The 288358-nt window shown below is 38.3% G+C and overlaps 2 protein-coding genes across 10 annotated transcripts; both read right to left on the reverse strand.

The window, feature by feature from the left end:
• Nucleotides 1-8613: 8613 nt before the first annotated feature.
• CBLB (Cbl proto-oncogene B) lies at nucleotides 8614-225620 on the reverse strand. Of its 9 annotated transcripts, none has more exons than XM_043448984.1 (19): nucleotides 225486-225620; nucleotides 223971-224152; nucleotides 210726-210976; nucleotides 131350-131496; nucleotides 113724-113880; nucleotides 107273-107394; nucleotides 104133-104270; nucleotides 100506-100593; nucleotides 97805-97936; nucleotides 83716-83919; nucleotides 64715-64900; nucleotides 62591-62956; nucleotides 52700-52794; nucleotides 39066-39212; nucleotides 34965-35062; nucleotides 34720-34851; nucleotides 31759-31899; nucleotides 24602-24721; nucleotides 8614-12380 (listed from the first exon to the last, which is right to left on the reverse strand). In XM_043448984.1, the coding sequence occupies exons 2-19, from the start codon at nucleotides 224136-224138 to the stop codon at nucleotides 12121-12123; spliced, it is 2952 nt and encodes a 983-aa protein (XP_043304919.1). In that variant the 5' UTR covers nucleotides 224139-224152; nucleotides 225486-225620; the 3' UTR covers nucleotides 8614-12120. The 9 variants fall into 9 exon arrangements, with proteins under 9 accessions (XP_043304919.1, XP_043304921.1, XP_043304917.1 ...); XM_043448986.1 differs by having other exon boundaries at nucleotides 225412-225590; XM_043448982.1 differs by having other exon boundaries at nucleotides 225171-225590.
• Nucleotides 225621-249715: 24095 nt separating this feature from the next.
• LOC122428855 (transcription initiation factor TFIID subunit 13-like) lies at nucleotides 249716-251203 on the reverse strand. Its single transcript, XM_043448992.1, has one exon. It carries the CDS (start codon nucleotides 251192-251194, stop codon nucleotides 250820-250822), a length of 375 nt encoding a protein of 124 aa, XP_043304927.1. The 5' UTR covers nucleotides 251195-251203; the 3' UTR covers nucleotides 249716-250819.
• Nucleotides 251204-288358: the final 37155 nt, after the last annotated feature.

Raw genomic sequence — 288358 nt, forward strand, 5'->3', positions numbered from 1 at the left:
ATTTTTTTGGTTGTACAGTTTGCTAGCATATCTTTGTTTGTAGTAGTCTCTCATGATTGTACAACTGATTTTTGAAAAACAGTGGTTTGAAATGCATGGGTTCATTTATATATATGTGGATTTCTTTCAATAATAAATACTACAGTACTATAAGACCCATGATTGGTTGGATTTGGATGTGAAACCACAGATATGGAGGAATGATGAATAGGAGGACCAACTATAAGTTGTACACAGATTTTTGACTGTGTGGAGGGTCAGTACACTAACTCTTGCATTGCTCAAGGATTAATTTTATTTCTTCAATATCACTGGCAGCTTCTGCTCTTCCATTTGTAATTTTATTTGGGCCCTCTTTTCTTGAAGAATCTGTCTGAAGGTTTGCCAATTTTATCTTTTTTTTTTTTTTTTTTTTAATTTTTTTATTAGTTGGAGGCTAATTACTTCACAACATTTCAGTGGGTTTTGTCATACATTGATATGAATCAGCCATAGATTTACACTTATTCCCCATCCCGATCCCCCCTCCCACCTCCCTCTCCACCCGATTCCTCTGGGTCTTCCCAGTGCACCAGGCCGGAGCACTTGTCTCATGCATCCCACCTGGGCTGGTGATCTGTTTCACCATAGATAGTATACATGCTGTTCTTTTGAAACATCCCACCCTCACCTTCTCCCACAGAGTTCAAAAGTCTGTTCTGTATTTCTGTGTCTCTTTTTCTGTTTTGCATATAGGGTTATCGTTACCATCTTTCTAAATTCCATATATATGTGTTAGTATGCTGTAATGTTCTTTATCTTTCTGGCTTTCACTCTGGGTAAGTTTCATCCATCTCATTAGGACTGGTTCAAATGAATTCCTTTTGACGGCTGAGTAAAATTCCATGGTGTATATGTACCACAGCTTCCTTATCCATTCATCTGCTGATGGGCATCTAGGTTGCTTCCATGTCCTGGCTATTATAAACAGTGCTGCGATGAACATTGGGGTGCATGTGTCTCTTTCAGATCTGGTTTCCTCAGTGTGGATGCCCAGAAGTGGGATTGCTGGGTCATATGGCAGTTCTATTTCCAGTTTTTTAAGGAATCTCCACACTGTTTTCCATAGTGGCTGTACTAGTTTGCATTCCCACCAACAGTGTAAGAGGGTTCCCTTTTCTCCACAGCCTCTCCAGCATTTATTGCTTGTAAAACCACAATGAGGTACCATTACACACCAGTCAGAAAGTCTACAATTTTATCTTTTAAAAGAACCACCTCTTAGTTTAATTGATATGATCTATTCCTACTCGGATCTTTATTATTTCCTTGTTTCTGCTAACCTTGGGGGATTATTTGTTTTTCTTTTCCTAATTCTTTTAAGTGTAAAGTTATGTTCTTTGAGCTTTCTCTTATGTCTTGATTGATGTAGGTCTGCATTGCTATGAACTTTCCTCTTAGAACTGCTTCTGCTGTTATCTCATAGATTTTGAAAAGTTGTATTTCTATTTTCAAGGTATTTTTCCTTTGCTGTTATGGTGTATTACAGGATATCAAAGTCCAGTAGGACTCTGTTTATCTATTTTATATGTAGTAGTTTATATCTATTAATCCCAAACCCCGAAATTATCCCTCCTACCTGCTTTAGCCTTTGTAAACCACAAGTTTGTTTTCTATATCTGTGGGTCTGTTTCTATTTTGTGAAAGTCGCTCAGTCATGTCTGACTCTTTATGACCCCATGGACTGCAACACACCAGGCTTCCCTCTCCTTCATCATCTCCCAGATTTTGCTCAAACCCATGTCCATTGAGTCAGTGATGCCATCCATCCATCTCATCCCCTGTCACCCCCTTCTCCTCCTGCCCTCAATCTTTCCCAGCATCAGGGTCTTTTCCAATGAGTCAGCTCTTTGCATCAGGTGGCCAAAGTATTGTAGTTTCAGCTTCAGCATCAGTCCTTCCAATGAATACCCAGGACTGATCTCCTTTAGGATGGACTGGTTGGATCTCCTTGCAGTCCAAGGGACTCTCAAGAGTCTTCTCCAACACCACAGTTTGAAACCACAGTTTCAAACCACAGCTTGAACGCATCAGTTCTTTTGGCACTCAGCCTTCTTTATGGTCCAATTCTCACATGCATATATGACTACTGGAAAAGCGATAGCTTTGACTACACAGACCATTGCTGGCAAAGTGACGTCTCTGCTTTTTAGCGTGCTGTATGTTGGTCACACTTTTCTTCTAAGGAGCAGGCATCTTTGTATATCATGGCTTTGGTCACCATCCACAGTGATTTTGGAGCCTAAGAAAATAAAGTCTCTCACTGTTTCCATTTTTTCCCCATCTATTTGCCATGAAGTGATGGGACCAGATGCCATGATCTTAGTTTTTTGAATATTAGGTTTTAAGCCAGCTTTTCCACTCTTGCCTTTCACCTTCATGAAGAGGCTCTTTAGTTCCTCTTCCCTTTCTGACATTAGTGTGGTATCATCTGCATATCTGAGGTTGTTGATATTTCTCTCAGCAATCCTAACTCCAGTTTGTGCTTCATCTAGACATTGTGCATGATGTACTCTGCATATAAGTTAAATAAGCATGGTGACAATATACAGCCTAATGGACACCTTTCCCAATTTTGAACCAGTTCATTGTCCCATGTCCAACTGTTGCTTCTTGGCCTCCATACAGGTTTCTTAGGAGGCAGATAAAGTTGTCTGGTATTTCCATCTCTTCAAGAATTTTCCACAGTTTGTTCTGATCCACATAGTCAAAGGCTTTTGTGTAGTCAGTGAAACAGATGCTTTTCTGGAATTTTCTTGTTTTTTTCTATGATCCAACGGATGTTGGCAATTTGATCTCTGGTTCCTCTGCCTTTTCTGAATTCATCTTGAACATCTGGAAGTTCGTCATTCATGTACTGTTGAAGCCTAGCTTGAAGGATTTTGAGCATACCTTGCTAGCATGTGAAATGAGTACAATTGTGCAGTAGTTTGAACATTCTTTGGCATTACCCTTCTTTGGGATTGGAATGAAAACTGACCTTTTCCAGTCCTGTGGCCACTGCTGAGTTTTCCAAATTTGCTGGCACATTGAGTGCAGCACTTTCACAGCACCATCTTTTTAAGATTTGGAATAGATCAGCTGGAATTCCATCACCTCCACTAGCTTTGTTTGTAGTGATGCTTTCTTACACCCACTTGACTTCACACTCCAGGATGTCTGGCTCTAGATGAGTGCCCACGCCATCATAGTTATCCGGGTCATTAAGACTTTTTGTGTACAATTCTGTGTATTCTTGCCACCTCTTTTTAGTATCTTCTGCTTCTGTTAGGTCTATACCATTTCTGTCCTTTATTGTGCCCATCTTTGTATGAAATATTCCCTTGGTATCTCTAATTTTCTTGAAGAGACCTCTAATCTTTCTCATTCTGTTATTTTCCTGGATTTCTTTGCATTGTCCTTAAGAAGGCTTTCTTATCTCTCCTGCTAGTCTTTGGAACTCTGCATTTAGATGGGTGGTGTATCTTTCCCTTTCTACTTTGCCTTTCAATTCTCTTTACTCAGGTATTTGTAAGGCTCCTCAGGCAACCATTTGCCTTGTATTTCTTTTTCTTGGGGATGGTTTTGATCACTGCCTCATGTACAGTGTTACAAACCTCCATCCATTGCTCTTCAGCCCCTCTGTCAGATCTAATCCCTTGAATCTGTTTGTCACTGTATAATCATAGGGGATTTGATTTAGGTTGTACCTGAATGGCCTCATGGTTTTTCCTCCTTTCTTCAATTTAAGTCTGAATTTTGCAATAAGAAGCTCATGACCTGAGCTATAGTCAGTTCCCAGTCTTGTTTTTGCTGACTGTATAAAGCCTCACTGTCAGTTTCTCCCTTTATTCCTTTTATGTCTGTTAACATTTGTTTTATATACTTAGGTGCTCCTGAATTGGCTGAATAAGTATTTCTGAATCTTCAGATTGACCCCTTTATCATGTAATGCTCTTCATTTTCTTATAATCTTCATTTTGAAGTCTGTTGTCTAATATAAGTATTGCTATCTGAGCTTTTTTCCTTTTTTTTAAACCTTAGCTTTCTCTTTGTTTTTGTTTACATTGAGTATCTTTTCCCATCTTTTTACTTTGCCTTTGGGTGTCTTTAAATGAGTCATAAAGTGAGTGAGTTGAGTCTCTTGAAGGCAGTGTATCTGAGTCCTGTTTCCTTATCCATTCGGTCACCCTGTGTCTTTTTATTGGAGCATTTAGTCCATTGATATCTAAAGTGATTATCAATAAGTATATCCTTACTGCCATTGCGTTAAATGTTTCTTGGTTGCCTTTGTAATTCTTTTTTCTTCTTTAAATCTTCCTTTTCGTGGTTTGACTCTCTTTAATGTTATATGGGTTCCTTTATTTTTTGTGTATCTATGATATGTTTTTGCTTTGTGGTTACCATGAGGTTCATGTCTGTCTGTCTATTTGTTTAAAGCTGGTAGTCACTTAAGTTTGAACACATTCTAAAAGGCTTAGATTTTTTTTTTTTATTACCACATTACCTCAATATGCTATGCTTTTGACATCATATTTAATATATTTTTTATTTTTTATATCCCTTAACTCCTAGTAGTGATAGCTGATTTTGTCTTTTAACCTTGATACTCGCTATTTAAGTGGTTGATCCATTGCCTTTACTATGTATTTGCCTACCACTGATATAAACTTTTTTCCTTTTATATATTTTCTTATTTCTAGATGTACCTTCTTCTCTTTTCCTTAAGATCCGTTAACATTTCTTGTGAGGCTGGTTTAGTGGTGATAGACTCTCTTTTAAAAAGGTTTTTGTGGTTCTGGGAAATTCTGTCTTTAAGTCTCAGTGATAAGCTTGCCAAATAGAGAATTCCTGGTTGTAGTTTTTCTTTTTAGCACTTGAAATGTATCATGGCACTCCTACTGAAAACTTGTGCTGAAAAATCAACCCTGTGGGCGTTCCCTTGTATGTTTTTTCTCTTGCTGCTTTTAACATTTTTTCTCTTTTCACTGTTACTATCCGACAGAATATTCGGTGGCAGGGTTGCCTCATGCCTGGCCCAGTGGCATTCAAATCCTCGTCTTTTTGTACTCGGGGTATTGTGTTCTTGTGACAAGATGGCTCAAGGTCAGCTGCCTCAACAGGGGTCTGCTTGCCTTGTAAGAATATATATCCTTGCCCTGCAAATGGTGAGCTCCTAGTCAGGTGATTCGCTGCCAATCCGTCTTCATTGTTTTGTTTTCACTTTGCTCAGACCCAGACGGCACATCAGTAAGTCCACTGTGTGAGCGGCTCTTCAGTAGAATGCAATGAGTGTCTTAATCTCTGTAATTGACTCTTTTCTGGACATAACATTGCTTGGCTTGGGAGAGGTGGGTTCAGTCCGTAACATCTTACCCATTACTCACTTCTCCCAGGTCAGCCCCTGAGTCCATCATCTTCGCATATATCTCGAGGGCTCTGGATGAGAGTGCTGCTTCAAGCGTCTCAATGAGTCCTGCAGAGGTTTGCTATGTGGGTTGTAGAATACAGAGGCATTTAATTAATACCTGTTGCTTTCAGCATTGGGGCTTTAGCCTCATTCTAGGGAAAGTCTTCTTCAATCTGTGGTTTCGTATGAAGAGACTGAAGGAACCCACTAGTTATGCCGCTTTTCTCTGTCTCCCAAAGACAAATTTATTTATTGTGCTTGAACTAGATTTTAAACTGTAAAAAGAGTTTTCATCTATTGATGAGAGCTTCTGAATATTTGATCTAGGGGGTGGTCAATGTGGGAGACTGTTGCTCTTGAGGAACCCAGAGTAACCGTGGAGATTTAGCCACATCACCATCTCTAATCTCTGCTTTCACTGTACTGGGCTTTTGTACCAAGTATAAGAGCACATGATAATAGTAAATGTTTTATGTTAAAAAACTCAGCTCTACAAGTTGTCAACAGAATGTGTAACCTTTCAAAGTTTTAAGTTTTCTCAGTTTAGCCAGAACAATCTTATTCCTTTGTTGTCTACCTTTGGCTATATGAAGTAACAGGATAAATCTGACATGCATCTCTTTGCCATCTACTCTGCAGATCTTAAGAGATGAAATGGGGCTTAAGTTCTTTCAGGAATGTGGTCATTAGAACTGCCATTTATTGAGCATTCAATGGTACTGGACACATTTTAAGTTCTTTTTTAGCATTGCCTCACAAGGCCCCTATAAGTCCTTTACTGTAGGTTTAGTTGCTATTCTTATTTTACTGATGAAGCAACTGCTGCACAAGGCGGTTAGGACACCTAAGGTCGTCTGACTTGAGCAGAGGTAGGGACTGATCTCAGGCAGTCTGACTCCACAGCCTGCGCTCTCAACCACTGTTACATCATCATGGGAATGTGAGTAGTAGTTTCTTGGACACGTTTGTCATAAACTCTTCATGAAGCATTAAGTATTCTTAAGTTACTAAAAAAGAATAAATTAAAAAAATTATCTCTAAATTTTAAAATCTAGCTTTTGTGAATCTGATTTTTTATTAAATAATTTTTGCTCCCCATCCAAACAGAGAAGAAAAACTTAGGCATCTACTGTAATCACATTAGTGTGTAGGCTTATCTATCTCCTGGTCCATGGGTGAAGAAAGCAGAATCAGAGATGGCATTGCATGCAGGGAGCTAGTTGCAGAGCTTTACCAGCTTTCAGGGCTGTTTCCACTTTTGGCTGCTTAAGAGTGCCATTTGCATTTATTTGAAACATTCTGTTTAGTATGTGCTGGGCTCCATAGTAGGAGCTTGGGACATAGACATGTATTAGACACACTTCCTCTACTAAAGAAGTTCAGTCTAGTTGGGACCACCTGTGGAATGAAGTAACTGCAAAAACCACACTGTAAGCATTAGAATACTGGTGCTGTGAGATGCAGACGATGGCAGGCTTAACTCAGGCTGTGGGGTAAGGTAAGAAATGCTTCACAGGAGAATACTTGAGGCAGGTTTTAAAGAATGAGTTGGCTAGGCTGGAAAAGGGGAAAGGAACAGCCAGAAGAACTAGCAAGTATAAAGATGTGGCGCCTATTTGGGCAGTTGCCGGCTCAGCAGAAGTGAAGAGGGTCTAGGACAGGAGGTGAGTAGGAAAAGGAATGCAGACGAGGGCTCTCTACCATACAGTATTCAGGGGTTTTACATGGAGGCGTCACACTGAATTTGAATTTCAGAAACTTCAGTCTGCCTTGCACTAGAGCCACAGAGGTCAATTACAGGCTATTAAAAATTCTAGGGGAGCCAAAATTAAGACCCAAAAGAGGGTGGTGGCAGTGAGGATGAAGCAGCAGCAGAAATAGGTAATTAAGAACACCGCCCAAGTTTCTCTTGAAAATCAAGAGGGACATAAAAAAGAGGCATGAAAATTAAATTTCCCTTTAGCTTATAGCCGGATTATCATTTGATGTGGCAATTCCTGTTAAATACAGCCTAGTCTCTAGGCATTTTCATGGATGTCATCATCTTGAGTTCCAGCAAGTGACTCCTAACCCGATTCCTAGGACCTGAGACGTCGCATGGTCCTTCACCTTAGGTCACCAAGGCACCCGCCCCAGTCTCTTCTGTGTTCCAGCCGTCCTCCTGCTTTTCACCTTTGTCTAAATAACAAGTGCTCCATCCTGGGTGCTGTTCCTGTTTGGAAAGCTTTACCTCCCGAGTTCTTTCGTAACAACAAAAACCTTGTTTCTCTTCAGGCTAACAAAATGCTGTTCAGTCTTATTATTTCTCTGACTTCAGAAGGAACATATCACACCCCACTTGGACAGTCCTAGAAGAGGCATGATGGTTGTTGAAAGGATTAAATGCTTTAATACCAAGTTTCTTGCATATATTAAGGGCCCAACATAGTTCTTCTGGGGCTTCCCTGGTGGCTCAGCTAGCTGGTAAAGAATCCGCCTGCAACGCAGGAGACGCCGGTTCAATGCCTGGGTCGGGAAGATCCGCTGGAGGCACAGGCTACCCACTCCAGTCTTCTTGGACTTCCCTGGTGCCTGCAATGCAGGAGAGCTGGGTTCTTCAGCGCTTGCTGTATGTACATAATGCCAGTACAATGTGATAACTTCTGTACAGTGTTCTCTGTATTGGAATTATGTGCTTGTAGCTCCCATTTAATTGTGTGTTCTTTGAAAGTATAATTATTACTACTATGCATGTACCTGTGATTTTCACAACATTCTGTTATGGTTTCTGATATAAAAGCAGTTATTAACATGGTTTGTTTCCATTGTCCTCTCACTGATATGTACTGGCCAGTAACAAATCATTAGAAAAATCAAGAATTTAAAGAATATAAAGAATAGATGTTCCTTTTAAGAAATATCAATTATGTGGTATGTCATTAGAAGACAATCAGCTTTTCCCAAATTTGCTATTTCTTACTCAGGGCCTTAACAGAACTTTGACTTCTCAGTTCTAAGGCATGGGATTAGCTTATCTATGTGAAATACCTTTATATGATATGGTTTTGTTATTTAATAATTGAATCATTTGGGATGGGTACTTGATACGATGTTGACTGTTAGCTCTGAATATGAAGATAAAAAATACAACATAGAACTGCTCTCAAATGTTTGCATTCATTTGAAAAATAATATACCAACTCTGCTTTTGTTAACATTCATTTTATAAAATACCTTAAAAGAACAGATAAAACTGTACTGAAGTTTACATAATAACCAGAATTGAAAAAGGATGAATAAAATATAAATTAATTGAACACATAGCTACTTTGCCACATTAGACAGGTTTTAAAAAGGCATTAAAAATAAAATAGTAATTGAGAAGAAAACCCTTCACTCAACTGCTGTCATTTTCTGCAAACTCTTCCTAGAAACACTAAAATTCCAGGTCAACAGGTAGTACCTGTATTGTTGAAAACATACTGTAATTTGCTTTCAAATCTGTCAGCATAAGAGAAAAAAAAAAATGAAAAATTTAACTGGGTTAGATAATTCAGTGCAAATTAAAGCTTCAAGTTGAAGATCTGAGAGGAAAAATAATGTCCAAACTGTAACAAATGCTTCTGGAACTGAACAAGAAAAAAATTCACATTATGAAGAAATCTTTGCAAGTGTTCATGTGTGTGGAATATTGAGTTAACCAATGGGCCCTTTGAGGTTCATGGGGTTCTGTTATTAAGACTATTTGCAATATAGGCAAGGGAATATGGATGGGGAGGGGTCACCTTTGTGGAAGGAAGTTCAAGTTGACCATAAGCACTGCTGATTCAATTCTAGAAAATTTGGCCAGGATAGATATTACAGACATCAAAGGGAAAAAGAGATTATGGAGATAATTTACTGGATTATCTTTGAAGGTAAGTACTTCTGCCCCAGAGTATGTTTGGGGACAGGGGAGAGCAGGTTAATGTTGGCCACGAACTGTTTTAATTATATAAATGATATGTTGTACTGGCTTTAAAAATAATCATATTACCAAATAAATCTTGAGGAATGTCAAACTTTTTGGATCACAGTGAAACCAAGTCTGGATCATTTTCAGCCATTAACGGCTAGTCACTTTTATGGTTAAAAACTATGTTTTTGTTTAATTATTTCCTCAAAAAATTTTTTTTGAGTTTGGTAAGTAATAGGTAGCAGTAAGGTTTTCATGACAGTGTTTGATAGAAAGTTTCCCTCTTTCCATTCCATACAAATTTTTGATTTGGTCTTTTTCATGGTAAAACTAATGATTGCTATTGAGAACGAGATACAGAGAGATTTTGGTGCAGGCTAGTAAGTTTTCTTGCAAAATAGATTTTAAAAATTTCAGGTCTAAACTTACTATATTGTCACTATTTTTTTTCCTCACTTTCATTGGAAATTTTCACTCATTTTTAAAGATTGTTTGAATGAGATTATACTATGCTTTCTAACACTCATATTTTACATCCTTCCCTGATCTATTAAGAATGTTATAACAATGTTATCACAATGAAGTGGCAACTTTTGGCTTTTAGGCTGTACCGAAAATCAGCAAGTCATAAAAAAAAAAAAACACCCAAAACACAGTGCTATTTCAGCATGACATCAGAAACTAATAAAACAAATGAAAAATCATGATGATATAACATGGAGTTCATAAAGTGATGGAGAATTAGCCAATGCAATTTTTAAAAGTATAAAAAACTGCCCTCATATACTTACTTACAGGAAGAACATTTAAGGCAAATTAAAAATTTTCTTCTAGGGGCATGAACCAGCTCTGAATCAGATGAAGAAATTAAAACATGAGCACAAACTATCCAAGGCCTATGACTCCTCAAGTACCTCGTTAGGAGACCAAGTTGTCAAGTCAGGGCACGTGTCAGCTCACAAAGAGATGTGCTGGTTCCCTCCCCAGGTCAACACCACGACTGCGCAAGTCTTGACTTAGTTTCCTTTGGCTCCGCTACACGTTTGGTCACATGCTTTCAGATCCCAAAGAAGCACTCATGATCAGATGCATCTTTTTACATCACACTGTGTGAAGTTAAACGAGTGACAGAAATGTGCACAGGCCCACAGGTAGTACACATTTAGAAAACCACCGGTGGGTCAAGCATTTAATGCGGACCTGGTTTCGTCTCAATTCTTCACTAAATAATAATTAAAAAAGAAGACCGCCTGAAAATTCTGAAGCACTGGTGGAAACCTTCCATGCTTTTGTCCAGCAGAGACACTTTCTGACCGTCAAAAGTGTGGATAAAGGATAACAGAATACCACAATGCAATCACTTTGTGATGGTTTGTGCTTTAAGAACACAGTGCCTGGCAGCACGGGGCACATCACAGGTGCCCAATAAATATCTGTAGGTTTATTAAAAGTTAATAATGTGGTTTCTGAAGAACCTACCTTCATTTTGCAAAAAAGGCAAAACTATATAAATTTCTTTCACCTGACTGGATGGAACAATGTGGAGCAATAAATGAGACTAAAAATTAAATATGAACTCTAATTTGATGGTAGAGAGAAAATTAAGAATTTTGCAAAAAAAAAAGAAAAACATTGCCACAGTAGCATTAGCACTTAACAGTGCATCAAAGATTTACTGTTTCCACTGCAAGATGAACTGGTTCCTAAACTTGTTAGGTACCAGAGTGTAATCACTCAAAGAGGAAATGAAGTCTGTTCCACTTTGGGAAAGGTATGCTCATAATTTTATCTGAAAATTACTAATACACTTCTGGGAGATGCCCTCTTATTCAGTATGCCTCGTAAGTGATGCAGGCATAAATATCAAGGGACCTCGTTATGTAACTTTAGTATGGCATCGTCATGTGCAAGTGTATTTCTCCCACCTCTGCAGTAGTTGCTTTCCAATATTTCAGGTTTTTTTTTTTTAAACAGTCATTACACCTCGAGGATGACAAAGATGAGAATGTGGAAGATTAAAGATCACAAAACTTACACCAAAAAGGGAAGCTCTTCTATATTATATGAAAATCCCTTATAAAAGGCAGTTCATTAACCAAAAATGCTTTATACATTCAGATTTTCCCCATCTCTCAACAGTGATGGTTTCCAAAGAAAAGACTCAGTAGTGAAGGCCACACACTGGTTTTGCATTAGTTTGATATGCTGAAAATCAGAACCTTTAAAGCATCTTGTCAATGGGAGAAATGAAACTGGACCTGGGTGGGAGGCTGGGATGGGAACGATCACAATGGATATGTGACCTCGCTGTTGATGCACACAGCGAGGGAGTTGGTAGGAAATGTTACAGCAGACCTGACCACTGTACAGAGGGCCGATCAAGAACACAGTACAGATATCAAAAAAACAAAAATCTGAAAACAAAACTAAAAAAACAAACTGCAACTTTGCCAACTTGTAAACAAGGAAAAGCATTTCACAGATTCCAAGTTCAAGGGAAGTAAACGTCTTTAAATTATTTTTGTCAGTTCAACCCTGATTTAAAAGTATGGCTAGCAAAAGGAAGGAAGCCGCAGCCCTTGGCATCCTGAGCCAGCAGCGGCTGTCTTCTGAGAAGCAGCCACTTCCAAGCCTCTCTTCTCAAAGACGCCACGTGAAGAGGAGAAAGCTTCTCTCTTGAATCCCATCTCACGTTTCTCTCCACACGCCTGGGACAGTCAGCAATTGCTTCGCATTCTGGTCTTTATGATCCTGGTTGCTATAGATTTAGACGTGGGGAGACTGGAGGGGGGAAGGCAAATTCTCGGAGGATGCTACGGGCCACCTCCACATTATTCTGGGCTATTTCTAAGGCTCTTTTCACTTCTTCAAAGGCATAGCCCTCTCCCATGAGTTTTGCAATTTTTGCATCGACGTTTTCCAATGCTGCCTCAGGCCCGTGGGGTTTTCGGTGGTGAATTTCTGGTGCAGTCCTGCGGGGTCGTGGTTTAGGAGGTCTGGCTGGTGCTTGTGAACCATCTGAGTAGATTTTTAAAGAGAAGTATTTAAATAAAGAGATAAAAAGAAAGACATTATACATCAGTAGGATTTCATTATTTTATATTAAAAGTTTTTCACTGTTTCTACAAAAACCATTTTTATATACTGTGGTTGAATAGGTTAAATTGTCCCTATTTTGAATGTCGGGATAACAAAGGTAAGGTGTGTTGGAAATTTGATAAATTAACACAGATGTCTTCCCACTTCTATATATTATTCTTTAAATCATATGAAATAAAAGATATAGAAGGAAAAAAAAAATGAAAAAGAAAAGCTTTCACTCTGGCAATACAGTCCCCCTTCTCTACTATGGTGGAGATAATTTCCTTGGAAGTTTCTACTGAAGGAAACTGTTACAAGCTCAAGGATATTCCTGCTAGAACATCCCCATCAGGTCCTACATCCCACCCCATGTCACAAGCAAGACTTCTGAGAAATATGCTTTGCAGCATATTTTTCCAGTTAGAATGCTGGAAAGTGAGGCCTTACTGATGCTGGGGGGAAATAATGAAATAGCAGACGCTTTGAGATGGCTGTTAGTCAACAGGTTGGTGCTTTGCTGAAATACTTCATCCAGATTCCAATGTAGAAAGCTTAGCTTGGGAAAAAAAAAAAAAAGCAAAGCCCGCAGAAACAGTAGTGGAGAACTGGGTTCCAGGTCAGTCTCTCGATACTCGTTTCTCAAAGTTAAACCACATGACACTGGTGTCCAAAAATGGAAAGTAATCTCATAAAGAACAAAGCAAATACAGGCCACCACCAGCAGATCACCAGGAAGTGGGCTGGTGACTTAAGGGGGCACTTTTATCACATTTCTCCATTTATCTGTATATGGTATGTACTATCAAAAGCCTACATTTTAAAGAGATTAAAAGTTGTCTTAAACCCATAAATGTTTGATGGCATAAATTTGACAAGACAGAAACCAATATTTATTTAATGCTTTTTTTCTTAGATGACTGACAAGTGCCACATTCAGAGACACAGTTAGATAAATGAAGACGTGAGGCTAGGACACAAATGCCTCACGACTCCCGTGCTCGTCCTGTCCTTCCTGACCCCGCTCCCTCACCAGCTTTCCTGATGGCGTCTGGAAATGCTGTAAGCTGGTGCTTTCAATAATAAATGTAGATCCAAGAATCAACTGATACATCATTTCATGTTTTCTCAAAGGTATTTCTGTTTGCACTTCTAGCACTATCAATATAACATACACAAAAGCCTCCGGGATGAAAATATTTAGTTCTACACAAAATTGGATGATAGTCTTATTTTTGTTTGTTTCTTACAGAATAACATCTAGTTTGAAAAAATATTATAGCTATAGATAAAGCTCATTCTACTCAGACATAAGAACATACATTAGTTTCTGGTTCTTGGTAAAGTCTGTGCTGTTTTGTGTATCTTTAACTAAACATCTCAAATTATTATGGTCTGGTAAATTGCATTTCTTACTGTTGAGGTTTCATTTATTTTTCTATTAAGTATTTCCATTAATGTCATGCAGAGATGGACAATAAATTATGCTTTGCTTCTAATCCTTTCTGAAAAACTATGAGATTCTAGCAAGACTTCCTTAATCAGTTACCACAGAATTTATACATTGAAATACTGTCTGTTCTGGCTTATTTTTTGGTGTGAAAAGGACCTAGAATTAAATGCAAAGCTAAATTCCTTGTACTGGTAGTTTTTGAAGAATTTTTCCAATACTGTTATTTTGCTCCTGTCTAAAATACTGAGAAGGGCACATGACTACGAAGCACTTTTGATAAGTATAGCTGTGTAGACTACTCAACTGGGAAAGACGCTGTGACAGTGAGGCATCTCATGGCATAATAAAAAGTTAGTTTTAGAAATTTTAGATTTTACATTTAATAAACATGCGTCTTTGATCTTGGTAGATGACTCTAAAAAATATGACATCTATCACCAGGAAAACCCCCCAAGAGATCTATTCACTCTGTGAGGCTGCTGTAGGTAATACTGGCCAAATGTAATGGGAATGTGCAGATGATAAATTTTTCTTGAGAAAGTTATTCTCTTCTTAAAAAATCGTAAGTACTAAGCATAATTCAGGAAGCCCAAGTTAGGTTAAACCAAATGTTAGGGAAAATACCCCACAAAATGATTAAATCAAAACTAGAGGAGTGACGCTATCTCTGGTCTATTTGAAATATCAACAGAGGAAACGATTCAAACCACTTGTGGAAAGAATCACAATAGATTTTGGATATATTTTCAGTAGAAAGGAGAAACATTTTTTTCTTTAGATACAAAACTCTTACATATACTGACTTATTTAACCCTAGTCCTCGCCACCATAACTGATAATCTATTTCCCCAGAACAGTGCTGACATGTCTTTGAAATCTTACGGATGCCCCGAGTTGAATCCTATCATGTATTAGAGCCCATGAATGGAAAGTGGAAGCTATGTTGCAGCTTTTTGCCAACTGTTATATATAAACTTCTATTTATTGCTGAATATTTTATTCAATTTGGAATGCTTTAACTTTTTGTTTGACTATTTTAATTGGATAGTGTAACTCTGCAATAGCAACCAACAGCTACAACTTTCCCTGGTGAGGATGTCAACGAGGAGCATCACTCAGGAGACTTAGATTCATCTCTGCTGGGCCACTCAGATTTTGAGTGACTTTCAGCTAAGTAAGCAGTTTGCTTTTATAATTCTCACTCTGCAAATATACTTTTTTGTCTCCATTTTTAAAGGTGTAACTTTTCTCAGGGAGTATGTGATTAATGTAATGCTTGGTATATGTGCTGAGGAGACTTTGAAACAGAGAGGACAATGAATTCACATCTGTAATGGTAACCACTATACTCAAATGCTATATAGAACAGCAATTACTATAAATCAATAGGGATTCAAGTATGGAACAGGAAAAAAAAACCCCTGGAATTTGTAGTGAACTCTTATAAACTTTTAAGCAAGATACCAACAAGTAAGACCTCTTAAAACTTGAAGAGTAACCTTTAAGAATAAAAAAAAAAACTGTTAAAAAAGTTTCATGCTGATGATTATATCAGATCACTTACAGCCAACCCCTCTCTCTGGACACCTCTTCCTAAAACTCACGGGCAGCCTTCACTGTCTCAGTGTCTAAAAGAGGTGAGACACCAGGTCCGTCCTTACGTTGGAATGTGTAGATGATGGAAAGGAGCAGATGAACCGATCTCAGAGTTCCCTCAAAGGAGTTATGTTGTAGTTTTATAGTACACTGGAATGACTGTGAATTTTACAAGCTCTGTGGGGATTTCTGTACCTGAATACATGTATCCTTAAAAATGTGACTGGAAGTGCATGTGTTTATTCTGGGGTCACTGTCCATGCTCATGGTATTTTTGAACTCCTAGGAGCAAGGGCAACAATATCCAAGTAAGTTCAAGAAGATGTGGAGCCACCAGATGCAAACAGGCCATCTTCCTGGTCACTAGTTTTACTCAAGGGTATGAGAGACTTAATGTTTTTAAAGATGGAAATGTAGACATACCAAGTAAAATGTAAAATTTGCAGACATCTCTGAAATAACAAAGGTTTTTAAGGCAATTCCTTGCATGTGATGGTCCACTTTTAGTTAAAGCTGTAATCCCCTTGTCATTCAGAGTTAGCTCTTTGGTGGGGAAGAAGATTTGAGAAGCCCTAGTGTGACAGTATATCAAAATGATGGACTATCATACAATAATTTAAAGTGACATTGACATTTCAAAAAAAGTTTAATGATGTGTAAGAAAGGTATGATACTATATTATACTGGGGAGTATGATTTCCACTGTGTGAATGAGTGCATGGTCACCTATTAGAAAGAAGGGCTCCAAAATGGCAATACTGTTTCTATTGATGATGTGGGTCCAGGTGACTTTTGCTTCTTTTAATTCTACTTTATTCTCTAATGTCCATGTACTACTTTAATAATTTTAAACAAAGCTTCAGATTCTGTCTACTGTGCTTTTTACAAGTCTGAATCTTAAAGAATCCTGAGCTTCTTGAGCTTCTGAAGCCCAAAAATCTTAAAAAAGGGCAGAGAGCATACACTAGCTCCCTAAAGTCATGTGATCACAATGCAGTTTTGAAATCTCTCCTACAATTTTAGATTTCTTAGTACCCTCTTCCTTCGCTACTGTTTTTCATGCTACTGTTTTTGATTTTTCTCATCAGTATCTCCAAGCTCAGCTCAGCAATCATTATTATATGAATGGGTGAGTTAAGTTTTTAAACCTAACAACAATATAAATGACTGCATACTTACTGAATCAAATCCCATCCTTTACTGACTTTGAGACCTTGGGTACATTACTAAACATTGCTGTGTCTCACCCATTTAAGTTATGGCTAGATCTTTATTCCATAATAAAAACTACTCAAAACATATTAAACCAAATTCTGTTATCTATATTTAAAATTATAGGTGCTAAACTGTACATAATCTTTTTTAAAGTTTGAGATATAATTTCTAAGATTATTTTAGTAATTCACTGACAACACTTGGGATAGACATCAAGAGTCTTGGAATACATACTTTTTATGTATAACAATATTAAAAATAACTAATTAAGACATAAATCTCATTTTATTATTGACACATGAAGTGAAGTGAAGTCACTCAGTCGTGTCTGACTCTTTGAGACCCCATGGACTGTAGCCTACCAGGCTCCTCTGTCTATGGGGTTTTCCAGGCAAGAGTACTGGAGCAGGTTGCCATTTCCTTCTCCAGGGGATCTTCCCGACCCAGGGATCGAACCCGGGTCTCCCACATTGTAGGCAGACACTTTACCGTCTAAGCTACCAGGGAAGCCGTATTGACACATAAGTTGGATCAATTACTTCTGAAACTCATTATGTAAACTTGAATTGCTGCCACTATCGAAGTACTATCTAATTTTAGAAGGACAGGTTTTAGATACATAGTTTTACTAAATTACAAATATCTTCACATAGGCTATAGTTGGGAATTATGTTGTTAAAAACAGAGCTAGGTTATAACTTTTTTAATACATTCAGAAAATTGTTATAGAAGAAGTATTAGTATATTAGTATCAAGTTTGTAAGAAAAATAACACTATGTTCTGTGGTTTTAAACCTGAAGCTGTGTATAAGGAAAAACATTTTAGGTAGCTGAACTAGAGTAAAACTCTATATATAACACTGCAATTTCCTTTGTTGGTACACAGAACCTTAAAAACACTATCTTAAAACATCTCTAATAACAATACACAATTTCAACTCTTACGTGAAATGAAGCCATAGATTCCAATTGAGGTCTTAATATAAAATTCATTCAACATCTGATCACTTTTCCTTTAAGCTAATGAAGGAAAAGTAGCACTGGAATTAATTCCTTCTATGAGACCTCCTTTATTTTGCAGGTATACTTGGTAATAGTATCTGTTACAAACACATTTAATACAAGTCATGTGCTTGTATTCTCGCATTAAGTGTTGCCTTACATGTCCTTCTAAATACTAAGAATATTAAAAAGCTCAGCTGTACTCATCACCATGGGCAAAACCACATCGTTATGACTTTGTGTTCTGTCAGCTGGATTCCCTGGGGTTTTAAAGAATGGTATTCAAACTGCAGCACATGTCTTACAGTGAAGAGAAAAGCAAACCGAAAAATGTGTAAAAGTTCCTGCACAGCTAGTATCGACATGAACCCGTGTGAAGAAATAAGCAGGTTATTAGCAAAATATTAATTTTGCTGATAATTTTTAGTATAATAATAATTTTGCTAATATATGTCACCCATATACAGGTATATATGAATTTAACACAAGCTGGTAAAATCCACTTATTAACTCTCATCATAACATATTCATATCATTAAATACTGTTACATCTAAAAACTTTAGAGAGTCGTAAACTTTTGGAGGGGGAGTAATAAAACATTCGGAAGGCTCTTTGTATATTAAGATATGCACACATCTTTTTAAGATAAGTGTATAAGGAAAATACTTTAAAATCAATTAAATTTTTGGAATTAGAAATAGTCTTCTCATAAAGTTTATATACATAAATTAGTCACCATCAACTAGATCACCATAAAAAATAGAAATGGAATTTATAAGATGCAGCAAATTATACCAGAATCCTCTACAGTCATCTTAAAAAGGCCTTAATACTATAAAAATGCTACTGCAAAGTAAGTGCTGTTATTATCCCAAAGGCACATATCATCCAGTCTCAAGTTTTTGATGGAAAGATCTAATCCCAGTATAAAATAAACTAGTGGACAGCTTGGTAGCCCTATGAAGGAGCATGTGAACAAATATATTGCTGGAAAAAAAAGTATCTTATTTTCTGTGGTTTGACTGTGTTTGTAAAGAGAGTTCAAACAGTCAGTTGAAATATTTGATGTTACAGCTAGCTGAGACCCTCAAAGTAATCATCAAGACTAGTTTTTCACTCAGGTAAAAAGCCAGTTCAGGCTTCTGGTAAATGCCTATCTGGGGATGTTTCAATGGGTTTGTCACTCAAAGTTCTTCCTTGAAATTTCTAGTGTAATACTACCTGGTATTTCTACCAGTTGAAATCATATATGTAAATAATGTTATTCTGGGCTCAGTAATACCTGCATGCTATGGTGTAAACTGCAAAGCTGTGAAAATAGAATGTTTAGGCCACAATCCTTCCTGTAACTTGAGAACATGTTTCTGTTAAGACAGAGCTGGTGATACAGAATGTTGTTTTTAAATCAGTCATGGCGCTCTTCTCAAAGCTGTACTTTAACATCTCAAGGAATTTGCTTTATTTTCATATATATATATATATATATAGAGAGAGAGAGAGAGAGAGAGAGAGAGAGTTAGATACTGTCTCTGCTTTCTGACTTTCACATTTTTCCATCATTCTGGAAATCTTCCTTTTCAACTGAAAATAGTGTTTCAGTGGGTATCCATGGATATATCTGAAATATTGGACTGGCTAGAAGTAAACTGGTAAAGACAGCATGGACCAAAATTTGAAAAGTTAGTAAAATTTTCCGAGTTATATTCAAGTGTGAAAACTTATGAAACTACAGAGGGATTTTTATGCATTGCCCATACATGTCATCAAGTACAGAGCTACTGTGTTAATAATTCTCAAAGCAGCTATCTACCTTGATTTGGATGTTACAGAATGGACAACTGCTCACTATTAACAAATCTGTGAGCTGAGATTTGAGCTTGAAAGCAAGCTGAATGCAACAATACATTAAAAAGGATCACACACCATGATCAATTGGGATTTATCCCAGGATTACAGGATTTTTCAGCATCCATAAATCAATTTGATATATATCACATTAAACAAGCTAAAGACTAAAAACCATATGATCATCTTGATACAGAAATGCTTCTGATAAAATTCAACATCCATTTCTGATAAGAACTACCAGAACGTGGGCATGTAGGGAACATACCTAACATAATGAAGAACATACAGGGCAAACCCACTATGGACATCATGCTCAGCAATGAAAATCTGAAAGCATTCTAAGATCAAGAATAAGACAAGGATGCCACTCTTGTCACTTTTGTTCAAAATAGCTTTGGCAGAGTCCTAGCCACAGCAGAGAAGAAAAAAAGGAATCCAAATTAGAAAGGAAGTAGTAAAAAAAAAACTGTCACTGTTGGAAGACAGTCTGCTACCATACACAGCAAACTGTACAGATGCCACCGGTAAGCTACCATACACAGAAAACTGTAAAGATGCCACCGGTAAACTACTAGAGCTTATCAATGAATTAGGTAAAGCTGCAGGATACAAAACTGATATACAGAAATCTGTTGCATTTCTATACATTAACAATAAAGTATCAATGAAATTAAGAAAACAATCCCATTTACTGTCACAACAGAAAGAATAAAATACCTAGGCATAAACCTACCTAAGAAGACAAAAGACATACTCTGAAAACTATAAAGCACTCATGAAATAAATTGAAGGTGATGCAAACAGAAAGATATAGTCTGTTCTTAGATTGGAAGAATAGATATTGTCAATATTGTCGATATAGTCAAAATGACTATACTACCCAAAGCAATCTACAGATTGAATGCAATTCCTATCAAATTACCAATGGCCCTTTTCAGAGAAGAAATGATTTATTGAAACACAAAGGACTTTGAGTAGTCAAAACAATCTTGAGAAAGAAGAATGGAGCTGGAGGAATCACACTCCCTGACTTCAGACTATACTACAAAGCTACAGTCATCAAAATAGTCCTGTACTGGCACAAAAACAGAAAACACGAATCAATGAACAGGATAGAAAGCCCAGGAATAAAGCCACACACTTATGGCCAATCTATAAAGAAGGAGGCAAGAATATGCAATGGAGAAGAGACAGTCTCTTCAATAAATGGCACTGGGAAAACTGGACAGTTGTATATAAAAGAATGAAATTAAAATAACTAGTAGCATACACAAAAATAAACTCAAAATGAGTTTAAAGACCTAAATAGAAGACCAGGTATTCTAAAACTAGAGGAAACCAAACAAGGGATTAACTTCCAAAATACACAAACAACTCATCCAGATCAATTTTTAAAAAACACAAAAAATGGGCAGATCATCTAAAGAGATACTTTCTAAAAGAAGACATACAGATGGCCAAGAGGCACATGAAAAGATGCTCAACACTGCTAATTATTAGAGAAATGCAAATCAAAACTACAATGAGATATCACCTCACACAGGTCAGAATGGCCATCATCAAAATGTCTACAAACAATAAATGCAGGAGAGGGTGTGGAGAAAAGAGGACCCTCCTACACTGTAGGGGAGGATGTAAACTGATGTAGCCATTATGGAGAACAATACAGAGATTCCTTAAAAAATGAAAAATCAAGTTACCATATGATCAAGCAACCCATTTCCCAGGCATATATCTGGAAAAGATAAAAAAATTCAAAAAGATACATGCACCCCAGTGTTCATAGCAGCACTATTTAAAGTAGCCAAGATACGGAAACAACTCAAGTGTCCATCGATAGATGAATGGATAAAGAAGAGACCATATATGCACACATGAATATATACAATGGAATATTATGTAGCCATAAAAAAAAGAATGAAATAATACCACTTGTACCAACACGGATGGGCCTAGAGGTTATGATACTAAGTGAAATAAATCAGATGGAGAAAGACAAGTACCACATGATGGCACTTATATATGGAATCTGAAAAAAGTGATATAAGTGAATCTATTTATGAAACAGGAACTCACAGACATAGAAAACAAATTGGTATAAAAGGGGAAAGGAGCAGGGAGGGATAAATTAGGAGTTTGGGATTAGCAGATACATAGTACTATATATAAAAAATAGATAAAAAACAAGGTCCTACTGCATAGCCCAGGGAATTATATTCAGTATGTTGTAATAACCTATAATGGAAAAGTATCTGATGATGAAAATATGTATATATATTCATATATACATATACTATATATACATAGTACATATATATAAACATACAAAAAAGATCTTCACAACAAAGATAATCACGATGGTGTGATCACTCACATAGAGCCAGACATCCTGGAATGCTAAGTCAAGTGGGCCTTAGGAAGCATCACTACGAAAAAGCTAGTGGAGGTGATGGAATTCCAGTTGAGCTATTTCAAATCCTGAAAGATGATGCTGTGAAAGTGCTGCACTCAATATGCCAGCACATGTGGAAAACTCAGCAGTGGCCACAGGACTGGAAAAGGTCAGTTTTCATTCCAATCCCAAAGAAAGGTAATGCCAAAGAATGCTCAGACTACTGCACAACTGCACTCATCTCATAAGCTAGCAAAGCAATGCTCAAAATTCTCCAAGCCAGGCTTCAACGGTACGTGAACCATGAACTTCCAGATGTTCAAGCTGGATTTAGAAAAGGCAGAGGAACCAGAGATCAAGTTGCCAACATCTGTTGGGTCATCGACAAAGCAAGAGAGTTCCAGAAAAACATCTACATCTGCCTTATTAATTATGCCAAAGCCTTTGACTGTGTGGATAACAACAAACTATGGAAAATTCTTCAAGAGATGGGAGTACCAGACCACCTGACCTGCCTCCTGAGAAATCTGTATGCAGGTCAAGAAGCAACAGTTAGAACTGGACATGGAACAACAGACTTTTCCAAATTGGGAAAGGAGTACGTCAAGGCTGTATACTGTCACCCTGCTTATTTAACTTATATGCAGAGTACATCATGAGAAATGCTGGACTGGATGAAGCACAAGCTGGAATCAAGATTGCCAGGAGAAATATCAATAACCTCAGATATGCAGATGATACCACCCTTATGGCAGAAAGCAAAGAAAAACTAAAGAGCCTCTTGATGAAAGTGAAAGACAAGTGTGAAAAATTTGGCTTAAAGCTCAACATTCAGAAAACTAAGATCATGGCATCTGGTCCCATCACTTCATGGCAAATAGATGGGGAAACAGTGACAGACTTTATTTTTTTGAGCTCCAAAATCACTGCAGATGGTGACTGCAGCCATGAAATTAAAAGATGCTTGCTCCTTAGAAGAAAAGCTATGACCAACCTAGACAATTTATTAAAAAGCAGAGACATTACTTAGCCACAAAGGTCCGTCTAGTCAAAGCTATGGTTTTTCCAGTAGTCATGTATGGATGTGAGAGTTGGCCTATAAAGAAAGCCGAGCACTGAAGAATTAATGCTTTTGAACTGTGGTGCTGGAGAAGACGCTTCAGAGTCCCTTGTACGGCAAGGAGATCCAACCAGTCTATCCTAATGGAAATCAGTCCTGAATATTCATTGGAAGAACTGATGCTGAAGCTGAAACCCCAATACTTTGGCCACCTGCTGCAAAGAAGACTCACTGGAAAAGACCCTGATGCTAGAAAGATTGAAGGCAGGAGAAGGGGATGACAGAAGATGAGATCATTGGATGGCATCACTGACTCAACTGTCATGAGTTTGAGTAAACTCCTGGAGTTGCCGATGGACAGAGAGGCCTGGCATCCTGCAGTCCATGGGGTTGCAAAGAGTTGGACATGACTGAGCAGAACTGATACACACACAGATACATATATATATATTCAGTTATATAACACTTTGTTATATACCTGAAAGTAGCATATCATTATAAATCAACTGTACTTAAAAAAAAAAAAAGTCAAAATATAGTTAAAAAAATACTGATATAGGACAAAAATTTACACAGGAAAAACTCCTGATGCTTCTAATTGTGAGACGAATATGTTGTTTTAATTGTTTAATATGTGTTATGCTCTGCATAACATCTATCAGTTACCCTTCCCTCCTCCCTTGTGTCCAAGCCACTCATCCAAGAAATATGTGCTAGGCAGTCCTCTGGACACTTGGGGATACAGCAGTGAACCAAATCACGCATGTATCTTTAAAGCATTAATATTCGAGTGAGGAGATAAACAGTCAAGCAAAGAAATTAATGGAAGGTGGTATTAAGAAACATAAGGCAAAAGAAGGGGGTAAAGTGACTGTGTAAAGTAGGGGCAGCTACTTTAGATATGGAAGGCATATGATATGGAAGTCAAGGAAGGCATCCTGAAGAAGCAGATCAGCAACACTTCATTAATAATGGCTATGAGTATGACTTGTAGTTACTAAAATGCTACATCCTTCTATTGGGTTGGTCAAAAAGTTTGGGTTTTTCTGAAACATCGTACCAAAATCCTGAACCAACTTTTTGACCAACCCAACACTTACTGACTGGCAGCTGAACATTACATGATAGCCCTAAATAAGCTTGAAAATTAACAGTCTGGTGCTAATAGTAATTCTAAAGAGATTTTTTTTCCTTTAATGGAAAAATAAGAGGACACAACATTTCAGTGTATATAGACATTTCTCCCAGTTCTCATATCTGATAAGGCAAGACAAAAGTTAGAGAATGAAGTATTTACTTGCTTGGCTGCCTTGGATCTTCCCATGAGCTCAGTTAGAGAATGAATAGATTTTTGAGGCACAGAACGTGCCTTACTGACAGATCAAAATTAATACTAAGGCTTAATTTAATATTTTCTGTGAGACAATTCTGTAGGCATTCTTCACATAATACATGCTTTATGAGCAAATGAAAAGGTGATAAAAATACTTTCTTAGGCTGGCAGTACTCATTAAATTATATAATGAATGAAAGGTGCTCTGAAAAGCACTATGCAAAGGTAAGGCATTATTCTTACTATTATTAGCCAACTCACCTGAAGATGAAGGAAGTGGGTCATAGTCCTGTGACGCTCTGTTGGACTTGACATTTTCACCTGGTAATCTCCTAGCAGGAGGCAAAGGAACTTGGCCACTTGCTGGATCAAAAAAGGGATCTTAAAAATAAACATAATTTTCAGATTAAAACTATTATCTCTGCCAACTGGCTGAAGAAAACAATTAGAAATTCTCTGTAAAGATCAATTTTTGAAAGTAAGAAACCATTTCATGACTGATAGTAACCATTTTCTAATCAGCCTGCATATTTTCTAATTTATTCATCACTTGGTCAAAAATGCTTCTCCCTGTTTTCCCTAACTGATGCAGACTATCATCACTTGGTCAAAAATGCTTCTCCCTGTCTTCCCTAACTGATGCAGACTACTAATCTTGCATCTTTCAGATCTCTTATTTGATGGTGAAATTGTTGATGACAAAAACTGTTTCTAATTTTAATTTTATGCCCCAATCTGTCCTGTACAATGAATAGAAACTGTTGTAAAGTCAACGAGAAAAAGTGGACTTTGAATTTTGCCTGTTATAGTATTATCATATCAATTAATCTCTCTCAAGCATTAGGCAGACATAATCTGTAAAATGGACTTGACATCTAAAGGACAGGGACCTTATCTTATACTCAACTGTGTTTGAATTTTATCTCCTAACAGAAACACGGTACCAGGCACACTGCTGGGTAAATAGCCTGCACTTCATAGATATTTACTTTTAACTACTAAAAACGAATCTAGATTCAGATTTTTCATAAATTCAAATTCTGTGACATTTGTATTGTTAACATAAAGCTAAAATGTTAACTATTAAAGAAGAACAGATAACATTGCATTGTTTTAAATTTCATTTGAGTTTGATATTAAAAACATATAAGAATTTGATAATTTAAGAAGGAAATGCATACTTATACTAAAGTTTGACCAGATAATGTAAGGCAAGAGTTGAAGTCATTTTCTTTCCTTATTTGAATACAATAATTATCCCCAGCTTTGCTAGAGACTTTTTTTTTTAAACCTAACCAAGGCTACTTAATTTGCTTTCATTAATTTTGAGATTAAAATGAGTCTTAGATTCTGAGTTTTCAATAATTGAAAAGTCGATGGATCAGCCTCATTAATTTTGCTGAAACATTTTAGGAAGGAGTAAGAAGATAAATTCCATGCAATAAATATTAATCTTTTGATTTTGGAAGGCTAACCAAAGGGACCAAATATGGTTATTTCTGCATAAATACAGAAAATTTCCAAAGATTTACAGTTAAATGTTCAATAAAATTTACTTTTAGTTCTTGTTCATTCTAAAACATCACAGATTTAATATTGGGTCAGAGAAAAGACCGTCTTCTACAATACATAAACTTTTCTGTTTCCTTAAGGGTAAATTTATGGTTTTGTTAGATATACCTAAGCTACTTCTAAACATCTATTTATTTAAGGCTAAATATGATATTGCAGACTGATTACTGAGTCATAAACAGACTACATAATATACAGTAGTATGATATTGTGCCATTAGTCTATTGCACCGAGAAAGTCACTGGGTACACTAAAGTGTAAACATAAGTAGCATATGGAATATTTAATTCAATTCTGAATCACTATGATGCTTCACGATAAGTCTGGCTACTGCTCAGGTGCAGGGTAAACGGGGCTTCTGCAGCAAGTTGTAAGGGTGGAAGGGTTCCTGCTTCAATGGGAAGATACACATGATACAGTTACTACAGACAGTACAGTAATTACCAGACTAGAAAATCAATAGTTTTTAAAAATAAATTCCTCAATAATCCACTAAAATAAAATTTTATATCCACACTTACACATACAAAGTGAAAATACCATAGCCAGTGTATCATTATATATAGTAATAAATGTTTCAGAAATGAATGAATAAACATGATGGGACTAGTCTACTCTAAAAAGCAGGGTACTGCTGGACTCGATGGAAAAGACCCTGATGCTGGGAGGGATTGGGGGCAGGAGGAGAAGGGGACGACAGAGGATGAGATGGCTGGATGGCATCACCAACTGGATGGCCATGAGTTTGAGTAAACTCTGGGAGTTGGTGATGGACAGGGAGGCCTGGCGTGCTGCGATTCATGGGGTCGCAAAGAGTGGACACAACTGAGCAATTGAATTGAACTGAACTGAATGCTAAATTGAAAATTTTTAATACTTATTTTAAGAGATTATTAAAAACTGAGGAAAGACTGGGAGGAAAAGGTTTGCTCTGCACTTTAAAGTGTGGAAATAGGTATCAATCAAAATAATGCTGTGTCATTCAGAAAACTAAGATCATGGCATCTGGTCCCATCACTTCATGGGAAATAGATGGGGAGACAGTGGAAACAGTGGCTGACTTTATTTTGGGGGGGCTCCAAAATCACTGCAGATGGTGACTGCAGCCATAAAATTAAAAGACGCTTGCTCCTTGGAAGGAAAGTTATGACCAACTGAGAGAGCATATTAAAAAGCAGAGACATTACTTTGCCAACAAAGGTCCGTCTGGTCAAGGCTATGGTTTTTCCAGTGGTCATGTATGGATGTGAGAGTTGGAATGTGAAGAAAGCTGAGCGCCTAAAAATTGATGCTTTTGAACTGTGGTGTTGGAGAAGACTCTTGAGAGTCCCTTGGACTGCAAGGAGATCCAACCAGTCCATCCTGAAGGAGATCAGTCCTGGGTGTTCATTGGAAGGACTGATGTTGAAGCTGAAACTCCAATACTTTGGCCACCTCATGTGAAGAGCTGACTCATTGGAAAAGACCCTGATGCTGGGAGGGATTGGGGGCAGGAGGGGAAGGGGACGACAGGATGAGATGGCAGGATGGCATCACTGACTCAATGGACATGAGTTTGGGTGGACTCTGGGAGTTGCTGATGGACAGGGAGGCCTGGCATGCTGTGGTTCATGGGGTCGCAGAGAGTCGGACATGACTGAGCGACTGAACTGGAGAAGGAAACCTAACAAGAGGTTTTCTCTGGGAGGAGGCATTATGGAATTTTCTTAATTCTTTTCCCCCCACTATCTGAAATACTTACAATCTTTTACTCAAGTGTAGGAAAAGAGGCAATTTGAACAGTTAAAACAATGGCATCTTTCCTCTGGACTGCCCAAAAGTTATCTCAAAGATTGATCCAATACTCTGAAAGTTTTAAAAGACTATCAATGCTAGATGTAACTGATAAGACTTGGAATAGGGTTTGAAGAGCTATTGAAGTGAAACAAAACTCCTCACTCTTTAACTCATATTCATAAAATCCCCATATGTAGTGATTTGCCACTGATTAAGTCCTCCAGTGTTAGAGAATTCAGTACCCATCTGAGATATACGAATTATTATTAATTCAGGAAGCTTAAGAGGAATGCATTTTTTCACTCCTAATTCTTCTCGCTCGTCAGTCTTTGATCACTTGAGGAGACATGGAGGAAATCTAATCATTCTTTCACAAATACAGTGGTTGAAGGCAACTCTAATATATTCAAGATCTTCTACCCTCTCGGTTAAAACACCTCCAGTCCCTTTAATGTACCACAGCTCACATGGTGTGGCTTTATTTCCCTTTCTCACGCTGGCTGCATTCCTCCAGGAATAAGCTAGTCTCGGGCTTCTCCAGCTTGAGCATGCCTCTGAATCACCCCAAGGCTTGTGAGCATACAGTCTTTTGGTCCTACTCCCAGAGTGTCTGATTTAGTAAGTCTTGAGTAGGTCTAAAGAACTGGCATTTTAAACAAATTTCTAGGTGATGCTGATGCTGCTGGTCTCAAGACAATTTGAGAACCACGCTCTACCCCATGAGTCCTCCAACACTCGGACACGGTAGTCTCCACGCTGGCTGCGCCCCGGGGAGGACCTCGCCTCGCCGGGTCTCTACCTGAACTCTGTGAGGGCCGCCCTCAGAGGGCATGAGCACCCTCGGAAGCCACGTCGTGGGTGTGCCTCATCAAGGTCACCACGCCCGTAAAGCATCCCAGGAGCGGCTGCTAATGATCCAAGCCTTCTCTGTACTTTACTTATGCAATTGCATTTCTGGATCCCAGTGGAAAACTTTCCTTTATCTCTAATAAAGTCAGTTTGGCTAGCCTTCAGATGGAATTGTGACTTTGAGACTGGATAAGGACTGCGAAAGAAGATTCCAGGTAGAAACACAGTGAGGGAAGGGTTCGGCAAGGGCTCCAGATACACTGTGTATTTTGTGCACTGCACGAAGACGCAGTCCCGGGAACGAGCAGACCTAACTGCAGCCTTGGCTTTGCTCCTGGAGCGCCGGCCTGGCACAAAGCAGAGGGAGGCGCCCATTCCAACCCACCAACACTCAAGAAATATCTTTTTGTAATGCACATAAAAGCATATATGTGCTAGCCCTGGGTTTGTAGACAGGAAAGTGTAAAGCTTTTTTTGAGGACTCTTCAGGTTTTGTTAAGATGTTACTGGCTTGTCCAGAGTAGATGGCTCATGTACCGTGGGGTGGGCATTACTATTTTGCCAAAAGAAATCTTGCATGGAGGCCTAAAACGGAAACCAGATAAAAGCAGCATCAGAGCTGTGTCCCTGCTTCACTTCCCCTTTTTGATCGTATGGGAGCCCTAAGGCTCTTTCGTAGAAACACTGGGCCCTGTAGTTTAAAAATCACTACTGTAGAGCAGTCGGTGGGCTTGTAAGGCTGGAAAGGTGGGCCTGACGCAGCTGTGCAGGGCACTGAATGCCGGAACAAAGAGGCCGCTTTAAAGAGGTACTTAACATCATGCAGATGCCTAACCTCTGTCTTTAATTAGGGATACTGATTTCCTCAAGGAAACCAAATTTCCATAATGCCAGAAAATGCTTGTCATTACACTGGTCTAAACTTTTACAGATTAAACTATAATGAAAATAATGGCAGTAAAATGCTCATGTATCTGTTTAAATTTAGCAATCACCTTTGTTTACCTTATATGGTTCTACAACTATTGAGTTAAACTTTGGTTTAGTATTTATATTCTTTTAGAAAGTTCAATTCAGAGTAAAGAACTGATTTTATGAATTTTCTATTACACTTTTTAGACACTATAATGTGTTAAATCCTTTGCAGAATGATATAATCAAGTGCTTATTTGTAAGCTGAAAGAAACCTTCGTGTTCTATGATATTCCATTAAGAACAATTAAAATATTTCTTTTGAAAAAGAGGAGGTCTAATACATGTGATTTAAAAATGAATAAAAACAGTGACTCATTGAATCTCATAAAGCAACAGACTAGAAATGTGTCGTGTTAATGACAGGAGACTGGAAATGGAGAAGAAAGCTGCACTTTCTTCTTCTTAGAAGAAATGTCAATTTAATTTGTCAATATTATTTGGAATGGAATTAGAATACGTCCATGGATAAAAGTAGGTCAAGTCTGTGTGTTAGTGGCTCAGTCATGTCCGACTCTTTGTGACCCCATGGACTGTAGCCGGCCAGGCTCCTCTGTCCATGGAGTTCTCTAGGCAAGAATCCTGTAGTGGGCAGCCATTCCCTTCTCCAGATCTTCCCAACACAGGGATCAAACCTGGGTCTCCTGCATGGCAGGCAGATTCTTTACCGTCTGAGCCACCAGGAAAACCCAAAAGCAGGTCAAGAGTGAGTCAGCAGTTCAAATGACCCTGCTCTGGTCTCCGTTAGCCTCACACCTCAGGTTAGGGATAACTGCTCCTGAGCCTCTCTGGCAGTCAAGCAAAGCTATACATGAAATAAAACAGTTTATACAACAGTTTCATTCTGTCTAATAAAAAAGGGGGCTTTTCATATTGAAGAATTTTTTTCTTATAATTAATCTTGAGTAAAAAAATTCTTGAAGATTTTTACAAAGCACAATGGAATTATGATAAAGAACTAAAATATTTTACAATTGATTCTTTTGAAATAGGTAGAAGCATGTGTGTAAAATGTTCTAGAATCCTAGAAAGCTTAATTTTAAAAGAAGTCACTTCACTGAGCTTTCATTCAGTGGGCTTAACTGTAGCTCAGACCGGCAGCATTTAATAAATTAACGTGATCCATGAGGTCAGGGAAGCATTTCACAGGGTCAGTGACACAGGGCAATTCAGTATTTACTGACAAAAAATTAAACTCAAAATTATTCCTTGAACATAAACTGCCTTTAGAAACTGAAGCTATATATTCCAAGTTATATGTCTATAATTGTGTGTGTCATATGTACAAACTGCCTCAAACTTCTAAATTATCAAACCAAGTTGAAAGAAAGAACCATGAAAAAAAATATAAAAGGTGAATGACAATGTTTAAGATCCCCAAGTTTTCTATGAAGCATGTAGGTGGCCAAAGGACAAAGTTAGCACTCTTAAAAGGCTTTCATGATTTAGCTCATACATATATGTAAGGCAGTTGCTAAGAAAGAAAATCTTTATCCTATTTTTAATCAAACCAAACTGAGAAAGCAAACGTTTGAATATAGATCACAGTATCACCAACGGGGCTGACTGGGACAGTTAATATCAGCAGATTCAATATAACTGAATTTTTTTTCCCTCATAATTCTGACTGGTAAACTGGATGGTTTACTAAGTCTTTTTATTTCTACTCCTCACTTGAATTTACAAAAAGCTATATATTAATTTTTCCTCAAAGATCAATAATTTTAGTAAATACACTGAGGCAATAAAATGAAAATAGTAACACAACAATAAAATGCAGGTATTTCAGGAAAAAACATACCTACTAATGTTACAGCAATATAATTTACCAAGATATTATGTTTTGGAATAAAATAATGACCCTAAAGCATATTTAGTAAAAATTTTTAGACACGTTATTAGCAATATCACACTCAGAATTAGGAGTAAGTCTAAATTTGTCCTCATCACTATTAGCCCAAACACAGAGCCCTTCTGGTTCTCAGAGATGTCTTTTGTAGCATACAGGTGTTATTTGGACTGGATCATCTCTATAGCAACATTTCTAAATTCTGTGATTCCTTGTTGCTTTCACCATTTTGGCACTAAACCAAACAACTGACAGACAAACCCACCCAACTGCTATTTTCCCCCAGGATTTTCCAGCTTGAGAGATAGAAATCAGTGAACTACTGATGCTTATTTGACAGTATGATCTTAGAAATTCTTTTGCTTCCAGTGAAAAGGTTTGCTTGGGTTTTCTCTCCTACCTGATGGAAGGAGGAAAAGGTCCTGTCCTGAGGATGGTCGGCTGCCAGAGCCAGGAGGTTTCGAATGTTCGATGACGCTGTGCCGTGCGGGAGGTGGGGGAGGCGGGAGGGACGGGGGCAGAGCATCAAAAGCATCTTCGCCTGCATTTAAAGAAAGGCCAGGATCAGCGGCAGAACTTCAGGCAAAACTAGTAATTTTCTCTTACTGCTTATAAAGAACTTCACCTGCAGTGTTCATACAGCGGTTGACCGACTTTGATAGTGGGAGCTGATTGTTTTGTGGGGGGTGTCTAGAGAGAAGTACGGACACAAATACACATGGGTACATGCAGACTTTCTCTCTCAGGGCCTCCTGTTAGAAAGCTGTATGGCAGGGTATGCAACAGCTTATTATTCATCTGTAACCTTTATAATATCAAGACATTGGAGGTTTGAACTAAATATTTTAAAATCAACATCATCAAAATAGAATTTTTGTGTAACAGTAAGAGTTCACAGTCTAACTGGAAAAATCACAAATGCACACAAATTTAATGTCACAGAATAATTAGCTTTTAAAGTTTGCTCCACTGGATTTTAATTCATTTAAACTAATGCTCCCCATATATTTCATTGTCAAAATATACAGAAAATGTACCTGCAGTAGAGGAATATCATCTTTTTCTACTTACCAGATATCTCTAGAGAGGCATAGTTAAATATAGAACTAACTCTTGTGGTGGTCCCAAAGCGAGTTACTTATATTTGCATAGTTCCCAGCTTTTGTAACTATAAAATATTACAGCAGATTTTTATGTCTACTTATGTTTCACCTGCCACATCTTACTATCTCCTATTCATATTTTTCCTCATCTTGATTGTTTAAAAAATAAAATTGTAGTATATGTATTTCTGTAAGCAATTGCAAATATTTGTGAATGAAATGGAGTATAAATACCTACATATTCTAGTGATAAATATTCTTCTGGATTTAAATATATTGATTTGAATATAAAGGTATATTTAAATACAAATGGTTTCACCACTCATCCAGCTTGCCTTGGGAAAAATATTCAGAATATTTTCTCTAATGATTGTTAGAGAAACTTTTCTAATGTAAAATATAGGAAAGTATAGGAAAGAGAGCTTAGTTCTTAGTATCACTTGAACCTTTAGCTATCTCCTACACTATCTTCTTTATTCAAATCCTTTATCCACCCCTACTGTTATTTTTCCCACCCTGAGATTCCCGTATACCATGCTAGGCACATGGATAATGTGTAGATCAAAATCATAAGGCCTTGATCTGAGGAGCTTAGATTCCACAAAGAGTTCTATAAAAAGTTCACAAATGATTCAGAGGTGAAAGTCCCATAGGTCCCACATAGAGAGAAAGAGATGCCTTGTAAGAGGGAAGAGGAAGGTAGAAAGTGGCATTCAGCAAGGTGTTACCCAGAACAGGAAGGTCTGGGGTATCAGGAGCTCAAAAACATTTGTTAATCAAATACACTCTGGAGAAGGCAATGGCAAGCCACTCCAGTATTTTTGCCTGGAGAATCCCATGGACAGAGGATTCTGGCAGGCTACAGTCCGGGGCATCGCAAAGAGTCAGATGCAACTGAGCGACTTAACACTACATCAAATACAAGGATGGTATGTTCTAGGCTGAGTGAATAGCATAAATAAAATATGAGATGTACATGAAGAGTCAAGGATGAGTTACATGCTGCTGAATGGCAGAAACCAACACAACACTGTAATGCAATTACCTTCCAACTAAAGATAATTTTAAAATGAGGGTTGGAATGCTTCTCTGCATTGTCCGATATGGTAGCAACCATCTACATACAGATATTTAAATAAACTAAAATTCAGTTCTGCGGTCATACATACAGATCTTTTATGTCATCACATAAAGTTCTATAGGACAATGCTGATCTAGTCATAAAGACTTGGGTAACAGGTGAAAAACCAGCATAGAGGAAGAAGCAGAAGAAAAGAAAAAGCCTGGAGGTAAAGAAGGAAGTCGGGAGGCCCTTGTAATCCACGCAGGTGACAGTAAAACACGGAACTGCAGAAAGAACAGAAGCAGGACCTTCAACGGTGTAACTAGAAATACCAGGTGATGGTGTCTCTGGGGGAAGAAAAAATGGAAAAGTTCATTTCCAGTAGCCTAATAATTCAAATAAGCTCACCAAAGAACCTTCATCATACATTATTTTATGTTATGGCGACACACTGTGAAGCTTTAACTTCCGAAAGTTTTGTCTTCCTCTAGAAATAGGGTGAGAAGCTTCCTACCCAAAATTAATGAAATAGACACCTGCATAAGACAACTTTTAAATATACACACCTGTGTGTACCTTCACACACACGTACACACGCACATATTAAGTGTACTTCATAGCAAAATTTGAAACAAACTGAGATTATTTCTAGCTGCAATGATTATAAGAGAGAATGTGTTTTTGGCTCTCTGCAATAAAATATATAATTCCCCATAATGTAATTTAGCTAAGTGGAACTAGGTTATTATATACTGAAAGAAAAAGTAAATACACACTCAGTAAGAACTGTACTTCAAGAGAATCTCAGAAGAATACTCCAAATCCCTAAGAAGCGCAAGCACCTGGAGGAATGAACATTGCCCTCGTAAGGGTGTGGACATGAAGAGACAACTAGATAAAACACTGACGGACGCCAGCCACGCACACCACTGTTTCAGCCGTCTAAGTGGACATGAAGAGACACTAGATAAAACGCTGACGGACGCCAGCCACGCACACCACTGTCTCAGCCGTCTAAGTGGAGTCATGGTCACAGGGACTTGAGCGCCACCATCACCTGGACCCTGCACTCCAATTCAGACAATTCCAGAACCCAACAGGCCTGCACTGCACTGAACCCTGAATTCTGACCATTCAGATGTGAATTGAGAGAGATGGCAGAGTGGCTTGTTTGAAATTGTTTTAAAGGTTTGACCTAATGGAGGGATGAGGAGGTCATAATCAGAGGGCGTCCTGTTGAGTGAAGACCCATGCTTTGCACTGTCCCGGGCTGCAGGCCTGGCAGGAAGCAATGGCACTGGATCGCAGGCTGAATCAAAACCATCTCCTAGAGGATAACACAAAATCTTAATGTATCTTCGGTACGACAGTGGCGTGGAATTTTGCCTTTAAATTCTGACCGTTAAGATGCAGAAGACAAAGAGGGTGTTTTATACATACCCTTTAAATACGCGCCTAACTCAGGGATGTTTGATTTCTTCATCTCTGAGGATGTGCCATGTGTTCCATTCAATATGCAGTGACCGTTATCACAAGATCTGAAGCAGAAATCAAAGGACAAAAATCGTTAAGGGTCATTGCTTTCCATTTAAAAGTCATTTGGGGGTGAGGAGATGATGGGAACCAGCAACCTTGCTCATATGATAAAGTTGGAAAATAAATATCATTAATTTACTTTTCTGGAAAAAGTGCAGGTAATGTTACTACATACTATTACTCAAATACTTTTACAAAGCAGAAGTAAATATTCCATAGAAGACAATCTTTTTTTTTTTTTAAGTGAAACCAACCATTAGAAGAGCCACAAAACTGTTCATATCCTAAACAGACTTGTGGAATTAACATATCATTTTGGAAGATTTCCATATTATCAAGTTTTTGAAGAAAAAAAATGTAATATGCAGGCAAAAATATGTAAAAGTCCCAGTGACTTCATTATTGATTAGTGATACTCAACAGTGTATTTTTATTTCTGTAATTTAAGCTTTCCTTATAAAAAACTGGAACCTATCAAGGAAGGAAAGAAAGTCAAAGTCGCTCAGTCGTGTCTGACTCTTTGCAACTCCATGGACTATGTAGTCCATGAAATTCTCCAGGCCAGAATACTGGAGCAGGTAGCCTTTCCCTTCTCCAGGGGATCTTCCCAACCCAGGGATCAAACCCAGGTCTCCCACATTGCAGGCAGATTCTTTACCAGCTGAGCCACCAAGGAAGCCCAAGAATACTGGAGTGGGTAGCCTATCCCTTCTCCAGCGGATCTTCCCAACCCAGGAATCGAACTGGGGTCTCCTGCATTGCAGGCGGATAAACTGTGTTGCAGTTCTTTACCAACTGAGCTATCAGGGAATTATCAAGGAAAGAGAATTATTAAATACTCAGAAAGTCCATAAAAATTCAGATAGGCATTTTCAAAGAACAGGAGCCTGGGGCATAATTTCACTATTGCCATGAACAAAACTCTGGTATTTCTGTCAGGTAAGTAGAAAAATGACTTTAGCAAAGGCCTTGGGTACACAACAGATATTTTAATCTGGGTGTCTCTAAAAGGACAATACTTACTAAACAGGTATTTTTGTTGTTGGCTTTAATGCTTTGGAATCAAACTATGAACACAATGGCTAAGTCTGAGGCATAGGAAGAGAAGCACTGAGCTTATTTCGTCTTCAGAATATAATTGTGCAGCAGCAGACTCTGCTCACTCTGCTCACAAAGAGCTGCAGAAAGCAGAGTTTATATTTTACTTTTCTCAATTTACCCTGACTTCTTGGGGCAAAGTAAAAGTACATACATAATGGAGGAGATATTGGACATCTGAATAGTTATTGCAAAGTGCTTCATCTGAAATCCACTTCCTTCCTCTCTAGTGGCCACATCTCTTTAAGGGGACAGAGACGGTTCATTTAAAAATAGTTATCATGTATTTTCATAAAATGATGGGTTTTTACTGAAACTGAATTATTCATCTACAGTTTAACATTTTCTATATATTGACAATTTACTTCTCCTGATATTCCAAAGAGAGGAAAAATGCAGAAAGAAGTTATCTAAGTTTAGAGTGCTTTGTAGAGGACCTAAGAAGATACTTCATCCATCAGCTCTCAAGAACAATCAAATAAAAAATTCACTCCAATTAAATTTAGGGATTATCAACATTTATTACTTCTCTATAACTGTAGAAAGATGGTAATGGTGGTCATAAATCAAATTTATTTTCAGGATTTCAGAGGCCTGTCACCAAAAATCTCATCGAATATGATGTGACAATTAAAATTTCAAGTCTTAAAATTACACCCCTTACTTACCCAGTGATGAAAATAGTAAGTGAGATCCCAAGGAGACCAAAAACAAAATCTCATCTTATTTCAGTTTTTAAAATTACTACAAATTTTTAAGCACCAAGGGAACTGAAAATTTTAACAGTGGATATTTGATGTTAAGGAATAACTTTTTTCTCTAATAAGAGCAGTGGGCATTTGGCTCTTCTAACATAAAAAATTATTACCTCTCAGTTATTTCTCTGTCTTCTCAATGATACTGTTTTACCAATAAATGCCCTAAAGGCCAGCAGTCTGCAAAAAAACACTTTGGTTTTCACTGTGAAACGTGAAAGTGTTAGTCACTCAGTCATGTCCTACTCTTTGTGACCCCATGGACTGTTGCCCGCCTGGCTCCTCTGTCCAAGGGATTCTCCAGGCAAGAATACTGGCATGGGTAGCCATCCCCTTTCTCCAGGGGATCTTCCCAATCCAGGATCTTCTGAGCTCAGACGGTAAAGAATCCGCCTGCAATGTGGGAGACCTGGGTTTGATCCCTGAGTTGGGGAGAATCCCTGGAGGAGGGAATGACAACCCACTCCAGCATTCTTGCCTGGAGAATCCCATGGACAGAGGAGCCTGGTGGGCAACAGTCCATGGGGTCACAAAAGACATGATTGAGCGACTAACACTTTGAAATATGAAGCCCTGGACGGCTAACTGTTAATAACCCTGGTTAATAACTGTGCAGAGTGCTGAACTGTGATAATTCTAACCATGTAATTCATTAAGGCAGATCTCTGCTTTAAATGGAAACTTGCTTCTTTTTTTCCAAGTATTATAGTACAATACTTTAAGAAAGGCATCAAAACACTTTTTTTAAAAGATATTTCTTCTGGAAAGAAAGGAACACTCCATGCATAAAACACTCTGTTGACTGGCTTGACCTCAGAAAGAAACGGCACACCACGTAAAGACGACATAGATGACTGACGTGTCCAACAGCTCTCCCGTTCCCAGTCAACAGAGAGAGACTGCCAGGCAAGAGGCTGGGGCCTGAGCAGCAGCTGAGCCCTCTTCCGCATACGCCAGGCAGAGCTCCAGGGATGTAACTACAGAGAGAACTCAGGAAAGCTCAGGAAAGAAGTCTGAGGCTGAGATTTGACTTCCTGAGTACTAAATATACTTGGAGAAGGAAATGGCTACCCACTCCAGTATTCTTCCCTGGACTATCCCATGGATAGATGAGCCTGGCAGGCTATATAGTCCATGGGGTCACAAAGAGTCAGACATTACTGAGCATTCACTGAAAGTTAATATGTCAGATGTAAAAAAAAAAAAAAGAGAAATATTATTAGATTATGATTTACTAATTCAATTATATAAATGCAGAATCATAAAGACAATCTAATATTTCAATACACACCACCCATTTTTAATAACAAAGACTGAGGGTGTCTCTATAGGAGGAAGAATAAATAGCTGACAAGAAGAAAAGAAAGCCAAAGACTATTCCTCACATGCTTGTTTAATCCAAGGGAAAGTAAAATAGTACCTGATAAAAATAGTTAAGCTAAATAATTTGTTTCAATTCTTCGAGATCTGAAGTAGGTAGCACATCAAGAAGGAAAATAAATGTTATACTAGTCCTTATATCATGAAGAAAAATTCTAAGGAAGGTTGGTATAATAACTTAGTTTCTAAGCAAGAGCTTTTCTTCATGAGATATGTGCTTAGAAGTGATAAAAAGCATTGAAAATAGCTTACTGAAAATCCATGAATTAATCACCACTATATAAAGCATCTACCTGCAATGCAGGAGACCTGGGTTCAATCCCTGGGTCGGGAAGATCTCCTGGAGAAGGAAATGGCAGCCCACTCCAGTATTCTTGCCTGGAAAATCCCATGGATGGAGGAGCCTGCTAGGCTATAGTCCATGGGGTCACAAAGAGTCGGACACGACTGAGCGAATTCCCTCACTCATATGTAACCTACAGCAAAGTTTTACTAGAGTATAATTTGCTTTTTGTGGAGGGGGGGCAACAAATTATTGCATCAGACTTACTAGTCAACTAATTTAGTCAGGGGGCTTCCTAGTTAATTGAAATCTGCATCTTTTTGTTTTCTCTGAAAGTCATGGAGAAAAACAGTATTATAGGTGGAAGAGGTTTTGAGTAAGAAATAAAAGATTTTTCAGTAGACAGATGTGATTCAGTTTAAAAACAAATACCACAAATGATAATGCTTATCCAAATGTGAGGTGACAAAAAATGGCCCATATTCTTACCCAGGAGGGGGTTTTGCGTTGCGACAATGAGACGGTTGTGAGCTCAAGGAAACAGGATGGGATGAAGGAATCTTGTATTCATCGTCATCTTCCTCTGCCGGGTCTCTTGTTTTCTCTGAAAGGGAATTCGCTAATGGACCAGTACACCTACCAGAGGGGGAAAAAAATCCAGTCTAGTTTTAGCATAATAATTTAGGACAGGCAACTCTTATGTGACCTATTTAAATCAAAGAATCTATGTTGTCTCTTGGGTTCATTTTTTAATTACAGGGTAACATCCTAAGGGTTATTCTTACACTAAATACAAATGAAAAGGATTTTTAATCTTTTGTTAAGACCCTATTGATGAAATAAGAGCATTTTCATACTTATAACTTTAAAATGGCACAATAAGAGAAACCAGTAACCTATCAAATAAAATGAAAAGGTCCTAGAGCTGTAAGTGAAGGCATAAAATTATTTACATCAAGTTAGTAAAATATTTACATTGTGTTCCAACTTAAATTTGTAAATTAAGATGATATAGATACACGGATACGTGTATCCGGATATAGATACATGGTTGTTTTATATATTAAGTATTTATAGGTCAAATTTCAGTCTCCTGTATTACGTATAGTTGAAAAAAATCCAGTTTCATTAATGAAACAGTTCTTTCTCCTGCAAAGTTACAATTCAGATAGTTAAATTTCTGCCCCAGCAACAACTAAGATCTAAAAATGACTGGAACAATTAGAAGTAGATAATAAGAGAACTTAATAAGTCTTTAAGTGGAGTCCATTGTTTTCATGGTGCAAATTTCCTGGCTATATAAAAAAAAGAATGAATATATATAAAACAATTACCTAATAATAAATTTTTTCAAGCATTTTACTCATTCATGTGAGTAAATAAAGTCAATTAACAAGCCCAGAATACTTTTTTTTTTTAAACAGTTATTGTTAATGGAGTTTACTCTAAACCCTTGCTGACACCGCTGAAAAACACCAGAGTAGAAACACAGAAGCCTACTGTGGCCAACTTTAGGACAACCAACTAGTTTGCAAGACACTGGAGGTACGTATGGATCCAAAACATTTTGTGAATCATGAACTTCAAGATAAACCTGTTCCTTTCTTTTTTTTAAAGTAGATCTTTGTGACTGCAATTTTGCAACACCTTCTGTAGAGGGAGCAAGAGGCCTTTGGTATAAGAGCCATCAAGACAGTTTTCTCATTTTTATTTCTCCTTACTGGTTTGAATGAAAGCAACTTTAAGAGTTTTTCTCCCTGCCCATTATGAGAAGACATTCTGAAAAACTGAAAGGTTCTCAAATTTCAACCATATATCAGAGTCCCTAGGAAGTTCAGAGATGAATTTTCAAATCTATTTTTGCCCGTCTTTGAAGACTTTTTCAATACTAATGTTTGATTTCTTGTTTGTTTGAGCGACCTTGGGATTCAAAATGACAGTGCAGGGTGGAATCAAATCACAGTGGTGCGGGGACAGGAGTCCACGGTCACCAGGCTAATAACCCAAGGGGTACACCCACCACGGTGTAATCTGGAAAGATGTACAAATGAAAGATCCCAAATGAAGGCCACTGAGTCCATGGACTGCGAAATGGTGATCTGATGGGAATTAGAGCAGAGATTTCAAACATGAACTTTTCACAAATTCTATAAACATGTGGATATAAATTTAGCTAACACAAGGGCCAGAAGGGTTCTGTTAGCAAAAGAAATGAAAAAATCCACATACTTTCTATGTCCTAACATACTTTCATGTACAATGAATTTTTTTCCCCTAGGAACTTGAGGCATATATTGTATAAAAGAAAAAGATTTGTTGACCAAATATTCAAAACTCATTAATGTCAGGAATGTTCTATCTGCTTGTTCCAGCTTAATTCTAAAGATTTTTAAGAGTTTTCAAAGAAGCAGTGTACTATCACATAAGAATGGACAATTTTTGATATCAAATCTGGATGATTGATTTTATCTTCAATGATAAAGAATTTCATCAAGGTAGTTCCCCCCCACTGTCTAGCTGCAAATCAACAGACGGAGTATCCTGAAGAAAAGGAAAAGCAAAGGGCATCTAATATTTTACTGCGAAAACCTACTGTGGAGTGGGGTGTGGCAGACACTCAGTCATGTCCGACTCTTTGTGACCCCATGGACTATACAGTTCATGGAATTCTCCAGGCCAGAATACTGGAGTGGGTAGCCTTTCCCTTCTCCAGGGGATCTTCCCAACCCAGGGGTCGAACCCAGGTCGCCCACATTTCAGGCAGATTCTTTACCAGCTGAGCTATCCTACTAGTCGTAGATAATTAGCTTAAATATATTTTCAGGAAAGTCTTCGAGTGGCATTTGCTTCATATCTAAATCCAAAAAAAGGCCTGGATATCCTGATATCCCACTTAGCACCATCTTAATAAAGTTCTAAATAGACTTTATTTCTCTTTATTGTATTTTTAATGCAGACTTTTTATGTAAGTGTAATATTCTAATTAAAAATAAGCCAATATATAAGAATACTATTCCGGTGCATTTTATTCAGTATTATTTAAATTTTTATACAAAATTTATCTTAGTTCTGAAGGGAAAAAATAAAAGCAATTGCTATCACTTAAAAAAAGGAATGTAAACTGTGAACTTGGGGTGATTATGTGTAAATGCAGGTTCACCATTTTTAACAAAGGTGCCATTATGATGAAGGTCATTGAAAATGAAGACGGGCAGGCATGTGTAGGGGCTCCCCTGTGGCTCAGACGGTAAAAGAATCTCACTGCAAAGCAGGAGACCCATGTTCTACCCCTGGGTCGGGAAGATCCTTGGAGAAGGGAATGGCTACCCACTCAGCATTCTTGCCTGGAGAATTCCATTGACAGATAAGCCTGGCAAGCTACAGTCCACAGGATCGCAAAGAGTCGGACACAACTGAGTGACTAACACTTTCAGGCTTGTGTGGGGGCTATCCAGAAAACATCTGTACCTCCTCCTGAATATTGCTGTGACTCAAAATGGCTCTAAAAAATAAAGTGTTAATAAAAGAATCTAAAAAAGAACAGATGTATGTATATATAACTGAATCAATCTGTTCACCTGAAAATAACAGATCACTACAAATCAATTATATGCCAATAAAATTAAAATATTAATAAAATGAGAAAGGTACAAATAGATAATTTTCATACAAAATTTGTCTGGAAATTTGTCTATAAAATTTTATTGTATATAAAATACCACAAAAGAAATTTCAATTTATGAAAATTATTACACTACTTGTAATTATTTTTGGAATATTGTGGTTTTTTGCCTTCAAAAACTCATTCAAAATATAGGTTCAATTTTACTTGCAATCAGGTAAGTGGTAAAATTAAGTTTAAGAACTTTTGTTAACTATCATGTATGTTTACTTCTGGTAGTAGAGAAAATAATTTACGTGACATGGGGAAAGGTTCACTCATTGATTTAGCTCATGGGAAATTTTTAGGATACCAAAGGAATAAAATAGAGCAATTTTATTTGGCTGGTTCCAAGTTAAAGCTGCCAAGTAAACCATCCTTCCATTTATAGCCAGTACTTCATTCCCTTTATATTATCATCATGCATTCACAGAGCGTTCTGCACTGTGGCTGTCATTTCTGAGTTAATACACTGGTAACGCACAAAGACACACAGTACTGAAGATACACAGCCATCCTTCCCACAGCCGGCACCTCCTGTTAAATTCAGCGTGTGCTATTTAAACCTTTAGTGAGAAATAATCCACTTTCTGCATGTGCACACTTGAAACAGAACAAGGATATATTTTCTAATGCTTTTCTTAGTGATTTTTGCATTTTGAACTGAAGGCTCACAGATACACTCCTCTGTAGCCTTCGACATTTCTGATTTGAGAGGTATATAATCAGAGGGGTGACCGTCTGCATGGCCCTTTGGCTTTACCTATGTAACTTATACCTCAAACATCACCCTTACCAAGTACTTTCTTCCCTTAATTTGAGCAGTTCCTGATACCTTGATTATTCGTCAGCTTTTCCAGGACCAAAGCAAAGTAGGAACATCCACCTTCACTGTTTATAGATGAACCTCCTGTGACGTTGCCCCACAAAACAGTAACTCTCTTTGAACTTGAATCTTTTCTATGATGTGTATTTAGTTAACGTTCATTCACTGACACTGTGTTTTCTCTATAGTCATCTAGGTCTTCCTTATATTTCTGTCTTAGCTGCAAAATGCTTAAGGGTAGGCCCTGAGTCAACCAAGACCTGGCGTGGTGTGTCCCACAGAGCACTCCCGGCCATCAGCCAAAAAGAAGGAGAGGCTATTAAGAGAGATAGGTGACCAAACTGTTATGGGAAAGAAAGCTATTTTTAGCATCCCTTTATAATGTAAAAAATGTTTGAAATATATTATTTTGCTTATTTTCTACATGTAACAAGCTTTAATAATCTCTGAAGGCAAGGTTTTAAAAAATATCTTTTATTAAAGTTGAATATTCAGAGCCTGGGATATACATATACCTTGGTCCATAGGTCTTATACTAATCATCCTGGTCCTAACAGAGAAAATACCCAACTCAGAGAAATCACAGCCCAGCAAAGTGGTAGCACATAATCCAGCTGTATCTGAAATGAGGATTACACATGTGCCGCCTGTAAGCCATTTCCCCAGCATCTCAGAGTGCGCTCTATAAACACACATACTAATTTTAAGGATTCTTTTTATGACATCAAGAAGAATCAGGGTGGTATATTATTAGGCCAAATGTAAGCCTGAAGTATAAACACTTTCACTAGCTTGCTTTTAAGTTGGAGAAACAAATTTTACATTAATTTTTAAGTTAATTTATCCAGGCTCAATATTCATTCCTAACACTTCAAGGGGACTGTTTTAGAAATCAAGAAGATAAATGTTTAGAAAACTTTTTTTTTTTTTTTGAGAATCTCATCTTCCAATAACATGTTGAACAGTAAAAACTTCACAATGATATTAAAAGTGTCACTACTTATAATTGCCAATAACTAGACACAACTCAGATGTCCCTCAGTAGAGGGATGGATAAACCACAGTGTGTTTTACAATGGAATACCTACTCTGGACAATAAAAAAGGAACAAACAAACAAACTTGATAGCTTGGATGAATGTCAGATTCCCTGTGCTAAGTTAAGTAGAAAGAAGCCAAACTCAAAAGAAACTATAACTAACTGTATGATTCTATTTATATGACCTTCTGGAAAAAGCAAAACTATATGGACACAAATCAGACTGATAATTTCCAAGGGTTTTGGTAATGGAAGAAGTTGACACAGGGCCTGGGGGATTTTTTTGGAGTGAGGAACTGTTCTGAACTGTGGTAGTGAATACATGACTCAGAATTTGCCAAAACTCCCAAAACTGTACACTAATAAAGCAGGGTGAATGTTACTCTATGAAAATTATGCTTTAATAACTGGAAAATTTTCATTTAAAGCTCATAAATTCACTTTAACTCATTTAAGATATTGCAGATAGGCATCTTTCACAAACAAATATGCTTAATATCCCTGAAAAAGTGAAAAGTGAAAGTAAAGTCGCTCAGTCGTGTCCGACTCTTTGCGACCCCGTGGACTGTAGCCCACCAGGCTCCTCCATCCATGGGATTCTCCAGGCAAGAATACTGGAGTGGGTTGCCATTTCCTTCTCCAGGGGATCTTCCCGACCCAGGGCTTAAACCCAGGTTTCCTGCATTGCAGGCAGATGCTTTAACCTCTGAGCTACCAGGGAAACCCTAGGGGCTTTCAAATCACTTATCTAATTCTATTTGCACCTACAGAGAAATGTTGGCAGAAACAAGAAATGTTTGAATATGGTGGAATATGTCAAGATGCCTGCGCTTAATGTGAAAATAAAAATCTCATTCTAACCACATGCCTTTTCTATGAACAGATCAATATATTCATGGGGAAATGGAGAATATATGATAAATTATGCCTCTGTGGGACCAAAAAAAGACAGTATGAGGAATATAGTTTAGATTGTATATTTAAATAGAATGTAGTGGTTCACATTTCTAAGGCTTCTAATTATTTGTGAGCATAAATCAGTTGTATAGTAAATTACAAGTAAATTTGTCAGAGTATTGGGATTAATGTTAATACCAGTTTTCATCTTAGCTTTTACTCAGAGAAAATGAAAGATTAGTGAAATTAGTGGCACTCCCACACCCAGATCATAGCCATCCTCCAAATGTCATTTTCCCCTTAATGGATGAGAGAGAGAGATTATAATACTGTGTGAATTTAGATATTATAAAACTAAAATAAAAAGGAGAAAGGTAATACCCATAGTGGTTTTTACCTTTTCCACATATTCTCTTTCTGTTGAGACTAGTTTAAAATGATATACTTGCAGCCCTCAATTATTTTCATCACTGTGTCAACAAGTAGGTTTTAGGGATCCACCACAAAACATTAGAAAACATGTGAGGATGGTCAAGCTGCTTTGCAGGAGATATGAACAAAATTTATAAATCAATAGGAATATGCAGAAAAAAATAAAGTCTGAGTTTTAAATACTGAGTTGTATCAGTAGGCCAAAACCAAATGCACACGCATTTCTACATAAAACATCGATGAGAGAACGCCACAGCAATCACAGGGAACGAACTGAATAGGACCCATTCCATGCCATCCTTCATGTATTAGGTCAGTGGTGACTTACAGAGAACTGCCATCTTCAATAACAGTGCACCTTCCCATCCACCCAAGGTAAAGCAAACAAAAAAGGAACAATACTAATGCCTCATCTTGGCAAATATTGAAAATATTTTTACTTGAATAAAAGCAGGTTCAAAAATTAACAAGAGAGCGTCACTATTCATTCACTAGGGTTAAGAAAAGAACAGCTGTTAATTACATCTTGATCTTCCATCTAAAGTTTTCTACCATCTTATCTGTAAATCAATGAAATTAACTTCTTATCATTAAACATAAACAGGATTAAGGTAAAAGTGACGCGCATGCTGTCCACACAGACCCTCAAGTGAACAATAACAGAACATGCTCTCCTGCTCCTTTGCGGTTGGCTAGAAACAATGAAGCCTGGTATGCATCATATATAGGATGAAAAATTTCCATCAATCATTTTTCCCTTAAGTTTTTAAAAATTACAACGTGATGTTTGCTTTAATAGCTCCTGTGGCTTAGTAATTTCTTCTCTGTTCTTCACTCCCCAGTCAAAACAAAGCAAAACAAAACAAAAATATCCCTTCTCCCATGAATTTGCTTATATATAATATAAAGTTTAAAGCTTCGATAGTATGTCCAACTGTCCCCTCAGCATCACTACTTGGACATGTGTGTGTAATTGGCACCTGAAACTCAACAAATCCTTAAGTCTTAAATTTACCACCTTTGCCCCCTATCCAAACCTGGTCCTTCTCCAGTCTCCCTCCATCTGATAAATGACACCAACCCATTCACTCGGTTTCTTGAACAAAAAAACCTATGTAAGAATCATCCCTGATTTATCATACCTCACAGACATCCAATTTATTAACAGGTAGTGTTGGATCAAAACACAACCCAAGGTGGGCCATGTAACTCCAGCGCCATCAGCCTGATCCAAGCCCTGGCCATCTCTTACTGGTTCACCGCATCAGACGGCTACACCCACTGATCTCTCTGCTCCCACTTCTGCTGTCCTGAAGACAGTTCACACAGCCCCAAGCGAAACTCTTTAAACACACAAACCAGCATCAAGTCACAACACTGACCAAAACCCTCAACGGCTCCTAAAACTTAGCAAACCAGAGTTCTCTCCTGGCCTTAAAGGCAGTATGTGATCTAGCTCCTGTCTACTGTACTCCACCCCACCCTCCCGGCCCTCCTGCTCTTCTCCAGATACGCCAAAGGCATTCGCCTGCCTCACCGTCCTGTACGTGAGTTCTAATCCTTTATGCTCTTCGCTCTGACAGCCTCATGGCTCGCTGCCTTCTTTCAGGTTTCTGTTCAGTATTACCTTTCCTGATGACCTCAACCAAAATATAAACCTTCCCATCACTATTTATCTCCTTCCCTGGTTTATTTTTCCTTCCAGCACTTACCACAACCAGACAGTATACTACAGTTATTTGCTTACTTGCTGTTCTCCCTAACTAGAGCACAGATTCCAGTGAGGGTGGGACTTTATCTTGTTGACTCTGACTCTCCAGTCAGTACATGCCGCTGAGTGAAAATGCAATAGGAAGGCAAAACTTGTCTTCTCCGTTCATTGAGCTTTTTGAGCTGTGGTGTTTGCGGTGTTGGAGAAGACTCTTGAGAGTCCCTTGGACTGCAAGGAGATCCAACCAGTCCATCCTAAAGGAGATCAGTCCTGGGTGTTCACTGGAAGGACTGATGCTGAAGCTGAAACTCCAGTACTTTGGCCACCTGATGCAAAGAGTTGACTCACTGGAAAAGACCCTGATGCTTGGAGGGATTGGGGGCAGGAAGAAAAGGGGACGACAGAGGATGAGATGGCTGGATGGCATCACCGACTCCATGGACATGAATTTGAGTAAACTCCGGGAGTTGGTGATGGACAGGGAGGCCTGGCGTGCTGCAGTTCATGGGATTGCAAAAAGTCCGACACAACTAAGCGACTGAACTGAAAACATTAGGACCTTATCTGTTTAGAAAAAATCTGTAACAATGATCAACACCACCACCTCCAACAACAAAAAACCTTTTCTACAAAACTATGAATATTGATTCATGTGTATTTAAAAGCTTAGTAAGTTCAAAAGTACAAAAGGTCTATTTATAAAAGACAAAAAACAAAAAGAATATTCTTTTAAAAAATGATATTCCTCAGCATTTCAGAACATTATTTTACCTGAAGTAATTATTCCATTAATACACATAATAATACCTTTGCTTATTGGCCATCAATATCTTGTGTAAAGTAAAATAAATATTTTTAATTGTTTCACGTTTCATTTAATTTTGAAAAATCAAATTATCCCAAGATAAAACCTGACACTACAATGAAAAGAATCTACATAAATTTTTCCTTCTCCCCCTAAATTACAATTACCCACATTACAAGCATTTATTTAAGAATTTATAGCTGAGTGTCAATCAACTTAAATAGAAACATTTAAGGAAAAAAAATCAGTAAATCTATAATATGCAATAGTTGGGCTTCCCTGGTAGCTCAGCTGCTAAAGAATCTGCCTGCAATGCAGGAGACCCCGGTTCAATTCCTGGGTTGGGAAGAGTCCCTGGAGAAGGGACAGGCTACGCCCTCCAGTATTCTTGGGCTTCCCTGCTGGCTCAGACAGTAAGAATCCACCTACGAGGGAAGAGACCTGGGTTCGATCCCTGGGCTGGGAAGACCCCCTGGAAGCGGACATGACAACCTACTCCAGTATTCTTGCCTGGGACAGAGGAACCTGCTGGGCCACAGTCCATGGAGTCGAAGAGCTGGTCACGACTGAGGGGCTAAGCGCACACAGACACTCGTAGTTTCAGCTTGCTTTTACAAGAATCTATTTTTAAAATTAATTATATATTCTTCTAGGTCACCAGATAAATTACACCATAAAAGTCACAAAGTTATAATCATACTGTTTTACAAGAAAGTAAACACTATCACAGAGTAACCTCTTCCAGCAATATAACGGGGATCAGAGTAACATCAAATAACTTGACAGTTACACTTCAGTAAATATTAGTAACACAGTATAGATTTAAAAGTAGATACCAGGGTTGACATTACTGAATTCACCACTGGGCTTTCAGCATGTGGGAGGACTGTCAGAGGTCTGTGTTGGGTAGGTCCTTTACCATCTGGGTCACCAGGGAAGCCCCTATGTTGGGTAGCAATCTGTTGGTTGGCTTTGGCCTAATTTTGAGCCAAGCACTAAGACACCAACATGGAAACGGACTTGAAGATCCAACATCCCTGTTATCACTGAGTGGCATTTTGCTAACACCTCTATTCTACAACCCTCCAAAGTGGAGAATCTACACTCATTGTATTCTGGTTATACACTCAAATGAAGCTGAAATAACCAAAAACAAAGCAAGCAAATTAAAAAACCCAGAGCATACATTGATATGAATCAGCCATAGATTTACACGTATTAAATAAATAAATAAATAAATAAATAAATAAAAAAAAAAGAAGTCACACACACAAAAAATAAAAAAACCCAGAGCAGTAATCCAATTTACACTGGCTTCAAAAAATGGGATACAACCAACTAACTATAAATGAACATTCAAGTTGCCAAGTGTGCATTTGTAATTAATACTTTAGATAACTTTCTCTTAGAAAACCACTGCATGGAACCTAAAAAGTTGAAGCTGTAAAGGATTTAATTTTGTTTGGTTGCTAAATTGTATCTGACTCTTTTGTAACCCCATAGACTATGTAGCCTGCCAGGCTTCTCTGTTCATGGGATTATCCAAGCAAGAATACTGGAGTGGGTTGTCATTTCCTCCGCCAGGAGATCTTCCTGACCCAGGGACTGAACCTGTGCCTTCTGGATTGCAGGCAGGTTTTTTTACCAAGCCACCAGGGAAGCCCAAAGGATTTGAGAGATCATTTAAGATAAACAGATCCCTTCATTTATCAGATGGAGAAAGTGAGGCTCAGAGAAGTTACCTTGTTGAAAGACAGACAAATACTTCATTCTGGAGTCACCTCATCTAGTCACCCCTAAGTCTGATCTTATTAATATTTTAATGTTCACTTCAGAATTCCATCCTGGTTTCATAATAAATACAGGATAGCATAAATAATTAAGAAAAATGCTTATTAAAATATTGACAAAGGACAGCATGAACGTATCTCTACAATATAATCTAAATCATGTAAAAAAGTGAAAAAAAAAAAGTCAAATGTTAAAACTATGGGCACTGTTATTTGGGGTATGTATATGATTGTATTTATGTATCTGTTCCATTTTTTTCTTTCTTTATATATTTTCCATATTTTCTATAATGAATAACTGCTAACCATATGTCAAGAGTAAATAATAAAATGGAGACATAAACATGCTATTAAAAGCCAACACCTGTAGTTTGAACTGTGGTTAATTTGCAGCATGCAAAATAGGAAATTAATTTGCTATTAAGGATGTACCATTAAAGTATTTTTCTTTTAAGTAAAGCAGCTACCTTGTTTCTGAGGGAAAAAAAATCAAGAGTAAATGGGACAAAAACATATCCACCTACATATACAAAATGAAATGTTAGAAAAATATCAATTAAATGCAGTTGACTATGAATTTGTTGTTGTTTATTTATAGGAAAAACAAGCACTTCACATTAAATATAAATGAAGCAAATTGTAACCTCTGCCTTTTATCCCATTTGCCAATATGAATTTAATAAACAGAATGCAAAATTTTAATCTCTAATTGTAGCCAGATTTCATGTACTTCATTTTCTGATGCTCTCTGAATTAGAGGTAATTGAGCTTAGATGTTTTAATTATATATACATATATCCAGAGTTCATTTGGGGCTATAATATTATATGTTATTACTGATGTAGAGTCTACTACACAGAATATGTCTATTTACTTCTAACTTCCATGTCTGCTACATATCTGGCAGCTCCAGGAAAAGTGGCCACTGGAGAATGGTCCAGTTAGCTCAGTTCCCCACTGTCCCCTAAATGATGTCAATTTCACACTCTTTGCTTTTCCTCATGGACACCCCTTCCCAAGTGTGCTCATCCTCCATGACTCAGTAAATTCCCAACCTCTGAAAACATCCTTGACTTACAAAGTCTATAATGGACTCTTCTCCAAGCATATACAAAAACTAACAAGTTAGATTCATACAATTTACTGCATGATGTTCTCTTGTGATTTTATGTATGTTAACTTTATTTTAAAGCAGATTGTAAATTTCTTGGGAGGTGGTATGGACTTCCCAGTCGGTGCTAGTGGTAAAGAACCTGCCTGCCAATACAGAAGATGCAGGTTCGATCCCTGGTTCAGGAAGATCCCCTGAAGGAGGAAATGGCAACCCACTCTAGTATGCTCACCGAGAGAATCCCATGGACAGAGGAAACTGGCGGGCTACAGTCCATGGAGTTGCAAAGAGTCGGACACAACTAAAACGACTTAACATGCAAGCACGGTATCTAGCTTATTGTTCTTCTGCATTCAGTGATCAGCAGAGGAAGGAGTGAAGATGCTCGAAGACGTTCAGCTAGAAATGAGGGACTTAGCAGATGATAGTGTTAAGCAATGAAGCATTCTTAGTATACTCACTCAATAACAACTGTTGTAAGGCATTAAGGGAAAAGCAGAGATTACAAGAAAAAGTTTTTGCCCTTAAAACCTTATAATCTTTTTATTATGAAGAGGCACTTTAATATTAGAAAACAGTAAAGTGCATAATTAAATGTGTAGAAAATAAACTTGAGGAGGAAGAGGAATGAAATTCAGTCTTTTTATCATCACTATAACAGAAGTCTCAGAAGTTTTCATAAAGAAGTAGAGCCTGAGACACGGATCTTCAGAATAAAGATTCTGAAAATTTAGTGCATAGGAGGGTACTGTATGGATGCACAACACCAGAAAAAAAATCAAGACAAGATTAGAGGGCAAGCATTAGGAATTCCTGAACAATATTTTTAGTTGAGTAGAATTCTGTGGATCTTGCTGATAGCAGGAGAGCACAGAATTAATTTAGAAGGAAAGAAAGAACAATGTTGGGTTTTGAGTAGGAAAGTGATTTGTGGAAAGCAGAATTTAAATTAAATCAGCTATGTGAATAAAATATTGGGCAGAAGACAAGCGGCTGGATTTAAGATGAGGAGGAGGAGAATGGCAACCAGGAGATTTGGTTTTACCCAGGTTTTATTTGGGTAGACACTATCACTTAACTATCTGATGTCCCTATTTTTCAAATGAGACACTTGGTTAAACTAATTTTTCTAGCTTTAAAATCCACTGATGTTAATTCTGAGATCAGGGAGAAGGCTATTTTAGCTGGCCTGTTATAAGCCAAAACTAGTGCAATGGGGAAGATGAGCTGAATATGAAAAACTCAAAAGAACAATTAACAGGGATGGGTGGCTGAATGGATTTGAGAAAGTGAGAAAATTGGAGGAACCAAACATCATTTTGTGATGTCAAACTGGGCAGCTGGCATAAATGTGACGCTTCTGAGGAAGAGACAGGGGTGGGGAGGAGAGCACTGTGCTACCGGAGCCTCCGTCTGGATGTAGGGAAGACTTAGCTTTTTCTCTGTTAGTTTCTGTGCAATCTCAGAGTGCAGGTAAGTCTCAAAAATGCTGTAGTTATCAGCAAAGAATCACTGGGAAGACCCAGAGTAATCGGGTGCAGAGGGAGGTGGGAGGGGGGATCGGGATGGGGAATACACGTAAATCCATGGCTGATTCATGTCAATGTATGACAAAAACCACTATAATAATGTAAAGTAATTAGCCTCCAACTAATAAAAATAAATGAAAAAAAAAAAAAAAAAAGAATCAGAAAGGATCTGACTTCTGTCACTTCACTTTAAAAATCCAGCTGGTTTATTTTCATCGACACACTCCTAGTCACCCTGCACTTTCTGTACTGAGAACCTCAGAACCACTCCAGACAGCAACTTTAGGCATGAGAAATTGATCTCCAAATCCAGAAATACTTACCGGATGCTGGGGAGAAGGGTGGCAGCGGAAGAGGGTGGAGAAAGCCGGGGAGGAACATCGTATTCTTCACTTCCCAGGTGACCATTGGAAAAGACCTGAAAGGCAATCAAAGGGTTAGCTTAGAATTTTAACTTCTGAAGGATCTTAAAACAATAGCCGCTCTTAGACGTTCTGTAATTTTGAAAAGAATATATCATTTCAGCTTATTTGAACAAGTGAAAAATCATATAATTTACTTAGAAGAACCATAGTGATTATCTGCCACCATCCAAAATACTACCAAGTTAGGTGGAAAAATAAAATATAGCATGATACTCATCCTGAGGGGAGATGCTACAGTTTCTATAAATCAGATACAGATTAACTAGATAAATAAGTAGTAAAAGTTTCCAGACATGATGAGTTTTTGGTGAAAAGTTAGCACTCTCTTTAAGGATTTAATAAGGGAAAAAAAGTATCACTGGGTGCAATTCTTGTTTCAATTCCTCCCAAATAAATTACATCTCTCTGGGGTTAACAGGATATTTCTAAAGTTCTTGACAAAATCACAAAGGAGTATAATCAGAAACGCCTTTGTTCTTTCAAGGTCAAAGCTTCAGCACTACTAGCAATTAGAGATCTGGTCTGGCTTTCAAAGAGCAAGCAACTTTAAACACAGTTTTTGGTGTGTGAACAACTCAAACCAAAACTGTTACCTTGCTCATAAGCTACAACAGCCAGCATTTAACTACTCAGAACTCAGGAATTCTGACTTCCAGGCTGCTCAGTTACATTATGGGAGCTAACAACTGCTCTTCACTAATCCAACAATGTGAAATTAAAGCAATTTAAAAGAAAAAAAAAAGAATAACCTTGAAAAGACAGATGAAACATATTTTAAGACCCTTAAGTAATGATTAGGATTTTCTCATGGAGCTCTCTCCCAAACTATTTATTAGTTCATCTACAAATGGTATAGGCTAATTTGTGGCAAAAAGGATGTGATGTAACTTGAATAGTTCTAGATAACCCAATGAGTAACCTACCAATTTGTTTCCCCCTGCCTCAATGTTCTAGAATGATGTTGAAGCTTTAGAAGTGAAGCAGCCACATTTACCCGTGTCAACTTAAGAAAAGGAACATGTTTTAAAGAATCCATTTGAAACATATCAATGTTTGCAATTCAAAGCTACACAATATAAATATTGTATCATTCAAGCTATCACTCTAAAAAAAAAAAAAGTCCTGTGCTAGTTTTTGATTTCTCATTACATTCAATACACTAGAGATGAACTATGATAAAAATATCAATGTATCTTTAATTTTATCATAGGTTTATAACTATGGACCAAACAACTGAACAAGGTAGAGTTTTTTAGATTTTCTAGAGCAAGAAATTTCTAAGCTGACATTAATTTTTGTACAGATCAGTGAAAAACTTTAAACATTAAAAAAATCCCTTTTAACCAACAAATACATGTATCAAGCCACAAATGCTCATTGTATAACAGGCATATAAAGTCACTCTTAATTGGAGTTCTGGGCAATTAACTGTTGCCAAAATGGATACAATGTAAGATTTCTGCAATCAAAACTCTGTGAGTGTTTCTGTCATAAATACATTTAAAATTCATTCTGGAAAATGTCATGTAGGTTTATATGCAATTATTTGTTTTAATGGGAGCAAGTACCTAATGTATTGTTGACACCTAGTAAAATTTCAACAATTATAAAATAAAAGGGAACTATGGGAATAAAAGTTTCTATTGTATTCCACATGAGTTTTTTTTGGGACAAAGACTGATTTCCTCATTTTATAGGACACTCCTTCAATGCTTTACACATAGTAGAGTGCAAATGAATACTGACCGCTTATTAATAGATTACATGTGTGCAAACAGTAAATGACCTAAAAATGCAGGTACTAAAGTGATGTTTGTATTTGTTTACCTAAAGTAGCTGGATGGCAAGATTTAACATTATTTCATTCTGAACTCTATGTTCCCACCTGCACCTAATTTCATTAGACAAAATCATTTCATTTAAAACTACTGAAAAAGTGCAGTGAGTTACAACTTCTTGAGCTAAAAATAAATACATTAAGTCCTCTGGAAATCTGTAAAGCATTTTGCAAACAGGAGAAAACAACAACTCCTCATATGTGTAAGCTGACAGTATCAACCGAAGCAGTTCACACAGAAATCTCCTTGATTCAGCCTTTAACTGTCAACTAAGGAAACTTCTCTCTCTTCTGCCTTCCTAGCTCACTGTCACATATTTACTACAATTCCATTGGACATGCTTATTCATACTAACTTAAACATTCTGTCACCTCCTCTATTTGGAGGTGACAAACAGTTTCAAGGGGTCAGATCTGAGAGAGTACTCATGTAACACTCTACAGGAGGCAGTGACCAAAACCATCCCCAAGAGAAAGAAAGACAAAAAGACAAAACGATTGTCTGAGGAGGCCTCACCAATAGCTGAGAAAAGAAGATAAGTGAAAGGCAAAGGAGGAAAGGAAAGATACACCCATCTGAATGCAGAGTTCCAAGGAACAGCAAGGAGAGATAAGAAAGCCTTATTAAGTGAACAATGCAAAGAAACAGAAGAAAACAATAGAATAGGAAAGACTAGCCATCTCTTCAAGAAAACTGGAGACACCAAGGGAACATTTCATGCAAAAATTGGCACAATAAAGGACAGACACAGTAAGGACCTAACAGAAGCAGAAGAGGTTAGAAGGGGTGGCAAGAATACACAGAAGAACTGTATAAAAAGGTCTTCACGACCCAGATAACCATGATGGTGTGGTCACTCACCTAGAGTCAGACATCCTGGAGTGTGAAGTCAAGTGGGCCTTAGGAAGCATCACTATGAACAATCTAGTGGAGGTGATGAAATTCCAGTTGAGCTATTTCAAATCCTAAAAGATGATGCTGTGAAAGTGCTGCACTCAATATGTCAGCAAATTTGGAAAACGCAGCAGTGGCCACAGGACTGGAAAAGGTCAGTTTTCATTCCAACCCCAAAGGACAATGCCAAAGAATGCTCAAACTACCGCACAATTGCATTCATCTCACATGCTGGCAAGGTGACGCTCAAAATCTTTTCAAGTTAGGCTTCAACAGTACACGACCTGAGAATGGCCAGATGTACAAGCCAGACTGAGAAAAAGGCAGAGGAACAGATCAAATTACCAACATCCACTGGACCATGGAAAAGCAAAAGAGTTCCAGAAAAACATCTACTTCTGCTTCATTGACTACACTAAAGCCTTTGACTCTGTGGACCATAACAAACTGTGGAAAATTCCTGAAGAGATGGGAATATCAGACCACCTGACCTGCCTCCTGAGAAATCTGTATGGAGGTCAAGAAGCAACACTTAGAACCAAACATGAGCAACACACTGGTTCAAAACTGGGAAAGGAGTACATCAAGGCTGTATGTTGTCACCATGCTTATTTAACTGATATGCAGAGAACATCGTGCAGAATACCATGCCGGTTGACTCACAAGCTGGAATCAAGATTGCTGGGAGAAATATCAATAACCTCAGATATGCAGATGACACCACCCTTACAGCAGAAAGTGAAGAGGAACTAAAGAGCCTCTTGATGAAAGTGAAAGAGGAGAGTGAAAAAGTTGGCTTAAAACTCAACATTCAGAAAACTAAGATCATGGCATCCGGTCCCATCACTTCATGGCAAATAAATGGGGAAACAATGGAAACAGTGAGAGACTTCATTTTCTTGGGCTCCATAATCACTGCAGATGGTGACTGCAGCCATGAAATTAAAAGACCCCTGCTCCTTGGAAGAAAAGTTATGACCGACCTAGACAGCATATTAAAAAGCAGAGACATTACTTTGTCAACAAAGGTCCGTCTAGACAAAGCTCTGATTTTCCCAGTGGTCATGTATAGATGTGAGAGTTGGACTGTGAAGAAAGCTGAGCACCGAAGAATTGATGCTTTTGGACTTTGGTGCTGGAGAAGACTCTGAGAGTCCCTTGGATAGAAAGGATGTCTAACCAATCCATCCTAAAGGAAATCAACCCTGAATATTCCTTGGAAGGACCGATGCTGAAGCTGAAACTCTAATACTTTGGCCACCTGATACAAAGAGCCCACCCACTGGAAAAGACCCTGATGCTGGGAAAGATTGAAGACAGGAGGAGAAGGGGATGACAGGTGATGAGATGGTCAGATAACATCGTTGACTCAATGGACATGAATTTGAACAAACTCTGAGAGATAATGAAGGAGAGGGAAACCTGGTGTATTGCAGTCCATGGCGTCACAAAGAGTCAGACACAACTGAGCGACTGAACAACAAAATTATTCTGATCCTATCACTCCTGTGCCAGAAAAGCTTTAAACGCACTGCTTTGTCTACCAAATTACAGATAACATAGTGTAGAATATACGGCCCTCCGTAACCGCTTCCAGTCGTTACTGCCACAGCGTGACCTACGGTCCTCACTCCGTACGCACTGCAGTCTGTCCGACACTCACTTCCTGCACTGGGCTTACCTCCCACTCACACGCCACCCTCCCTGTCCTGTCTACACAAACATCACCTACGGACCTTCTAATGTCAATCGCCAGTGGCTCTCCTGCACGAAGCTTTCTTTAGTCCTTCCACCCTGCGTCTCAGGTAGAATGTTTCCCCTCCTTGGAGATCCCACACTGTACTTTCTAGATGCTTCTCCTATGCCTCACCTGTTAGGTAACTGTGTATCTGTCTCATCCTCACTAGACTCTGCTTGATCTCTTTTGTATTCTCCTCAGTATCTTGAATATCCTACTCATTTAACTCAAAGAGGTTGAAGGAATAATACTTATTAAGGGGAACTTATACTTGTGGAAGAAGTATAACCTGAGTTATCACAAAATTTATTATCAACTCTAGGTTACTCTAGATGAACATTTTTCTACATGCCTCAAAATTAATATTTTATTAATATTTTAATAAATATTAAAATTCATGTTTTTCTACATGCCTTTCATCCTAACTTTGAAGTGTGAAATGTTTTCTCATGGCTCAGATATTGCCTACAAATTAATGTTAAAGCATTTGGGACCCTCAAGATATAGGGAAGACACTATTGTGATAATGCCGGCACAATTAAGAAAAAGCTTTTTTAACATTCAAAGTCTGAGATACAATCTCCTTTTTCCCATCCCACACATGTAAACCCACACGTGCACCAAACTGAAAACACTGCTATAATTTATCCTCCAACAACATTAGATTAAAGCTGAAACACTGTACACAGAGGACGTATTTTCTGAAAGACGACACTTGAGATTCACAGATAAGTTTAAGGTCATTCTTATAAACATGTGCCTCTGCACCAAACCAGCAAAAGCCACATATCAAAAAGAGGAATCATTCTGTGTGTTTATCTAGCAGTATCTTCAACAGATTCTTGTGCACAGGGTCATTTTAGAATGATGTCACTTGGAGTAACATGACCAGTCAGAGATAGTGTTTAACCATATAAGAAACAGTAGCATTCTTAATCTTTTAAGAGGAACAAATAAAGACAGTTGGACACAGTGTCATTATCTATACATAAGCAGATACATTTCAGGTTCCCAGTATCTTAAAACATTTTAGTACAGATATTTTTACCTCAGATAATTAAAAGAAACAAACCAGCAATAATAAACAAATATCTAGCCAACATAATATGAATTAAGGAACAGGTTTATAATGTGGCTGGAATTTGAAGGAATAGAAACAGTCCCCTAGGAAAGAAATCTCATACCAATAAAATAAAGCAACCTCATAACTCTTAGCTTGCAAGTTTCATGTTAAAAGGAAAGTAGTACCTTAGCTAACTTGATTATGCTAGGTGGGAGGCGGGAGAGAATGGGGAGAAAATGAAAGTCACAGAAAATTCTTACACTCCATTTTAACCATGAATTAGAGTGCTTTTTTCCCCTTAGAGCTCTCTATAGTTAGCAAAAAGAGCAATCAGCATTTAATTTATTCTTGCTGCCATCACCATTTATCTAGTGAAGATGCAAATAAAAAGTGCAAATAGTTCTAATGGATGACGGGGGCTGGCACACGGACAGGGGACGCATGACGAAGGGGAGGGAGTCCTCACTGCATTTACAGAATGTTCAGCTTTATGAATTCCCTTTATGGTGTTCCATATGTACACTCAATTTTAAATTTTTAGTACTTATCTAAGTTTTCCTACCTTTAAAAAGGGAAGATGGTATTTGAGACATTTCCTTTAATGAAACAAGTCTAAATGACAGTTGCTACTATTTGACACAAAAACATATTTTCTTACCTTTGGAGACACTGATGGGTTACATGAAGATAACAGCCTCCAAGTATCTAAGTCCCTATACCCTTTATTCCCAGGATAATATGTTTTTAAAAACAGTTTTTAAAAAGTGCACACAATGTATGCAGGGTGAGAATGCATTGTAACACAGCATTTTCATTAATATATGAGTCTTCTTAAATCAAAATAATTCTCCTTCATCCCTTCTCCTTTGTCTCCCTCTTACTGTGACTACCTATGTATAATGACTGCTTGTCTAAAAGAGTAAAAAATCCTATTTTAAACACACAAAAAAATTAACATTCTACTTTTGGCTGAAAGCCAGTGCTGGAACCGTACTTTAAAACAACAACAACTCTCACACTGCTCGTGTGCCCCGATCGCCCTCCTCCTCCAAGCCCTTCCCCGCCCGACACCTGCCCCCGGCCGACTCCAGCACGCACACGCCTCCGCCTCCGTCAGCGGCTTCAGCGCTGTAATCACTCGGCAACCAGTTACAGGTGCCTGCGGAGTGCTCACTAGGGACTATGCTGAATAAGAGGAGAGAGGAAGGGGAGAAAGGGATAATGATTCCGGTTTTAAATTAAAATCAAAAGTAAGGAGAATTATGGTAAACGAAAATGAACTCCCTACCTAGTGTGGTTTTATTCCAGAACCAAGGGATATGGAGATTTAGATATCTGGAGGGAATAGATAACTATTCCCCTAGAAATGAGGTACTACTATTGGTTCATTTCATAAAGTAAGGGAAGTAAGTGGAATTAGGGGCAAGGATGTGGTAAGTTGCTTGTACACATAAAGCCAGCAAATTCTAGAGCAGGAAGTAAAATTCAGGCCTGATTCGACAGCATGGTTGATCTGTGTTGATCAGATTTTTTGTTAAAATGCAGCTAGCAGATTTGCCTTATCATTTTTACTTCTGCCTAAAACAGTTGAACAGATACTCCTCTACAAAAGCACTTTGTTAAAGAAAGGAGAGAGAACACTGGGACACTGGTTATCCTGATCACTTGCAAAGTCTTGCATGTAGAAAGTATTTACAAATATATATTAAATAATTAAATTAGTCTGGACTGAGGAACTACAAAGACGTAAGATGAGAAACAAACTCCAATCCAAGGTCATGCAGAAACAGGATTCTAGATGGACTCAGCCTTCCATCTGCTGAAGTCAGACTCACGTCTCCCAGCAGTGAAATGAGAATAATTAGGCTTTTTCTACTTTCTGTCAGCTGTTACACGCTCTGTGGCCTACCAAAGTGGAACTGTTTCCTTAAAAAGATAATAAAAAAGGAGACTAAGGGCAGACATGCTCTGTTTTATGGCATTTAATACATCATATATAAAGCCTTCTTCATAATCTGCCTTAAAAGTCAAACAACTAGACTGAAATGAGAAATCTTAGATGTCTAATTTGGGTTGAAATATTCAGTCTAGTTGTAACATGTAATTAACTTTGAGACTATAAGCACTGCACTGCTGATACACACAACATATGAGATTAGACCCTAAAGAATTTTAATTAGGACTATTTAGATAGAACTAAATAGATTCAGCTTTCAATAAGAGGGAAAGTTTGCAACTTAATCAATGTCCTCTGGGATATTAATATGTATCAAAGAGTAGGACATGAAAGTTCACAGAGAAAACATGTAAAGGAAATTTTATAGCTGAAATCACTATTATACCTAAAGTTGTTATACCTACAGTTAGTATAATAAAATAAAATTCCCTACCTATAACCTAAGCAATTATAACTCTACTTTAAAAAACCACCACCATTCATAATAGCCTGTGTTCTAGGGCTTAGAAGGGCAAGATTATATTAGTGTTAAGACTATGTAACATATTATCTAAGAAAAACCCTGAAACAAGAGGTCTTCAAGGAACTGGACAGTATAATTATTATATTTTAAGTATTTCTCAAGTTCATTCAGGAAATAAATTGTAATATGTTGCTAAGATATAACTATTCATGTCAGAGCTTGTCTGAACATTCTCCTGAAGTCAAGTGTGACCATGTATGAATGAAAAGTAATAGAGACTAAAGGGGGTGGGGGGGGAGGAAATCACTGGGAAAAAAGACAAGTCATTCTTACCAAGATTCCAGGTTGTAGAAACATAACTTTTGAGGATAAAGTCTCCATTTTTAGAGAACACTATAAAAATGTTTTTACAAGCGCTATCTCTTCCATTGACATCGCCTTTACACGACCTTGGAGAAAACCTTTACAGATCTTCATATTTACAACAGATGAAAGACTAAAGGTACCAACGGGAGGCGATAACAAAAACTTTCTGCAAATTGTCATCACTCTTCCCCTTTGTTCTGAGTGCCAGAGTAGATAGTTCTGACTCCTGCTATCCTGGCCACTCTAATAATATTTAATTATTAGGAAAACTAATAGTATTATACAAAGTATTCCTTCACACATGTGCATGCACACACATATGTGCACATACACACAGGAATTTAGTACAAGCCATTTTTCACACTTGGCTCTTGATTAAGTCACCCACTACAAACCATTATCTGGAAGGTAGAGTCTACCCCCTAAAATAACAACTTAAGATCAGAGGAGATAGGAACACTTTAACATTACAATCTTCAAAAGAGGCAAAGCCTTCTGCAGCTGAAGGAAGATGGTGACAATCTAATCCCAGAGTCAAAAGTATCACAGAAGCAAACACCAGGATATATGACAGGACAGCTCTGTCCAGGGCCCACTGAGGGGTCTACACGCACTGATTTCTGCTGTTGCCTCTGGTTTCCTGTGTGCCTAAATTCTTTTCCGTACATATAACTGACAGTGGTAATATATACCGTGTTAAAACTCATTATGTGTTAAGGGTCTCTTTCAGTATTATAGAGAAAGAGCTTGCTCTGTAACAATGAATAAAAAACTTGGTGTTTTGATGTAGGTGAGAAGTTCAATTGACCTGTCTAAGGGGTACTCTCCCCAGGCAACAATAATTCCAATGACTGATTGACGATATGCTATAACAATACAACTTTTTTTCAAATTAGATGGAACTAGAAGAGTTGGGATTTCCAGGTGGCTCAGACAGTAAAGAGTACCTGCAATGCAGGAGACCCGGGTTCAAGCCCTGGGTTGGGAAGATTCCTCAGAGAAGGGAATGGCGACCCACTCCAGTACCCTTGCCTGGAGAATTCCATGGGCAGAGAAGCCCAGTAGGCTGCAGTCTATGGTGTTGCAGAGTCAGACACAACTGAGTGACGAACACACTTTCCCACATTTTTTCCTTTTTTTTCAGAAAAGTTAAAAAGAAGTGCTGATTCTCCCATGACAATTTATTAATGGGAAAATATTCTGCAGATGAAGTAAGAGAAGGTATACTAACCTTCTGGGAAATTGTGTAGTATCTTCCTATGAAAACTAAATCATTACTTAGACTCTTTTTCCTGACTTCTTTTAGGTTCAAGTTTTAATGAGCTTCTGATTTTTATAACTTGCAGATAATCAAAGACCTGCAGGGAAATGTCACACTAGACACAAAAAAGCACCACCCAACCTTTTATACTCCTTCCTATCAGAAGATTATAAGCAGGCTGTGTAGCTTCTGCTTTGTGTATTTCTTACCTTGGCTCCTTCTAAAGGCACGTCATTGCGCCTGTGTTTCCGGAGAAGCACTGGGTCAGAGCCCATCCGACTATGCCTTCCATTTGCATTGGAACTCGCCGTGATTCCAGGCTTCGGGGAGCCGTCCCCGACGAGGCGACATCCCACCGACTGACTAGTCCCCAGCACGTCCCGCGGGCACCAGGCTTCAAGAGGCAGGGGCTGGTCTCTGGGAGGCACGCTTTCCACGTGATGGATGTGACGGCTCAGTCTGTTGTCGGGGGGCACTGGGGGAGGTCTCTCGGGTGGAGGGGGAGGAGGGTCTCTTAAGGGCGGTGGTGGCGCTGGGAGTGGTTTATCTTGTTTTCTCACCATGCAAGGAGAAGACTGAAGAAACACAAAAGGAAAAAAAGAAAAGATGTTCCATGCACTGAAATACCTTCCAGACTAATATATTATTGCTGTTGTTCTCTAAGCCATAATAGAGCTTTCTTAGATTCCTGTGCCTTCTTTTAATGAGTTTCTTTTATCACCAATTAATGAAAGTTTAAAAAATTATGAAAAACTCAAATATGTCTCATTAAGATTTCTTTGTAAAAAATGAACACATAAACTCAAAATTTAGGATTATAAGGACTACAGGAAAAAAAGCAGCAGAATATCAAAATTATATGATGATTCTGACCAGTTGACATCAAAATAATGAGTCATTAAGTATTTTATTTGCATGTTTCTATGATTTAAGAGAGACAGCAGATACCATCAAGAAGTTGTTGCTTTACTTTTTAAAAGAACACCTTGATTTGCAACATCTCTGAAAAACAGAAAATGCTGGCTTTGTTATTTTTGGTTTCACCTCTACAATACAAAGCAGCTGACAAGGGCAAGATGTGCCCCGGTTCTTTACCAGTCATTGGGTGGCGCTAGTGGTAAAGAGTCCATCTGCCGACACAGGCCTCGCAGGTTCGATCCCCGGGTGGGGAAGATCTGGAGAAGGAAATGGTAACCTACTCCAGTTTTCCTGCCTGGAAAATTCCATGGGCAGAGGAGCCTGGGCAGGCTATAGTTCGTGAGGCTGCAAGGAGTCGGACAGGACTGAGCATACACACACACACACGGGAAGAATGAAAAATCACAAATAATAGAGCAGTGTTATGTACAGACCTTACTTGCATTGTATTGATCCTTGGGGGGAAAAACCGGTTTGATTCTTATATGGAAATATAAAAGTATAAGCTGCTAAATTGATCTATGTGACTTTCACAGGCTTTGTTTTCATTTACACAGCTCATCTGACAAATGATTTGTGCTTTTATTGCTAGGAAATACTGTAGAAAAAAGGAATGTGTTGTGTTTACATAATTCTGACTAAGTAACATCCTAAAAAGTCTTACTATGATCTTAAAACCGTGTTAATTGTAATGTAGAAAAATCCAGTACTACTAAAACACTGTGTTTCCAACTAGTTTTACACTGTAAAGCATGTCACCAAATGGGATTAATGTTTAAAATCTTATATTTAATAAAGCAAAATACTCCCTTATCAAATTTGGAAAAAAAGATCTGCACAGAACTAAAATAAACTGTGGGCTTAAGTGTACAGATAGAATTATGTCTTTAATATTAAAGAGGAATATAATTACTTTGCAAATACTGTAATTCTTTGTAACTAATTCCTTCATATACAAAAGGTACATATAATTCCCTCTCCTGCGTCACCTTGAGACATGGGTGATAATTTATCACATCCTAAGCCCTTATGCAAATACACTTCCGTAACATTTTTCTTGTCAAGACACTATGAAAATGAGTATAAAATATCATTTAATAAGAACATGCAATTTATTTTAATACATATAATGACCTTTTAAATCCATTTTACGGAATAACCATACTTACTCCACTGTTTATTTTAGCAACCAGGGGGCTGTCACAGACATGTGCTCTCTTTGAATAATTACGCCACTGTTACAGTAATAAGGCAAGGAGTATGATCGTGGATTTGCTGCACACAACACGAGAGACCCATCAAAGTAGCTCATGAACGAGAGCATGAGAAATATGATTAATGGAGATTTAAAAACCTGAGCAATCCATACTCATCACATAAAACTATTATCTGTGCTTCTAGTAATACCGATTTACCTTTGGTGAGCCTGTGGGGCTGCCACAGGGAGACCGAACTATGCCTTTCTGAATGAGGTCCAGGCGAGGAGGCACTGGTGGGAGGCTTAGATGTGGGATCTGGAGAGGGTCTGGGTGCGGCTTTCTTCTCTGAGCCAGGGGAGAGGATCCGGGAGACGTGACGGGGGAGCTCTGCCTGTCAGCGCACTAGGACACAAAAAGAGAAGGATGCCGCTGTGTGACGTGTGGAGTGGGCACCTTTCAGCTCTTAACGACATTTGGTTTTGAGAATGTATCTGCCATTGAACATCTGTGAAAATAAACTCACTTAGTTTACTCTGATTAATAGATGGAAGGAGCACACATGTTTCCCTCAAGGCCAGTTTATGTAGAGAATAAACAGATTAGCTTCTCCTACACATTGCACGAAGGGCCGAGGAAAGAATCAGCAGCAGTGCAGTTTAAAGACAATCAAATGCAGGCCTTCTTCTAGAAACCTCTCTCCAGAAACACACAACGCAGTGATGCACATTGCTCTTGGTTATCTCTGTTACAGAATTTTTTAGGTGTTTGGTTTAGAGTACAAATCGTATAATATCTAATGTATAACCTACTTTAATGAATAAAATCAGACACGTTTTTTTTTTCTTTAAGTTGTATATTTAAAATAAACAGCTTTAAGACCAAATATTTCCCCCGAAGTCTTCACATGGAAATTAAAGCCTCAAGTTAAATGTTCTTCTTTAAAAACAATTAAACCTAGGAAACTCTGTACTTCTAAAACACTGACAGATTTCTACACTATTACAGGGTTTCCATGTTATTTGGTAGATAAAAGAGCACCAAAAAGCCATCAATAAGCACTCTGATTTGTATGTATGTATGTAATCCCACTTCCCTGGTGGCTCAGTCAGTAAAGCGTCTACCTACAATTCAGGAGACCCAGGTTCAATCCCTGGGTCGGGAAGATCCCCTGGAGAAGGAAATGGCACCCCACTCCAGTACTCTTGCCTGGAAAATCCCATGGACGGAGAAGCCTGGTAGGCTACAGTCCACGGGGTCGCAAAGAGTCGGACATGACTGAGCGACTTGACTTTCATGTAACCCTTTCTATTTTGAAAGAGTGTGTGTACGTGTGCGCGTCAGACATACCCTGATTTTTGTATTTGATATAAAAGTCATCCTAATTAATTAAACAATATTCTATTCTGAAATACCAGGCAGTTTTCTTTTCAAGGCTGAGTTACTACCTATTTATTTGGAGATCTAGGCTTACGCTTGATACTTAACATTAATCTAACATGCTTTGATATTCATCTGTTTCCTACTGTGACTATTGATGAAAAATTTGAAGCCTGAGTTTAAGCCGTTTCCCCCTAACATTATTCACCTTTCCAAGAGTAGTCAATGTCAACTGTCAATGTAATTTCAACTCTAGCAGCAGTGAGAAATGTCCTTAACTGAGACAATAAATTTGTGTTCACATCCACACTAAGTTACATCATGGAAGGTTTTCTTTTTTAATTTACTAAAATTGGCGTTTGTCTGATTTTTTTCTCATGACTAGACTAGACTTATGGGTTACTGGAAGGAAGGCCATGTTGATCAAATAACACTTTAATGACATCACATCAAGGGTCTACACTATCAATGTGATTTCATCGCTATTGATGCTGACCTTGACTACCTGGTTAAGACACTGACCGTCAGGTTTCTACACTATAAAATTACTATTTCTACCCTTTCCTTTACTCTACTCTCTGCCAGAAAGTTACTATGTGAAGCCCACATCAAAGTAGTTGGGACTTGCTTTTTAAAAATAAGCATGTCTAAGCAGAAGCTTCCAGACCATACCTTAGGTATACCTGAATATTGTCATAACATCACTAAACTATCAATTCTCTGCCTCTCTACTCTGCCAAATAAATGAAAAACAGGTCAATAAATGTCGATGTACTTTCACAGTAAATTTTAAGAACATTTTCTTTTTATTCATTTCATGATTCTTTTTTAATATCCCTTACCTTGTGATAAGGCAAAACATTCAACTGTTACTTAATTGAAGGAGAAAAAGTAGAAACTCTATAGAGCCATAACCTGATTTTAATGGAGCAAGTCACTCTTATTGGTAAAACAACAGTTTTACCCCAAAAGCCATGGAGCCTCAGATGGTCATGAATTTGAAACTGATGGAGTAAAACCAATCAAAAATGATCACACAACAGAAAAAAATCCTAATGTCAAACTACAAGCATCACAGTAGGTAGCAACTCAGATCAGGAGAGGTCACCAGACATCTAATTCTACCCAATTCCCATTAAGGATAAATTACATTATTTGAGAACTAGCAAAACTGATCTGGTTATTATTCTTTACAAAAAAAGATTCAAGAAACAAAGTCATCGTATGTAACTTTTACACATATACAAACACACACACAGAATACAAAGCATGTCATTGTTTCAGTTACTTGCAAAGAAATTTTTCAGTGCTAGGTCCATTCACAGGAGAAGGGGGTGACAGAATATGAGACGGCTGAATGGCACTGTCAACTCAGTGGACATCAGTGGAGACTGAGCAAACTCCAGGAGACAGTGAAGGACAGGGAAGCCTGGCGCGCTGCAGCGCATGGGGTCACAGAGAGGCGGACGAGACTTAGCAAGTGAAAAACAACAGGTGCGTTCACGGCAAAGACCACCTATGCTCCACCATGAGCTTTTCTGCCACAACTATCTGCCCGCTTCCTTAAATACCCGGAACAGGAAGGGGAATCCTGACAGAGTCAACGGCCCACTGTCACCACCAGACCTTGACTTCTGCTTTAACTACTAATTTAACATTTCAGCAACACCAAATCCCCGAGAAAAAGAAATGCAAAAAAACAAAATGGCTGTCTGAGGAGGCCTTACAAATAGCTGTGAAAAGAAGAGAAGTGAAAAGCAAAGGAGAAAAGCAAAGATATACCCATTCAATACAGAGTTCCAAAGAACAGCAAGGAGAGATAAGAAAGCCTGCCTCAATGATCAATGTAAAGACATAGAGGAAAACAATAGAATGGGAAAGACTAGAGATCTCTTCAAGAAAATTAGAGATACCAAGGGAACATTTCATGCAAAGGTGGGCTCAATAAAGGTCAGAAATGGTATGGACCTAACAGAAGCAGAAGATATTAAGAAGAGGTGGCAAGAATACACAGAAGAACTATACAAAAAAGATCTTCATGACCCAGATAATCACGATGGTATGGTCACTTACACTCACCCAGAGCCACACATCCTGGAATGGGAAGTCAACTGGGCCTTAGGAAACATCACTACAAACAAAGCTAATGGAGGTGATGGAATTCCAGCTGAGCTATTTCATATCCTAAAAGATGATGCTGTGAAAGTGCTTCACTCAATATGTCAACAAATTTGGAAAACTGAGCAGTGGCCACAGGACTGGAAAAGGTCAGTTTTCATTCCACTCCCAAAGAAAGGCAATGCCAAAGAATGCTCAAACTACCGCACAATTGCACTCATCTCACATACTAGTAAAGTAATGCTCAAAATTCTACAAGCCAGGCTTCAGCAATACGTGAACCGTGAACTTCCAGATGTTCAAGCTGGTTTTAGAAAAGGGAGAGGAACCAGAGATCAAATTGCTAACATCCTCTGGATCATTGAAAAAGCAAGAGAGTTCCAGAAAAACAACCATTTCTGCTTTACTGACTATGCCAAAGTCTTTGTGTAGATCACAGCAAACTGTGGAAAATTCTGAAAGAGATGGGAATACTAGACCACCTGACCTGCCTCTTGAGAAACCTATATGCAGGTCAGGAAGCAACACTTAGAACCGGACATGGAACAACAGACTGGTTCCAAATAGGAAAAGGAGTACCTCAAGGCTGTATATTGTCACCCTGCTTATTTAACTTATATGCAGAGTACATCATGAGAAACGCTGGGCTGGATGAAGCACAAGCTAGAATCAAGATTGCAGGGAGAAATATCAATAACCTCAGATATGTAGGTGACACCAACCTTATGGCAGAAAGTGAAGAACTAAAGAGCCTCTTGATGAAAGTGAAACAGGAGAGTGAAAAAGTTGGCTTAAAGCTCAACATTCAGAAAACTAAAATCATGGAATCTGGTCCCATCACCTCATGGCAAATAGATGGGGAGACAGTGGAAACAGTGGCTGACTTTATTTTTGGGGGCTCCAAAATCACTGCAGATGGTGATTGCAGCCATGAAGTGAAAAGATGCTTACTCCTTGGAAGGAAAGCTATGACCAACAAGACAGCATATTAAAAAGCAGAGACATTACTTTATCAACAAAGGTCCATCTAGTCAAAGCTATGGTTTTTCCAGCGGTCATGTATGGATGTGAGAGTTGGACGATAAAGAAAGCTGAGCACAGAAGAATTGATGCTTTTGAACTGTGGTGTTGGAGAAGACTCTTGAGAGTCCCTTGGACTGCAAGGAGATCCAACCAGTCCATCCTAAAGGAGGTCAGTCCTGGGTGTTCATTGGAAGGACTGATGTTGAAGCTGAAACTCCAATACTTTGGCCACCTGATGCGAAGAGCTGACTCAGTGGAAAGGACCCTGATGCTGGCAAAGGTTGAGGCCGGGAGGAGAAGGCGACGACAGAGGATGAGATGGTTGGATGGCATCACCGACGCAATGGACATGGGTTTGGGTAAACTCCGGGAGTTTGTGACAGACAGGGAGGCCTGGCCTGCTGTGGCTCATGGGGTCGCAAAGAGTCGGACACGACTGAGCAACTGAACTGAACTAAAATCCCTAGTATGTTTAGGTAATGGGATGTACTTGATTTGATTTGGGTGAATTGTTAAGATATTAAGTGAGTATACTGAAAATCCTCAGACAGACATCGAAACCAAGATGTGGGGTGCAGCAGTAATCCTGAACATCAAGATAGCTCCAGACAAGCACCCTCTCCACAGTTCTGTGAATGTAATCCAAGGCAAATCTTAAGAATAGTTCATACTACACTCTCAAAGTGATTTTATACTGTCCTCCTGAAAGACTAATTTATTTTGAAGCATTATAGAATGTGTAATTTGGCTTAGTCATAAGGATTTAGTGGAGGGTATATCAGTAGTGAAGAAACAAATTTTTTTATCTTTATTGATTATGTGGTCTAAATTTATCATAACTTATTCATTTTCCAGAGTTCTCCTAAATGACAGTAAAATTCCCATGTAAGAGTAGAGAGTCTAACAGTGCCCTTTAGATAAGAATGCCTTTTTCTTTGCTGAAGCCTTTTTGTTGTCTCTATGAACAATTCTGAACTAGAATAGGGAAACTTTGTATTAACTTTTATTGCTGGGAAAATTCAAATGCTAACTGTGAATATTTGTAAACATTTTTAGAAGATGGTCACATTAAAGGTCAATCAATTATATTTTTCGCTGTCTCTTTGAAAGTCTAAAAAGAAAAGAAGTCTTAGATAATGCTTCACAAGCCCACTCCTGCTATACTCTTCGCCCATTATCTATCATATTCTTTTATTTACCCCTCAGTGATTTAGAAGAGCTCTTTATATATTAGGATAGTGAACCTCTAATCTGTTTTAACAGTAGTGAAAAAGTTTTTCTTACTTTGTCTTTTAAATTTTTTAATAGCTGAAATTTTATTTTTAAAGAAGAGACTTTACTACTGCACTTCTGATTTTAATCTTCTAATGAATAAATAAAACTAATTAGTATAATAAAAAGGCATACTAATCAAGGGTTTCTTAAAAGGATCATATCCTTTTTGCCATGGCCTTACATGAAATCCTTTTTAGTCACTCCATCTCTTTCTGCCCACTGTATTAGGTTAGAACAAATAAATGGAAAGCTAGAAAAGATTAACTAGGAAAGTAGGAAGTAGAAAGTAGGATGTGGACACAGAATTAACTGTATAGAATTTATTGCACAGTATAAAGAAAATCATTTATATAGAGGCAACTGTAAGAACTACAAAGGATGGCATCATCCTTTCAAGTTATAGGTTAGCTGATTTGTATGGTTACATCCCTTTATATTAATTTTAGTTATTCTCAAATTTTCCTGGAGCTATTTCAAATCATAAAAGATGATGGTTTTAAAGTGCTGCACTCAATATGTCAGCAAATTTGGGAAACTCGGCAGTGGCCACAGGACTGGAAAAGGACAGTTTTCATTCCAGCCCCAAAGAAAGGCAATCCCAAAGAATGTTCAATCTACCACAAAATTGCACTCATTTCACACGCTAGCAAAGTAATGATCAAAAATCTCCAAGCTAGGCTTCAATAGTACATGAACTGAGAACTTCCAGATTTTCAAGCTGGATTTAGAAAAGGCAGAGGAACAAGAGATCAAATGGCCAACATCTGTTGGATCACAGAAGAAACAAGAGAATTCCAGAAAAACATCTCCTTCAGCTTCACTGACTATGCTACAGCCTTTGACTGTGTGGATCACAACAAACTGGAAAATTCTTCAAGAGATGGGAATCCCAAACCATCTCATCTGCCTCCCGAAAAATCTGTATGCAGGTCAAGAAGCAACAGTTAGAACAGGACAGGGAACAATGGACTGATTCCAAAAGGAGTATATCAAGGCTGTATATTGTCACCCTGCTTATCTAACTTAACATGCAGAGTACATCACGTGAAACGCTGGGCTGGATGAAGCACAAGCTAGATCAAGATTGCAGGGAGAAATATCAATAAACTCAGATACGCAGATGGCCATCCTTATGGCAGAAAGCAAAGAGTGACTAAACTGTCTCCTGATGAAGGTGAAAGAGGAGAGTGAAAAAGTTGGCTTAAAGCTCAACATTCAAAAAACGAGGATCATGGCATCCAGTTCCATCACTTCATGGCAAGTAGATGGGGAAACAATGGAAACAGTGAGAAACTTTATTTTGGGGGGCTCCAAAATCATTGCAGATGGTGACTGCAGCCATGAAATTAAAAGACACTTGCTCCTTGGAAGAAAAGCTATGACAAACCTAGACAGCATATTAAAAAGCAGAGACATTACTTTGTCGACAAAGGTCTGTACGGTCAAAGCTATGGTTTTTCCAGTAGTCATGTATGGATGTGAGAGTTGGACCATAAAGAAGGTTGAGCGCCGAAGAATTGATGCTTATGAATTGTGCTGTGGGAGAAGACTCTAGAGTCCTTGGACTGCAAGGAGATCAAACCAGTTAATCCGCAAGGAAATCAGTCCTGAATATTCATTGGAAGGACTGACACTGAAGCTCCAATTCTTTGGCCACCTGATACAAAGAGTCAACTCATTAGAAAGACCCTGATGCTATAAAAGATTGAAGGCATGAGGAGAAGAGGACAACAGAGGACAAAATGGTTGGATGGCATCACTGGCTCAATGGACACAAGCTTGAGCAAGCTCCAGGAGATGGTGAAGGACAGGGAAGCCCAGCATGCTGCAGTCCATGGGGTCGCAAAGAGTCAGACACAGTTGAGTGACTGAACAAAAACAACCCTTGTATTCAGAACTTCAGAATATATGCTCTTTCCACCCCACACCCCATTTCCACTTGTTTTAAAATACAAAAGCTGAGCGCCTTGATTCCTGCCTGTATTATCATCAGTTCAGTTCAGTCAGTCATATCTGAGTCTTTGCGACCCCATGGACTGCAGCACACCAGGCTATCCCTTTCTTTGGGATATTATCATCACACCAGCCTATTTGTCTAATTAACATATTCTCTTAAGTTCCTTAATACTGGTTGTTGATGAGCTGCCTTTAACAAACTGCAGTCCTGGTGCTCTAGAAATTTAAAGACCACATTTGTTTCTTTTATGTGTCTACATGCTCACCAATTTCTCCAAACCCTTTGCTTCATAAAATGATAAAATGTTCTTCTTTATTTTTCTGACAAAATTTACAGAATTCTTTAGCACTTAGAATAGGAGGCGAATAACTATCACAAAAAATAGAGAAATCTGAATTTGCAATTTTAACAGAAAATCCTGAGAGAAAAGGCCCAAGAAGTAAAGTAGTCAAAAGCTCATCTCAGCATGCTCAGCAATTACCAAAAATAATCGAGGACTCATTGTATTTCAGTCACTTTTCATTTTATGCACACCTTTTAAAGAGAGATTTTTTAAAAGCCTTATTAATAAGGTCCATTATTATGGAAATAGAAAAACATCTGGTAAGAAACTTCAAACCCTGCCAGGCAATTATTAAAAACAGGATAAGAGAAAATCTCTCCAATCACTAATAAGATGAGAGTTCTGACAATCCTAGCAATAATCAAAGTCAAATTTATAGTATTTCTAAGAAGATTTTTACTTAATGAATTTTCATGTCTGAACAAGGTAGATACAAGTATTATAAGGATGATTAAAAGGACAACATTTCTCTTAAATACGTGAAAATTAATGAAGGACACTGATAAAACTTATCAAAGAAAATAAAATATTCTAAGTAAAATATTCTAATAAAATAGAATTAAAATAAAGTATTCTATTTTCATTCTAACTATTCCTTTGGTTATTCTTTACTCATAGTCATTTGTGAACATAACAAAATCAAGATTTTAATAGCTCATACAGTATATTATTCAGAAGATATCCATTACAGAAATATTTTATACAAACACATACCCATGTGTCATTTATAATGTCTAATTTAATATTTAAGTAATTACCAAACACCTAGTATGTTTAAATAATGAGATGGTCTTGATTTTAATTGGGTGTATTGCTAAGATACTAAAAGGGTATACTGAAAATGCTCAGACAGACATCCGAATGATTTGTGTTGTCTATTTTGGAGTACTGTAACATTGTTCCTTTTTAGATAACAAATGCTTACATGCGGAACATGGTATAAGAGCAATAATACAGTCATTTCATGCTTATCCTGCTTATCCACAGTTGCACTTCAAGAAGTCTCAATATGTAGGAATTTAGGGAGGAATTTGTAGTGAAAAAGAAAAGTGCTCCCAACCTTATCTATAGATTGAATGCAATCCCAATTAAAATCCCAGCAAGTAATATTTTAGATATAGTCAAACCGATTCTGAAGTTTAGATAGAGACAAGAGACCCAGAATAGGCCACAGAACAAAGGAGGAGAAAGTTGGAAGACCAACACTACTTGACTTCAAGACCCACCAAAAAGCTACACTAATCAAGATTCTGTGATATTGGCAGAAGAATAGACAAATACATTAATGGAACAGATATAGATCCTCCAAAATACAGTCAACTGATCTCTGACATAAGAGCAAAGGTAACACAATGTAGTAAACATACTCTTCTCAACAAGTGGTGCTAAAGAACAGGACAGCCACATGCAAAGAAAATTCTAGACATGGACCTTCCTTATTCTTTCACATGGGCCACAAACCTAAATGTAAAATGCAAAATTATACAGTTCCTAGAAGATAATATGGTAGAAGTCCCATATTAAAAGATGAGATGACTCTGATGATCACTTTTTAGATACAACACCAAAGTTTCCATCCATGACATCATTAAAATGAAAAATTTCTATTCTGTGAAAGAAACTATCAAGTAAATAAAAAAAGCCACAGACTAGAAGAAAATCTTTGAAAAATATGTCTGAGAAAAGACTGTTATGTAAAATATACAAAATACTCTTAAAACTCAACAATAAGAAACAATCAGATTTTTCAAATGAGCCAAAGACCTTATCAAATATCACACCAAAGATAATACAGATGGAAAAATCACTATATGAGAAAATGCTACACATCATATATCATCAGGGAAATGTAAATGAGAATAACAATGAGATATTACTATGAAATCCAAACCACTGACAACGTCAAATGCTAATGAGGAGGTGGTAAAAACAAAAACTCTTATTCTTTTTTGGAAGAGTTTGGTGGTTTCTTACAAAACTGAACATACTTTTAACATACAATGTAGCAATCCTGCTCCTTGATATTTACCCAAAGGAGCTGAAAACTGTTCATGGAAAAAGCTACATATAGATGTTTATAAATGTTTTAAACCTAATTGCCAAAACTTGCAAGCAACCAAGATGTCCTTCAGTAGGTGAATGGGTAATAAACAAACTGTGATACAACCAAATAATGGATTATTATTAATGCAAAAAGAAATGAGCCACACTGAGCTAGGAAAGGACATAGTGGAAATTTAAATGCATACTAGTAAGTCAAAGAGCTTCCCTGGGGGCGCAGACGGTAGAGTCTGCTTGCAATGCAGGAGACCCAGGTTCTATCCCTGGGTTGGGAAGATCCCCTGGAGAAGGAAATGGCAACCCACTCCAGTATTCTTGCCTGGAGCATCCTCATGGACAGAGGAGCCTGGCGGGCTACAGTCCATGAGGTTGCGAAGAGTCAAGCACAACTGAGCGACTTCATGTTCAGGTTCACGTTCAAGTGAAAGAAGCTAATCTGAGAAGGCTACATACGGTATTATTCCAACTATAACAACATTCTGGAAAAGGCAAAGCTATTAAGACAGTAAAAAGGGCAATGGTTGCTGGGGGGGTCTGTGGGTAGATGAATAGGCACAACACAGGATTTTCAGGGCAGTGAAAATACTCTGCATGATGCTATACTTGACACTATACATTTCCGCAAACTTACAGAACGTACAGTACCACAAGTGACCCTACTGTCAACTACGGACTTTAGACAGTAATGATGTGCCAGTGCAGGTTCATCAATTATAACAAACGTATGAGTCTGGTGGGGGGCTGTTGACAATAGGGGGAGGCTACCCATGTGTGGAGAGGCACGGGGAACATGAGAAATCTGTGTACATCTCCCTCAATTTGTCTGTGAACCTAAAAATGCTCTAAAAGTCTTCTAAAAAACAAAAACCAATCAAAGAAAGAAAAGTCTTCTCAGTGGAAAAATCCTGCATTTCTCCCTCTAGGAACAGTAACAAGAAATAAGCACCTTGCTAACTTACTAAGAATATGGATATTACTTTTTTGTGTAAACTGAGGTTTACTATTTTACATTATTATTTACATTCCACTAATAGCTTTTGTAAATTTTTTAGATACTACAAATTATGAGCAATGAAGAGGAGGAAAATGATTAGAAAGTTACATATGGAGGAATATTGACTGGATTAAGAGCTAACATCTCTTTGAGGTGTGACAGGGAGGTAGTCAATAAAACTGCCAATAGGGTCTACTGTAAAGAAGTGCAAACAGCCTCGCAAGTGGAATAACCCCAAGGGCCCTCTCCATTAAAATGTTAAACATTATTAACTACTTAGAGTTACACTGCTTCTCCCTGAAGTGCCTTTTACAAGAGGGACATAATCTCCTAGCCTGTGACCAGCCTCTATAACCCTGAAATTTCTTTGAAGTTTCATATTTTACTTTAAACATTTATATGAGTTTTGCATTCTGATCCAAATATACATGTGATATTAATTCAAAGCTATGGTTCCACTGTCTAGGTGCAACTTCCCCTTAAATCCTGTAGCAAAATGTAAGCCTTAAGAAGTATGTCACGTTGATTATAGTGGCTTCTTATGCCCTTTGGTTCATTCAGCTGCATAACCAATTTTGAGAAGTCAGGGAAGAGTGACATATAATTCAGAAATATTTCCATAAAAATGGCTAAGAAACAAGAACATCCTGGGAATTAAGGGAATTCTATCTAGCCACTGAAAAATGCCCTCATGGGAAAGCCCTACTGCTTGCAAACTACAGTTGCTTTGAACAATAAGCAACTGCTATTTAGTTACTTAAGTTCTTCATCCTACTTGAGAGAATATGTACTTAATCATTTCTTAAAATTAATTTTATTTGATTAGGTATAGCTGATTTACAATGTTGCGTTAGTTTCTGCTACACAGCCAAGTGAATCAGTTACACATACATCCACTCTTTAGATCCTTTTCCCATACAGGTAGGCCATTACAGAGTACTGAGCTACCTGTACTTAATCATTTGAATACACTTCTGTAGAAAATAAGACTGTTGTAAACTTACCTAAATTATTCTGTCCTTAAAATAATATCTCAGCTGATATGTTGGCAACTTTGCATTCTCTGAGTTTTAAACCTACAAGGTAGTTGTACTATAGGAGAGCTGGACCATAAAGAAGTCTTGAGCACCGAAGAATTGATGCTTTCAAATTGTGGTGCTGGAGAGACTCTTGAGAGTCCCCTAGACTACAAGGAAATCAAACCAGTCAATCCTGAAGGAACTCAATCGTGAATATTCATTGGAAGGACTGATGCTGAAGCTCTAATACTTTGGCCACCTGATGCGAAGAACTGACTCACTGGAAAAGATCCTGATGCTGGGAAAGATTGAGGACAGGAAGAAAAGGGGGTGACAGAGGATGCGATGGTTGGATGGCATCACCGACTCGATGGACATGGGTTTGAACAAACAGTGAAGAACAGGGAAGTCTGGCGTGCTGCCGTCCATGGTATTGCAGAGTCAGACGTGACTCAGTAACTGCACACCAAGTACAGTCACTGTCCTTAGCGACTGTTAGTACAACAAGGTAGCTGTACGGTGAGTTTAATGTGGCCGATGACATCATAATTATGCATACATTAATAAAGAAGCACAGCCAAGCTCTTGCCAAACCAATCCCATTGAAATGGCTATTTCTTTGTGAACAATGACACATGGTAGTATCTAAAAGAAAAAATACCGCTACAGACATCTCAAAAATACTAACGGTTAATTCTCAGAAGTACAGCAGTAACTGCAGGAGTCTTGAATAACACTATATAAAGAATGATGTTAATAACAACTGATACTTAATGTTTACTACGTACCAGCACTGTTCTAATGGCTTTACATTAGTTAACTCATTTAATTTCAACCCTAAAGTTTTTACAGACAAGGTCACTGAGTCAAAGGGAGTTAGATAACCAATGGAAGGCACACAATGCCAAGGAGCAGAACTGGAACATGAACCCAGGCTGCTGGACGCCAGGGACCACAGCTCTCCTAAGGACCTTATAGTTAACAGGGTCACCGCTGATCACTCAGTCAAACAGCTGAAAAACAAAACTTTCCCCAAGGCCTAGACTGTGTGTGAGGCACCATGCAAGTCTCTGAGAACGAAGAGCGAAGCGTGCCCGCCAGGGCTCCCAGTCTACACCACAGGAGGCCAACCCCAAGCTCGGTCCAGAGGTCAAGTGCTTGCCTCTTCTGTGCTACTACAGTTCAAACTACTTTTGAGGAATGCGTGACAGCGTCTTCAAGGTCCCCTGTATCATCGCATCACACTTGGACAAGGTAGTTTTTTCCTTTGATATCCACATACTAATAAAGAAAATGCTCCTCATCTGCACGGAGAGCTTTAAGAAAATTGAGTAAACAATGCAATCACACGGCAAACAATAACCTGTGACTGTGGACTGCTTGCTGCCATTCAGGACTTCGCCTGTGTTGCACGGGAGGAGAGGAGAACCACTAGCGTGCATCAGTGTCAGCTTTCCTAGATGCGTCTGTCCCGAGGGTTGGAGGAGACTTGCATCTCTGACGCCACCCACTAAATGTCAGTGGGTCCCTTGATCTCTCGGTCATTGTGACAATGAAAGTGTCCCCACATGTCTCTGAATACCTTCAGAAGGAAGAGCTCGACCATACTTGAAGACCATGGTCTACATTTCAAAGGTCTGGTTACTTCTGAATTTCCCTTTTGGTGTAAATTTTGTCCTTACTGCTCCAGCGTGGACTTGAGCCCTGTGGTTGAAATCTAAGTCACGTTAAAAAGGTCATACTACCCTAAGAATACTGCAAAACCACTGTGATCTATACACATGAATTCTTTGCCCAGAATAGGAGTACTATGCACTCTTTCTTCACATATTAGGAAAAGGAAGAATTAAATGATATATTAAGTTTTCAATTAGCAACATGTATTTTAATTAGTGATGGGAGCATTAGAAGGATGTATAAAAAAAAGATAAAGGAATAATAATTCCTTTGACCTCTGGTCACACCTGATTTTCCTCTTACGTGGTCACTCACTAAAATTTTAAATACTGTTTTAAGATAATATAATGTTTAAGACCAAGGAAATTAATCTCGGTTCACATACTAGGTCAGTCTATCAACGTATTTGTACCAAATCTTCATTTGTTTGCAATTTATGTATTTTGTGAATAATATGTTCTGTCAAAGTAACTGTTAAGGAACTGTGGAGATTCTTTACACCTCTGGCAAAATGAAGCAAAATTCTGACCTAGCAATAGATACCTTTTCTCAGCTTTGATCTGACTAAAGTCAGAAAGGATTTGATCTTACTTATCACACCCTGGACTTCCTCTAAGGGATCACTCAGATCCAATTATCCGAGAAATTCAGACAGCTCGAGGACTCAAGCAACAGTACAATTTCAAGCAGAACCTATAACAGCTTCTAGTGAAACTCATAAAATAGCCTACATCTAGAAAGGCAACTAACACACTGTATTATAGATTTATAGTTTCTTCTTGTTTCTGCAAGATTAGCATTCCTAAATAAACCTACAAAACAAACAATAAAAAATACATTCTATAGCTTCAGTATGCTACTCCTTATAAATTCCAGCTGCAGATATCACCATGACAACAGGAATATACAAACAGCTCAGTTCTCTATGCTTTGATAGAAGCATTACTAATTTGAAGAATGTAATATGCTTCCGACAGACAGGAACAGTTTCACAATATAGTTGGAAAAGAAGGGAAAGGTGAAGAGTATTTGAAATGGCAGATAAAAGAGAATTAATTCCTTATGCTGGACAATGACTGACAGTCACTCATGGAGTTGAGAGAATGAAATGTTTTTAAAATGAATAAATCAAAGAATGAATGAGGCAAAAGAATGATAACAGAGTGGAAGAAAATCAAGTAGAAGAGCTAGTGTGTCAAAATGATCTGTGGTATTTGTTTATAACCTCAGCTGAAGACAGAACTGCATAAAATCTGTAATTTGGTATTTTGCACAGATATACCCAAGTCTTCAGACTGGAATGAAAAAGATGCTTAAAATCAGGCCACTGCCCTCACAGACCATGTGAACATGCATGTGCATTTATTATTTCACTTAATATATGTCTAGGCACTAAGAAACACAAAGATAAATAAGATATTGGCACTGGCCTTAAGAACAGTCTAATGCAGAAGACATCCTCTGAATAAAACATAACAATTTAGTGTAACTCTTGAAGCGAAAGTACCTATGAAGTGCTATAGGAACATAATACCACAGCACTGTCTTTCCCAGTTATTCAGAAAGAACTGAGGCTTGTAGTCACAGTAAAGTTTAGGTTTTATTGACAGTAAAGTGGCAGTGATTTATGAAATATTATAAAATTCACAATCAGTTTAATTGATGAGGTAGGCCAGTTATAAAGACATATAATTGAAACACGATTCCTCAATTTAAAAACAAATAATTACAAGTTCTTTAAGTTTCTTCAATCTAACTGCTCCTGGAAAGTAAAGAAATGACGCTGCCTGGAGTGACAACTTTGCTCAATAAATGCTGGCTTCTGGGACCAGAAAGTCTGAGAGCAGCACCCGTCTTCTCTTTCTGGGGATAAACTAAAGAGAAGGTCATTGTCAAAATTTCTCAGCTCCCTCAACAGAAGGTCCATCAGCGTGCCAGAGAGAACACAACGTGCATGGTTTGAGAACGTGCAAGGCCAGGGAAAACCACCAGGGTCACCTCCGACTGTCCCGCGCTCACTTTATGTTACCAGTGATTCCCTTCAATGGTCAGGGCCACGACTGAACCAAAGCCCCAGCCTCGACTCACTCCAGGGGAAATCAGGCTGAAACTGCCACCTTCCCAGACTCACGTAGGGTAAACACCATTTTCTCCCAACCAGTAAGGTGTACAAAGTTCTTGAAAGAATTACTCTTATGGCCCTTCCCCCCGTCCTCTGACATGAATCACTGAAAGTAGAAAGCCCATTTAGTAAAGAAAATTGAAAATGCCTTTTTCCTAGCTAGAAAACATTACCATTTAGTTCACTGGAACTACTTCAGCTGTTGTACCTGTCTGAAATACTTTTCTGTCATCCCCTATTATCCATGCATTCAATAAACATTCTTTAAATGCTTTAAAGTGTCCTAGATCTGGGACTGGAAATGTTTTTCTTAAAGGGCCAGATAGTAAATAATTTAGGCTTTGCAAACCAAGAAGCAAAATCAAGGAAATTATGTAAGTACCTAAAAAATCATTTAAATATATAACCATTTAAAATGTAAAATCATCATTAGCTCACAGGAAAACAAATACAGGCCACAGATTAATGATTTTAGTGCTAGATCATAGTCAAATATTCAGACAAAGCTAAGACCAGTAGGTTCCTAAATTAAAAGGAAAGGTCTTTTGCAATAAGACCTAGCTTCTTCTAGTAAGAACCTGAGGGATGATCTAATAATGCTGTCCAAAAAAATTATCTACTGGTTATTAAGTATTTCTATTATATCTATCTATAATAAATATTTCAATATATATAGAAATGTTCTACATCTGTACAGTTCGACAGTGTAGCTGGTAGACACAAGAGGCTCTTAAGCATTCCAAATATGTTGAGTGTGACTGAAGGACAATATTTTTAAATTTATTAAATCTTAATTAGGAACATTTAAATAGCCACATACAAAGTGTATATTGGAAACAAACATAATAATTACTTATACCTCTAATTAGGAGGGCCTAAATGAATGTTAGGTTTTTAGTGACCAATTAGGGCATAAGTAACTTTATAGATTAATGCCAACAGATCACAATTCAAATTATTTTTAATTTCTGGTTATTCGTGATGCAAATTATATTATGAAACTGAAAAGACCTGCAGAAGACAAGTACGTATGCACTATCAAGTATAATTTGTGTGACATGTTCCAAAGAGGACACAAGAGGTGTCTTGCATGATGGCGGACAACTGAAGTTTTAAGTTATCAGGAAGACCCGGAATAAAGCACCAGTTCTGCTTAAAGGAGTACTTGGATCTTAGGCAAGTCATTGCACCTCCTTCTTCAATGGCCTCCTTTGTAAACCAGCACATTAACAGTAGCTTCTCTACTGGGTTGGTGTCATGATCGAATGAGATCAAAGATTTAAGAACCTAGAACACTGTAAGCTCACTGAAATCATAAATGTTACTACTTTATTTTGCTTCATTAAAATAATATTATACGGCAAATATTTTAGGATACAGTCCACAATCTGACTTGGTAGAAACCATTTCACCACACTGCATGTGAGAGAGCTACATATGAAGTGTTGGTTATCACTGCATTTTTATCCAGCAGACATAACTGAATTCTGGCTTGACAGCTTCCTAACGCAGCACATCAGACACCTACTCTGAGCCTCATTTCCTTATCTGGAAAATGAGCAGAGTATCTTCCTCTTCAAGTTGAGAGAATAATAGATGTGAGAAGTTTTGTCCATACACATATTAATACTGGTAGAAAATACTGATTAAGAGTTCATCTTAAAGTTTAAGTCTCAATTCCCTGTTTCAGTTAGAGCTGCTTGTTTCCTGTTCATCCTTGAGGGAGGGTTACTGAGGAACTGAGGAATAATTACTTCCTTTCTTCCATCTCTTGGGGCAAAGGGATCACAAACTTCAAAACCAAATACAGTTGTCAGCATTAAAAGACAGAATCAAGAGTAGTTTCTCTTAAATTATGACATTTTTATGAAAAACCAGGGAGGTGAAGAATACAAATCATCTCAGACCAAAGCAAACCTTGAGAGTAGCCATTCTGATGGTGGTAATATATCTCCATGCGCAGAAATTTGAGAGAAGGACTGAACTATCTACATGGCCATGTGTAAAACAGATAGCTAGTGGGAAGCTGCTACGTAACAGGGCGCTCAGCTAGTGCCCTATGATGACCTAGAGGGGTAAGATGAGGGGGGTGGGTGGGAAGGAGGCTCAAGAGCGGTGTGGATATACGTTTACTTAAATTTGATTCACACCATTGGACAGCAGTGACCAACACAACATCATAAAGCAATTATCCTCCAATTAAAAATAAAGTAAAAATAAATCCTAAGGACAAGTACTTGGTAAGCATGGTAAGCATGGAACAGCAGAACACAAAACGCGGGAGGGCCAGGAAATAAACGCTGACACGGCCCTAAAGCAGCAGAAACCCCCCAACCACTGCATCCGTCTCCTGTATTAAGTGTCCCCCTAACTCAGAGACCTGGATGCACATGGCAGACACGGCCTGGTGCCGTTACACGTCATCACCACTCTACCTACACAGATGGCAAACAGGTGGCATATTACCTGCTGTGTCCTGACAAATTAGAGCAGAGGATCTCCGAGGCTGTTCAGGCCGAGTCTGAACTCAGCAGGGATGAGGACCGTGACTGATAAGCCATGCCTGCCCTGAGTCAGAAGGAAGGCAGGCACCTTCATACTGCGTGTGCCAACCCTTTCATACCACTCGTTGCCATTTCTCTAATTTTAAGAGCAAGTATCACTCAATCACTTCTGAGTGTAAGCTGAATTTCACGTGTCTTTTTATACAGAGAACAGCCTGACAGCTCCGAGTCCAGTTCTCTGGATCATTAATTTCTCGTTTGTTAATTACTCCCCTGGCCTTCTGGTTCACTGACTAGTCCCTGTGGGCCTGGTTACATAAAATGGGTAGTAGCATCCATTCCCAGTGAACTGACGAAGTTAATTTCCTGAGAGCAGTATGGATAAGCAAACCCCACACTATGGAAAATTCACAAAGGTAATATCATCACTTCTAATTTTAATAATTTCCTTTCTTCAATTTTCTTCATGGATATGCTACCGCCAGTCTCAGACAATGTTTAATTCCATACGAAGGCTCTCACCATCTCTCATTTTGGAGTTTAAAACCAGCGAGAGCGCTGAAGTAGTTTAGTTCTTTCTCTCCCAATGACTCCATCAGCCTTTCAACATTACTTACATCTTCACCTTTCTTTGGATTGATCCCAGCAGCTTTCCTTCTCAAACTCAGTCATACCCTACTCGTGACAGCATCATTTCTTTCTCATGTCCACACAACACATGAAAAAAACCTATATTTCCCAGTTTACCTTTCGAACATTTGCCAACCGATTCATCATCAAGGACTCCTCCCGGTCATCGTCATCGTCCAGGTCCAGCATCGGCATCCCAAAAGGGTCGATGATACTACAGCATCTGGATCCTTCATCCCTCGGATCAAAGGGGTCCACAATGATGGGCTCCGTCCCCTTTATTTCGCAGCGACAGAATGGGCAGCCCTGGCCGTCTGACTCCTGCACAAACACAAAAATCGTACTGATTGGCCTTTGTTCAAAAATAAAACAAAACAGACAGGGGCCAACTATATAAAAACCATACAACTACAAAAAAAGAAGTTGGGAAAAAAGAGGGTTTTGAGATAGGCAGTGGGGTTGGGGGAAGGTCAGTCTTGAAGGTGTGGAGTAGAACACAGAGCCAACAAAATAAATACTCATTATTTCAAATTTTCAAAGAAAAATTTCTTTAACAAAACCTTTGATTTGCCAAAGAAAAAGAGCCTAGCTTTACTGAATGTTCATTTACAATTTTAATGTATCAAAACTTTAGAGTCCTGCAGAAAACTGAAAACTGACTCATATCCTTCATTACCAAAAAGGCAGCAGTCCTAATTAAACATTTGATAAAAAGGACATTGTGATAAAAATTTCCTTCATAAAAGAAGTGGAACGAACATTTGGAATAATACATTTCAAAATCAATTCTGAGAAAAGCTCCTGTGCACATCACTATGGCTAAATATTTCCATTATGATTGCTGAGGTCTTTTGAAGTCCTGATTTATAAGCAATCAGTGGGAAAAATTAAGTGTATATTTAGAAGTCATCCTTGTCTTAACAGTTGGTCACCCTGACACAGCCCATATGGAATGTAGTAATATGTAAGTTAACACATTTTGCCCCTCATCTTGCTTCCAAACTAGATACTGCAAAAAAAAATCTGTGCAAATACTTTGGGGCCAGAAATTCATTTATTAGTTAATTACTGAAGTTTTCAAAAAATCTCCCAATTCCATTTTTAAAAAACAAACTATATTAAGAATTCACAATTGGTAGGAAAATGCGATGACTGTTTTCTCGCCCTGCAGATAAGGCTGGCTTTGAGAGACCGATGGTATATGACATTCACCATTATCTTTTTGTTTCTGTATTATACCCTGACTTTAAACAGTAAAAATGCAAGATCATATTAAAGGCAGAAATGGCATGAATGAGCACCATTTTAGAGATGAGACTATGAACAAAAAGGGCTAACATCTTTAAAGAAACCATTCGGTACTTAGACTGTCCCATCTGCTTGGTACGACGGGAACTCGGTGATCGACCTGCCCTCCAGTGATGCTCTAAATCAATGGTGGGTAACACTCTCACTCTCCTCTCACAGGACGAGTAAGCATATACTCTGTGTCAGATTCTGTGGTAGGTTTATTCTGTGGTGGGTTTCTTCTCTCCCAAGCCTTACTCTGATTAACAAAACCGAACATCTCCTTTCCCAAATCGTCAAAACAAGAAAAACAAATGTTCGTTGGATTGGTTAATTTAAAAAAAAAACAAAACTACAACAATTCTTTATTCATCTATTGCTTACATAATTTGGGAAAGAAACTTGGAATGGTAAAAGAGTTGAAAAGATATAGACTGGTTATTACAAAATTCTCTGATGGTTATGGCCCCATGTGCTCAGGTCTCGTGGGCTTCAAGGCAATTCAATTATCTGTTCCATCATTTTATAGATAATAAAACTGTTACTTAATTCTCCCATCTTACATTGATATTTTCTAACAAAGGAGCAAATATTTAAGGAAAACTCAACCTTTCTCCTATCTTTTGATAATAAGAACTATAAGTACATATTCAATATAGGTTATCATCCAGGTATAATCCCCTCATTATAAAAGGCAAAAGGGGTCCATATTGTGTGCATGCAGGAAATTTTCCTACAGATCTACAAAAGAAAATTTCAAATAGATAGTTCTAACATAAAAGAGCAAGATGCAGAAGAACTAATGTCCTCCGCATCTTTAATGCACGAATGATGGAAAGTGGTACTCTGGGCCCTGAGGGGAGCAACGTAAATACAGTAATTAAAGCAGTAAGGAACTGGCTGAGAGACACGTAGATCCCTAGAGCAGAACAGAGCCTGGAAACGAACCCGTGGATATATGGTCAATCAATTTACAGCAAACAAGCCAAGAATACACAGTGGGAAAAGGGCAGTCTCTTCAATAAACGGTGTTAGGAAAATAACAGTCACGTGGCATGAATAAACTAATAAAGATTGGACTGTTACCTTATACCATATATAAAAATTAACTTAAAATTGATTAAAGAATTGAAAGTAAGAACTGAAACCATAAAACTTCCAGATAGAAGAAAATATAAGTGGTAAGCTCCTTGACATAGAACTTGGCATGAATTTTTTAACCTGACACCAAAATTGAAAGCAGCAAAAGCAAAAACCAACAAGTGGGATTACATCAAACTCAAAATGTTGGCCATGGCAAAGGAAACCATCAACAAATGAAAAGACAACCTGCTGAATGGAAGGAAATATTTGCAAGTGACATCCAAAATATAAAAAGAACTCATACAACTCAACAGGAAACAAAAGACAAAAACAAACTACTAACAATCTGATGCAAAAATGGACAGATCTGAATAGACATTTTTTCAAAGACATATACATGGCAAACAGGTACATGAATTCAGTGTTACTAATCATCAGGGAAACGCAAATCAAAACCACAGTGACATATCCCCTCACATCTCTGAGGTGGCTATTATCAAAAAGACGAGAAATAACAAGTGCCAGAGAGGATGTGGTCAAAGAAAACCCTTGTGTACTGCTGACAGAAATGCAAATTAACGCAGGCACTATGGAAAACAGTATGGAGGGGCCTCAAAAAGTTAAAAACAGAACAACCATACAATCCATTCAAATCCCACTTCTGGATGTTTACCTAAAGAAAATGAAAACACTAATTAGGAAAGACAGATGCACATCCTGTGTTCACTGCAGCATTACTTATAGCAGCGAAGATATGGAAACAACCTAAGTGTCCTTCAATGGATAAAAACTGTGGTATGTACATACAGTGGAATATAATTTGGCCATAAAATAGAATGAAATCTTGCCATTTGCCACAAGATGGGTGGACCTGATGGGCATTATGTAAGAAATAAACCAGAGAAAGACAAATACAGTATGATTTCTGTTGCATGTGAAATCTAAAAATCAATTAATTCACAAGAAAAGTAAATTCAGATACAGAGAACAGACTGGTCGCTGAGAGGCTGAGAGTGGGTGATGGGGGGAGGAGGTTGTGAGAGAAATGGGTATACAGCTTTTTTCTTTAGTTTAAGTAAGCTAATGCCACTAAGGAAACAATTAAGGTATAGAAGAGCTGATGTTCCCTGTGTCTTTAATGCACGAAGGGTGGAAAGCAATACTCTGGGGCCTAGGTAGACACTTCATTCATTTAGACGTTTTTTAAAAAGTATTAGAAATTTCCAAACATAAACAGAAGCACAGAGAAAAGTGTAATAAATCTGTATGTACCTATCTCCCAACTTCAACAATTATCAATTAACGCTGAATCCTGTTTCAGCTATATGTTCACTTGCTCCCTCCACCCCTGGATAATTTTGAAGTAAATCCTACACGTCACATGAAGTGAAGTGAAGTCGGTCAGTCATGTCCAACTCTTTGTGACCCCATGGACTGTAGCCTACCAGGCTCCTCTGTTCATGGGATTTTCCAGGCAAGGGTACTGGAGTGGGTTGCCATTTCCTTCTCCAAGCGATATTCCCAACCCAGGGATCCAACCTGGGTCTCCCACATTGCAGGCAGACGCTTTATCATCTGAGCCACCAGGGAAGTCCTGGTGACATGGCTTATACATTACATAAATCATTTGTCAATGTTTGAGTATAAGCACCTAAAAATCAGAAAGTCTTTTAAGACCTAACATACAGTTACCATAACTACAATTAATCTATCCAATCTAAATAATTAAAATCATATTACTTTTGAGCACAGTGGCTAGAATGAATAAGCAACTGCATTCCCCTACAAAGGCTTCCTTAGAACCTCCAAGGTCAGTTTTACATGTTGTCTGGTTAAAGACAACTTCCAGTTTACGTGATCTATTTCCTGAAAAAGGATAACTGAAAAGATTGTGTTTGGAAAGAGGAGAAAGTGATATGCAATTACAGCATTTTGATGTTACAAGAAAAAGACTGGGAACAGTTCATCTAAAACTGAACTTAGGTTTTCGGCCATCTCTCCTACCTTCAAGTATAATGCTATGCAAATTACTTGTGTAAGAGTAGCTGCCTTATGGGTATATGTCACAAGATATATTTTCTGTTAAGCTTTATCTTTGTTGAGAGTTTACATTACTTACTAGGATCAAAATTCAGCTGCAATGTACTTCAATTTTCGTTTGCAAACATAGATCACACACCTTGCCTCTTCCAAAATGATTTCATCCACTACTTTCTCTACAAACTGACTACTGTCATATGAAAATTAGCTTTGACCATATTCTCAAATTTGGTACTCAAATTCTCAAATTTTGGTGCTATTTTAGTACTTCACCCTTGTTCCTATCAGATAGCTGATTAAACACAAAGAGTGTCTTCAACAGACATAAAATGATCAGAATTGCACCTTGATAATTAAAATAACGCTTCTGTCAACATACACTTAATGTAAGATGGTAGAACATATGTTAATGAAGAACCACCAATAAATAACTCTTCCTATCAGCTCCAAAAAATTCATATTCTGAGAAAGTTAAGAGGAAGTACTTGGACTCCATCCATTCTGATTTACTCAGTAGATTTCACTTCCTCAAATAAATCCTCTCAAAACCAAAAGAGACAGAAAGTTAAGCCAGTTCTACATCATCTGAAACTATGTAAGATGATCATGATAAAATACTAATATTCACCTAGCAACAATAAATACTGTAAGTTTATATATCAGTCACTTTCCATATTCTTTGTTTAAATATTGTTCAGATCTATATTATCTCTTACATACGTTCTTTTAATTTTTTAAAGATAAATATAACATACAGTACAATTTATTTTGCTCTCTGGATGATTATTTGGAGGCATACTTTAGAGTCAATTGCTTCATGCCTTCCTGTAAATACAGTATAAAGTGAGGGTCCTAGAAAATACACAGTACTTCATGAGTCCCCTTTTGGAGTGGGCGTTTCATATTTTTACTGGTTTCATGTGTGTGTCTGTTTCCCACCTCAGTAACTTCTAGTGTATATTACCGTGCTATACTTCACACAGATTAGAAGTTAATAAATCTTTTTTTAAAACATGAAGCAAATATAAACAAATAACTAACTAGATAAATACACATACATATACTGACAGTACCTTGGGTCCAGGCTAAGCATTTTCAGAGCACAATATATTTCACAAAAACTCAGCAAATTCTTGTTATAAAGAATGAGGGCTTCCCTGGTAGCTCAGCGGTAAAGAATCTGCCTACCAATGCAGGAGACACGGGCTCAAACCCTGGTCCGGGAAGATCCCACACACTGTGGAGCAAGGAGGCCCACCCACCACAACTGCTGGGCTTGCGCTCTCGAGCCCACGCACTGCCCCAAGTGAGGTTCGCACACCGCAGACCCCCATCCTCAGCCACAAGAGAGGCCACGCGGTCAGAGCCTGTGTGCCGCGAGTACAGAGCAGCCTGCACTCGCCACCACTGGGGTAAAAGCCCGTGTAGGAACAGAGATCTAACACAGCCACAGATGAAGAACTAAAATTATTCTTAAAAAGAATGAACGAGGACGCAAACTGGCTCTCCCTGCAGCCAAAGTCCGGGGAGTCTGAAACTACTGGACCAACTGTCCCCGGGCCTGCAGGAGACGCCCCGGGGGCCCGGCGCGACTTGCCACTGGTCCCCATGCCGTGGACTCCCACCTGCACCTCCGCGCCAGAGACCTTGCAGAGATTACATCTAGCATCCTGGCTGTTTTTGAGGATGGCTACAAGAGACAATCACCGGTCTCCACAGAGCACTGCGTAGGATTCTCTGAGCTATACAAGGTCGTCAGGAACCCAGAGGCTTCGGGGCTGTCTTCCCTTCTCAATGGCATTTCTGGTGTCCACCTAAGGAGACTCCTTGGCCAGCCCTGATACACTTGGAAGTTAAACGGAGAATCCATTACATATATTCTTGAAAATTTTCATCATATATGTTCGAAACTTATCAAATAAGCATGAGGATTTGAAGAGATCAAGCCCTGAGCCTTTGGAGTGGGAGCACCGACTCCAAAACATGCAGAGACAAAAAACACAGTTACAGAAATTTAAAACACTCTTGTCCTTCTCCACCAGAGGTCAAACAGAATAACAACCACAATCACAGAAAACTAACCAATCTGGTCACATGGACCACAACTTTGTCTAACTCAATGAAACTATGAGCCATGACATGTAGGGCCACCCAAGATGGATGGGTCATGGTGGAGAGTTCTGATTAAACATAAAAGCTTTTGCAAAGCAGAGGAAACTATAAGCAAGGTGAAAAGACAACACTCAGAATGGGTGAAAATAATAGCAAATGAAACAAATGACAAAGGATAAATTTCCAAAATATACAAGCAGCTCATACAACTCAATACTAGAAAAACAACCCCCCAATCAAAAAGGGGGAAAAAGACCTAAACAGACATTTCTCCACAGAAGACATACAGATAACTAACAGACACATGAAAAGATGCTTAACATCGCTCATTATTAGAGAAATGCAAATCAAAACCACAATGAGATATCACCTCACACAGTCAGAATGGCCATCATCAAAAAGTCTACAAACAATAAATGCTGGAGAGGGTGCAGAGAAAAGGGAACCCTCTTCCACTGTTGGTGGCAATGTAAATTGATACAGCCACTGTGGAATATGGTATGGAGATTCCTTAAAAAACTAGGAATAAAACCATCATATAAACCGAGCAATCCCATTCCTAGGTATACACCCTGAGGAAACCAGGGTTGAAAAAGACACATGTATCCCATTGTTCATTGCAGCACTATTCACAATAGCTAGAACATGGAAATAACCTACATGTCCATCAACATATGAATAGATACAGAAGTCGTGGTACATACACACAATGGGATATTACTCAGCCATAAAAAGGAACACACTTGAGTCAGTTCTGATGAGGTGGATGAACCTAGAACCTATTATACAGAGTGAAGTAAGTCAGAAAGAGAAAGATAAATATCATATTCTAACGCACATATATGGAATAGAGAAAAATGGTACTGAAGAATTTATTCACAGGGCAGCAATGGAGAAGAAAACATAGAGAACAGACTTATGGACATGGGGAGGGGGGAGGAGAGGGTGAGATGGATGGAAAGAGTAACATGTAAGCTTACATTACCATATGTAAAACAGACAGCCTACGCGAATCAACATAGAGGGGTGGGATGGGGAGGGAGATGGGAGGGAGGATCAAAAGGGAGGAGATATCTGTATACCGATGGCTGATTCATGTTGAGGTCTGACAGAAAACAACAAAATTCTGTAAAGGAATTATCCTTCAAAGAAAAAATAAATTAAAAAACAAACAAACAAAAAGAATGAATGAGGACAGTTAATGATGATATTAGAATAAGTAACAGAGAGAGAGAGATCTTTAGTTTTGATGTTCTTTTATGACAGGGCAAGGGGAAATGACATTGATGAATCTAGACTCTTCTAGTTTTAATTTGGGAGGCCCATGAACACAGTGAATGAGGAAAGGAGCACAGACATTCTGATCAGGAGGCTTGGACTAGAATCCTATACCCACAGATTCCAGCTGGGTGACACTGGGTAAGCCATTTCATCTTATTTGCTGGGTATCACGAAAGAATGCACATTTTAAGGGATATCTGAAAGGTAAACTAAGAAAAATTAATTCAAAGCTTTCCAAAGTGCAATGAAAATTCTGGTTGCTATAATTACTACAAAAATAGTCTCAGGAACAAAAGAAAAGAGGTAAGATAGCTGAAGAAACACCGCAGCCATTACACGACTCTCAGTGAAAGAGGAGCTTTAGCATTTTATCATGTCCTAAGTACTTATAGTACTGAGTCTAAAAAGTTTCACTGAAGCTAGAAATTTGAAGCCTGGTTGCTTTTGAAGGAAGATATATTAAAAGATTATTTCTTAGTGTCTTGAATGTGGTTCTTTGAGCTGACTTCTCACCTCTGAGTTACATATTTCTTCCCCAATAATGCTCTCTAAATATGGGACATATGTAAACCTCTTTAATCACGTCATGTTAAAATCAGAGCTTATCAACTTTCATCTATTGACTTTGTATGAAGCATTTTGAATATTCCAATATCTTTCCTCTAAATTATTTTGAAAAAATATGCAGGAGGAATAACTAGAAGAAAAAATTAATTTTATTTTTAACTGAATTAAAGTCCTTGGCAGTAATTAAAAACAAGGCTGCATATCCAGCTGGCATATACATATATCCATTTTTTATTTTGGAAGGAAAACCTGAAGAACATGGTTTACAGTCTGTCCTGTTCATGAGCTCAGAAGATATTTTCTACATTCCTGAAAGGTGTAATCAAATAAGAACAGTTCTTTAGTTGACACCTTACGTAGTAACCCTGCGACATCACTTCCGCATAATGTGCTATTACAAAAAAGAAGACATGGAGGAGTTCAGGGTAAAGGAGAAAATGTCTTGTTAATGTTCGTGGAACAGTGTGGAAGTGAAAGAAAACTCTCCCAAGTTTCATTGCCAAGGATAGAATAGAAATGCCTCACCCACAGTGATACTGCTTCAAAGAATGCCTCTAGAGAGGTGATTACTCAAGCTTACTTAGTATTCTGGGCAAACTCAGGCTTGCTTATTCAATTTATTAAATAACACAGATGTTTCAGAAGGAGAAAAAAGTATCTGACACCTCTTTGGAGGCATGACTAATGGGCCATTATGACAGCAATTAGAGGAACCACTTGCAGCTTGAAACAACTGACTGACACTTCTACTGTGCATGTCTTAGATTTCCATTAATTACATAAACTTTAAGTCTCCAATGAATTTCAATTAAACCAAAGTAGGGCATCAAGTGGAGGGAAAAGTTAGTGAAGAACGACTTGCTAAAGACGCACAATGGTTGAACCCAACATGTTTTATGGTCTGGGTTTAATATTTCCTATTGGACTCTGACTGATTTATCAGAGCTTCTTGGCAGACATGCAGCTTTTAAAATCCTTTTCATGTCAGTACACCCAACCAAAGTAGCAGAAAGTAACAAAAATATTTCCCACCCATAATTAAATTTGAAAGATAACAGGATATTCAAGTGGTTATTAGTACTGTGCCCCTCTATAAAATTTTTAGATTTAATTTTAACTCCTTGTGGGTATGGACTGGGTCTTTAGTATAGAACCTGCGACAGAGAAGATGCTCAAAGATTGTTTCCTAAATAAATAACAATGGACTTGAGATATTAGAGAATGACAGATGTCATTTCATGTCAGCTTGTACCAACCAAGTTAAGGGATATCAAATTATTCTTGTGCACAATTAAGTCTGAAAACTCAATTTTTTCTCTCATAGAAAAAACACACAAGCATAGAGAAACAAAAATCCTGCCTTTAAAGTCACAAAACACATTCTAGCCCTTTACCATTTTGAATAAGGAAAAAGTTAAAAAAAGAAAAAAGACACATATTACTGCATGTACTCATAACATGTACACATAACATGTACATAATGTTATGTACACATAACATTTCCAGTTATATCTACAAGCTTATATACAATGTTTGACAGCACAGCATAGAACTATAGGAAAGTCCCATACTTGTGTTCATTTGTCCTCATTTTGACAGTCAATTAGGTTAAATTCAGTGAGCAGATAACTCATGTGAGGATTTAGTACAGCTGATGTTTGTTAACTGTTTTAACTAGATTCACTGTATAAGACCTTTGTTTCTATTAAATAACAGGGGTATTTTTGCAATAATGTGTTTAAAAGATTGTCAAATACTGCAGTCCATACAAATCTATGAAAGCTGTCAAAACAGATTTTTTGGTTGGCAGGAAGAGGCACTGAGTGAAATCTATATGCACATGTAGAAACATTCAGGTTATCCGAAAGTGGAATGGTTCACAAGTTGAAGCTTCTTAAACGACTAAATTCCCATTGAGATACAGACTATTGAACATCACTTTGAAATTCCCAAATGCTGACCCAACAACAGTTCTCTTCGGGGTAGAGAAAACTTGAACCAGAGATCCCCGTGCATGTCTACTGGTGTTAAAAAAGCAATAAATAGAAACCTGGTCTTCCTGGCTATAGGTTTAGAACCAACAATATTGCCAGCAATATAAAAAAGTGCAAAAAAACAAAATGTGAAAAGTTGAAGGGAATTACTCAGCAGCTAGTGAATGGAACAAATGAAGCTGTAGCTTGAAATTCTTAGAATTCATTCACAGATCTTGCGCATGCTAAAGAGTCTTTGAAAAGACTACAGATACATTTCAGAAGAGAAATGGACAGAACTGAGACACTACAAAGACTTTTTGACAATTGATCTTCAATGTCTTTTACCTTGTTGTCATCTTAGTTCTGGGCATCCCAGGTGGTGCTAGTGGTTAAGAATCTGCCTGCCAAAGCAAGAGACGTAACAGACACTGGTTCAATCCTAGGTTGGGAAGATCCCCTGGAGGAGGACATGGCAACCCACTCCAGTATTCTTCCCTAGGAAATCCCATGGACGAGGAGTCTGGCAGGCTACAATTCATGGGGTTGCAAAGAGTTGGACACAACGTGGGCTTCCCTTGTGGTTCAGCTAGTAAAGACTCCACCTGCAATGTGGTTCGATCCCTGGGTTGAGAAGATCCCCTGGAGAAGGGAAAGGCTATCCACTCCAGTAGTCTGGCCTGGAGAATTCCATGGACCACATAGTCCATGGGGTCGCAAAGAGTTGGACATCACTGAGAGACTTTCACTTCTCACTACGAGACTAAACAGGAACAACATGCAGGTAACAGAGACATACACAAAAATGTATCAGAGAAGTACTTGTTAATCATTAACCATCCTGTGTGGGAAGAATTTTAAAGATGCTGAAATACTGCCTTTGCATATTTTTCATTAACCTATATACAAAATTCTATGATTACATTAGGATAATAATATTATTCACTAGTGGCATGAGTGATTTACTTTGATTATTTCAACTTTCTAAGCACTTTCGAATTTGTCAATTTTGTTTTTTACTACTTAACTTACTCAACTACTACTTTATTACTACTTTTCACATGGCTGCTCCTAAAATTTTACTCAGAGACAATTTTTAGCACTTGACAATTTATGTACTTCTTCAATTTCTAAAAGTAAAACAAAGAAGTACTAAAGAGTTTAAAAAAAAAGAAAAAATTTCAAATATTAACAATTACAAATTGACTGAACCTATCTTAATATAAGGCCATTAGATCAATATGAAAAATCAAGCAACTGATTAGCTACAAGCAAGAGGAGCTGTATCATCTGGAGACTACAGAATAAAATGTAGAAAAGCTGTGGTGATGTAAAGGGCGAAGGATTAATAACACAGCCATGACAACCGGGAAACACCCCTGTGTCCTGGCACATCACCAACCTGCTGCAAGCACTGCACAGACTCACTAGAGGAAACACATATCACTGGCCTTGGAGTTTTAAAAGCTTAATTTCTTTTAAGAAGAATACAGAAACTAAAATAAGTAAAACCTCTCTGCTTTACATTCAGCTGTCCTCTCACTTACTCTGAGCCACACGGCAAACAGCTATTCTGTATGCTCCTATAAGTGATCATCTTTACTAACCAAAGGTTTCCGCCAACATAGTGGGAACTTCCTCTGAACTTCCAAATGCTACTTAAGTTTCAAGATGAAGACGCTAGGTCCTTTAGTAGGTCTGTATTTCTGTGCTCCAAGCCCAGGACCCCAGAGAAGGGGCTGAAGGACGCGGGCCATCTGTGGAGGCAGGGTACGGGGAGCCTGTACCAGCCTAAATTTCTGGTTTCCTTTAGGGAGAACAGCAAAGTTTGACTTTCCTCACACCTATAAGAACCCTACTGCTGCCCTGAGAACGTAACTCAGTCTAAAGGGCCTGACAGACATATCGGCCTCTGTCAGCTTACTACTCGCCCTGAAATACTTAGAGGGTTTCAGGTAAAGCAAATAATCTTAAAGCGGTTCCCTCCCTGTCAGCCAGGCACTGAGTCAATAACATCTCTATAATATTTTCTACTGATACATTTGAAATCCATTTGCAAATTGACAGTTTTGTCTTCTACCAGTGTAACTAAAGTTATTGAAACATTTGTTTTTAAAAAAAAGGCACTGCAATGTCTGCAGAACTATTATTCGTTAACATAAATAGCAGTCAAGTAACTGTATGCTGAGAACCTGCTGATGTCATATGGGGCAGTGCTTTTCCTCTGACTTCTCCCTGCACTACACAAAATTCACAAGCATCATGAAGGGATAAAGGGAAATGAGAGCAAGGAAAACCTCAGGTAAAGTATAAATCAAATGCATATTGAAAGCGAGCCATGTAGGGAGGTTGAACAATCTTTACCGAAGGAAAGATGTCTGGGAGCTCAGAAATGGCTCTGTAAATGTAAATCAATTGTAATTCATTTCCTAGTTCTTCCTCTTTTTCTTCATCCATTTTTAAAAGTTTCCCAAAGGTAGAAAGAGGCCCTCTTCATAAGCATGTGAAAATCATTAATATTCTATCATCAAGTAATGAGCTCAACAAACATCAATACTCCTATGAGTTTGCACTGCCCTGTCCGGATCCCCTGAGGCCATCCTTCCTGGGGAAATACACAGGTTCTGGGCTGGAGAGAAGGTTCAGGAATACGGATGCTCATGATAATGCTCAATTGCAAATTTTTTTACAGGCTTGAAAGTTTAATGATTTGTTTTCTAAATCCAATCAACAATACTGACTTTAATACTGTGTTAAAACATAGTAGATAAAAAAGTGTTTGAGCAAAATATTCTGTGAATCCTCCAAATACTCAAAACTAGAAATCTGTCCAAAGATCTATTTAAAAATCTCTAACCTTTATTACAGATCAAGAAATATTTTAAAGAAGCCCTTGGGGAAACCAATTATTTTCTAGGTCGTATTCTAAAACATCAAATCAATTTATATTTATTGAATGCCTACAGAATGGAAGGCAGCTTGCCTTAGATTCTGTTGCTGTAAACTGGAAAATTTAGTGACTATGGGAACTAAAGACATTTGGGAAACTTTCTGTCTGATGCTCCTGTTTTAGCCTTACAGAGCAATTGGAGACATACATGAGACAGGAGCCATAGCTTCTCAAGAGAAGTGTTGAAACATCAGTGTAAGATTTATCTATTAGGGTTTACTTTGCTTGAGAATCTGATCTACTATAAATAGAATCTGAGCTACAATAAATAAATATGGTTAGTTTGCAACATTGGTAAGTGATACTCCGAAATCAACAGTGTTATAGAAGCAGAACTACTTATGATTAATACTGTAAGATTAAGTTATATTAATTTTATATATTAAATAATAGTAAAAGAAAAGGGCTTCCCCTGAAGCTCAGCTGGTAAAGAATCCACTTGCAATGCAGGAGGCCCCAGTTCGATTCCTGGGTTGGGAACATCCCCTGGAGAAGGGACAGGCTACCCACGCCAGAATTCTTGGGCTTCGCTGGCGGCTCAGGTGGTGAAGAGTCCACCAGCAATGTGGGAGACCCGGGTACGAGCCGTGGGTTGGGAAGATCCCCTGGAGGAGGGCATGGCAACCCACTCCAGTGTTCTTGGCTGGAGAATCCCATGGATGGAGGAGCCTGGTGGGTCCCAAAGAGTCGGACACGACTGACGACTAAGCACAGCACAAAGAAAGCATGAAAACCCAACAAAACGTCAAATCATGTCCGTGAAAGACTCAACACGAGATTTCTTAAAAAGACAACCCTTCAAACAAACACGTGTGACTTTCTGAGTCCTTAAAGATGAAGAAAAGTGAAAAAAGACATATTCATAGGGAACATAAGGAAGACATCAACGTGACCAATTAGATCTTGACTATACCTGCCAGGCGGTGAGACAAGAGGTGCACATCAGGTGCCCACAAGGCTCGATCTTGACGTCCTTGTCGTTCTCAGCACAGATCTTACAGAGCTGGAAAGTGGAGCCCATCTCACAATATAACTCATACTGCTCCTGGAATTGGGGGAGCAAAAAAGGCAACGTTAATGTATTTATTTGCATGAACTGATAACACTGAATTTCCTTAAATACCATGACTTACAGTAAATTCCTCACACTTGACCCTGTCAGATCAAACTGCCATTTAAGATATATTTTAAATTGGTAGTCACAATTTGGTCTATAAAATTAAAAAGATTTTATCTGCAATTGCATAAGCTTTTTTAATACTTTGGATTATTTAACATTTTGTACTGTTCCTTTAGGAAGGTACCTGCATCAACAGGGTGATTTAAGAGACAAACGTATGGTCTTAAATGCAATAAAAAACAATACTTTTCTCTGTAAATACCACATACTCATCTAATTTTAATGTCAAAATTGCAATACAGCTGACAATTTTATTTCTTAGACATCTATTTCGGAAATTTCAGGACGGAGAATTTGCCAAGGGCCTTCTGCATGCCATGTACTGTTGTCCACATTTATTATGTCATATAATCTCCAAAGTATAAGAAGATACACTGAATTTAAAAAACTCCTGAAGCTCAGTAGTATAAATTATTTTCCTCAAATTCTATATTAAACCCCTATTTGCATACTCTTTTCCCAGTCTAACACGATCAAAAACCTAATCATTTCAGCTATCAAAAATTGTTTCATTAAAAATCTATTCTCTTTATTCACTAGTTTAGATGCTTTTGGCATAGATAAATTCTCAGTGTTCAAATAATGAAAAGAACTCTGTCACAAAGAAGATTCAGATATATTCATAAGTATAAAGAAAGTATGAACAGAGAGTGTTACTTAATAGGGATACAAAGAAAAGGAGTTACTGAAACAAAAATTTGTTTAAATAAGGCAATGTGTTAGTCTAGTAAGTAGGTACTACATACATGGCCTTGGACAGGATGAATAAATGACAATATTTAATCCCTAGCCTAGTGAAAGCTCTTACAATCTCAGTGAGAAAAAATGCATATGTATAAACACATAGATACACACACCCACATACTCACTCATTCATATATAAATTCTGTCTATCATGGTATATGTGTGACTATATAATTTTAAAATAAATTAGGGAAAGAGTAGATCAAGATGGAAAAGAAGTCCAAAGTATCATATATTTCACTGAAATCCCTAAAATAATAGGTAAGTATCTGTGTGTGTGTCCTCAATCACTTCAGTTGTGTCCGACTCTTTGCGACCCTGTAGAGTGTAGCCTGTATAGTGGTTATGAAATTGAATGGACCAATCTACAATTATTAAAAAAATTAAAGATAAAATCACACTTGCAAAAGGCAATGCAACCTAAGAGGTAAGCTATTCAAATATTTATGAGTAGTTTAAGAGAATGATACTGCTCCTGAATATGAATTTTAAAACAATTTTTAAACAATGGCTTTATAAGGAATTGTCTCCTGTGTCTTTCTACATATATTAGAAAACACAGAATCAGTACATAACTTTTAAAATGGCTTTCATGTATTAAATTTTTAAAACTGCCCAGAAGAGTACACATGTCAACAAGTATGTTTTAAATATCAAGACCATTGAAATCTAAAGAAGTAGAAATGAAAAATTATCTACTGTTTTCCTTAAAACTTATCATTTGGTTTTATTAGTTTTATTATTATACAAAGTACAAAATATCCAAATTTCAAAATTTTTTTAAACTCAGCTACATTTAAAATAAACTATTGGAAGTTCTCTCTCAAAGACTGTTGCCAAGTTAGCGTTTTTCATTTTTATTTTTTTAAAGTGCATTCACATGTTCACAAATGGTTATTTTTCTTTATAAAACTGAAGTTACATAATGTCATTTTACAAAGTCAAATGTTACATAATGAAGCTTTACATAACTTTTTTACATAACAAGATGCAGAGGTTCCCATGTGAGTGTCCAGCACTACCTTCCTCTTGTTAAAAGACTTCACAGGATAATGAAGTGTGAGTGTGCTATGGTATTTAACCTCTGACTGAATACAGGTATTTGGTATACTGTAATATTTCATTTTTAAGAACAATGCTAAAGTGAACATCCTGGGGTACAGATCTTTGTGTGTATGCTCAAGTGATATGTATATGGAATCTAGAGTCAAACATGTTTAGGTTTTGGTAAGTACTGAATACCACCCTCAAGGAAGACTTGACCAAGTTACCCCCCCAAGTCATAACCTATGAGGGTGCCAACAGTGGATTTACAAAAAAACAATTATTGTCTCCAATGGGTTTCAATTACTCATTTGACTCTAAAAACTAATGCATACAATTATTCGAATCTTCCCTGAAGTTTTCTAAAGCTAAATATCTCTACTTTCCTATAGATCTGTCTACCTACAGATTTATCTATTTCCCCACAAAAATGTCAGTATTATATTGGAAGCAGAAATATTAACAAGAGATTTTTATCAAAAAAATAAAAAAAGTTCTGTAACTTTTTTTCAAACACTCTTAGAATTCCTTAAACATGTTTTGCATTAAATATCTGTACATGACTTTACCAATTATTAAGAATGTTATTTCAAAGGAATCACAAATACTTATTAATTTTAAGTATGTCTCCAGAAATTGTCCTTACCTGTGTAACTTTTATATGATCATGGGGTGTAGGCTCACATAGTCCAGTTAAATCAGGATTATAACTCCTCCCATCAGGATAAAGATAGCTGGATTATAAAGAGAAATTTTATTTACATAACTACATACAAGTCTTAACTGCCTTTAAGGTTATGTAATCAGATTCTTCTATATTCAAACGTACATTTAGATATCTCCTTTTTAGGTATCTTACATCAAGAATTTATTCTATCACTGTTTCCATAATACTACAAGTTATTTTTAGGAAATTTAAAATCTAGGAAAGTTTTTTAATAAAAGAAATATATAATGAATATGGACTCAGCCACTAAGCAATCATTTTCAATTAAACACCTTTACTATATGTTTTGGAGAAGGAAATGGCAAACCGCTCCAGTATTCTTGCCTGGAGAAGGCTACAGAGCCTGGCGAGCTATAGTACATGGGCGTCACAAGAGTCGGCCATGACCAAGTGACTGACACTTCCACTGTTTCTCACGTTCTGTTCCAAAATACTCAAGAGTATACACCTATTTGCAACTATTCCGTCTTTCACATGAAGCACAATTAATGTTACATTTTACCCTATGCTTAGTACCACTAGGAAACAAAAATAGAATTAAACCCCACAATTTTCTCATAAAAGTTATCCAAACATTTTTGTGGTGTTTTCTTTCTCTAGTTTCCCATCCCCTTTCTTTCTGTTTCACCTTCCATTTACCCTGGCACATATACACATGTGCACATAAACAAAGGTTACAACTCTATGTTTCATTTATCTCAAATGAAGCTACCAACAGAATGGTTTATAAGCATAAGGTTCCATTACTAGAGAGAATTAAAATAAGAACTAAAAGTTATCATGCCATCTTGCTGTGCTAAACCAGTGGTTCGTTATTCAGAAATCTGGGAAGACCCAGAGGAATCGGGTGGAGAGGGAGGTGGGAGGGGGGATCGGGATGGGGAATACATGTAACTCCATGGCTGATTCATGTCAATGTATGACAAAACCCACTGCAATGTTGTGAAATGGTTGGCCTCCAACTAATAAAAATAAATGAAAAAAAAAAAAAAATGAAGCTGATCATGTTGGTAAGCACCTATATTAGATTAGGAAATGAGTAATATCACTGCTGGATTTCATCAATTCATTAAGTTACAGGTGATTTTATTTAGTAACTTTTTGTTTTAGATTTTTGAATGATAACTTAAGAACATAATAGTACAGTGGTGAATAAAGAGCAAAACTATACTAAAATTATTATGTGAAGTAACAAAAAATATTTACCCATAAATAGTCTATAAATATGTTAGTGTTTAAAATTCTAAAAGAAAACCAGGAAAAAATAAACCTAGAGGACAGACAACTCTCATATGGTAAGAAGAAAATCAGTGAGTGGTTCTGTTGTTGTTGTATTTTTAAGATTTAGGAAAAGGAGTTGACTACATATGACTATGATACAAATTTTAGAGTGTCATTATAGGGACAGGATAAAATGCTACAAACATTATAGAAGTGATAAGCAAAAGCCGGTAGCTTTCTTTTTATACTTGTTCACCACACTTCAAGAATGTTGAATTCTAGGGAGAATTCAGAAATGAAAGATTACAAAATGACAATAATTTTGCTAGAGAAAAGGTTTAAAAATTCTGTATAGGAGCAATTCAATGATTATGGTCTTCAATATTGCTGTTGCTGAGTCCCTTTCAATGGCATTGGAGGAATAAGGAATCCTGGCTAGTTATCAAAGTAAACTTCTTCATCACTTATGTCGCACAATATCAGATTAACTCTAAGGAAAGGACAAATGACCCCGACGGTTGGAAACAGTTGGACCAGATGATATCCTGTGTTGTTACTGATCTTTTGTTGTTGCTGTTGTTCCATGTCTGACTCTTTGCAACCGCATGGATTGTAGCCAGCCAGGCTCCTCTGACCACGGGATTCACCAAGCAAGAATACTGCAGTGGGTTGCCATTTCCTTCTCCAAGGCATTTTCTGGACCCAGAGATCAAACCCAGGTCTCCTGTATTGGCAGACAGACCCTTTACCTCTGAGCCACCAGAAAAGCCCACAATATAAATAAGATACATCAAAATTAGTCCATTCACAGATGTGCCCACTTGTGATCTCTTTTTAGAAATTAAAACTCTGAAGTACATTTTCTTCAAAACAAAAATCCTGTTATAGTGGATAGAAAGTCACACATATGAGTCCTTGATGCACTAGAGGTAAGATAGAAATAACAGAATAGCAAATTTATAATTAAAAAAGGAGAACTATAGACTTTTAGTACCAGTTTGCCATTCATTCTTACATAACTATTTCTTAAAATTCACAACTTCTATCCATTCACAAGGAGCCCATCACTTTTTCTTTTTTCTGTTCTTTCTTTGGCAAAGGAAAATTTTGCTACTGGAAACTATTTTCTCTTTCTGGTAGACTCCCCCCTCTCAGGTTTCTATCACAGGAATATAGTCAATATTTTACAGTAACTATAAATGAAGCCAAATGAGCACCAAAAAATGGGCACTTTCGAACTGCAGTGCTAGAAAAGACTCTTAAGAGTCCCTTGGACAGCAAGGAGATCAAACCAATAAATCCTAAAGGAAATCAATCTTGAAAACTCATTGGAAGGACAGCTGTTGAAGCTGAAGCGCTAATACTTTGGCCCCTGATGCAAAGAGCTGACTCACTGGAAAAGACTCTGAGGCTGGGAAAGATTGAGGGCAGGAGGAGAAGGGGACGGCAGAGGATGAACTGTTTGAATGGCATCACTGACTCAATGGACGTGAGTTTGCGCAAACATCAGAGAGAGTGAAGGACAGGGAAGCCTGGCATGCTGCGGGCCGTGGAAAGAGTCAGACGTGACCGAGTGACTGAGCAACGACAGCAAATGGAGCATAGCCTTTAGAAACTGTGAATCATCATACTGGTCACCTGTAACATTTAACATTGTACCTCACTTATGCTTTAATTTAAAAATTAAAAAAAGGACAAAAGAGAGGAAGCGAAAGAGGAGGGTGGGAGGGAAGGCAGGCATGTTTCAGAGACAGGAGCACAGTGCTCCCCAGGGAAATGAAGTTCCAGGCCCCTTTAATAGCCAGTTGTGTTTTTCTGAGACAGAAGAGCAGATGGATGGCTCTTTGGGGTGGGATGCTTTTGTGAGCTGTGTGTGGAAATCCCACAAAGGGAGATTCTTTGCAACTCTACTAACAGTCCAAGAACAGAGCCTATCAGAATGTGCCCATGATCCCAACAGCAGGATTAAAAGACCCTATACTGAGAGTACAAATCAGGAGCACAGGAGCAGAGCTAGACAGGGACCAATCAAATAATTGTTCCGCTGCGTCCATTCTCCAACTGCACAGTATTTTCTAACATTTGTAAGGAACTATTCAGATCTGAAGGTTGTGAAGACCATGCTAAAAAAAAAAATCAAATAATTAGGTTACTTTAAATTGACTAAGAAATGAACAATAAAATCTAAGGATCATCCTTTTCTTAGTTTTAAAATAAAAACCAGTCAGACCATCAGCCTCACTGTCCATTCCCACCATCAAAAGGAGCCTCTATCTTCCACATCTGTGAACAATAAACACTCAAACCCCCAGGTCTCATACTCACAATCCTTCCCTGCTTCCATCAATCAGGGCTTGAAATAAGGGCTTGTTGTGCGGTATGGTCTGTAAGATATTGCCGTCCCCCGTCACATAGCCAATGGCCCACTGCCCCAGCCTGGTGCAGCTTAAGCGGAAAATGTAGCTGTGAAACACAAGAGAAGTATGTTTAAACACTTTCAAAATGTCTGCTTGCTACCTACTACCAAACAATTGTCAGATTTTTCGTAAGCAAAAGAATAAACAAAATCATTTAGGATTTCTATCTTCAAACTTATTTTTACACAATTCTCCTTCTCCATTTACTCATCTGCAAAAGAAATAATGATAATAATTCCATTTAAATATCCCTGGAGTTCTGTGAAAAAATAATCGAAGTTGTAAACCATCAAATAATTTACCACCATCATCATTAGAGGTTTGCTCTGCATTAAAGCGCTGGTGGTGTGAAACAGCTACGACATTTTTGGAAAGCAAAAATAAAATAAGTAAAAATTAATTTGGCTAGCTCAGACAGAAATTGAGCCAGTCTACTATGGAATTCAATACATTATTTTGTCATCTTAAAATTATGCACTTTTAGTTGTTAATAACGTGTGTAAAAATAATACTTTTCTTTCAAGTATTACAGCCACTCATGTTTAAACAAAAGATCAGAGAGCTGAACTATATTAATGGGAAAGCAAATTAGGTAAGTTCATGCTCCCCTCTAATCCTGTCAAGTTCAATGTCTTGTGACAGGAAATAAAAATAGTTCTAAAATATAAAACAAATTAATGGCAATGTCAGAAGGGACTGACTTGGTTTTAAATTCATTACTGTTTACTAAGATTAGCTAATTATCTTACCTACTTACCACATTTTACATCATTTCCCTGAATTTAAGTGTATTACACGCAATCTTATTCATGATATCCATATCTGGATTTTCTAACACCTTAAGCAGATCGAAAGTAGGCCAATTTAAGCTATATTTGAGTACCCTGATTGCTATATGTACGTGGAAGAAATAAGCATCTGTTAATCTACATTAGTTATTGATTAAACAAGTACTGTAATAAAAACTTTAACAGATAATTTAGCATATATAACAGCTACACAGTCATTAGATTTACTTAATTTGGATATCAAGTACTGCAATGTGGTTTCATCTTTGAAGAAAACTCAGCTCTTTACAGAAAGGAAGAAGTGATTTTCATATTGGTTTTGGAACTGTTGGAAAGGACTTTTCAAGAAGTATAGAAACATTCTCCTAGAAAGCTGAAAAATAAGTATCAACCTCTCACTTAGCATCCTTAATCATGATCATCCAGAATAATCCCACACAGACACGACTGTCAGCTGGATCCAAATAAAGTACACCCTTAAGAACTCAAATGTCCTTGAAATATACCCAACTATTTTCTTTACCATGAAGCCAAAGAAATGAACCATTTCCCGAGAGAAAGGACCACTCCAGCAAATATTTATTAAAATCATTTGGTTGTTGACTGAATTTTCCTAAACACATTTTAAACACCCTATCACAAGTACATACAAGGGTTTGCCACAGACTGATCATTTCACCTTTAACGAAAACTTAAAATAAATAACTGATACAAGGCAGGAAGGGAAGGAAAAGAAGACATCCTTTCGGAGAGCACTATCTTAAAAGCTCTATTCAAATAGTGATGAGTTCTGGCTTCTATTAACACTTCCAACACGATCATCAATTATCTCCATGATCTTGAACAAGAGAACACAAGAAGACTCACTTTATTATTTTTTTTTTTTTTAGAACTGGAGATAATTTCCCAAATGACTTCTGTGTTAAATCTGTATGACAGAATGATTCCAATGGTATTGTATCTTTCAAATCATACTCCAGGAACAAGATGATACTTTGATGCCAATCAAGAGAGCAAAAGTTATGGAAAAATTTGGTTATGAGAGATCCCTGATGAAACACAATGACTTACCTAAGCCATTGTCACTGTGCATAATAACTGACCCCGTCTTGTAGTCACAATGAGAACCAGTTCTCAGTCTAAACCTATGACCCCACAGGAGCCACGCTGTTTTCTGTACCTACAACTGCCTTCTAATATACAATAAAAATTCTTAGAAATATAAGAGGTAAAAATTTTTCCACTATGGTAAAGAGGGAAGAAATCATCAATAACTGACTACTTGAAAAGACTTTCTTAAAGGACAAATGACACTTGCACTAAAAATCAAATAAAAACGGTACTAGAAGAAAAAGGTAGACTTGAAAAATACCAAACTTCTAAAATGCAATGACCCCTATATGAACATCAGGGCTCCCACGGACAGTGGCGTGGTGTCTCCTCCTAAACGCGGTAAGTGAGAAAGGGCGGTCTCACTGTCACGACCATCATTCCCAGCAGACAGCAAGCCACAGCACAAATGCCTACTACGTGCCTGGTGCATTTCTAGACTGGCTCTGGGGAAATGTCTGCACCAGGGGAGAGAGATTTTCTGATCCCAGATATGCCATTAGTAAGGTCTGCTCTCTTAGGCAAAGCCAGAGAGGCTGATCACACAGCTAAGCTCTGTGAGTTTCATTCAATTTCAACAGCAGCCATGAGAGATTATGGAAGAAGTTCTCAAGGACATGACACTGGTTTGGATTGCTAGCAATGGGTTTATACGTTTATGAACTTACTACACATTTATCATGTATCTGTACACTTATATGTACTTACATGCATTAATATGTATTTATATGGAATTATGTGATTATCATAGAACCAAACTAAATGTCTTGAAAAATACCCTGAAATAATGAATATGAAACTGATTTGTCATTAGCACAGTATTCAAGTATTCAAATATACAATTTTATACACAAACACATGTCATGAAAAGAGTTAATATGCTAATATCTTATTCCAGTTTTAAACTCTGAGACTTCTTCTCTAAATTCATCAAATTACATATTACCATATCCTCTTTCACTTTATGAACATTAAGTTTCAGAACAAGCACAACATACCAATTTGAATAACTGAATTAGGAAGCACTGTTTTCATCTATTAGCATTTCCCTCCCCTCAACCCCATGTGTATAACTGATTTACTTAGGAATGAACCACCGAGGACTTTCCACCTTTCTATATATCACACAATATTACTGCCAAAGTCTTACCTTCCGGGCTTGGTGCTGTATTTCTGTAGCCGTGCTTTCACTTCATCATATGTGAGAAATGCCATGTAACCCGGATGTGTTACAGCTAAGAAATTCCAATTCCGTAAAATAGAGCCCCACGGCTAAAAGTATAAATAAATTAAAAGATTACCTAGAGAGTATCAACTATCATTTATACACCAAACCATTATTTAATACACATACTAGAATTCTCCTGGATATTTTTAAAGTGAATATAAGTTTACGTGGCTTAGGTCAACTTATATTATCCAAAAGCAAACATAAAACTACTTACTTTCATTTTGGAGAAATATAATTATGCAGAAAACAGATTTTAGGAAAAAAAATATTGAAAGCAAAAAGGAAAACCACATAATCTCTTCACATATTCTATTCCCAATACAGCAGTTGCGATCATTTTGAAACATAAACCACATCACTCTTTGGTTCAAAACTCTCCAACTTTGACTAAAAGCCAAAGTTCTTATAAAAGGCCTAGAAGGACCTTACGGGGTTGAGACCCAGTTCCCCTGTATCCCATCGGCTGTGACTCTCTCACCTCCCACCTTTCCTCTAGATCCGCGGACCACAGTACTGCTGGCGTAAACATAATTACACTCTCTCACCTCACAGCCTTTGAATCTGCTGATCCTTCTACCTGAATTCTTCAAGTATGCATGTTGTATGACTCCTTCCTCTTCAAACATCTCTTCCTCAACAGAGCCTTCTCAGACCGAAATCACCACTTCTCATCTCATGCCTCATCTCCCTGCGTGTCTGTTTTATTCACTACTCTAACATTTAGACATCACATTTTGTAGAACAAAAGGCTATCATGGAGTGTAAGTGATTTGGCAAAGTCTACACACTGACCCTAAAGCTACATAACAAGGAACATGCCTGTCTTGCGTCCCAAAGGGAGACCAGCACTAAGGCAGCACCGGGGCAGAGCAACCAGGACAGTTGCTGTGAACAGCTTATCTGATGACTGACGTGCCTACAAAGCCTTCACTCCCATGGTCAGTCAGTCAGTTCAGTCGTTCAGTTGGTCCGACTCTTTGCGACCCCATGAATCGCAGCACGCCAGGCCTCCCTGTCTATCACCAACTCCCGGAGTTTACTCAAATTCATGCCCATCGAGTCGGTGATGCCATCCAGCCATCTCATCCTCTGTCGTCCCCTTCTCCTCCTGCCCCCAATCCCTCCCAGCATCAGGGTCTTTTCCAATGAGTCAGCTCTTCGCATGAGGTGCCCGAAGTCCTGGAGTTTCAGCTTCAGCATCAGACTCCCATGGTAATACACTACAATTCTAACATCTGGTTCATCCTTGTACAATTAGAAAATCAGAAAAGGTTCAGTTTAGAGGATTTCTGTAGAAATCCTTCACAGAAACACACACACACACACATACGGTTTGTTATCGCTCTGTCTAATGGGATTAGTTGTCCCTCCAATTATCATGGCAAGGGAAAAAAGGCAGCCAGTAATAAACAACTTCGCTTGAGGGCATTTAATGAATCAGCTCTGCTGTATCTTTAAGGCTGAAGTTACATTTATCCCAAGGAATTGGCAGCGTACTCTACCTAATGTGCCAAATTATTAACTCAAATCTTCTATGTAAAAGAAAAAAAAAAGTATTCTGTGTTGCCAAGTCAAAGTTGCTGAAACAGTTATCCCAGACTCCATTACTGGTGGAGGGCTCCTACTTCTGTTTGTTTTGAGACTTGTTCCTTGTTATTGTTAAGCAAGCTTCAAATTTACAAGGCGGAATTCTTTAAGGATTATATCCCTTGAGAGGAGGATAACAAGGGAAAGAATGATTTAAGAATGATTTAGTAATGAAGAGTTTAACCTTTGCCGAAATAACAAGAAAAATCTTTAGGGTATTTCCCCATCACACTAAAATACCTAATTGGGGAAAAATGAGCTCTGGAGAACACCCTTATGAGCTGTTCTGTCTATGTACTTGAAAAAAAAATGTTTTTAATTTTCTCCTTAAGGGATGACTAAAAATTACATAAACAATACTTGGAAGAATATTAGCATGTGTTTAAAAAAAACTGAATAATAACTATTAGAGTCACTGAGTTTTGTTTTGCTTCCTCATCTATATAGGACAAGGATGAAAAGAACATAAAATATCTGGGTCATTTCCATTAGAATCCACACAAATTAATGAAAGCTGTATTTTTAAAAACAGTGCTGAACTTTATAACAGCCAATGCACAGACCAAATACAAGTGGAGTTCTGAGCCAAATGCTGTGCTATGTAGCGACCATTTCTGAGTAATAATTCTAAGGGCTAGCTTCTAACTACAAATATATATACTTCATAGGAAGTCTGTGCACTAGTTTTCTTGAGAATGAAACCCACAGTCAGAAACACGTGGTAGTTTTGTATTTTGTGTGTGCATGTTCAAAGTATGTCGCCAAAGAATGGCTTCAGTTCAGTTCAGTTCAGTCACTCAGTCGTGTCTGACTCTTTGTGACCCATGAACCGCAACACGCCAGGCCTCCCTGTCCATCACCAAACCCCCAAGTTTACTCAAACTCATGTCCATCAGGTCGGTGATGCCATCCAGCCATCTCATCCTCTGTCGTCCCCTTCTCCTCCTGCCCCCAATCCCTCCCAGCATCAGGGTCCTTTCCAATGAGTCAACTCTTCGCATGAGGTGGCCAAAGTATTGGAGTTTCAGCTTCAGCATCAGTCCTTCCAATGAACACCCAGGACTGATCTCCTTTAGGATGGACTGGTTGGGTCTCCTTGCAGTCCCAGGGACTCTCAAGAGTCTTCTCCAACACCACACTTCAAAAGCATCAATTTTCCGGTACTCAGCTTTCTTCACAGTCCAACTCTGAGAGAAGGTAAAATAAAGTGCTTTGAAGAGTGATTACTTTTGCAACTTGTTGTTAGATTATAGGAAATCTTTTTTCACACACCAAACATAAAATTCTTTGGAGCTTCTCTTTTTAAAATTATTTATTCACTTTTGGCTGTGCTGGGTCTTCATTGCTGAGTGGCTTCTCCTCTAGTTGCGGCGAGTGGGCGCTGCTCCCCAGTTGCAGCGCACAGGCTGCTCGTCGTGACGGCTTCTCTGGCTGGGACGCGCAGGCTCAACAGCTGTGGGGCATGAGCTCAACTGCTCCCTGGCATGTGTGACCTTCCCAGATCAGGGATCGAACCTGTGGCTCCTGCACTGGCAAGTGGATTCTTCACCACTGAGCCACCAGAGATGCCCCTATTGGAGATGCTTAAATGACCACAGAAACTAATGAAGTATGTTAAGAAGACGAGTCCCTCCATTCTCTCAAAGGCCACCGTGTTCAGGAACGCTCGTTTACTGACTTACAGCCTACCCTGGGAGCAGGACCTTGGCTGGTCTGCCCAGATGCTCTCTTAATCCTCACTGCAACAGACGACTTCCTCCATCTCTTTTTCTCCCTATTCCACAATGCTGTATATTCCATAGTCACTAGTATATAGCTCCAAATTACTCACTTCTTATCCTGCCACCTTACCCATCCCATTTATTGCCCCAGTCTCCTCTTACAGAAGAGAACGGGAAATGGAAGGAGGACGGGGCAGCAGCCCCAGGGAGAGCAAAGAAGAATGTAAAAGCCCCATATTTCCAATCTGGGACTTGAGCACTTGCCAATCCCAACATCTCTGAACTGCCTGGAGAGGAGACGGATAAGGTAACAGGCAGACGGAGGAACACAGCCATTGCAAGATCTTCCCGGGAATCACAGCATGGTTCAAGTTCTGGCAAAATATCGGGACGAGGGAGGAGAAGAAGAAGGGGAGACCAGAATCCTCCAGCTTTCACGTTCTTCAAACCTGATGCTAGATCTCTAGAACAAACCCCAATCCTGAGGGTGTCCTTTGCCCACTTTCAGATACCACTCTGCTAAATATTCCATCCCCAACAGTTCAAAGCTAGAAGAATTAACAACCACTTAACCATCTATATCACAGGTAGAGCAGAATATATGTACGTGCAGTTATACTAAACACAAAACTTACATTTTTCATATAGAATACACAATTATAGGAGGAAAATATTACTCGATTTTTAAAGTTATACAAAAATAAAAGATCGGTAAAAGTTAATACATCCACTTTCTGTACACAGAACCAATTTTTTTGTATTTTAAAACACATACATGATTACAGTATAACCAATGAAATGAGGAGAGGTAAAGAATCTTAGAAAAACACAAGGGCTAAGAAGAGTTCTTTAGCCACTTCTGTAAGCATGGGTTTTCAAAGACACCAGGTATACTTTGGTCCACTGGTACTGTTTTGTTTTGTTACCTAATACTTTTCACAGTAGCTCTATTTAAAAGATTCTTTTCCTCTCCTATCCCCTGGAGCATAAATAAGATATATGCACCTTAGAGTGTTAAGATACTTGGCTGTTTTAAAGTGAAACAGCTTATAAGAAAATATGTGTACATATTAAGCAGCTGTTTGGGTAAGTGTTTAACCAACATTAAGTTGCCATCATACTTTTGATATATAACTCTGAGGCATTCTAGTATTTAACATTCTGACTGAAAGTCATCCAGGCTCCCCACAAAAAATACACTCTTTCTAGAATAAATAGTTAGGTTTAATGTATGGGAAAAAAAAAACAAAAAAACTTAAGTTTTCTTCCTTCCCAAGGGGAAGAAGCAGAGTACCTACTATTAGAATGTCTTGGTATCATGTTCAGTAAGTATCTGTAAAATTATCAGAAACTTTTAAAGAAAGGAGAAGTTCCATTATAAAATAATCAGTGTCAGGTAACACAACCTTTTCCTAAAATGTATCTTAAAGTTGTTGGAAAAGCATTAACTGACAGCATACATATATCAAGGGAATAATCATGAAACTACTGCAAACTGAAAACAACCAAAAGCATACTTTCTGCAGTCACTTATCTAATTTTCAATTCTATACGTCTAGGTAGAATTATGATTATAAAGCTGTAATAAAGTAAAATTTATTCTATAAGTATTGTCGACAAGAGTTAGTTTGCCCTCTGTTAATGGGTTCTTTTATAAATTAAAAGTTAATGCCATGTAATCTTGTTTTCTTACATAAATCAGTTACCCAATCCTTGCAGGCAAGTACCAAGCAGAGTCATAAATCAGAGAAGCAAGATTCTTACAACATGAGAAACACGAAAACCAATATTATACTTTAACATTTGCTGAAAGTATGTTTCAAACAAAATAAATCTTAGACTGCAGACTAAAATAAAAAAAGAAAGAAAAACTGTGTTGGAATATAAGCAAGCCTCATTTTTGATCAATTAAACCTCACTTGCTATATAATTTATATTATTAGAATCACAGAAATTTTAGGTGGGATTCTCATTTTGTGACCACTTGAATCTCAGAGATGATATGCAATTTAATGGCAGAGGCAAATTCAAAGCAAATTGCAAGTCTTCATGTTTAGGGTAATTCTGTCTATACATACAAAAGCACAAAATGATGATACCCAGCTTTTATTATATGATACCTACTTCTGAATAGCTATGCGAAGACAATTATAAAAGAATGGTTCAAAAACAAAAACAATGAATAGGACAAGAAGGTTAATCTCAAAGTCACTGATATTAGGGAAAAAACCAGGAAAACCTAAATTTCCCAAATGAGAGATATGCTATATCAATAACAGACTATTTTGATGGAATATTCTGTAGGAACTGAAAGCTGAAAATTACACTGATGAAAATATTTACTGACAGTGAAAAATGTTTGTAACATATGGCTGAAAGAGCAAAGCTAGCTGTAGAATCGGTATCCATCACAGTAATCTCCGATACAGAGGAGGTTAAGTTTGCTATTTATTCCCAAGCTTACTATTTCCCTTCTCATCTAATGGGTGTGGGAGGCAAAGGGGGCTGTTGAGACACAACCTCAGCAAACGCCCACCATTCTGTCAGCTACTGGGCTAGAAGGATCAGCAAAGTAAAGTGAGAAACTAAACAGGGACTGTTTATAAAGCAAAGCTCCTTTACATCAATCTTCTCAAAGCTAGTAAGCAACTTCCAGGCTCAGAACACCAGATATCCCAAACTTACACTCTAAACTTAGGGCAATGGCCAACAACCTGCTTTTAAATGAAGTGAAGCGAAAGTCGCTCGGTCATGTCCGACTCTTTGAAACCCCGTGGACTGTACAGTCCCTGGAATTCTCCAGACCAGAATACTGGAGCGGGTAGCCTTTCCCTTCTCCAGGGGATCTTCCCAACCCAGGGATCGAACCAAGGTCTCCCATATTGCAGGCAGATTCTTTACCAGCTGAGCCACAAGGGAAGTCTGCTTTTAAATGGGAGACTACCAAAAATGAGACTATTTCCCATACGTTTGTACATTATGCATGGATGTGCAAAATACACATACGCAGAGCAGGGACAGAAGGAGAAGAGGGGGCAGGATGAAGCAAATAAAAAGCTTACCTGGAACAGCCTGGTAAAAATATCAAATTCAAAAACCGAAATGTAATCATTACAAGTCAAGTCAATTGTTGATTTTAGAGCCATTGCTTCCAGGCCAGAGCTAATCTGATGCACCTCATGAAGGCACTGTCTGAATACTTTCCATGGTACGATCGTTCTGTGCAAGACAAAAAAAAAAAAAGGTAATTGAATCAAGTGTCATTTAAGACATACCTTCCACTGAAACAGCACAATTAAATCATAACATTAATATAATTGTATTTGTACTAAAAGACAAATAGTTGAGAATACTGTTTATAATTCAGAACATATGTAATGGGTTTTGCTAAATGGATTATTTTCCATTTGCTAAGAATGTGACAAAAATGCAGATCAATTTTTCTCTCAAGCAGTCCTTGACTATCAAGATATTTCTAAAAACGCTTCCAAAGACAGTATTAGATCAAAGTCCTGTATGTCTGATCTCGTCCTTTATTTTCTTAAAGTAATAACAGGATGATATGTTCACATAATAGCAAGAATTCTTTGTTCACTGCGTAAGAAAGTTCAGGCAGAAAGTCATCAAGACATTTCTACCAACACCTGATATGTTCTACAGAGGTGGAAAACCACTTTATTTAACCTTTCATACTAATGCAAAGGGAAATTTCAATAACTTTTAACCAATCCAACTGGCTATCACATGGAAAGTTATTTATTCAACACTCATTGATCAACTTAATCTTCTTAAAACCCTTATACCAACATTTTTTATGTAATACACTTACACGGTTCAAAAATTCTGAAGCGGATAGAACGGCACCCAGGGGAAAGCCTCCCAACCCATTCTCTGCCTGACCAGTTTCCAACATTCACCCACCTCCTGTCCACCATGAAAATGAATAACATTCATTATTTGTTCTTTACTTTTCCTCCTTTCGGAATGTTAAATGCCTATTTCTGAACAAGTGGAAGAAAGCAATCATTCACATGTTGAAAATTTTAAGCTGCAGTTTTCATAATTGTTGTGTTTAGTCACTGAGTCGTGTCTGACTCTTTTGCAGCCCCATGGACTGAAGCCTACCAGGCTCCTCTGTCCATGGGGTTTCCCAGGCAAGAACACTGCAGTGGATTGCCATTTCCTTCTCCAGGGGATCTTCCTGACCCAGGGGCTGAACCCACATCCCCTGTACTGGCAGGCGGGTTCTTCACCATCTGAGGCACCAGGGAAGACCAGTTTTCATAACAGGATGGCTATAAAAGCTATAATCTCTTGTAAGATTGCAAGTATTTAAATAAAGATTTTTCTTTACTAGTATCTCTTGAGAATTAAGACTCAAGCAGAATGGACTAAATTGGTTGGCCCCGCGTGATACTAATCCTTCCAGTGAAGCAACACCGTAAAGGTAAAAGGTTCGTATTCATTATCTCCTGCAGTGGTTGTCAAACTTGAGCATGCATCAGAATCACTGAAAGGCTTGTTAGCACAGAAATTGATCAACCCAAGATATTCTGATTCAGTATGATTGGGGTGGAGCCTTGGAACTTACAACCTTAACAAGCTACCAAGTGACGCTGATGTTGCTGGGGACAACACTTTGAAAGTCACTGATCTATTGTGCCTATTAAGTGCTAAGACACTGTGGAGAAACACCATTATGGAAAGAGATGCTACCTCCGCCCTTGAAGAACACACACTTTCAGGGTGGAAATAAATCTGTAATGCTAAAGTCTACAGAAGGGGTGTTAAGGAAGTGCTGGAGGAATTCCAGCGAAGGAATGGTCTGTGGCAAGATGAATAAATGAGTGCTGAGACAGCCGAACAATGCTATATTGTGTATATAAGAAAGTTTATGTTTGATATGCCATTAAAAAAAGTGAGGCTGAATACATCAAAAGGCTTTGCTCTATGTATGAAAAAAACAGGAAACCACAGAGAACTGAAGAGAGACACCACATCAGAAGCCATTTAGAAGAAACACACGTCAGGCTCTGATTAAGGTTAACAAGATGCTGCTGTTTTAAAGTAACAATGAAAACTTCTGATAATATTTGGAGGCTTTTTATTTACAGTGAAGTGTAAGTATGCAATTATGTCCAACTTCCTTACAATTAACTCGAAAGCGGTGCGTAAGAAGCAGTTTTCTTCACCAAATTAAAGTTTCAAATATTTAATACACAAAAGGGGCATGAACCATAACATTCAAAAATTTTTAAATAGTAAACAAAGAACTACTGATTTAAGAAGGGTATGTGTTTTCTCTTTTGTACGGAGATGTTAAGAGAATTCTGTCTTGTGTATATAGTATAAAAAACAAATTGATTGTCCAAATAAGACAACATTTGATATCAATTATCATAAAAAAATTATCCTCCTTCCAGTATTTAAGGTGCATGCAGATCATAACTCTTTTGAATACCCAGTGATTTCACACAGTGAATTATTAAAAAATGTACAAACATCTAACACTGCAGTCTAACTTACTACTTTGGAACGACAATTTACAAAGGGGCAAGTTACATTTCCACAGTACTTGTGCAAATAAGACCTTCCCAAGCTCCTTTGTGATAAGTGTAAAGTACAAACAGGCATTCATCAGAACCTTAGTTAAGGGTAGTAACAGGAATGAAAAAGAAAGGGCCTTATTTGGTTAACTCACTACATATAAAAGTATATACAACAGATACCCTTCCTTTGGTCAGCTGAGCCAAATATCCATGATGGGAAGAAGAGAAATAGAGTTCAATGGTTTCTTTAAAAAAAGCTCTAACAGTGCTGCACGAAGGATCTAGACTTTTTAAAGAGGATTTCAAGTTGCCACCACATTCTTTCCTGAGGTTTGTGGGGGCAGGGGGAAAGGCAGAGGATGACTGTTCACACCTTTAATTAAACTGTAGCAAGACCACAGAGTGGTGGTTTCTACCACCTCTTCCCCTAGAGATGAGCTGGTGAGAGAGAATATTAATGGCAAATTATTGTTTTACAGATACACGGAAACTTCAGTGTACCGGCAGAGATCTAGGAAGACAAAAGAGGCAGAGAGAGAAAAGGAACAGAACATAAGGGCCAGCTAAGCTTCAGGCTCTCACCATCCCAGCTCTCACCATTCAATCTGTTCTGTTGCCACTTAACAATTATAAATCATTTTAATTATGAATTGAATTAACTTTAAAATCCCACGAAAAGCAGAAGTAGCCATCAACCCACAAAGAACTGAATAAAAGACCAATGGGTAATATAATAATGTTAGATCTCACTATAATAATAGTATGAGTTCAGGATCTTTAGAATTCCAATAGGAATAAAAATGAGAGCTGTCATTTACTGTTGACTCACTATCTGCCAATCTCCAAATTAAGTACTGAGTTTCTCATAGTAACAATGGTAGGCAGATAATATATTTATCCTCATGACAGAGATGGGAAAACTGGGGCTTAAAGAGGTTAAGGGATTCACCCAAGAAAGACCTTATATGTGTCAGGCATTGGCTAGGTTCAGAATGAAAATATAAATAAAGTCACAGTCTAATAAGTGCAAACACTTGTTAAGTAATTTATGTTGTGCCATGTGACTAAGGTTATCATAGAAAAACATTTATGTGCTATGAGAATCCAAAGGAATGGAGGGCCTGGCAAACAGCAATTGTCTTTTATTTATCTTTACCCAATACCAAAGAGTATGAAACCAAAATCTGTGACATTTAACTGTGTCTATGGAGGGCAAGCGAGTGCTTCACAAAGGAGGAAGCTAGATATTTGAGTGCTATAACACCCTTCTACTATTCAGAAATGGTTTGATAATTTAAGGTTGGGGGGGGAGCTAGTCTATTCACACAATGTCAGGAGAGACAATAACTTGATAAATTTTAAAACCCTAGAGTTTTAACACAAAAGAATAAGGAACAGAAGACAAAAATGTAAGGAGACTGAGACTTGAAAAAAAGGACAAAACATTTCCTTTAAACCACAAGTTCATAAAAGCTATTTAGGTTTTATTTTTAACTCATTTGGAAAAAAAATCCATATCATAAAAGTGTGAATCTGAACAAAGGTCAGGTGTGTGGAAACAGGAACTTTGGTGTACTTCTGGTGTGAACCAAAATTTACACAGCATTTCTAGAAGGCAATGTGGCAGCAAGTTTCAAAAACCTACAACATTTTAACTCAGAAAGCCTACTTCTAAGGATTTGAAAAAGGAAATTGTTTAAAATAAAATACACAGCAATGCTGCCTCATTCATGTCTCTTCAACAGTGTTGTCCATAATACCAAAAAATTAAAACAAGTATGTTCAGAAGTAACAATACCACATATATCCATAGGTTAGAATATTTTACAACAAATAAAACTTATATAGAAAAAACATGTACTGTTCTAGAAAAGTGGCTGTGTCATTAAACGGAAATGGCATTTTTAAAACTGTATGGCCTCGGGAACTCCCTAGCTGTCCAGGGGCTAGAATTTCGTATTGTTACCGCTGAGGGCCTGGGATTCAACAGAGATCCCGTAAGCTGCACGGTGCGGCCAAAAAAGAAAAAAAGCTATGTCCTTTATGATTCAACGATAAAAACTACCTGGAACACAAATTTCAATTGATGATGTCTAGACATAGAAACAAGATTGTCAGGAGAAATATCAACAATCCCAGATATGCAGATGATACCACTCTAACTGCAGAAAGTGGAAAGCAACTAACGAGCCTCTTGACGAGGGGGAAAGAGGAGAGAAAAAAAGCTGGCTTAAAACTCAACATTAAAAAGGCTAAGATCACGGCATCTGGCCCCATCACTTCATGGGTAATAGATGGGGAAAAAGTGGAAACAGTGGCAGGTTTTATTTTCTAAGGCTCCAAAATCATTGTGTATGGTGACTACAGCCATGAAATTAAAAGAAGCTTGCTCCTTGGAAGAAAAGCTATGACAAACCTAGACAGCACATTTAAAAGCAGAGACGTCACTTTGCTGACAAAGTACTGTCAAAAGTATAGCCGACAAAGTATAGTCAAAGCTATGGTTTTCCCAGAAGTCATGTATGGATGTGAGGGTTGGACCGTAAAGAAGGCTGAGAGCCAAAGAATTGATGCTTTCAAATTGTGGTGTTGGAGAAGACTCTCGAGAGTCTCTTGGATAACATGGAGACCAAACCAGTCAATCCTAAAGGAAATCAACCCTGACTACTCACGGGAAGGATGGATGCTGAAGCTCCAGTACTTTGTCCACCTGATGTGAATAGCTGACTCTTTGGAAAAGACCCTGGTGCTGAGAAAGACTGAGGGGAGGAGAAGGGGACAAGAGAGGATGAGATGGTTGGATGGCATCACCGACTCAGTGGACAAGAGTTTGAGCAAACTCCAGAAGACAGTGAAGGACAGGGAAGCTGGCATGCTGCAGTCCATGGCGGGGCAAAGAGTCAGACATGACTTAGCAACTGAACAACAACACATCATGGTAGGATCACACACAGGCTTTTAAGAAATCTCTAATATTCTCTAACGGCTTACAGGAGCAAAAGATGTACTAGAACTGTTTGAAGTATATTTTGTAATCACAGAAATAACCAATTAAAAGCAAAAATCAAAGCAGTGTTTGCCAATGAAATAGCTTTGTATCTAAGAAACACAAAAACGTTTACGGATTAAACTATGACAAGAGAAATCAACATGGTTGCTGAATATAAAACCAATATACAAAAAATCAGTTGTATTACTATATATAAGCATACATAATAAGAAAATAAAATATTTACAAGAGCATCTGAAAATATCAAATAAATAGGAATAAAGCTAACAAAATACAAGCAAAGTCACAGCATAAATACGCACACATACATGATCAGATGTAAAAGACATAAAGAGATATAAAGCCTTAATGGACTGGCAGACTCAGTATGAAAAAGATGTATGGTCAATCCTCCGCAAATTGATTCATAGATTTATTACAACCCCAATCAGGAATCATTTTCATAGTAGGGATTGACAGACTGATTCTAAACTTCATAGGGAAATGCCAAGAGCCAAATAAAATCAGCCAAACTTCCATAAGAATAACATTGGCAAGCTTATAGTTCTTACAGTAGTTAAGAGAGCATGGTATTGGCACAGGAAAGCCAATAGAACAAAACAAATTTTGGAAACAAATGCAATTGTATCTGAACACTGGATATGTAACAACTCTCCATAAACAGTAGTAGAGAATGGATGATATTTTCAATAAATGTTGCTGGGTCAAATGAATATACAAATGGAAGAAAATAAATCTTGATCCTGAACTAATATCATATAAAAACCAATTTTAGATGAACCTTAGACCTAAGCACAAAAGATAAAGCAGTAAAGTTTTTTGGAAGAAACAGAAGAGAATATCTGCATTACTCTGGCACAAGCAAATAATTTTAAACAGGACTGCAAATGTTCTAAGGATAAAGGAAAAGGTAAATTAAAAACCTGTGTTCATGAAACAATGTCATTAACAAAGTGAAAATGTCACATACTGGGAGAGCAATAAACATAAAAGAATCATGTCTATAACACATAAAAACTTTTAAATATTAATACTTACTACTCAGAAACTGGGCAAATAATTTTTATAGTCACACACACAAAAAATCAAAATATTCAATATACACACAAGTATGTACTCAACTTCATCTGTTATCGTGCAAATGCAAAATAAGAACCAAATGAGATTCCACTCATCCCCACCAGAGTAGCTTATTAAACCCTTTAAAAAGACAAATATTATAAAATGTTGGGAAGGATATATGACAACAGGAAACTTCGGGTACTCCAAATAGGTGATGAAGGTGGCAAGTCATTTTGGTAAACTCTTTGGTGGTTTACTAAAAGCTAATAAAGCTAAAATTAAGCATAAACTAGGAGCCAGCAATACCATTCCTAGATATACATACCAGAGAAATGTACATGTTTTTTTAAAATATACAAAAATTGTCCATGGCAGCACTACTGAGAATAATCCAAAGAAGGAAGAATCCAACATCCAACACCAACAAAAGGATTATGTAAACTGTGGTATAGCCATACAATGGAGCAAGGAGAAGGAATAGACTTGCTATATGCAAGAATGCGGATGAATTTCATAAATATAATAAAGAGTGAAGAAAGCCAGATTTTTTTCATAGCGTAAGATGTTACAGAAAACCCGAATGGACTTTTTGGCTAAGCCAATATACTAAACTTAAAAAAAAAAAAGTTTATATTAAAATTCTAAGATGAAAATAGAGTGAGAGATGGAGGAATGGACAAAGCACTTGCCATCATATAAACAAGCAAATTAACGTTTGCTGGTTTTTGGTTCTGGTGCTGTGGTACTGATGGTGGTGTGATAGCAGTTGTTTAAAATCCATCCTAAGTCAGGGATATTTCATGTTCACTTTAGACAGAACAAAAATCTGTTGTATCTATATTAACCCATTACTATTTTCAATTTCATCTGAATTTTGTTCAGAAAATTCACCTGGATCAAAGACGTGTTCAGTGGCAATATCTTTAAGTTGCTTTTGTTCAGAAGAGAAAACATTCATAAGCTATTTAATATGTTTGGATTTTCATTACATAAAATATTAAGTACCATGATCCTAAGTCTGTTGATGTTTGTATATAGTTATTCCTTAAATCCAATCTTGTTTTGAAATGACTATTTGTTAATGGAAATGAAAACAGATGGTTAACAAGCTATTACAGCTTTTACTCTTCCACCACTAACGGAAAACAATTGTTTTCCAGCAAGCCACAGAAAGAAGATACCAAAATCACTGTGGTCACATAGTTGCCTTACAACTCACTGTAGACAGGATGGTAACCTGGGTTACCGGGAATATTTGTGATTAGATCTAACTTTTCTTCCTCATAAGCGAAAACTCCTTACTCACATATAGAAAGATTCAAGATGCTGGGTATTTCTGGTAGTTTTTTTTTTGTTGTCAAAAAAGTTTATAACATTTTATCTACAGCATTGAAGCATTACCGCCATGTATAAGGGACAAGTATTCTCATGCTCATGTTCTGAAACTTAAATTTAAAATCAAACATTTTTATAAGATTGCAGAAATAATAGGTTATTTAGTATTATCTTTGATTTTTTTAAAATTCACTCACTCCTGAGAGATTTGATTTCTAATTTCTAGTCTCACAATCTAACTTTTGAACATAATAAATAGTAAACTTACTGTAACCAGGAAAGTATATTTTGTTTTCCTTTATTATTGGCAATTCGACTTATTTCCCAACTTTGAAAATACAATTTATTAGTGACAGAGAAACTGTAAATATAATCCATAAAATATGTCAAAATTCCATATAAAACTTTTCCACTTAGTAACCATTGACCACAGAAAATCAGAAAGATTCTGGCTTGAAACACTGGGTACTGGCTCTTCTCTTTGTAAAGCAAGACTCTTCTTCAGAATATTTGCTCTACATGTTCAACGATACTTGGTAAGTTCATAACGCATGTGAGATAACATAGTTCATAGATCATAGCAAGGTGCCTCTGATCTACTAAGGTCAGACATTAAAAGTTAGTAAATTATATACCATAAAATTAGAAAGTCCGGCCAAAGATCTTCTCTTTAGCATTAACAGTCTGGCCTGTCCTACAAACAAATTTAAAAGTCTGTAAGAAGACAAAGTTCAGTTCAGTTCAGTCGCTCAGTCATGTCTGACTCTGTGACCCCATGGACTGCAGCAAGCCTGCTTCCCTGTCCATCACCAACTCCCGGAGCTTACTCAAACTCATGTCCATTGAGTCAGTGATGCCATGAACCATCTCATCCTCTGTCGTCCCCTTCTCCTCCCGCCTTCAATCTTTCCCAGCATCAGCGTCTTTTCAAATGAGTCAGTTCTTCGCATCAGGTGGCCGAAGTATTGGCGCTTCAGCTTTAGCATCAGCCCTTCCAATGAATATTCAGGACGGTTTCTTCCAAGGAGCAAGCATGTTTTCATTTCATGGCTGCAGTCACCATCTGCAGTGATTTTGGAACCCAAAAAAATAAACTCTGTCGCTGTTTCCACTGTTTCCCCATCTATTTGCCATGAAGTGATGGGACTGGATGCCATGATCTTAGTTTTCTGAATGTTGAGTTTTAAGCCAACTTTTTCACTCTTCTCTTTCACTTTCATCAAGAGGCTCTTTAGTTCTTCACTTTCTCCCATAAGGGTGGTGTCATCTGCATATCTGAGGTTATTGATATTTCTCCCAGCAATCTTGATTCCAGTTTGTGTTTTATCCAGTCCGGCATTTCACATGATGTCCTCTGCATATAAGTTAGATAACCAGGGTGACAATATACAGCCTTGATGTACTCCTTTCCCAATTTAGAACCAGACTGTTATCCCATGTCCTGTATACAGATTTCTCAGAGGCAGGTCAGGGGCTCTGGTATTCCCATCTCTTAAAGAATTTTCCACAGTTTGCTGTGTCCACACAGTCAAAGGCTTTGGTGTAGTCAATAAAGCAGAAGTAGATGTTTTTTCTGGGTAATAATAAGACAAAATTCCCCCAAAATCTCTCTAGAGAGGTCAATTCCATTAACAAGCAATGGGTAAAGTCTGCTAGATATATAAGGTAAACTGAGGCAAAAAAAAATATACAATTTCCAGTAACACCTCTAAATTCTCACAGGCGAAACTACATATATAATACTGTGCATAAGTAGGCTCCCCCAAATTTCTTTTATTTAAGGGAAACTACTAATGATTGCAGATAAACAAGGCAAGAACAAAGTTACACAGAAAACCTATTATTGTCGTTTCCTACTGTAATCAACATTCAGAATAAGGAAAACAGGAAGATGAAGCATTAGCAATCTATTAATGAAAAATAAGTCCTAATTATTTTATAAAGCTTTCTTTACTTTGCTTTTAAGTTACAATTTCTCCACCAGTAGAACATGGTTCTAAAGAACTGTAAAGAGTCAGATTCTACCTTATTTGCACGCTAACAAGTTAGCCTATCACAGTTGCATGGATGCTGGCAGAAAACACAGGATTTGTGGGTCAGAGCGTCAGAGTCAACAGACTCCGCTACTCACAGGAAGCAGTGGCCAGCATGCCAGCATTCTCTTGAACTTGCTCCTTGAGCTCTAATTCCCACCGGATGATGCAAAGAGCAGGGACACCTATTCACAAAGTGACTTTTGTAACTGAAGAGGAACCTAGGTTTTAGGGAGACCAAATACTTAATAATGGTCACTAAGTATACTTGTCCCTGGATCTGCAAAGAAATACTATTTTTAAGTTACAAGGTTGTAAGCAAACATGCTCTTTGCTTCAGAAGGAGAAAACGTCTCTCTTCGCCTATCAAGGCAGAACCATCCCACAGAGAAAGGAATACATATGCAGAAGGACTAAGAACCAGGACCTTTTCGATTCCAGGAACACATTATTAAATAATTCATTAAGAAAACAATTCTTTCTGCAAATACAATATAAAAACTTCTGCGAACAAGAATATAAGTGACTTAAAAACGATTTTAATTAAATCAAACTTCAGGTGACTGAAACTAAGAGATGGAGAAATGTGAAGTCTGTTTTTTTGTTGTTGTTTAAAAAAAAAAAAAAAAACAGGGCCGAGCACAGGATAACTTTTTTAAATGATAGTTTAGAAATACAATTTTTGAAATTTATAATGATAGGCTTAATACTCAGAATTATTCAAGAAACATTAATGGCCTCACCAAACTTTTCTCATTTGGCAGAAATGACAAAAAAAAAAAAAAAAAACCGAAAAACAAAATACTTCTCAAGATGGAGAAGTAAAATAAGTAGCCAAAATCTGGATACTAACAGGTTTAACTTTAGAGGCCAAGGGGAGCTCAGTCGTGTCTGACTCTCTGCAATCCCATGGACTGACTATCCATGGAATTCTCCAGGCCAGAATACTGCAGTAGGTAACCTTTCCCTTCTCCAGGGGATCTTCCCCAACCCAGGGATTGAACCCAAGTCTCCAGTACTGCAGGTAGATTCTTTACCAGCTGAGCCCCCAGGGAAGCCCAAGGGGATCTCAGGAACTTCAAAATAAAGAAGTTATTTTCAGGCTCTCCCTCTTAGGGCTGCTAGATGTAATTCACCAGCAGTCATAGTATTAAAAGGAGGCCAGATCCATTAATCTACCTACTGAGTGCATAGCAAAATCCACTGTGCCTGTTCAGTGCAACAAGTGGAGCCCATTAAGACTCTGGTTATAAAGGAGACTTGCAGAATATTAAAAAGAGAAAATAAATTGAATTATAAGTGCCTTGTTGTCCCTACATCTGACGAAAACTTTTTAGGCTTTATCTAGTTCATTTGCAGTACTATTATCTGGTTAATCTCCCTCTTTCTTTCCTTAAATCCTACCTTCCTTTAGCATCTATAATTCCACAGTCTCCAGGTTTTAAGTCTACTTTTCTGGTGATGCCTCCACTTCCTTAAATTTCCCTGATGCATAGGTCATTCATCAGAATTCTTTAAGAATCTGTCCTCTGCATTCTCCCTGGTCTCCATCAACTAGTCCAATGGCTTCACACAGTTTTTAGACATAACAAACTCAAGTATCCGGAAACTAGGCAGATAATGTAAATAAGAGGTCCAGGTAAGGACTGCAGTGAACGGGAGGGGGCATTGTGGCTCACTGGTCAAGAATCTGCCTGCAATGCGGGAGACCTGGGTTTGATCCCTGGGCTGGGACGATCCCTTGGAGAAGGGAATGGCAAGCCACTCCAGTAATCTGGCCTGGAGAATTCCATGGACTGGATAGTCCACGAGGTCGCAGAGTCGGACATGACTGAGCGACTTTCACTTTCACTTCTGTTCAACTCTTTGTGACCCTATGGATTCCTGCCAGTCTGTCCATGGAATTCCCCAGGCAAGAACACTGCTGCGGTTTGCCATTGCCTTCTCCAGGGGAACTTCCTGACCCAGGGATTGAACCTGGGTCTGCTGCATTGCAGGCAGGTTCTTTACCATCTGAGCCACCAGGGAAGCCCAAGCAAGGCATGGAAACAACCTAAATGTACGTCAAAGCCTGAATGGATAAAGAAGATGTGGTATATTGATGCCGTGGAGTATTACTCAGCCATAGAAAAGAATGAAATAATGCCATTTTACAGCAACATGGATAGATCTAGAGATTATCATACTAAGTGAGCCAAAAAGAGAAATAACAGGTATCACTGATATGTGGAATCTAAAAAACTGATGCAAATGAACTTATACAACAGAGACAGACCCACACACATAGAACACAAACTTACAGTTACCAGATGGGAAAGGGGGGAGATAAATTAGGAGTTTGGGATTAACATGTATACATTATTATCTATAATTTAGATAAACAACAAGTATCTACTGCATAGCACAGAAAACTATACAATATTTCGTAACAACCTATAAGGGAAAGAATCTGTAAAAAGATACGTATGTATGTATGTATAAATGAATCACTGTGCTGTACTCTTGAAACAAAACACTGTAAATCAACTATACTTCAATTAAAAAAAAATACTTCAATTTAAAAAAGGTGTAACTTTGTCTATGGAAAAAAAAGAAAAGTCCAAAGGGGCAAAAACAAACAGAGCTTTCAAAGTACAGTCCAAGAGAGTGACAATTTTAAGTACTTTGGACCTTGAGTCAGGGGAATTTCTACAGTACCACCCCATATTTAGATTCCATGTTCACCAAAGAATGTTCTGGACATGATATGGCTCCACATATAATTTATATGAGGTGATGAGAGCATTCCCATCTGCTTTACAGTAGCATTGATCATTATAAATTAATCAAAGCATCATTCTAATTAGAGATTGGTTTGTGAGCTCAGTAACATATACCAGTCTATAGATATACTCAGGATGAAACCTAATGAAACCATGTTTCAAGGTTAAGAAACAGAACTTGGTTCATGGTGACTTCACTGAAGTAAATATCACTTACTGAGGAGTTCATAGTGAGGAAAAGAAGGTAAAAGAAAACAACAATAAAAATGCCATTTATGGAAACTTCAAGTTACTCTGCATCTTTCTTTGGAAAGACAGCAGACACCAGGAAAATTTCATCCCCCTCAGAGCATTCTCCTCTGCCTCCTCCTTATTAACACATGTGCAACTCATACAAAACACCAGTTCCTCCATGGAGCCCGAGTAAACAATCCTGATCACCCTAGTAAACAATTCACTATTTGTGACATTCCTTAAGCACTTTTGTAATGGGACAGAACTGATTTTAAGTTATTTATCATCTTTGTATATACTGTATCCCCCAAATTGAATACATACTGCTTAGAGGTAGAAAATTATAATTTCACATGTTATTTGCTTTTTCTATCTGGGATCCTGCTGCAATGGATTGAACAAAATAGCCCTGTCATTTGATTTTCCTTACGATATAAAGATACTTGGCTGTTTTAAAATAGACAACAATAGGAGATGATGAAATAACAGAAATATTAAATAGAAGCTCTTTGAGGGTTTTTTTTTAATAATTCTTTTTTAAAAAGAACTAATATTTCAGTTTATTTTCTCTCCTTGTAAGAGTTCTTCATTTCTATCGTGCATTATTTAATTAAATATGACTAAGTTGACTTTTCTTTGATTAGAGGGAAAACTGATCTAGTTAATATGCTAAAAAATGTATTTCATGGCATATTTGTTTCTAATTAAAAGTGAAAAGAAAACACAGGAAACCAAAAGGTCCCTACAACTTCCTCAGGAAATCAAAGGTAGATGTAATCAACTGAATTTTAAACAGAGCATTTTTTTTTTTTCCACATGGTCAGCAGGACAGTTTCTTATATTCTACCCCACTTTTACATAGCAGATACACAATTTTAGAAAACTTTTATTAACTTTTTCTGGATTTCTGCTTTTAGAGTTCTAGAGACCATGGCATCTCTGTCATGTAAAGTTGAATATTAATTTTATTATTTGTAGAATTAACAATAAATATATTCATGGGACACTGAGCAAGATTAAAGGTTTAAACTGTTTAATTATTCCCCAACACAGAGTATTTACCACGTGCCAGACACTGTCCTACCTGCCTGATGGGGAGATTCTAGCTCCTTTAATCTTTGCAATACCTCTACACAGTAGGTATTCTTGTTATTATCATCCACATTTCATAGTATTATCATCTACATTTTATAGCTGAAGAAACTGATGCAAGGAAAAAACAAGCAGCTTGTCCAAAGGGATAACGCCCGTAAATGCTGCAGTCAGAACCCGGACATGGATGAGCTGGCTGCAAGCTGCACTAAGAGGCTGCCTCCAGAACAGGCAAGCACTGTCTGTCCACACACTCACTCACACGCAGCTGCTCCATAGCTCGTCGGAGTCAAGTGAACAACTGCTCCTGAATGCCCCCAAGTCAGACACTGTGTTGAACTACCTTGGGAACCACAAACACTGATTAAATAAGCCTGACTTCACGGGGCTTATAATCTAATGGGAAGACAACCAGACAAATAACTTCAAAAAAACCAATGAGAAATAATAAATGTGGAGATGAGCAAGAGCTTATGGGAATTTAAGAACTAAAAGATCCAGTATAATAAGGGACAAAATCAAGAGCAAGAGGAACACTGAGGGATCAGTGAGAACTTTTATGCCAGAGGTAAAATCTTCAAGTTGGTTGGAACCACATGTCTGAATCTCAACATCAAGAATGAGGAGCCTGGAAACTACCTGACTTGCTTATTGGAAAAATGACTATTACCTGGAGTCTAATCACAGTAGTGAATCTTTTCCTTAATTTTTTGAGCCTCATGCTGAAAGTTTCCGGATCATAAACTACTAACCCAGAGGGTAAAGATTCAGTCTGGTATTGGTCTCATTTACTCAGAAACATTCACTCAATAATGCCACTCCTCTTTTTCTACATACTTCTACTATCTCCTGTCAATAGACTAAGAAAGCAAAAGCAGAACTCAACTATTAAAACAGTCAATAACCTCACATAAAAATCTACCAACTACAGGACTTCCCCACATCTACCAACTACAGAACTTCCCAGTTTACCCTGACACATGATGTGTTACTGATTCCCCTCGAGACTTTGATAGGCGGAACCTCCTGGCAGCTGGGCTTGGGTCTTAAGCAGAGGCCAGCCTTGCCATGACTTCAAAAAGATTGAGAAGCACAGAAATGAAGCGTTCGTTAGGCGCATGATACCTCAAGATTTTTGTCTATTGCCTGTTTTTTAGGTATGCATGCTAAATTTGCCTTTAGGATTTTCCTAAATTCCTTTGAATGATAACTTTTTCCCAATTTTAACTCCATCTGAATATTGTGTTCTTATTGACTTTTTCTTATTTCCCTTTTGGGGAAAATGTCACAATAATACTCCTTAAGTTAAAAGTTAGTTTATAAAAATCATAATCTGTTTGGCTGTTTATAGAACTAACCATTCAACAGTTCTGTTTTATGAAACAATAATACATTCAGGTTTAAAGGCATTAGTTAGGTCAAATGAAAGCATCGTCATATGCCCTCAATATGTAGATAAATAACAGGAATACTTCTGAATGAGAACTCAATTATGAAAAAATGCAGACTAGTGTTAGAATATAAAAAAGATAAAAGGATTCAACCTTTTAAAATGCTACATCATTCATTCGTCCATTCGTTCAATAAAATACCATGGAACTATAAAGTGAAAACCCATAGAGAATACAAAGATCGTTTCTCCAATGATCTAATAAAAGAACCATAATTCTGATTACTACAGAAATATGTCTGTATTCCAGAAGAAGCTTTAAGTTTGGCTCTCATCCCAAAAGTAAAAATCTTAAAGACAAATTAAGAAGCTTTTTCAAATAAGCCAAGACAGGAGAAGACAAAGTTACAAAGATTTTGGGAGGTAGGGAGCATGTTTCATCAGCATTTCAAGAATCCCCCATTTGATTTAGTAGTGATTTCACTCACACAGCAGTTGGACAGAAATTTCAGCCCCTTAATGTCTATGGTTGTAAATAAAGGGAAGTAAAGATGTCTCAAATGCATAATTCTCTGTGGTTTGAGGTGCTGGCAAAACAAACTCCTCTCTTGAAAAACGTGAGCAATCTTTCCATTTTTCACTGGCCTTTTGACTAGCAAACAACCTTATAACTCACCAGAATTTTCAGTTTTCAAAAAGAAATACAAGTAATTCATCTGATAGATTTTCTTAAAATCTTAAGATGGTTTATGTTGAAGGTTACCAACTGTTTGCATTAGGCTCAGAGTATTAATATATGAGCTGTAACTTCAAGAAGTCCTCAATTCTTACTTTCAGAGCTCTGCAATCCCTTTCTGCTTTCTACTATTCACAAATATTTAATTAGTACACTCTTGGATGTTAGGCTAATTCAGAAGAGAATGAATGTTTTCTTCTTTTAAGTCCTCATTTGTGAATGGATATAGGAGCATTACACATAAGCTAGATGTCTGGAATACAGAATTTCAGGGTTAAAAGTAGTATTACCTCTAGTAGTGCTTAAAAATAATTCAGAATACTTTTTATTTAAGAGGTGGGAAAAAGGCTTTAATATTTCTGAAGTAAAAAAAAAAAATGTATATCTAATCAAATGTGCATTGCTTTGTATGTGCCCTAATCACATAGCAGCTTATAGACAAACACAGTACTTCATGAAGAAAAATAAGGGAAACCTAATGTTACAGTTAATTCATCAGTGTCAGAGGACTCAGATTGTTGACAGTCGTGTATTCCAATGTTTTATGTCTTATTTCATCAGCTAATGTATAAACACAGAATTTAACTACAAAAAGAAAACAACAGTCTGAGTGAAGCAATCACTTTTAACTCTAAGCTAGGGTTCTGCCTACACTCAAGACATACTGAAGGACCTTTAAAAGGTTACTAAAGAAACCATCTGCCTCCTGATGCTCATGTCCTGATCATCTTACCAAGAGACTCCTGATAAAAGTTTTGCAAGTTTTATTTAAGTTATGCAGACTTCAGATATTTAATTCCTATTACTTACCAAGCTCACCTGAGCTTGTGTCTGGATAGAAAATACCTAAAGGAAAATGCCTTTAGCTATTTTGTGAGATAATGCAACTCGGCGATAACATTACCCTCTTTTCTGTATCTTGCTTATACATGTTTACTTTCTGCACAGTGACACAAAGAAAACCTGAATCCCAGGGCTAAAGGCCTCTCTCACTTCAATTTCAGATCTTCACCAAGTGTATGTTCCACCTCCTCTAGGAAGTAGTCTCCGACAGCTGCAATCCTGAAGCAACTGCTGCCCTCTCTGAATTGTCAGAACAATTTATTTACGCCATTTTTAAAGTATCTTTCCTTTTATTTTGTAAATGTGTTTTATGTGTGCATTGAATTATAAAGCTATGAGCTTCTCGTGTATACTGTACCTTACATACCTCTGCTTCTTAGAGCAAACTATTTAATTCAATGAATGCCCATCAAATAAATACACATCACACAATATCTACTTGGTAATAACAAAATTATTCAGTTACTAAGGTATATTTTTGGTGGCTAAACAGGAAAAAAAAAAAGCAATCAAAAAGCACTCATCGAAAACACTGAAGGACATTCTAGAAATACTCAGGTAAAATCTATACCATTTGGAACTGGAGACAGGTCTCCTCATTCTTCAAATATGGATCCAAATTATAAAATGATTTGTACTTACTTGTCTCCAAAAAACTTTCTCCAGAATTCAGCAGCATCTGCTTTCGTGATACGAAAGTTATCTCCCTGGAACTGTCCATTGGGAAAGATTGCTTTGATTTCTGCCAACATGTGACTGAAGATAAGGGATAGTTTTGTGAGATTTCGTCTGTAGACACAAAGGGGGAAAAATGAAGAGAAGAGTAAATATATAGGCACATAAGCTTCAATGGGAATATACATCATGAAAAATGAAATTATCCAACCTAGGTCAAATCAATAAAGCCCTTAAGAACAATGTTCATAGAAACTATACATTTAAATTCCTAACAGGGTTTTTATTAATAACCCATGTATTCATTTAATATAAACATGAACAAGATAAATTATATGGATTTAATGGGAGAGATGGACACCTAGAAAACTCATAGTCAAATATAAATGCTAATCAAAAATGAGTAACTATTTCTACATGGGGTAATAAGGAAAGTTGTGTCACTTACAGAGAATCTAGGAAGATAAGCGGTTGTTCGACAGATAAAAGACTCGGAATGGAAAGGAGGGGAAAGACAGGAGGGAAGAAAGAATTTTGAATAGTAGGAAGAGCGTACGGAGAAGTACAGAGGTGTGAACAGAACTATTTGAATACCTTCGAGGCTTAGCATGGCTAATAAAGAGCAGAAGGTGAGTGGAAGAGATGGCTTGAGATGGGATGAGAAAGTTTAGATGGGACATGACAAAGAGGCATCTGAACCAATGAACAGAGATTTTGTCAAATACATTTGCCACTTCTACCTAAAAATTAGTTTCTGATGATAAGCCTCAGATATGTACACATTTTAGATGCTCTCTAGGTAATTCCAAGGTAGTCCATAAAAAACTACTGTGATAAGGAATGGGGAGCCAAAGTGGACTAAAAGATTAAGGAAATGATCAAGTCTCTGTTTTTAGCAAGAAAAAGTTATGGTATGGAAGAAATGGTTTAGAGGGAGGGAAATGTAGGTGTTGTCTCTTCTAACTTCCATGTTAAGTTCTGGGGGTTTTGACGTGATTTATAGCATGCTTCAAATCATGATTCAGACTTTAAAATAACAGTATCATCTACATTCCTTCCAAGCTTTTCATAGGTTTACAACATATATTGTGTTAATCAGCCCCAAACTGTTACTGCCAATAATAAGGAAGCAATTGAAAGATAAAATACAAAAGAACTTCTCAGTTTTCAGCTGACCTTGCCTCTTTATATTCCTGCTTATTCAGAATCACCAGAACACAATAGGCACATACATAATATCTTTCCATTTTGAAGCTTCAGCTGCTTTTGTGTATGTGTTGAGGGGTCAAGGGCAGGTAGGAGGCAAGTAAATACAGAGGACAAATAGAGAAAGCCATCAAATCTGCAATGCATATAATGCCATACGAAGTTTCAGAAGGACTTTGACATTGAAAGTTGTGGCTATTTGCCTCATTTTTACGCATGTACCTGCATTTAACAACTCTCAAATAACAAACAAAAAGACATGCTACATACCAAAGAGATTATATAGTATGCACCTCTCAGTAGTTAATGAAAAGAAGCATGTATCCCATATAAGATGAACACAGAAAAAATAAAAGTACTTGTGATGGCAAGTGGGAAAAGTAGGAAAGAAGAAAGCAATAAAGTAACTGACATCTCAAAAAGCTCATCTCTACTGAAAAACCAAGAAGTCCACATCCTTTATTATTTATGAGAAGAATTATGAGAAAGAAATTTACGAGGGTCAGAACTTGGGCCTTATTTTAGTGCTTGATTGGCAACAATAAACAATCTGCAAAATCATTATGCTTGGGTTATGCAAAAGGTTTCACCATCTTCTTAGATTCAGCCACACTTCCATACAACTCAGCCTAATTCAAAGGTAAAACTCCCTTAATTAGTTGAATCTTTGTTCTTCTCATTTATGTCAACACATCCTCATTTAGATGATGGTAGATATAAGAGATTCAGTCTTAGGAAATGAAAAGCGAACTGATGAACTTTATCAAAGGAAAGAATTGTGGCCAATGCAGCCAATACAAACTGCAACCGTCTTTTGAAATTTGAGTTTAAGGAAAAACATAAAAGTCACTTTTGAAAAGCTGCAACGAATTTATTTCCGTAATTAGGCAAAAGAGTTAATTTTTGACCAAACTTCCAATTGATACATACAGAACAAAAAAGAAAAATCAGGATGGCTGTAATTAGGGTAAACCAACTGTTCGTTATTTTCTGAATTGGTTGCTTTCCATCCATCCCCTAGTTTCTTTGTTCTTTAATCATATCCAAATGTTTTTCATTTTTATTTGTTAGATCTAAAGCCTGAAGCACAATACCAGTGATTATCCATCTTGGATATTTGATCCACTGGCTATGTAGGCACTAAGCTTTAAAACAGAAATAGTAATACTTTATAATTTTCAGTCTAGAAGACCTAGTTATCACTACTACCTATACAACCAATCACTGTTAAATTATAAACTGTGGGTATAGTTCAATTTTCTTCTTCCTACAAGAAGATTACATTTCTATTTGACTTTTTGTACAAACTAAGGCAATGAAAAAATCTCTTTTGCCTTTAATTTTTAAAGAAATGGAAATTCAAGTTCTTAAAAACATGTGAATTCAAGTTTTCTGTTATCTTATTTTTCACATATACCAGAACATATATTTTCTAACTAATTTTTTTAAAAATGCATATCATACATATGTAAATGATTATTCTGGAAATCCTTTATCTGAAAGATTGATTTACTGAGGTTGCAATCCACACAAAGAAATGAAAATAACTTACAGTTAATTCGGCTGATGTCATTTAAATTTATTGTCACAACAAATAAGTTTGTCTTTTATATGACTGTGTCGGAGTTTGTTTACTATATTTTGCTTTACATTATAAGCTTTAATTCCCCACTCCACTATGCACTTTTAGATACCAATTTAAAAGTAAATAACTTCCAAGTTTGAAACTGAAATCCAAGAACACAGTCACCTCCAATCATCTAGACATAGTGGGAATGAATTTTCCATAGTGTAGATGAATTTTCTTTCCTATTAGGATATTTTTCCCATACCTTGCCAATTTTCCCTAAGCCCACCTGACTGCTGCTCATCATATGACCAAAAGTGATGACTACTTAATAAAGGATTTGGAGCATCCTAATTGAGAATATGTATGTTTTTCACTAAACAACTAAGGAAATAATATTTATCTGACTGGACCTGGGCATCCGGTCTCATCATTTTACCACAAATAGATGGGGAAAAATGCCAACAGTGACAGACTCTATTTTCTTGGGCTCCAAAATCACTGTGGACAGTGACTGCAGCCATGAAATTAAAAGACTCTTACTCCTTGGAAGAAAACCTAGACAACATATTTAAAAGCAGAGACACTGCTTTGCCAACAAAGGTCCATATAGTCAAAGCTATGGTTTTCCCAGTAGTCACGTACAGATGTGAAAGTTGGATCACAAAGAAGGCTGAGCATCGAAGAATTGATGCTTTTGGATTATGGTGTTGGAGAAGACCCTTGAGAGTCTCCTGGACTTCAAGGAGATCAAACCAGTCATTCCTAAAGGAAATCAACCCTGAATATGCATTGGAAGGACTGATGCTGAAGCTGAAACTCCAACACTCTAGTCACCTGATGCGAAGAGCTGACTCAATGGTAAAGACCCTGATGCTGGGAAAGATTGAGGATAGGATGAGAAGGGGGCAACAGAGGATGAGGTTGGATGGCATCATCGACTCAATGGACATGAGTTTGAGCAAACTCTGGAAGATAGTGAAGGACAGGGAAGCCTGGCGTGCTGCAGTTTATGGGGTCACAAAGAGTTGGACACAACTGAGTGAGTGAACAACAACAACAAAAAAGACTCAATAATCTTAAACATAACTTTACAAGAAATTCTGCAACACTCTGACTTTCAATAGAAGAGATACTTTGACTAATTACTACCACATAATCTCCCACTAACCATCACAAGTTAAGTCATTTTTTTCTGCCACCACCAAGGTTAAGTTGCTCAGTTGTGTCCGACTCTTTGCAACCCTGTGGACTGTAGCTTACCAGGCTCCTCCATCCATGGGAATTTCCAGGCAAGAATACTGAAGTGGGTTGCCATTTCCTTCTGCAGGAGATCTTCCCGACCCAGGGATTGAATCCGGGTCTCCTGCATTATAGGCAGACGCTTCACCCTCTGAGCCACCAGGGAAATCCATATAGTAGGAATCCCCAAGCCATTTTTAAAATTTGTTCAGTGTGAGATTTTGTTTTTAAGATATAATGTTGAAATGAAAGTATTCTGATACACCAGGTAACCAAAAAGTAGCTTCTAGATGTCAATACTGCACAAACCAGTAAAGATGCTGATATATTAAAGAAGCCTTGAAGCAGAGGGAGGGAGAGAGGAATAAAGATAGAGAGGGCAGAGATGATAAAGAAAACTATCTACACTGGCAATCTTTGAAAAGGCTATAAATGAACTTACCCACAAAACAGAAACAGAGTTACAGATACAGAAAACAAATTTACGGCCACCAGCGGTAAGAAGGGGATAAAACGGAAGATTGTGATAGACATATACATATTACTATATATAAAATAGATAACTAGTAAGGACCTACTTTAGAGCAGAGGGAATTCTGCTCAATATTCTGTAATGGCCTATATGGGAAAAAAATCTAAAAAAGAGTGGATTTGTGTATACATATGACTGAAACACTTTGCTGTACACCTCAAATTAACACAACATTGTAAATCAAGTGTGCACCAATAAAACAAGTATAGTAAACACATCGGCAATGTCAAGAGTATCACTCAAGAAGCCGTGCTTCTTCTATCCTGCATTCAACCATGTAAAAACTTTCTTCAAAATAACATGAATCGATTTCTCAAGTTGCGTTACTGCACAGACTGTGAAGCTGGAGTGACACAGCATCGCTGTTTAAGAGTCAGTCTCAGCAGCCTGAGTGGCCACAGCAGCATCGAACACTGAAGGTACACAAGATCTGATGCAGGATGACCCAATCCTACCCTTACTGAATTTACCACACAGGAGGGCAAAAGCAGACTGCAACCCAGCCCAGTATTCTTGCCTGGAAAATGCTATGGACAGAGGAGCCTGGTGAGCTACATTCCATGGGGTCACAAGGAGTCAGATGAGGCTGAGCAGCTGAGAGCACGGAGAGAAAAAGACACGACGATATTAACACCACAGAGGCGACAGCGCACCAGCTCCTCAGCTCACGACAATCGCCGTCTTGAGGTGAGGAATTTGAAAAATGAATAAAAAATACATCAAGAGACTTGATTCGTAGCCTCCACTAAATGTAGGAGATACACACACAGAGTGCAATTTAATTACATCGCATGTAGTCAATTCAAGAAACAGCTGTGTCATAAATCAAGGAGGAAATAAAAAGCTGTAGGTGTGGAATTCGTGAACACACTTCATACCAGAGAGTTCCAAAGTTTCTGAGAATGCACCGCCTTTGGTAGAAGAAATAGGAGACAATATTTTTATCCAAGAACTATTAACAATTCAATTCTCACATTTAAAAGCTAGGATATGTGCTTTATAATCTTTACAAGATGAAACAAATTCACCATTAAGAGAAAAGCAAGACATAAAGAACATAAACAGCAGCCCTAGAAATGAGACTCACACCCAGTTAAAGACCAATTTCCATTCACCCTACTTCTGAGGTAGTGCCTTCCAAGATGGGTTTAGGGACCTACTTCACACTGTATTTCACCTTGGGAACATTTTGATTCCTAAGAAAGTAAGGATACTAGGCTGATGTAAGCCTCACCTTTCATTTCCTCATCCTGGGAACAGAGACTATTATTAAGATGACTCCGGAGAGTCTGAAATAAAACTGGATCTCATCCACTCCCCTGCCTAAATGTTTTAAAGTTTTCAATACAACTAAGAAGAATAAGAAGTAAATCTTTTTAATTGAAGTATAGTTGATTTACAATATTGTGTGTAGAGCAAAGTGGTTCATTTATATATATTCTTTTCCATAGTCTTTTCCATTATGGTTTATTACAAGATACTGAACCTAGTTCCCCATGCTACATAGTAGGACTGTGTTCATCTATTTTATACGGGGCAGTCTGTCTCTGCTGATTCCAGACTCCTAGTTTATCCCTCTCCAACCCCCTTTCTCCTCTGATGACCATAGGTTTGTTTTCTGTGTCTATGAGTCTGTTTGTTTGTTTGTTTTGTAAATAAGATCATTTGTGCCATATTTTAGATTGCACACATAAGTGAAATCATATGATATTTGTCTTTCTACTTCTCACTTCACTTAATATGACAATTTCTAGGTCCATTCATGTTACTGCAAATGACATTGTATCATTCTTTTTTTATGACTGAGCAGTATTCCATTATGTCTATACACCAGATCTTTTTCATCCATTCATCTATTGATGAACATTTAGACTGCTTCCATGTCTTGGCTATTTTAAACAGTGCTGCAAGTTACACTGGGGTACATATATCTTTTTGATTAATGGTTTTCTCTGGATATATGCCCAGCAGGAGAATTGCTGGATCATATGGCAACTCTATTTTTAGTTTAAGGCACCCCCATTGTGTTTTCCATAGTGACTGCACCAATTTACAAGGAATATGAACCAATCTTAAAAGCCCAAGTCCCAGAGTCTACCCCAAGTCGTAAGAGAAGTGTGAGCAGAAACTTTCTAACCTGAGCCACAAGCAGTAGGGTAATTTTTCAAGCTGCTCCAGGTTACTTCACTGAACTGCTCACTTTAAAAGAATTTAGCAAACTATGTCAGTCCAAAAGCTTCATTAAAATAGGTAACCAAGGTAGGTTTTATCCTTTCATTAAAAGATAAATCATCCACCACTAACAAGGCTAGGGAGACCAAACGTGAAATTGTGGCTGGGAAGGATGAACCCTGGGCATCCTTTGATCTCTACAGTATAATCTCAAACATGTTGCCTACATAGGTCTAATAAGTGCAAGATGCTATCCCACAAAATAAGGATGATACTTTCGCTTTACGAAATGAATTTGCTTTACGAAATAAACAGTTTTAAATGGATAATTTACACAACTAAACACATGAAATATTCCCATCACATTCAAATGTAATATCCTTTGACAAGTTCCTGGGAGATACCAAGATATTCTGTCTAATTTTTCAGCTATCCTATGTTAAGAAACTGGCCTTGAACCGTACATACTGAGTGCATATCCTTACCCTGCTGGTAGTTGTGAACAAGTTGCTTAACCTCACCCTTTGAATCAGTTTCCTTATCTCTAAAAATTTTAAATAAAAATGCCTGTCTCACTAAGCTGTTGTGAGCAGTATATAAGGTATAAAGGTAAGACCCTAATGCATCTAGTAACTCTCAATAAATAATCATCATTATTATTATTAATTCTATCTACCACCTCTGTTTAAAAGTATAAATATCCTAGTCTTTAATTTCCCCATATAATACTATTGTCATTTAAACTGACGGCTATCTTAATGAGGTAAAAATCACCATTCTCATATTAGGATCATCAATTGCCATGGTGGCCTCTTACAATTTCACAGCAAACAATGAAAGAGTATTTGATTAATCCATTCATTCATTCTGCATATCCTGACTAAGTGTCTACTAGACTATGTCATATACTCTTGATGAATTCATCAAGTATTCACATACTTTTAATGAACTTCAGGGGCTAAGAGATTACCAAAGGTACAGAACAATGTAGTGGGAATAAAACTGAGATAGAACTAGAATAAAGGTAGTAATCAGTGAGAGAGACAAAGGAGTCTACCACTTTGGGGGTGATGGTTGCAGTTCTGACCAGAATATAGCCCAGCAGTGGGTAGGAACAGTACAGTAAAGGTGAATTAGGAAGGAATTAGATAATACCAAGGGTGAATGGGGTCCTTCGTGTGGATTTTGAAATTTCCTACGACGACGACAGCAGTTTGCATGGAAAAAAAGAACTACAATAAGCCTCATCTCAATACATTCAATAAAGCTTCCCACATAATCTTTTTTAAATGTCAGCTATTTTAACTTTGCAGCTATGCCAACATAGGATTATCTCTTTGATAATTTCAACAAATAATTTTATATGAAAAATTTATTATGAGAAACCATGACAGCATGATACGATTGGTCATACTTTCATCTGGTTTAAAAGCTTAACAATATCTACTTCAAAAGAGAAAAACTTTTGTCTATCATGCTGGACTCCTTTTGATTAAACCTAAAAGGTAACAGGTACCTTTTTATGAAATCTTTTTTTTTGAGAAATCTTAAAAATGTAGACCATTCTATTACGTGAGAGAGAAAAGAAAAATGTATCTATTCCTGCATTCCTATTTAAGGTAAAATACAATGAAATGTCTGTGAACTATGTGGAAAGTTATCATGACAATGACTCAAACAGAAGCAACCAGAAGCAATCATAGTAGAACTTCATTCTGTGTTTTTGCTTTTGTTTTGGCTAGGCTCTTTTTCAAAAGAAAAACATTGGAAGTTTAAACTATTTTTTTATGTTCTGGGGTAATCTGATAAAAGAACAGTCGTCATCACATAAACTTGACCATGAAAACAATTTAATTTTTAAATCTACTAATAGATTCATTTTTGTTCTTTTCCCAGATCACCATAAAAAATTATAATGCAGTAGCAATCTGAATTATATCAATTAAGTCAGTACTTACTGCTTCTACTGAAAATTCTTAATTATTTTTACTTGCTACATTCCCTACACCACTATTTCTACTTTTTGTCACATGCACATTTCAGAGGTAGCTTTTACTTTTACTCAGTAGGACAGAGTAATAGAATCCTCTATCAGAATTCAGTTTAAGTCTTTCCTACAATAATATTTTCTTCCAGGATTTCTCCTGTCCGTGGCACCAGCTACCTCCCACCGTTCTTCACACCGCTTCTCTTCCTCTCCTTGGGCATCTGAATGGCCTCCTGCCCTTTCTGATCCAACTTTGGATTAAGCCATCTCTTCCTCCCCGCTGATTCCAAGTTCCTGCGTCTCAGCTTGGTGACCTCTCATCTGCGCCCTTTACGTTAAGGTGGCAGGCCATGGTGTCTTTCCCATCCCCCTTTCTGGATGTCATCTATCAGGCTGTTAGACGCCACCACGTGGGCTTCCCTGGAGGTCCCGTGGTTAAGAACCCGCCTGTCAATGCAGGGGACCCGGGTTCAATCTCTGGTTTGAGAAAATCCCACGAGCTGCGGACAGCCGAGCCAGCACACCACATCCGAGCCCGCGCGGTGACTGCTGAGGCCCGCGCCCTGAGGCCGCGCTCTGCAGCACGGGAGGCCGCGCACGGCGCCCGGCAAGGCCGCGCACGGCGACGCAGGCCCAGTGCGGCCAACGCGTCAAATAACGCGCCGCCGCGGCACACTGCCTGGCGTGGCGGACGTCCTCTCTGAGAAGCACCACAGCCATTTTATATACATACTGCACTTCACCTCGATCAGAGCAAAGGTCTTTGTTGGAGAAGAAAGTCTTAGTACACCTGTAACAGCTCCTTACAAATAACAGATCCCCAATACATTTTAACGTTGATGACCACGAAAACATTTAAAGAATAAGTACATCAGAATTTCCTGACCTAAACAGTGCTAATGGGCAGACTGACAGCAGGAGGACATAAAAACAGTTTACAGACACTCAGAGTGGAGCATCAGCTTTACCAAAAGCTGCTGCAAGAGAGGATTAAAAATCTAGCGTTTGACACTAAGTGAGGAAAAGAAAAAAAAACCTTTGTGAGCCCCGCTATCTTTTCTCCCACCATCTTTTTCTCCTTTGTGAATGACAAAGTGTAACAACAGCAAGCAACAGGAAACTAACGTGAAGTTTCCAGAGTCTCAAGGAAACCGATCCCATCTGTCACACTTTCTGAGGAAGTGCAAGCACAGCTTCCCATCACATCACCTGTTCCCCGACCGTTGCTTCCTCCTTGGCTCTGGAGAGTTCCTCCTCGAAACCTCTGCCCCACTTTCAACCCAGCTCCCCAGAAACGGAACAGGCGAGAAACAAATGAGGCGCAGAGAGCAGAGACGGCCACCTCTGTGCTGGTGCTCGTGTCCTGCGTTACTGACAAGAAAACCTCAAACCTGACGTCTATTCATCGTTTCCCCAGGGCTAAAATTACCTTTATTCAAACGGCTGAGGCAAATATAAAAACAAACATTACTCTGCCAAGCAATTCTCATTTACTTCTGGTCTAATCTAGTATGGATACCACATGATAACACAGAGTGTGTGTGTGGGTGTGTGTGCACACACATGAACATGCTCTATAGAAAGTGTGAAGTGACAAAGGCAAGAAAATGAATAGCATGCCCAGTACTAAGTGCTACTGAAAAGCTAAGTATCAGGATACAGACACACAGAAAACAAATATAGAATACAGAGTAAGAGACATAAACAGTAGTAATCTCTGGATAATTTATAAATGGGTTTTCTGTTTTTTTTCTTTAAATATTTCGATTTTCAAAAATATTACAGGCCATTACACTGACTGTCTCAGGCAAATCTGCAAGGTGCCTGAAGGAGAGAGAGTGACTAGATTTCCAAACCCACTGCAGCAGCCTGCCCCCTGACAGGCCCCACGGGCATCCAGGCTGCAGAGCTTCGCTCTCAGGTCCGGAGCTCTCTCTGTACAGTCACCTCAATCCTTTTACTTGAGCACCAACTTTCAATTTTCTAGAAACTATTGCCCTTTCACCACAGGATATTCAACACTGGCACAGCAATATAATTTCACATTTTCAGGATATAAGGAAGGGAATACAAAGTTCAAAGAGTACAGCTACTGATAAACTAAATGTGGAAATCATCTCATTCTGGTTAAGTCTCACTATTTTTAAATCTAGTTGGTGACATTATCTCCTACCTTTACGATAATCTAAAAAATACACCATTCAAGTTGAATTATTTTCAGGAGCAAGGGAGTGCCTCATAGTTATTATAGATAAATGAGCACACCACATATAATCCTTGTCATGCAATAGCATAAAAGAAAATGTATAGTGACATATGACCAGAGCATTCAGTTGTCCACCTTTCCCCTTCAGTATACCAGACACGGACAAGACATATGATAATGATTCTAGAGAAGGGGGCTAATTTAGATCTACAGCCTCAGAAAGAAATGCTGTGCTTTTCTAAGCAGTGAGACTGATTATATTGGGATTTCTTTTTCCTTTCAAAATGAAGAACAGGTGAAATAATCACAGAACACAGCTGTAACAGACATGAGCTGCAGTTTGCCCGGGCCACTGTTGTGGTGTAGTCGCTCAGCCATGCGCAACGCTTCTGCGCCCCCATTAACTGCAGCCCTCCTCTGTCTGCGGGACTCTCCAGGCAAGGATACTGGAGTGGCTTGCCATTTCCTTCTCTAATGGACGAATAAAAACTTGTTAAACTTTCTGAGTATAGCAGCAATGGGTATATTTTTTAAGTTAAAATAAAGGTCTAAGAGTTTTTTAAATTGGCCAAAGTTAAACTCCATTTAGCTTACTCTGCTCCCAGCGGTGGTGACAAGACCTTTCAGACAAGTGGTTTCTGCACTCCCGACGTCAAGTCTCACGGAGGAAACACTGGAGTGTAGTGGAGGAAAGCATAGTAAGCTTTCCTAAAGCAAAGCTCTAGACACAGGACTGCCTGTCTCTTACTTCAAAGCCTCCTATCCAAAGTTCTGTCCCCTAAAAAAATGAGAAGACTATAGGTACCTAATTTGAGGCCCCGTAACATTCCACGGAGTTGTCATTACTTTTATTTTGGCTGGTAGGAGGTGATTAGATAGCTCGCAAAGCCCATAGGCTTTAGGTAAAAATTCTGAATATACCTCACAACCTACAATTAATATGAAGTACAAGGTGTTATATACCATTTTAAGTTTACAGACTTTTCTCAATATATTTTAGTCTGAGACTGAAGAACTCCTAAAGTCATGATAGAAAAATCTAACATAGAAAACTGACATTACATTGGGAAGCCTTAATTTTTATGTTGTTCATTACTATAATGGGCATCTCTGATGTTTTCTTTCCTTTTCAACAAAGTAAATACTTAAATAACATTGTCTTCCAAAAGTAACCACAAATCAGCAGAAATAACAAAAAATAAATAAATAAAAGGCAACTGAAAAGCTCTGTTCTACATGTTAATGAATAAACACTAGAATATTGAAACCATATGAAAAATGCAGACTGCTAGAACAGAGTATGCTCAATGGGAAACATGGCTTAAAAGGTGATTTTATTTATTTGTTCTTAATAAGGAAATGTGCTAACAGTAAGCAAATGACAATATCACGTCTAAGAATTTTAACTTTCATCTCAATTGAGAGTTTGGAAATACCTTAATTTAGAGAGACTTATGTTTACTACATGATGGCTGGTCAATAATATGAATCAACTCTCTCTGCTATTTTAGTCTTGATTGCAAATGGAATAATCACCACATAAATAAAACCACCCTTAGACAGTGGCTTTGGAGTAGAAAGACAAACATATTTAATCTATCCACACCCTGAAGATCAAACATTACCAGAGTTAAAAGCTCCAGCTCTAGAGTCAAATTAACCTAAACTTGAGCTTAAATCATTCAGTAACTGAATGACTTTGCATACTAAGTTAACCCTTCATCTCTAAATTATGAATTACAACAGCACTTACAGGATTTGCGGAATATTACAGATAGTCAAAATTTCTTTGCTACTCTTCCCATCATGGAGTCTCTTCCCCTCACCCCCATACCTGGGCTAGGCTGTGCCTTGCTTTGATTAGTAGAATATGGTAGAAATTACACCGTGTAAATTCTGAGGTTGGGCCCTAAGAGATCTGTGGTTTCTGCCTTTGCATCTTAGAAAACAATCTTGGAATTTCATGGTCATGCTGTGAGGAAACCCAAGCAGTCATGTGGAAAGGCCCTAGTGAGTCCCCAGTTGCAAGGCAGCAACAAATGCTAGGCATGTGAGGGCAGCCCAACGCCCCAGCCAATACCACATAAAACAGAAGCCAACACCATGAGATCTTAACAAATAATACTTGCTGTTAAATTTTATGTGGTTTGATACACAGCAGTAAATAATTGGCTTAGCAAACCGACACACAGCAAGCATTTGATAAACTTTTATCATTATTACTAGTATTTTGGTGCTGCTGCTGCTGCTAAGTCTACCAGCTTACTGTTATTAGCATTATTGTCATCAACAGCAGCAGCTGAGAAAGGTTGGGACACTCTTCTGTCAATGTAAGTACATAACTTATGGATAAAGAATCAAACACTATTTAAAACTTGTATTCCTACTTAGAGTATTTTTACATTGAAAATTGTAAAATTTACATCTTCTGTATTTTCCTTGATACTAAAGAAAACTAACCAAAAGAGATTTTTGGAAGAAATCTGGACTATACTAATTGGAAAGTTAGCCTACTCAGATCTGGATCAGAAGGAATTTAATTTCCAAAACATACTTATTTAGATAACCACACAAAGAACTGAAGTGTGAAAATACCATTAGGCTAATCTGCTGATTTATACCAACAAAAGACTTAATTTCTACAAGTCTTAAATGCTCAGTCAAAGGTAGAGAATCCCCTTAATATTATATGTACATAAAATGTAAGCAAAGATCTGAAATGTTTATAGACTGTATAGCAGTCTTTTAATTGAACTGCCATTTAAATCACATTTTCTAAATACGACCTAACATTAACTAGATCTGACATATGTCTAGATAAGAAATCATTCTGGATTTTGGCTTGTCTATTTCTATTCATTGGGGTCTCTGTTCAAAAGTCAAGTACTATTAATAATCCCTTACTTATCAACACTGAAGTGCACACAATGCCTTTTTTTTTTTTTAAAAGAATAATTCTTTTGGCTTCCAGCTGTACCTAAACCATCAATATAATAATCTTGAGAAGACATTTAAGGATACTGTTGAACATATCATTGTACCGTGTAAATAAATTTAATGAAATGGTTATTCAACAGAAGTACTACTGCACCCAAGAACTGTAAGATTTAATTATACAATAAACATGAGAATCAATCAATATGCCTCCCCTGGTGATACCTATCATTTAAAGCTTACCAGAAAGACGAAACTACAAGTAGTTAAAGAAATCACTTTTAATATTTCAATTAAATTAGAATGATGAGAGAAGCATCATGCATTAACTTAAGAAAATTTTATTTCCTGTATAATTATCTCCTGCTTAATCAAGTATTTCTTAAGAAATCAAATACTAAGAGACAAAGAAAAGCTACAAATAATCGACTACAAATAATCGACAAAGATTAGGCTGTAAAAGCAGCACCAATTAGTCTTTTCATTTTCTGGCATATCACTTATGATGAAACATGCTATTTCTTGAAAAGTGTACCTTAGTGGCACAAAAGTAAGTTCTCCCCATTTTTCAGAATGATAGTATATGCACAGAAACTGAGATCTACATATATGAAATTCCAGTGACTTTAAAACAAAGTTTTTTCATTTAGTAAATACTATATTTTTGAGGCTCCGCAATAATCTGCCACTACACTAGGCAATGGATTAAAAAGATGAAAACCAGCTACTTCCCTGCCCTCCAGGAGTTTATAATCAGGTATAATAATGCACAGCGACAATCCAGTGTAATTGTACAAAGTATAATACATTCAAGGTTCTTCAGCCAACACAGGAGCCCACAGGAGAATGTACTCAACTCTGGCCCTCTGTAAAAGGGTTCAGAGGCAGGAAAAAAGCAAGAGAACATGCCAGGTAAAAGCAGCAAGGTTGGTACACCAAAGTATGTGGGTGAAGACTGGCCTCGCAATATGATACACTGCAGGGTCAGAAGTGATCTGCATTCAGGAAAGAGATGGCTGGGGCAGCAAGACCACGCTGGAGATACCGCCTCATCCTGTAGCCCTGGGCATTAAACCAGCACAGCCCATCACCCACCCAGGCTGTTCAAGGATGCCGAGGCCTGCATATCCAACCATGACGCCACCAGGAAGCGCTACAGCCAACGGGAGTTTGAAAAACAAAACCACTTTCCATAAAATGCATCACAAGCTATAATTTAATAAGGAGGAACACATCTTCAGCCAAATTTAAAAGCTTTCATTGAAGATTCCTCTGTTGTTAAGATAGTAATTGAATTTTGAGGGCTTCTTCCCTGTGTCCTTGATGAAATATAATCTAGATTTAACAAATTGAAAAAACAAGCAAAAGAAAAGAGCTCTCAGAGAGGAATGCTCCAGAAGCCTATGTCTTAGAAGCAGATGTTCTACTCTGGCAGACTCCCCGCCCCTGGTGTATTACCATTTGAAACCCACTCATAGATCACATTGCAAATGCACATCTGAGAAGATGTGTTCCCATTTCAAAATACCACAGTAATTCCCTCACTTCCAGAAATGATTCACCAGATAAATATTTAGTGTTGTCAAGAAATATAACCTTTTTTTCCCATGATCTAAAGTAGAACTCTAGGCTGACCAACTCCAACCCCCAAACACAACATTATCAATAATCCCTGCAGTACCATCCCACCAGGTGACACTATCAAGAGTTAATTCTCTGGGTGTGGAGGCTGTGCCAAAGCTCTTAAGAGAAGACCCATTTGATTCCACTGAAAAGTACTGCAATCTGTTCTTTAAAAATGGACTGTAGTTAAGTGATACATTTTTCCATTAAGTTTTATGGAGCCTGCTGAATTTCCTGTGTCAATCTGTCACAAAAATCTGCTTCTCAGACATCTGTTGGTACAACACACATGTGAATAAGGTATTGCATGGAGATGTCTGAAAATAGCAATGCACAGCTTAGCATTTGGTCTCTGATCAGAAAGAATTTCCAGTATGTTGGTTGGTAGACTTAATTTAGATCCTGTTAATATCTATTATTAATCACTGGTCTTCCAACAGTACCCATAGTAATATACATACCACCGGGAAAAATAAAGAATTATCTTCTTCACGTCAGTAGCCTTCTCACAGTCAAGTGGAAAGAAAGGTTAAATATGAAGAAGAAGAAATGATAAGAGTGAGCCTTAGATTTCAGTTTGGCAGTCAAGCCCCAGGGCAATCTAACAATTATGCTCAAAATCCAGCCCTTGGACCACAGTTTAAACATCACTCCACCACTTGTCAAAAATGCAAACCTTTAGGTCCCACCCCAGAACTGCTGACTCAAAATCTGCACTTTGATGAGCCCCTCAGGTGATTCATATGCATGTTTAATATCTGAAAAGCACTTTGTTAGCAGGAACCTCAAAGGATATTTTTCACTGTGGTGCCTATATGTAGACTATCTAAGTATTTTTCCGCAGTAGCATTATAGGCCCCGAACTGGGCTGTGCTATCGTGGCCCACTCTTTGTGACCCTAAGGACTACAGCCCCCCAGGTGCCTCAGTCCATGGGATTCTCCAGGCAAGAATACTGCAGTGGGTTGCCTGTCCTCCTCCAAGGGATCTTCCCCACCCAAGGATCGAACTGGCATCTCCTATGTCTCCTGCATTGCAGGCAGATTCTTCACCTGCTGAGCCATCAGGGAAGGCCTCTATGTAAAACTGCATCTAAAGCAGCCTTGAGGCCCAAGTATTTTTTTAAAGATCCGTGTAAGAGATTCCACTCTGCTGTCCCTCACCACGTACTATCCGTCAGTCCTTCCCGTAATGCTGCCAACATGCTGGGAGTCACAGTCATCATTACTGGGCTGGAACATCCTTGTTTTAGTGATTTAGTTTCTCTTCCAGGACAGACCTCAACAAGGCTAACTGCTGATGGGACTCTCATTTCTCATCCCTCTTGCTCAATAACCCTGAAGAACTCACCCCTAATCCTTGATGGCTCCAACCTAGGACAGCCTGTACTATTCCCATTTGTAAATATCAACATCAGACTGATGATAACCTCATCACCACACCCCAGCTCAGCCTCCACATCTCTACCCTGGAAGAAGAACTAAGTGCTTCTGATTGGTTAACACATTGTCAGAGGTCAGGGAGCAGGCTTGCTTCCTCCTACTACAGGAAATAGCAGACAACCACACACATCACTAGTTCAGTGTAAGTGTGGCTCATCTACGCCTAATGTGAAAAAGGAGCAAATTATTCTCCCTCCAATCATCTTCCTCTATCATTATTACCCTTTGAGATCCCTAAATGCAAGGATTTCATCTGCTATGTTTGGTTCTACCTCCTTAAGAATAGCAAGACTGGAAAAAAAAAAAAAGACAGACCTGCCAGCTGAGGAATAAAAAGCACCTTCTTCAAATGCCATTAAGGTGCTGTTTCCTCCTAGAACTGAATTTGCCCACTGCTATATATCTCCTTGTAACCTTATAATTAAAAAGCCATCAGGGCCTGCCTGCCTACCCACCAGAAGAAATATCCTTGGAAAACGTCAATCAAGCTCGGCTGACTAATTTTATCATGAGAACCTCTAATCAGGGAGAGAAAGATCTTGGCGCTGCCCGTGGTGGAGTGATGAATGCAACACCAGGGGCTGGAACAAGGCCAGGAGCGCTGGGGTTTGAAAGGAGCAGCTGAGCCGCCTGGGTGATGCTGCTCTATTCTGGAACCTGAGAGAAGGAAAGTGAAAGGCAGAGACAGACTCTGGGCAGAGCAGGAGAGCCTGCAGCACCCTGCAAGGTCGACCTCGAGCAATAAACAAAGGATAAAGGTACCAGAGGGGCTCCGAAAAGCTGATGCATAGAAGCCACCCTTTTCAATATGAAAAGGTTGATGGAGGAAGGTCTTTTATAAACAACTGGTACCCAGACACTTTTATTTAAGAGAATAATTTTTCTTGAAATGTTTAACAACACTCAACTTTAAACAAAAATAGAGAAAACTAACCTAGGATTCCTATTTCACCAAAAGAGTATTAATACCAAAATTATCATCTTTTGACATGAAATATCTTCAGACCACAAGAAAAAGAGGGAAATAATTTCAGAACATAAAGAATCATTCCTTTTAAATGGATAAATTTAACTTCCTGAAAGATTCACTAAAATGCTTACTATAACTTCCAATTCCAGGCCACAGATAAGTGAAACCCATCAGGAGCAGTCCAATCATACAGAGTGCAGAGGTTTCAGCCCGAGGTATTTTCACATGCCTCTAATCACAGATGAAGAACTGAGCTAGGGACACACACTACAAGCTTTGAAGAAGAAATGAAACAAAAAGTGAAAAAGAAACTTCTCACAAAAATGCATTAAATATGGACTGCTCATAAGTAGTTACAATTCACTTATGAAATATTAGTCCATTTTTTCCTACTCTGGAAATGACTTGCAAATACGAATTACACATGGGAAAAGGCCTTGATGAAAAAGAATGGACTATTAAAATATACAAAGCCAACACTAAAACTAAAACTGAAGAAAACCATTCTTATTTAATTCATTGGATTCAAATGAAAGTTTAATACAAAATACAAAGATTCTATGGACATGAAATTTCAGATTATCAAATTATTTGGAGAGTAAAATTTAGTGCCATAAATTAATTTCACATATTTTCTGTTAACTTCATGACAACTGTTACAATGTTAATGATTTTTTTTCCTTTACATGGGTTTTATGTGTTAGACTATCACTAAAAATCATTGTTGTGTACTAAAAAAAACCAAATAGATTTCTGCATATTCCAGTACTGTTATGAAAATTAATAGTTTTAATTAATTTTAATTAAATGAAAAGTTTAAATTTAACTAAAAATAAAATTTTTAATTTAATTATTAATTTAATTTTTTAAAATATCTGATCAAATATTAATCTTCCTGGGTAGTTTTCTTCCACCTGAGTTAGCAGTTATCACAAAAGCACACCTATGTAACATTTCAAAATCATCACAGATACATAGAGATGAAGGCAACTTAGAAATCATATAATCATCTCTGTCTTCTCATTTAAAGAAATGGAACTGTAACTTGAAAAGGTGATGACAGGTCAAGTGTCACAGACCAATTAGGGGCTAAAATTGAATCTCTGAACTCCTACTTATGTTGAAACCATACATATGTTTTGCCCTCAATACAAATAGGCAATACTTTGTGAGCTAACCAGTTAATCAGCCACAGCTCATTTTTAAATGACCAAAAAAGTTGATAACAGATACCATACATATGTATTAAAACATGTTAAAAATACATACATATAGTCTACTAAGACACAGTACATGTATAACCCATGAATCTGAAATTTCACACTTTGATATGTGTATCAGCCAGAAACACAAGCATATGTACAGCAAAAGACATAGAACCTTCTAGAACCTTCACAGCACTATTACTCAAGCCAGAACTAGTCAAATGACCATTAGTAGCAGAAGGGATCAAGTGTGGAACAGTCATAAAACGGAACACTAAACAGTATGGAAAATGGACAAATGGCAACAACATGTGTAGCAAGGACGACTCTCAAGCATAATGTGGAGCCAAAGGAACCGAGGCTCAAGGGTCTCTCCCAGGAGATTTCACTCCTCAGTATTTACTTATTCAGATTATATTAATAACTATCAGACAGAAATATCCATAAGTATGTGAACAGACATGCTGAATGTGTATGTAAAATACATGTATATTTTTTTATTTCCCCCCACTTTCTGGGTAAAAGAGAAAGAGATTTTTCCTCTTCTCTTCACATTCACTCCTTGAAATTTAAGTTTATAACCACAAGAGATTAATCTCCCCACAGGCTACTTTCCAGTCCAAGCTTACCCCCTATTAAAAACAAGACAACGGGCCCAAAGTGGAGTTGCTTATGTTAAATCCCATGTCACCAACTTGAAAATTACAGTTTTGGCTCATGAGAAATAGAATCTTAAACCAGTCAATCAAGAATCACCTGATCAACACTAGCAAGGTTATCTGCCAGAGAGACCCCTGCCATCCCCTAAAGGAAAGTAACCTTCCAACTATCAACCCACTTTTTCTGCCTAGTATGACTTGCTTGCTCCTGCTCCTGTCTGCCTATAGAAGTCCTTCCTTCTGAACAGCTCCTCAGAGCACCTTTCTTTCTGCTACACTGGATGATGCCAGATTTGGATTGATTTTGCTCAAATTAACTCTCAAAATTTTTGATATGCCTCAGGTTACATTTTAACAACCCTAAGGCAAAGTGTGAATCTGCCAGAGTCCATAAATTGAAGCTAATATCAGAAAGAAAGCTGTCTCATCATTTTTTCAACCTGCCATCATGGGTGTCATAATACTTTTGTCTGTTTGTTTATGATAAATCTAACTTCCACAGAAAGACTCAGTCAATTTCATAATAAACTCAAGATTTCAATAAAAATTCTGTTTTCCCATAAAGTGTTTTTATATTTTCTAATGCAAATATGGAACACAATGCAGGTAAACTTAGGCCTAATTTAAGTTTCTAATTTATAAATTCAGATATCAGAACAACTTGATTTTCTTGGTATGAATCCTTCCTCAGGCATCCCCTAACGCTGTACACCGAAGCAGAAAAAAATAATACTAAGTGGAAGCCTTTTCCTTTTTGTTACGCTGCTGAAGCTTGAGCAAGGCAGTTACCCCGGGTGCAGCCCCTCAATGGGAAAAAGCCCACCAAGGTCCCATCTCTGAGCGGCTCTCAGGTGCCGGATGTAAAGCATATCCAGACGACCTCATTCTGGTCACCCCAAAGCTGAAGGTGATGCCCACTGTAAGAAGCAGGCACACATTTAGTTCTTGCAAGATATAAGCTGGGTTTCCTAGGTGGTGCTACTGGTAAGGAACCCATTTGTCATTGCAGGAGACTTAAGAGACGCAGGTTCAATCCCTGGGTCAGGAAGATCCCTTGGAGGAGGGCGTGGCAACCCAATCCAGCATTCTTGCCTGGAGAATCCCATGGACAGAGGGGCCTGGTGGATGACAGTCCATAGGGTTGCAAAGAGTCAGACATGACTGAAATGATTTAGCCTGCATGCATGCAAGATACAAGCTAACCTCCAGAGTAATCCCAGGAAATTATAAAACATTTCCTTTTCAAAAATGCTAATTTAAACTAGTTATATTGAACAAAGAAGTATGAACGGCTAGTTAAAATATTTTAAGTGGAGTTTTAAAAATACACAGATATTCCATAGCACCATTTGAAGCCTGTTCCTGTGAATGTAATACCTATGCAAAAGTTAAAATATATTAAAAAGTTAAAAATAAAATGCCTTCAGATGAATTAAATGTGTCTGTTTTTGTTGTCTCTAAAACAAGACAGAAACACATCTTTCCTTCAGTTTCATTAAAAGGATGATTAAATTTAACCCTATCCAGAGATTTGAAATGTTGGCATGTTACATTACACACACTCAGAGAAATAAGGCGTTAGGTAAAACTTTCAGATCTCCTGTTACAAGTCATTAACCAAATATCTGACCCTACAGACAACAATAAAAATAGAAATGTTATCACAAATCAAATTGTTTGGGGGTTAAGAGCAGGCTGAATGGGGATTTAAGTGTGTTTTTTTTCCCCCCCATCTGTAGTCAGAACCAGATGCTAGAGATTGAGATTAAGGGCAAGGAAGGAAACTTCCTCTTTTAAAACCCAAGAACTACACTTTCCTCCCCCTTACAGCTTACTTTGAGTGACATGCATTTATGCAAACATACAAGGTTTCAAACAAAAAGTTGCAGCCTTGATGCTAAAACCTCTTAACTGTTAGTGAATGTGTAGCATGTAGGGAGGTCAGGAATTTAAGGAGGCATTTATGGTTTGGTTTCATTTTATTTGGGGATGGCAGGGCATTACAAAAAATACAAAAACTGATGAAGTTGGACTCCTCAGAAGAATACCACATAGTGGTACGGCTGAGTAGCCAGGAAGCACTCGGTTTCTGAATATATATAGAAAGATGCACACACAGACATATATATGTATGGGGAAAGATAAAATAAGCTCTCCAGGGAGATAATTTGTTGATCATCTGTCAAGATGTAATAAACAAGATGACTGGATGGAAAAATGAAATGTATAAAAATGACCAGAGTAATAAAGATGTGTCTTGTTCTGCTAGAGAGTTTAAAAGAATAGTAAGCAGAGATAAGAAAGCCTTCCTCAGTGATCAGTGCTCAATAGAGGAAAACAATACAATGGGAAAGACTAGAGATCTCTTCAAGAAAATTAGAGACACCAAGGGAACTTTTCAAGCAAAGATGGGCACAATACAGGACAGAAATGGTATGGACCTAACAGAAGCAGAAGATATTAAGAAGAGGTGACAAGAATGCACAGAAGAGCTGTACAAAAAAGATCTTCATGACCCAGATAACTACAATGGTGGGATCGCTCACCTAGAGTCAGACATCCTGGAATGTGAAGTCAAGTGGGCCTCAGGAAGCATCACTATGAACAAAGCGAGTGGAGGTGATGGAATTCCAGTTGAGCTATTTGAGATCCTGAAAGATGATGCTGTGAAAGTGCTGCACTCAATATGCCAGCACATTTGGAAAACTCAGTAGTGGCCACAGGACTGGAAAAGGTCAGTTTTCATACCAATCCCAAAGAAAGGCAATGCCAAAGAAGGCTCAAACTATCACACAATTGCACTCATCTCACATGCTAATAAAGTAATGCTCAAAATTCTCCAGGCCAGGCTTCAACAGTACGTGAACTATGAACTTCCAGATGTTCAAGGTGGATTTAGAAAAGGCAGAGGAACCAGAGATCAGATTGCCAACATCTGCTGGATCATCGAAAAAGCAAGAGAATTCCAGAAAAACATCTACTTATGCTTTATTGACTATGCCAAAGCCTTTGACTGTGTGGATCACAACAAACTGTGGAAAATTCTTCAAAAGATGGGAATACCAGACCACCTGACCTGCCTCTTGAGAAATCTGTATGCAGGTCAGGAAGCCACAGTTAGAACTGGACATGGAACAACAGACTGGTTCCAAATCAGGAAAGGCTGTATATTGTCACCCTGCTTATTTAACTTATATGCAGAGTACATCATGAGAAATGTTGGACTGGATAAAGCACAAGCTGGAATCAAAATTGCCAGGAGAAATATCAATAATCTCAGATATGCAGATGACACCACCCTTATGGCAGAGAGTGAAGAGGAACTAAAAAACCTCTTGATGAAAGTGAAAGAGGAGAATGAAAAAGTTGGCTTAAAACTCAACATTCAGAAAACTCTGGTCATGGCATCTGCTCCCTCACTTCATGCCAAATAGATGGGGAAACAGTGGAAAACAGTGACAGACTTTATTTGGGGGGGGCGGGTGTCCAAAATCACTGCAGATGGTGACTGCAGCCATGAAATTAAGACGCTTACTCCTTGGAAGAAAAGTTATGACCAACCTAGACAGCATATTAAAAAGCAGAGACATTACTTTACCAACAAAGGTCCATCTAGTCAAAGTTATGGTTTTTCCAGTAGTCATGTATGGATGTGAGAGTTGGACTATAAAAAGCTGAGCACTGAAGAACTGATGCTTTTGAACTGTGGTGTTGGAGAAGACTCTTGAGAGTCCCTTGGACTGCAAGGAGATCCAACCAGTCCATCCTGAAGGAGATCAGTCCTGGGTGTTCACTGGAAGGACTGATGATGAAGCTGAAACTCCAAAACTCTGGCCACCCAATGCAAAAAACTGACTCATTGGAAAAGATCCTGATGCTGGGAGGGATTGGGGGCGGGAGGAGAAGGGGACGATAGAGGATGAGATGGTTGGATGGCATCACTGACTCGATGGTCATGAGTTTGAGCAAACTCCAGGAGTTAGGGATGGACAGGGAAGCCTGGCGTGCTGCAGTCCATGGTGTTGCAAAGAGTCGGACACAACTGAGCAACTGAACTGAATAAAGATGGAAAATTAGGAAAGAAAAACAGCAGTGGGAGAAAATAACACGTGATAAATAATGAGGAAGAACAAAGAAAGAAAGAAGTCGCTGCATCTGATAAAATTTTTTAAAGGGAAAACACCAAAAAGCAATTAACAAAATAAACAAATTAAGCAAAATAGAGGGTAGGGAAAAATAAACAAGGATTTACTGTAGAAGATATAAAAAAGAACATTTAAGTATGACAATGCTACCTTGTGGCAGTCTTCACATTTTTATTAACTACATAAAATAGACAGATTAGTACACATTTGTGAAATTAATCAATAGTTGCATTGTGAAGCGTAAGTACCCTATAAATTCAGACTAGTCCCATCCACGATTAAAATACTTGAATAATCAAAAACTAAAATGTATTTCAGCATTTGATCACAAAAAAAATTTGTGCTCTGTTATCTCTGGGTGATAAGATTACATACATGTGATTTAATTTTATTGTTTTGTGTATACTCGTATTACCGAATTATCTATAATGAGGATGTATTCCCTGGCGGCTCAAGCAGTAAAGAAATCTGTCTGCAATGTAGGAGACCTGGGTTTGATCCCTGGGTCACTAAGATCCCCTGGAAATGGGAATGCCAACTCATTCCAGTATTCTTGCCTGGAGAATTTCATGGACAGAGGAGCCTGGCAGGCTACAGTCCATGGGATTGCAAAGTATTGGACACGACTGAGCAACTAAGACACATATACTTGGTATGTATAATCCAAACAGGAATCAAATGTATTTTTAAATGTTCAGTTTTGAGGTCTGAGGTGGCACCACATGAAAAAATGTCCTCCTAGCAACTGAGATTTTACTGCATACCTTTAATTGGTGTCTATACCGAACACCCCTCCTCACTACCAACTCAGAATCAGGTATGTATATTCTTAGGCTATTGTCATAACTGATAAACCTACTTCAAGGAAGATCTTCGCCAAGACTCCAAAATAAACATCCATATAATCATATTTTTAGAGGAAAACAAGAGGTATACTATACTGAAATATTTCAGAATTTGAACCTGTCATTTATTATACCCATTTTTGTTACAGATCCACCTTTTTAAAAAATGCTGTCTGCAAAAACACTATTTCTGCAGAAAGCAGGAATAAAACAGTTTTCCATTACAAAAAGAGCAAGATGTACAACCCCATGGACTGCAGCCTGCCAAGTTCCTCTGTCCACAGGGATTCTCCAGGCAAGAATACTGGAGTGGGTTGCCATTTCCTTCTCCAGGAGATCTTTCCAACCTAGGAACTGAACCCAGGTCTCCTGCATTGCAGGCAGATTCTTTACCATCTGAGCCATGAGGGAAGTCCAAGATGTTAACAAATAATCACAGAGATAATTCTTTTAAAACATCCTTTTGTTTTCAAAGGATATTTACCCTGCACCTTTAGACCATTAATATTCTACGAGGAACAAACAAATCAACAAATACTTATTGACTAAGTTACAAATTAGCTACAGATTCCTCATCCCTACACGCAAGTAACTTTGTAATCGAATCACTTCTTCCACAAAAAGTGAATCTTTTGCTCCATCCCTTTAATCAAGGCTTGGTCATGTGACTTGCTTAGGCCAATCAGCCATTAGTAAATGCAACAGGCCTAGAAGTTCCAGTGAATTGGTGGGTCCCCTTTCCTGCTGCTGGGAACCATTGTGCAATCACCTGATCATGCCCAGGCTATCACAAATGACAGGTGAAGAGAAGCTCCAGCCACCCAGCTGAGGTCCCAAACACACAAACTGAAGCCAACTTAAGCCATGCAGCCTCAGCTGAGTAGCCCACAACAGGAACCACCCAGCAAAGCCTACAAGTCATGAGAAACAGTAATTGTTCTCTGAAGCTACTAGGTTCTCTATGTAGCAAAAGCAAACTGATAGAGATACTAAGTACTGAACACCCTAACTGGGGGCGTCCCTGGTGGCTCAGGTGGTAAAGCGTCTGCCTGCAATGCGGGAGACCCGGGTTCAATCCCTGGGTCGGGAAGATCCCCTGGAGAAGGAAATCCCCACTCCAGTATTCTTGCCTGGAGAATCCATGGACAGAGGAGCCTGGTGGACTACAGTCCATGGGATCGCAGAGTCAGACACGACTGAGTGACTTCACTTCACTTCAAACACCCTAATAATATCCGTAAAGCATCCAATATAGTACCTGATTGATTTATAAATACTATGATCTTATTCTTTATTCTAGACCCTTCCAAGAATAAAAAAAGGTGTGGTAATCCTCACCACATAACAGGGAACTTCAGGATATCTGAAGGTTTCTTAAATCACTGATGACTGAGCCCCACTTCAGAGTCTCTGATTCACTGACTCTGTGGTAGAGACTGAACAAGTGCCTTTCCAGCAGGTTTCCCAAGAATTGCTGCAAATTCTGCAAATCAGCAGATCACATATTGCCAAACACAGCCCTTAGAGTTTATAGTCTCCAAGATTCATTCAACAAATACTTCTTAAACACTTCGTGCAGAGGCTTTGCACTAGGCTACAGACTAAAGGAAAACCGCTACGGGGGCTACAGGTGGCCTGTTGGTGTGTTTGGGAGGTAATTAGACGTGGGCTGAAGAATAACAGCCAACTTAACACTCTCCCTCTGCCCTGAGAGTATCAAATACACATTTGTTTCTCAAATAAGAGACTGCACAGTTAGCCTATATTCTGTCAGTATTTCTTTCCCCTTTTGTGACATACAGAAAATTATAAACAGCTGCTCTAACCTCCACCTTGGCTACTAATGATATTGATAAAGTACACTTTGTAATGTACATTATAGTTGTAACGGTAACTGCATAGACTCTCCTAAAGAACTACTCTTGTTATTTTATAAACACAATCGTCTATACCTCCGGCTAGGGCAATGATGACATGGGGTTAACCAGGCCTAACTGATTTTCAGTTGGTTTATCTCTTTGCCGAATTTCCTTCCAGATAATGAGCACAAGTGCTAGAAAACAGGAACGTGTCTACTTCTTAGCTCTTGATTTCTCTTATGTCATAACTGAGGTCGTGACTGCATCTGGACTACGAACTTTCACAATTCTAGTGTTAAAATAGAGAAAATATTTGTTGTTTTCTGGAGTAAGTAGCCAAGGAACATAATTTTGTGGGTCCTTCTGACATACCAAACCTACACTTCCATAAAAATATCATATGTAATGGTAAAAACATTTGACTCCCAGTCTAAAAATGAGAATTCTGGTTCTGTTCAGTGGATCTTGGACAAGACATTTAATATCTTTGGTTTGAGCCTCAGATTTCTCATCTGAAAAAAAAAAAAAAGGATTTGGTGACCAGCGGTTCTTAAAATGCCTTTGTGTTACAATCACCTGGCTGTTTTCTAAAAGCACATGCCTTGGGCAACATGATAGAACAATTCAGTCAAAATTTCTGGGGGTGGAACCCACAGAGCAGAGCTGCTGAGAGCGCCCCAATGACATCAGTGTGCAGCCAAGGTGAAAACTGAGTAGGAAGATCTGGACTGCCTTCTATCACTCAGCGGTCCCCAAGGTGAGCGGCTCATCAGGGGCACCTAAGGCTTCTAGAGCCGGTCTTCACCAGGGCCCGCTCCAGGCCAGGCCACCCAGGGTCTCAGAGCGGATCCGGCACTAGCGCCGCTCTGCAAGCCCTCCAGATGAGTCTACTGGGTCACTGTGGGTGGGAAACACTGTCACAGCTCACACGTTCAATTCATAGAAAAATCAACTTTAGAATTCTTTCAATGGCAAGCTCTTATCTGGTGGTAACAGGTATGTTGATAAAAACTTCAAATTACATACAAATTTTTAGAAAAACAAAATATACATAAAACCATGAACCCCAACCTGAAACTATAAACCAAGTAACATCCTTTGGACATCCACGGATAATTCTGAAAGAAATCCCTAATATGATCTGACCCACTGGGAAACTGGAAATTACAATTATAGCATATTGGCATAGAAACAAAAAGAGCAAGTGTAAAGACATAATCTGGGCTTTAGAAAACTATTGCACAAGTCAAATTTAGTAAATATGCCCCAAAACTGTGAAAGACAGTTTATGAGAAAATAACGCTGACCCATTTGGCTTATTCAAGTACTTAGAGAGAGACAGAGAGGGAGAGAATGGTACTTCAGCCTGTTAAAAAAACAAAAAAAAAACCCTGGGAAGAGATTTAAAACACTGAAGACTTCTTGAATGTGTGACTAATGCGTTTTCATAAAAAAAGAATTTTTAATCACTCATGACTTGAGCAGGTTGAAAGCTAATTTTTAGAGAGGACTTACCCTTTTTTTGGCACTGAAATATTGGGTTATTAATAAAAGTAATCTTTAAAACACCCAGGAAAATAACATAAAAAGAAGCGGCAACCATTATTAATGCATAAATGGTCTATAACTTTAATAGCTTTCAAAGCCCAGGTATAGGAGACTAAATGATACTTAATCACTGTGTTAAATACCATGCTTATAAAAGTGGAAAAAAATAGTATTTTTAATGAGAAAGCATATCATATTTTTAATGCTTCAATGTATTACAGACAATTTAAAATGTTTGGCGACTTAAAAGGATAATGAACTCAAAGGTTAAAAATGAGTAATCCTCTAAAAAATGACTAGTCAAATTAGTCATTTAGCCTTTTAAGTACATATTAAACTCTAAGACAGGTCTGAACAACTTTAATTCTCGTTTAATAAAGAACTCTGTTGTGCTTAACCACATCACTGAATTCATTTACATGCAATGGTCTTCTTCCTCCCCCTGTGCGGTACACTGAACATCCAGGGGACTTCCTGAAACAGGCTGGACCGGGCCCACTGCTGAACTTGACCTGTGTTGCTGCCGTTGTTGTTCAGGCAGGGCAAGGTACCACGCTAAGCTAAGCTAGTGCTAACAAGAACAACTTGTTAAAATACCTAAAGCTAAGAAGGAAGAATCCCATTCACAGAAGAACATGCTTCGTAGTGCTGACAAGTTCAGGACTCGACCTTTGTCACAGGATACCTTAAACCTGCAGCCCAGGACAGAGTCCTGAAAGATGCCAGGAACGTATGGGGTAAGATGAGGAGGCTGTCTGGCTTGTAAAAGGGAACAGAAACAGATTTCTTCATATACATAAAGGGAAATATACACACCTGAATCAGAGACGATTAAAAATAGCAATCTGCCAAAAATAACTGGCTGAATCATACTAATAATTTTCAAGGTAATTCTGTAAGCAAGCCACTGGTGATATAAATCTACAACACTTCAAGGAGAAACTCTCACACCCACAGACACCCACATTAGACTGGATTCCTGCGTGCGCACACATACACACACAACACACACGTGGAGAAACCACCATAGCCACTCACATCAGACTGGAATCCTACACACACACACACACACACACACACACACACGACTTGCATTACCTCAATGGTTCTGGAATCCTACACACACACACACACACACACACACGACTTGCATTACCTCAATGGTTCTGGAATCCTACACACACACACACACACACACACACACGACTTGCATTACCTCAATGGTTCTGTTTCCTTCTTACATCCAATCCTCTCCAGCTGAAATAGTTCACAGTTTGCGTCTTAGTCTCCCTAATCCCTCCTTGGCCTTATGCAAAATTGTTCATAACTTACAACCATCTTTTTGGGGAAAAAAAAAAAAAAGTCATAGGTCTCTATCAGATTAGGAACCAGTGCTCTTCAGAGCTGACAACTAAAAACTTAAGTGAAAATTTTCTTATGTGCAGGCGCCAATTACCAAACCTTTCAAGTCCCAGATTTTAATGTCTGTCACCAGGGCAAGTACCACAGAATTTCCAAGCGATTCACAACCAGGATGGAAAGATGATAAAAATGTTCATATCTCAACAGAGTCTACAAATAAATATCAATAATGTGTCCCTCCATGTGGGGAGGGAGGGTCAGGAGGAGGGAAGGGGGAGATGCTTAGCTGGCTCCATCTAGATGTACCTTTGGTCACACTCCAGGAAGAAACCGGCCCACATAAAGCAGCTCAGACTCAGTACAGTATCAGTGGATTCTACCATTAAATTAATTTGTTTCCTAAAACATTTAGAAGACACTAAAATTTGCTTTTAATATTGGAAAAAATTAATGAAGCTAGCAAATATTAACATATGAAAGAAGTTAAAATTTTACTGGAATTTATAAAGGTCTACATATATATTTTAGTGAAGGAGAGGGAAGCCTGGCAAGCTGCACTCCACGGGGTTGCAAAGAGTCGGAGACGAATCAGTGACTGAACGACAACAAATGTATATATTTTAATATAGCATTTGATGTCACCAATTTAACTGCTTTATTCTAAAAATAGGACAACTCATTGGTTTAGATACTGAGGCAAGTTACATTTAAATCTGTAGTATTGATGAAAAGTAGAGAAATCAGCCAAGTCTTCACATCAGCCAATGCTAGCAAGTACTTCATTATAAATAACACTCATGCACAGTCATTTGATGTACAAATTTTGGTTACTGAAGATATTCACTGAGCAAGCAATTCCAGGTAATTTGCTAGTTGTGATTACTGTAATGTGTAATTTTTAGTTGTGATAATTACCCAAGAGATTTAGAATACACAATTTGTAGACTAATTATGGAACCTCTATTTATTCCTTTAGGCTCAGCATTTGAGGAAAGAAAATTTATGAGGCTTGAGATTCACTTTTTGAGCCCCCACGGAGTTACCTCTGCATGGCAGTTTGCATGTCGCTGACTCCCCACCAGAACTGCTATTTGGTATTAATGACACCTACTTTCAAAGGAACAGGGTTTCATAAAGACATTCAGCTTATGCTCATGGAGTGAACCACCTCCTTGAGATTTTCAAAGCTCGGTAAAAAGAAGTCCGCCGTAAAGTATTCTGTCCATGCCTTCCGTCTTCCTGGAGTGGAAGGTCAAGTGGCGCAGACTGGAGTGTGGCTCCGCTGCGCCCTCCTCAGCCGCATCCCAGAATTCTTTCAAGTGCTACTTTTTATTATTCTATCATTCCAGTGAGTTGCAGGTGGGGATGTGGAGACGGAGTGCATTCTCAGTGGAAACTAAAGTAATCTAGAAGTTGTTTCATACAACTAAGTTAATAAAGTTGGGTACCTGTTCTTAAAGATAATGGAACAAACTGAAATTTATGATGTTATATCCCTCGAAGTGGGCACTTACTTATTTTCTCATTATACTATTTTAAGTGACATTCCCCCCCAAAAAAATGTATTGCTGGTTTTAAAATATTTGAATCCAGGAATAGTTACTAGAGCTGGATACTAAAACTAACTAGGTTAATACTGGAAATTTCTCCCATTCACCCAAAAACCTGTGAAGGGTCTTAAGTTAAATATTATTCCACTATATTAATTATTAATTAGAAATTAGTGGTTCTCACACAGGACTCTGATTACACATTAAAGTTCCTGCCTCCAGCACTGTTAATATGTATAAACTGCCAATGACCTAAGGAAAAATCTTCTTAAACATTCACTTTCCTATGGGGACAGTATTTAGGCACATAAGCTATTGAGCACTTCAAGTGTAGTTAGTCTAACTTGGGATCGGCTGTGAACGCAAATAAGTACACACTGGATTTCCAACAATCAGTATGGAAAAAAATATAAAATATTAAGAATTTGTTATCTTGATTACATACTGAAATGATAACATTTTAGGTTAAACAAACTATATTTTTTAAATTAATTTCATCTGCTTCCTTTTACTTAAAATATACTAACAGCTACCAGATAATGTAAAAATACATGTGCTTCTACTGGACAGCACTGTCCTCTGAACTCATCCGATCCCACCTTTTGTTGTAGCTATGGCTTTGTTTACATTTTTCTTCAGTTTTCATTTGTCTTTGAATCCACTTAGATCTTCCTCTACTGGAGAACAGCTGCTCCTCTGTCCTCACTTCATAGTGAGAAAGCATTTCACTTCTACAACCCTCCACTACCAATACCCAATTGGTATATTAGTCAGTTGGTCTTCACCACGCAGTAACTTCCGTATCCACCACACAATGGTTCAGAGTTCAGACACTCCTGATCCCATATACCAAGGACGAGCAGGTAAGCCCCTGCCTCCAATCTAGCCCCGCGGCTGTATTTGTGCACTTGCCCCATCATCACCTTCTAAAGCACAGGTCAGATTGCTTCACTCACCTCCTGGATAAATTGTCAGCCGTGTAATTTTTATAAAGCCCACAGTTCTGAGCATGGTATCCATTCTCTCCAGCCTAAACAGACAATCCTAGCCACATTTGTCATTACATCTCTTCTTAAAATATCTGGCTGAACTTTTTATGCTATTACTTACAATTCCCTGGAGTAACTAGGAGTAACAGAACCCCAGGTCTTCACACACACTTCAGACTGCAAGATCCATCCCTCTCTTGGGTGCTGGAAAATCCCACTCACCCAGACTGAAGCTGCCTCCAGCTCCCGAAGCCGCACTCAATCACCGTCTGCGCTCTGAAGTCCCAGACCCCCTCTGCCCGTATAAACAGTGCAGCAGCTATACTTTTTCTTCCCTTGTACTATATTCACATTTTCTCTCTCCTCTGCTGTGAGTTTTTAAAAAGAAAAAAAAAGAAAAAAGAAAAGGGGGGAGGAGAAAGGAAGGGAGGGAGAAATGGAGAAACAAAGAAAGAATAATAGGAAGCAGATCTCGTAATAACAATAGTGAAGCGCCATGTTCCTGCAGTGCCTATTCCCGTGATCTGCACATTGCAGGGACTCAATAGGATGTCTGCTCAATGAAGAACAATGTGAATGAAATTTCAGGTTTAAAAAAATTAGGAATTCAAAGAGATTTAAATTCTCACTCTAACGTGGCATTATGTATAGCATGTGCTGAGTTAATGAATAAATGATTTAGCTTCTCTATACACTCAGGTAGACAGACACCTTGTTTACAACATAACCATGTTAGTGCACAAATGAAATTTTAGGAGAATGAACACAGTCCTCCAAGGGAAGCTACCTGTGTTCTCAACTATTCACCAACTCCACTTCAAAGTAAAAGTAGAACTTGATACTTTACTCATATGGTCTAATGAACTGACTCATTAAAACATCTCACAAAAGGCAGAGATAGAAAGTCTGAGATCCTTATCTGTTATCAACAAGCGGATATTCTTTTTAAAGGTCACAAAGATATGCTGAGCCCTAAACCCCTCACTAGGCTTTGCCAAACAGCAGGCTGAAAAGCAAAAAAAAAAAAAAAGATATGCCACAGAAAACAGCACATGTTATACCAGGGTATTTTTAACCTAAAACTTAATGAGTAGAAATTTTCAAAATATAGATAGAGCAAAGAGAAAAAAAATTTTGAAAACTGTTAAAATATAAATCAATAATAGAGATGTTTATTTTAACTTAACCAGAAGAAACTAAATATGAATTTGTGTAAAACATTCCTGTTAACTTCCAAAAAAAAATTTTTTAAACCCTATTTTGAAGGAACTCATTTTCATCACAAATCTTAAAGTAGAACCATATGAATTACTGAGTTTTTTGGTTAAGCTACTCAGAAAAACAAATCTAGATTCTTGTAAGCTTACTCATTGTCCAACCATATTTTTAAACAAATATCAAACTAAATCTTTAATAAGTCAATTAATACTTATAACAGCCCTTCATGCATATATCTAATAGAATACCATTAGAGAAAGCTTTACATTTTCTAAGTAAATTTCTATTAATAAATCTAAATATCACTGGAATAAATTTAACCATATCAAATCTTACAGAAAGATTAATCACTTTCTTTCCCAAATATTCTACTTTTCATTAAAAATTTTGATGGGTAGGAGTATTTTCCATTATCAGTAATTCAGAGCAATGCAGGAGACCTGGGTTCGATTCCTGGGTCGGGAAGATCCTCTAAAAAAGGGAAAGGCTACCCACCCCAGGATCCTGGCCTGGAGGATCCCACAGACTGTGCAGTCCATGGGGTCGCAGAGTCAGACAGGACAGAGCGGCTTTCACTCTCAGTTACTGTACTAACTTGCAACATAATCCTGCAAAGAAGCCCCAGGAATGGTATATGTCTAGTAAGCATTTTTAATAGTTTCTTATGCAGTTTCCTGGAGGAGGAAATGGCAACCCACTTCAGTATTCTTTCCTCGAGAATCCCAGGGACAGAGGAGCCTGGCAGGCTACAGTCCAGAGGGTCACAGAGAGCTAGACACGACAACACACACACACACACACACACACGTTTTATTTGTGAAATTACCACAGAGAGCCAGACACGACAAAACACACACACACACGTTTTATTTGTGAAATTACCTACAGTGTTCAGAGAAACACACACAATTAAGGGACAACAGCACAGGTGCATAGATAGATAGCACAAAGCATAATAAAAGTTACAACAAAACCAAAAATAAAAAACCTTATTTGCTTTTTAAAAATCAGAGGTTTCTTTTTCCTCAGGGTTATGCTGTTAATACAGAGGCTATTCAAAATCACTGCTTCTAAAGTAGACCCTAATACATCAATATGGAGCTGGAAAGGCCTTTGAAGATCATGCAGTCGTAACTCCGTCTTCCACTTTATGTCACTGTACTCTGCCCAACTATATTCCTAAGCTTCACAAGGAAGTCACAATTTCTAGTTTTTTGTTTTACCCCACATGCCTTGTACATAATAACTGCTGACTAGCTGGTCTTAAAGACACTTCTCACAGAGTCTGTGACTTAGATCTCGTTTGTTGAGCCACCAACAATAACATCCATTCAGTTTAAAGTAGTTTAAAGAAGAACATTAGTAGATATTATTTGTTTCCAATATTTCCAAATATTAAATTATTATTTAGCTGGTTTTATTTTCTTTAAAGAAGTCAATAACTACTGATGCATACGATTTCATGTGACAATTTAAAAAATCATTTTAGGACAAATCCAATGCTAAACTACATTGAAATACTAGGATCGCTGAAAGTAAACTAAGAAAAATATCCTAAAACTAAGTATTAGCTAATATCCTTGTAGCTTTTAGATTATAAGATCAGAATCAATGCTATCTTCCAACAGATAAATGAAAACACAAACTAACCTACCATTTAAGTAGATTCACTCATTCATTCACTCATCAAATATTTATTGAGTCATCCACCAACCACACTTCTGGTCAACAGTGATATAGCAGTGAATGTACATAAAATACTTGGAAAAGTGAATGGATGGAGAATCCGATGAAAACAGACAAAAAATAACTTTGGTTTTATTATACTTTGCTACAACAAAATCAGAGGTGGTTTTAAAATATATGTATATAAGCAACACATATTCCATCTACAAAGAACTCAGGAAATGACTACATACAAAACCTGAGTTAAATTATAGGAAACTATTAACACAGGCCAACTGAGGGACATGAAAGCAGTACTATTACTTGAAAAGTGTTACTTGTGTCAACAGTCATCTGACTTCTACGTGAAAGCCTAGAAGCCGGCAGTGTTAGCAGGAGACCACATAACCAGCTCAGGACCATGTTTCTATCGCATGGCCATATGTAATGGCTACTCACAAGCCTATGAACAGAGCCTTCAGACTTCTTATTTTTAAGCATACACACAGTCTGTCAAGACTAACAAGGCAAAAAATCACCTGCTAGCAAAAACTAGTCAAATAGTAAAAAGATCAGTGGTTGCTAGGGGTGTAGGGGCTAGCAACCCAGGAGCAGCGATGGAAGGGGGATGAACAGACAGAGCACGGAAGATTTTTAGGGCAGTAAAAATACCCTTTATGCGATTATAATAATGGATATGTGTCATTGTCCACTTGTCCAAAACCACAGAATGTATGCCACCAAGAGGGAACTATATAATGTAAACGATGAGCTCTGGCTGATTATGACGTGTCAGTGTAGGTTCACCAGTTATAAAAGCCACGCCACTCTGGCGGGAGATGGTGATGACGGTGGAGGTCACGTGTGTGTGAGGGCAGGGAGCATATGGGAAATCTCTGTACCTTCCCCTCAAGTTTGCTGTGAACCTAAAAAAGTACAGTCAATTAAAAAATAATCATCTCATCACTGTCTTGTATGTATATATGTTTTTAAATTTTAACATATCTAATAAAAATGTCGGCTTTAGCTCACTGTTGTCATCAGTTATATGAGTCCTAAAATCAAGGCCTGAGAGATAGGAATGTGTACAAACCCCAGGCAGACACAGCAAACTGCCAAACACTGTTCCTGCTGTTTTCTTTGCAAATTCTGGCTGCTCAACTTTCTCAAACAGATAGGGCTCAGATGGGGCAAAGGCCACATACACTGTTTAATGGTTTGTAACAAAATAAAGCAATGGTAAATGACATGTGATATTAATGTCTCACTGTTATTTACCTGAAATGAAGAGACTCAGTAAAAAATGAAGATGGGACATTTAGAGACAGGGAACCAGCAGTCTCTAATAAAGCATTCGATAGCATATCAAAAATAGCAAGTCTAAAATTCCTAGATATTTTTGTAGGTATCAGAAGAAGCAAAAGAAAAATTTTTTTTCCTGCACTAGCTTCAAAAAGAAAGAAATATGAGCTAATGCTACACCAAGTACATCTAGAAATATGCTTTAAGTCTTGCTGGGAGTGCTACAAATTAAGTGAAACTGGTTTTGCTATGGATTTATGCCCATTTAAAATCAATATTGCCTGGAGACAGAGATAATCCAGACATTTTCTATTGGGAAATGCTTTTCCCTCATTTTTATTCAATGAAATTAGTGACATAGTTTATATTTCTGATTCTATTCAATACAGTATTCTCTATTTTATTACTAAAAGTTTCTTAGCCCAAGCTCTTTAAAATGTTTTTCTTACAAAAATGTAAAACACAGAATTATTTTCTGCGAATTAGATTTCTTTAAAGCAGCTTAATATGTATATTTTAAATTCATAAGAATCACACATTTTAAAAGACAAGCTGTATTCTGCAGTTCACCAAGAAGCCTATCCTAGTGAAATTTTAAAAAATTAGAAGCTATTGTACAGGTACTTTGAATTTAGGGGAGAAATAACCAAACCTAGTAAAACTTTATTTTTAAACCTCAAAACTGAAAATCAAAGGAAGCCTAAACACTGTCTCTATCATGCCAAATGGTAAAACACTTAACTACTCAAATCAAAGATATCCCAGTTTAAGAAAATAATCTATAGTTATAAGCCATTTTTCTATAATCATAAAATGTAGAAATGATTAAATAGAATTGCTTGCAACACAGGAAGAATTTGATTTTATATCAGATTCCAACATCAAATCTAACTCATATTCTTTATACTTTTTGTTAAGATTAAAGGCCTGATACTTCCAAGAAATGCTGAGGTTGCCCAATGATCAGTTTTAAACTTTAAGCACTTCATAGGTGTAAGCTTAAAACATTGCTTAATGCATTAAATATGCATTTTCTATAATATATAGTTCAGAAACCAGATGTTTAAAATCCATTAAGCCTTTACTTTTATTACTACTTTATATTATCAAAGCAATTACTTACAGGAGAAAAGCATTAGCAGATACATATGTGATTAAAAACATTTCTTTTTTATTTGAATCCAACTGATTAAACAGTAGTTTCAGGAAACCTTAATTAGGCCTTTCCCTGAATACCAGAGGACTCCTGCTGGGTGAAAACAAAAGTAGGTCTTCAATTCCAATTTTTGACACAGATCCAAGTTGATAAACCTAAATGTTTTGAGTCCATATGAACATAAGTGGTTAAGAGGCATAGTTAATATCTTTCAATATAGGAAAATTAGTCCAATTCTGGCACAAATGCTAATGAACAATCCTGATACTTGCAGAACTCCACGCTAGAAGTCATGGCTGATGGACATATAGCAACATGGAGTTTAAAAATTATTTTGTCTCCTGGCTTGGTGACCTTGAGCAAGTCACTGAAACAAGCCTTTACGCTCCCATTTTCTCATGTTAAAAATGACTGACCTATGTACACATATGCAAGAGTGTACACGCACACACTCTCTTAAATGAGTGTGCGCTTAAGTAGAAAAATCTGAACGAGCTCCATGGATGAAGGCAACTTCCTGCTACTGATATTGTGCTGCAGTAATGCAAAATGTTAACACTGGGGTGAGCTGGATGAAATAAAAATCAAAATAAAAATCTGGGGGAAAAAAAGATTTGCCTAGATAAATCCCAATGTTCCATCTAGCTCTGAAATTCTGTAACCCTGTAAAAATCACTTCCTTTTTTTCTTCTATTTTATTTCCCTCCCTTTCTTCCAATCCCCTTTCTTAAACTTTTGTTTGTCTGCCGTTTGAACTTACTCTCCAATGACGTAAGCCTCCTCGTACTGGCTACACCACTGTTTGAGGCTAGCGGCACTCATAAGTAAACGCAGAAACCGACAAGGATGCCTGGTTGATTGTAAATGTTAAAAGGTTACGGTGGAAACTTCAGCAAAGTTAATCTCATAAACCTATCCACTCATCTAAAAAATACTTACTGAGCACCCATTACGTCTCAGTGTCTATGCCAGTCACTGCAGGGTACAAGAGTGAATAAAAACAAACGCAGAAGTCTTCAAAGAACTAACAGATCAGTGTAAGGAAGGCAGGAGCCAAACCATCAGGCAAATGAAACTACCACTGCAACCAGACCAAAGACTATTCAAAAGAAGCCAACTGGTGAAGTCTGGAACATCTTTCCTGAGAAAGATCAGATCTGAGAAATAAACTGGAGTTACTGATACTGAAAGAAAAAAAATGACTGCTCCAGGGGGAAATGAGCATTTTCAAAAGCTCTGTCGTAAAGGGAACAGAGCAGTTCCAAGGGACTAAAAAAAGAGTCGGCATGGATGCCCCAAAGAAACAAAAAAACTGCTGCCAAAATGAAGCTAGAGGGGTGGTAAAAAGGGACAGACCTGGGAAGCCTTTAAGGTTACGTTTCAGATCTGAGACCCACCAAAGCCTTGGAATTATTCTTCCTTGTTCTTCCCATTTCTATAAAAAAGTATGCAGAAGACTGCTAAGCTTCCCCTTGACAACTAACTTAAATAAAATCAATATCTTAATTTCAGAGCCCTCTAATTTCTAATTTCAACTTAGTCATCTTACGCAGCTCACTTAAGCTGACAGTCTATCAATTTTCTTTTTTATAAAATGTAAATAAAGTCACCAAGCCCATTTATCAAAAACCTTTCAACTACTATCAAAACCAACCTACCAAAACAATTATTTTTAAATGGGTAAAACTCAGCTAGCTCATCAAATTCAAGAAGGAAACAATGGTAGATCATTTTCTATGGAAGGAAGAAGGATGATAAAATGATTAAGCAAAACTCTGGAAAACATTTCACTGTATAATAACACATTCTTTCTGAGTGATACAAACATAAGACAGGAAGAAGTCAAATTAATTAGATCAAACAAAACAACATGGGTCTCTTCGAGCATATCTCTGTTGGCTTGTTGTGTGGAGGAAAGTATTTTAAAATATTGGTAAAGACAATTGTGGGAACAAAAAAAAAATCCCACTTTGCAGACAGTATCTTTGATTATTCTGAGTTTTTACTAAATACATGTAGGTTCTTCTTAACCACGTTATTTATAACATAACTTTTATACAGAGTAAAAAAATGAGTCAAATTATAAGAAGCCTTCATTTCTCCTCCTCCCAAACATCAGCATTTTGACTATGAAAATATTAGTCCAAATAACAATTGCAAATTTGTCTTTCAAGGTCTGTAAGGTTATGTACCCAAAGGCCAAAAAGAGTACGGCATTTATAGTTTGTCATGGAAATATTAGAAAATAAATAATATTGTGAAGGAAGACTTCCATCTGAGGCACAAGTAAACAGCTACACATACAGAACCAATTACCAAGGGATAACTGGTAAGCCTATACCAAAAAAGGGGGGAAAAAAATCAACAACAAGAACTCCAAGTTGGGTATTACTCAACTACTTTTAGAATACTGTGACTGTTTTGCTTGTTTTCCCCACTCCTGGGAAATACACTTTTTTCCTCCTCCTCATCAATGGCAGCATTTCAGTAAACAAAATCTGTCTTACATTCTGCCTGCAAAGCCTATTTCCCCCATGAAGCAAGATCCTAAGATAGAAAAAGTTGATTGACGGTATATTGAAACGTAGATGCTGTCTGGCTTAAAATGAAGTTCAGTGAGGCACTTTTGGATTTGTTTTGTTTTGTTTTGTTTTTAATTCTCTCTAATGCAAATGAAAAGAAAGATCATCTTTGGCTTTAAACTCAAAGTCACACCCCAGAATTTGAGAAATTATGGAGTAAGACTCAAAATCAGAAAAGGATTTTGGACAGGATTTATCTCAAAGTTTTATGTGCTGTTAAAAAAGTGTTATATTGAACTTGATTTAAATGTTGTGACAAATCTAAGTTACTTGTCCTGAGAATAAACAGACTTTGATGCTATTAGTAAAATCTTTTCATCAATGAAGTATCTTCCACCACTGACCACATTTGAGGAGAACAGTATAAATGTATAAGGGTCCTGGTGGTGCGGTGGTGAAGAATCCACCTAAGAATGCAGAAGGCCTGCGTTCAATCCCTGAGTAAGGAAGATCCCCTGGAAAAGGAAATGGCAACCCACTCCAGTATTCTTGCCTGAAAAATTCTATGGACAGAGGAGCCTGGTGGGCTACAGTCCGTGGGTCACAGAGTCAGACACGACTGAGCACACACAGAGACATAATAAGTGCTAAAAAAATTAACTAAATAGATTCACGGACGTGTAGAGGGATGTGGCCCCAAGGCACTGATTCACCTGAAATCACTCTGTGCTCACCCCTTCCTTCCCGTTCTACTGCCACTGGCATAAATTCAGGCGTCAATTACATCACATTAGCACTAGCAGAGCGGCATCTGCATGCTCTGATTATCAGCTGCACCAGAGTCCAGTGTACTCTGCACAATGCTGTCCAACCTTCACCACCACACTTTTGGGTGCATCGCTGCTCTTCAATTGCTTCTCACGTCCTAATGAATATGAGACATATTCCTTAGTTTAAGATTCAGGGACCGCCAAGATTTGTTATTGGCCACCTGCAGAGCCAAATTTCCTGCCCTCCCCGCCCCAGAACCACCACAAACCTTGTGTCTGCTGCACTTGTGGCTGGCACAGTTCAGTCCCTCCATCTCCCATCCTCTACCCACCAACATCTCATCTGAAATCAAACGGTGATTTGATTTCATCATGAGATGAAATTTCATCATGGGATGAAATCAAAAGGTCTCCACAAACTCTGCATCATCAAGCAGGCCTGCCACAAGAAATCTCTCCCTCTTCAGGAGTTTATTCTTTATATTTCTTTCAAATCAATTACCAGCACTCTTCTACACAAAATCATAATGCCTCTTGTATACCTACATTATTTTCCAGATTGATAATCTCCTTCAGGGCAGACTGAGCTTTAAATCTAGGGAGAATATACCTTATACACTTGTAGACATCCATGCCTTTATTAAATGATTGATAAAAATATCTTTCCTTCCTTTGAGTGAAAGGAGAGAGAAATAGAAGTATCCATCTCATTCAAACAATGACAAGAAAAACCACTGGAATAAAGACTATTAGTAGATTTATATTACAATGGAATATCAATAGATAATTTTTATCCATTCCACTGAAACATACAAAGATTTCATGGTAGTCAATCATTTGACTTCTTTGACAGCCTTGATTTCCACTGTGCTAGATGGGGAAACAGTGGAAACAGTGTCAGACTTTATTTTGGGGGGGGCCTCCAAAATCACTGCAGATGGTGATTGCAGCCATGAAATTAAAAGACCGCTTACTCCTTGGAATGAAAGTTATGACCAACCTAGACAGCATATTAAAAAGCAGAGACATCACTTTGCCAACAAAGGTCCGTCTAGTCAAGGCTATGGTTCTTCCAGTGGTCATGTATGGATGTGAGAGTTGGACTATAAAGTAAGCTGAGCACCAAAGAATTGATGCTTTTGAACTGTGGTGTTGGAGAAGACTCTTGAGAGTCCCTTGGACTGCAAGGAGATCCAACCAGTCCATCCTAAAGGAGATCAGTCCTGGGTGTTCATTGGAAGGACTGATGCTGAAGCTGAAACTCCAATACTTTGGCCACCTCATAAGAAGAGCTGACTCATTTGAAAAGACCTTGATGCTGGGAGGGATTGGGGGGAGGAGGAGAAGGGGACGACAGAGGATGGGATGGCTGGATGGCATCACCGACTCAATGGACATGAGTTTGAGAAAACTCCAGGAGTTGGTGATGGACAGGGAGGCCTGGCGTGCTGCGATTCATGGGGTCAGAAAGAGTCGGACACGACTGAACTGAACTGAACCTGTAAAATTAATAAGAGCAAGCTGACTGCTTCCAGGTCACATCAAGTAAACTCGTCAATTTCATCCACACCATTTAGACAACTACTAAGCATGTTTGCCCAATCTTCATATTTAGCACTTAAGCTAACCTCACTCCTTCAAAATTTAATTTTGCTTTGTTAAATTCTTTTAGTACACCTAGGGTTCCAACTGCATTAATGAACTCTTACAAAGACTATTCATCATTCCCTATGCTAAAAACATTTTTTAAAAAAAGGGCTCCAGGAAAAAAAAATTTAAAACAGAAAGTATCTTCTAGAAGTAGCTACAGGAGTCAATTGTGCATAAACTGAATTCTGCTTTACGTGTCTGTCTAGTACATGGTCTGTTCACCCAATATCCAGCTGAATACTTTTAAGAAACAAAGTCTATATGCATGTCGAATTATCACCTCCTTAATCAGTTAAATCAACCATCAGGTTTACTGAGCACCAGAACAGACGCCCAGCACCACTGAAGGGGCGGCTGAGCTGTGCTGCCCTTAGTCGTCAGCCTCGTCCGACTCTTTGCGACCCCATGACGGCAGCCCGCCGGGCTCCTCTGTCCGTGGGGGTTCTCCAGGCAAGAATGCTGGAGTGGGCTGCCATGCCCTCCTCCAGGAGATCCTCCCGATCCAGGGATCGAATCCAGGTCTCCCGCACTGCAGGCGGATTCTTCATGGCCTGAGCCACCAGGGAAGCCCCACTGAAGGGGATACCAGAAGTAAACTGTCTTCTCCAAAGAAATCCAAACTCCAACTGAAGTGACAGGTCCACCACAACCGCAAGCAGTGTACAATAAAGTGTACTTTGGCATACATCGGTATCCAGCTTTTAAGAGCGAACTTTCAGGAAAAGAGATCAGAAAAGGTCTAAGGACTCATGGAAGAATTGGGACAGGAAATGGGTCGGTATGATGAAGAAATCCCAGATGAGTGGGAGGGGAAATCATGACCAAAGGCAAAGAGACAAGAATGAACATGACATGTTGCTAGGAAAATGAGCAAATAAAAAAGAGATGGTGACAAGCCTGAAGTAGTCAGAAATGACACTGGATAGGTAAACCAGCTTACAGAAAAGATGTTTAATCTTGTGCAACAAAGGCAAATGCCTCCAATGGGGACTGAAGTGTTAAAAAAAAACAAACAAAAAAAAAACTCCCCTAGCTTTATCACAATGGAGGAACCAGATACTAAAGCCCAGCTATTGACAGTGATCTAACCATGAGTGAGGGAAGGCTGGAATTACTCAGTTGCAAGAATAGGGAACAAGAAGCAGCAGCAAAGATTATTTTTACAAACAGGATTCAAAAGAAATCAGGACGACATGAATAGGACAAATAAATAAAAAGGATTAGTAGTCATAGATGACATGAAGCTTGATGACACCAACAGAAGCAAGGACCAGGCAGGATGAGGAGGAGTTCAGCCCTATTAATTTGAGACAGTGTTATGACTTCCGAGCATACGTATTTATAGGCAATATGGGACGAGCACTTAGTTTGAACAGAAAGGATTAGAGACAAGAGAACCATAAGCATGACAAAGATACTTGAGAATTAAATGAAATCACCAAGAAAAGGGTAGATCTGAGTTGAAGACTGAGCCTTGGGGAATACCAGCATTTAGGAATGCCAACAGAATAGCTTAGAGGAAAGAGAGGAATCGAGACAGAGAAACATCACTGAAAGCCAGAGTCTTGAGTATCTCACAGAGCAGTAAGCGGTGCAGCGGAGGCCAAGCCACTGAGGTGAGCCATGAGGTCAGAGGAGATCTTACAGCAAGTTCTGGAAATGAATATAACAAGCCCCAATCCAAGAAATAACAGAAGGCATTGTTTAGGGGAATTTCAAGAGCTGTGTGCACCACTAGTTCAGCAATAAAGGTAGGCAGAAAAGTGACTGATGCAAATTTCCAGCTTGATGTGAGAAAGAAGCTGGCTTTTTAATAAGCATTTTGGATGTCTAAAGTATGATATAGAAAGATATACAGATATTTACAGAAAGCAAGGAACACAGCCAAAAAAATCTAATTTGCCTTATTATGTGTTATGTCTATCAATTTATCATTTTAAATCATCATTATGCTGAAACTTGTTTCCAGGAATAAAAATACTTTTGTGAAAATAAACAATTATTGTTTCAAAAGGTTGAATTAAATTATATCTTTTTGAAATATCCTGGTTTCCAGAAATCCATGTGTTTTCATTTAAATATGTCACAATACCACTAACTCCGCCAACTTAGTGAAAACTTATCCTGAAAAAATTTCAGACAAAATTACTACAAAAAATGGAAACTAATAAATTGGTAACAATAAAAATGTATTTACAGGTATTATCTTGTAAAATCAGACGCCAGACTTAAACACAAAAACACTTAAAGCCATAATAATACAGTAAATAAGCCATTAATTTTAAGATTCACCATTATCAACAATCAACTTACTAAGACTATATTCCATACTGACAAAAGTATGGCTGAGACATAAAATCTGCAGGCATTGATTTACACTGCAGTTAAGGAAGCTGGGAAGACATTGAAAAGGTAATGGAATGGGTTCTCTATTCAAAGTAAGAAAGCAATTTAAAAACATGCACAATGACTACACAGGTTTTGTGCATCATACAAATGCTGAGAAATAGTAGACAGTTTCTTAATTAAGGCAATAATAAACTCAACTGTGCATCCGCACTGAATTTAATGCAAATACTGTTTAATTCTAAACACAATAGAAATTATGAATTATTTAATAATTACAAAAAGCCTAGAGAAGTTTAGAAAAGTGGTTAATTGTGAGAAACGATCATAAACAATAAAATATACAGCTATTTTAAGCTACTCTCTCACTTTAGGACCTTAAGTATTAACAGTTCATGAAGTATGGGTGTGCGTGCTTAGTCACTCAGCTGTGTCTGACCCTCTCCAACCGTATGAACTAGGGCTCACCACGCCCCTCTGTCCCTAGGATTCTCAAGAACCCTGGAGTGGGCTGCCATTTCCTCCTCCAGGGGATCTTCCCACTCCAGGGATCAAACCCACATCTCCTGCTCCTGTCCTGACAGGTGGATTCTTTACCACTGAAGCCGTAGTTCATGAAGTATAGGGTAGGACACAGAAAAATTAAAGAGTAGAGAGTTAGATTCAGGAAATGAGGATCTCCTCTGTGCTACTAACTTGGTAAAAAAAAATATATATATATATATCCTCAGAGAAACCTGTTATGTTCAAGAGCAAAAGGAAAATGAAATAGTTTGTTTCAGCTTAACTCTCTCTGACTTAACTTCACAACTGCACCCGTCAATCTACAAAACAGAAATCCTTCTACTTGTTTTTGCTGTTCAGTCGCTGAGTCGTGTCTGACTCTGCGACCCCGTGGGCTGCAGCATGCCAGCCCTCCCCGTCCTTCACTATCCCTCGGAGTTTGGCCAAGTTCGTGTCCATTGAATCAGTGAGGCTATCCAGCCATCTCAACCTCTGCCAGCCTTCTACTTCCATGTAACCAATATGCTTCCAAAATACTAGGCAAAATGTTACACATAACTTAACTAAATCTAGACTCATATATCAGCTATATATAGTCAACCACTGTGGAAACCACTTGAAAAGTATAAACATAAATATTTAAAGTGGAGGCATGAAGTTTCACAGAAAATCAAATGAACAGACTCAAAAACACATAAGGTGGAAGTAGCTAGTACTAGCTCCTCCACGCCTGAGGGGTTTTACAGCTCAGCTCCAGGCCAGAGGTAATCAATAGGATGGTTTTTTTGTTGTTGCATTTCTTGCGTTTTTGTTTCCTTGCTCCTGAAAAGTTTCAATTTTCACTTCTAGAAATACAGTATCATCAGAACTTTTCACTAAATCACTACACTGCAAAATTCTTTAAATGGATACCATGTTTCCTTTCAGCTTTACTCACCCTACACATGGAATATCAAATAAATCCAAAATTCTGTTGATACACTATTTTCCCACTATTATATAGAAAAAATATTTCTAAGATGAAAATGTGATCTTTATATATGAAATCCACAGATACAAGCTATTAGACTTAGAAAGAAGCAGCTAGCAGAAAAAGTTTAAAGTAGTACAAGCAAGACTGCTGAGGGAGTGAGGGAAATGACATATAATTTGATTCTAAGGGAAAAAAAAGTCATATATAAATGCATGGCTAGGATATCCAAGTTCATCCTCATCAGTTAGCAGTCCTCTCCCAATCACCCCACTCACCCCCTTCTCTGTGCTTGCAATGACACAGGAAAATAACCTGTTTGTGCTTATAGGGAGAACATCAACTCATTTGTTCTAAACCCAATATCGAAACTAAGTTACATGAATCTCACACATACACAAAAAAGGTGAAGCCTCAAGAATTACAGAAAGAAATTCATTAGGATGATATTAAAGAATCTTTTATTGTAAAATTCAAGAAAATACATACAGAAAAGCCAGACTTTGTCCCATCAAGAAAATCGACAGAGCTGATAAGATGAGCATTCATACAGGTTAAAAAGTCCTAGAAAGTTTGTTTTCCAACTTTGCTACTCCCCATTCCGTTTTGTTCTTTACTGGGGGAAGAGAAACTTTAATTTCAAACCCAATAATCCAACAATTTTAATGGAAGTTCATAAAATCCAGGTTAGATTTTACCAGGTCCTTAAAGGTAGGACATGAAGTGATTGCCAACATTTAATTTTTATATAAATGCCAAATAAGAATTAAATATTCCATCATTCTATTTTCTTATGGAGAAGGAAATGGCAACCCACTCCAGTGTTCTTGCCTGGAGAATCCTGTGGACAGAGGAGCCTGGTAGGCTGCTGTCCATAGGGCCGCACAGAGTCAGACACAACTGAAGTGACTTAGCATGCATGCATGCCTTGGAGAAGGAAATGGCAACCCACTCCAGTACTCCTGCCTGGAGAATCCCAGGGACAGAGGAGCCTGGTGGGCTGCCGTCGATGGGGCTGCAGAGAGTCGGTCACGACTGAAGCGACTTAGCAGCAGCAGCAGCTATTTTCTTAATTTTATGGAATTCAGAAAAGTGATCTGGGTAGTCATTCTGTTGTCCCTTAGATACAAACACAAAATAATTTCAGTGGTTGGTCAACATTATTCAAAATCCTAGTCCCTTAAAGATCACACATAACCTACTATTCAAATACTTATCTGCCTAAGAGATCCATCAATATTTCAGAGCCAAACAGTTTCAAAGGTTTACACATTCACCCTCCTAAAGGTCAAATACCAGAGAAAATGACTAACCAGTAAGCCATTTCTAGTTCTACCAATAGGCAGTATCCTATCACAAAAAAAACAGTCTACAGACCGGATGCTGAAATTTCACAGTAAGAATACAGATTCATATAAATGTTACTGCAAAGAGAAAAAGAAAATTTCTGCAAGGCAGGTAGAAAAAGAGACTGATTTCCAATGCTGAGCCGCACTTCAGCATGCAAGTGCCCAGCAGGTATTTGTCCTCTTACCTGAGCATGCGAGAAGGTGCTGCAACCACCCGACCAATGACCCAGCTTTCCCCAAAGTCCCACGAATTAAAACGTGCATTTAAAATACACACACCCACAGAATTTGCCCTAACTTCCCTTCTGTTATTCCTCAACTAATTTTTCAGTATTTCAATATTCGTCTATATCTTTACTCAACTTCTTCTCTACTAACTAAGAAACAGAGCTTCTCATTTCCAAGGTCATGACTCCATCCCATTTTACCTCTCCTCATGGTCAAATATGAACAAGCATAGACATGAACCTGTCTGTATATATATTCCTGTTCATATCATGTTATCATACTAAACACACTGTCTGCACCTTGCTTTGTGTTTTTATTTCTGTAAAACCTTTAAAAATCATTCTACACCAGCAAACAGAGATACAACTCTATTTTTACAAATGTATCAATAAATTTTCACTGTATTGACAGATAATTTCTTTAACGAATTTGCTGTGATTTGCTAAACTACAAGTTTAATTTATAATTATCTTATTCACATGCATTTATATATGAATACAGTGTGTGTGGGGGCGCTCACGCACATACACACATGTAGTCACAGGCATGTAACCTGTTTAACAATAAATTACACTTTTGAATGGGATAATGTTAAACAGTATCTCTAAACACGAGAGGCGCAGGAAAACTGCTCAAGAAAAGGTGATGAATATGAAATAAACAAAATGCCTTGACAGTTCTCAGGCATGATAATTCTTTAACAACTACAATAACTCAGGTCCTATGCTCAGGATGAGCATGCAAAGATGCTAAGGCCTTCCATGGTTGGTCAATTTTGGAATGAACTGGGGCTCTCAACTTGGGGTACCAAGAATGGGATCTCATCCTCTTGACAGTGAACCCAAATACTGCGCTCACTCTGTTATATCTGCTAGACACAATCAGAGCCAAGGGGAACAACTTCAATCTAAAGTTGAGTGAAGGGACCTTTTCAGAGGAGGATGAAAAATTACAGCTCCCACGTGATAAAAGTCTAAATTTTCTTCAGTCTCCTCCACTATTCTTAGTACCCTGACAATTCTATCCATTTTGTTTTGCCATTTCATCTTGTGATTTCTTTAAAAAGCAATGTGTGTTTAATCAACCTATAATATTACTCATATGTCATCTCCCTGCGGCACCGTCTGCAGACCCGACTAATGGTGGGTAGGTCCATCAGCATTTTCTGATTTGTAACTTCACTGCTCCTCCCATCAAGGACAACAGAGATGCTCCCCCAGACTGGAGCAGAGAGAAAGGGCTGCAGCCGTGTTCCCGCCAGCACAGGCCCCGTCCTACTGACATGCTGTTTGTGCTGTTCGTGTTCCTGTTTATGCCTCAGAAATATCTACTTGTTTACAGAACCCGTTCAACGCCCTATTCATCCCCAGAAACTAAGTGTGTTGAAATTAAAAGGCTGTGCTTGAATTTGATAAGTGAAATGACAGAGGACAGAAGGCCTAAACAGTTTTATCTCAGGCCCTTATAAAAGGCCCTGAAATTCAAACATCGCCTCTGACATTCTTCCTGCTTCCACTGAAAATAGCAAGTTTGAACTTCACTGAAACAGCTGCTTCTGGCTATGATCAGTGTCACTGACAAAACCACATAGCCGAGAGGGCTCCCTGGCCTGACCTCTTCTCTGCTTCTCCTGGAGACCTTCTGCTCACACCACGAAGGGTGAAGTGGGGGAAGGACGGTCCCCCCTCCAGACAGAACCCCTAGGGCGTGCACTGCCCTTGGTACCCCAGGCCCCTGTCTGGGCCAAAGGAGTTCAATACAGACATCTTCAGATCCACAGACTACATTTATGTTACACCAAAATCTCGAGTTCAAAGTAACCAGTTTAAGGAACACACGGAAGGTTTCAGGTTCCGTGATTATATAGCTTCTATCCTACTTCTAAATCAGTCAGTCAACCTCAAACCTCCCCACTCAGCCACCCGCACACTTTGGAACTGGCCTAGGACTGCCTTTCCGCCGGGGTGACTCTTTCAGTGCCCACCGTGGGCTGAGTCTGACCTTTGAAAGGAGGATGCTCTTGTCTTGGTCACAATTACCCTCTGTTTCAAGTTGCAACTAATCTTCTCTAGTGCTGAGTGCTAACTTGCCAAGGTCTCCGAAACTCCGAGCCTGGAAATCTCCCCAGCTCAGGGCAGAAAGCACCGCCCAGGGTGCCTGTGAGCCTCCGGGCCTATCATTTCTCTGGTACTCGCCTCCCTCAGTGCCTCCCCGGCCCAGCCCCGGCCCTAATACTAATTCTAAACAGCCGACTCTCCATCTCCCTGCCACGCTTCACTTTCTTCTTAAAAAACAAAAACCCAGTAAGCTTCTTTCTCCCCATTTCTTCCTATATGGTCTCTGTTCCCACTGCACCCTCTGAACTCAGAGGCTCCCTGAAACGCCCCCCCTTTCCTGACTCCTCTCCCCAGCATCAGTCCTCAGAGGAGCAGGCAGTTAACCTGGAATCTTCAGACCTAAGCGCAGTGGTGTTTTCTTCCTGTATTCCCCATGCTCCACATTGACGGGTTCTCAAATCCCCTGGAATGCCCTCTATGGCCCTAGTCACTCCTCAGGGATGAACGTGAGACAGCCGCATCTTCTTTCTTTAAAAGCCAAGTTTATGTTCCAGGGGCCTTGCAAAGGGTACGATTTGTGGAGACTGTAACCACAGCCTAGAAATCAAACGTCAAACACCTCCCCTGTTTATATGTGTACAGTGGACGATAGGCTGGTGCTCTGCTGTCTAAGCAAGGCTACTAGTCAACAAACACGTACCAAGAACCTAGACCATAATGTACATCACGACACTGTGAACCAACTCCACTCAGCGGAACCTAAACCAGACGCCACCATCCCTGCCACCCTGAGGGCGCGACGGCGCGGACACGGCACCAGCTCAGGACAGCCGCGAGGCGGACTAGGCCGTCTGAGCGAGTTCCGCCCTCTGCTCTCTGGGCCCCTCTCTCCTCTGTGCCCTTCCCCGGTGCCCAGCGTCCAGCCCATTCTTACCCACAGCTGGCTTAACAACTGAAAAGAGGATTTTTACACCAACTGGGGACGCCCAGGTGGTGGGAACGGAGGAGAAGCCGCCAGCTCGGCCTGACACAGGAACCGCGAGGGGTGGTGAGGGTCGGCCTCCAGCCTTCGCCCCTTCACACCCCGCCAAGGGAGCTTCCACTCTCCCACCTTCTCCCTCTCAGATCACAGGAGGAGGCCCTGTCCACACACCTTGGCAAAGTGTTTGGAAATGACAGAGCCACGCCAACCATCCTCGAGTGTGACCACCTAGCCGCTAACCCTAGAGATGACTCTTCTCCTTGAACGGATCACCGGTGAGACTCTAACATGCTGGGTAGGTTGATTTTGTGGTCCGTCTCTCCCAGCAGAATGTCTGCTCCACGAGGACAGAAGGCAGAGTCTGTTTACCAGGGAATCTTCAAGCCGGGGGCATAACTGGCATCCTGAGCGTCCTTTACCAAGTGAGAGAGAATGAAGGGACCCAGTCAGTCATGGTTCTCTCTGCTTTTCAAAGCTTTGCAGCTAATGGCTTATCAGACCCTGTGATGAGACTCAAACTCATGGTTGGAAACTAGTTTCCTTAAACCAATCTTCCCCTCCAAGGCCCCATCTCCTCATCTCCTTGAGCCCTGAGATGGGGAAGAAAGGAAGGACTGGGATGGAAAGGAGATGGAGAGGAACTGGGTGAAAGGGAGAAGGAAAAAGAGAAAAGAAAAACAAACAAAAAAAACACATTCAAAGCAAAATGCAGATACTGTTCATGTTTTCTGGTATTTTCTATCTACTGTCTACTCCATATGGAAGAGGAATCAGGCTCAACAATTCATAACTAGTCTGTAACTACAACAGGGTCAGGACACCACAGGTGTTCAAAAATCATATTAAGGAACCAATTAATAAATAGATGAATTCATAAAAGTGTGTGGGTAAGATAAACTAACAACAGCAGATTTTACTGCCATGCAGCTCTTTTCTCAGTTTTCAAATTAAAAACAACTCATTAAAAGGTACAAACTGTTTGCCATTAGTTGAAACGCTTATCTTTTCTCGCTGAACTATCCGGACGAAAATGTGTGAAAACAACAGTATAAGAAAGGATGACATCACCATCCTAGGCTGACATTAAGCGTTCACTCTGCAGTGTAATAAACAATGTACAACATCAGCAAGTGAACCCCAGTCTTTTGATTCATATTTCACTTCAAATATGACTGGCACCTTTGAAAGGATTTTGATAACACGTAAATTCACAGAGATTAGACATCAATTTAATAAGATTGATGTTCTTGAGGAGACTCCTTTGACTTAGCACCTAAACAACAAATCCAAATGCTTTGGAAACTTAAAGTCAAGCACTTTAGGCATTTCAATGGCTCCAGCATGCCTGGTCCCTAGTTTTATTTATGGAGACACAAGTTCATTGTACAATTCAATTAGTGCAACAAGACAGTAGATACGTCAAAAGAAACCCATTATCTCCTTGACTACAGAAATAAACTCACATTTACTACATACATAAAATGTTCTCTATTAAGTCATCCATAAAGGATAAAACTATGTGGTACAAAATGTTCTATATTTTAAAAGATAAAATATAAAACAAGATATGCTAACCTGAAAATATCATACAACAAATTTCCTACTCTGTTCTCTAGTCTTTATTACTATCACACAAACTGTTTTTTGGGAAAACCTTTCACATGAATTTTAAATGGTGCTACTTCACTGCTGAAGAACTTACAAATCTATACTCCTTAACTCTGTATTATTCTGTTATTCACCTTTTCTTCATTTATCATTCTCTTAACTAATATTAAAGATAAAAGCAGCTCACATTAACAAACTAATGGTCTTGAACTATATTAGGCAGTTAACCAACATTTTTCTATATACTATACTTTCAACCACTCCACAAGATGGATATTATAATATCCTTCTCACAAGTTAAGAATTTTGAGATGCAGAGAAGCTAGGTAAATTACTATTCTTTGAGAGCCCTTTTTATTTATTTTTAATTGGATAATTGCTTTACAGTATTGTAAAGCTGGTTTCTACCAAACATCAACATGAATCAGCCATATTATTAATATCAACACACAGTTAATAACTTGGAGAACTAGAGTTTGAACTCAGATCTGTCTAGCTAATGATTAGTGTGATCCAAAATGGGTATGGAAATGAAAGAAGCCTGAAGACATTCAGAAGACCAGAGAACGGAATAGGAATAATGGAGAATATCAATAAAATTGAAGGGAAGCTTTTACGGGTACAAGGAAACAAGAGAGGCAGAAGGACTGTGGGTGAGTTTGCAGAATGAGATTTTGGAATTAAAGATCCCTGAGGGTAGCAGGACTTGGCCAGGGATACACACGGCTGAGCAGAATAACGATAAGAGTTCCTGACAGTGAAGTCAACAAGTGGAGAATCACAGTTGCATCTGAAGTGTCAGAAAGACTGTAGGGCAAAGTCCCATTTCAACACTAGAATACACCCCGAAGACTAACACTGACATCTCCAAGGACGTGACTGCAATGGGAGTCAGAAGACTATGGAAGCCTTGACAGGAAAACTTTCTGAAAGTGAAGAGAACAGTTTTGGTCTATAAGCTGCTCCAGCAAAATGAGAGATTTTCATTATTGCTCAAGGATCAGGATATAGACCATAGTGCTTCAAAGTCTGTATAGATTGATGTGGAACAAAATAAATGTTCCTTCTTTTCCATTCCTATATACACTGAATTTCAAAATGTGAATGAATCACAAGCAAAGAAGATTACATGTGGCCATCCCCTAGTTTTCTTTAAAATGAAAGATGCCTTGTATCTGCATGCAATTATCTATATGCATACAGAATGTGATGGAATTTGGCAGAGCCATGAATATAAGAGACGAGAAAAGACATCGACAGGAGGATTTGGGTTGTTCTTATAACACTGTCCTCCTTCCAACTTTCCCCACCTAGGGCTTCACACATAATTCATGATTACTTTGCAAGGACAGAGTACTTTAATATTATAATGAAACATAACTAAATTACTTGAGACTGAACCAGATCATTCAATGAAGCTCTAGGCATGTCCCCTGCGAGGATGTAAGTTGCCTTTTGGACTGAAAATGACAAACCAAACAATGCTTTCTGAAAATTTCAAATTCATCATTGTGAAACTTTTTTTTTCCCCACGTACTCTTCTCCCACACAGAAGGTGGTTCCTATAACATTCACAATTTCTTGTAAGTGGTATTATTTAGTCTAAAAGGTTGCAAAGCAGAGGGCATTTTTCCATCCGTTATAGTAGAAGCCCGTCAATCCCCAGGCAGGTAGCTGAATTTCAGCAGTGTGCATGTGTTCGGGGTCAGGGCCAGGCACCTGGTCTCCAGTAAGGTCCTGGAGCTCTGGCGAACCGGGCAGGCAGAGCAAGCACCAAGAGCTTCCCCAGACACCGGCCAGACAGGGAAGCAGAAGAGAAAGACCTGGGGACAAAAATAAAGGAGGGAAGGTATAGGAGAGCAGACACACAGACAAAAACACAGGAAATCTGGACCATCAGCGGACAGTATCCTGTTAAACCCTCAATGCGTCATGAAACCCAACAACTAGGGATGGTCATAAATTCGTCTAACGTAGAATCAATGTGCATTATAAATCACAACAATGTAACATTAAAGAGTCTCATTAGCATGAATCCAGTGCTTAGTTTTTAGCTAAGCAAGGCACAGTTAATAAAGCTCTACTTCATATGGCCATGACTTCACTTATTACTATTATACAAATTTGAAACAGCCTCAAAAGAATGTGGCAGAAACGATGATCACCCTCAGCAGAGTGGTGACTTTCAGCGTCTAGTTTTGGCTGGGTGTGACAGAGAGAATCGCAACAGCTTCCACCGGCGTTTCTGTCCCTCTCACCTACGAGTACACAGCGGCCCCCGTCTGCGGGAGAGCCGGCAGGCATGGACCGGCTCCTCCGCTCCCGCAGCGGGCTCCTTCCCAGTCGCAGCTCCCCTCCACGTGGCCCCAGGGGAGTCAGCCCACCGCAGCCAGCAGCGAGCCGGAAGAGAGGGAGAGGGGGGCGTGTGGACTCCCTTTAAGGACATGATCTAGAAGCCTCACTTCTGTTCACATCAGTCAGAACTTACTCACAAGGCCATGTCGGGTCCACAGGAGCCCAGGAAATACTCTTTACCTTGGGCGGATGAAAATGGGGGAACACATTACAAAAGAAAGTAGCAAAATGAGTTTTTTGAATAATTAGCAGCTGTCTTTAATAGAGATGGCAATGGAAATTCCAAAATGATTTTCACTAGATATTAAATGATGTTTCACTGAGCAAAATAAGCCAAACTAGACTGTCTTTCCTTAGGTGGGAAAAAAAAAAAAATGAACAATGATGCCAAACTACATTAAAAGCAGGATTATATAAAATACTAAACACGTTTATTACCACCAAAATGAGTATCTTCCCATTTTAGTCTCCAGTGGTTTTTTTAGCATAGAATAGAAAATAAACAACTACGCATCAATAAATTTAAGTAACATTACTCTTGATTCTGAGGCAAAATATTCTTTACCTTCCTTTCAGTGATAAATTTAGAAGCAAAAGATGATTATATATAAAACAAATTGAAGTTTCTTAAATCAACTTTACCATCTGAAAACATACTTGATTTTAAAAATAAGCAGCAGGTCTGAGGTATCTCAGCCCTGAGTCCAGATAAAGGTCAAAGGAAGTTTTACACCACTTTCTCCAGGCACAATTCAGCATCTCACCTACATCGGCAGTAATGAGGTCATTCACAAAGGTGAGAAAACATTTTAACCACAATGGAACAGAAGCTTCTAGGGAACTTCTATGCCACATTTCTAGACCAGAAAATTTAACATGAACAACTTACTCCAATGCTTTTTGTGTTACTGCCCTCCTGCAAACAAAGAACAATTTAAGGGATCAATTTTTTTCTCCTATCTTCTTATACAGTAACTGCTAAAGAGACACTGTAATATCCTTTAATGATAAAACTTTAAAATACTATTTTTATAAGGCTCATGAAATATGCTTTCTTCAGGAAATAGAAGTAACCTTTTCAATCTGGTTTTGCGCTTATGACAAACACTTCAACATCAAACACTCAGGTGAAATAAGTGTAATGAATATTGTTTTTCTATACAGTTGTTTTCTCACAGTTAAGGCGGAAGACCAACTCCTACACACAAAAACTGCAGCTATCTTCATGATATGGAAGATCTCCTTCTGAAATCAAAATTCTCTCTTTATTCTCAGTTTCTATGGGAAGACCCAGTATCAGTCGTAATTAGTAATTCCTAATCCTGAGTCATTTCACAATTCTCCCAAGTATCTTTAGGGTGAACCTAAATTCTAAAATGAAAATTCTTTCCAAGTTAGCTAGCATTTACCTTCACTTAAAATTCCTGGACTCCCCTGATGGCACAGTGGATAAGAATACACCTGCCAATGCAGGGGACACAGGTTTGATCCCGGGCCCCGGAAGATCTCACATGCGCAGAGCAACTAAGCCCCTGGTCGCAACTACTAAAGCCCTGTGTGTCTAGGACCCATGCTGTGCAATGAGAGAGGCCGCCACAGAGAGAAACCCGAGAACCACAAGAGCAGCCCCTGCTCTCCGCAACCAGGGAAAAACCGTGTGCAGCAACAAAGACCCAGCGCAGCCAAAAATTAAGTAAAATGTTTAAAAAATAATAAAAATGTAAAATAAAATTTCCTATCACTCTACCATAGTACACAAACATTTTTGAGATACACTATTACTATTACACTCAACATGCCAACAAATTTGGAAAACTCAGCAGTGGCCACAGGACTGGAAAAGGTTAGTTTTCATTCCAATCCCTAAGAAAGGCAATGCCAAAGAATGCTCAAACTACCGCACAATTGCACTCATCTCACACGCTAGTAAAGTAATGCTCAAATTTCTCCAAGTCAGGCTTCAACAGTACGTGAACTGTGAACTTCCAGATGTTCAACCTGATTTTAGAAAAGGCAGAGGAACCAGAGATAAAACTGACAATATCCGCGGGATCATCGAAAAAGCAAGAGAGTTCCAGAAAAACATCTATTTCTGCTTTATTGACTACACCAAAGCCTTCGACTGTGTGGATCACAATAAACTGTGGAAAATTCTGAAAGAGATGGGAATACCAGACCACCTGACCCATCTCTTGAGAAACCTGTATGCAGGGCAGGAAGCAACAGTTAGAACTGGACATGGAACAACAGACTGGCTCCAAATAGGGAAAGGACTACGTCAAGGCTGTATATTGTCACCCTGCTTATTTAACTTACACACAGAGTACATCATGAGAAACGCTGGGCTGGAAGAAGCACAAGCTGGAATAAAGATTGCCAGGAGAAATATCAATAACCTCAGATATGCAGATGATACCACCCTTATGGCAGAAAGTGAAGAGGAACTAAAAAGCCTCTTGATGAAAGTGAAAGAGGAGAGTGAAAAAGTTGGCTTAAAGCTCAACATTCAGAAAACTAAGATCATGGCATCTGGTCCCATCACTTCATGGGAAATAGATGGGGAGACAGTGGAAACAGTGGCTGACTTTATTTTTGGGGGCTCCAAAATAACTGCAGATGGTGATTGAAGCCATGAAATTAAAATATGTTTACTCCTTGGAAGGAAAGTTATGACCATCCTAGATAGCATATTAAAAAGCAGAGACATCACTTTGCCAACAAAGTTCCGTCTAGTCAAGGCTATGGTTTTTCCAGTGGTCATGTATGGATGTGAGAGTTGGACTGTGAAGAAAGCTGAGTGCTGAAGAATTGATGTTTTTGAACTGTGGTGTTGGAGAAGACTCTTGAGAGTCCCTTGGACTGCAAGGAGATCCAACCCAAGGAGATAAGTTCTGGGTGTTCATTGGAAGGACTGATGCTGAGGCTGAAACTCCAATACTTTGGCCACCTCATGTGAAGAGCTGACTCACTGGTATGACCCTGATGCTGGGAGGGATTGGGGGCAGGAGGAGAAGGGGATGACAGAGGATGAGATGGCTGGATGGCATCACCGACTCGATGGGCATGAGTTTGAGTAAACTCCGGGAGTTTGTAACAGACAGGGAGGCCTGGCGCACTGCGATTCACAGCATCACAGAGTCGGACACGACTGAGCGACTGAACTGAACTGAAGATTAAAGTTCAAAGTTGAAGTTATAAGACAGAAAAATATCTAGCTGTATCATTTCAGAGACAAAACTGTTTTAGAGTAAGATACACATCTGCATATCATCAAATGCTTCTCTCATGTGGAGCCTAATGGAAAGTGCAATGTCTAGTGTAAACTGAGTTAGGGCACAATGAAGAAAACTCACCAAACTTAAAAGGCAAATTCTGTTCTCAAAATCTGGGTCTATTCTTTCAGACGCTCACTGAATCCCCTGCGTGCATATGGCACGTAATCTAGTAGAAAGCCACGAGTGAAGCGGCAAACGTACTAATCAGTAACACCAAACTTCAAAATGAAGAGCTACCAATGAACACCCAAAATGCAAAATTTAAGTTATTTCAATGTGAAACTGTATGATACACTATTAATTTCCTTTTCTTCTTGATATATACTCTCCCCTCTACCCTTCATCAGAAACGTAACCACTCTCATAGCTTGGTTAGAGAAAGAAAAAAGTATAAAAAGACAGCTAAAATCCCCAGAAGCCCACCCTGCTGCGATACCTAACACCTCGGAACCCCAACACAATATGGTTTCACACACTCCCGAGCTAGCTGTGACCTCCCATACTCCTTGACGACATCTTCTGTGACACAGTCGCTGCCCGTATCGAGCTGCTGCTCCTACATAACTCCTCACTCAACTCTTCCCTGGCCAGCAGGTGAGCTCAGCTACTCTCCTGAGTCCTGAGGACCCCAAGTGTCCCTCAAACATTAGCCGTTTCCGTACATCCAGGAACCGAGACTGAACTCTCCCCTACACTACCAACTACAACGTTTTCACAAAGAGCAAAAAGTTTAAAAAAAGAAAAAAACAACCTCAAATGCTAGCACTCACTATTCAGAAAATGTTTCAAAAATAAGAACTTCAATTATTCCTTTAAAGATAGGTAGCACACCTGGGAAAAGAAAAAACCAATCAATAAACACTCAACATACTTATTGAGTGGGACAATCTATTTTAGATAGAGGAGTCAAAGAAGACCCATCTAAGGAGGTGATACTTACACCTGGATCTCTGCCCCTACTCTAAAAATGTGAAGACTCAGAGGAAGAGCTTTTTAGGAAGTGGAAGCAATTTGAAGAGGCAATAAGATAGAAAAGATCTTGGCAAAATCCAGAAACTGAAATCAGGTGAGGCTAAAGTTTAAAAGTTATTCAAGAGTTAAGTAAGTGAGTAACATGATATTTTTTAACAAGTTCAAACTAACAGAGCCAAACAAAGTTATAAGAAGGGAATACTATCATATGAGATACTGCGTAATGGTTGAAAGTACAGAATATGGCTCAGAAATGTAGGATGGAGCCAAAAAGCTAAAGTGTTTCGGGTTGACACAACTGGAAAAAAGGAACAACTAAAAAATTGTTTAAAAAAATAATCTGGCATGATACGTAATTATTTTTTTAAAAGATGACAATTATTTTTAAAAGGTATAGAGAAACACCTGAATACTATTCACCTGCCTCATGAAGAGACGTGTGTACCAAAGACACCTGCATATATTCATATCATATTTCATAAACTTCAGAGTAATAACCGAGAAACTACCCCAAAGTGCTTCTGTCACAGGGATTTTGAAACTTTACGCAATTTGCGTTAAGAAATATAACATGGATAAATCAAGCTCCAGTTTCATGCTTCTGCATACAACTTTTAAATATGCTAATTTTAAGCATATGCTAATTTAAGCATTTAAGTAAAGTACAACAAATAATTAAATATGTGGAAAGTAGTTTCACTTGTAAATCTGATGTCTCCGTGCTATTTGGTTTTATTTTAAAACAGACTCTGGACCCTGGTTCTAATTATGATCAGCAGGCAGAAGAGTGATGCATGTGGCTACAAGGCCCTTTTCATCCTTTCTAAAATATCACATGAAAACATAATCCTCAGCTGATTAAAAGAAATAACTCTGGACCATACCAGATTAACAAACCCAATGTAATTAAATTTCTCCAGCTTAACAACAACTAAATTTCTGATTCCATCCCCAGAAAGAAAACAAAACTGAACAATAATAAAAACTAACAACAGCTCCTGTCTGTGCAGAGATTTAATGATGCTTGCAAAGTTTCATGATGCTGCTTAAATAGCATCTAGGTTGGTATGAGAGTATATTCACCCCCTCATTCCTTTAACACACAGTTATTGAGCACCCACAATAGGCAGGGACCAGAGCAGGCACTGGGAAGAAAGTGGCGAAGACAAGAAGGAACCTTATATATAGTTCATTATAGAATCTGGAAAGAAGAAAATAGAGGACCATGACAGAAAATAATATGCAGAATAATTTAGTGTGATCTGTCAAAGAAGGCCTCTCTTAGGAAATGACATTTTAAGTTACAATCTGAAGGGTGAGCAAGAGTTAGACAGAAAGTAGAACACATTTCAGATGGGAAAAGATGTGCATGTGGATACTGTCCTGCAGCCTAGAGCCCTGAAAGGTGGGAAGTGGACGGACCAGAAAGGCTTGAGCAGGACTGATTTGGGATGGGGCAAGAGAGGCAAAGAATGGAGAAATATAAAAGATAAACCACTCATATGAACAAACAATGCTTGGTGTACTGTTTACTCAAGGTTATAGGCATCACAGTTTCCATTCCTTTCTACCTGATACTACTGTATAATGAGAACGGATTTTGAGGCAACAGTTAGAACTGGACATGGAACAGACTGGTTCCAAATCGGGAAATGAGTACGTCAAGGCTGCATATTGTCACCCTGCTTATTTAACTTCTATGCAGAGTACATCAAGTGAAATGCCAGGCTGAATGAAGCACAAGCTGGAATCAAGACTGCTGGGAGAAATATCAATAACCTCAGATATGCAGATGACACCACCCTTATGGCAGAAAGCAAAGAAGAACTAAAGAGCCTCTTGATGAAAGTGAAAGAGGAGAGTGAAAAAGTGACTTAAAATTCAACATTCAGAAAAGTAAGATCATGGCATCCAGTCCCATCACTTCATGGCAAATAGATGGGGAAACAATGGAAACAGTGACAGACTTTATTTTGGGGGGCTCCAAAATCACTGCAGATGATGACTGCAGCTATGAAATTAAAAGACGCTTGTTCCTTGGAAGGAAAGTGATGATCAATCTAGACAGCATATTAAAAAGCAGAGACATTATTTTGCCAGCAAAGGTCCACCTCGTCAAGGCTATGGTTTTTCCAGTGGTCATGTATGGATGTGAGAGTTGGACTACAAAGCAGCTAAGCATCGAACAAGTGATGCTTCTGAACTGTGGTGTTGGAAAAGACTCTTGAGAGTCCCTTGGATTGTAAGGATATCCAACCAGTCTATACTCAAGGAAATCAGTCCTGAATGTTCATTGGAAGGAATGATGCTGAAGCTGAAACTCCAATACTTTGGCCACCTGATGGGAAGAACTTACTCACTGGAAAAGACCCTGATGCTGGGAAAGATTGAAGGTAGGAAGAGAAGGGGCCCACAGAAGATGAGGCGGTTGGATAGGATCACTGACTTGATGGACATGAGTTTGAGTAAGCTCCGGGAGTTGGTGATGGACAGGGAAGCCTGCAGTGCTTCAGTCCATGGGGTCACAAAGAGTTGGACACGACTGAGTGAATGAACTGAACTGAACAGAAAAGACAACTCATTCAGCATGACAGTTCTGGAGGACACTCCAGATCCTTGCTTCAAGAAGAATAGTGAAAGCAGATCAAACACCTTTCTCTGGGACAAATAGGCTTATTACTTTCCATGACCAGTTAAAACCAAAGACAAAGTTAAAAACAATAGTGTAAGATAAAAACTAGTGATTTTTTTACTTTTTATCACTCACTTGCTTTTCACACATACAGTAGGATATTTTCTTTCTGCTTGTAATCAGTGTTGTTTTCTGAATAAGAAATGCTGTTAAGATTTGTTTTCAGTATCCAGGGGTACTATAAGTATAAATGTTTGAGATTAATTCTAAAAAAAAAAAAAGACTCACATTCTTAGGCATTTTCCTTATAATTCAAATAATTTTATTACTCATCAAAATTTCAAAAATCTGATATGCTTCTCTTTTAAATCTACTGATAACAATAATGAACAACTCAGATGAATTCTTTAAACTTTGTAGCAGCATAAATTTTAAGATGAAAATTCTAAGCTTTATATAATTTTTCTCTGAAACAGTAAATCAATCACTAAAGTCCAGTATCCCAAAAGAAACCTTTAACTAAAAAAAAAAAAAAAAAAAAGCTGAAAATTTGCTATTTTTCTACATCTTAAAATTACTAGGTCCAAAATAAACGCTTCCTCAAAGCATCCACTAAAATAGTCCTTTTGTTTTACTACTGCTTTTTTCTTTTTTTTTTTAACCACAAAAGAGATATCTGACTCTACATCCTTAAAAACTAGATTAAAGAAAACACCTCACTGTACAGTAAAATGAGCTCAAGAATTTGAAAACAAAATGTTAAGGACTGGGTTAACCTCTAATAATAAAAGAAAAGATCATACAGGCAAAATCCAGCCTTCATAAACTGTCAGGACGCTGCACGTCTTTTACAGCGCTGACCTCACCTGGAGAAATAGTTCTTAAAATCCTGTCATATTCAGTGGTGCAGCAAACTTTCTGATGGTAGTTTTCCTAAACCTTTCACTCAGAAACAAAAAAACTACTTTTTTACAAAGTCATACACGGCAGGCGGTGCTACTCGGAGAAGCAATGGTAAGTGCTATGTATACCAACTAAAGAGGAGCTTCAGGGGGGTGGCTCAGAGGTAAAGCAGCCTCCTGCTAATGCAGGAGACGCGGGTTCAACGCCCGGTCCGGGAAGACCCCACATGCTGCAGAGCAGCGAAGCCCCTGCGCCAAAACTTCCGGGCTCATCCTCCGGAGCCCAGGAGCTGCAGCTCCTGAAGCCCGCGGGCCCCACAGCCTGTGCGCCCGAACTGGAGAAGCCGCCCCAACGAGCAGCCCACACACCATAACCAGGGCAGCCCTGCCCTCCGCAACTAGAGAAACGCCTTGCACAGCAACGAAAGACCCGGAGAAGCCAAAAATAAATAAAATTTAAAAGACAAAACAAACAAACAAAAAAATCAACAAAGGAGCTGAAGGGAACTTAAGTATATTCCTAACAACTGAAGAGAAACCAGAAGGGTAATATAACTAACTGGGGGAGGGGGCTATATAATATTGATACAATGTTGTATTTATAGTTTTTAGCAGAAAATTCACTATATAAGTGAATTACAAATTCAAAATGAGAAACAAAAAGGACTCAAATCATGTTAAACACACACACACACAGTGCATGCATTCTTTTTTCAAAATTATGTGACCTTCTCTAAGTGTATACAAATTAAGACAGTTGCTTTTCAATCTTAACTTTACTACTACCTTATCATGAGAGAGTCTACATTCTTCAGAAGTGCTATAATCTTAAGGGGAAAAGTCATCTTCTGGAACTTTCATTGGAAGCTTTTCTTATTTACCAATTAAACTATGAATACATGTTATCTCCAATGCTGGTGAGTTGTACAAACAGTAACACTTTGCAGCTGAAGGCCAGTCTGCCTTCTGCATATCACTTGTTAACCTCCATGAACTCTCAGCACCAGCCATTTTCCAAGGCTCTTTATTTTTACTTTAATGGGGAGAAGCAAATGTTTATTCAAGATCTTCATATTATTTGTATAGATGAAAAGAAGTATGTAATTCTACAAAGAATAACCTAAGAAGGCATCATACATGAATTATTTTCCTATAATGAATCATTCTAAAAACTAGCTTCAATATAAAAAAAAAAAAAAAACCTTAGGTCATATTTCACAGAAATTCTTTGTGAAAACCGAAGAACTGAACTGTGAATTATCTGTAACAGTTACTATCTCATAGTGAAGAAAATCTCCAGTAGAGCTATGGGAAATTAAAAATAATCACCATGAAGAAAAATGAACATGACCTTACTAAAAATGAGAGCTAAGATATCACTAGGAATTTTTAAACGTTTAAACCAACTTAATTCTGAACTCCAACCAGAAATTTTAAATAATATTATTTAAAATTACAAAGAAAAACAGTCTCATTCTAAGGCATACCGAGACCCAGGACAATTTTCACACCCTTAAGGATATAACCTACTAGTCCCAGACGAACTCTCAACTCCATGCAGTAGGCTGTTGATACATTAAAATACCGGGTGTACATTCTGCTTCTTTCAGAGCCTCAGTGACCTGCAGTGAATTGGAAACTTACTAAGATAACATCTAATTAAAATTCTCCACGGTAGCCTGAGACTGTAATACAGCAAATAAAGTCCCATTCTCACCTTGTTTACTTGCCATCTGTCTCCTTCTCAAATGTCAAGTACTGAAACTGCGAGAAGAATTCTAGTTATTTTACTCCCACATAAATGACAGTTTACCATAAAGGCATACTAAGAAGACTCTCCACTTGCTGTGGGAATGATGCCACATGTATAGCACGGGAAGTAAATAAAGAGCAGTTACACAATGGAAAGTTATCAGGGACAAAAGACAGCCACACTATCTTTAAATGTAACGGGTATTTTGGGTGACTAGAGGAAAATGATGTTTGCCTTTTGCGTCTCACTTACAAGACTTTACTTTCCAGCCTTCAAGTCATGCCAAAGATGTGCTAGAATCACCACGCTGCCCAAGTTCCTGGAGCACCACTGCCCTTAGGAAAGAGAAAAAGCATCAAGACACATCTATCTGCCGAGGCCACCTTCCCCCTGTCAATGGTTTCTGAAATCAGAAGACCCATTCAGTCAAGTCCAGGAGCCGTGTCCTCCCCTTCAGGTGCTACGAAAGACTTCCTCATTCAGGATCAAAATAGTTTATCATGGTTATCTGTGTCTAAAACCACCTCCCTGGAAACAAAAAGTGAATTTGGGAGTGTCCCCAATCTCGACAAAATAAATAACATTAAATTTTATTATGTAAGAAGAACTATTAAGATAAACTGAAAAGAACAACTTAAAGAGGTTCCTAAATTAGTCTGAGGAGATACTATGAAAGCATCACAGAGGCAACAGAAAACAAAAAACAAAAGGGTGTAATCTTAAGGACTTCCACAGTTACAGGAAGAGGAGAAGTATTTGCAAAGATTTTCAGGCAAGTTTCAGTATTAAAATATGGCCTGAGAAATGGATGGATCACGGCCAATCAAAATAGTAAAGTTGAGATTACTGACATCCCACACTAGCTAACTTACAAAAACACACAAAGCCACCCCCACCTTGGTCGAGTGAGTCAAAACAAACTGCTGACAAACCCTCACAGCTATGTGAGGGGGCGCAATCATAATACACAGGGAGAACACACATGTCTCTGTTTCCCTTTAAAGTCTGTTTCCAAGTCTGCATGGTTGATGTAAGGGAACAGCAATTCCTTTCTTTAAAAGCCCTGTCTACATATTCAGAATGTCTCAGATGTCCCTCTGAGCTGGTAAGCTCACACCAAAAAAAAAAAAAAGGAAAAAAGCTTTCAGCTTATACAGCAAGAATTCCAGATCTAACTGCCCAACCCTGCCTTTAAAAGGGAAGAAAAAAAAAAAGGCAGTTAAGGAAATATATATAAATGCCAAAAAAAAAAAAAACCTCCTAGCTAAAAATTGAAAACTAATTTTCAAGTTTGAAAATCCTTATCTGTAACAGGGAATTCCATCAGTAAAAACAAAAGATGACCACCATAATAAAGACTGTTTTCATTTGTGCACATGTATTCATGCGCTCCCTGAAGAGTCGTGAAATGATTTAACGACCATCTGCAGCACAGCAAGCTGTGAAGAGGGTAGAGCACTTCTGTCAATAATATGTATCAAACGAAACTGGACTATTCATGTCAAAAGCACAGATTTTTGGAGGATTCCCCAGTTGCTGAAACGTTCTGGGTATTCAGGGTCATAAATACAACACAGCATAAAAACAAAAACAGTCTTTGAAGAAATGGAAAAGGAAGAGGAAGTCTGAAAACATTCACAGGAGTTCAGATGGAGAACTAGCATGTCAACAGAAAAGCTGTGACATATGCTCACTGCCACATGCAATTTGCAGCAACAAGCAGAATCGGGACACGATGGGTTTCTCAGGGGTTTATGTCATAGGTACTAAGGGTAACCATAAAGACACTCCGTTGGAGTGCTTACAAACCGAAGTGATTTTACCAACTTTATCCAAAAACAGCACTACATGAAGGACATTTTTGCATATACATAGAATTAAGTATTGAGGATTCCCTGGTGGTCTGGGTTAGGAATCTGCATGTTCATTGCAGGGAGCATGGGTTCGATGCAGGGATTGAACTAAGATCCCACAAGCCAGACAGTCAAAAAAAAAAAAAAAAGCGAGAGAGGAATTAAGAATTGCTGTAAAATATAACCATTCTATAATAAATAATAGTGGTATTATTGTGCTTATGGACAGTTTTCCTTCTAAAATCAATGGCTGCTGCTGCTGCTGCTAAGTCACTTCAGTCGTGTCCGACACAGACGGCAGCCCACCAGGCTCCCCGGTCCCCGGGATTCTCCAGGCAAGAACACTGGAGTGGGTTGCCATTTCCTTCTCCAAAATCAATGGCACTTACTGCCAAATCTGAAGAAGTTGACAATTAGAGTTTACCTACAAATTCTAAAAACTAAGCCTTTGGACACGTCACTGGCCTCCCTCCGCCCCCATTAACACTTCCATTGTCTCATGTTTCTAGGCCCTAGTAGCTCATAAACAAGGAATAAATCAACCTTCAAATAAGTTTACACTAATTCTAGAGAAACAATCCTATACTTTTATGAGTGTTGGCCAATTCTGAAGCACTGTTCTTGATACTGTTGGAGAAACACAGGAGTGCTTTTTACTTTTAAACAACTTACACTGAAGCATTTTAAATGATCTGTCTTATCACCATTTTAAAAAGATGACAATATGTGGTTAAGGGTCACATGAAAGGTCTTGATAAATATCAGAGGTAAAAAGATACTGGAGTGATCAGAAAATGCTGAAATAAGATAGGGATGGGACAGAGTGGGAGCTTCAGCTATATAATAATAGAAAAGGTCTGGGGAAATGGGGGGTGCATAGGAAGATGAAGAGGAATTAACAGGCTAAAAGGCTGCATGTGAAAGTTAATTTTAAAGATAGTGATTATGCCAACCGGTGAAGAATATGAAAAAGAATTCCAATCCCTTTTGTCCAACAAAACTCTTCCAAATGCCTTTCAGAAACTTACCTGTCTTGGGACCCTGAGTGACAACTGGGAGTGGTCATCTACCTACAGTGATGACAGGGAAGTTCAGTAAAGAGAAAGGCATGCTGAACAGATCTGGGCTTCTAGCCTCAACTGTGCCATCTCAGTGATTCCAGGGGCCTGTACACACAAACTCAGATGATGTGACTTGGGGAATCTTAAGAGCAGGCAGAATATCAGAAATAACTAGGGCACTTTTTTAAAATGTGGGTACATTTAGAACTCAACTGGGAAAGGTGGAGGTACTGCAGAAAGCAGGGATCTATACTTAACCATTCTGGGGGGTAAGGATGCATCATCTGGTCTGGGCTATGTACAAAAGCCACTAGATCAGATGACTGCCAAAGACATTAATAAGAGATCTTGTGTATCTTGTGTTTCAAAAACTACCCTATGAAAAAAGTTTAAATTTATCACACATTAAAACCACATACAAATTACATACATCATACTGACACAAGACAGAAAATGGGGGTCTAATAAAGATTTAGCTCTCAATCATTGACTTCCTTCCATCAACATTTTATTGTCCTCAGAATATCACCAGGATCAGTAACGCATAAAGCATCACTAGCAGAACAGAACAGAAAATCAAGAGGAAGAAAAAAACGTTTAAGCTAAAAATGCCAAGTTTCTAAGACTACCATCGAAGACTACACCAACAGTGCAAGGTCAGTAAACTTTTTCAGTAAAGGCTCACACAGTGGATATTTTTAGCTTTGAGGGCCATGCAGTCTCTGCGGCAACTACTGACATCTGTCTGTAGCAGCCACAGAAGGGCATGTCCACGTCCCACTGAAATTTTATTTACAGAAGAAGCACAGGCTGGAGCTGGCTTACGGGCTGTAGTTAACCATACACTGATAAACTGGGGAAAAGACTGGGACAAATTACTAACTTTACTTTCAGTTGCTTTATCAAAATACAAAAATCTTACATATCCAACTCTGGAGAATAAACTAAAATTAGAATTACACAGAGGGGGGGGAAAAAAAAACAAACAAACACCAAAACTATGGTTAAAGGGAATTTGCTGTTTCCTATTTAAGAAATTAATAAGAATTAAGAATTTTACTAAATTTAAGAATTTAACTAAATATTGAAGAATTTAACTAAATTTAACTGAATCCGGGCAAACCTACTTTAACTGGATAAGTGAGACCTGGCTGACCAGAACAAAGATCTTTAGTCAAATTAAAATTTTCTAAATTTTTCCGGAAAAGAGTAAAACTGACAGCTCCACATGCTGTATTATCACTGAAAATCAATATACTCCATAAAAAACCTTCAGAACAAAAACTGAAATGTTTGCAGTACGTGGAAGATGAGTTAACATTTTACCTTCATTAATATGTTTCAGCCAAAATTATTTAAGTAACCTCTCCTATTTCCTCAAAGGAATTAAAAGTTTTAAAAGTCACAGGCAACTTTTGTCTCTCACACACTCTCTCACAGATAAATGCAACAAAAAAGCATGTTTCAGAAATGAAGCTTTCAACAAACAATCCTTAATTTAACTAATATATGCTGTCTTGCCAAAAAAAAAAAAAAGTTTCTGTTACTGACCATTTGACATATATCAATAATGGCTTAATAAAGATGAGGAAATACCTCCTTTTCACAAGTATAAAATGTGCTAATTGTTCAAATGAGCCTTCCTGAAAGAAAGCTGAAAAGGGCTTACAATGCTGACACCCTTCAGCTGCCGACAGCTGCAGGCTCACACGTGCTGACTGGTAATAAGACATTATTTAGAAACACATCACATCTGAATATATACAATTCCTGTCAAGTCGCACAACCTCCAATCGGTTTAGTTCCTCCATACAGAAAATGGAATTGGAATACTTAGCGCTCTGAGGCATGTTTGATAACAAAGACAGTAATACAAGGCCTATAAAACAATTTCATTCTTCCTTACCTATTGAAACTAATTACTCGCTTTCAGTTACGTGGGTCTGAACATAAGTTTCCAGTTGTCAAAGTTTAGAAGAGAATGAGTTATTACTCAATGAAAACAGAAAACAATTGTTTTCTCTTTTAAAGGATAATGAGTTCAAGATGAAACTATCTTGGTCTTCCTTCAATTTTAAATGTCTTCCCCTAGAAAGCCAATACGAAGAGAAAAAATTTACATCTATTGTTCTGGATATAACAATTTCTCAGGCCTAAAAAGACCTAAGAGAATCCGCTTGGCGGAGCAAGCTGGCAGGAAGGTTCCCGAACAGCTTTTTGATCGACAGCAGAAAGGGGACAGACATGCATAGTGGCACTCTTCTTTCCTCAGTCTTGTAGGCAAAAAAAAAAAAAAAAAAGACACTGCAGCAGGCATTCTGCAACCGTGAGAGGTGACCAGGATGAGGATGGACCCAACATCCGAAGGAAGTAAACTACAAAGCCAGAAAGAGCTTGGGTCTCCGACAGCATGCTGAGAGTTATACATCCCTACATATGTAAACAACTGATGCTCACATATTACTACTTTCATCCAAACCCCTTCCTAATTTATGCAACTTATATACTCAGCCTATGTTGACAGAACGCTTTTAAAATTGTACTGTCCAAAATCTGGACAAAATTTAAACCCACTTTAAGCCAAGGGTTGGCAAACCAAAACTCCCAGGGCTAATTTAGTCTACCACAATATTTTTCTAAATAAAGTTTTACTAGAACACAGCCATTCCAATTCATTTACATATTGTCTATATCTGCTTTCCTATAATAAAGAAGAGCTAACTAGTTGCCAAGAGACCCTCTGGCAAGTTTAAAATATTTACTGTCTAGTTCTGTAGTTTGCTGACCCCTGGTTTCCCGTCATTTTTAGAAACAATTTACTCTTGTTTTACTCAAATCCTTGAGTTGATGTTCTAAAATCTTAATTTGAAATCATACTTGTAACACACTTTTCAGAATTCAGAATCAGTCAGGCTCAGGCATGTCTGACTATTTGCAACGCCATGGACTGTGGCCGGTCAGGATATTCTGTCCATGGCATTTCCCAGGAAAGAATACTGGACTAGGCTGCCATTTCTTACTCCAGGGGACCTTCCCGACCCAGGGGCTGAACCCATGTCTCTTGGGTCTCCTGTATTGGCAGGCAGATTCTTTACCATTGATATTAAAAATACAAAGTGAACATGAAGTATAACTGCTTCTGTGCCACAACATGGAAAACATCTCCCACATCTTTTTTTTTTTTAATTTGCAACACAGAAAACTTCCTAAACAAAATTAATGATAATGAAGTCAGTCATAATTAACCACTTTAATTAATCCTCCAGAGCTTATCACGAAATAATAAGGGATTCTTAATCAAGGGATAATCAGGGCTATTAATATTATAACTTAAATATACATACTCATTGTACTAATAATTTTTTGAGATGGCATTTTATACATTGAAATAAAAGTAATTATGAACTCACTTATTTCAACATATATAATTTTATTATTGATTAAAGTCCAATTTCATCATAGTTTTCAATATGTATAAATAAATTAATTCACAGAGCTTTTCATTATAAACCTAAAAAAAAAAAACTACAAAATTATTGGAGCTACAGATCCTTCAAAAAATAATTTTCAGTAATTTGTTCACCATTATCTTCTATTGAGCAGTTTTTCACTCTTTCATGACATATATTGTAATAAGTTTCAATATCCTTCCACCTCCATAGTAAAAACTCTACACTGCTATATTTGATCCATGTTATGGGTAAATTGTGAACCCTAAGAATATATGTTGAAATCCCAACCTCAACCCTACCAAGGAATGTGACCTTATTTGGATATTATTTCTCTGTAGGTGTAATAAAATGAAGATAGGGTCATTAGAGTCCAGAGCCAAGGTGACTGGTGCCTTCCTAAGAGGTAAATACACACACACACACACACACACACACACACACACACACAGAGTCTTCAGAGGCAGAGACTGAAGTTACGAGGCCACAAGTCAAGGAGTGCCTGGGGCGCGCGCGCACACACGCACACACACACACACACACACAGTCTTCAGAGGCAGAGACTGAAGTTACGAGGCCACAAGTCAAGGACTGCCTGGGGCGCACACACACACACACACACACACACACACAGTTTTCAGAGGCAGAGACTGAAGTTACGAGGCCACAAGTCAAGGAGTGCCTGGGGCGCACACACACACACACACACACACAGTCTTCAGAGGCAGAGACTGAAGTTACGAGGCCACAAGTCAAGGAGTGCCTGGGGCGCGCGCGCACACACGCACACACACACACACACACAGAGTCTTCAGAGGCAGAGACTGAAGTTACGAGGCCACAAGTCAAGGAGTGCCTGGGGCGCGCACACACACACACACACACACACACACACACACACACACACACACACACACACACACACACACACACACACACACACACACAGTCTTCAGAGGCAGAGACTGAAGTTACGAGGCCACAAGTCAAGGAGTGCCTGGGGCGCGCGCGCACACACGCACACACACACACACACACAGAGTCTTCAGAGGCAGAGACTGAAGTTACGAGGCCACAAGTCAAGGAGTGCCTGGGGCGCGCACACACACACACACACACACACACACACACACACACACACAGTCTTCAGAGGCAGAGACTGAAGTTACGAGGCCACAAGTCAAGGAGTGCCTGGGGCTACCAGAACCTGCAGGAATCCAGAAAGCACCCTGCCCTAGAGGGTTGGAGGGAGCCTGGCCCTCCGGACATCTTGATTTCAGACTCTAGGCTCCAGAAGTGTGAGAGAATCAACCCAAGGCAACAGATACCGCAATTCAAGCCATTCCATCTGTGTGGTTTATCACAGCAGCCCTAGGAGATTAATAGTCACACATCTGTGATTACACGTGGTCACATGATCCACGTTCACAGGAACACGTTTCAATAATGTATCTAAATTATCTTTGAGTTTAATCTCTTTCTCAGTGGTTCTACCAAATGAGACAGGCCGTCTCAATCTTTATGATTCAAATCTATAAATGGGCACCTTCTGCAATGATCTTAGGTGTAACCTGCTATAATTAATACATCTATAAACAACTCATGTATAAACGAAAACTCCAACAAAAACTCATGCTCTAATAATAATGATCCTAAAGAGACAAAAGATTAATACTAAAAATGGGTTTAGAAAACTCAATACTCGAAGCACTTTATTTCAAAACAGTAAGACATGAGGACTATTTTATGACCTAACCAATTAGTGCTGGATGCTAATCTGTTTGGATTCCCAGAAACTCCACTTCTATATTAAATCACTAAAAAGAACAAAATAAAGAAAGAAAGAAATGCTTCTTGAGCAAGATTTCCAAGCATTTTTCAGGCTACAGAACTACCACTGCAGCTTTTCTGTTTTATAAACAGACTTCAATTTAGTTTTGTAAAAAATTGCCAAAGGAGCTCTCTTTAACTATCAATAAATAACAAATCTGCCACTTGAAAGACATCATTCATCAACCTTCTTTGTGGGAGTATTGTTATTATGAAACTGAAAACAGGCATTCTTTCTTGAGTGCTTCTGGATTTTAATTATCAAATTTGAATGTCACCGGATATTTACTGAAAGGAAAACATCAATTTTAATAAGCTGCCTTAAGACTGAAAAACATAAAAGGTGTTCAACCGTAAAGCCAAGTTCTCTTGAGCCTTGTGAGTTGGCTTTACTGTCTTATGATACAATGGTTATTACTCAGAAATTTAATCAACTGCAAGTAAAAATCCTCCATTTTTAAAATCAAAATACCATGAGTATATAATATGTATTTTGGCCTGGAAGGAATTTAAATAAATTGCAATGAAATGTTTAATACTTAATAAACCAGGTGTTATAGACTGAATGGTGTTAATAGAGGGCTGGGGAAAAAACGTAAATAAATACCAAATAAATGGGTTAAATGTAAACATTTTGGTTAAAACTTAAAAAGAGTGGGCACTGGATCCAGCTTTAAATTTGAGTATATGGATAGCAGAATAATTTGTATTATTTTGCATTCTGAAAATATATCCCAAAGAGGAAACTGCTGAAGAAACCCCTTTCTCTTTTGACTTGTATGAAAATCAACAAATAAACTACTTTGTATCCAGTTAGCAAAAGCAGCATGGATGTAGAGTTGGTCATAGAATCCTTAACAGTCAAAGATTCTGCGAGCTCTGACCTGCCCACTCTAACAGACTCCTTTTGTTTAACTTTGAAAGATTTGTCTAAACAACTTTCTTGTGGCCTCTATGTTCATAGCATATTAAAGAAAAAAGTCCCTTCATGTCCAAACTTTAGGAAAGTATATTTCATGTCTCTCAGATGCTTGAAATATGAATGAAAGCATTCTTATCAAGACTAAACAAACTATTCATTGATGATAAATTAATCTCAGGAAGATGCTCACTTTTTCTAGAGAAAATTCCATTTCCTACTTGGCAGACACATTTGGACTGATTACTATTTTCCTCTGTATCCAAATTACATATCATCATTTTAAAATATCACAAATTAATCTTTTCCTTCCTCTGCTCTGACACTGAAAAGGAAAACATGCCTAGAATGCAGACACATGTAAAAAATTAAATAGCAATGGAGTATGTTTATATTAAAATATTTATGTTCAAAAATCTATCCACAACGTCTGTTGACTTATTTAGAAATCATATTTTTCTACTTGCAACTTGTCCCTTGTTCTCTTGAAATGCAAAAGAATTGAAATTTTCACCATTAATTTAAAAAAAAAGGAAATAGATAAGGTCAATATTTAAAATAAAAAATTGTTTTCTTAAAGGAGTATAAACCATTCCTTCTCGTGCATCATTAAACAATAGATATTTCATGAAACAAATGGAATGCATTTAATACTGCACAAATTATTTACAGAAGACATAACTTTCCTAAGATTAACTCTCCTGCAAATGATTACTGTAATAACAAAAAATAGCATTGTTTACTAGAAACTACTATTGGATTCGAAAATATACTAAAGAGACTAATGGAGCAACAGGGACATTTAGTTTGAAACAAACCACAGCCTCATTTTTTGATGCTGAAATGTCTGAACCAACAAATACTGTGACTGTCCAAAAAACAATAAAAGACTGAAAAACACATACTGCAGTCAGGAAAGCAACCAAGGTGATAGAGAACATGGGAGGAGAAATGCCATCAGACCACGAGGTCCCCGCACTTCCCCCTCACGTCCTCACAATGCACGGGGCTGCCCAGGAGAAAGTGGGGAACCTGATGAGGGATTACAAGCCAGGCCACTGACCTGTGAGGTCCAGCAATAATTAAAACTACTACACAGAACACAAAGGTCAATATCTTTATATGGTGAGATGGAAAACCCATGAGTACTGCGAACATGTACTCCTGTTTATACCAATTTAAACATTTCAGTGAATACACCATCTTTGGCCAAAGCAAAGCTGTCACACAGTGCTATGAGGAAGGCAAGCGGGTCGGTTTGCAGCTCTGTAATTTTCTTGTTGCCCTTATTCTTGGGGCTGTTGTTGTAGCTGATGTTGTTTTGATTCAACTTATCTTTACTGTATCAGTTTCAAAATGTTCTTAGTACACTATTTCATGAATTACAACACAGGCATAAACATCAAGCATAGTGCTTTGTGGTTCTTTAAGGAGAAAGGCACTTTATTAATGGAGCAGGCTATACATTTTTCTTTGCTCAGCCAAGTGGTCAACAGAGAAAAAGATTTTTGCCTAATGCTCCTGCATGAATTTTAAACAAAGGCTAGCATTTTCTAGAATTAATTTTTTAAAGTCAAAATACATTTTAAAAAAATCTTTTTTTGGAATGACTATTATTATACTAGCTATGCACGCTATGATTTGTTTTCTACAACACTTGTACATGTAGAATGGCCCAGGGGCTTTCACATGGTAGTAATAATAAGACAACATCTATGTATTAGTCTTTGGCATGAATTTTTTTAGAGCCTTTATTTTCTTCTCAGATAGGCTATCAAACGCAGAGCTATTTTTCCATCTCAGCTGACTCCTGGTTTTGTTTCAGCGGCTGCAAACCAGCGTGTAGGAGGGAAAAATGGGTTGTAGCACTCTAGGCCACTGAAGCAGTTCTAAAACATGGAAAATCTGATCACCATCACGCCATCACCTCCGGGTGTTCTACAAAAACAGTGCCCAACACCAGGGTGTGAAGACCAGGTGATTAATACACAACTTTTTATATGAGAGAGAAACTTTTTTTTCTATTAAAATGATCAGCTGATGAAACGGCCGGGCACACCATGGAAGAGAGGCGTCTCCTGTCAGTTTCACAACTGTCACCTGTAGCTAGCCTGTAACTACCTTCACACCCACTTTGACTTTTGCCACAAAAACTTAAGAAACGTGTTGTAAAGTCTCTCCTCCGCTCTGTGCTTGAAACTATAAATCATCCCTTCTCTACATGACCCTAACTCCTACTCCACACTTGCAAACACTGCGTGCCAGGGACCGTGAATTATTCTCCCCAGAAATACCAGTTAAGGATGGTGTAGACATTGCTCAAGAAGCACCAACTCAGTGTGAGGTTCAAATGTTTGGGGAGTGGGGATATGGGGGAAAAGTGATTCTAGAGCAGAAAGAGGTTTACTATAAAACTCAAGTGAGGCATGCAGGCTGCCTCTACCAGAAAGCATTATTCCACCCACTCTCAAAGCAAGAGGCTTGTACTATGAGCTCTTAATATCTATGTCCATGGCAAATAAAGGTATTTAATTTCCACCTCTCAGCCTCTACACAGGGAATACACTGCATGCCGTTTGCTATATCTATTTATTTTTCTATTTGTTATTATATTTATCACGTTTATGTGAAACTGTCTTAAAAATTCAGGCTGCTCATATTTAAGCAATCAATTAAAGCACAGCTGGTTCAAAACTGATGACTGATTTTTCCCCCACTAATCCCTACATTTAAAAGAAATCTACAAAGAAGTTTATTTTTGATACAACAGGAACATTAAAATAAACATTCATATGTATTCATTCAGCACAATTTTCTTCAATAAAGTACAGAATCTCTCAGGGAAATGCTGGTTTAGTCAGTGAACTCCAAATTACTATTTCTACCGTAACTGTCCTTCATTTTTAGCTTAAAAATACTTATGTCCCTAGTGACATTATTTACAAAATAAAAATATATATTGCTCAGAGAATTTATAATATTCCCAGTAATCAGTATATCATACATGTTAGGTAAGAGTCATAATACTAAACAGAATACTCAAATGCCTAACAACCATGAGAAGACTCTAAGTCTCTTTCAAATCCTGCAGAGTAAAACGCCCCAGAGCTCCAAGTACAAGGGCATGCTTAAGCCCAGCTAACATCTGAAAAACTAAGGGAATACAGAATGAATTGTTTAAAAATATATTCATACTAAAAGAAACACAAATAAAAAATCTGTATCTTGTTACAGTGTACCAAGGACAGTACATCATTATGAATTATGATCAGACATTTACCAAATGTAAGCTTTGCATAAACAGTGGCCATCGAACATTATCAGGAAATGGAACACGGATGAAAGAAAAATCCAATTAGAAATATGCTACACCAGCACAGAAGCTAGTAAGCTTAGAGTTGAATTTCAAACAGTGACAAAATTTACTTGGACACTTAAAACACAGAATTTACAGAGTTGCCTCAATATGATCACTTAACATTATGCAATCTGTTGTCATCTATGGAAATCTATACACGATCAATCAAAATTTATAAAATTTCACCATGATATGCCCACACATAAAAAGCCAAAAAAATCAAAACTTATGTATGACTGGTAATTATGACACATCTCCTGAGTTAAAAAATATTTCAAGTTTCTAAAAATGATATAAAGTGAAATAAAGCTAACCCCATTAAATATTACTACATCCAATTAAAACACTATATCCACTTGAATTCCTAGATCCTAGAAGTTATACACTTTCTCACTGACCTGATAACCTCAAAAAGTAAAATTTCATGGATTGCACTGCTAGGTTAAGAATTTCAGGGCTACCAAATCTGAGTAAGATGTAGAAAGATATTTCTAAAACAACTTAGTTTTATTAGATCAATGGCAAAACTACAAGGTAAAAATAGTTTTAAACACAAACATGTGCCTTTCCATAACCTTGGACCATTCTTGGAAAGTCTATAAGAAACCAATGCTATGATAGTTCTCTTCCTTACTTCCCGAACCCTGTAGCAATTCAAATTCCCATTAACAGGCCTGGAGAGAGTCTCAGAGCTTGAAGCTAAAAGCCAACTAACTGGAAGATTCACCACCCTCAAGATGTGTAAACTGTGGTCCAAGAATATTAAGTGATGAGCCCACAGTTACATAATTGGTTAGACTCCTATGATTATCTTAGGATTCGTCACTAATTTAGAGAGCAAATTATAAATAAGTAAACATTCCTGCCATTTTACCTTTGGCAGAGGGTTTTCCTACATTTAAATTTGATGGTTTTACTCACTCGGGGTATTTGTTTGGATGGTATTTACAACTTCAGTGTCTATGTACATAGATAACTGAATTTTCTGTTATACAATCTTATATTTCATTAGACTAAAGGAGGCAACTGTTTCTGACCTGTAACAGAGATTTCTTAGAAGTTTTTCCAACATCTAAGGAAACTAAAATCCAAAGACATTAAGAGTTTTAAACTAAAATTCACCTCAACTACATTAAGACATTATATACTTTAATTAGTATTTGTTTTACAGTCTGTAAATAGATGATCACTATCAGGGAATATTCTAGATATAAATGTCCCAGAAATGGAAAACTCTATTATTTTTTCTATTCACCTAAAGACAGATCATGAAATTTAATGTTGAAATAGCCCAAAACAAACTTTAATGAAGAAATCTCCAAGTCAAAAATTCTGGCTATCAAATGAGGATTCAGTTGATATTACTTCAGGCATCAACACTCTGGCTTCTCGCTTAACAAAGAACAGGAATTGAAGTTACATCTGCCACTCATATCTAGCACACCCACACATCCAATCAAGACTCTGTCCTAAAGACACGATCCAATACCAAACACTGGCTGAGTGGAGCACAGAAACTCTTCACTGCTGGTGGGAATGTACACTGTACAGCCACTTTGCCAAACAATCTGGAAACTTCCTACAAAACTGCACATAGGCTTATCATAATATCAAGTAATTATGCTCCTAAGTATTTGCCCAAATGAGCTGAAATTGAAATTTATGTCCACACAAAATCCTACACATCAGTATTTATAGCTGCTTTATACATAACTGCCAACACTAGGAAGCAACCAAGATCTCCTTCAATAGATGAGTGAATTAAACAAACTGTACTACATCCACATAAGAGAATATCTCTCAGTAATAAAAAGAAATCAACTATCAAGCTATGAAAAGACACTGGGTAACCTGAAATACACACTGTTAGGTAAAAGAAGCCAGTGTAAAAATGTTACATATTACATGATTTCAACTATTATGCCACTCGGAATAAAGCAATACAATAGAGACGGTAAAAAGATGACGGCTGCCATGGCTTCCAGAGGTGTGAAGGCAGGCGGGTAAGGGAACAGTGAACAGGTCAGGCCCGGGGCATTTCTAGAGCAGAGAAACTATTCTACATGATACCACAGAGATGGACACATGACCTTACTATACAATTGTGGAAATTCATAGAACCATGCAACACTATGAACTTTAGTTAATAATCCTGTTATCAACATCAGTTCGTCAGTATAACAAAAGTACCATACTTGGATACTGTATGAACATCAGTTCATCAGTATAATAAAAATACCATACTTGGATACTGTACCAACATCAGTTCGTCAGTATAACAAAAGTACCACACTCAGCAAGCTGTTAGGAAGAAACTGGCACTCGGGGGACGGAGGTAAAGGGAACTCTACTTTCTGAACAACTTGTCTGCAAACTAAAACTTCTCTGAAAAATAATGCCTATTCAGAAAAATAAGAACACCGCCTCATGAAGTAGCTACTGACACGGATAATTTTGTGCAAACCTGTAAAACTACAAGGTTTAAATAATGTGAGAAGCGAAGACACAAATGCAACATTTCCCTTCAAACACACACATGGCGACATTTATCCTAACCGTGAAACAAAAACCAACATCGACTGACACTAAGAAAATAAAATCTGAAATATTCTTACCTGTCCTGCGACTGCTCTTCATACATCCTCTCCTTGCCTTCTTTAAAGAGCCTTATTGCCCTTTTTGACTTTTTCATTAGACTATCAATGTAGATTTTAAAATATTCATTCTCACTGAGTTGGGCAAGTTTCTGGTTGTCATCATATTTACTCAATATAAGTCTCAAATGCTGATATGTATCAGGTAAAATATCAAGTATGTATGGTGGGCTATTTTTCAACTGGAGTTTGGGGTTTTGGCACAGTCTGACCTAAAAGAAACAAGGACAGAAATAAGACATTTTCATGTTAGCTGCAGCACTTTCTTCCACAGAAAAACTGAAAAATTATCAAGCTGTGTACCATTTCTTTGTTTTCCATAATACAAATTTTGACTTTAAAACTATAATCACCAATCTACAAAGAATTAAATTCCCATCTGTTCTCACAACAAAATCCTATTTTCTTTAGCTCGCATTCAGCTTCTCTGGCAGACCTTTACTTTCAACCCCAACGTTTTCAACCTCTCTTCAATATCCCACTGTTCACAGCTTAACAGACCCCAACGTGCCAGTCACTGTACATCACTAACAGTCTCTGCACAGGCCTCATCTGCTGGCTGTCTGAATGTCTCACATCCAGACATTATTTTCCCAACTAAAGCTATTTAACAGATTTTATGTTTTGGCATACTGTTCCCAGACACTGAGGAGACTTAAAACAGGTATCATTTTAATAACTGAATTATTAAGTAGTAACGGGTGTTAGGTCAGAACAAGTCTTTTCCACCTCTTCACATTACATCCCAGGCTTAGAAACACCTGTTACATGACGGTTCAGTCATTCCATCAGGTGTCACCCCACCACGGGGGCATTCAGGGCTGCGTGCAGAACTGAAAATACCTTCTGTTAGAACAAAAAAAGGCTGTAATTCTACTACCACATTCACTGGTACACATTCATGTGACTTAGTCAAGAGTAAATTAACCCATCTCGTTCTTACCCCTCCCACCACAGTATAAAGAGCCATCCAATTAAACATTCAAATGTAATCATTGGGAATTGAACGAGTGTGTACATAAAGATGCCCGCTTTAACAAAAGGCAAAATGCACACCTACAGGCAGATTTACTGAGAATCTCGTGAACCGTAAGCTTGAGGGTCCCTCAGGTACTTGGCCCCCTTCTAAAGCTTTCATCATAAATCTTTCTGCAAGGTTTTCAAGAGCAAGATGTTTTAAACACAACTGGCTAAGATTTCTGTCTTTTTCCCAGTGTGACATCCCTTCTGCCAAACCAAGCCTTCTATTGAGTGGCACTGAAGTGGTGGGGACATGTCTGGAGTCTGGCTAATGCAAATTTGGGTTGAAGATACATTTAGTTAGACTTTAATAGGAAGTGAATGTAAAGAACACAGTTACTTCTGAAACTAGTTAAATCACTGCCAGCAGCTGTGATAAAAAGAATGGCTTCAGGAACATTTCAAGTGTCTGTGATGCTGACCAGCCCAGCACAGGAGCAGAAAGGTCATGTTCAAATTCCCTGGTAGCCGGGCCTGGTGGCATATGTGAGCAAAGTAAGAGACTCAAAGCATAAAGTGGGCAGAGCCTAGATTATTTCTCTGATGTCTGTGGACTTAACTTTTTTTAAATGTATAACTTGTGACTTTTTATTGTTCTAAAAAGTTACACTGTCATACCCAATTTTGTACTTTTTTTGGTCTTTAAAAGGACCACTCTACATTTCAGGTTCCACAAAACATGGATGCAGTTTTGGGTACTCATAAAAGTGCTGGGACTAAATGTAAAAGAGTTGAACAATAATATTTTCAAGATCTACAAACACAATGAATCAAGGAAACAACAAATGAAGACAGCTCTCTTAAACTTACTTCCTCAATTGCTTTCTTTGAGAAATAACCATATCATCTTTTGTGAGGAGAAAAATCTGACTCAAACTATAAAGCATCAGCCCCTAAGACAAACATTTCTCACATTAACAATGGGCATTTTATCTCTCTCCTTTTTGTATACAGTGCCTAAAATCATTATCCAGCGTATCAGTCATCTCAGTCACTCAGCCGTGTCCGACTCTGTGAGACCCCATGGACTGCAGCACGCCAGCGTCCCCTGTTCATCACCAACTTCTGTAGCTTGTTCAAACTCATGTCCATCAAGTCGGTGATGCCATCCCACTATCTCATCCTCCATCATCCCCTTCTCCAGCATAGAGTACAGAATAAATGGATGTATAGATGGTTGGTTGATTTGATTCTGAAATTCTTTATACACATTTTTACACACAAATATTACTTTCTCATTTTCATGACTGAATTATACATAATTGTTTTTTTTCCCCCCTAAAGACTGATGAAGTCTCAAATATATCAATGACTTAACAAATCCTGGTTAAATCAAGAACGTGTCTCAATTCTTAAAACTAAAAGATAGTATCACAAATATACACAAATTTCATAAGTATCACCAACATCCTACAACAGGTAATTTAACTTTAGCAACATAAAACTTGGTACAACATGTCACCAGACTGATAAATTATTAACCTGCAGTTAGGGGACCAGGTAGTTTTAAATTCATTTCCTCTAACTGGTGAATTTTTTAACTGATAAATAAAAAAATTCTCTCAGGTATTTTTTCCAGACATTACAAATTACTGTAGTTTAATAGATTCTTTTAAACATTACAAATTTTTAATTTCCTATTCGCTACCTGAACGTATTTCTCATTTGCTTTATTTAAACTGTAATTCCATCTGAGAATTGATTGCTTTATTCAGTAAAATTGTTTTAATAACTAGTATATACCAGGTACTGAGCTCGGTGCCAGGAAATTATAGATGACTAGAGCATACTTCCTGCCTTAAGGAGTCTGGCAGAACAGACCTAGTTCTCTATAATTAACTTAGGAGCAATGTAATTCTTGCTCTAAGGGATCTTAGTAAAGATCCTGTCCAATCCATTCATTTTCAGATAAAGAAACTAAGAACCACAAAGATTAAGGGACTATTAAAAAATCATTAATCCAACACAAGAGTCTGCATCTTATGAATCTCAGGCTGGTCTTCTTTTTAACTATATCACAATTTAATTAGAATTGGGCATATAATTAATGATCCCTGGCTAAACTCATTTACATTTTTATTTTATTCCATTTGAGAATTTACATGAACTTCAGGACCCATCTGTTAATTCTACAATCGCTGTTGCATCAGGCATTGTTTCCGGCCCCAGGGAATACAGCAAGGAATAAATCAAAGACCTGTCCTCAAGGAGTTTTCTATTGGAAAAAAATCGGTGGCTTGAAAAAGAACGACAGGAAAACGGGAGCGCTGTAAGGGAGGAGGGCACAAAGTGCTGGAGGGGGAATGAAGCAGACAGGTCCATGCGGCAGGACCCCGAAAGGCACACCTACGTTTGCAGAAGGAATATTCCAGGCAAAGGGATGTGCAGACGCTTGAGAGGCCCCGGAGAGCAGGGTGTGTGAAAGGGAGTCAATGCAATCACTAAAAGGTGGACGCGAGGAAGCCCGTGCTGAGTGGAATGAGGAGCTCTGAAATAGGCTGGAGTCAGTTCAGCCCTTGTGGGCCACACGGTTTTCTAAATCTGCACTTGGGCAAGCGCAACATAAAATGCTCAACTACTACTGTACGCCGCTGAGTGTGCAGTTCGTCAGCTGGATTAGTATTAAACTCTGTGATTTATGACAGCTCCTGCAGAAAACGAATAACCTTACGCCAGGATACTTCTCCTAAGCAGGTCAAATTCAATTCAACTCAATGAACATTTACTGAGTGCCCGCCATGTGCAAGGAACTGCGAAAGCCAGGGAGAGAAAAATGCTTTTGTAACAACAGTATTTTAAGGAGAAAAATCAAGCTCACCACAAGGTTCAAGTTCAGATTCAAATAACTTAGATGTCTTCTAGAACTAAGTTGCTCCCTAGAATGACAGCGGGTCCCAACACAGAACTTTCACAGAGAACGAATCTTCAGCTATATCACACAATGATGGACTTTCAAGGCACCAACCGGTACCTGGAAGGATGGTTCATTCCTCTCTGCTTTTGAACCGAAAGGTACAACATTCAGTGTCGGAAGTGGGCTAAAAATTCCATTATAGTCAGTGACTCAAAGAGTTTTAAAGAAGACTTTGGAGATCACCAAGACCAACTCCTTCCTTGTGACATGACAAGACTTAAACACAGAAATGGAACTTAGTGGAGTTTACTGCTCAGAACCCCGCTTTCTGAACTTACAAGTGAGGCACTTTCTCCTTAAAGGCAGACAGCTGCCTGATGTAATTCTTGAAATGTGTTTAAAGATTTTTAAGTAGACCTCTCTGTATATGTCTATACATTTTATATATATTATACACACTGTGTATTTCAATAAATACATGAATATGTATTCAGATAAATAAAATATATATTCAAACATATCAATGCTAAGGCACAAATGTAAACACAGGAGTTACTAGTGCCATAAGAATTCTCAAAGCTGTTAATTATTTTTGGAACATTCTCGCATTTAAACAGTTTCCTGACTGTGCCTTAATTAAAATTTCTAGCCAAAAGGTAACAAAGAAGTATTAGGTCAGCTAACATATTTCCTGCAAACAAGATTCAAACCAGCCCCTGATATCTATGAAAGAAACTTTACTGAAGCAAATGGAAACTTCAACAGTAAGGAACTGGGTGCATACCACAGCAGACGTTCATTATAAAACACACCTCGCTCCATGGAGCTCTCGGGTGTATTAAATCAAGTATTACACCTTCAAAGTGAAATATCCCATTTTTCAAAGACAGTATGGGAAGTCTGAAAGAAATCCTTATTTGTGCTTCCCAAGTAACTAACTGCTCTAAGAGATTCCTTATTGCAGTTACTTTAAAGTATGTTGTTAGGATAAAAAGTATCCATGAGTTCTTTGGATTCTTTACATTATATTTCAGCAAATCACCACTAAGTATATAGAAGTATAAGAACCTGTACAGCATAAAATGTAAAAAATATAAAAATAAAACAGAACTCTTTCTACACAGAGTATCAACTGGGCAAAACCAGAAGGTTAGCATATAACTGGTTATGAATCTGGAAGTTACTCAAAGTAGGATCTGGGGAAACCACCAATTTTTTTTATGGTTTTCAAAGTTTTCTTTAGAAGACTAACATATTAAAAAGCACCATTAAATAATTGCCTAGGTGTATTCAGAAGTCAATTATGTATGCATTTGTTCACTATCCTTTCATATGAGAATGGAACTTCTTAAGGGTGAAGGGCATATCTGTGTCACTGGTCTATTTGCATCACGTAATATAGGATCCTGCATATAGCAGGTGTAAAATAAAGATCTCAATGGAGGGAAGTAGGAAGATATGGTGGCTCAGACGGTCAAAGCATCTGCCTACAACACAGGAGACCCAGGTTCAATCCCTGGGTCAGGAAGATCCTCTGGAGAAGGAAATGGCAACCCACTCCAGTACTCTTGCCTGAAAAATCCCATGGACAGAGGAGCGTGGTAGGCTACAGTCCATGGGGTCGCAAAGACTCAGACACGACTGACCGACTTCATTTTCTTTCTTTCTTTTCTTTTCTTTTCTTTCTCAGAAGTAATATTACAAAAGGAATATCCCCATCTATATTGAATAAATCTGCCGACATGAGTACAAAGCTTGGAGAAGAACTTGACCATTACAAATACGGGGTGAAGGTCCTTTTGATTTATTTCTTGTGTAAAGAGGAAGAGCCATAATGCTTGAATCTTCATACCAAGAGCACAAGTCATACGTGCTTAAATTTTCATACCATGGACACAGGCCTGAGAATCAATCAGACCTGGGATCCAGCCCTTGCATTTACTAGCTTTACAACCTTGGGCCAGTTTCTTCTTCAGGAAACCATGGAAACTTCTAAGGATGTTACAAAGTCTCAGAGGAAGAAAAGTAAGGTGCTCAACACAACACTTAACACAGAGTGGGCCCTGGCAACTTTTCAGGATTTCTTCCCCTTCCATATCATACCACAATACAGCAGGAGCACTGCAGGTTTTGCAAAGGTAGAATTAGACCAGGGGCACTGGCCACCTTGTTGGGGATCTTTAAGAGCTGTTTCATTTAGTTCATGTGTGTGTAGGCATGTGCACACGCAGTCATGTCCGACTCTCTGCCATCCTATGGACTGTAGCCCGCCAGGCTCCTCTGTCCACGGGATTTTCCAGGCAAGACGACAGGGGTGGGGTGTCATTTCTTCCTCCAGGGGGAATCTTTCTGGTCCTGGGGTTGAACCCACATCTCCCACATTTGCAGGTGGATTCTTTACCGCTGAGCCACGGCTGAGCCCATAATTAGTTCCTAAAGTTTGCTATACTACCTGAAACCCTTTACAAAGTCTCCTGCTTTGGGCAGAACAGTGGCAAATAAGACAGGTCACTACTCCTCACGTGGAATCAGTACCTCGGTACTCAGCTGGTCTGGAATCTTTTGAAAGGTAGAATACTTAAGTACTATTTTTGTAATCCCTATTGAAAAACAGTGTGAGCTTAACAATTATTTAAATATTAATGTGTTAAACAGCTAAAAATGTAGTCAGATATTTTCCAAACGTTTCTTTAATGACCAGGAGAAAATCAGAATCTTACAAATAAATTTGTAAAAATCTTAAATATGTGCCCAAGCAGAGTAGACACAAACAATACTGTGGTGTCATTTAAGTTGCAACATGTTTTAAGGTGATCTTAATATAAAGGTTCAGGATTAATTTCCACTTCAGTTTTTTTACTTACATACGCAGTTAACTGCTAGAAAACTAGCTTAAACTAGCTTAAAAAAACTAGCTTATATATTGTTTAATTTATAATATGCAATTTGAAAACATGGTTTAAATATTACAAATATGAGTTAAAACACTTCCTGACAACTCTAAGAAAAATTTACAAATTCCTCCATAACTTCGCTGTATATTTCCTCACTTCCCTCTTATCTACACAGAAATTAGTTATCTACCAAGGATTACCCTTCTACTTGTTCTGAGCCTTTCCTTCCCACACTGTAACCCACAATACTACTTTATCAATTACTTTTTCTTCCATCTTAAATCACTCCCCACCTATATTCCTTCCCCTCAATTCTATGAACCTCTACAATAGCACCCACACACACAAGGCTATGCTCTGCTCAAATCCTCAAGCTAGCATAACTTTCTTTCTTTACGCTAGTTGTCCCAGTTCTAGAACAATTTTCCTGAATTCACATACTGAATTTAATCTAGCCGTCACTTCAATCTAGCTGTCACTGATGTGACACAGAAAGATAAACAAGGGCCTTGACTCAAGAAATGCAATGATTTCTTAAATTTTCGTTCGGCTTGGATTTGTCCATTTGAGCTTATTAGGGTTCTTAGATGTTGAAACTACTTCCTTATAAAGTTCTCTCTACCCAAGAAATCAATATGCTCTCATTCCTTTCCTATCTGTTCCATCACTGTTCTTTGTAGGATTCTCTTTCCTTCACCACCATCTAATTATAGATACACAACCGATACAGCCAAAAATTCCAATCTCTGACTTTTTCTCCCTAGCTCTCACCTTCTAGTCTGCCTTCCAAATCTCTTGTTGTTCTACAGCTTGAAATGCCACCTCTATGGTCTTATCTACCAAACACACATCTCTAGTTTTAATTTCTCTCTTTAACTGCATATGCAATTTTCTGACTTCAAGATGGATTTCACTCTGGCATGTCAAACTCAACATGGCCAAAAAACAAACATCATGCACCAGGCCCCAAGCTTCCTCTTTTTCTTCGTATGTTCCTTATCTCATTAAGGGCATCACTGCTTTTAGAGTCAACTAAGCTGAAAACCTCAAGAGCCACTTTCACTTCAACTTCTCCTTCATCCTCTGTCTCTGAAGGGTCACCAGGACCTTAGGTTTTACTCCAAAATGTCTCCCACATTTGAACCAACACTTGCTATATCTACTGTCAATTTTCCAGCTCAACCCTTCATTATTTCTTACCCAGTCTGTTTTAATTTCTCTTGATCATTATCTCTACCTTTAAAGGGTTTTTTCCCCCTCTTAATTCATCCTTTCTAGAGTCAAAAGAGTAACTGACCGACACAGCCTTGACATTCTCTCACTCTGCTCAAACATTTCAATGGTTCTCTGCCTACGAAATAAGTCCAAATTCCTTGACAAAACACTCAAAGCCTCTTTAACCTTCTCTAACTTTCCTTCCCTCACTCAATCATCTCCCTTGACCCATCATTCCTTCCACCTCACTGGAATCCAAAACATCCTCTAAAGAACAGCTAGATAATACTTCCAGCTATACCACACCACACTGCCTACACCAACTTTCCACGCCAGCAAACTATGTTCACATCCTACGTTACAGCACTTTGCTGTTCATTCAGTCATGACAGACCCTTTGCACTCCCGTGGACTGCAGCACACCAGGCTTCCCTGTCCTTCACCATCTCCTGGACCTTGCTCAAACTCATGTCCATTGAGTAGATGATGCCATCCTTATTTACACCGTATTACTGCACTTACTATATCTTCCAGGATAACATGGTTATTTATGATTACCTATCCTTCCATACTTGGCATGTAATAAATGAATGATGAAATCACTAATAGCATAGAAAGCAAATCTGAAAGAAAGAAGTTGATTCAAAATCTGAATGGTTAAAATTTTACAGGAGTTAAACGATTACTAACTAATGAAGCCTTCTATTAAAGGTATGCTCTAAATCACAAGGATAAACCCAGGGAACTCTTGGGAAGATTCCTTCACATCTTTTACTTTATCTGAAAGTTTTTATGTAGAAGGGACAGGAAGCAAACCTTGGGATCACTTCATTTATCTATGCACTAATTCAAAAATCTAACTCAGTACTAGACAAAATAACCCAGGTATGTATTATGTTATCCTCTATCCAAGTCTATTTGGGTCCATGATCCTGCTAATAGAGAACAACCTCACTGAGGAAAATGAAATATGTGAAGAATAATTCAAATAAATGTTATTCCCTATTCCAAAGGCCCAAGGACGGTGATATTCTCAAACCCATCAAACACAAACAACTGGCATCTGAAAATAAAGTTTTAGTCTACGTGCAATATTTTTCAGAGGTATGAGTAATTTAACTTAGAAAAGAATACTGACTATTTTTTAACAGCTGCATGTATTTTAAGACATTTTGACTGAAAAGCTTTCAAATATATTATAGTTGAAATGAGATTACAAAGACAGAGAATAAATTAAATTCCAAGCTTGAAAATGTACTAAATGCACTGAGGACAAAAGGCAGGAAAAGGCTGTTTGGCATCATCACTTTTTAAATGCTTTTAAAACTCTGTCAGTAATATAATTTCAAATAAATGACAAGGACAGCGAGACAGAAACATAGGCAGGTACTCAACTTGCTTTGCTCTTTGGCATCAATTAATTATTTTTTAATTTCCTGAACATCCATGTATGCTCAGTACATTTAGTATTTATTAGATGGAAAATTGTTTCTTCCACTTTCCATCACCTGGCTAAGACGCTTGTGAAAACCATACTCAGGAACCTCACATTAATAAATCATCACTCCTACATACTGATTAGCAATCATTTCCTTACCCTCACCACAGCATTTTCAACAAGAATACAATAATGCCTTTCCTAAAGGCAGTGGCCAGCAGAACCCAGACAGACAACAGTCTGAGCAGTGGCCAGAAAAACAAGGCAGATATTCTTGAGCCTGCTCCCACTGTACTTTGTATAGGTCTGTGTTACAGACCTCTCCATATGACGTGGCAATTACCCACCTACATGCCTGGCTCTGATGATGGTCTTGGAGCTTCCTTGACAGGTCTAGAGCAGATTTATACCTTGTCTAGCTTTGCATCTCCAGGTAACAAGGACTTCATAGAAACACAGTAGGTCCTCAATAAATGTTTAAGAACCTCTATCGCTGTGAGAGTTTTGGAACAGACTCCACATTTCAGGTGTATACGAACCTCACTGTATACTCATGACTAACAGTTCTGTCTCTGTATCAGAGAGGCATCCACTGATCTGAACAGTTTGGGATCAGCTATTGACTTACACTGACACATGGAGCTAAGACCAGAAAATATATCTAAAATAAATGAGATGCTTTGGGATATGTTACTATTTTTTTCCTCAATAAATGTACTATGTTAAGTTTGTGCCACTGATGTTTTCTTTCAAACCACTTTACATCTTACAAGGAACACAACTGAGCAATTACTCCCTCCTAATCTCAGGGACCTTGCATAGAAAGCTTGCCCTCTGAAAACATAACAGCTAGCTAGAACTGGAATCTCAGTTGACCGTTTTAAATTTTAGAGGCCAGGGAATGGTGTAACTACACACTTACTAGGTTTTTCCCCTACAGTCTAAGACTGCTTCATAAGCCCTGTGAGATAAGTTATTTTACTTTGTAGGCAGCTGAGACATACTGTACTTGGAGCTTGTTTACAAATTGACACTTCTAAGATTTGACCTTGTTGAAGAGGTTTTATAAGGAAAAATGCTGAATTTTTTCTGTAGAACCCTGTCTTCTACATAACTACCAGTTAGATTTGAAAGTTACTATTCTGTTATTCACAAGCTAGACTCCAGCTATGGCAGTTATTTTACAAAACTGTTAGGCAATGTGTCAAGGGATTACCTTTTGGACTAATAATAAAGTTCCTGATGTAATCACCAGGACAGTGTTCATAATATGAACCACTTCCTACACCACTGACAAGCAGGAAAGATAAACACATGTGGGGGAATTCTTCTACACTATACAATTAAATAAAATATTTTTCCAATTAGTAACTATCAGTGCTTTTTTATTACTGTGAGATAGAGTAGCAATAAACGTACTGGACTTTCATAATGATTTACATGGTTTCCCTCCACAAAGCCCACAAATGCATACATAAACAAACACAACAATTTTCAGCTTTGACAGATAATGAAGACAAATAGAGAAAGCCACACAATGCACCTTTGCCAACACCTGTGCCCACATTCCACTAAGTAGAGACTTCAGGTGATACATTTCCTCTTGAGTCAAGATTCTCAATTGGAGAGGCTAAACGCAAACCCACAAAAGGGTTAATAAACAATGGCAGAAGCCATTTTTTTTTTTACCATAACCCATAAGCCATCTATTTTACTATAATCCATGATGAAATAATTAAAAGAGGAAAAAACTTAGGTCAACAATTACACACACCAAAATTACATACACATTTTTTAATGTTTCAAAAATAATGACTCTATTAACCATAGTTTACCACTTCCTCATACAGATCTTTTTCATTTGACGTTCTAATATTTACTCACAATTGTACAAACTCTGATCACTCAAAGAAGAGAGTGGGGAGACAGAAGACCTCCCCGGTAGAACCTGACCCATTTTTGCCCACTCATATAACAGATAAGTTAAAAAAAAACCTTGACTCTCCTTCTTGTATGCCCAACTAGTGATACAAGCATGAGTGACCTTAAATTGCTTACTCCTCAGAAAAGCAAAGACAGCTAGTATTGTGCCTGCCAAATATACACAATTTTTCCAACTGCATGCTCCTCATTCTTAAGTATCCAATGTTAAAATGAAAACCTGACCTCAAGCAGCAAGTTGCAATGTTCTGACACTATGACATCATTCTGTCTGAAGTACTTTAAAATCACAATTTGAATAATTGGCAGAAGCTTAAATAGGTCACACTGAAGCCCAAAACTAAGGATATTTATCTGACAAAAATATTCTGGCTCTGCCTTTAGTGCCACCAGCCACAGAAGGCCAGGCCTATCGTTCATCTACCCATCTGTGCTTTTCATAAGGATAAACAAAAATAAAGTAAATCTTATCCCCTTCCAGTATTGCTACCACCACCAACAGTGGCTTTTTGTGGCAAATATTTGAACAGTTACGAAAAAAGTAAAGGTAACTGCTTTACTTTTTACTCTTCGTAATATGACTTCATGAAGGCTTTAGCACACAGCTACAAAGAAATATTTTTTTTAAACTCCCATTTCTGCAGGTATAGAGATATCAAGAGCCCTGCATCAATTAATTTTATAATTAGCCCCAAATATCTATCAAATAAAACTATAAAGGGCTACAAACACTTACCAATATGTAGCTTACAGTACTACTGATGCAAAAGCAAAACGATTAATTTTGCACAGCAGCAAGCTACATCTTAGGCTTCCCTGGTGGCTGAGTGGTAAAGAACACACCTGCCAATCCAAGAGACAGGGGTTCGATCCCTGGGTCGGGCAGATCCCCTGGAGGAGGAAATGGCAACTCACTCCAGTATTCTTGCCTGGGAAATTCCAGGGACAGAGGAGCCTGGTGAGCTACAGTCCATATGGTCATGACTGAGCCACTAAACAAGCTACATCTTAATCATATTTATTTCATAATCTGACTTAGTAAGACAGGACAGTGACAGCTACAGTCTTCTCAGCAGACCTCTGTAAAGTACCAGGTGCCTAGACTTGTCTGGGTACTGACATCCAGCACCATTTCTTCTGGTAACTTGTAGTTCATCTGAAAGCAACATGCAAAACCACAGAGGTTTCTGATACTCTCAGTCCCACCACCTCCATCATAAATTTTCCTTTCACAATAAACAAAGTGCAATCGAAAAGGTTTCCTGTTTCAAAATGGAATAGATGAAACAAACTGTGACTCTACCATTAACAACAACCAAAAAGTTCCTTAATGAAGATGAATTCTCAAAGATGAAAATGGAAACTCTCAAATACTGCTTCCTCGCTTAAAGACTAATATGGTTCTTTCCCCAGTTATCATTCTCAGCATCACACACTGTGGATGTCATGAGTAGTCCCACAGACTTTTCTTAAATTACTTGTGTGCACTCTTTTGTTATCTAAGAGCAACACAACCTTACATAAGACAGAACAAACACTTCCAAACGATTCTATGCCACGCACCAACAAAGACCAGCCAACAGTAAAAGCTTTGCATATCTGAGTCATATAGAGGAACTTTGAACCTTGAAGAGTAGGACAAAAGGTAAAAAAAAAAAAAAAAGTCTTGGCTCTGAATCCAACTTTTCAAAACACCCAGAGCAGATATAAGAAACACGGTCAATCTGAATCAAAAGATTGTTGCCATACCAATAATTATTACTAAATGACAGTACAACAAAACTGGAGAAACCACATCCAGGGTCAACCCTGCTGTTGTTCAGACACAGTCAGACAGAACTTACCACTTTGTCCATGAGTTTCCAAGTTTTCTCCACAGTCCTGCGATCTGCTGCGGCTTGCTTAGGGGGTCCAACTGCATCTTGAATAGCATCAATAATACCCAAAATTCGTCCTTTTCGGGGGTTTCCTCCTCGACCACCAGGGTTTCTGCCATTCATAGAATTTGCCATTTGGAATCTTAGCTCTTTGAAAGGAAAAAAAAAAAAGTTAGTCGGTCATGAAAATATTTATGCAACAGCAAACAAGTTAACTTGTACCCACTACATCCTCCTCCATCAGTGAGAACAAAATCCAGGGTCCCAGATTCCACTTTTCAATAGCGTGTGACTTTTTCACTCTCAATCTTTACACACAACACACAGGTTTAGGAGCAATGACCTTAGATCTGTTTTGGGAACACTAAGTTAAAGAAGCATCATTCTCACGTGGCAAGGAGTGAAGGCTTGATTAATACACAACTCACAACGACAGTTAACAAAAACTTAAGATTTCCTCTAGCTATGTAAGAACACATCGGTTTCCCCCCGTCCCTGACTTAACCCCAATTCAAAAGGCCAGAACTGAAGCCCCTAGAAAACATTCTGGGAGCCTCACTCAAAAACCGCACTTTCACTGTGTGATTTCGCTAAGTTATACAAAACATAAAGATTATTCTACAGGAGCAGAAAGGGCACGGCTGTTGTCAACAAAGGCTGAGGACTTGGATTTTCCCGGCTAAAACCAAGTTCGGACTCATGAACACACGAGCACACAGTTCTTCAAACAACGCGGCTGAGGAGTTGTTCCCAAGTTAAGAGCCAAACGAACCAACACAAATAGATCCATTTTAAAAGAGAGTGAGAACCTGGCAAGAGCGGGCACAGAAAGGAGAGAGTTCACTTCTTAGGCTTCCTGCGTTTCATCTCATCCAAGGCGGGTGGGGGTAGGGGGTCCGAAGCTTTGTCTCGGGCCAGCGGTGCCTCCCGGCTCAGGCTCCTCCCCTGCCCGTCCCGGACCACAGCTTGGCGGTGGGGGGAGGCGGACAGAGAAAGGACCAAGAACCCCTCCCGCTCCGGCACCCGCAGCCCCGCGCGTCCGGGGCGCTCCGCGTTCGGCTCCCCGGAGGACGCTCCTCCCCGGGTTGTCTGCGATCCCAGCCCCCTGGCTCTCCTGACTCCCTACTCCTCCTTCCCCGGCCCAGCCCGGGTCCCGGCTTTAAATACCCCCTCTTCAAAGTGTGACGGCGGCGGCGACAGCAGCTGGAAACCGGGGCTGTCCCCTCTTCCTCCGAGGCCCGTGTCGGGCTGCCCCAAGCCCCTTGGGCGGAAAGCTGCGCGGAGCCTCCCCGGCACCCCCTTCCCTCCGGCCGTCTGGGCGCCGTAGAGACACGCGGGTGCGCGGGTCCGACTCGACGCGCGCGAGCCCAGGGTGCGTGGGTAGCTCCGGCAGGGTGTGTGTAATCACCGTAAAAGCCCCGCTCCCGGGGAAGGAGCGACCCGGAGACGCCGGCCACCGATGTGGGGGAACGCAACAATTACCGTCAAAACCAATCCACGCCCGCTCTCCCCTCCCGCCCGACTCTCAGGGAGGCCGCGGGGCGCCGCAGCAGCACTAGCCGGAGGAGGAGACCACTCGCTGGCCACCCCACCCCTGTCGGATACACACAGAGGGAGCCCGGCGCGGGGCGGGGCAGGGGGCGGGGCCGCCCGGGGCTGGGCCAATCCAGCGCCCCCGTGCCCTACCCGACAGCGGGCGGCGCCAATGGGCGGGAGGCGCCCGTCCTCCTCGCACTACCACCCGCTCCACGTCTCCCACAGTACACAATGGCCCCAGAGGAAGGCCCTCTCGCCACACGTCCCACATGGAGAGGGACTCGGAGACACATGAGGGGACTGGATCCACCCGAGGACGAAAGTGCAAAAGGAAATGGAAGAAAAGATGCAAGGCACCAGGGAATTAACCAATAAGGAGTGGGCGGGTGGGCGTGAGCGTCGGGAAACGGAGCCAAAGCGGACTCTGGCTAGAAGGCGGGACTTCCTGCTTCGCTCACCTTCCTAGTCTTTTGTTTCATAGCAACGGAGTAGAGGCTGAGAGGGTGTTGCTTCTTTACTCTGGGCGGATTCGAGGCTGAAGAATTCATCTCCTTAGGGCTGCCAAACTTCTACCCAGGACAGCAGCCAGACGGGTCTAAAGCACGGCTTCTTGTGGACTAGCAAAAAACAGCACACAGTCTTTCAGCTTCTAAGATGAAGTATAAGCCTCTCACAGAATAGACTAGGGTTGACACCTGATTGCCAACCAAAACTTCCTTAATTTCTGAGCGTGTTTCCCTTTTCCTTTTAGTTCCAGAGGAATTGCTGATCAGGTTGATGAAAAAGTAAACAATTGACAACGCAGGCCAAATTGTCTCTACTAACCACACGCCAGGGAAGTAAAAGAACCAGACTATAGGAACTGCTAATGTATACACTGCACCTTTTTATTTACTGCAAGTTGCTGTGTAAATGACTGAAGAGGAAACGGCTTTTATCTTTGTCTGAGTCACCTGTACTCTTGTGTCTGACATTCTCTCCCAGCATTTGTAATCTTTCTGTGGCTCCAACCCAGTGTCTTTAGAAAAGCCCATATCTGACCAGTCTTAAAAAGCTAGTGTGCTGGGGCGCTTCTTTCAACAAGATCATAGATTAAATAAATGTCTTCTGTTAGCTCCAGCCCCACCACAGGTGCTACTAACAATTGCTCTGGATTGTTATGCTTTAGAATTTTTTCCCACCTCAGTTGGCAGTGAGAAATAAACTTTACACCTTGGGTTTCTCAGATGTTGTAACATGTTGTTAATTTTAAAAATATATCTCTACCAGTTAACCTGATGTTTCTCAGTGGTTCTAACCACTTTCTAGTTAAATAACCGTTTTAGTCCAGTGATAATGACTGTCAAAGATCCTGACTTCTTGTTAACATTCTTTACAGCCCTAAACACAGATGGTTAAAGTTTTCATTTGATTAAAACAGGCAAAACGTGGTCTTTTGCAGCTGGTCAGGTGATAAAATGTGGTTCAGGAAGTAATTTTGTTTCTTTGCCATTATTTCTATGCCAATAATTAAAGAGTAGTTCCTTGTTTTCACATTGTGTTTATCTACAAAAGAACTGGCTTCTCCATATCTCTTCCACCCATGCATATCTCCTTTACTCATAGTGACAGTAGTTACATTTACTAGAGAGAGACTCCAAAAGGAAAAAAAAAAAAAACCCAAACTTATTGGGTCATCTTTTAAATAAATCCCAAAAGAATATATGTATAGAAGGTTTTTCAGCATGTAGGAAAAGAGTAGCTTAAGGAAACATTACGACTAAGTATATACATTCTTACTCATATTCTATACTCATATTCATATCTAGATAAATGCAGAATAAGTAAAATACATGTTATAGCATGTGGCATTCTTTTGGTGTTCGCTTTGCAACTGAAAGAGATGACTTAGTAAGAAAATAGCACTGACTATGGTATCAAGTATATCACATTGATACAAATTATAAATTTTGTGGGATATGGTTTTATGTATATATAATATATATATATATATATATATATATGACACATATACACAATGCACGTAATTTATTTTATATATGATAAATAACACCAAGAAATTACAGCTTCATTCTCCACTAGGTGTTTTATTAAACCATGTTGAGTCCAAGTTAAGCTCTGGTGTAGCAGGGCTCCCATTTGAACCAGAACTAGGATTCAGGATTTGCTTGTGTCTGATGAACTGAGGGAGTGGTAGCCCTCCCTGCAAACAATTAGCATGAGTAGCTGATGTCTGTGGGAGAATAAGGACCTACTGGGATGAAACTTTACATCCCAGATGCTTCCAATGAAGACAGAAGCGATAGAATATAATAAAGTACTGCCTACTGAGGGCTATAAATAAAAGCACAAAGAAATGTTTTCATAGGAGACATTGTGATACTCAGCATAAGCAGTAGTACTTCAAGGTGACAGAATTGGCTAGAGAAATACACCGCTCATTTCTACATGGAACAAATCCATCTCAAACATGCACTTTAAGGTGAATGCACTATTCTTCAGAAACATGGATATTTGTGACCTAGAGAGAACTTGGGTGTGACACCTTTATAGGGGAGGAGTGTTCTCCTGGAGATCCTGCCATGAGGGAGAATGGCGTAACTCGTAACAAAGAGCCTTCCTTCCATGTACCATAACAGCCCAGAAGTGAATAATATAAACAAGCTGATTATAAGTTTCTGTGAGACCCTTCCCTCAGGACTCCCAGAAAAAAACTGGGAGATGCTATGGCAGAGGTGCTGAGAAACTCTATAATGGCAGACATGAACCCTTGTTATTTGAGCATTAATACTTGACATTAATGCTTGTACTCACAGGCTGGTGCCATTTGAGAAAATTCAGCTTAGAATCCTGTCTTTAAACATGGAGGGAAAAAATTGGGGAAAATATTTACAGTTTTTTCCATTTGATTCAATTTTTCTTCTTTCTACTTTCTCCAAATTCACAGGTGACCCGTGTGATATTAGACCAGTTGACTAAATAACAAAATCTCCCTGTAACTTATTTGATCTATAAATAGCCCCTCAAAAAATATTTGTTGAATGAGTTGACTGTTTAAGGTTATTGTATAGAAAGTATAAGGTTTCCTGTTTCTGTGTAATGGAGAGTCCACTTATGCACAATTTCAAACAAGATGTTTCTTTTCCTACCAGCTAGATTTACAGCCCCTCCAAATCAAAATCATGAGGACACAACCCAAAACACCAACCCCCAGGTATACAGATTCACAGGTTAGAGATAGAGAAGTGGATTATTACCTAGTCATATTTTGGTTTACAAGTCCTACCTTGTTATGGAGAAGGAAACAGCAACCCACCCCATTATTTGTGCCTGGAGAATCTCATGGACTGTAGCCTGCCAGGCTCCTGTGTCCATGGAATCGCAAGAGTTGGACACGACTTAGCAACCAAGCCACCAGCACCATCTTGTTAAGAGGAGTAGATTTCCATGGCTCCTTGACAGCACACAGAGTAGCTAGCAGTGAGGGGTGCTCATCTATGAACTTATCACATATTGTTTGGGGTCAACTGGAATTCTTGTTTAGCAACAAAAGCAACAATAAGCAACAATGCTGTAAACAAGAGGAATCTTACTTCTTTCACACCTAGAAAATGTCTGCAACTAGGAAGTACAGGTAAGGATAATGGGTCCACAACTGTTTCGAGGACCAAGTTCCTGTCTTTCCTCTGTATCATCCCAGCACCTTGTTTCTCACCGTCAGATCACCTTATGTTCCCAAATGGCTACTGGTGCTCCAGCTACCACCACTTACTTTCAGGCTAAAAGCTAAGAAGGAAAAAAAAAATAAATAAAAGCTAAGAAGAAAGGTAGAAGCGTGTATCAAACTCCTCCCTGAATCGATTCCCCTTAAGTAATTTTAAGAGCATTCCCACAAATATTTCTCTTTAATAGCTTAAGTCCAGAATTCAGTCTGACGGCCAAACTCAGTTGCTAAAATGTCTGGAGAGCAATGTATTTTTTTATTATAGAAAGCAATATAACCAGCTAAAACTGTGAGTTTTGTTTCTAAAGAGAAGCGAATAAATGTTTAGCAAAACACCAGCAAATACTATTACCAAGGTCTTGTTCAAGAAATAAACTTATGGTCATGAGATCAGTTCTTAAAACAACTTGAGATTGCAGGTGGCATGAAATAATAAAAATCTGAAATACCAGAATAACATATATATGTTTTATATAGTAAGTTTATATATTATATATGTTTATATATGAGATGTATATGAGATATTTAAATATACAGGGTACATATGGTATGAGCATATGTGTGATGAATAAACCTACAACTTTGTCTCAGTCTGTATTCTTTTGTACCCCAATTGCATTCCTTTTATTTCACAGTACATTTTCCAATAATGCCTTGATTCAGAGAAACATGGATAATTTCCTTTTTCCTCAACAGTTTGTGTGAAAAATGTGAAATGTGATAGAATGTGTCACAATAATTTATCTACAGTCCTTACACATTTTGATTTATACCACACGGATACAACATTGAATTTTTATTTTTCAATTAAACAAGATGTAAATTCAGAATTTCAAGGCTGAAGGGGATCACAGTGCTGATCACATTACTAAGTTTGGCAAATCTGGAAACTGGCAAACTTATTCAAGGCGACTGGACCCTAAAAAACATAGACAATAAACTCAAATTCACAGGAGATTAATGTGTAGTATAAAAAACAATTGTGTGGGAAATATAACTGCTAATCAGACCAGTATTAATACAGACCAGTTATATTCATTTTTCTTCTCAAAAAGCCAAATAAAGACTACTGATTCTCAAAATGAATGTATAAATCAGAATAAATTACCTGCAGGAGTAACTCTAAGTAACTCTAAGTAACTCAGTAAAGATCTAATATATTCTAACCCTACAGAAAGTCTTCTCTACTGGTTTCAAAGTTTCCTATTCTCAATGTACAGTAAGTATCCTTTTCTATTTTAAATCTCTTGTTTCAGGACACAAGTTCAGTTCAGTCGCTCAGTTGTGTCCGATTCTTTACGACCCCATGAACCGCAGCATGCCAGGCCTCCCTGTCCATCACCAACTCCCGGAGTTTACCCAAACCCATGTCCATCGAGTTGGTGATGCCATCCAGCCATCTCATCCTCTGTTGTCCCCTTCTCCTCCTGCCCCCAATCCCTCCCAGCATCAGGGTCTTTTCCAATGAGTCAGCTCTTCACATCAGGTGGCCAAAGTATTGGAGTTTCAGCTTTAGCATCAGTCCTTCCAATGAACACCCAGGACTGATCTCCTTTAGGATGGACTGGTTGGATCTCCTTGTAGTCCAAGGGACTCTCAAGAGTCTTCTCCAACACCACAGTTCAAAAGCATCAAGATCTATTAGGCATCCATCTTTATCTTATCAGCTATAACTTCTAACCACTCACTGACTCATTTATTCAATAAATATTTTTTGAGCATCTAATATATATGCTAGACCCCACAGAATACAAAGATGATCAAGTACCAGTCATTGTTTCAGAAAAAAAAAAGAGCAGGCATATAAAAGATTATTATAAAATCAAGCAGTAAAAACAGTAATTTCTTCAGGCAGAGATCATCATGAGAAACTGAATAAAGCCACTTAAGCCAGTCTGGAAAAAAGTGATCGCAAAGTCAAGACTTGCAAAGTAAATAGGATTAAAGTTAAACGCAAAAGGATATTCTAGTCAGAGACCTCACGAGCAAGGGCAAAAAAGAAAGAAAATAAACACATTATGGGCAGGAATAAGTGGGTCCATTTCGTGGGAAGCAGAAAAAGGTAAATAAAAGGCAAAATGTGTCAAAGGATGAGTAAATTAAAATAATGCCTCAGGTACGCAGTTAAGTACTTGGGTTGGAGCCTTTTTTTGATGGGAAGTCATTAAGTGTTTTAGACCAGGGGAGAGTGTATTGCATTAGAAAAACAAAGGAAATGGCACTTTAACATTTATACTTCTGAATGTTCACACAGATGGTCAGATTGATAATGGATTGCAGAAGGATGAGACTGAGGCCGGGAGCTGGTCAGGACACAGGCAATAAGTAATGATGATGACCTAAAATGAGACAGTGGACCTGGGGATGAAAGATGAGTGAGTGACATATTTGAGAAATATTGAGAAAAGTGGTTTTTATTCCTGTCTGCCCATTAGAAAAACAAATTTCCAGGCCCCAATATCAGAGTTTCTTCTTTTATTGAGCTAGGATAGCATTAAAGCTTCCCAGGTGACCCTAAATAGAAACTGAGGCAGATCAGTTAATTAACCAGATTAGTGATTTCTGTAGTCACTAATAATTACAGAAATAGGAAAAGTGCAGAAAATGGAAGAGTCGGGAATGACGGTCAATATTCCAGGTTTAATGACTTGGCAAAAGACAGCTTCAATAACTAGCATTAAGAATATCAAAAGACAGTCTAGTTAGGGAAAAGGGAGAACTAATTTGATTTCTAAGAATAAAAAAAATGTAAGACATCCATTGAATAAACTGAAGGACAATTTAGTTAGATGATGGCATCTATATAACCAGAGGTTTGGCAACACTGACAAGTGACTAATACCTGAGACTTAAGTCATAAAGAGAGATTGTGTGGGATAAGAAGAGCACAGAGTTGAGAGCTGAACCTTGAGGATCAACATTCAGAGAAAAGCAGAGAAAAAAGACATCACACACACAAAAAGATCACACAAGAAACCAGCTGAGTGTGGTTATACTAAAAACCAGGGAAGTACAATGGGGCGAACAACAACCCAGAAGAGGTCCAATTAAAAAAAAAAAGATTACAGAATATCCAATGGCATTAGCAATTGAGAGATCACTTGGGACCTTGGTGTGGTGGGAACAATGTTAATTAAAGAATAGATTGACAGGAAGGCTGCTGCTGCTAAGTCACTTCAGTCGTGTCCGATTCTGTGTGACCCGATAGACGGCAGCCCACCAGGCTTCCCCGTCCCTGGGATTCTCCAGGTAAGAACACTGGAGTGGGTTGCCATTGCCTTCTCTAGTGCATGAAAGTGAAAAGTGAAAGTCAAGTCGCTCAGTCGTGTCCGACTCTTCGCGACCCCATGGACTGCAGCCTACCAGGCTCCTCCGCCCATGGGATTTTCCAGGCAAGAGCACTGGAGTGGGGTGCCAATGCCTTCTCTGAGACAGGAATGGGAGATGAGCAAAAGGCAGAGCTTGGTCTATTAAGGAATATGTATAAGGATGGAGAAATGAGAGAAATTTCAGCATGAGTGTTTATGCTTAGAGATAAATTAGAAAGATTAAAGGACACATTATCCTATAAGAATGAAGCAAAAAAATAAAAGAAGACCTCTGAGAATAAAAAAAAAAAGTGGAGACAGGGAAATATACAAATAATGATATCTATAAAACTATGTAGGCATAGATTTATTATAAATACATTTCTAGAGATGGTAAGAAGTTGATGCCAACCATGCTCAATGGCTTCCAATTCTACTGGATGAAGTAACGGACAAAATTGTCTTCTCAGATTGAAGGAAACTTGAGAATGATGAAGATTTTGAGTTAAGGAAAAAGACAAGTATTAAATAAAAGACTGAGAATCTATTCTAAAGATTCAATGGAGTTTGTAGATGAGGCATTGGGTAGTGGTGCCAACCTAGCAGGATTTATAAGTTTCTCCAGCCAGGCTCTGGGAAAGGAAGGTTGTAGCTTCAGAACAGTTTTGTGCTTTGATTGAGCAGGTGCTGCAGAAATACTGGGATGGCCGAAAAGTTCATTCAGTTAGTGAGTACACTGTTCACTAAAGTTCTTGGTGAAAATGGAAAATGTAGCTTAGTTTTACCTAAAGCTGGATGAACGTTTTGGTCAACCCAATACAAGAATGAAAGAGATCAAGGCTTTTGGTGAAAGAGTGGTACAGATGATCAACTATGGTGCTTGAGATGGGTCAGGAAGGAAGCACCAGCACATAGAAAAGAAGAGAGTTATCTTTTTAGCAGGGTGCATGCCTCAACCTCCCAGGAAAGTCATCTCATAATAATCCAACCCCAAAATAAATTATTACACTTGGTCATGTGTAGACTTGTGTAAAATTTTCACATTGTTATACATGGCATTTTATTTCAGTCAACATACTTTTATGTATAGTTAACTGTTTTTAAATACTACATTTCTTTTGTAGAAAATTTTATATTCCAGCTATTCAAGTGAAATAGGAAATAAGATACTTTCTCACATTAATAAAATATCGCTTTAAAATATTTGTGGTTATATGTTTTTCACAAAATAGTGAAACATTAAAATACAAAGCTATTAAATTCATTTTACTACTTGTAAATGTATGAGTTGCCCCAGATTATAAAAGACATTTTAAAGCCCAAAAGGGTTATTCACTTTTTATCCATTTGTATGTTCTAACCACTTGGGCTCCAAAATCACTGCAGATGGTGATTGCAGCCATGAAATTAAAAGACGCTTATTCCTTGGAAGGAAAGTTATGACCAACCTAGATAGCATATTAAAAAGCAGAGACATTACTTTGCCAACAAAGGTCCGTCTAGTCAAGGCTATGGTTTTTCCAGTGGTCATATATGGATGTGAGAGTTGGACTGTGAGGAAAGCTGAGACCGAAGAATTGATGCTTTTGAACTGTGGTGTTGAAGACTCTTGAGACTCCCTTGGACTGCAAGGAGATCCAACCAGTCCATGCTAAAGGAGATCAGTCCTGGGTGTTCATTGGAAGGACTGATGCTGAAGCTGAAACTCCAATACTTTGGCCACCTGATCCGAAGAGTTGACTCATTGGAAAAGACTCTGATGCTGGGAGGGATTAGGGGCAGGAGGAGAAGGGGACGACAAAGGACGAGATGGTTGGATGGCTTCACCGACTCCATGGACATGAGTTTGGGTGGACTCTGGGAGTTGGTGATGGACAGGGAGGCCTGGCGTGCTGCGGTTCATGGGGTCGCAAAGAGTCGGACACGACTGAGCGACTGAACTGAACTGAACTTTGTACATGCCCTTTGACAATGCTATATCAAACAGTAATCACACAGAAAGAAGGTGGCTTTAGAAGAAGGCATACGGAAACAGGACACGCCAAGGACAATGCCCGGGGCTCTGCTGTGCTGTGCCAATTCTTTCTGACCGGTTCGCTTGTGTCCTATTCTTTGCAACCCCATGGACTGTAGCCTGCCAGGCTCCTTTGCCCTGGGGATTCTCCAGGCAAGAATTCTAGAGTGGGTTGCCATCTGCATGCCAAACTATGTGACATTTTAATTCCTTGACCTATGAATAAAGGGCATATATTATATGCCAATAAAGGGCATATAATACCAGCAGTATTCCTTTCCATTTGGAGGAGGACATGGCAACCCACTCCAGTATTCTTGCCTGGGGAATCCCATGGGACAGAGGAGCCTGGCAGACTACAGTCCATGGGGTCACAAAAAGTAGGACATGACTGAGCAACTAACACACATTCATTTCTGTTAACTGGATGCTGCATGATGGAGAAATCAGAAGGAATACTAATCAAGCCCAATCCCTCTCATATGATCATCTAAAAACATCAACAGTGTTAAGTTCATCATCAAAATTCTTCTTTCCATCAACTGTCTGCGTTTTTTCAAGAGACTTGTTATCAGACTACACCACTTATGAACTAGATTTCCAGTGTTTTCAATAAGAACTGAACCTCAGTATGATGGAAATCATCTGGTCGTTATCAGTGGTTTCCCACTGAGCACCCCACCCTCACTTCACAGTGTTACCCCATTCAGCTTACCTGCATCGCAGCACGCTCGCGCACCGCGCACTCGCACACACACACCCCTTCGTGTGGCCCATCTGAACAAATCCACTTTACTTAACCCATCTCAGGTTTCTAGGACTCATCTATCCGTGCTCTTTAATGTCAGTTTACCTCCACTGTGCACCCTGTATTCGATTGTATTCTCTCTCTCTCGCTCTCCATCTTCCCCATTCTCCTACAGCCGAGCTCAAAGTATTCTCTTTTTCCAAATAACTACATTTATTCCAGGATAATAAAGGTGTCCTCATTGGGTAGTGTTTTATTCAGTGTCAGGCTTGGGTAGCAGGATTGATGGTTTTGGTTACATGCACCCCTCCACCACCATCACCACCATATCAGACACCTCCCCAGCAGGAAGTTGCTTAGACCACTTACATCCTTTTTCTCCCTGTCACATCTTGTTTTTGTTTTGGTTGCTGACCAGAAGAAAATATCTATTTCTGTTATTACAAAGGAAGATCACAAAGACTTCAAGTTTCTGCTTAATTTTTGTTATTAATGTGAAACCAGGCGTATTTTTAAAATACGGTTGCATGGCTAGCAGGCAAGGACAAGAGGCAGAGACCTCAGCCAGGAGGTATGTGCAGCTTATATTTTCGATAGCAGTGAAAACAAAAACACATGAGTAATATTCACCTGTGAAACATAGATCAAAAGCTCTCTTAATAGCTGCAGTTGCATCTAAGTATGAAGAAAAATGAATTCAAAAATAAAAGGTAGCATTTTGGAAGGCATCCTCTAGGAAGGGACTAAGGTGATGAACACAATTGATTTCCTACTCTTCTTTCCCCTGCGCCTGCTCTCTAAATGACCTCTTTACAATTTCCATCTTACTTTCACAGATCACCAGAAGATTGCTAAGAAGGCAATCAAAATTGTGAACATTGATTTTTTAAATGTACATAAAAGGATAAATGATAGAATTGTTTGAATTCAATGTCAACAACAGAGATAGAAAGAGAGAGATCTAACTACTACCTGCCAAAGTTAGTCGATTTCCTAAAGGAGAATTAGGAAAAAAAAGTTTATAAAAATTCTAGGGGAAAATAAACACTTCAGCTCTTCTTGGTGGTTAAATCTTTAAAGTCTTTTTTTCCAGTTACAAAGAAGTCAGAAAGAAACAAGAGAGAAAGTGAAAAAGAGAAAGAAAGGAAGAAAGAAAGAATGAGAAAGAAAAGAAAGGAAGAAAGCAGGGGTGGGTGGGAGGGCTGAGAATAAAGGAAAGCAAAATTCTTCATAGCCTGTAAGTCTATTTTCTTTTTCTCATGTTCTTCCTTTCTTGGTTTTTAAAGCATTAAATAATTTTTCTGTTGCATCAGTGTGTATATAAAAGAGCCAGAGAGTCTTTGTTCTGGGTCAGGGGCAAGGTAATTTTTGCACAAAATGAGCTTTTCTTGGTAGAACTAAAAGTAACAAATTGATATGGCTCATTCAGCTTTCAAGCAAACTTCTTTTCTAACTTCTGATGTAGAATAACTTATCCTGTGCCTCTCAGCTATAATGCACCCAATGGAAGCATTTCCTCCCACCTGTGGATACTGATAGAGAATTACCACATATGTTTTTAGTCTAATATAGTAGGAAATCAACGTTATTGTGGAATGCAGATTACAACATGCACAATTAAGTCTTTTTATTGGTAGCAAATAAACAGGACACAAAGAAAGCTGAGCACCAAAGAATTGATTCTTTTGAACTGTGGTGTTGGAGAAGACTCTTGAGAGTCCCTTGGACTGCATGGAGATCCAACCAGTCAATACTAAAGGAAATCAGTCCTGAGTATTCATTGGAAGGACTGTTGCTGAGGTTGAAGCTCCAAAACTTTGGCTATCTGATGCAAAGAACTGGTTCATTAGAAAGACCCTGATGCTGGGAAAGATTGAAGGTAGGAGGAGAAGGGGACGACAGAGGATGAGACAGTTGGATGGCATCACTGACTTGATGGACATGAGTTTGAATAAGCTCTGGGAGTTGGTGATGGACAGGGAAACTGGACATGGTGCAGCCCATGGGGTTGCAGAGAGTCAAATACAACTGAGTGACTGAACTGAGGCTTGAGACTATCTTAGGTGATAAAAGAGCTCTTTTGCATATGTATACCCCTATGTTCATAGCAACACTAGTCACAAGCTCCAAGTCATGGAAACAGCCTAAGTGTCCATTAACGAATGAAAAGATCACTTCTTGAGCTTTTGGCTGAGATCAAGTACAGAAACAGATGAATGGATCAAGATGTGGTACATGTTTCCAATGGAGTATTACTCAGTCATCAAAAAGAACGAAGTAATGCCATTTGCTGCAGTAGGGATGCAACTAGAGATTATCATACTGAGGTATGTCAGAAAGAGAAAGACAAATACCAAATATTATCACTTATATGTAGAATCTAAAATATAGCACAAATGAATCTATCCACAAGAAAGAAACAGCCTCACAGACACAGAGAACAGAGTTGTGATTGCCAAGGGTAGCGGGGGTGGTGGTGTGGGGAAAGACTGGGAGAGTGGGATTGGAGATGGAAACTATTCTATATAGGATGGATAAATAACAAGGTCCTACTGTATAGCTCAGGGAACTACATTCAATATCCTGTTATAAACCATCATGGAGAAGAATATTTATAAAAGACTATCTATAATATATAACTGAGCCACTTTGCTATACAGCAGAGATTGGTACAATATTGTAAAACAACTAAATTTCAATAAAAAATAAAATATTTTTTAAATGAGGTCTTTTTCACAGAGATCTACTGTCTTCTTTTGTTCATAATATCTACCAATATCTGGCTAAATAATTGTCAGTCTAATAGATGGGGAAATATGATAGAAGAAGTCTCTGGATTAAGAAGACCAATGCTTCAACTCAATATACACAGCCCCACTTAGTGATATAATAGCCTTTGGTTAAACAAATTAACGGGGGATTCCATTCCCATGTGGATGTGGGAATAAAGCTTCTGAATGTGAGAATAAAGCTTTTCCTTACACAGGGCTACAACCCGTGTACCCTGAGATACCTCAGTGACCTCAATCCTGTCACTTGGGAACACAGAGAAAAATGCAAGCTTCCTTTTGGTTGAAAGCTCTTCAGTATATTAATTTAACAGCATAGAGTCCCCTGCACCTTCTACTCTTTAGGATCAATGACTTTAAGTCAGTCCTCAAGTATCTGGTTTTTATCCTTTCACCTTTTGGTGTTTCTTCTCTGACCACACTCCAATTTATCTGTTATCCCTTAAAATAATAAATACATGTAAATAGGTAAGATATCTTGATAAAATATGGACTTTGGGTGATTACGGAGTCAATGTGGGTTCATCAGTTGTAAAAAATGTACCACTCTGGTAGAGCATGGTGATAATGGGGGAAGCTATCCATATATGGGGGCAAGGGGATCATATTGAAAATATCTGTACCTTCTTCTCAGTCTTGCTGTAAACTTAAAACTGCTCTAAGTTTCTTAAATCTGAAAGAAAAATATGTTCAGATATGAAGCCTCTTGCAAATATGGTCTCATCATGGAGGGTAGTTGGACTTAGCCATTTTATAGACTATGACTTATTAATACTAGGTAGCCTCTATGCCACTACTGTGGTCTATCATGTATAACTATATATATAGCACATAAAGAGGTGTGCTGACTTAGGATTTGAGAAGAATATGCTTATTCTGTATAGATATTTTAGGTTCGTGCTTTTTCATCCGTTCAGTTCAGTCGCTCAGTCGTATCTGACTCTGAGATCCCGTGGACTGCAGCACGCCAGGCTTCCCTGTCGCCAACTCCCAGAGACTACTGAAACATGTCCATTGAGTCGGTGACGCCATCCAACCATCTCATCCTCTGTCTTCCCCTTTTCCTCCCGCCTTCAATCTTTTCCAGCATCAGGGTCTTCTCCAATGAGTCCGTTCTTGGCATCAGGTGGCCAAAGTATTGGAGTTTCAGTTTCAGCATCAGTCCTTCCAATGAATATTCAGGACTGATTTCCTTTAGAATGGACTGGTTGGATCTACTTGCAGTCCAAAGGACTCTCAAGCGTCTTCTCCAAAACCACAGTTCAAAAGCATCAATTCTTCAGTGCTCAGCTTTCTTTATAGTCCAACTCTCATATCCATACATGATTACTGGAAAAACCATAGTTTTGACTAGATGGACCTTTGTTAGTAAAGTAATGTCTCTGCTTTTTAATATGCTCTCTAGGTTGATCATAGCTTTTCTTCCAAGGAGCAAGCGTCTTTTAATTTCATGGCTGCAGTCACCATCTGCAGTGATTCTGGAGCCCCCCAAAATAAAGTCTGTTACTGTTTCCAGTATTTCCCCATCAATTTACCATGAAGTGATGGGACCAGATGCCATGATCTTAGTTTTCTGAATGTTGAGTTTTAAGTCAACTTTTTCACTCTCCTCTTTCACTTTCAACAACAGGCTCTTAAGTTCTTCTTTGCTTTCTGCCATAAGGGTGGTATCATCTGTGTATCTGAGGTTATTGATATTTCTCCCAGCAATCTTGATTCCAGCTTGTGTTTCATCCAGCCCGGCATTTCACATGATGTATTCTGCATATAAGTTAAATAAGTACAGTGACAGTATACAGCCTTGACATACTCCTTTCCCGATTTGGAACCAGTCTATTTTTCCATGTCCAGTTCTAACTGTTGCTTCTTGACCTGCATACAGATTTCTCAGGAGGCAGGTCAGATGGTCTGGTTCTCCCATCTCTTCAAGAATTTTTCACAGTTCGTTGTGATCCACACACATAGGCTTTGGCATAGTCAATAAAGCAAAAGTAGGTATTTTTCTGGAATTATTTTGCTTTTTCAATGATCCAGCGGATGTTGGCAATTTGATCTCTGGTTCCTCTGCCTTTTCTAAATCCAGCTTGAACATCTGGAAGTTCACAGATCACATGCTGTTGAAGCCTGGCTTGGAGAATTTGGAGTATTACTTTGCTAGTCTGTGAGATGAGTGCAATTGTGCAGTAGTTTGAACATTCTTTGGCATTGCCTTTCTTTGGGACTGGAATGAAAACTTACTTTTTCCAGTCCTGTGACCACTGCTGAGTTTTCCAGATTTTCTGGCATATTGACTGCAGCCCTTTCACAGCATCATCTTTTAGGATTGCTTTTAATATGTAACAGTTAACTAGTTAGGGAAGCCTATCACTGTGGAAACAAAAATGTTTACTTGAAGTCTGAAATGGAAAGAGTGGGATTCATTCCAAAGAGGTCTTAATGATGTTTGTATCATAAAATCCATGTTAAAGTAGAACAGAAGTTAAGCACAGCCATTAAAGCACAATATGTGTGAAAATAAGTATTTAATACATGCTAGCTTTTCGAACAGAGAAGGCAATGGCACCCCACTCCAGTACTCTTGTCTGGAAAATCCCATGGACAGAGGAGCCTGGTGGGCTGCAGTCCATGGCGTCGCTAAGAGTCGGACACGACTGAGCAGCTTCACTTTCAATTTTCACATTCACGCATTGGAGAAGGAAATGGCAACCCACTCCAGTGTTCTTGCCTGGAGAATCCCAGGGACGGCGGAGTTTGGTTGGCTGCCGTCTGTGGGATCTCACAGAGTCGGACATGACTGAACCAACTTAGCAGCAGCAGCTTTTCCAAATAGTGAAAAAATTAGAGAGGGTTCCTGAGATTGACAGAAACTTCTTTATTTCAGCGTAATTTTAATTGGTAACCCAACATGCTAAAAATAAAAGTCAGAGAAGGAGAATATTGCATGGAATATATTATTTGGAATCTTATATTTGGATTTGGAATATACTGGAATCTAAAAACAAATGATACAAATGAACTTACTTACAAAAGGGAAACAGGCTCACAGACTTCCAGAACAAGCTTATGGTGGCCAGGGAGAAGTATAGGGGAAGGGATAGTTAGGGGCTTTGGGATGGATATGTACACACTGTTGTATTAAAACTGGTTAACCAAGGACTTACCAAATAGCACTCTGCCCAATGTTATGTGGCAGACTGGATGGGATGAGTTTGGTTTGGGGGAGAATGGGTGTGTATATATGTATGGCTGAATACCATTGCTGTTACTTGAAACTATCACAACATTGTTAACTGGCTATAATCCAATATAAAATAAAAAGTTAAAAAAAAACTGAATCAGATTAGGCCAGAAGAAGTGTGAATAGAGCTTGAATTAATAACTATTTATGAGATAAAAAAAGACATAGCTGCAGAGGGATTGAGCTATATAGGGACTAAAGTTGATTATAGAGGTTTGTGGTTCTTGAACTTCAATGGAACCCACACTGTTCATAGCCAGAAACCAGATTAATTTATAGTTTCTGATGTAAAGACATTAGAAGTATAAAGGCTATGGTAGGTAGAATCAGAATATTAACAGGCCCTGGAGATGGGCACTTATAAGTAAAGATTCTATAGGGTGTTAAAATTTTATTATCTTTGCCCTAAAAATAGTTCCAGAAATTAGTGGATCACTCTCCCCTGTTAACAAAAAAGGAAACAGTGTCTGTAATTTCAGAAGGGAAATAATGGTACCAAGGCAATGGTCTTTGTATTTACCCTTAGATACAGAAATCAGATTTTTCTTTATGATCTCAATGAAATGATGAGTAAATGAAAATCCTATTCCATTCTCTAAACAATGAATTACCTGTACCTCTAATTATCTTCACTCTGAAAGTATACTGATACAGGCTTACAGAAGCAGAATTTTCAGGCAGCTGGGTATAATAATAATGGTAACATTATGTCAACAGTCATAATAACATTAACTTTTTAAATATAAATTTAGAAATGTATTTTCAATTTAAGGATCAAAAAGCATCATATTAAACACTTATGGTGAGGATCTTAAGGGCAGCAGTAAGGTAAGAAAGAGGGTTAATTTGATAGTAAACTTTTAAAAATTGGACCGAAAGGCACATGAAACCATCAGGAGAATGTTGCTTCAAAATATTTATTTGTCTGTCCATCAAACTATAAAATCAAAGGGGAGGAAAAGAAGAGAGTGGGCTTACAAAATCAAAATGAAACTAAACTATTCCATCCTCAAAATGCTGATGTTTTTAATAGACCAACAATTTTGGTTGAAGCTGTTTTTCTCCCATCACTGAATGTTTTTGAGTAGTAATGGGAAGAAGAGCTTTCAAAATTCTTTAATTTATCCATGTTAAACAGCTAAGTTGATTGCTTAATTTTAAGTCAAAATGTTATTATCATTAAACATTGACATTTCAGTTTTATTTAATGAACGTTTGTTGGGCACCTTTTATGTACAAATGGAGGTATGCTGGTATAAAAAGTCAACAAGAAAAAGTATGTATTCAAAATTTTTTGGTGTCAAGTAGTAAAACCCCAACTCAAATCCATTTAAGTAAAATTAGAAGGAAAGAGGGTATAGGGAATGGTGCTTTTGGCTCAGACTTACGTGGTTTCCAGGTGCTCAAACACCCATTGTGTTGGTCCTACTTGTAAGCAAGCTCTCCCTTTATGGGAATCAGTTAACCACTGGCAGTTCTGAATTTTTCTCATTCTCACAGCTTGTTATCCCTGTGAAAAGTCTCTCTGTTGCCCAATTAGTTTGAGAGAGCTCCCAGAGAAGACTCTGATTAGATTGGTTTATGTAAAAAACCCATCCCCCAAACAGTTCATAGAGCCAGAAAGTAGAAGAGCTGAACAGAAGGCCTCCCCCCAGTCTCAATGGAGGCAGAGTGGAGAAGAAAGGTCTGGATGATAACTGGACGACAACTCAGTGTTCCTTCAGGTATCTCGTGGTTATAAGAAATAAGGCGAGTAAGATCTGAAATTAGCTCTCGCACTACTGACCACTACCTTCTACTCAGTTACCCAATCGCATTAACCTTCAGGTTTTTTGTAAAGTGAAAACATAAATGTTGGTCTTACAAGACGATGGAGTGTTTTGTTTGTTGAATGAAAATTTCAAGATGACGATTTTCCTAGTTTTTCTTCTGCTTGCCCAGCTGCTCCTTGTCTTCCGCTGTATCCTTCTCTTATAGGTAATTTCTAATGTGGAACTAACTAGTGTTCTCTCCTGTATCCACCTCCTGCCCTTTTCCATTTACAACATCTTTCTAAACAATCTCATTTACTCTCGTTGACTTAGATACCACCCGTATATCCACTCTGAACACCTACATCCAACTCTGACCTCTCCCTGTGACATCAGACACATATATCCAAGTATGTGTTTACTATTTCCACTTTAATGTTTAATAAACCTGAAACAGAACTTCTGATAATCATAGACTCTCAAAGCTACTTCTGCTAATGAACTCAAGTTTGTGTGTCTGATGCACAGTGAGGCCAAACAAATTGAAACATCTGAGTTGGAGCAGATAAAGATTTACTTCTGTGTCAAGCAAGGGGAACAGGTGGCCCACGCTCAAAAAAACCCAGAAATCCCCAAGGGTTTCAGTGAAACATTTTCAAAGGCAAGGTGAGGCAGGAGTGTCCCAGAGTCTGTGATCAGCTGGTGCACAATTTTCTGATTTTTGGTTGATGGTGATCAATCTGTAGGGGCTAGAAGGTCTGGGGGCAATGTGCTTATGATCCTCAAGTATTGAGTAGTTAATTTCTTTCATTTGGTAGTGTTTGAGCATTTGAAAAACTCAGGAAATAAGCATCAGAAGCTATTACCTAGGTCCTTCAGAACGGAGCTAAAGCAGAGGATATGGAGGAAGGGTCTTCCCCAAGAAGGCCCCATAGGGTCCTGCTTGGTTATGCTTCCTCCCTTGAGTCCCTCACCCCCGCCATTAATAAACAGCATTGCAACTCATGCAAATACTTGAGACAAAAATCTAGAAATTACTCTTGACACTGCTTCTTTCTTCATCCTTCAAATCCTCATTATTAGCAAGTCATGTAAATTCTACTTTCAAAACATGCTCCAAATTCATGCTCACTCTCCATCTCTGTTGTTAACAGCCCAGCCCAAGACACCATCGTTTCTTGGCTTGACTATGAGCATCCTAATTGATCTTCCTTCCTTTCCTATATCCTGTTTTCTGCAGAACCCCCCTTCTTACCTGGAGTAAAAGCCCTCATCTCGAGTATTACCTACAAGGCCTTCTTAATCAGGCCCCCATTATTTCAGATTTCATCTTAGACCATTCCTATCCCTCTCCCATACTAGCTCACTCTTGCCTTAGGGATTTCATTCCAGTGTCTCCTTTTGCCTCTTCCTTGCCTTCATCTTCTCAGAATGGATGTCTCCTGGTCAGCTATCAGTTTAAATGTCATCTGTGCAGTATGCTGTTGTCTAGGAAAAACTCACCTGTTATTTCTCTACTACTCACTCAATACTTATGTACTCTTAAGTCTATGGGAGTTTTTTCCCCCATATTCAGCATTTCTGCAGCTGTGATGGACACCAACTGGCTGTCCTACAGTTCAATTTCTTCTGACACCATATACCTGGAGTTAGCATCATATTATACAGGTTAGAGGCTCAGTCCCATTAGACTACCCCACCTCACCCCCACCTGAGACACAGATCACAAATCTAGGTTGATACCTGTGCTCCTGACCGACTGGCTAGATAACAGAGCTTCCCATGAGTCCCCCCGCCACCCCTACCCCTCAGGTTTTACTAATTTCCTTGAGCAGCTCACACACAGCTCAAGAAAACTGTTACTGATTAGATTTCCTGTTTATTATTACAAAGAACATTAAAGGATATGAATGAACATTCAGATGAAGAAATACACAGGGCGACGTACAGAAGTGTCCAGAGCACAGGTGCTTCTGTCCCTGTGGCGTTTCGGGGGTGTCAAACTCGTTCACCAATCCAGAGCTCCTTGAAACTTCATCCTTTTCTAAGTTTTTAATGAAAAATTCATTATGAAGACATGGTTGATTAAATCATTGGCCATTGGGGATTAAGTCACTCTCTACTCCCTCTCTCCATCTTACAGGTGAGAAGTGGGGTTATGTGGTTGAAGCCGATCTAATCATGTCTAGTTACTTGGTTTATTCCCCCAACAGTCAGCCCCTTCCTTCGGGACTTTCCAAAGTCTCCTTGGAATAACCAGGTGTGGTTGAAAGGGGCTTGTTCTAAATAACAAAAGACACCTTTTTAGCTCTAATCACTTAAGAAATTCCAAGAGTTTTGGGCAAAGACCAAATACATATTTATCATAAATCTCAACATCAAAACTGTCCTCCAATTATTTAATCAAAAATGGCCCCCCAAGCTCACACTCTTACAGGAGTCTGCAAATTTTTTTTGTGAAGGACCAGATAGCAAATATTTTAGGCTTTGCTGGCCACATGTTCACAGCTACAACTAACTGACCGGTGAGGCAACAGGAAAGCAGCCACAGACAATATGTAAATAAATGAGTGTGGCTCTGTTCCCATAAAACTTTAACTGCAAAAGCAGGTCAACACAGTTCACCAGCGCCTGCTCAATGACACCAAACTGTTTTGATTCTCTGCGTTTTCTTTGTGCGCTGTGATTTCTGTCCCTGGAATTTAAGCTCTGAGAACAGCGGCACCATCGTTTATCCCACTCATTGTTTCTTTCCTAACATCTAATAACCGGAGCAGAGAGGGAGCCTGGCAAATCCTTATTGGATGAATAAATGAATGAAACTGGTATGCAAAGTGTGAAACACCACAGGAAAAATACTACCTCAGACTGTTTACCCAATTGTTCATTAGGACAGAAAAGATTAAGAAGTTATTACTATCCATAGATGCATCCTGTGGGTATGATTATCCTTTGTAATGGCAGAAAGACAAAGGGAAGTTATGTCTCCACAGTGTATATCTTACTATATCTATTTATTCTTACTTTATGTTAAGGCACTTCTCTTAAGCCAGTGGTTCTCAACTTGAGGTGATTTTGTACCCCTGCCCCGCCTCAGGAACCTGTTGTTAGGGGAAGCACACCGGTTGAAACCGCCCACCCTGGCCAGGCATCATAGTAACCATTTGCATGAGTTGTTTTATGACAGGAGGTCCTGGTAAGGGACACGGAACTAATAAGCCTCCACCAACCGGAAGAGTTCAGGAAAGGTCAAAAGGAGACACCACGTGTCCGACCACCTCCCAGAATCCTCCTCTCTGGCATCCATCTTGGCTGAACAAAGCTTGCACCACCAGGAAGGACTATGAGTCAGAATGATTGGCCAAAGACCACCCGGAAACGAATCCTATCACCATAAACACCAGAGCTGTTCTCCTGGGTTCCCTTACCCTCCTGCTCTCCGCCCAGACACCCTTTCCCAATAAAATCTCTTGCTTTGTCAGCACATGTGTCTCCTCAGAGGATTCTTTTCCGAGTGTTAGACAAGAGCCCAGTTTCGGGCTCTGGAAGGGGTCCCCCATCCTGCAACACTATGACAACATCTGGAGATATTTTTGATTATCACAACTTGGGAGAGTTGTGCCACTAACATGTAGATGACAGTTAACAGGGATGCTGCTAAATGTCCAAGAATGCACAGGACAAACCCCCGCAGCAAAGATGATCTGGTTCAAGATGCAACGGTGCTAAGGTTAAGAAACCTGGCCTTAGGTTTATTCCCATGGAAATAGGTCTCCGTTTTTAGGGAAGCTTGTATGAAATATAAGGATGTGGGTGAGTTTTGAAAATCTGTGAGAAGGCAGGTTATATTCTCTAAAGCTATAACTTTCATACAAGATGGAAAGCAATTCTGAAGGGTGCATTTCCCTCGGCAATGAAAAAAGACAAACCTCACTGTCACATCTGTATTCCAAGAACATTCAGCCAACGTGATAACCTCCTTAGAGGACTCAGACTTCAGACTGCCTGCTCATGGACTCACCCAAGGTTAAGTGCCTACTACATTTCATGATATTCACTGGCGAAATGACAACAATGACAGTAAATCTGAGCTGACATCCTACGGCAGCAACACAACAGGAAAGGAAGGAAGAAGCATTCCAAGGGCGTGAGCAATACCGTGAGCATCCTTTTATGGTTTTCATGTGAGCCTGTGACTTTGTTGTTACACGCTGATACCGTCCATTGTTCAGCTAACTGGCCCTACGCCACAATATCTCAGCACGTGAAGCTTAGACAAATAATAGCTATAGTCTCTTGATACTTAACACTAGAGGTAATTTTTCAGTTTCTTCTAATTTTTTAGATCATAGTAAAACATGGGAAGAATCTGTTGGTCTGAATATAGACCTGTTATTGAGGAACAGAACCCTATTTCATAACCATTTATTCATAGTTAACTAACAGCAGGGGGAGTGTGTGTGTGTGTGTGTGTGTGTGTGTGTGTATGTGTTGGAGTGGTGGGGAAAGGGTGGCTAGAAGATAAGAAAAGGCAATGTTTGCACATTTTGAAACTGTTCATATCATTAAATAAATAACAGGGATTACACATGAACACTGGGCAATTATATCTTCATGAAGTTCAATGGTGTTTCATTATTCAGGCTCTACTTCTACCTCTGTGATTATTTCTCCTCCTCCACCTTCTGTTTCTTTCTGTTTCCTCATGTAGATATTTCCTAAAGTTCTATCTTTGGTCTCCCTCCTCTTATTCTATAATCTATTTTAGGAGCTTATTTATTCTAATAATTAGGATTCAACTATCACTTCCCTGTCAGTCACTTTCTAGTCTTCACTTACATTTTTTACCTATTTCAGGAACATCTATTCTTCCATTTTAATAGCTACATCTATTTGGCAATCCTCTTAGTGCCTTAAATTGCATGTGTTCAAAATTTAGCTCACAGTTTCTTCCTCTTTTTGACCTTGTCCACTAATGCCCATCTCGTCCATCCCATTGGATGATACAAAAATATAGAAACTCTCCTCGACCCTTCCTTCTCCCTAATGGTCAATTTGCAAGCCATCATAAAGTTCTATTCTTTTTACCTCTGAAATATTTCTTAAACATGCTCACTTCTTCCCTGCTTTCTACCCTGACACTAGTCTGTGTTACAACCTCATTCCCTGATTATGATATTTTCATGCTTAAACATTTTCAAGTCATTTTGTTGCTTTTAGGATCAGAGATGCTCTACCACAAACCATAAGGGTCTGTTCCAATACTTTGGCAGCTGATGTGAACAGCTGACTCACGGGAAAAGACCCCGATACTGGTGAAGATTGACGGCAGGACGAGAAGGGCACAGCCCAGGATGAGATGGTTGGATGGCATCACTGAGTCAATGGACTTGAACTTGGGTGAACTCCGGGAGATCGTGAGGGACAGGGAGGCCTGGTGTGCTGCAGTTTATGGGGTCTCAAAGAGCTGGACGTGACTTAGCAACTGAACAACAACAAAGGTCTGCATGGATAAGTTCTTTCTTGACCCTCTTGTCCGACATCACACCTACCCCGCACCCCCCACCTCCTCTCACGGCCTCCACTTCAGCAACACAAGATGGCCATCCTCACGTTTCTCCCACATGCCACCCTCCTTTTCTCTGCAAGGTGCTGTAGCAGTGATGGTGGTTATTTTTACAGCACACACACACACACACACACACACACACACACAACTTCAAAGGCCCTTTGCTGCTCTCTTTTTCTGTTTGGCTCCCATCACCTCATCTTCAGATATCAGATAAACAGTCATTCTAGAGGGAGAAGCATACCCCTAGAGGTCCCAAAGCACTCCTTTACTGTAGCCTCAAATGGAACTGGGTATCTCCCCTTCGTAGTGCTTGTCACCTTTGTTATACTTTTAGGTTTATTTGTATTATCAAATAGCCCAGCAGTCACCCCTAATAAAATATAATCTATCTGTTCCTGTTCAGTATTTTATCCCCAGCACTTAGCTTGGTTTCTGGCTCATAATAGGATGTCAATAATATTTGTTAAAAGTACGAATAAAAATTAAGCCCGTCATTTCAACACATCAATTCACCCCTGGACACTTAACATTTCTGAATTCTCTCATTCTGTTGGTGTTCCCATTATCTCCTAAATGCCAGGCCCAAATCTTCAGACTTCCTCGGCCTCTCTTTCTCTTTTTCAACTGAAAGTGAAAGTTGCTCAGTTGTGTTTGACTCTTTGTGATCCCATAGACTGTAGCCTGCCAGGCTCCTCTGTCCATGGAATTCTCCAGGCCAGAATACTGGAATGGATAACCGTTCCCTTCTCTAGGGGATCTTCCCAACACTGGGATCGAACCCAGGTATCCCACATTGCAGGCGGATTCTTTACTGTCCGAGCTACCCAGGAAGCCCCCAAAACTTGGCTACCCAGAAAGTTTACAGGGTCTTAGTTCCCCAACCAGGGATTGAAACTGTACCCTTGGCAGTGAAAGCACAGAATCCTACCACTGAACTGCCAGGGAATTTCAGGGAAATCTCTTGCTACCCACATCTAATTGTTTGCCAGGTATTCCTGATTCTACCTCCAGAACACATTTCCACAAGCCTTCTTTTTTTTTTTTAATTTTTCATACTTTATTCTCTATATTGATAGGTTAAGAAAGTGAAATCTTCCTAAGTACTGATTCATAGATAATGCTTATAAGCGACACACAAAACATTCAGTTTCACAAAGAGTAATATCCAGTGATCCCTTTAAATGCAATTTTAATCCTTACTTCCAGCTAAATGCAAGACTAACACAATGAGCTAAATACACACAAAACTTATATATCCTGAACTACAAAAGTGGTTTCCATAGCCACACATGGTTTTAGTCAAGTATACATTTTCACAATAAATAAATACTAACAAATATGTTAATAAAACACTACCCCAAATGCTTATCTGCCATCAACTTTTTCAGCAATGCCATTCCTGCTACTGATAGCACTTTCAGAAGTTTTAATCTGACCTGGGGAAATGAGTTCTTTTAAAACCTGACAAACAGTATATTATAAACCCCAAAGATTTTTAATCCAGTATGTCTTCCAACACAGAACCATTCATAGGAAATTCTTAGTTTCTGAAAAAATAAAAAATTAAATCACTCGTTATCTAAAGAAGAATATTAAAACAAATTATCTTAAGACAAATAAACACTCCTACAAAAGGCTGTATTTTCTAATATCATTTCCTCCTTAAAAGAAACACAAACCCAGTTCACCATCTTTTAACAACTTACACTACTGTGGTCTAAAAGCTTTAGAAATACATGAAACACATCTTAGCTATCAAAGTCAAAGGTGCCATTTAGATTTCACATATTAAACAGCTACAGTACAACCTACAATGGCACAAGTACACAAATATTAATTCATTGAGATGGTCAAGAGTCAGAAGAAACTGAATGGTTTGCAAACCAAAGGTACTTTGACTTACATGTGGTCATTAAAACCTAATATGTAATTCAAGTAGGGTAATATAATGGCAGGCAATTAAAGGCTCATATATCACTCTAAAATTGAAAACGTGAAAATAAAGCCTGAAAACTTTGTGGTTCTCCATTTTTCATTCACATGGTTAGGTATTAGGCAGGGCCTTACTGTGGAAAATATAGTTACTAAGTATGGTTTCCCCAGAAGATAATGAAGCTTCAGAAAGTACAAAAGGTGTCAAGATCCATAGTTTGCTTCATCAAATGCTTTTCTAGCGCGTTTCAATTCTTCATTCATAGTAAGCAAGTCTTTAACCCTAGCAAACTTTCTTGGGTCCTTTCGAATCAAGAAGACGATATCTTCAACTTGTACCTGACCTTGTCTTCCAATTGACATTGCCTTATGAATCATTTCAGTGATGAACTCTATGACAAGGTCTTCAAGAATATCTACTGACTCAGTATAAGGATTCTGGTCATCTCCAAACCCATACATCATACACCGTAATTCTTTAGAAAAAAGTCTCTTTCTTTTACCCTGTCCACCTTCTGCACCTCCTCCAATTTCTTCACTTTCTTCCTCAAAGGTGGGATCCTCTTCTTCATCTGCCATCCCACCAGCCAGCCCTCCACAAGCCTTCTTAATGCCATTACCACTATCCTCCTGGCTGTGGTTCACCCCACCCTGTCTCGGCTATTGCAAAATCACCCAGTTAGTTTTCAGATCTAATCTCTTCTTGCCTTAATGTTTCTTTCAGGCTTCCGGAAACACTGTTCTTGTTGCTCCTGTGACCAAATGATTTTAGGATTCTTAACTTTCTACTCAATATAGCACCCAGTAGGCAGGTTCTTTATGATCTTGAGTCATGAACATTTTCTCAATTACCTTCAAACATTCTCTAACATTTTATATCCCAATCAAACTGAAATATTTTGTATACCCACCACATCTCTGATGTTTAGCATTTCCAGGACTTTATAACACTCTCCTCCTATTACTTCTTGCCCTTCAAGTACAAATTCTACCTTCCTTTTCTAGACTACACTTTTACGTCCAGGGACTCTTTCTTATTTATCACTGTATAGACTACAGTGATTAACATCAGGGTTTTGGACACAAATGATGTTTAATTGATATATTTAATGAATTGTTTCATTCCTTTCTCTCTCTCTCTTTTTTTTCTGTAACTTCAGTCTATAAAGGAAAAATACTTTCTTATGTATTATATAATGATCTTTCAGAGATATTTTTTGAAGAGAGCCCCAAAATAAGATTTTATGAACTCTTCTTCCTTTGCCTTTTAAGAATGCCTCACTTAAAAAACTGACAAATAATAAGAGCAGGATTTTGAAATAATGATCTAGGAGCAATGAGAACAGACACTTGTTTAAAAGTTGTGCTTTTCTCTACTCAAAGATGACGTGTAATTCATAAACTGGCCAAACACTGGATAAAGATGAAGTTTACCTTATTTAATAATATATACTGTCAGAACTAAAATAGTAGCCCTGGGAACTTTAAGTTGGCTTTTACTGCAGTAATAAACTTTCATTTCAGGAAATAACTGTTTCTGGAAGACATTAAACATGAGTGTTCCAACTTAAACTAAGAAAGTTTACCATAGTATTGATTGTATTCATTTCCATGTTAGTCAACCTAGAAACTATGATATTGAATTGCTAACACCACTGATTTTTTCTTTTCTGCAGAAATACTGTTTTCAAAATAGTGTCTGTAAATAATTATACTCTACCAAATGCTTTGCCCATATTTTCTAGTAAGACTTAACAATTTAAAGCAGCTTTTGTCTTCCACTTTAAATATTCTTTTTATATAAACTATATAAATATTACAATTTTTACTAAGCAGATAATCACTTCTTTTTTACCTTAAGTTTCTCTTATATAGTTTATTGCTCTAAGCTATATGTACATGTGCACACACAATTATGGTTAATAAAGTATATACAGTGTAAAAGATTCACAAATTAAAAGGAGAATATGAAAGTACATAGTATAAAGTTTAAATACCATCTCTAAAGAATCATCACATATAAAAATCATGGTAGTAAAACCACAAACCAACCAACACATGGAAATCTTTCTTTTTAAGTTTCAAGCATTTTCCAAACAAAATTAAAGCCACTGAAGAACTTTCTGTGGAGTAAACTTAATGTACATGCATGGAAGTATCTAAAAATAAAATAATTCCATGCTTGCATCATTTCAAAATGTAACTCTTGTGGTCATGAGATCTACAGGAAGTCATCCTTCAAAACTGAGATGTGGCGCCAGTCAGGATGGCTGCTATCCACAAGTCCACAAGCAATAAATGCTGGAGAGGGTGTGGAGAAAAGGGAACCCTCTTACACTGTTGGTGGGAATGCAAACTAGTACAGCCGCTATGGAGAACAGTGTGGAGATTCCTTAAAAAACTGGAAATAGAACTGCCATATGACCCAGCAATCCCACTTCTGGGCATACACACTGAGGAAACCAGATCTGAAAGAGACACGTGCACCCCAATGTCCATCGCAGCACTGTTTATAATAGCCAGGACATGGCAGCAACCTAGATGCCCCATCAGCAGACGAATGGATAAGGAAGCTATGGTACATATACACCATGGAATATTACTCAGCCATTAAAAAAAATTCATTTGAATCAGTTCTAATGAGATGGATGAAACTGGAGCCCATTATACAGAGTGAAGTAAGCCAGAAAGATAAAGACCAATACAGTATACTAATGCATATATATGGAATTTAGAAAGATGGTAACGATAACCCTATATGCAAGACAGAAAAAGAGACACAGATGTATAGAACAGACTTTTGGACTCTATGGGAGAAGGCGAGGGTGGGATGATCTGAGAATACAGCATCAAAACATGTATATTATCAAGGGTGAAACAGATCACCAGCCCAGGTTGGATGCATGAGACAAGTGCTCGGGGCTGGTGCATTGGGAAGACCAAGAGGGATGTGATGGGGAGCGAGGCGGGAGGGGGGATCGGGATGGGGAACACATGAATCCATGACTGATTCATGTCAATGTATGGCAAAAACCACTACAATATTGTAAAGTAATTAGCCTCCAGCTAATAAAAATAATTGGGGAAAAAAAACCCAAAAACACTGAGATGTGGTATAGAAACTGCTCATTATCTGTGTAGATACCTTAGCATACTCAAGAGTAAAGTTTACTTAAAAGCACCACTACAGCAGAGAAATCCTACTTTATTGAGTTTATTTTAACATCAATTTAATGGTTATTTATTAATTTATTCTCACTGAGGTAAAGCTTCCCTGGTGGCTCAGATGGTAAAAAATCTGCCTGCAATGCAGGAGACCCGGGTTCGATCCCTAGGTTGGGAAGATCCCCAGGAGAAGAAAATGGCAACCCACTCTAGTATTCTTGCCTGGAGAATCCCATGAACAGAGGAGTTTGGCCAGCCACTGTCCACAGTGTCACAAAGAGATGGACATGACTGAGTGACTAACACTTTCACTTTCTTTTGGGTAAAGCTAATTATGAAATAAAAAGCATTATTTAAAACATTGATATCAGGAAAATGTTTTAGTAGCAACCTAATTGAATTAATAGAACATCTCACTCAATAATAGCAGTGACAACTATTATGTTACTTTTGTACTTGGTAGCATTTTATAGTTTTTATATATTTGTTTATGGAATTTATGGAAGTTCTTTGTAGCATATAGATTTGCCTTGAGTATGATAGATGACTAACATTTTAATACCTATTAGCTTGTATTTTTGAATATTTACCGTGTCCTATGTAAAGTATTGTACTTTTATTTTCTCAGATAATCCCCTAATTCATATTAAACCCCTATAAAGTAGTTGCTATGAACTTGATTAAAAAAAATTAATGCTTAGAAAATTAAGTATTTTGCCCAAACCACAGAACTAGTAAGTAGCTGAAACTTGGATTCAAACTCAGGTTCTTTGGATTCCAGAGTCCATGCTTCAAACTCTCTGACAATACTGCCTCCCTAAACTGGATTTTCCTGATCTAAGACACAACATTTAATCCTAATGACAATGAAGGAAGCAGAAAACAATATTTCTATATTAAAAATTGAAATTGTGCCTCAAATGAATCAGCTCCCAAATAAGTGTTATAGATGAGGAACTTGATTTTGATTTAGAGTTTTGTCTAAATTTAGAATCAGTGCTGTTTTCACTATACTAGTCCAATTGGACTTTCAGCAAGGATGGAAATGGTCTCCCTTAGCTGTCCAATAAGGTAGTCACTAGCACACATGGCTGGTGAACACTTCAAAACTGGCTAATGACAGTGAAAAATCTATGTTTTTTTGTGCTATATGTATCTGTGCTTAGTCACTCCGTCATGTCTGACTCTTTGTGACCCTTTGGACTGTAGCCCACGAGGCTCCTCTGTCCATGGGATTTCCCAGGCAAGAATACTGCTGTGGGTTGCTATGGCCCTTCTCCAAGGGATCTTCCCAACCCAGGGATAGAACCCATGTCTCTTGCCTTGCAGGTGGATTCTTTACCCACTGAGCCATTGGAGAATCCATGTTTTAAGTTTTACTCTATTTTTGACTCCCATCACCCATTTCTTCAATCCCCCACCCTTTGCCTCTGGCAACCAACAGTCTGTTCTGTATTTATGATTTGAGCTTGTCTTTTTTTTTTGTTTCTTTTTTTAATGATTTCACATATAAAAGATCACTACTATATTTTAAAAAAAACAGCACAGGGAATTCAATATCTTGTAGTAATCTATAATGGAAAAGAAGCTGAAAAAGAATATAAAACTGAATACTGCTGTACATCTGAAATTAGCACAACATTGTAAATCAACTATGCTTCAATTGAAAAAAGAAAGAAATCATACAGTATTTGTCTTCCCTAGTTTGACATCTTTTTAAAAAGTTGGCCATGCCAACATTCATCAATTTATTTACTTATTTATCTATTTGGCTGCACTGCTTGGCTTGCAGGATCTCAGTTCCACAACCAGGGACTGAACCTGGGGTCATGGCAGTGAAAGCCCAGAATCCTAACCACTAGACCACCAGGGAACTCCCGTGACTCATTTCGTTTAGCACAGTGCTCTCAAGGTCCATCCATGTTGTTGCAAAAGGCAAGTGAAGTGAAAGTCGCTCAGTCGTGTCTGACTCTTTGCGACCACGTGGACTATACAGCCCAGGAATTCTCCAGGCCAGAATACCAGAATGGGTAGCCGTTCCCATCTCCAGGGGATCATCCCAACCCAGGAATCAAACCCAGGTCTCCCACATTGCAGGCAGATTCTCAAACAGCTGAGCCACCAGGGAAGCCCTCATGGCAAGGCGTCCTTCTTTTTAAGACTGTATAGCATTCCCCTGTGTATATATACCACATCCTCTTTATTCATTCATCCATCAGTGGAAACCTAGATGGCTTCAATGTCTTGGCTTCTGTAAACAGTAACATGGGAATGCAGATGTCTATTCAAGTTAGATATTTGTATTTATTTTTAATAAACACTTAAAGTGAAATTGCTGGTCATATAATATTTCTATTTGCAACTTTTCAAGGAGCCTCCTTGTTTTCTATAGTGGCTGCACCAATTTACATTCCCACCAATAGCGCATAAGGGTTCCCTTTTTGCCAAGCGCTCGCCAACAATTATTACTTCTTGTCTTTTTGATGACATCTATTCTCACAGGTAACAGCTCGTTGTGGTACTGATTTGCATTTCCCCTGATGGTTAACGGGAAGCCCTGATGGTTTAGTGGGTAAAGAGTCTGCCTGCAATGCAGGAGACACAGGAGAAGAGTTCGATCCCTGGGTCGGGAAGATCCCCTGGAGGAGGAAACGGCAACCCACTCCAGTATTCTTACCTGGGAAAACCCATGGACAGAGGAGCATGGCAGACTGGGCTACCGTCCAAAGGGTGACAGAGCCTGGCACAATTGAGTGACTAAAAAAAATGTTAGTCACTCAGTCATGTACGACTCTGCAATCCCATGGACTGCAGCCCACCAGGTTCCCCTGTCCATCAGATTTCTTAAGCAAGAGTACATGGACGTGAGTTTGAGTAAACTCCGGGAGACAGTGAAAGACAGGGAAGTCTGGCGTGGTGCAAGGGTGGCAAAGAGTCGGACACAACTGAGCAACGGAACCACAACAAACCTTGCTAGTCTACCCCTTTATTTTTCAGCATCTAAAAAATGTGAACTCGTCTCCAATATTTTTGCTATAAATCTATTTTGTATTTCATGCTGTGACATTCACATATTGGCAAATTCCGATTTAGAGGAATAGGTCAAAGATAAGGCAGTTCAGTCAAAAGGGCATTGAATATCTGAATTTAATATCCTGATTCCTAGTCTGGGCAAATGACCCAAGGAACAAAGCTTCCAGTTGTCCACTCTTTCAGTAACATGGGAAAACAATCCAAACATCTACAAAATTAAATATTTCCCCAGGCTAAGGTCTGCAGCAAAAGTTCTTGGTTGTCAAGCTGCCTCAGTACCAGTTTAAGCTGCCTACCTAAGATGAAGGATGCTGAAGCAGCCCCTGTCTGCTTACTGCTCTTGCAAACCCAAGGCTAGACAAAGATGTGACAGTTTAAAACTAGTCTTAGAATCTGGCGGGAAGATATTTGGACTTCTAAGAATGAGCAAATGAAATAGCTTCTCTTTAGCTTGTAGAATTCCTCTAGATCATCCCTCTGCTACTTCCTTTCCCTCTGTTTCCAGAATCCAGAGTGCTCCCAAAGTCACCTGATCAGAAAAAGGTATTAGTCAGTAGGAATAAACATCCATACCTGCGGAACGGTTTCTGTTACACAAATTTCCTTGATTTTTCTTGGAATTCAAATACTTTAGTATTTGGACCGTAAAGAAGGCTGAGCACCAAAGAACTGATGCTTTTGAATGTGGTACTGGAGAAGACTTTTGAGAGTCCCTTGGACTGCAAGGAGATCAAATCAGTCAATCACACAGGAAATCAACCCTGAATATTCTCTGGAAGGACTGTTACTGAAGCTGAACCCCAATACTTTGGCCACCTGATGCAAAGAGCTGACTCATTGGAAAAGACCCTGATGCTGGGAAAGACAGGGCAGGAGAAGGATGAGATGGTCGGGTGAAATAACTGACTCGATGGACATGAGTTTTGGCAAACTCTGGAGTTGGTGATGGACAGGGAAGCCTGACGTGCTACAGTTCCTGGGGTTACAAATAGTTGGACATGAAATAGCAACTGAACAACAATAACCTTAGTGTAACCTTTCATTAAAATATGATATCATTGGAGATAACATTATCTGGCTTGTCTTCATGATTCAAAAACCAAGCATCCTTCCCCTTATCATAATAATTTCCTTTATGTCCTTTTCTTAAGATTAGGATTAAGCAAAACTTTCATAATATAGTTCATATATCAACAGATGGCGATAAGTTCAAAATTATTAGCCCATTTTTCATCACTCACCTCTCCTGACCTCTTGAAGGTTTTATTATCAGATTAGATTGATTAGGGATAAACTTTACAGTTTCCTTATAACTTGTAACTTTATAGTTTCTTATAGATCCTGTTTCTTATAAGCTGTGACCTTGGCCATGTTGTTATAGTTCTCTCAGCACTGGTTTTCTTTTTCTGGAAAATGGGTTTAAAAATGGTACTAATTACATGGAGCTACTGTGAGAACTACATGAAATAACTTACATGAAGTACCTAACACAAGACTTGACATACTGAAAATACTTAATAAATGGTATTATTATCTTTCTATTGTTGTACATGTAAAAACATGTAGGAAAACTAATGACCACTAATAACACATTTAAGTTTATTTAAATGTAGAGCAATACATGGTATACTTTACAGTAGAAACCAAGGAGAATTTAAGTTGACTAAAATGACCAACTTTGAAATTTTCTCCTAATTCCAAAGTTGAACTCTTACCCAAGCTAACAAAGAATATTTAAGTATTAGTTATAAGGAAAAATCTTTGAGAGCATCTATATAAAGAATTGAACCTAAAAATAGGTGGCTAATCACTGAAAATACACTTTTTCCTACCTAAGAATAACTAAACATGAGCCAAAAGTAATTATAATATTTTGAGACTTTACTTGGAGCTAGATCATGCCGATTTGTATATTCTCAAGAAATAATCCTCAGTGAACAAACCAGAAATGAAGCCCCATGTCTTATTGATCAAAATATTTCTCCTTTCTGGTTTTATGTTTTATATTTATTCAAAGGAGGCATCTTAAAATCTCAGTCAAGACTCCAGCATCAAGATAAGGCGAAACACTAACTCCTTGACCACATGTAAAAAGTAATTAGATTGGGCTTGTGTGTGTAGTTGGGTCACAATCAGCAACGATGGAAAGGCCTATTTTGACATACACTCTAAATGCAGAGATTATCTCAAAATTGCATCTTCTTTATAAATTGCAGCACATAACCCTACAACATTTTCATCTACTACTGTTTTCCAGAATTTTGCAAGACTATCTATACTTTTATCATTGTGAAAATATAATCATGATGATCCTATGGAACGTAACCTAACTTTTTCATTCTTGTTTATAGAATAAAACCAGAAAAAGGCAGGTTAAAAGGCAGTAAATTGGAATTATAAGATAATAATGTATTCTTTCCATTGACATACTAATTTACTGCACTGTGAACATTTGGGCACATATTGAATGTAAGCAGTCCGAATATGGCAGGTTCTTCAAAACATACAGCCTAAGACATACAAGTACAAAGGATTTTGATAAAAATTGCAAATACTATTTAAAGCAATAAAATCCACTGCAGGACTGACATAATAACCTATTCAGAAATCAAAATTAAGTTTTCATAGAATCTAAGTTCAATCTTCATTAAATTAGCTTTTTCAGAAAAGTTTAAAAATGGCAAAAAATTATTTCTGAAAAACATACAATATATTCAAAGACAACTCTGCAATACACTTGCAAATACCTAGGAAAAGTGAGGATAATAAATTATTCTCATTCAGGAAGATGTGGCTGCATGCTTTTATCTTAACTTTACATATAAAATTTAATAAGAAATTGTCAAAATGTTAAATATTGTTCATAAGAAACCAAATACCCTAACTACTTGAATCCTTCCTTTTCAGAGAACTCTGATTCTTGTTTTTAAGGTAATAATATGTCTAGCTAAAAACAGACTCCCTAGCAGCTGGAAGTGGCTTTGAGACCCAGTACTAGACTATATGTACTGGGAGAGGACCCTACGGAGAGGAGAGGACCCTACGGAAAGGATTCCATTTCTCAATAAAAAGGCAAAGCTTGCTATGATAAAGCACTTTTGCTATTTGTGTTTTTCATTGCTTTCTGCTCAGAACACAGACATGATGACTAGAGCTACAAGATCAGCTTATGTCCATGAGGATGAAAACATATATGTTTCATATGGTGGAGGCAGAAAATAAAGGGGGAATTGATGACATCACAGAACTCCCTCATCAGTCTGGACTGCTACCCTCAGACAAATGGTTATGTGAGAAAAATGAACAATCTAACCGATTAAACCCCTATAGCTTGGGTTCTTTGCAGAAAGCAGCCAAATGCAAGCTTAATGGATTTCAAACACTAGAAAATGACAAGCCCTTTAAAAAATGACATTAATTAGTTGGTCAAGATCAATTATAGACTAAAAAATGACAATGTGGAGACACGGAAAAGAGAAATAATGATTTCCCTATTTTTGTGTGTATTAATTGTTCTTTAACTAGTTTGTTAAAAAATAGAACTCCAGCATTTTTGCAAATTTTAGTCATTCCAAAATAATGTTTTTAATGGCCTAATGCAGGCAACTCAATCGTTAAGTAGGAAGCAAGCCTTTCCTAAATTAGCTCAAATCTAAAGCACACTGATGGAGATTATCAAAGTCCTTAGGTTAAAATGGTCAAAACAGAACTATTAGCCAATAGACAAAATTGACTTTTCATTTGGTAATTATTTCTTTACATGATAGAAATGTGTGATATGGCAATCCAATTTCTAATATTTGTAAGCATTACAATGTCTAATATTGTAGGCATTTGAAAACACTAATGAAGAAATAACTTCACATGTGAAAACTTCAAAAATGAGACTTTCAAAGAAGCTCAAGGTGTTACTTCATGATACAGACAATATCACTTTACTTTTTAAAATAAAATCTTTACTACTGGATTTATATTTATATATGAGTTCCATTTTGATACTGTGTGTAAATGAAATTTATTATTTCCTATAAAAATATTAGAGGTGAAGACACATAAAGTGGAAGAATGCAGGGCCCTTGAAACATCAGATGGAGGGACGTCACTGATGTGGAAATGATAAAAGCACTAGAATCACACTATCACGTGAATAAGAAATGTCTATGATGTTAAGAGAATAAAATTCGGAAATCTGTTAGTCAACTGTCAAAATGTTTCATAAAAGTTACTTAATGAAATTCATATTAACCACACAAGCTAAAAGTAAAATTCTGATTTTTCTATGGATTAGCTATGATATCCTGATATTCATGCACTTTCTAATTAAATTTCAAAGATAAAGTTTAATATCATTACCTTATTTCTTCTATGTGTTTTAAAAACTTTAACTTCTATGATATTCCCTTATAAAATCCATTAATTTTTGTTGGTTTGAAATTTAATTATTGAAGCCAGAGTATGCATTACAGAAGCCATTACAATTCAAGAATTTTTTTTCTGCAAATGAATGGTCAGAACGGAAATTTACAATTTTTAAAACTAATTAAAAGGAAGGATGTTCTACTAATTGATGTTCTAGTAATTTTGCTGGTGAGCAAAATTCTGTTATATAAGTCAGACCATATTTCAAGTGACGTTTGCCTGAAATGATATTATCTGTGGTTATAGTTATGATATTATGACCAGAATCAATAGTTCTATCTTTATATAAACAGAGTTTTATTTTAAAGCTTCTGTAAATCCATCTTAAAAATAAAGTGGGTGTAATGTAAAATTGTGGTAGTAAAAAAATCAAACCAAATTTGGTAATAAAAAAATCCAAAAATCTTGACTATTTTTTGATGAAAGTTGAGAAATGTTTATTCTGACATATCTTATGATATATTTAGATCTTACATCCATCCATTCACATATACATATAAATTTGCTTACAGAGTACCTACCTATACATATAAAATATGTTCACTCAGAATATGGGTATGGTACAGTTTGTTTGCTCAACTAAATCCCGTTTATACACTGTCTCTTTTCTTGATATGAGCACTGTATTCATATATGATACTAGCATATGTCTGTGTTATGTGTTTATGTCATGTCTGCATAATTATGCATTTATATATGGGAAAAGATACATGCGAACTCTTATTCACTATGTTTTGGTACCCCATCTTCTTGGAGACCCTTGTTATTTAAAAATGAAAAAATGCAGGTCTTTGCCTGAAAGCAACTTACAGCATTAACAAAATTATTTTGGTAATAATAAATAGTACTTATCTTAAAGATATAATGACATGTTTGGTTTTAGCATTAACAATTATTTAAATGTAGTTTTACTGCTTTTTGTGTTGACAACAGTCAACAGTTAAATTATGTTTACTCAAAAAAGACTTTCAACTTGTCTAGTTGCTATGGGAACTACATTCTTATGTTCACTAGATTAACCTATGCAAGAAAAGAAATGGCTTAGGCAGAATATACTTATTAAATAAAAATTGGAAAATACTGAATAGTATTAAAAATGCCACCCATAATTATCTTACCAAGCATATTATTAATATTTTGAGATGTTTCCCTTTTATCTCACTGCACGTATGTTTTTGCTGTGGAAGAGGTATTTGGATCATTTGCACATTTTTGCATCACTGTTTTCCAGTTAACATTATATCATACTTTTTTTCACTAAAGTTTTGCTTCCAAAAGAAACACATACAAATCACATAAGACTACATGTTCTTTAAATATCATTTTGCCATCTTGCATGTTAATGCCTTTAAAACAATCTGTGATAAAGTGCATTTATATTCCTTCTCCAACTGTTCTTTATAACACATTTTCCCTCAAAATTCACCCCATTCTCCATCTCGGAATCCATTTCACTTCATCACTTACCATATTGCCATATATGGACAGGTTTTTGCAAGGTTTACTCATGGTTATGTGTCAGACTAACTTCTAACATAAACATACTTCTAGAGAAATTATCTGCGGTGGCTATGTCCTACCTCTATTCCTCTCTGTTCATATATTCCTCTCTTTGATTGTTCTTTGACTCCAAATTTCATTCACTTACTCATGTGGTGAATATTCATGGAGCATTTTACAAGCCAGGTGTGCTGGACGCTAGATTCTAATGGTGACTAGAGTACAGTTTTGACAGTCAATTACAATACAATGTGATAAGGGCCAATTGGCATAAATAGAAGTATTTCGGCAGAAACAGTAAAGGCAGTCAGTCCTGTCTTACGGGATCAAGAATAGCTTTCTTGAGAACATGGTTTTATCAACTGGAATACTGCCAGCTCTGGATATGACTGATGGTCAGAAAAGGGAGATCTAATTATTATAAAGAATTTCCTCAAATGTAAATTTGGTAACTCAGGTAAATTCAGAACTTTACATTATACAACTGGGATAATGCAAGGTGTTAAGGAAAGGGTAATCAATATCTCATCAAAGATTAAGGTTCGGAAGGAACTGGGCAAATTCATTTAGCCACAGTTAACTGCTTCAGCAAACTGTTTCCTGCATAGGCTGCCTAATTCATAGCACCTGATGGGCATAGCAAGCTCCCACGAATATATGTGTTCATTAATATCAGGTGGTTTAGCCTGGTGGGTTCAGTAATGCAGCAGAATTCTAGACAAATATTGGACGTTAGGAGAACTTTTTCTACATAGGAGAAGAGTGGACAGGAAGTGTGGAGACAAGATACAGAGCCAGGAAAAGGTCCACATTCTTCAGCTTTGAATTCAGTAGACTTCACTGCCAGATAGAAAACCATTGGTATCTAGAAGAATGAACAAATGACTGAATCCTAGGTGAGGAAACCCAGCCTGAATTCTAACAGTGTGGCTCAACATGAAACATATGGAAAACTAAATTTTTAGGAAGGGGACATACTTCAAGCATTAGCTGTACTGAATTGGTTATGTGGTTATGAATATTCTTTCCTCCCCAAATAAAGGTATGCTTGCAGACACACCAGGTTCTTTTTCTCCATCGATAATCCTTCAAAATAGAAGCCTATACTATCAAGTTTCAGTATTATTTTCAATAAAGAGCTATTGAATGATTAATTCTCTGAGAATAAAAAGGAAAACTTATGTAGAAAAATATTATCAGAGAAACACATGTCCCACAAAGATTCCCAGTCTTACTAAATTAGAGGAGCCAGGATCTTTACAAAGCAGATTGTGGGGCTTCTGAGAAGTGTCTGGGGAAGAGCCGGTCTGTGGTATTTTTACTGGTTTGTGAGCTCTGATAGTAGGCGTTGATTTTGTGGATTCATGACATACAAGCTTAGGAACTGAGTCAACTTTTGAGACCAATTTTCTCCTTAAGTTCTATTATGGTAAATCGTTTTTGCTGATGGTCTTCAAAAAAGAATCTGAGAAGGACACAGAAATTCCTACAGATTATTTATCTCAAGAATTCAGTTCCTGACTCAAGAATCCCAGTCTATTAAGCAACAGGCAGAAGCTGACCAACGGCATCTGCGACTCTTGTGAGCAGTCAGATGCACAAACTTCCTCTGATCAAGAATTTCCCCTGACCTTGCAATTTTCTTGAATTTCTTTATTTTATTATTGTTTATAAAAACAAGTTGCCCAATGAATATTATGTTCAATATAAAACATTTCAAAGGTTCAGATTAAGGACAAAGAGAGAGGAAATATCTAACTGTAGTTACAATGACTTTAACAGGTCAGGGATCTAAGTTTTTTGAAAGTCAGTATTTGTGAGTTTAAAACTCCCCAAGGCAGAGCAGAGTATCCGAGACTCCTATATTTTGGAGGAAAAGGGTGAGGGGACTCTTCCTTTACCTATAAAATTATTCAGAGAAGTGAAGTGGAATTGCTACTGACCTGAAGAGCAAGTGGATATTCTACACTTGAGCTTTCAAAGGCTAGTATAGTTTCTAGCCAAACCTATATAATCATTAGGGAAGTGATAGCTGCTCAGTCGTGTCCAACTCTATGAGACCCCATGGACTATACATTCCATGGAATTCTCCAGCCCAGAATACTGGAGTGGGTAGCCTTTCCCTTCTCCAGGGGAACTTCCCAATCCAGGGATCGAATCCAGGTTTTCCTCATAGCAGGCGGATTCTTTACCAGCTGAGCCACGAGGGAAGCCCAATCATTAGGAAAAGGCTATTTCTAAGATCATTGCTCATTTATACAATGGAACATCATGCTTTCATTATGGAAAAAAATGTAGTTCTTTATTCATTAATATGAAACAATATTAAAGATATATTAATTAAAAACAAAATTAAACTTCATAATGAGTGATGATGTGCCTATATTTGTGTTAAAAAGGTAGATCTATCTCTGAATGATCTATAGATAGATAATATATATGCTTGTATATCTGGATGATTTTTCCAGTAGAGTATATGAAAAAACTCATAATTGATAACAGTAGGTCCTGCAGGGTAGACTGGGAGAGAGGAAGGTTGGGAAGGCTGCAGAACATGGGTACAGGTGGACGGGGAGGGAGGAAGACTCAATTCTTATTTCACTGCCTTTCTTCCATTTTTATTACATAAAACTATTTTTGTTTTTATTAAAAACTCATTAAATGAACATATCACTTCATATGCCTTATGAGATGGTATAGATTTTAATCTAAAACTTACTCCTTTAGCATATTATTTTTATATGATATCCAAATATTTATTTAACATTGAATTTATAAATAAAGACTGTTATTTGCCCATTTCCAGTATACTACATATTTATAGAAATTGGATCTGTAGAAGACTGCAATGTAGACTTGGAGAATAACAGTAAATTTATCTGTTTTTTCAGGGTAAAAAGTTTCTATAGTCTTAAAATATTATTTAGGAACTTAAAACTTTCCTATAATTCTACACTATATAGCCATCCTCTATTTATTTTCCACGTTTTAGACTACTGAGCATTTCGATAAACTTCAATGCAACTATCACTTGTTCTGCCAAGCAGAAGTCTCCTCAGAATATCACCCATAACCCAGTCTGAAAAAGCTGTAAGACACAATTTTATACCTTTTGGAAATGCAATATTTACTGGGTGTGAATAGCTTCTCTACAGTAGTTGATGACCTTGACGATGTGAATGAAGAGATTTGTAATGCACATCCATTTGCTTATTTTTAATCCCCTGAAGAAAAATATAGTATTTTAAGATCTCATCATTATTCATATAGATAATTACAATTTAATATTCAGAGTAATTCTCAGATAATTCTTGATGATAGTCCATGAAAGTAGGCTATTCATAACATCCTAAGAGACTGACCACTTTCTGAACTTATATGTTTAAGAATACATTTCTCTTCTATTATTTAAAGTCTTCTTATTTTAGAATCTGCAGAAAGGAGATGGAGCTTCACAAAAGGAATTATCTCATTGTGGAAGACATGATGAAGTATCAAGAAACAATGTTTCATTGGAAATATTACCTGAGACTTGACAGATAAAAATATGCCATGGCGCTGAGTAAGCAGATGAAAGGGAAGTGGAGGAGGTTTGACTGGAATAGTCTTTATTCTGCTAACTTTTTTCCTTTATTTTTGACTCTAGGCTTTTAATCTCATTTTTGATTGCCTAAGCATACCCATCTTTCACAAGTCTTTAGTCTATGCCACAACGTGGGCTCAAAAGTAAGCTGCATTATAGTAAAGTTATAAAAACCACATACATAACTGATTTTTATAGAAGAAAAGAAAACAAAGACAAAAGAAAATTTCACAGCAAATACACTTACATAACAGTTCCACTTCTAAAGTAACTGTCAGTGTTTGAACAATTGAATCTGCTCCTATAGCGCCTTTTACTGGCTTTGAAATATTCCAAAAGAATAGTGATCTGATTGTCCCATAGGGGACTCAAGCTAAAAATATCCAGAATTGAATTCAGTATTTTTCTCTATGCATGCATGAATGCTCAGTCACTCAGTCGTGTCTGACTCTTTGTGACCCCACGGTCACACCCACAGCCCACCAGGCTCCTCTGCCCATGGGATTCTCCAGGTAAGAATACTGGATGGAGTGGGTTGCCATTTCCTTCTCCTTTCTCTACTCACTGTCCCATCAATTCCCTTTCCTGCTATGTTCCTAACCTAAGCAAAGGGCTCTACCCTTAATTATTCCATCTCCTCCACTTCATCAATTCAAACTGATCGAAATAACTCTTAGAGTCACTCCTTTCTTCTCTCCTATTAATCTCATCTTAGTTATAGTTCAATAATTGCTGAGTGAGTGAAAGTCGCTCAGTTGTGTCTGACTCTTTACCACCCCATGGACTATACAGTCCATGGAATTCTCCAGGCCAGAATACTGGAGTGAGTAGCCTTTCCCTTCTCCAGGACATCTTCCCAAGCCAGGGATCAAATCCAGGTCTCCCACATTGCAGGCGGATTCTTTACCAGCTGAGCCACAAGGCAGCAGCTTTATAATTAGTCTCCCTTCACATTATCAGTCTTTTCACTTAAAGTCCATTCCCCACGAACTTGTTTTCAAGATACAAATATGATCATGCTGGTTCCTTCAAATGACTTCTTTATGAAAAGCTCAAGGCTCTTAAACAGCTGATGCTTGCCTACATCTCCATGCTCAAATTTTGCCCTGTTTTCTCTCTATATTATGAATTCTCAGGCATAGTACACTCATGACCTCTGCTTTTCTTAATAATTCAATTTTTCTTATGAATTTGTGGAATTTAAAGTGTAGTTGGGCAAACAAGAGTCCTAAGAAAGAACTTCTGCATGTATCACCGAGCAGTGAATAATTAAAACACACACACACACATACGGGAAAAGCTGGGCTTACCCTCAAAACAAAGTATACATACAAGAAAACTTTTTTCCCCAAAGACAGATATGAAGGAAAAGACTACCAAAATATGAAGCATGACCTTGATAGATTGTACTTTGCTTTTTGTGAAAGTGGAAAAAGGCATTAAAGAATAATATTGCTTTATTTTTGTTATTGTTTTCATCTTGAAGGGGAAAGAGGGTATAAGTTATTTACACGAAAGTATGAAATGATGTCTTAGGAAGGAAGTGGAGATATGGTAATTCAGGCAGATGAAGAAATACATCTTTCCCTGTGTCCCTTAAATTACAGGCAAACCACACTCTGTACCCAGAGTCCCTGAAGTATGGTAGCTTTCTGACACCTTTGGGCACACTGCTGTCTTTCTGCCTAGAATGTCTTCTGCTCTTTTCTCCTGACAGTTTAACTCCTATTCATTTTTCAAGTTTCTATTTCAGTATCAACACCTCGGTGACTCTTCCCATTCCTCTCTTCTAACACTTTCCAATGTATATTGAAGCCGTTCACTCACTCGTCTATTTCCTCAAATATTTCACGCTTTCTTTAAGGGCACCACTGTACTTCTAAAGGAAGGAATCTACTGCACATTCTGAAGAAAGAAACAATGAGCAGTACTATTAAAATTATAAGATAGGGCCCAGCTTTATAGTCATTAATTTGAAAAAATTAACATTCAGTTCATAGGGTAAATTCAGACTAATCTGTTAAAAGTTATCATCCTCATTCCCATTCCAAGGCAAACCGTCTAGCCCCTTTCCCCATGTCCTACTCCCTTCACAAATAAGGAACTTCCACTCTCTTAAAAATATTACAACGAGACCATTTACCTTTCTCTGACCTTCAACTTGTTCCTTTCCTTGGAGGAAGGAGTGATTTATATGATGGGCATGATCGTGGGAGTCTGACTTGCTTCGATCTACATCTCTTTTTTCTAATGCTCAATGTCAATACTCTCAAGGTTACTAAGCCATGTGTGACCTTTCCTCTGGAGCTTACTGTGTAGAGCAGAATGTGAAGCAGCTAATAGAGCGCATGGTGCTTTGCAGACCCAATTCTTTCCAAATGTAAGGCTCCATGCCTAGACATGTAAAGTCACCCATTTTGGTTTTGGAAGCAAGAGGGATTTTCTAATCCAGCTCTATCAGATGTAAGTTAGTAAGATATTTTCATCTATATCCGAACCTCCTGTTTATTTCTCAATTACCATAAAATCAATCTGTGTGGGATAAGAATACCTCTGTCAATATCAAACAACATTTAGCAGACCTCATAAATGCACATATCTGTATGTGGTAAAGCAATCTTTTGGCTTCCTGGATGTCAGAGTTAGCAAGTTGGTGATTCTACCCAGTACTGGGACCAGAGTGTAACTAGGGGATACTTTAATGAACTGGCAGGAGATAGTCCCTGAAAATAGGACAGATTCTATTCCCAAGAAACCTATTCATAAAAGAGAAATCAGTGCTCAACTCTCCCCTCACTACCAGACTCCTGGAGATCCCTCAGTCAGTCAGTCAGTTAAGTTGCTCAGTCATGTCTGACTCTTTGTGACCTTAAGGACTGCAGCACGCCAGGCTTCCCTGTCCATCACCAATTCCCAAGCTTGCTCAAACTCATGTCCATCGAGTCGGTGATACCATCCAACCATCTCATCCTCTAACATCCCTTTCTCCTCCTGCCTTCAATCTTTCCCAGGATCAGTGTCTTTTCTAAGGAGTCAGTTCTTTGCATCAGGTGGCTAAAGTATTGGAGCTAGAGCTTCAGCATCAGTCCTTCTAATGAGTATTCAGGACTGATTTCCTTGATAGACAGAGTGCCTGAAGAACTATGGACAGAGGTTTGTGACATTGTACAGGAGGCAGTGATCAAAACCATCCCCAAGAAAAAGAAATGCAAAGAGGCAAAATGGTTGTCTGAGGAGAACTTACAAATAGCTGAGAAAAGAAGAGACGCAAAAGGCAAAGGAGAAAAGGAAAACTACATCATCTGAATGCAGAGTTCCAAAGAATAGCAAGGAGAGATAAGAAAGCCTTCCTAAGTGATCAATGCAAAGAAATAGAGGGAAACAATAGAATGGGAAAGACTAGAGATCTCTTCAAGAAAATTAGATACCAAGGGAACATTTCACGCAAAGATGGGCTCAATAAAGGACAGAAACAGTATGGACGTTAATGAAGCAAAAGGAAATCCCTTAGACATTCCAGCAAAGTAAATCTTTGTGGTTTATACTGAAATAAAGACTTGATTTTTAGCCCTTACATTTTACTGCTAAAGCTGGATTTTACTTAAATCTGATCTGTTGTACATCCTCTTCCTTCATGTAGACTAGACAACTCCAAATGACCAGGATATTGGGGAAGGCAGAGTAACATCTCTTGATCTGAACATGGTCTTCACTTCACTTTTATGATTCAGGTACAAGATAAGGACTTGGAAATGGGGTCATTTGTTTTTCTCCTCCATTCTAAGGAAAGGTTTGGGTAGTCAGTTGGTCCCTGTCTCTTTATTACATGGTAAAAATCCTTTCCCTGCAAGAATTCAAATTATATAGCATAAATATGGAAAAATACACTGTGAATTAATATATCTGTGGAAGAATATACCCAGGAATATGTGGAAGAATATGCCCAGGAATGTGTTATACTAAAGTTTTATGGAAAAAAAAAATGGGTGAAGATTAGCCAAGAGAAGTTTTGCAAAAAGAAGCACTTAGATTGTTGTTAGTTTTAATATGAGTGTTGGTGGAGGTAAGCTAGAAAGTATGGGGAGTTTTCCATGAGTGGACTCCCTTGTGAAGAACTCAGCTCTTGTGCCCTTACCCTGGAAATGGAGAATATTCTATTTACCACAAAGCTTTGTTGTTGTTTAGTTGCTAAGTTGTGTCCAACTCTTTCCTGACCTTATGGACTGTAGCCGCCAGGCATTCTGCCAGTGGAATTTCCCAGGCAAGAATACTGGAGTGGGTTGCCATTTCCTCCTCTAAGGGATTTTCCCAATCCAGGGATCAAACCCGCATCTCCCGAGGCTCCTCCATAGCAAATAGATTCTTTACCATTTGAGACACCTGGGAAACCCTACCACAAAGCTTCAGTTTTTCTCTTTTCATTATCATCTTTAACAGAAGTAAGACTTCAGTAAAGAAAGTCATATATAGCTATATATGTATAGCTTGATGGTCTTGGAGAGGCCAAAGGGAAGAAGTGGTAAAGAGGTAGGGTAACCTGATTCACCCTCTTGACAGAAAGCAACCTTCTTTGTGGACAGTGGCCAGCATCCTAGGAAGTGGGTGACCTCACTCTTTTCCACTTTAATTCTCAAGCTAGGATGCAGCTTTTCTATGAAGGACAGGCCAGGATGCATCCTGTTGTTCTCATGGATAAAATGATATGCAAGTCAGAAAGTCTAATGATGAATGTTAGAGAACAAAATTACAGTTAATTTTCAGGTGAAATACTGACTTGAAGAAACCGGAAAACACAACTGAGAAAGACCTAAATATCATCCAACATGGAATCACAGAACTCAGAGCTAGAGAAAGCTTTAGAAATTATTTAGTCCTCACTCTGGATTTTGAATCTGAGCTTTAAAAGAGGTTAAAAATCTTGTTCTAAGATCACATAGTATGTGATGTGGGGTAGGGATGTGGTGAAGCCTGGAAACCAAGACTCCTGTCTGTAATCTGTGTCTCTTAACACACAACCTGTGCCTATTCCCAAATAGTCCCTATTAGCTCTGATGAAAACCGGCCCATGCCTCCACTTAACAGTCCAAGAATGATGAGTTCTCTAATCGACTGTGCCTGATGAGTGCTTTGACCTGGATTTCTCCTGCAATGTCTCAATTTTCCCTTGCCCAGTTATTTTTATGACCTGTTTAATAAGTCATAGAATTATACTCTAAATTAAAAAGATTATAACTTGTAAGACTATATTATGAGAATAATGTCATTGGTGAGGAATCTTAAGTAGACTATTACTTTTTTAATTTCATAGATATCTATAAGTTCTACTTAGGGAACTGGTTTGAACTGGATACAAATAAATTAGCCATGTAATCATGAATCTCTTTGGCAAAGCCATTTTCTTAGTTATTCAAGATGACTCCTGCTTCAGAAACGAACATGGGTCCAAAGCCAGTATACCAACCTAATGTCATTGCAATAATATTGCAAAATGCCATCTGACCTGCCCAAATACATATTTTTAAACAGCTCTAAAAGTGACTCCTTCCCACGGGAATATATATTTCTATTTCTTTTTTGTGAATGAATGTGTTCCCCACTCCCTCACCCTTCATTTACAGGAAGAGGAAGAAACATTGGAATTACTAAATGGAGTGTGACTTTTTTTCCAGACAGCAGGCCCCAGTATGACAATTAGAATGTCACTTGGCAACTGGGTCCCTTTTCTATCCTCAGAGACGATGACACTTCAGGAAAGAGCTTACCTCCACACACTTCCCAAAGCCTTATAAGGTCAGGAATGTTTGCTGAGAAACCTTTATTTTCCTCTGCTCAAATGAAAGCCATCACATTCCGCACCCCCCCCCCCCGACAGGCTTTGTTTCTACAAAATAATTCTAATATAGAGACTTTGGATCTAAAATTTGTCATATTAAAAACCACTAAATTCAATTCATTGTAATTTGCTTCAATTTAAAATACTATTAGTATGGCTCTTTGTGTGCATATGTGTTTTTAAAATCAGTTTATTATAATTTGCTCCAATGTAGAATAATTAACATGAGAATATGGCTCTTATATTTGTTTGCTTTTTTAAAAATCATCATCCTTTTAATTCCTTTTATATTGTTTCATCTTAAATATATATATATTAAAATTAATCAAAGGCAAGGTTATTTTTTAGCTCAACTGGCAAAAAATGGAGAAGAAAATTGCAAATTTTAAGACAGTCAATATTGAAAGCATACTTTTAGAATAAAATGTTAAATTAACCTAATCAGTAAAGAATGTATTTGCTTACATTCTTTTAGAAATAAACAGGAAACCATGTCCATTAATATGAGTTGTTTGTACCTTTAGGACCCCTCATAGTAACTCTGCCTGCCTAGTTCTTTCATAATAAAAGTCAAATCCTCACTAACAGCTCTTGGTAGAAGAAAAAAGTCACTTCAGCAGAAAAGGAAAATATGCACCCTAAAAGTATTGGAATTTACTTGGAAAGACAAATATAGAAAGCAAATTAGGGGCTGATAAATATGAGATGTCTTTAATAACTAAAGTCTCACATTTTAAAATGTTACAAAGCAGATGCAAGCTGCCTAAAGGCCAGTTCCTGGAAGGATTTGTTGAGTCCTTTCCATATGACGTCATGGAAATCTCTGGAAACTTTAGAACATAAAAGTCATCACCATACTTCCTTCTGAAAGAGATTCTAAATGCCACTGAAAGTTCAAGGTACTAAAATGCCCTGATCTCTTAAAGATCTCCACTCCTGAAAAAAGGATCTAGGATGTTTTAAATGTTACTTGGTTAGAATGACAAAAATAACGCTTAAGTCTTAGAATGCTCTTGATCTTAAACTTATTTCTTAAACTGTCAATTACAGAAAGTGCTATTATAAAATGACACAGAAACTGAGTGCATTCTGATGAATAATGACAGTTAAGCTTAATGACTGTAGCTCTGATAAACTTTAGTTCACTTTTACTCTTTTGTTATTTGATTATATTGGGCATATACTAATGAAATTATGGCTGATTTCCCATTTCAAAGCAAAAAAATATTAAAAAGGAATCTAAGGTTTTTTTTGAGATATGTTAATGCAAGAGGCAATGTCTATTTCTTTAGATAATACAGTATTTTAATAGTTAAAGATAATATGAATCTGTGGTTACTGAATGGTGGTGTATTGCTGGTGCTGCTAGAGGTAGTCTTATGATGTGTGGAACTGGAACTGAAAGTGTGGGTGACTTTAGCTGCTAAGTTCAACTAGCAGAGTTTTGATGATTTGGCGTTTCTTTACAGCACTCAAAATATATAATTTATCTTTCAATTCAGAACCGGCTCCTACCAATCATTTGCTTCATAAAGGCCGTTTCTTGGCTAGTAAGGCCTTTTTTTTATAGGATAAGAGATACCTGATATTTTGCTGTTGATATAAGCTTTTGATATAAGTTTTTATCCATATTATGTCAGCAGCAGGATATGCCCCTTTTGTACATTTAATATATATTGTACCTACATAATCTTGGAGTGAATATCCATAAATTGTCCTCAATGTCTCTGATTGGTACTCCTTAATCTTTCTATAACAATATACTGATAAACTTAGAAGATTTTGTGAGTTTGCAGCAATAAAGTGAATATTATAATAAAATGAGTTACAAATTTTTTGCTTTCTCAGTGTATACAAAAGTTATATTTATACTATTCTATAGTCTGTCAAGTGTGCAATAGAATTGTGCTTTAAAAAATGTACCTATCTTAGTTAAAAATACTTTATTGCTAAAAATGCTATCATCTGAGCCTTCCAAGAGTTGTGATCTTTTTGCTGAAGGAGGGTCTTGCCTCCATGGTGATGGCTACTGATGGATCAGGGTGGTAGTTGCTGAAGTTTAGGATGTCTGTGGCTATTTTGTAAAAGAAAGAATGAAGTTTGCTGCATCAAATGACTCTTCTTTTCACAAATGATTTCTCTGTAGCAGCCAATGCTGTTTGATAGCATTTTAGCTACAGTAGATCTTCCAAAATTGGAGTCAATCCTCTTAACCCCTGCAGCTGCTTTAGCAACTAAGTGAATGTCATATTCTAATCCTTTCTTGTCATTTCAACATTCCTCATAGTTTCTTCACCAAAAGTAGATTCTATCTCAAGAAATCATTTTCTCTGCTCATTGAGAAGAAGCAACTCCTTATTCATTCAAGTTTTATCATGAGATTTCAGCAATTTAGTCACATTTCCAGGCTCTATTTCTATTTTGCTTTTTTGTTTTTACCACATCAGTAGTTAGCACTTCCACTGAAGTCTTCTTGTTGTTCAGTCACTAAGTCATGTCTGACCCTTTGTGACCCCATAGACTGCAGCATGCCAGGCTCCTCTGTCCTCCACTATCTCCCAGAGTTTGCTCAAATTCATGTCCATTGAGTCTGTGATGCTATCTAACCATCTCATCCTTTGCTGCCCCCTTCTCTTTTTGCCTTCAGTCTTTCCCAGCACCAGGGCCTTTTCCAGTGAGTCAGCTCTTCGCATCATGTGGCCAAAGTACTGGAATTCAGCATTAGTCCTTCCAATGAATATTCAGGGCTCAGTTCAGTTGCTCAGTAATGTCCGACTCTTTGTGACCCCATGAACTGCCACACACCAGGTTTCCCTGTCCATCACCAACTCCCTGAGTTTACTCACACTCATGGCCATCAGGTTGGTGATGTCATCCAACCATCTCATCCTCTGTCATCCCCTTCTCTTCCTGCCTTCAATCTTTCCCAGCATCAGGGTCTTTTCCAATGAGTCAGTTCTTCACATCAGGTGGCCAAAGTATTGATGTTCCAGTTTCAGCATCAGTCCTTCCAGTGAATATTCAGGACTGATTTTCTTTAGGATTGATTGGTGGGATCTCCTTGCAGTCCAAGGGACTCTTGAGTATCTTCTTCAACACCACAGTTCAAAAGCATCAATTCTTTGGTGATCAGCTGTCTTTATAGTCCAGCTCTCACATCAGTACATGACTAATGGAAAAACCATGGCTTTGACTAGACGGACCTTTGTTGACAAAGTAATGTCTCTGCTTTTTAATATGCTGTCTAGGTTGGTCATAGCTTTTCTTCCAAGGAGCAAGCATCTTTTAATTTCATGGCTGTAGTCACCATCTGCAGTGATTTTGGAGCCCAAGAAAATAGTCTGCCACTGTTTCCATTGTTTCCCCATCTATTTGCCATGAAGTAATGGGAGCAGAGGCCATGACCTTAGTTTTCTGAATGTTGAGTTTTAAGCCAGCTTTTTCACTCTTCTCTTTCACTTTCATCAAGAGGCTTTTTGGTTCTTCTACCATAAGGGTGGTGTCATCAGCATTTCTGAGGTTATTCATGTTTCTCCCAGGGTTAATTTCCTTTAAAAGAGGATTGACTGGTTTGATCTTCTTGCAGCCCAAGGGACTCTTAAACCCATCAAAAACACATTCATAATGATTGGAATCAACTTCTTCCAAACTCCTGATAATATTGATATTTTCACCTCTTCCCATGAATCACAAATATTCTTAATGACATTTAAAATGGTGAATTCTTCCAAAAACAATTTCAATTTACTTTGCCCAGATATATCAAGGAATCACTGTCTATGGAAGCTATAGTTCTATGACATGAATGCCTTAAATAGTAAAGCTTTAAAGTCAAAATGTCTCTGTGATCCATGGGGTGCAGAATGGATATTGTGTTAGCAGGTAGGAAAACAACATTCATCTAGTTGCACATCTCCATCAAAGCTCTTGGGTGACCAGGTGCATTGCCAACAAGTATATTTTGAAAGAAATCTTTTTTTTTTTTTTTTTTTCCTGAGCAGTAAGACTCAATTTGGGGCTTAAAATATTCAGTAAACCATGTTGTAAACATGTATTGTCATACAGGTTTTGAGTGCTCTGCCTCTTCAGGGCCATAGGATTTTCAGAGTGGTAAATGAGCTTTGGCTTCAACTTAAATCCACCAGTTGCATTAGTCCCTAATAAGAGACTTTAAAGAGTCCTTTAAAGATTTGAAGCCAGGCTTTGACTTCTCCTCTCCAGCTATTAAAGTTCTAGATGGTATCTTCTTCCAACAGACTGTTTCATCTGCACTGACAGCCTGTTTAGTGTAGTCATCTTCATGAATTATCTTAGCTAAATCTCCTGATAACCTGCTGCAGCTTCTACCCCGGCATTTACTGCTTTATCTTACACTTTGATGTTATGTGCTGCGCTGAGCTTAGTCACCCAGTTGTGTCTGACTCTTTGTGACCCCATGGACTGTAGCCCGCCAGGCTCCTCTGTCCATTGGGATTCTCCAGTTAAGAATACTGGAGTGGGTTGCCATGCCCCCCTCCAGGGGGTCTTCCCAACCCAGGGAATGAACCCAGGTCTTGATGTTATGGAGATGGCTTATTTCTTTAAATCTCATGAACTAATCTCTGCTGGCTTCAAACGTCTCTTCTGCAGCTTCCTTACCTCTTTGAGCCTTCCTGGAATTGAAAAGAGCGGGGCCTTGCTCTGGAATAAGGGAATGTAATGGCTGGTTTGATTTTCCATCCAGACAACTACAATCTTCTCCCCATCAGCAGTTAGGTTGTTTCACGGGGTTATCATTCATGTGTTCACTGGAGCAGCACCTTTAATTTCCTTCACTTTAATTTTCTTGTGCTTTCACGACTTGGCTAACTGTTTGGTGCAAGAGGCCTAAATGTGGGCTTATCTCAGCTGTAAACGTGCCTTCCTTGCTCACCTTATCACTTCTGGCTTTTGATTGGCAGTGAGAGATGTACAACTCTTCCTTTCGCTTGAACACTTAGAAGTCATTGCAGGGTTGTTAGCTGGCCTAATTTTAGTGCTGTGTCTCAGAGAGTAGGGAGACCAGGGAGAGGGTGAGAGATGGGGAACAGCTGGTCATTGGAGCAGTCAGAGCACCTACAGTAGTAACGTCAGCGGCTCAGTCTTGTCCGACTTTGTGACTCCATGGACTTTAGCCCCACAGTCTGTCCGTGGGATTCTCCAGGCAAGAACACTGAAGTAGGTAGCCAGTCCCTTCTCCAGGGAATTTACCCGACCCAGGAATCGAACCCGGGTCTCTTGCATTGCAAGCAGATTCTTTATCATATGAGACACCAGGGAAGCCCAGAAAACATATAACATTTATCAATTAAATTTGTTCACCTTATGTGGGCACATTTTGTGATCTCCCCAAACAATTACAGTGAAAGTGAAAGTCGCTCAGTCATGTCTGACTCTTTACAACCCCATGGACTGTCCATGGAATTCTCCAGCCAGAATACTGGAGTGGGTAGCCTTTCCCTTCTCCAGGGGATCTTCCCAACCCAGGGATCGAACCCAGGTCTCCTGTATTGCAGGTGGATTCTTTACCAGCTGAGCTATCAGGAAAGTCCTAAACAATTACAGTAGTAACTTTGAAGATCATTGATCAAAATATATAATGATGAAAAAGTTTGAAACATTGTGTGAATTACCAAAATATGACAGAGATGAAATGAGCAACTGCTGCTAGAAAAATAGTACTAACAGACTTACTCAATAGAGAGTTGCCACAAATCTTCAATTTGTAAAAAACATATCTACTTCAAAGTACAATAAATCAAAGTGCAATAAAATGAGGTATGCCTATATGCCATCAAGCCATAAGGCAGGAAACTTAAGGAAATGTGAAATAAAAATCAGAAATTTAATCTTGGATAAGAAGCTAGGTGCAGAAAGAGTCTACAATAGGCTGATAAGAAAAATTTAGATTATCTATTTTTTCGTGTACTATTTTACTTGAAACATACTTTTATCAATACTAATTTTGTTCATTGCAAATATTTTGTAGTTTATAACTATTTCATAATATCATTTTGTATTTAAAGCAAGGAGCTTTCTTGGAAGAAAAGCATAAAGGTTCAACATCAACTTATTAAAATTAACTTCATGATTACTAGTAAGAGAAAGTCAAATTATAATAACTCTATTCAGTTCAGTTCAGTTCAGTCGCTCAGTCATGTCCGACTCTTTGCAACCCCATGAATTGCAGCATGCCAGGCCTCCCTGTCCATCACCAATTCCCAGAGTTTACTCAAACTCATGCCCATCGAGTCGGTGATGCCATCCAGCCATCTCATCCTCTGTCGTCCCCTTCTCCTCCTGCCCCCAATCCCTCCCAGCATCAGGGTATAACTCTATTAGAGAAATGTAAATCAAAACTACAGTGAGGTATCATCTCACCCATCAGAATGGCCATCAGTAAAAAAAATCTACAAACAATAAATGCTGGAGAGGATGTAGAGGAAAGGAAGCATGCTTGCACTCTTGGTGGGAATGTAAACTGATACAGCCACTATGGAGAACAATATGGAGATTCTTCTTAAAAAACTAAAAAGAGAAGTATCATATGGCCCAGCAACCCTACTGCTGGGCATAAACCCAGAGAAAATCATAATTCAAGAAGACACACGCACCTAAGTGTTCATCGCAGCACTATTTACAATAGCTAGGACATGGAATGGAGAAGGCAAGGGAACCCCACTCCAGTACTCTTGCCTGGAAAATCCCATGGACGGAGGAGCCTGGTGGGCTGCAGTCCATGGGGTCGCTAAGAGTTGGACACGACTGAGCGACTTCACTTTCACTTCCCACTTTCATGCATTGGAGAAGGAAATGGCAACCCACCCCAGTGTTCCTGCCTGGAGAATCCCAGGGACGGGGGAGCCTGGTGGGCTGCCGTCTATGGGGTCGCACAGAGTCGGACACGACTGAAGCAACTTAGCAGCAGCAACAGCAGCAGGACACGGAAGGACAGGGAAGGAAACCCGGTATGTTGCAGTCCCTGGGGTCACAAAGAGTTGTATATGACTTAGTCATTGAAAAACAGCAGAAAACAGAAATAGCGACGCCCGTGTAGGGAAAAATCATATGGACCTAAGTGGGGAAGGAGGGGGTGGGCTGCATCGGGAGACTAGGATGACATATAAACACTCTTGGTACTATGTGATAATATATAAATGAATATAAATAAAACAGATAACAGATAAAAAACAGATAACAGATGAGAACAAATGAGATAAAACAGATAACAAATGAGAGCCTACTGTAAAGTTCAGGGAACACTACTTGGTGACCTGTGGGGACCTAAATAGAAAGAAAATCCTAAAAAAGGGGACACACACACACTCACACACTCACACACAGCCGATTCACTTTCCTGTACAGTAGAAATGAACACAACATTGTAAAGCAACTGTACTCCACTAAGAATTAATTTTTAAAAATAATGGCTGTGTACAAATAGCTGAGAAAGGAAGAGACGCTAAAGGCAAAGGAGACAAGGAAAGACATTTGAATGCAGAATTCCCAATACCAGCAAGGAGAAATAAGAAAACCTTCCTAAGTGATCAATGCAAATAAATAGAGGGAAACAATGCAATGGGAAAGACTAGAGATCTCTTCAAGAAAATTAGAGATACCAAGGGAACATTTCATGCAAAGACGGGCTCAATAAAAGACAGAAATGGTATGACCTAACAGAAGCAGAAGATATTAAGAAGAGGTGGCAAGAATAAACAGAAGAACTATACAGAAAAGATCTTGATGACCCAGATAACCATGATGGTGTGATCACTCACCTAGAGTCAGGCATTCTGGAGTCTGAGGTCAAGTGGGTTTTAGGAAGCATCACTAAGAACAAAGCTAATGGAGGTGATGGAATTTCCAGCTGAGTTATTTCAAATCCTAAAAGATGATGATGTTAAAGTGCTGCACTCAATTTGCCAGCATATTGGGAAAACTCAGCAGTGGCTGCAGGACTGGAAAATGTCAGTTTTCATCCCATCCCAAAGAAAGGCAATGCCAGAGAATGTTCAAACTACTGCACAAATGCATTTGTCTCACACGCTAGCAAAGTACTACTCAAAATTCTCCAAGCAAAGCATCAGCAGTACGTGAACTGAGAACTTCCAGATGTACAGGCTGGCTTTCGAAAAGATAGATGAACCAGATATCAAGCTGCCAACAACCGTTGGATATAGAAAAAGCAAGAGAGTTCCAGAAAAACGTTTACTTCTGCTTCATTGACTACGCCAAAGCCTTTGACTATGTGGATCACAACAAACTGTGGAAAATTCTTAAAGGGGTGGGAATACCAGAGCACCTGACCTGCCTCCTGAGAACTCTGTATGCAGATCAGGAAGCAACAGTTAGAACCAGACATGGAACAAATGAGTGGTTCCAAATTGGGAAAGGAGTACACCAAGGCTGTGTATTGTCACCTTGTTTATTTAACTTATACACAGAGTACATCATGCAAAATGCCAGGCTGGATGAAGCACAATCTGGAATCAAGATTGCTGGGAGAAATATCAATAACCTCAGATATGCAGATGACACCACGCTTATGGCTGAAAGTGAAGAAGAACTAAAGAGCCTCTTGATGAAAATGAAAGAGAAGAGTGAAAAAGCTGGCTTAAAACTCAACATTCAAAAAACAAAAATCAGTGATGGGCATCCAGTCCCTTCACTTCATGGCAAATAGATGGGGAAACAATGGAAAGGGTCACAGACTTTATTTTCTTGGGCTCTAGAATCACTGCAGATGGTGACTGCTGCCATGCAATTGAAAAACACTTGCTCCTTGGAAGAAAAGCTATGATCAACTTGGCATATTAAAAAGCAGAGACATTACTTTGCTGACAAAGGTCCATCTAGTCAAAGCTAGTAGTCATGTGCAGATGTGAGAGTTGGACTATAAAGAAAGCTGAGCACCGAAGAATTGATGTTTTTGATCTGTGGTATGGGAGAAGACTCTTTAGAGTCCCTTGGTCTGTAAGGAGATCCAACCAGTGAATCCTAAAGGAAATCAGTCCTGAATATTCATTGGAAGGACTGATGTTGAAGCTGAAACTCCAATACTTTGGCCACCTGATGAGAAGAACTGACTCATTGGAGAAGACCCTGATGCAGGGAAAGATTGAAGGCTGGAGGAGAAGGGGAGGACAGAGGATGAGATGGTTGGATAACATCGTTGACTTGATGGACATGAGTTTGAGCAAGCTCTGGGAATTGGTGATGGACAGGGAAGCCAGGCGTGCTGCAGTCCATGGGGTCACAAAGAGTTGGACATGACTGAGTGACTGAAGTGTCAAAAATAATAATAGTTCTCTCAAAAAATGCAATGGTTGTTGTGTTTATAGTTTTAATACAGAGGAGTTCTTAGGTTAGATTTATACATCAACATTGTTCTTGGCAGAATATGTTTACTCATTAATTCATTAAAAAATGATTTATTGAGGATATCTGATGCATCAGGCTGGATAATTGAAAACTATGGCTCCTGCTCTCAAAGAGGGCACCATCCACTGAGGAGGTAAGTGTAGTGACTGAGTACTTGTGAGTAGACTCTAATGTGGATTCGGGATGATAGAGGATTAGAGGAGTGGAATCATCCTGGGGTTTCTTAGTTGATGAAGATAAGTTGGTCAGATAAAAATGAGTGGGCATTTGAGACCAGTAATATAGTCAACAACAAAGATAGAGAGGCTTAAAACAAATAGTTCTCTAGGGAAATCCACTAACATTGCTACAGCGTAAAATAAAGATTAGAAATGTCAGTGGATGGGTCGAGGGAGGGGTAGAAGACAGGACCTTCTATGTCATGCTTGGAATCTTGGTCCCTTTTTGTACGAGTCATAGAAAGATGTAGAAGGGCTTTAAATAGAAATAGATATTTGGAGAATGAATTTGAAACAGCCTGGAGCTAACTGAGATGCTCCTAAAATAATCTATATTAAAGATAATATAGTAATAGTGGAAAGTGGAGAACTAGATATATCTGAAAAATATTTGGAGGTAAAATCAGCAGGATATTTACTGAATGGGAAAAAGTGATGGGTGAAGGAACAATTAAGAATATTTATCATGTGAGTGATTACTTAGATGGCAAAGCCCCTAACGTGTGTAAAAGTTCCTAGTGAAATAGGTTTAGAGGGGAAGGGGTGAGGCTGGGTGAGCGATTTTAATTTTAAAGAGGGCTTTAGGCCATTCAAATGGCAGTATCTGGCAGACATTGGAATGTATGAAGTCAAAACTAACAAAATATTTTTAACTGGGTATATCAAATTGCAACCCACTCTAGTATTCTTGCCTGGGAAATCCCATGCACAGAGGAGCCTGGTGGGCTACAGTCCAAATGTTCACAAAGAGTTGGACATGACTGAGTGTGATTGTTGTAACACTATAATAACAAGTCAATTCTGAAATCATTTTTATGCAGCTGGTAGTTAACATAATAAGCATGGGCTGAGATTTCCCAGTGAAAGAGTGTGTAATAAAACTAGTAGACCAACAACACAGTATTTAGAAAGTTTTAAGGGATCAGAGAAGGAAAAATCCAACAAGGAGGCAGAATAGGATTGGCTACAAGGTATTAGAAAATCTAGACTGGAGGATAAGTGCCAACAAAGCTTGGCAAGTAGAAAGCTTTATGTGTTCTTACATGCTTCTGGAATGATGGACAGAAAATTATTAATTTTGTTTGCTATAGGAAAATCTAAGACAATAAGGAATAATATTTACCTACAGATAACTATGATGAGGAAGTCATTAGTATCTTGGTGAGAGACAGTCCAGGGCTGTGATAGGAAAGAATGATTATTACTGTGCATTGGGGATGACCACATGAATGGCAAAGCAGAGGGAGGAATATAAACTGATCTTTGGAGAAGTTTGGATGAGAAAGTACTGAGAAAGATTAAATAGTTCTCACAAGGAAATACTGCCAATAAAGGGAAATTTGTTTGTTTATAATGGGGAAGACCTGAGCATATTTCAAGGCTGGGAGGAAAGAGCAAGTGGAGAGGCAGAGACTGAAAATACTGAGCTAAGAGGCAAGATGGTCCTGAACTAACAGAGCAAGGCTCCAGAGGAATCAGGATGGCACAGGCTCATTGGTGGGCAAGACGTGGCAGGTGGGAAGTCCGTGAATTCTCAGGTAGGAGAGGGAAGAGAAGAGGAGCCTGGCTTTGTGGAGAGACAGATTTGTGGGTTTGGAGCCTGGATGTAGAGAGAGGCAGAGAAGAAAGGAGGGGAAGAGTGAGAAGGGAGGGAGATGGAGGAATAAGAAAGAAAGGCAATTTAAATGTCTAATGAAGTCTATCAAAATATAACAAAATAGGAAGTTGAGTTCTGCTGGAAGATTTCTTTTTATACAACTGATCAAAACATCCTAGAATTCTCTGCCTCTCTATCTTAACTTAATATTTTACAAATCCTCTTCTCTACTCAGACAAACAAAACCCCTCAACTCTCCCTGAAACTCAGACTATAAAGGGTAATATCTTTCTCTTCCTTCCCCACTCATCTTCCAAGCTCTTTTCTACAGGCAAATCTCGGCCTTCCCCTGCACGAAATCCATTTTATTGGATTGCAGAAAAGTGAGGGAGAAAATAGGGGAGCTTAAAAGTATAATAATACACTAATACGTATTTTTCTGTTGGCTAAACTGTTGTTAAGATACTACCAGGAACAGTTCTAAAATGCCACATGTCATTATTCTGTATTTGTAGATTCATGCAGGGAATAAAGAAGCAGATGAAGAAAAATACTGGTAGATTCTTTTTTTTTTTTTTTGAAGAAAGTCTGCCTATCATTCTCTTTCAAGCTTCTGGTATTACATAGCAGTGAAGCTTGGACTCTGGAGTTGGGCTGCTTGTGTTTAAATCCCAGCTCTTTCATATATGAGCTTTGTGCCTCTAGGCAAGTTGTTTAGAGAAATTAAATATACCTGCATCTCCTCATCTATAACACGAGGGTGATGATAATAGCATTGAACTCACAGTATTATTATGAGGATTAAAGGAGATAATGTTGGCAATATATAGCAAGTCCTCAATAAATGTTAATCATTATTACTTTGACTACTAATACAGAGAAAAGAATAAAAAACAGGTCAGAGAGAAGACAACCTAAATGTGTGTCAGTTTACTCTAGAAATAGTCTGTGAAATAAGAAGTTATTAGAATTTTTCTTTATATCAAAGTACTCAGAGCTAGGAAGCCAGCAAAACTTCAAGGATGTTTGATGGTAGGTTCTCTGAATATGAGAAGGCTGTTTAGTGGTCCCAAGTAAGAGTGAATCACACAATTGAACTCAGAGTCAATTAGAAAGACAAATATCATATGATATTGCTTATATGTGGCATTTAAAGAAATGATGCAAATAAACTTACTTACAAAATAGAAACAGACTCACAGATTTAGATAATGAACTTACAGCTACCAAAGGGGAAAGCTTTGGTCGGGGGAGGGGGCATGAATTAGGAGCTTGGGATTAACATATACACACTACTATATGTAAAATAGATAGCCAACAAGTCCCTACTGAATAGCACAGGGAACTCTGCTAATATCCTATAATAATGAAATAGGGAAAGAATTTGAAAAAGAATATGTGTATATGTACAACTGAATCAATCTGGTATATGCCTGAAACTAACACAACATTGTAAATCAACTATAGTCCAGTATAAAATAAAATTTTTAAAAAAGCATGTATGAATATGTGCATGTTTCTGGAGGAAGGGACATTGGCTTATCACAGAGAGACCTTCCACTTTGGTGACGTAGACTATAGGGTTTATAATACAGCAAGTTTTATGATAACTGTGAAGATAATACTTTTATACTGTGAAGTTGCAGCTATAAATATAAATGGTGATATGAGTGATCAATAGGCTTCCCAGGTGCCTCTAGTGGTGAAGAACCTGCCTGCCAGTGCAGAAGATGCAGGTTGGATCCCTGGGTCTGGAAGAGGGTAATGCAAACCACTCCAGTAATCTTGCCTGGAGAATCCAATGGACAGAGGAGCCTGGCGGGCTACAGTCAATAGGGTCACAGGGTCAGATACAACTGAAGTGACTTAACGTGCGTGCATGAATGATTAGTACTTGTTAGCATATGATTATAAACATAATTGCAAATACATGTAACATATCTTTGGAATACTTGTTAGAAATGTAGTGTATCCTTTCAAACAATAAGCTGATTTTTAGATGTGACCAATAACAGAGGCTGACATTTATTTTGTGGAAATATTCTAAGATCTTTTCATATAGTAATTAATTTTATGCTCACAACAACCAGAGAGGTAGGCTCTATTTTTCATATCAGTTTATGGATGAAGAAACTGAAGGAGTGTTGAGTAAAAGTCATATAAACAGCAAAGAGTGTCCTGAAACCCAGCTAACTCTATATTATCTCTCAAGAATACTAAACATAGTTTATTTTAATATGGATTTTTAAATAATACCTGAATTAAATCTTACTTTACAAAGGACTAGAATAAACTTTCAATAATTCAATTCAAAAAAGTATTAAAAGTTTCATAATTAGTATTTCTGTATACTTAATGTAATTTATATTTGTAATCCAAGATTTCATCATTTGAATTTACCATTCTATAGAAGTTAATTTCCAGAAGGACTCTTAGAGAGGATTGCCACTTAAAAACCCAATTTGAAAAAAGTAAAATGTAATTTACAGAAATTTACTCTTTCAAACAGTACTAGCCTTGAGCACTAATCAGAACACACTCTTAACTTAAAGGTTAATCTATAATTCAAGGGAAAATAACTATTGTTCATGATTATTAATTTGGTTAAACGTTTTGAGAAACTGGTTTCATTATGAGCCAGAAAACAAATTGATTTACAGAAATATATTGGCTTCATTTAAGACATAATAGAATAAAACTATACATGTATAATTTCTTTTTCCTTTATTTTCTAAACCAAAATCTTTTAGAGGGCTTAAATTTACAGAGGAACCCTAATGAGTAGCACGTATTGAATATATAAAACCTGGGCTTGGAAAATTATACTACATACACAAATTCTTTCATGTGAATTGACATCTGTGTATACTATCTTTGATTTTATTTTCATGAATAGACACAGAAGCATGCTTATATCAGTTGCTAAATGATGTTGATGGGAATGTAACCCTTTGACTGTGTGGATCACAATAAACTGTGGAAAATTCTGAAAGAGAGGGGAATACCAGACTGCCTGACCTGCCTTTTGAGAAATCTGTATGCAGATCAGGAAGCAACAGTTAGAGCTGGACATGGAAAAACAGACTGGTTCCAAATAGGAAAAGGAGCACGTCAAGGCTGTATATTGTCACCCTGCTCATTTAATTTATATGCAGAGTACATCATGAGAAACGCTGGGCTGGATGAAGCACAAGCTGGAATCAAGATTGCAGGGAGACACATCAATAACCTCAGATATGCAGATGACACCACCCTTATGGCAGAAAGTGAAGAAGAACTAAAGAGCCTCTTGATGAAAGTGAAAGAGGAGAGTGAAAAAGTTGGCTTAAAGCTCAACATATCAGAAAACTGAGATCATGGCATGCTGTCCCATCACTTCATGGGAAATAGATGGGGAACCAGTGGAAACAGTGCCAGACTTTATTTTGGGGGGCTCTAAAATCACTGCGGATGGTGATTGCAACCATGGAATTAAAAAGACACTTACTCCTTGGAAGGAAAGTTATGACCAACCTAGACAGCGTAGTAAAAAGCAGAGACATTGCTTTGCCAACAAAGATCCGTCTAGTCTAGGCTATGGTTTTTCCAGTGGTCACGTATGGATGTGAGAGTTGGACTATATAGAAAGCTGAGTGCCGAAGAATTGATGCTTCTGAACTGTGGTGTTGGAGAAGACTCTTGAGAGTCCCTTGGACTGCAAGGAGATCCAACCAGTCCATCCTATAGGAAATCAGTCCCGAGTGTTCATTTGAAGGACTGATGCTGAAGCTGAAACTCCAAGACTTTGGCTACCTGATGCAAAGAGCTGACTCATTGGAAAAGACCCTGATGCTGGGAAAGATTGAAGGCAGGAGGAAAAGGGGAAGACAGAGGATGAGATGGTAGGATGGCATCACCGACTCAATGGACATGGGTTTGGGTGGACTCTGGGAGTTGGTGAGGGACAGGGAGGCCTGGCGTGCTGCAGTTCATGGAGTCGCAAAGAGTCGGACACGACTGAGCGACTGAACTGAACTGAACTAAAGTTAGTATAGCCACTATGGGGAACAGTATAGAGATTGCTTAAAAAACTAAAAATAGAACTATTATATGATCTTGAAATTCCATGCCTGGGCATATATCCAGTGAAAAATCATAATTCAAACAGATACATGCACCCCAATGTTCATTGAAGCACTATTTAAAATAGCCAGGACACAGAAGCATCCTATTATGAATATCCATCAGTGGAGGAATGCATAAAGAAGATGTGGTGCACATATACAATGTAGTATTACTCAGCCATAACAAAGAATGGGGTAATGCCATTTACAGCAACGTGGATGGACCTGCAGATTGTCACACTGAGTCCACTATGTCAGACAGAGAAAGATAAACATCCTATGATATCACTTATACGTGGAATCTAAAAAATAGTACAAATGAACCTATTTACAAAGCAGAAGTTGAGTCACAGAAGTGGAACACAAACTTATGGTTTCCAAGGGGTAAGTGAGGTGAGATAAATTGGGAGGCTGGGATTGATATGCACACACATACTATAAATAAAATTGATAATTCATAAGAACCTATTGTATAGCACAGAAAAGTCTAATCAGTACTCTGCAATGACCTGTGTGGGAATAGATTCTAAAATCATAGTGGATACTTACACATATCACTTACTCACTTTGCTCTATGGCAGAAACTAACACAACATGCACCAATAAAAATTTAAAATTAAAACAACCTATTGTAGACTATTATAGAGTCAAAGAACACTAATAGAAAGGAAGTCATCTTATATGTTCAATATTTTAATGAATAAATTGGTTCCTCAGTGTCTACAGGGTAAACACCTAACTTCCTACTGGACATGAAGCTGGGGACCTTTTCTACAAACTTCACCTGTTTGCGCCACAGCTACTTCCCATTTCCAGGAATAATAAACTCCAGTTAGTATTCCTTGAACCTGGAACCTATTATGTGTTCCATGCAAAGTCTAAACCTTTCACAA

Source organism: Cervus canadensis, chromosome 27 (assembly GCF_019320065.1).
Source record: "Cervus canadensis isolate Bull #8, Minnesota chromosome 27, ASM1932006v1, whole genome shotgun sequence".
Lineage (NCBI taxonomy): Eukaryota > Metazoa > Chordata > Mammalia > Artiodactyla > Cervidae > Cervus > Cervus canadensis.

Excerpts from the sequence above, each read along its gene's own strand:
- LOC122428855 (XM_043448992.1), bottom strand. The coding sequence starts at position 251,194 with ATGGCAGATGAAGAAGAGGATCCCACCTTTGAGGAAGAAAGTGAAGAA.
- CBLB (XM_043448984.1), bottom strand. The coding sequence starts at position 224,138 with ATGGCAAATTCTATGAATGGCAGAAACCCTGGTGGTCGAGGAGGAAAC. Across the intron at positions 107,395-113,723 it reads TTTTTACCAGGCTGTTCCAG|CCGTGGGGCTCTATTTTACG; the intron begins GTAAGCTTTTTA and ends TTATACTTTTAG. Across the intron at positions 100,594-104,132 it reads GATGGAAGCAGGGAAGGATT|CTATCTTTATCCTGATGGGA; the intron begins GTGAGTATGAGA and ends TTTATAATCCAG.